Source organism: Muntiacus reevesi, chromosome 14 (assembly GCF_963930625.1).
Source record: "Muntiacus reevesi chromosome 14, mMunRee1.1, whole genome shotgun sequence".
In the NCBI taxonomy this organism is placed as follows: Eukaryota; Metazoa; Chordata; class Mammalia; order Artiodactyla; family Cervidae; genus Muntiacus; species Muntiacus reevesi.
In genome coordinates, this window is record NC_089262.1 from 34,382,673 (window position 1) to 34,671,030 (window position 288,358).

The 288,358-nt window shown below is 39.6% G+C and overlaps 1 protein-coding gene across 4 annotated transcripts; it reads right to left on the bottom strand.

The window, feature by feature from the left end:
- Positions 1-26,738: 26,738 nt before the first annotated feature.
- On the bottom strand, positions 26,739-218,514 carry DAB2 (DAB adaptor protein 2). Of its 4 annotated transcripts, none has more exons than XM_065905783.1 (15): positions 218,385-218,514; positions 51,403-51,595; positions 50,249-50,388; positions 49,346-49,444; positions 46,088-46,219; positions 45,528-45,608; positions 44,730-44,756; positions 44,433-44,486; positions 43,965-44,027; positions 38,432-39,085; positions 37,272-37,428; positions 31,669-32,301; positions 30,818-30,927; positions 30,175-30,245; positions 26,739-28,475 (listed from the first exon to the last, which is right to left on the bottom strand). In XM_065905783.1, the coding sequence occupies exons 2-14, from the start codon at positions 51,491-51,493 to the stop codon at positions 30,180-30,182; spliced, it is 2,307 nt and encodes a 768-aa protein (XP_065761855.1). In that variant the 5' UTR covers positions 51,494-51,595; positions 218,385-218,514; the 3' UTR covers positions 26,739-28,475; positions 30,175-30,179. The 4 variants fall into 4 exon arrangements, with proteins under 4 accessions (XP_065761855.1, XP_065761854.1, XP_065761856.1 ...); XM_065905782.1 differs by lacking the exon at positions 218,385-218,514 and adding an exon at positions 82,317-82,709; XM_065905784.1 differs by lacking the exon at positions 218,385-218,514 and adding an exon at positions 61,775-61,873.
- Positions 218,515-288,358: the final 69,844 nt, after the last annotated feature.

Genomic DNA, 288,358 nt, shown 5'->3' on the forward strand with positions numbered 1-288,358 from the left:
TGGCCTCAATAAAAACATCAGTGAGCTAAGGAAATTCTCAATCTTGTTCAGCTTGCGTATCAAGTGTCTGGAACATAATAGGTGCTCAGTAAATGTTTTATGAATGAATAAATGAATAAGCACATGAAGAAGAAGAAAGTTCTTGATCTTGTGGTCTAGGACAGACCCAAGTCTGTGTTTCTCTAGGTTCTGATCTCCTGGTGAACCACTTATATTATATTCTTACAAGACTTGCTTGTCATTCAACAAACTTAATGACTGACAATACCATTTTTGTAAGACTGACCTTTACCTATATCATCCAGAAAATCAGGACACTTGATAAACTTCAGTCTTCTAAAAGTACAGGGTAAAAGCATTTAAGACAAGCTGTCAAAACTCCTTAAAGAACCTGATTTCACGGAAGTTTGAATATTTACATCTATCTAAGACCATGTGCCTGAAAAATTCTCTGCTAGAACTTTTCCATTAAACTAAATCCAGCCTTAATCAAGAGTCAATGGTGGATGCACATTTATGACTTAGAGAAACAGAAAGGTCTCAATACTGACTGCATATCATAATCCTCCAATAGTGAAAATAGGAATTGTAAAATTATAATCCCCCATTCCACATTAATTAAGGATTAATTAAAGCATCAGTTTCTAAGGATGGGCTTCCTTTCTAAGGATGCCTTAGAAAGGCATCCTTTCTAAGGGTGGGCTTCAGGCACCAATTTTTTTTTTTTTTTTGGCATCAAACTTTTAAAAAAAGTATCCCAGGTTATTCTCATATTCACATGAAGTTGAGGAAAACAGCTTGGCACCATCTGGTGGATATTTGTGAAATCTGGGGTGTAAGGGGGTGTCCATTACATTGCACAAGCGAAGCTTGAGATCACCACTGACCTGAGTCACTGCATTGGTTTATCACTGGTTTCAGGAATTATTCTAGACTTTACCTACTAATGTACTTATGGATCTTTGTAATCTATAAATCTATCTTTTCTAGTATTAGTTAGGCCTGCTGCCTTCAACTGGATTATTTGTTAATGTCTTTTTTGTATTTATCACTTTTTAGAATATCATGTTAGCATTTTGTTTCAGTGTCTTCCCTGAAGAGATTAATTCCTTGGTTTTAGAAATAACACCCTAAATATACCAGTGGTATGACACATTATGCACCCAATATGTCAGTAAATCTGAAAGACCCAGCAGTGGCCACTGTACTAGAAAAGTTTAATCCTTATCCCAATTCAAAGAAGGGTAGTACTAAAGAATGTTCTAACTATTGGACAATTGCACTCATCTTCCATGCTAGTAAGGTCTTGCTTAAAATCTGGCATGCTAGATTTCAGTGTTTTGGGAAGCAAGAACTTCCAGATGTCCAAACTGGGTTTAGAAAAGGCAGAGGAACCAGAGATCAAGTTGCCAACATTTGCTGGATCATAGAGAAAGCAAGGGAATTCCAGAAAAATATCCATTTCGTCTTCATCCACTATGCTAAAGGTTTTGACTATGTGGATCATAACAAATGGTGTAAAGCTCTTAAATAGATGGGAATACCAGACCATCTTACCTGTCTCCCGAGAAACCTGTATGCGGGTCAAGAAGCAACAGTTAGAACCCTGGGTGGAACACCTGATTGGTTCAAGATTGAGAAAGGAGTACGACAGGGCTGTCTGCTGTCACCCTGTTGGTTTAACCAATATTTTGAGCACATCATGAGAAATGCCGGGCTGGATGAGTTACAAGCTGCAAACGAGACAGGCGGGAGAAATATCAACAACCTCGGATATGTGGATGCTACCACTCTAATGGCAGAAAGTGAAGAGGAACTAAATTACCTTTTGATGAGGGTGAAGGAGGAGAGTGAAACAGTCGGTTTAAAACTAAATATTGAAAAAACTAAGATCATGGCATCCAGCCCTATTACTTCATGGCAAATAGAAGGGGAGAACGTGGAAGTTGTGACAAATTTCCTCTTCTTGGGCTCTAAAATCACTGCAGATGGTGACTGCAGCCATGAAATCAAAAGGCTATTGCTTCTTGACAGGAAAGCTATGACAAACCTAGACAGTGTGTTGAAAAACAGAGACATTACTCTGCTGACAAAGGTCCCTGTAGTCAAGGCTCTGGTCTTCCCGGTGCTCATGTATGGGTGTGAGAGTTGTGCCGTAAAGAAGGCAAAGCACCAAAGAATTGATACCTTCCAACTGTGGTGCTGGAGAAGACTCCTGAAAGTCCCTTGGACAGAAAGGAGACCAAACCAGTCAATCTTAAGGGAAATCAACCCTGAATACTTGTTGGAAGGGATGATGCTGAAGCTGAAGCTCCAGTATTTTGGTCATCAGATGCGAACAGCTGACTCGTTGGAAAAATCCCTGATGCTGGGAAAGACTGAGAGCAGAAGGAGAAGAGGGCATCAGAGGATGAGATGGCTGGGTGGCATCATGGATAAAATGGACATCAACTTGGGCCAACTTCAGGGGATGGTGAGGGACAGGGAGGACTGGCATGTTGCAATCCATGGGGCACCAAGAGTCAGACACAACTGGGAGACTGAACAACATGACACCTTAATCTTTCTCACCTGCCTTTGAGACCAGCTTCAAAGAATAACTAGTTCAGAGAGTATGGTACAGAATTTGGGATTATGAATGGAAGGTGAAACTCACTGCAAATACTGTAGAGTGACTTACAGTCCTTTGTTTGGCAAGCCTAGAGTGCAGTCAGTACTGGGGACCAACCAGAAAGACTGTTCATGATGTCACACATCAGTGACTAGGACCCTGCTCCCGTGATACTGGCATTGACTATAGAAGTTTCTCTAACATCCTTCACATTAAGAGTAGCTCCACATTAACAATGTGCACACTAATTGACTCACACTTGGACTTAGAACAGAGCACCAGATCTTTGCCTTTGATCTTTTATTGCCCTCTTAGACCGTGATTTCAATTCATCCCCTGAATGATCCAACCTGATCCCATAGGTAGGTCTTCACAGATCCCACTCTTGCCTCGGAAGGACTTACACGCCTCTAAATATCAGGCTCAGTGTATTTTTTAGTTTGCTAGGACCACCATAACAAAGTACACAGGCTTAAACAACAGAAATGTGAAGGTGTCTGCAGTGTTGAATTCTCCTTGCTTTGTAGGTGAAGGTCTTCTTCCTGTGTCTTCATTTGATCTTTCCTTGGTACCTTTGTGTGTTCACAGTCACTCTTCTTATAAGGACACCAGTTATAATGGATTAGGCTCTGCCCTAATGACCCCCAATGCAGTCACATTCTGAGGTACTGGGAGTTAGAATTTCAACATATAAATTTTGAAGGGACACAATTCAGCCCATAACACTCAATAAAAGTTTTTTAATGAAAAAGACTTATGTTTTCCACTACTTTTTCTAGACAATTTCCAAAGCTTATTTTCTCAAGAAACCTTTATTTTACCACTGAGGGTAAATTCTAAGGTGTTATCAGTTATATTTTACAGACAGGAAACTAAAAACAGAAAATTATTCTGCTTATTCAAAGTCTGACAATTAGCAGCAGAACTGGGTTAAGAATCTCTCTCACCACTCTCTCTTGCTGTTATTTAATCGCTAAGTCATGTCCAGCTCTTTTGTGAACCTATGGACTATAGTTCACCAGGCTCCTCTGTCTGTGGGATTCTCCAGGCAAGAATACTGGTGTGGGCTGCCATTTCCTTCTCCAGAGGATTTTCCCCACCCAGGGATCTAACCCTCATCTCCTGCATTGGCAAGTGTATTTTTACCTCTGAGCCACAACTACACTTTTACTTCCTCTCTTAGGCTATCTTTTTTCCCCACCTAAAATCCTCTTTGAAATAATCTAAAGAATCATATCTTATTCCACAATTTATGGGTGTAATAGTCTGGTGATTGTTAGACATTTAGAGATGCATTAAGTTAATAAAAATATATTTATTTTTTAAATATAGCAGCTCCAGGTAAAGGTCAGCAATTAGGCAGTCTAGTTCTTGCCTGGATGTATTTTTAAAGCCTATATTCAGGTTAGCCATGAAGTTCACACTCAAATGAACTTTTTGGCCAACCCAATATATAAATGTTGTCAAATTAAACAAGATTGAAAATTACTGGAAAATGTGTGAACACCTGAATGTTTTGCCTTCACTGTACCAGATACCTGGATATTTAGAGGCAAAATAAAAGTAGGGCTTGAGGGAATTATTAGGAGGAAATAACAGATTATGCAAGAGAAATGTGTTATTGAAATGAAAGCACCCTATAAATATTAAGAAAGAAGATGAGTAATCTTGGATAGATCCTTTTGTGCCCAGTACCCCCTCCCCAGACCCTTTAACTCACTAGACAGACAATCTTTTGTAGTACAAAGACTGTGTCTGTGCAAAGCCTACCACCTGCCTTTCACCCTGCTGAGCTGAGTGGAGAGGTATTTATAATGCACTTTCTGGATTCTTAGATGAAATCTGTTTATCAAGTAAAGCCTACTTCCAAGTGCTTCAATCTCAGCTTGAAAGACATTTCCTAGATCAAAGAGATGTACATCAACCTAGCAGGGGGTCTAAATCTGGACCAGAAATGCATTAAATGAACACATACTGATGTACACCTGGTCGCATCTCCCTGCCATGAAGAGAGGTTTCCAGATTCAGAAAACGAAAACCTCAGGAGAGTACTTCACACCCCAGGACACTTTGAGGTGGGCCCAGGCAGGAAAACACGTGCTGCAGCGAGGAATCCTTTTGTCAATAAATAAGACAATGTGGTTCCTTTGAGTGAAGAAATATAAACTAACAGGACTGCATTCTTAACCCATGGATCCTCCAGCTTGTTTAGTTCCTGCAGTTCATCAGGACGAAGAAAAAATATAACTGCAGTGGTCACTACTCTAAAATTTCAGGTCATCTCCTGGTTTCCCAAGTCTTAGTTAAGAGTTTTCTCTCATGTACCCCCAATGAGCCAACATTCAGTAATATTTATGGAGGATCTGCTCTGTGTCATGAATTGTCCTGGTGACTGGGGCCACACGATAACATCTTGACCATCATGGAGACTATGTTCCAGTGGGTGAGATACAATAAAAGAGTATACTAAAAAAGCAATATGCAATATCAGTTAAGAGATGTGAGCTGTGAAGGAAAAGAAACCAGGGTAAGAGGACAAAAAGTGCCATAGGCTGGAGTGGAGGTGGGGGTTTCTTGTAGAGGGTGGTGATTGAGCCCTCTCAGAGAAGGTGTCAGTCACTCAGTCATTTCTGACTCTTTGTGACCCCGTGGACTGTAGCCCGCCAGGCTCCTCTGTCCGTGGTGGTGTTTTACAAATACGTTCACAAATTTTTTCATGTTAAGACTATCAAAGATGGGATCTATGTGACCCGTTTTGAAGCTGGTGGTGTCTTTGTCAATGCCTTTGATGAATAGAACACAGGGGAAGTGAGCCTACATGACTTTTAAGGCTAGGTTAGAGAGTCCCATGCAAGGCCTGCTGGTTTATCTAAAGACACTGGCCTGGGAGCCTTTTTACCAATATGTATGAAGCCAGCTATCCTAAGCCCACCATGTGGAAAGTACACATGCATGTGCATACACACACACACACACACACACACACACACACATACACATACACAAGAGATTCCTAAAGAGAATCAATTGCTCCAGTCCCCCAGCTGTTTGGGTCTTCCCAACTCAAGTGACAAATGTGAGTGAAGTTGTCATGATGACCCCAGATCCAACCACATTTGCATACATCCATATGAGAGATTCACGACAACCACTCAACTGAGCCAAGCCAATCCCGTATTCGAGTCAAAGAAATAATTGGTATGGTTTTAAGCTCCTGTTTTGTAATGATTTGTTACACAGTAAAGAAAAAAATGACAAGAACAGGAGATGCTATTTGTTTAAAGACCTGAATGAATTCAGAGAGAAGGTACATGAGGGTCTGGAAGAAGAGTGTTCTAAAGGAGTAAGTGCAAGAGGCCTGAGATGGCATGTTGGAGGTACAGCAAAAGGGGGCAGAGTGACCACAAAGGAGAGTGGGATGCATCTGGAGAAGCAGGCAGAAGCAGTTTATGGCTTGTTGGCTGTGACGAGGAAGTTGGATTTGATTCTCAGCTTGATGGGAGTCCTTAGAGGAATATGAGAACAGCAGCAACACTCAAATTTGTGTTTTCAAAAGATTCCCCTGGTTGTTGAATGGGTAATTGACTACTGCAGAGTGAACAAGAGTGGATGCAGGGCAGAAAGGATAGTGATTTGGGCTAATGTGGTCACAGTAGAGACAGCGAGAAGTGGACAGACTTGAGGCATATTTTAAAGGTAATACCAACCAGACTTGCAGTTACATTGCATGTAGCAATGACACTAACAGAAGAATCAAGTATGGTTCTCAGGTTTTGACTTAGTAACTGGGTGAGTAGGGTTTCCCAGGTGGCACAGAGGTAAAGACTCTACCTGCCAATGCAGGAGACACAAGAGATGAAAGTTTGATCCCTGGGTTGGGAAGATCCCTTGGAGTAGGAAATGGCAGCCCTTTTCAATATTCTTGCCTGGAAAGTTCCATGGACAGAGGAGCCTGGTGGGCTATAGTCCATGAGGTCGCAAACAGTAGGACGTGACTGAGTGACTGAGATCACACAGCACAAATAACATGACTTGGTGAGTAGTGGTGCCAGTTGGGTGGGGATGGGTGGAGAAATCATTAAGCCTATTCTAGACATGTTTAGTTTGGGATGCTTGTGGTATTTTCAAGGAGAGATGTTGACTAAGTAACTGGACATTGGGCTCAAGAAAGAGATCTGTATCCTAAACATAAACTTGAGAGTTGTCATAATATAGGTTAGATGACATTTCTCACCATGAGGCTGGAAGTGAGTGGCTGTCTCTGGAATAAGGCTGAGGACTGAGACAACATTTAAAGGAAATGTTGCAATATGTCTGAAAGCTCATGGGAACAATTTGGTACAAAGGGAGATACTGTTGATGTCAGAGAGGGAATTAAAGGAGCAGTTTTTAGTGAGGCTGGAGCAGAGGAAGCCAGTGCACAACTGACTGGTTAGGCCCAGGGAACGTGTCGCCTTTAGCATTGTGGGCCTCAGAGAATTTGGCTGAATGGCTCTTGCCATTTACTTGTTGATATTCCTCACTAGACTGTAAGCTCACTGAGGGCAGAGACCTCCGTAACTGGTTCTGTATTACACTATATCTCCCGAAGCAACACCCAGCCCACGTTGCAAACTCAAAAAATATCTCCTGTGTTAAATGGGTGAATAAATAAAAGACCATACTTGGCCAAGAATCATTCATAAATAAATATCTACTAACTTGTATTAAATATGGATATTAAAAACACAGATAGATACAACCAAACAAGGAGATTTTGGATGTTTTCCATTTTTTTTTTTTTGGCTGTGCTGTCTATAGGATCTTAGTGACCCAACCAGGAATTAATCCCACAACTCCTGCAGTGAAAGCACGAAGTCCTAACCACTGGATGACAAGGAAATTCCCTGGATATTTTCAATTTAGTAGTTAGGCCTAAATTTTCTATTAATGAGTGTTTGGGTATTTTTCCAGATTGCTAGGTTTTAAAATAAATTGAACGATAATTGCTAACTTTTATGAGTGCTTAGTTTATGTCAGAGTCTCTTCTAAGTTTTACATTCATATCTCATTTAATTTTTACATCAGCCTTATGAGGTATCTTCTACTAGTATCATCGTACTTGAAAGATGACAAGCTAAGCCACAATAACGATGATTAATTTTTCTCAGGTTACGCAGCAGCTTCTTGGTGGCAGAGTTGGGATTCAAACTCAGGCAATTTATCTACAGAAGTGCCATCCATACCCAGCTACCCTCTGGATTCCTAACTCTCCGTCTCGAATTTCTTAACTGTTAGAAAAATGAAGAATAAAGTAAATATGACAACTAGAAACATGCCACATATAAAGCCAAAAGATGAATGACAAAACTGGGAAAGATGTTTATTATTCATACCAGAGATAAAGGATGACTAATATATAAAGTCATCATAGAAATCTCTAAGAGACTCAATTGAAAAATGGGCAAAGAATATAGATAGTTCATGCAAAACAAAACAATCCATACATATAGCCTTTAAACATATGGAAAGATGTATAGCCTGATAAAGAGAAAGGCAAATTAATTCTATTCAAAGATACTATTTTTTTTTTACCTATGAGTTCTGCAAATATAAAACTTGGCCTAGAGCAAAGCTTCAGAAAAACAAGTACTTTTATACTCAGCTGACAAAAGTGCAAAATAATACCTACCCATGGGACTGTGTGGCAATTTCAGCAAAATCTTGAAGCAAAACCTTTTGACCCAGTGATATATTAATACCACTTCTGGGAATTAATCCTCAGGTACAATTATCCATTTTCAAAATGCTATATGAATAAGGATATTCATTGCGACATGGCTTATATTAATAATACAAAGTTGGAAACAACCCAAATATTGTTCAATAATATACAAGTTCTCTGAACTGTATATCCCTACAATGGAAAGTTAATCATTTGTGAGAGGAGGAAGTTCCTTTCGACTGACACAGAAAAGTCTCCAGGATATATTGCAAAATGAAAAAGAAGAAAAGCAAAGTACAAGATAGTGTATATGATATAATACCTTTTATGAAAGAAAGGGAGAGAGTAAGATTATAGTTGGTTCTATGCTTTAATCCGTGCAAAGACATACTGGAAGGACACACAGGAAGCTAAAAAGGTGTTTCCCTGTTGGGAAAATGTGAGGTGAGGCAGGGTGTGTTCTAAGTACTTTACATGTAACACAAATCTCATGAAAAGTCAACACTTTTCAGTGTTTATTTGTTAATTTTTTGATCTTTCCTGCTGCTGCTGCTGCTAAGTTGCTTCAGTCGTGTCCGACTCTGTGCGACCCCATGGACAGCAGCCCACCAGGCTCCTGTGTCCAAGGGATTCTCTAGGCAAGAAGAATAGTGGAGTGGGTTGCCATTTCCTTCTCCATTTGCTCTTTGAACCATGTAAATATTTTGTTATTTACAAATGGAAAGGAAGAAACTAACAATAGCTATACTCATAGCACACTCACTGCGTGCTGGTCACTGTGCTAGGCACACTGCATTTGTTATCTTGGCTTTCTCACAGCAGGTCACGTTGTAATTTCCCTTGTGCAGGTGCTAGGAACAGGTTTAGAGAAGTTAAGGAATTGGCCGAGGGTCACATAGCTAGTAAACTGTGAACCTCAAGCTCAAGCTGCCTGGCTCTGGAACCTACATTATGAGCTGTTATACCACTTGTACAGGGTTTTTTTTTTTTTTTTTTTTTTAAATATTTCTAGTCTACCTTGGGAGTCACAAGAGATGATGTGCCACGACCTAGTCTCATAGGCATGATTGTGTTTGCAAACAAATGATCACTGAAAATCCCCAATGGTTCACCAGTTGCAATAGCGATCGCTTCAGAGACTGCTTGGCTTGCAGTGTCTCTCCCCTGAAGACTGAAGTCCCTCCCCTCCTCTCCTAAATCAGAAAGCATATTGAAGTGAAAGGAATACCAAGGTTATTACTTGAAGGAACACTTCACGTTTATTGAGTTCTTATAGCATGCTGGGCACAGATATTGTAAGTCAATTACAGGTATAAAGATTTAATGTCTACATTGAACCTTATTAGATAAGAACCATTATTTTCACTGGGGCTTCCCAGGTGGTGCTAGTGGTAAAGAGCCTGCCTGCCAATGCAGGAGACGTAAGAGATGCAGTTCGGTCCCTGGGTTGGGAAGATCCCCTGTAGGACGGCATGGCAACCCACTCCAATATTCTTGCCTGGAAAATCCCCATGGACAGAGGATCCTGGCAGGCTACAGTCCATGTGGTCGCAGAGTCGGACATGACTGAATAACTAAGCACACACGTGTGCGCGTGCACGCGCGCACACACACACACACACACACACACATCATCTTACAGATGAAGGAACCAAGGTATGCAGAGGTTGAGTAACAGTTCAGAAAGGTTGCCCAGAGTTATATGGTTAGTAAGTAAGTAATGGCACCTCAACTTGAGCTTGAAAAGTCTGGCTCCAGAAGATTGCTCTGTTCTGATCAAATTTGTATTTTAAAGTTGCTTGCAAACTTCATTTCTTTGGCTGAACTATGTGTCTCACTCCATGACCAGTCTGAACACTCTGTTTGACTTCAACCCGGTATCAAAGGGCTGAGCACAGTGTTCGGAACGGGGCAGCCTTACCAGCCTCCTGAGGGCATGGCAATGAGTGACTGCAGGCCAACCCCAGCCAGTGGTGCAGCTGCTCAGAGCTGGGGGGCAGCCAAGGGGCCTTTCTGGTCCTCTCTGAAGCTGCAGGGCATGACCAGAACCTACGGGATCCAAACTTCAAAGCCATGGAAGCCTTCCCAGCGGCCTCTCATTCTTGATCAGCAGGAGTCACGATCAAGGAATGTGGGTTGTTTAAATTATTTTTTAACTTAAGAAAGGGTCAGTACAAGAGGGCTAAAACAACTTTCAGTAACTGCCTTCTCCAAACTCCTTTGTACCTGATGCCCAGTAAATGCAAATAATGCTTCTTAGACTATACGGGAAGAGGTAATGATGTGATGAACCACTTCACTTAAGCCTGAGCTGGTCTGTGTAGCGTGTCTGTGTGTCCCCTCCTGGATGATGCAGCCATGTGAGCAAACACTGCATGCCTGATGGGGCCCAATCAGAATGGTAGCCTCCACAGCAGCTGGGAGGCAGGCAGTGATGTGCCTGAGATGGGCACCAGCACCCACATGGAAGTTGGTGAACCTGAGAGTCAAATGGGATTCCCAGGTGACTCAGTGGTAAAGAATCCACTTGCCAATGCAGGAGACCTGAGTTAGATCCCTCCAGGGTCAGGAAGATCCCCTGAAGAAGGAACTGGCAACCCACTCCAGTATCCTTGTCTGGAGAATCATATGGAGAGAGGAGTCTGGTGGGCTACAGTTCATGGGACAGCAAAAAGTTGAACATGACTGAGCGACTGAACTACACCACTGAGTCATATGAGTGAAGGGAAATTGAATACAGGTCACAGTCACATTGTGCAGAGGGACAGTGAAGTTGATTTCCCCAGGCTGTATTGTCAAAGGGTGGGATATTTTAATACTGTCACCAGATGGGATCATGCTGTTCAGACGACACAGGACTGTGCGTTCTCTAACCATTCTGAATTACAGTGTAGGTGGTCAATAAGCACATCTTGTTCAGTTGGTTTATTTCCTGGATTGGCTTGGAATGGGCTTCCTGTTCCCAATTAGGATCAGAGCAAAAGAAGAGAAAGTGTCTTTGCTGGAAGCCTGGCCTACAGGTCTGCACCATGGTGACTCTTCCTGAATGGAAGAAAACACTCCCCTAAACCTAAGGACAAAATGTGTGCCTCTGGATACCTCTTGGGATGTCAAGGAAGAGAAGGAAAATGGCCAACCTCTGCCTGGTGTGGAGGCAAAGGCAGGATGTAGCCACTTATTGAGAGTGTTAGACATGGAGGCAGAGTGAGGGAGAGATTTATTTCCTTAAATAACTTCTCAGACCCTAGATACTGATGTGTGCGTATGTGCTAGTTGTTTGCAACCCAGTGGATTAGACCACCAGGCTCCTCTGTCCATGGGATTCTCCAGGCAAGGATACTGGAGTGGGTTGTCACGTCCTCCTCCAGGGGATTTTCCCAACCCAGGGATCAAACCTGCATTTCCTGCATTGCAGGCGGATTCTTTACCTCTGAGCCACTAGGGAAGCCCCCTAGAAACCGATAAACCCAGGTTTGTTATATCCTAGTAAAAACCAGCTTTGCTTCTTCAGTCCAGTATTTGAAGAATATCTCAGCCTTAACATTTGAATATCTTGTTTAATAGAAATCCCTGGAAACGGCAGCAGATTTCCTGAAAAAACTCTGAAAGACATACCTGAGCTTTTTCTCATTCTTTTTCAAAGTTTATATTCTCTGGTTCCATATCTTAATGTGAGTGAAAAAGTATTACCTGCTTTGCTGCTATAGAAGCAGACCCTGAAATGGCAAAGCCCGCAGGGAAATTCCAGAGACAGAGAGAAAAGTGACTCACCTGGAAGTGGGCCCGGCTCTCAGGAGACTTATTTCTAGAATGCATATTACAAAGGCGAACCTCTGGCCGGCAGACATTTTCACTAGCGAGACAGCTCCCGGAGTGGAATGGCCAGACAGTTCCTGGAAGACACTTATTTGCAAAGGACTGGGGAACAATTATTGTTTGTTTTTGCTCAGGGTTATCTTTAGAATTGGGCTTCCTGGGTGCCAAAGTCCAATCAAAGGAGAGTCATTTCATAACTTGGGGCCTACCGTTTTTGGCCAAGAGTGTATTTATCAATTGTATATTCAAGCGAGGAGCCCATGACTGCTAAATAGCTGAGATGTGTTGAAAACAAAACCCCAAAAAACAGTCAACTCCAGTGGTTCTCATTTTCGGAGACTTTGGGAGGGATCATGTGGGACTGTGTACTTTGGGGAAAAGGGGTCTGTGGATAATTCTTATAGAGGCAGAAACTCAAAATTAGTAAAAGAATTGCACTGACTAGAAACAGAGTTACAGACATAGCTGTTGCCCTCTGAGGATGAACTGTGCGGTATTTCCACATGGAGAGATGGTAAAATGCATCTACAAACTGGCATCTTTTTATAAGTGAAGTGAGTCATTTTGAAGAATCCAGGTACATTCCCTAAGGCCTTTCCAATATCTTCCAGAAGGACATGGTGTCTTTATCTAAGAAGCACACCTGTCAGCAAGGTAGATTCTAAGATGGAATTACTTGCTCCAACCCATCAGAAAGAATTTTTTCCCCTCATTTTCACATTCTTCAGAACTTGTGAAAAGGGCAGGCTATTTTGGAAGTACTGGAGAAGGGGGATATTACAGTTGCTTTTAAAACACTGTTTGCACAAGAGAATGACTTGGGGGACCTGTGAATAAACACTGATGGCAGCCCACTCTCATCTGATACTATTAATTGATCCAAGATGGGACCCTGAATCAACATTTTTAAAAATTTTATTTATTTTTGGCTGTGTTAGGTCTTTGTTGCTTCGCTTGGGCTTTCTCTAGTTGTGGCGAGAGGGGGCTACTCTTCATTGCGGGGCTTGGGCTTCTCATTGCAGTGGCTTCTCTTGCTGACAGCACAGGCTCAGGAGTTGTGGCACACAGGCTTAGTTGTTCCATGACATGTGGAATCTTCCTGGGCCAGGGATTGAAACCATGTCCTCTGCATTGGCAGGTGGATTCTTATCCACTGTGCCCCTGGGGTTGTCTTGCATCAGTATTTTTAAAATTTTGCTGGGTCATTCAAATGTGTGACCAGGGCTGAGATTTTGAATGATCACCTTGAGAAGAAACACAGGAGGTACAATATGTTATTGATGTTTTAAAAATTTGCTGACACTTAAGGGGACTTCATGGGCTTCCTTGATAGCTCTGGTGATAAAGAATCCTCCTGCAATGCAGGAGACCCCAGTTTGATTCCTAGGTTGGGAAGATTCCCTGGAGGAGGGCATGGCAACCCACTCCAGTATTCTTGCCTGGAGAATCCCCATGGACAGAGGAGCCTGGTGGGCTATAGTTCATGGAATTACAGAGTCAGACACGGCTGAGCAACTAAGGGCAGAACAGCACAAGGGGACTTCATAAGTATTAATTAATTAAAAATAGGCAAATTTCAAACATTCGTACTTACCAAGCCCGGCAAAACACAGAGCAGAGTTGGGGAGGTAACAAATATAGAGCTGGTTTTCCAGTACTGCCTACCTTTGGCATCTTCTCTATTATTTTACCTAGAGTAAGAGTTAACTACTTTCATCACCCGTTCTTGCCCCCTCTTGTAAAAACTTTATTTTCTTTTTTATACAGAGCAAGAGCTTTCTCATGGGATTAATTTCATCCATTCCTGAGTCTGCTGTGTAGACAATTTACACAGTTAATATGTAGATCTTGCAGAATTGCCAAGTAATAAAGCAATTCAAACATGTGTGATGACACTTGTAACTACATTGATGAATAAATTTTGCCCAAAGGACTCTGCTTGGGAATACTTGCTAATGACAAGTGGACTGTATCTAGACATAGTGTAAATCTTTCATATATAATGGAGGAGTGCTGAACCCCCTCTCTTACATGGCCTCTCTGAACCCTGTCATGATATTTGTGGAAAGAAGGACTGGGAAGCAGGCATGGTAGAATGATGCTTTATGCTAACTAGATTTAAAGCTAATTGTTTAGACTTTGTGATAACTGACTCATCAATTAGATGTAACTGGAGATTGGAGATTAAAAGGGCTTTCCAGGTGGCACTAGTGGTAAAGAATCCACCTGCCAATTCTTGAGACCTAAGAGATGCTGGTTCGATCCCTGGGTTGGGAAGATCCCCTAGAGGAGGGCATAGCAACCCACTCCAGTACTCCTGACTAAAGAATCCATGGACAGAGTAGCCTACAGTCCATAGGGTCACACAGAGTCAGACATGACTGAAGTGATTAAGCAGCAGCAGGAGATTGAAAAGTCCCCTCTCTTCTTGGAAACTGACTCACTGGTGGTGGAAATGGATAGGGGTATTTCTTAGCTGACTGGTTTAAATATTGAATTGCTCTGTAGAAGTTATTTTTTTCCCCATGGTTCAGGAAAAATGTAATGAAGCAAAGCAAAGTATAATAATAATGTACTGTATTAATAATAATTATAAAAATATAGTATGTCTTATATTTTTGTAGCATTTTTAACTCTTCTTTGCCGATAACAGCTATCATGTATCGGACATTTTTTGAAATGAGATTTGTGTTTCCATGTGTATCTCAAGGAAATGAGGCATCATGATGCATTGGATCAGAGAAATGAAAATGAGAGCATTTTAAATTTGTGTAACACTTAGTGGCTTCCAAAGAACAGGATGAATAAATGTTTATGGAACTTCTCTAATGTGCCAGGTTGTATATGTGTCATCTTATGTAATCCTCAAGATAACCCATTTTACAGTTGAGAAAGCTGAGGTTCACTGAGATAACCTCATTTGTCCAGTATCACCCACCCTCAGTGCTGAGCAGCTGGCATTTGAACTTGGTGAATCTTAGGCTTTTCCCACCACATCATCAGTTCTGTTGGTACTATTCTAATTCATCTGGTCTTGTGCTCATTCGGGTCCAGCTCTTTGCAATTCCCTGAATTGTAGCCTGCCAAGATCTTCTTGGTCCTCAAGGAACATGAGATTTCCCAGGCAAGAATATTGGAGTGGGTTGCCATTTCCTCCTCCAGGAGATCTTTCTGACCCAGGGATTGAATCCGTGGGTTTCTTTTTATCACATGGGTCTTCCTTTACCTTCAACTTGTTGCAGCCTGCCTTTTACTCCACTGAAGACCTTCATATTACTGAATCTGAGGTACATTTTTCTGTCCTTGTCTTTGTCTCATAGAAGCATTTGACCCTACTGGCTGCTCTTATGCTTGAAAGTTCTCTGCTTCTTTGGCTTTTATGATACAACATTTCCTGTTCTTCCACTTTTCATTTGTTAACTCCTCTCCCTTGACAGTCAGGGAAGTCTGGCGTGTTGTGGTCCTTGGGGTCACAAAGAGTCAGACACGACTTAGTGACTGAACAACTCCCTTGTCCATCAGATGCTCCTGTCAGACGCTCCTTGTCCATGCAGCAGATGCTACTATTCCCTCGGGAGGAGGGGGTGGGGGTGGGGGGAATCTGTCCTCTGCCTTCTTTCCTCAATCTTTACCTACTCTTCTTATCTACTCTGAAGGTTACATCCATCATTTAGAACCAGCAGTCTCAAGAAGTGGTCTCTTGGAACCAGAAGTCTCAAAAGATGGTCTGTTGAAGCTCCTTTACCAAAATCTTCTGGGTTCTTGTTTTGAAAGTATAGATATCTGGAAGTGATCATTTTAAAAGATGTAAAATGTATTGTGTTACTTTCCAGCTTAACAATTTTCAAGTACTTCTAAGAAATGGATTTTAATTTTTTTGTGTTAAGTTGAACTGGTCATGTCTAAAATCAAATGCATACTTCTTGCCTTCTCCCTGTCAAGGAAGTTCTTATTATATTCCTTATTTCGTTAATGAGTCACCATTTCCTTGTTTTTCTGTTTCTATATCTCAAAGTCATCTTTATATTTTATTGCATTATGATTCTGATAGTATATGAAAAATTAAGCAGTTACTTCATAGTTATTTTATAGTTACCAAATGATTGGTTGATTTCATTTGTTTCAGTTATTTACATATTTGGCTTTGGAACTTGAGACTTTGATGAAAAGGAACTAGTGTTTGAGGACCAAACTATATACAGACTTATTAGTTAACAATATGTAAACCCAGGTAAATAGAATAAGGGATGATGCTTTGCAAAGCTTAAATTCTCTTTAATTTTATCCTTTAAAATCATGCTTTCTTGACATTTCACAATTTCAGGGCTGAACACTGAGGCATGCCTAGGGAGGATGGTGAAATACAGAAGCAACTGATCACCTGTGAATCTCAAAACAGTGTGGACAGCACAGGTGATAGTACAGAGAATGCTGTTCCTCAAAGATTATAAGAAGGAAAGAACCAGAAGTGAGAGGAGCAGGCTTGGAGATGTGTGCTCTGAGTCCTGTTTCAGGCCAGAATGAGGCCAATATGTTAAGCAGGTTGAGGTCGAAGACAGTTGCTTCTGTCCTTGCCATTTTGAACTCTGGGAGAACAACTTCCAGACTTTCTCAGCTTAGGGGAAAAATCTAACTTAGGGAAAAAAACACTAAAAGTGTTTGTGCTGTGTGTTTGGGCAGAGAAGGAGCATTTGATCTGGCTTCCTAAGTTTCTTTGACTGCTGTGTGTCACAGCGGGTATTTGTTCCCCTCTGTCCTGAGGAGGATCCCCTGGAGGAGGGCATGGCAATCCACTTCAGTATTCTTGCTTGGAGAATCCCCATGGGCAGAGGAACCTGGGGGGCTACAGTCAGTCCAATGGGTCACACAGAGTCGGACATGACTGAAGCGACTTCCCATGCATGCAAGCGTGTTCTGAGGAGGGATGGGGTGGGTAGTGTCAGGTTTACTGTGTCAGGGGCAAAGTGACTCTGGAGGTGAGAGCAGGGATAGGAAAGCATTTACAGTTGGATATCAGGAGTCTAGCATCAGTGAGGGCCAAGGTGAGGGTCCAGGCAGCAGGGTGGTCCACCAGGTCCTGTAGACTCCCCCAATTTCATGAAGAAGAACAGATCCGACATTCTTCAGTCAAAAATTCTAGCTACAGATACCAAGATGTTAGTGCCCAGGTAAATGAGATATTACAGCATAATGCTGTAAATACTGGAAGGAGGATTGTTTAAGGACCTGACTGAGGGTCTAAACTTCTTTCTCAACACCTCCCTCCACATCTCCCAGAAAACTAAACAGCATCGTGGATAAGAGCAGGAAGAAGAGGAAGAAATCTAAAACATTGTGCACATATGAGAAAGAGATAGTGTTACCTGGCACAGGAAGCCTGAGGACTGGATTGAGGTTCTAGGACCCGACTCTGCATTCAGGAGAGTGGAGACTTGTAAGGAAGACCAGATTCATAGGAATAAAAGGAGGAAAGGAAGGGAGGGAAGGAGAAAGAAAGGAAGGAAAGAAGAGACAAAAGAATGTGGATACATTTTTCTTTCTGCACTTGAGTGTGAAAGTGAAAGTGTTAGTCCCTCAGTCGTGTCTGACTCTTTGCAACCCCATGCACTGTAGCCCGCCAGGCTTCTCTGTCCATGGGGATTCACCAGGCAAGAATACTGGAATATGTTCCCTTTTCCTTCTGCAGGGGATCTTACCAGTCCAGGGATCCAACCCAGGTCTCCTGCATTGCACACAGAGTCTTAACCATCTGAACCACCAGGGAAGCACCTGAATATAGTATAAGCAAAATTTTGTCTTCTCTAGACGTGTTTTACTAATCCTTCTTCTCTAGGGATGGGGCTAGCCCATAACTATAGATGATTTAAGTCAGGAACTTCATCTTGTTTCTAGTCCAGCATTGTCTTCATTTTTTACCTCTCTACTGACTTGAACTTTTCCTTGTCTTGGGGTTTTGTATGACTCATTGATGGACTGTAAGAAATCTTCCTGCTTTGAGTTCACCTGGTCAGTTTCCATTCTTTATAAGTCTAGAGTTTGTGTTTGTCAAATTAGAAGTTGAAGAAAGTTGCCACTGCTGAAGAACTGAGGAGGAGAGAGTAAGAAAGCATTGTAAAGAAAGGATAATTAAACCATTTGTCATCAACCCTTAGCTTTGATCCACTTCATGAAGAACGTGATACATTAACTGGATGTTGGGTTGTAATAAAATTGTGCAATTTTATAACGGTAGTGCTGTTATAAAATGTGTGAACTTATGTGAACAGTTTTCTTCACTGACTGTGAACCATGCACCTGGTCTGACCATGAGATGATGCAGGAGAGTTTGCTATTTACAATGTAGAAGAAATTGGAAGAATATTACTCACAACTCATCACTCACTGTGAGCAGTCTGACTAAAAATACTTCAACATGCTGATGGGAAATATCTGAATTAGAATAAACTGAGCTTGAGGTTAAGTTGGTTGTTGCATTTGTAACAGCCAGAAAATTTACGCTTTGAAGTGATAATTTATTTTATCCCGAAAAATGAGCTCTGAAAGAGCCAAAATAAAAAATGCATGAAAAAAAAATTTTTTTCATTCATTTTGTAAGCATTTTGGTTATAGGACGTGGAACTGGAGAGAACTACTATAGAGAGAATACAGTCTGGGTAAATATAAGACATGCCAGTCTAAAGACAATGACACCAGTTTTTGGAGGGAGTGGAGTGGGTAAGTGGTTCTCTCGAGGTTAAGTGCCAGGACTCTGGGCCTGGGGTTGGGTTTCCACTTCAGCCACTTCCTGGCTATGTGACTTTGGGCAGTGATTCAAGTTCTTTGTGCCTCAGTGTCCTTTGCTATGAAATGTTTGCAGTCAGTAGCAGCAGCCCACTTCATAGAATCAATATGAAATTAAATTGTTTATTGTAATGCTCTCAGAAGAGCTTCTGCCCATGATAAATGCTGGGTAGGTGTTTGCTATTATCGTTCCACGACTTCTGTGGACCATCCCTGAATCCACTACTCATGCTTTTCAAGTCTGGTAGTGTTGTGCTTGCGGTGAAGTAAAATGAAGAATTGCAAAGCAGTTTAGAAAGTAATTACTCAGGAGTTTCACAGTCCTCCCCTCAGGATCCCTTCAACTGAAATGGCACATCCCTTTGAGTTCAAGTTAGGTTCGTATTAGCATTAAAGCCTCCCAGGCAGAGACTTGTAGTTCCCCGCCCCCTTCTATTTTGTTCTGTTTGGTAACCTCCTGGTATTAACACACAGAGACTAGTCCTCTGCATTCTTTAACTTCTACTTGCTAGTCAAAGTGCCTCACCATTAACTTTGCTGAATATGCTCTCCAAATGTGCTTCTCTTCTGCCCTGAGGGTGTTGTGGAGTCAAAGCCTCCACCTGCATTGGGAGGTCAGCCAATTTGGGGTTAAACAATGACCCAGGCTTGTGGGAGGCACATTAGCTAATCCATCATCCATTGCTAAGCTCTCTAGCCATGTGAGACAGCCCAGGGCTCAGCACTCAGGCAGGCCTCAGGCTTGGGTTAATGCTCCTGCAGCTGCCATCTTGAAATTCTGAATTTTACGCTGGGACTCTTGTTTTTGAAAAGTTAAGTTTGATGGTAAAGTGGAACATGTGCACAAGCAGAAGAAATTTGCACTGTGTGTTCCTCCTTCCACGGCACCCCATTTGCACAGAGTGTTTATGTTGCCCTGTGAGCATAGGATTCAAGGATTCAAGTGGATTTATGATGTGTGGGAGTTCAGTGAATCAAAGTAAAAGTGAGTATAAGGTGAGACATAACACACATTATGTTTAAGACTGAGCAAGTGGGGGATCACGTGGGGATGGGGGCTAGGTGACACTGACAGCTCTGAGCGGTCACACTCTCTGAACCAGAACTTGCTTCCAACACACACCTGGATGCGTGCTCAGTCATGTCTGACTCTTTGCAACCCTATGGACTGTAGCCTGCCAGTCTCCTCTGTCCATGGGATTTTCCACACACAGAACTCCACAAATGACCAGGAAACATCAATAAAGGAACATTTTATTACTAGTGTTCCTTCTGTGCATTAGCATTCATGTAACACTGCAAGTGATGGTTGGGTGGCATCACCGACTCTATTGACATGAGCTTGAGTGAGCTCTGGGAGTTGGTGATGGACAGGGAAGCCTGGCATGCTGCAGGCAGTGGGGTCGCAAAGAGTTGGACATGACTGAATGACTGAACTGAACTGAGCACTGAAAGAAACAACATAGAAGGAAAGATAAAGATAAGGCAACACTTAGTTTCCTTTCTTCTACCTTTTTTGTTCATAAGTGAGATATGCTGGTGAGATGCACATGTATCAAGAAGTGAATTAAAGACAATCGAGCTACTTTTGTGCAGTGTTTTTAGTGGTTCTGTTGTAGGAAGGGGGACCCCCTTCCAGGGCCCGAAGTTGGGCTCTTTTCTAACACTCGGAAAAGAATTGTCCGAGGAGACATGTGCTGACAAAGCAAGAGATTTTATTGGGAAAGGGCACCCGGGTGGAGAGCAGGAGGGTAAGGGAACCCAGGAGAACAGCTCGTCTTGGGTTTTATGGTGATGGGATTAGTTTCCAGGTGGTCTTTGGCCAATCATTCTAATTCAGAGTCTTTCCTGGTGGCGCACGCATTGCTCAGCCAAGATGGATGCTAGCAAGAGGGATTCTGGGAAGTGGACGGACAGGTAGTGTCTCCTCTCGATCTTTCCCGAACTCTTCCAGCTGGTGGTGGCTTATTAGTTCTGTATTCCCCATCAGGATCTCCTGCCATAAAACAACTCATGCAAGTGGTTACTATGGTGCCTGGCCAGGGTGGGCAGTTTGAATCAGTGTGCTTCCCCTAACAATTCTGGTAGGAATGAAATGCATGCAAAAGAGGGCAGGAGGAGAAGGGGCGACAGAGGATGAGATGGTTGGATGGCATCACTGACTCAGTGGATGTGAGTTTGAGCAAATTCCAGGAGATAGTGAAGGACAGGAAGCCTGGCGTGCTGCAGTCCGTGGGGTCACAAAGAGTCGGACATGACTGAGTGACTGAATAATAGCAACATGTGCATATATGACTTATGAAATATGAATTGTATAATTTCAGTGATTCCACATATGAATGAAAGATTACCGGTAAAATTCGTACTGATGTTTTAACATTTTAATTTTTGTTTACTTAGAACAACATTAAGTGGCAAGCAAAATACATCATGTTAAGAGAGAGATTTCATAAGAAAGGAGAGAGCTTTATATTTTACTGCCTTCAATAGCACTTTTACCCTGCTATTTGAACAATGGAGAGTCCTCCATCTGTGTTTTGCCCTGGGGCCCAAGACTGATACAGCCAGCCCTGCCACTCCTTAACTCCTTTTACTATGCTTTGTGCTCAGTAGTTCAATCATGTCTGACTCTTTGCAACCCCATGGACTGTAGCCCGACTCCCCAGGCTCCTCTGTCCATAAGACTCTTCAGACAAGAATACTCGAGTGGTTTGCCATTCTAGTAAAGCTAAAAACTTGGTTTCCCAGCCTCCCTTGCACCTCACGGTGACCATTTGATCACATTCTGACCAATGAGCCATAGTTGCAATCCACTGGAAAGCCTTGGGGGGAAACTGAAATGCTTGGTATGAGGAGCAGATGTTGACTGTACCACTTTTCCACTCTGCTCTCCTTGAATGGTTAACATCCTACTCAAGAGCTACACAGCCATCTTGTGACCAGTAAGGAACAAACTGAAGAGCAGAAAGCCAAAGCTACAAAAGTTGGAGTGAAAAGTTAAGATTCTGTATCCTTGAGGGTCTTGTTGATTTGCTGAGGCAGCATCAGCAGCCATCAATCTAGACTTTCATGGGGAAAAAAAAAACAACCCCTATTAATTTTAGCCACTACGAGCCTTTCCGTTACTATTGTCTGTTGATTACCAGTGGACGTGTGGGCCATTAACTGCCAGCCTTGGCCAAGGTCTTTCATCAGAAAGAGGCAGTTCCTCCTGTTTTTAGCCCTCTTGTTTCCACCATCAAGACTCAGTGAACCAGGTTCACTGGCCAGTGAGGGAGACTGGAAGGCAAATGTCACACTGACCCTTCTTTCCCTTCCTCCTCCTTCTCTGCTAGCTCCTCTGCTCCAACACTCCCCTTAGCTGCCCTCAAACAACAGGTTCTGTGATGATCCATCAGTGTAAGTAAGAACCTGGTGGAGGCAGCCTCAGACATACTCCAGAAACATCCCAAATCCAGCCTCAGCCCAGTTGGTTCATCCTGTAACTTTTGGAAGAGCAATCATTTTCCTTTCTTACAAGTAAAGTAAGATAATAGGGGCTGAAGTCAAGTATACACAAGAATACCCAGAAGAACTATACAAAAAAGATCTTAGTGACTCAGATAACCATGGTGGTATGATCACTCATCTAGAGCCAGACATCCTGGAATGAGAAGTCAAGTGGGCCTTAGAAAGCATCACTATGAACAAAGCTAGTGGAGGTGATGGAATTCCAGTCGAGCTATTTCAAATCCTAAAAGATGATGCTGTGAAAGTGCTGCACTCAATATGTCAGCAAATTTGGAAAACTCAGCAGTGGCCACAGGACTGGAAAAGGTCAGTTTTCATTCCAATCCCAAAGAAAGACAATGCCAAAGAATGCTCAAACTGCCGCATAATTGCACTCATCTCACACGCTAGTAAAGTAATGCTCAAAATTCTCCAAGCCAGGCTTCAACAGTACATGAACCGTGAACTTCCAGATGTTCAAGCTGGATTTAGAAAAGGCAGAGGAATCAGAGATCAAATGGCAAACATCCGCTGGATCATCAAAAAAGCAAGAGAGTTCCAGAAAAACATCTACTTCTACTTTATTGACTATGCCAAAGCCTTTGACTGTATGGATCACAACAAACTGTGGAAAATTCTTCAAGAGATGGGAATACCAGAACACCTGACCTACCTCCTGAGAAATCTGTATTCAGGTCAAGAGGCAACAGTTAGAACTGGACATGGAACAACAGACTGGTTCCAAAGCGGGAAAGGAGTACATCAAGGGTGTATATTGTCACCCTGCTTATTTAACTTATATGCAGAGTACATCGTGAGAAATGCTGGACTGGAAGAAGCACAAGCTGGAATCAAGATTGCCAGGAGAAATATCAATAACCTCAGATATGCAGATGACAGCACCCTTATGGCAGAAAGTGAAGAACTAAAGAGCTTCTTGATGAAAATGAAAGAGGAGAGTGAAAAAGTTGGCTTAAAACTCAACATTCAGAAAACTAAGTTCATGGCATCTGGTCCCATCACTTCATGGCAAATATGTGGGGAAACAATGGAAATAGTGAGAGACTTTATTTTTTTGGACTCCAAAATCACTGCAGATGGTGATTGCAGCCATGAAATCAAAAGGCGCTTGCTCCTTGGAAGAAAAGCTATGACCAACCTAGACAACATATTAAAAAGCAGAGATATTACTTTGCCAACACAGATCCATCTAGTCAAAGTTTTTCCAGTAGTCATGTATGGATGTGAGAGTTGGACTATAAGGAAAGTTGAGCATGGAAAAATTGATGCTTTTGAACTGTGGTGTTGGAGAAGACTCTTGAGAGTCCCTTGGTCAGCAAGGAGATCCAACCAGTTCATCCCAAAGGAAATCAGTCCTGAATATTTATCGGAAGGACTGATGCTGAAGCTGAAACTTCAATACTTTAGCTACCTGATGGGAAGAACTGACTCATTGGAAAAGACCCTGATGCTGGGAAAGATTGAAGATGGGAAGAGAAGGTGATGACAGAGGATGAGATAGTTGAATGGGATCACCGACTCAATGGACATGAGTTTGAGTAGGCTCTGGGAGTTGGTGATGGACAGGGAAGCCTTGCGTGCTGTAGTTTACGGGGTCACAAAGAGTCAGACATGACTGAACGACTGAACTGAACTGAACTGAAATCAAGCAAATAAAAATGAATTGACAGAAAACTCCACAAGGAAAACTCAGTCATGAAGACTTTCAGAGGTGAGATTTTTCCTTTTCTTTTATAACCACATCATCTTTGGTCATGACAGAGGCCCAGTTTCCTTGCCCCTGAGTGGCCACCACGGTTGTCTCCTGGAGACTGGCACTTGTATGATCTTCAGCACATGGTAGAGGTCTAGTAAATTAAGCACATTCCAGAGAAGCAAGAGAGAATGAGGGGCTAAGTCCCTCATCGAGTGAGACGATATAAGACTGAGTCTTGTTCATCAGCACTGTTGTAATTAGGACCCATTAAGAGGGCTGCTGCCACCACAGCCTGTGTGTGCCTACATTTGGCATAACCACTTAGAACATGAGACTTAGTTGTTTTTAACAGAAGGGAGTTTGTTAAAACATAACATTTCCCAGTAATAATCTAGTGTTTTATTATTTAGCAATCTCCTCCAAAGGTTATAATAGCTTAAATATTTACCAAAGACTGTTGGGGAGCTCTTGTCTTTCACTAAGAGACTTTATATTGAACCTATTCCAGGAATACAGGTCAGAGTCCTCACTCATCAGTTTATTACAGGGTCAACCAAATGCCTGAGTTAGCTACATCCTCTATTCTTTACCCTTCCTGCTGTCAGCCCAGGAAAGACACAGAATCACACTCTGGTTCTTGAGACACAATGCTAATACTTTGATAGAGGAATCTGAAACCTCTGATTGAAAAGATCTCCCTACATAGCTGAATAAGACCTCAATAGCCAGAATGCGGTCACGTGACCACTGCTGGGTACAAGGGAGGCTGGGAGATCAAGCGTTCAGCTTTACCAACTTCTACAGTAAAGGTAGTTAAGAAACACAGTTTTATAGTAATATACCATGGAAACCACTCACTTGAAGAATTGAAGCAAATTGTAGCCATTTTAAAGCACAGTGCCATTCTCAGATGAGCTGATGAGCAGATGAGCTGGAACAGTAATAGATCCCATCTCGCTGAATCACAGTGGCAAGAGAATGAAGTTATATTGTGTAAATGGTAAAGTACTTCACAAATGCAAGATTATTTTGAAAAAATTAATACCTTCTCTCTTTGTATCAGTGATGTGTGAGAGATTGGAAGGCACATTGACTGTTAAAGTTCAGCTTTTAGCTTAGATGTATGTGATGCTTCAATGAAACCCTCTTCCAAGGCTAACAGTTTTACCCTAAAAGCTGAATTCCCGGCTTACAGGTGTAAACACCCCTGCTACTCTGCTGGGCTTAGTCACTCCATCATGTCTGATTCTTTGCAGCCTCCAAGGACTGTAGACCACCAGGCTCCTTGGTCCATGAGGATTCACCAGACAAGAACACTAGCATGGGTTGCCATTCCCTCCTCCAGGGCACCTTCCCAACACAGGGATTGAATCCAGGTCTCCGGCATTGCAGGTGGATTCTTTACCATCTGAGCCACCAGGGAAGCCCAAAGTACTGGAGTGTGTAGATTATCCCTTTTCCAGGGCATCTTCCTGACCCAGGAATCAAACTGGGGTCTTTTCATTGCAGGCGGATTCTTTACCAACTGAGCTACCAGGGAAGCTATTGCTGCTACAAAGAGATTCTAAAGAGCTCTGTTTCCACTTCACAGGGACACTTCAGGAGGCACCTCCCTCTGCTTGGTTAACAGTAGTTCCTACTGCACTGAAGTGAATGTCATCCCCTTCTACACACGAGCAAGGGTTAACCTCTGGCAAGAGCTTGCTTAAACCACATGGAAATATCACACAGGTTCAATGGGTTAGATACACTGCAGAGTATTTGGATACAACATGTAATTTGTGCAACATACTCTTATCAGCAGCCCTTTCCAGCTCATCTGTGGTTTACTGGAATCTGCTTATGTGTGGAGTCTGTTTCTCTAAATTCTACTCAGAAACAGATCAAATGTTTCAGTTAAAAGGAAAGGTAAGACAGTACTATCAAATATCCCAGAAGAGTAAATGCCAATCAATGACACTTTTTCCGTCAAGTTCATCTGATTACCTGGAGATGTCAAGTTTAACACCAAGACTTCTACACTCAAGCAGTGTCTGCCTTGGGGTCATCTGTTACCTAGCTCTAGGTCTTGAAATGAATGAGAGCCTTGAATGTCTTTTTTTTTTTTTTTTTAATAGGGAAGCGTGTTTAAGAGTGTCCTAGTGCTAAAGACATTTGAACATCAGCTTGCCCATCTCACTTAGAAACTTAGAAGCTCGTCTGAGTAGCTTACAGCAGCTTGAACCAGTCCACAGGGCTGTGTTTTGATGAAGTCAAACATCGCTGAATAAAGAACAGGGGAGGAAAGGGTAAGAGGCATGAACCAATAGTTCACTAATGAATGATTTTTATACTAGACATAATTGAGGTTGCTCTGGCATAGGTCTTATCCACTGGACTCCCATTAAACTCCCAGGAAAGGAGAATGTATAGGTCTAAGAGAGGAAAACTGAGTCTTGAAAGGCATCAGATATTAATTTACTTGTGGTCCTATTTCACAGATTTCTACTTTTTTATTTTGGTGACAATCCAGAATGTGTTATAATTAACATTTGCTCACCTTACACTAGTATATGTTATATCTTGACCCTATCACACCAACCCAAAGCAGGGGTCAAATGAACTGACGGTAACACATGAGATTCTGCCATTCCAGTTTATTGAAATGAGTAAATTTATAGCTTTCTTTGCATACAGAAAAGTGCACAAGAAAATAAGTATGTACAAAACAATTGTGTGGCTGGTCATCAGTTTCAAAAAATTTGTCTACTTTCAAAAATTCAAACTATCTAGAAATAATTGCCTCCAGTTTAGCACATTTAAGTATTTGGACATATAAAATATTTATTTCAAGTCTGTTGATAATAACTGAGTAGAAAGTCAGACATTGCCATACATGATCAGCTATTACCGTTCAACATAAAACCATAGGACTTTAGCTTGGACTATGTGGGGCTAATCAATAGAGGTTCATGAGGCCACCATCTTGTTTTGATCCTGAGCAGTCATCTTCTTCTTCCACCTAAAGATAACATTGTATGTGGTTGATTAACACCCACAAGAACCTGAGCACTAGGGGTCAAGAAATAACATTAGAAACCCAACATAAACAAAATAAAACAAAACTCACTATGGCAATAACAAACCCTTCAGATCTGTGCCAACAATAGGACTGAAAATGAACTGGAAGAGTTTCCAAGATTGTGAGGAGAAAAACACTTCATACATTAAATTTTTAATGATAACACCAAATACTTGCTCTACAGATTCTCCCCTGCCCCCATTTATCTTCTGACTGTGAAACAGTGGCATCAAGAAAGCTTTCCAGTTACTTGATAAAGGTCTGGCATGACCCCAAATAAGCACCTAACATGTTTGGCACAATCACATTTAGCTGTGATGTGCTTCTCTTAGGAATGTAGTCCTTCATTGCTGAGTCGAGTTCAACTTTTCCTCAATGTGAACTGTTCTAGAACTTCAGCTCAAGAAGATAGCCTCTTATTCCATAGAAAGGATAAAGGATAAAGGTTCTGTGCATTTGCAACTCTAGTTACTGAGATTAGAGATTACTGAGAAGGTAGAGCATAGAGGCTTCAGACCTGTGAATCATTAGATTTTTTTGCCCCATAAAATTCTATTGTTTATGAAAGAGAGAAGCCCAGGAGCAAAAATGACTGAAAAGAGAATTGGAGGGAAAAGAAGAGGAGAGATGAAAAATGATTGTTCCCTCCTTTGCAATGGCTAGCAAGAGATAAGAGAAAGGACAATCTCACCCTTGAGAGAAAAAGCATCTTCAGAAAGAAAAGTTGTATCTTTAAAAACATTCTTAGGTGTGTCAGACTCCAAGGAGATTCTCCTAAGGAGAAATTGAACTTGCTTCCATTTTACTTTAAAAATGCTCTGTAAGTGACGGTCTGAAGCAAGATTTAAGAAGGTGCCTTGTTCTACAATTTTTAGGGTTAATGCTCTGAAACAGAACCCCCAAACACTATGAACAGTAGGGATTTCAAAATTTATTCAAAACAGTATGATCTGAGGGGTTGTGGTGGCTCCATCGCCCAACCAGAGGGTATATGGGTCACATGGGTTCCAGAAGGTTCTAGGGTCACAATAGCCAAGGGTCCAAATAGGAAAACTACTTCGCTTACATTCGGCTAGTGAGTTTAGGTTCTTAATTTATTTAAAGCCATAGATTCAGTTTAGCGAAACAGAAAGTAGAAGGTATTCTACAAGTGGGAGAGGCAGCAAGAAATAAGGCAACTGATAATATGTCAAAGCTAGAACAAGGGCAAAGGTCAGGACTTGTCTGCCAATTAGCTTTGTCCTTGACTCCCAAGGCCAACCTCTTTGTTTCTCTGGACAGTCAGCACGCCAAGTTCCTAGAGAAGTATGGAGAAGAAAAAAACCCATGGTTAGAATTTTGGGCTGGAATATTTAATGTGTTAAACATTAAGTCATTATTTATGTTAATAGTAGTATCTCCTAGGACTGATTCAAGAGGATAAAACAACTGATATAGAATTTGTAATAAAGTGATTAGCACAAGTGCTCAATAATGTTACCCATTTTGTCCTGTGGTAGTTCTCCTATTCACTCCTCCATCTACCATTTAGCAGGTTAACTAGAATTACCCTTCCTTCATGACCTAAAGAAGGAAGGGCTTCCAGAGAGAACTCTAGTCAATTCAATTAGGCGCAAACAATCCTCTTAGACTTTTAGTACATGTTATTCCTTTTGATTGGCTCATGGGTGCCTCCCTGGGAGAGGAGGCAAGAGTGAGTCCCTGTTAAGATTCAATATATCGTACCATTTTATTAACATTGCAACTCATCTGGATGCTTGCTAAAATAAAGCTTTTCCTCAGCACCAAGGGGGATTCCTCAGGGCTAGGGCTCAGGAATTTGCCTTTTCAATAATCTTACTCTGCAGCCTATTTTATGGAAAAGCATTTTCAGAAAGACTGTAATTATAGAATTGGAGTGGGGGGGGGCGAATCCAAATTGCAAATAAACTCAAATCTCATTGTTAGTATCAGACTTAAGATATGTATCTATTTAAGATAATTAGGTTCTACTTGGGTTGAGAGAGAGTTTGGGTCAAGAGACAGTTTGGTAGTCCCACATGAATGGGGGCCAGGGGGCAAAACTGGGAAAAAAAATGGGTTTGGGTTCTTTTCATTCTTCCTGTTTTTCTCCTCTTCCAGCTATCCCCTACTTCCTCTAAAATGCAGATAAGCCTCTTCTCCTCCAAAAACTGCAATCTTTTAAGATCAGATAAAGTTGCTTCCACTAACTGGTGAGAAAGAAACATACTCCCATTTTCACTCCCAGATCTCAATCTAAGGTGGTGGTGGTTCAGTCGCTAAGCCATGTTCGACTCTTGCGACCCCATGGACTGTAGCCGGCCAGGCTCCTCTGTCCATGAGATTTTCCAGGCAAGAACAGTGGGGTGCATTGCCATTTCCTTCTCCAAGTCTAAGGTGGAAACACACAATAACTGACTGAGGATAAAACCCACTGGTGGACTCATCTGAACTTGCCTTTCAAGGGGTTACTGGAAGCTGTCACCATTTTGAGATTTAATACCACCAGGCGATTTCAGACCAATTTTGAGGCCTCCCCCACAAAGAAATGCATATTGAATTGGATGGCAAAAGTGTAATCATGATTTGTTTGGTTGACCTCTTTGGTGGTACCAGAAGGCCTTCAGAATTTGAAGCTTCTATAGGAAACTGAGCAGTTACTAGGAAACTTTGCAATCACTTCAATAAGAAGATCAAAAATCTAGAAGGTTGTTATGTGTTTATGGAGTTTTACTTCTATACAGAAGTGAAATATTAAAAACACAGGCCAGAAACCTATATCCGTGAGTATATTACTATTTTTTCATATGTATAAGAACTCTATTCATAAAGCTCAGCTTAGTCATTATCAAATTAGTTAAGCATAGTGTTCCATATCTTTTACTTCTCCATTTCAGAAGAATTTTTTCTTTCCAATTCTAAAATTAAAATTTCACCGTTATTCTCTGTGCCACCCTTTCTTACAAAGCCTAAGCTTAGCAGGATCTTCTACTTACAGAAGTTAGGCAAAAGGATTTCCAAATGGATCTCTATATATATCGGATGATGTGGATTGAAGAGAAGCCATCTATGGAAACAAAACCACCCAGTCAATAACTATAATTACAATGATAAGAAAATACCTATCATTAAGACTTCTCGGATTCCTTTAAAAATCACTTAGGTCACAGACTAATCAGATATTGTATGGGTCTACAATGATTTGTGTTTTTCTGCTTGTGATTGATATATATTTAATATTTACATCAAAAGCAAGATTCAGAATTATGTTTGCTCCCCCAAAATGCAAAATATTATTTTTATGAGCTATGTCATTTTGCGTTAGGAAATTAAACGTTTGAAAGATTTTTAAAGCATAGTGTTTTGGCTCAGTTTTCTTTCAAAGTGCTTTCCCAAGCTAGATTAAGTGAGAGCAAAGGACTTTTCTATATGATATTTACTTCTCAAATTCAAGAGAGTAGTTCCTGTAAAAATAATCTTTCCCCAGTTTGAGTTGAGGTTTACACTGCAGTGGTTCTCAGTGATAAATCTTATTCAAATGTCCTTTACCGTCAAAGATACAAGCAAGGTTAATTCAGGGGGTGATAACTCTACGTGGTGTGTACTTTGGAATATCAGCTTCTAATAGTTGGTACTTACAGAGGCTGGTGATGAGTGGAAAGAATCTTTAGAGAAGGGGTTCTCAAATGCATTGTCAGCAGATTTGGTAACTGGCGGGGCACTGTGTCGGGGAGCTGGCTTTGGTAGTTCTAGAAGGTGAAAAAGTAGTCAGTAAACAAGCTTTCCTCCAATGCAAGCACAAATCCTCCAGTCAGGCTTATCTTAGAAATTAAGTTCCATATTTTTGAAACTAACATTGACCAAACAAAAATTATCACACCAAATACCAGGACTCCCAGTGATGATTACAAGCAAATTCATCCCTTCTTGGAAGAGGAAACCAGAAGTGGAAGAGATTCAGAATTCCCTCACTTAAAAGCACCTACATGGCAAACCTTCATTAAGCCTTGAGGCCAACACAGAAATAAAGGCTTCTAGAGATTCAATTACCTGATGGATTAACTAGCCAATAAAAGTACTGCTAGCATTCAAATACTGGTTGCATTTCAAAGCTCTTTCTTTGTACCATGTCTTTTAACTTTCCTCATTAGATGGGCAGTGTGATCCACACATACCTATTCATGAAAAAAATGAGCCTACAGCCCTACATACCTACCTACAGTTCTCTGGGTGCCATAACCCATTGAATTTCAATAGCTCTCGGCAGCCTTTTTAAGAATTGTCACAAGAGGGCAGCACTGGGCCAGTCCTTAGAAATAGCTAACTAAGGTAACCTGTTAAGTCCATAAGGCAAGTGGTTACGTTGTCTCCATAACCAATGATAGATGAAAAAAGCAAGAGTAGGGGTCTGGAGAGGGTTCTTAGAGACTCCGGACTCATAACGACTGAAGTCCTTGTGGGTGCAGTTGACAGAGAAATAGGTAGCTTACCATTGATCTTTCTCAATAGTTGATTAGCATCCAGATCATCATGGTCTGCATTCTCCTGAGGAATGCCAACTTTGCTGTTGAAATAATTGGAGAAGGCACTCGAGGTCCCAGAGGAGTTCTGTTCTCCCTTCCTTGCTGGCACAGTAGGTGGCTGCCGCAGCTGGAAGTCCTTAAACATTTCTTTCACTTCCTTGACTTCTCTGTCCCCAAGAGGGTCCAAGGCAATGAAGGCATCACTGGGGACATCCTTGGGAGGGCCAGTTCTGGGAGGTGGTTGAGGAGGAGTGACCAGGAGAGAGGAGAGCATAGAAGGGGGCTGGGTGGACACAGCAGGAGCTGGGAAAACGTTGCCCTGGAAAGGATTCCCCAGAGGGCTGTTTGCTGACCATGTGTTGGGTGTTATGGAGGCCGATGTGCCCCACGCTACAGGGGGTGGAGAGGAAACTGAGACTGCGAAAGAGGAAGGCTGGTTCCAACCCGGAACACTTGGGCTTGTGGTGAAGACGATTGGCTGACTGAATCCTGAAGGCTGACCAGCCATCATGGCGCCGGGGACCATTGACGGGGACTGGCTGAAGACTAAAGGTGCTGGGCTCCATGGCCCTGCCTGGGCAGACAGAACTGGCACGCCACCTGAAGGAAGGAAGCGGGAGAAAGGACTTGAGTCAGAAGACCAGCTTGAAGAGGACTCTTGAGTTCCAGAAAGTCAGCTCTCTGGACAGCATTTATAGAGAGCATCTACATGCCAACCTTTATTAAGCCTTGAGGCTGACATGGTTCTTATTAGATTAAAGCACTCTAATGATGAATTGGGCTTCCCTGGTGGCTCAGATGGTGAAGAACCTGCCTGCAATGCAGGAGACCCAGGTTCGATCCCTGGGTCAGGAAGATGCCCTGGGGAAGGGAATGGCTACCCACTCCAGTATATTTGCCTGGAGAATTCCAGGAACAGAAGAGCCTGGTGGGCTGCAGTCCAGGGGTGGCAAAGTGTCAGACTCGACTGAGCAACTAACACTTTCTTTTTAAAGATGAATTAGCTGTAGCACATATTCACATGTTTGTTGCACTTCGAAGCCCTTTTTTTCTACCACACGTTTTTAAACTTGCCTCATTAGATAGGTAATACAGTCCACAAGTACCAAGTCATAAAAGAAAATGAGCTCTTTTCATACATTCATCGATGTAATTCTAACAGCTAGAACAGAACCTGTCAGTGGTATGAATCTACATGTGGAGTAAATACACTGACATATATAAGCCATGCTTATTATGAAGTAGTTAATTAAGATAATCCATTGGATACTCGAGTCATTGATGTAATCTTTTCATTTGGCAAATGGCTCAGCTCTGGAGTCTTATGGAGACTAGCTATTAGGCATATATGTTAGGCTTTAACATGCTTACATCCTGAAGAAACCATTTCAAAGTTTCTTTTCTTTTAAATGTTGCCACGGTTGACACAGCTATATAAAAAAAATTTGGTTTATGCCAAGATAGTTTTAGACTTTTACATACAAAAATGGAGGAAAGGCTGGTTACCCTAGGAGAGCTGTTTCGAATAAAAGTGCTTCCTGCCATGTGTCACTCACTAAACTCTGAAGAGGGAGAGGAGATGACGTGAAGGAAAAACAAAGACAAAACAAAGACAAAACCCTCAAACAAACAAGAAACAAAAACACTTGCAATCTGAGTAACTACCCCTGTCTAGGCATCTGCTCTTTGTGAGGAAATGGCTCTATCACCGGACCCTGCCATTGTTGATCTGTAATTAATTAAATCACTAAAATCTAGGTCTCTTCAATGCTCACCCTCCTCTTCTTGAGAAGCTCATTCCCGACATCTTGTTCTAAAATGTAGGACATTTTCTCTTTTGTGACTTCCCAAGTGTATTAATAATCCAGTTAAACCGTCACCACTAACAGAAAACCTAAATTCAGTCTCATACCACTTCACAAATGATGCTCTGCTCTCAAAAACCTACTTGCTTTGGACTTTGGAGCAGAGCAGTTTTTTAGTTATGGACGCTTTCTAACCAAAGAAGGAAAAGGCCTTCAGACTTGGGTTAGGAATGTTTTTGTTTCCAGAGTGAGAGATATTTTGAAATGGTGTTCAGGGGATGATGGAGCAAGATATTCTATCTTGAATTTTCTTAGGATTGGAGCTTGGTATTACTTGATTCAGCTTTGTCGTCACAGACCCCCTCCATCTGACCGTGAACACACAGGGTGTGCTCATGAAGAATGAGTGGCTTTCAGTGGTGGCTCATCTTATTAAATTAATATGCTTACTTTTGAGGTGAAGAAATTGGGTAGAAGAATATTAATTATTAAAATTAGGAAGGTCACAGTCTGCGATAGAGACCAAAACTCAGTCATACCACTGATTCTAGTCCCTACCCTCCTGTTCTGTCTCCTTGACATCAAGGAACAGAACTACATTTTTTATTGGAATGTTAATTAAAATGCTTATTTATTATTCTTGGCCACACTGTGTGGCATGCAGGATCTTAGTTCTCCAAGCAGGGATCAAACCTGTGCCCTTGCACTGGGAGCACAGAGTCTTAACCATTAGACTGCCAGGGAAGTCCCTCAAATACTTATTTACATGTATACAGAAATTAGAGTTCATTTACACCAAAGAATATGCACACAGGCAGACCTTGGAGATATTTCAAGCTTGTTTCCAGACTGTCATAAAAGGGAATATGACAATAAAGTGAGTCAAGCAAGCTTTTTGGTTTTCCAGTGCATATAAAAGTTAGGCTTATATTATATCATAGTCTAGTAAATATGCAGTAGTATTATGGCTATAAAAACAAAGTACAAACCTTAACTTTAAAATAATTTATTGTTAAAAATGTCAACCATCATCTGAGCCTTCAGCAAGTCATTCTCTTGGCAATAGTAACATCAAAGATCATCAATCATAGATCACCATATCCATTTAAGAATAAAATGTTTGGAATACTGAAGAAATTACCAAAATGTGACAAAGAGACAAGAACTGAGCAAATGCTGTTGGAAAAATGGTGCTGATACACTTGCTTCACTCATGGTTGCCACAAACCACCAATTTGTAAAAGAAAAAAAAAATCACTGTCTCCAAAGTGCAATAAAATGAAGTGTAATAAAACAAGGTATGCCTGCATTCCTTTCACAACCAATCAAGGGAACAGTTCTCTTAGATTCGATACTACAGGCTTCTCAAAGTAGGTTGAGTTTGAACAAAGTTATTGCTATCATTTAAAAAAAATAATTTAAATTTTGTTAACTGAAGCCAGAGTCACTCACTAATAATTTACTCCAATTGGATGTACAAATTGGGTAAAACTGTACCGTCTTTCAGCTTGGATGACTTGTGTTCCCTTAGGAAAATGTGTAGCTTTAGTCACAGACAGTATTAGTGGAGTGGTGATAAAGGAGAAAAACATAGTGATATTTGCCAGGAATTAAAGACTTTCCCTGGTGGCTCAGACAATAAAAAATCTGTCTGCAATGTAGAAGGTCTGGGTGGGGAAGAACCCCTGGAGAAGGGAATGGCAACCCATTCCAGTATTCTTGCCTAAAGAATTCTATGGACAGAGGAGCCTGGCAAGCTGCCGTCCATGGGGTCACAAAGAGCTGGACGCAACTGAGCAACTAACACTTTCACTTTCCTTCTTTTGAAGACTTTCCCAGTGTATACTTAGGCCAGCCTTCATCCCGTCTACCAGAGCCCACGCACTGTGTTTCCAAGATATTTAAGGCCCTGCTGGAGAAAGCACGGAAAAAGAAAGTGTGGGTATAAAAAGTTAATTTTATTAACTTCCTGATGCTATATTAAAACACAGGGCAGCTAGTGAAAGCTTTCTACAATACCCTTTCCCCACCCCCAGTTCTCCAGAGGAGACGGTCCCCCAGCTGGGTCCAGTGGAAGCCAGACCTACAACCTTCCATGGCTTGGCTGAGGATCCCTGCGAGTGGACAGGGGCTACACTGTAGGGCACAGTTTGAGTCCCAGGTCCAAACTTAGAAGAATCATCAGTATTCGGCAGTTGTATACCCCAAGGCCTCAACAGGGGCACCCAGCCAAAAAGCTTTACTTCATCTGCATAAATTAACAGTTATAGGGTCCAGCTGTATTTTCAGGCTGATTTGTTAAATATTGGCTGTGAAAATTCTTCAGGGCCTTGATATCAGACTAAAAAGCTCTGTGATGTGATCTTGGCACTGCATGCAAGCTCTCTACCCTTCTGCAGGGAAAGCACCAACCAGCTCCCCTTAGGGGTGTATGAGAAAGGGCTGCAGAAACGGGAAGACCCCAAGAAATCTGAGGTGCCTGGAGAGTCTCCTGATGGTGTAAATGCCAAGCAGGGACCTGAAATGAGCTGGCTTTCACACCTGCCGGGCTTGTAGCCACTCAGCAGTTGGGAACCAACTCCCTCTTGCCACCACACTCCAGATATGATTGAACTGATGTAATATGACAGAACCAAAATATTTTCCTTTGCAGGAAAACAGCAGGAAGAAAGAGTCCTGATGATGGACTCTGCAGGAGGCAGAGAAAGCCAAGATCCCTGGTCAACTTTTATAAAATAGGGAAGAGAGGGCCCCTTCATTTATAGCCCTCCCTTAGCTCTCTCGTGAGACAGAGTCTATTTGGGGCTTGTGGAAGTGCCAAGAAGTAGAACAAACAGAATCCCCAGTAGGGCAGCAAAAACCATTGTCAGGGTTTCTGAAGAACTGTTCCATTGAGGCAGGAAAGGACCAGAGGTGGTGGGCAAAAAGGAGCAGGACCAGCTCTCAGCCACGTGGCCTTCCCCAGAGTCCTGCCACAGAGGGGCTTAGTGGTCCACGTGAGCCAATGACATGGTTTTGAATGCTGCTGGTTTTGACGGCAGCATCATGTCTTAGATATCTGATAAAATTCCATCTCTTCCATTATTTCTGTGTTCTTTTCCCCTTCAGGTTTCTGTACTGTAGACTTATCTTCTAACTCTAATAAGGGACACAACTAACCAAAATATCAGCAAGGAGCTGCTAAGGCTTAAGTATTCAGAGATTGATCAGGATACACGCCTTACTCACACCTACCACATAAAGAAGGGCAGAGCTGGGTTCAGAACCCTGCATTTTATTCAGTGACTTACACTTGCTTCAGATTTCACTTACATCCCCCTTGAGGTGTGTATTCCTTCCAAGAGGGGCATTAGTTTAACAGGGGATAATAGGGCTTTGAGTTAATAATGACAAGATTACATAGAAGACATGCATGTTATTACTTTTTCAAGTGGAGACGATCTCAACCCCATTTCTCCAATGAAATTGGTCTGAGCTTCAGAATCCCTTACAACTGTCTTCAATAAGCCATGACAAGTTACTTCAGGTAGGTGTAACACTTGGAAACGGATTTCTTCTCACATGCCAACTCAAGGAGCCACTCCAGCTACAAGTCAAGAGTTCCAAATGGAGGTGGATTGTACAGAAGTAAAAGTAGAAGAAAGGCTCCCTAGGATGTGCAAATCTTATGCCCCAGGAACTCCTATGGATATGAAGTGCTTCCTCCTATGAATTCATCTGATGAAAGTAACAGAGCCAAACCTAACTCCATCTCTAAACACCTACCTAGACCCGGGAGGGGCCCCAAAGGGGCAGGAGCACTTGTTTTGAAGAGATCCAGAGGGTTGGTCTGTAGGGTTGCAGGTTGTCCTGTAGATTGTCCTGGAGGTTCTGAGATGGGAGGAGCAAAGATGTCTGCTGCAAGTAAGTCTTTTGCTGGAGACTGATGGGACAGAGAGGGACATGGAGGAGTTACTCAGGAACAGGGAAATACAGCTCTATTCTGTTTCCTACTCTGTAACTCGACTTTGGGTACACAAAAAGAAAAGAAAAACTTTTTCCTATTATTGATAAATCACTACCAAAAAAAAAAAAAAAAAAACCCAAAAGACAAAACAAAACAAAAAAGACACAGATCCGGGCAGTGGACAGAATATTGGATCTTGGTGACTGATACAATTGAGGACACTCAAAGTGAAATCTAATTTGCTTGTTCACACATTTTTATCTGTCTGACCTCCTTATCAGCTGAAAACTGGAAGCTGGCAGTGAAAGGACAACTATAAGTGAGTAGCTTAAATATTTCGGTCATTCTCCTGGATTTAAATCATTCTGCATAAAGATGATACAGTAGTTTAATCATGGAGCCAGCTTGCATATTCCAATGAGATTTTTAAAATGAAACTTACATAAACCACATTTTAAATTGCTTTTGAATGAAGTGGTAATAGTAAATATATAAGTTTCTTTTAAGACATTGGATTATTCTGGCATTAGTCAGAGGAGACAGACTCGAGAATTTTATACCACCACCTGGACAGGAATGCAATTCAAGGGGTGGGGGGTGTGGGGGGTGTGGGTTAGTACCGGGAGGGTACAAAGGGAATCACAGGAACCCTTGGCCTCCCCTCCCATTACATGACGATCAGACTTACCAGAGGTACAGAAGCATAGCAGCATTAAAAATGGAAAAACTTGTGTTTAGTTAATAATACGTGACAAGACATGCAAATGGAAAGTAGAGGGTTACAAACACTGCCGAGTGAGAAGCTTAAAAAGGGTGCCGATTAGAGGAAAGTGTTCCTGGAGACGATGTGCTCATCCCACCTTCTATTTCACAGCCACACAGGAAACTACAATAGCAGCAGGAAAGAGAGCTTGCATCACACCACCCTTTGGTACCGCACATGCATTCTGCCAATGGCTATGTGGAGAAGACAATTCACCTTAGCAGTCCTTCTGCCTCTTCCGGGTTTGGTACTTTGTGGAGGTGGGATAATGGCTATGGAGTCATGTGGTGAGGACTGGACAGAGGTTTCCAAGTCCTGCTTTACGCCATTCGGGACGGGCAGTCCTTTGGGAGGGCTTCCCACAAAAGGGTTCGGGGAGGATTTGATATGGAAGCCGTTCTGTTCTCTTTCAGATACCTCATTGTGAGTTCTCATTGCTGGCTGTGTTTGCGTACTTGATAAGGGCCACGGGCCTGCCTGAGCTTCCTGTTTGCCAGTCCGGTTAGAGATCTGGTCAAATTGCTGACCAAAGTAATCAACATCCCCATTCAGGGGCCCATTACTCAGAGGGGTAGACGAGCTACTCAAATTCTCTTTCTTCTGATCTGGAGATTTGAGAGAATCAGACGAAGAGGGTGTCGATTGGTCTGGCTGTGCGAAAGGATCATCACGGAAAGGATCAGGATTAGGGGTGGGAAAGAAGTTGAGATTGGCAGAAAAGGCATTTTCAGGCAAGAAAGATGCCTGAGGCTTTGGTCGAGGAAGAGAGCAGGAGGTGATGCCATTTGTTAAGAACAGATTTTCTTGTAAAGAATTCTGATTGGTGTCGATTTCAGAGTTTAGATCCACTAACAGGATATCTTTGCTTTCCTATCACATTTGGAAAGAAAAAAAAAAAAAAGAAAGGGTTAGTCCATGTTGTGACTTCAAATGAGAAAGCTACATACTGATGACCAGGATTATAAAAATTTCCATCATATTTCAGTCTTACTGGTTGACCCTTACCTCCTCCCATCACGTTCCTGAGTGTATTCACTAGTTATTGTAGAATAGGTCCTCCTAGCATCTCTCAGGCCCTTTTAATTAGGTTTCCACTTCATTCACCCTTCATTCAGTGAAAACTTACAGTTGTTTGTTTTACATGCCTCCCCTCACCCTTTCAGACTGACTGAGCTCATAATCATTGTTTCAATTTATGCCTTGAAAAGTCTTAAAGGGAACTGATTGTAAATCATTCCAAGTGACTAAGTATAATTGAACTTGAAGGAAATTACCTCAGACACCTAAACCCACTTCATACCTGATGTACACTTCTACTATACCCCTAGAGTCACCTACCATCACCTTTCTCAGTAAGTGAATTCATCGGCTAATATATTCTTATCTTATAGTTTTGGCTGTGATAAAGTTTAAGGTTAATATATTTCCCTATAATTGGGTTTTCTTCTGGGAGGGGGTCAAAAAATATTGTCCCCTCCCATCACAGCCTGCTAGGTATGCCTCTTTTTTTAATTTTAATTTTTTTTAGGAAAGCCTCTTTAAATACTTAGGGATCTTTTTGAAGGTGCTGCCAAGTTGGATCTCTCATTTTCATCATCTGAGTCTCTCTTTTGGACATAACTATTTGTCTACATCCTTCTCAGAACATGATACTCAAAATACTGATGCAATCTAATAATTATATCTTTTGTCATAATACAGCTTAGCATTGCTTGTGTTGTGACAGTAATCTCATTTCTTGTTGTTCAGTCGCTAAGTCGTGTCCAACTCTTAGGGATCCCAAGAACTGCAGCCCACCAGGCTTCCCTGTCCTTCCCTATCTCCTGGAGTTTGCTCAAACTCATGTCCATTGCTGTCAATAATACCATTAAGTAATCTCATCTATTCAGTGGATAAATTCAACTAATTTAAAAGTCATCTTTAATTTATGTATAAAGTGGAGACATGGGTTTAAGAGTTAATTTGAAAGACACACCAAATTCTATTCCTTCTCTATCATTTTTCAGATACGTTAATTATTTGAGTTCTCAATTGTCAGATAAGACGTTCTTCTCAACATAAAAGCAGCAAATTTGATAAATCTGACATGTCTTTATTCAGGTCAATGATACAACTAATTAAGATTCACCCCAGGATATAGCTGTCATACTGACAGACCTTCCTTCTGATTGACTGATCAATTAAATACTTAACTATGCTAGCCATAGAAAAAAATAAACAATAAAAATTGCCCAACTGGAATGGAAGCTAATTTTCTATCATTAGCCTGGGCAGATTATTAAATATTTTGGTCATTGGGAGAATGATTAAGACATCCTCAAGGGAATATAAAATCCTCAAACCAGCAAATAAAAAGGGAGATAGAATAGGCTTTCTCAGCTTTCAGAGAAAAGAATAAATTTTTAAAAATTTTAGGTCCTATATCAGATGTAATTGGTATTTATCTTTTGGCTTCCTTTACTGTTAGGGATAAAGATACAATTTTTAAAAAAGCCAATTTTTTTCCTGATAACCAGAAGAACTTCTCAGAAGGGACAGCTTGTGATTACAAAAAAAAAAAAAAAAAAAAAAAAAAACCTTAAAAAAAAATCAAAGAAATTGATTGGAAGATCTTAATGTAGGGATCTTTAACAATCAAAAGGTAGGACAAAATGTATTACAAAAGCTTGTGATTTCAATATTTATTCATTTATTATGAGCCACCTCTGGATTAGAATAGTTGGGTGTTCACAGCTGGTAGAGTTCTCCTTCAAATACTTCAGAAGAAGTTCTGAGGACACGAAACAGGAGCCACAATGTTAGACTTCTGAATAGTCACCCTATAAGTAAAATGTATAAGGCTCTCCTCAGGTTGCGTTTGTTGTTAATTCAAAATTAAAAACCCACTTCATAGACTACAACTGAAAAGTGTTAAGACTCCTCATCTACCTCCTCCGTCAGCATTTATTTAATTCTGCATTGGACTGTAAACTGTAAACACTTCATCCACTTGGCTGTCATGTGAGCACCTGAGAGACAGAAACTGGTGACATGAACATGAAATCTAGTCCCTGCTCTTAAGAGGCTCCAGTAAGAAAGGCAAGCAGGCAACCAAGAAGGTGTCTGCACAGACCAGGTTTTAAATACTGAGTTCAGTAGACTAGCTTTTCTTCAGGTAATTCATCTTGCCTAACCATTCCAGCCTACCAAACCCTGGGACTCCCTGCTTAAAGCCTTTGGGGACTTCCCCATTTCAAAATAAACTTCATTAACCAGACTTTCAAAATGACCCACAATGGAGGTGGGTCACTTGCTTTTAACCTAACCGCTACTCTCTACTTTCCTACATACTTCAAAAACCTAACTCAAGTTCAGATCTTTAAAAAGCTTTTCCTCAATGATCCTTCTATTTCAGCTTCACTTGTGCCCACCCACTGCATCTGATATATACATGATACCGTGTTTTGTGCCCTGATCCCATCCCCATATCAGATTTGATGGGGGAACCACATCTTATGCCTTTTTTCTTAATAACCAGGCTTTCAAATGGTAAGGTTTTTAAAGTTAAAGGTCATGGTTTTTTGTTCTTTTTTTTTCTTTTCTTCTTCTTCTTTTGAGATACAGTATGGAAAAATATTGTTCAAGAGATTTTGTGATAAAAATTACGTTGTAAGGCATGTCACTTAGTTTGCAGTATGAGTTTTACTTGAAATGCAAAAAACTATTCTTATAAGTGTTGGAGGGAGGCACAGATGGGTTAAGAAACTGCTCATAAAGTCTAGGTAATTTAGATTTCTGTCTCTCTTCATCTCTTTCAGAGCAACTGTTGTGAGATTTCAAAATTTTTAAACAGGTTGGTTTTATCGAGTAGAAATAAATCTATTTCATGACTTATGAATATGGAGTCATATGTAGAAACACATTGGCAAAGTCTAATGAGCACATAATTAGCACCATTAACATTCTTTTACAGATATCACCACTTTGATGTTATTTATCATTTAAATTTATTGTTAGTTTAACTAAAACTTGCATTTTATTTCTATAAGCCAAAAATTCCTAGAATGCACAAAGTCTAATATAAACAAGACTTAAGATTACTCCTGTTTTTCTTCATTTCATTTTTTAGAACTTTCTAGAATTCTACAGAAGCACATTAAACATTCAGTGCTTCCCTGCCTATCTCATCTCACTGGAATTCTACATACATTGAGTGTTTTGACCTCTTCCAATATACTAGTTGTTTGAATGTTGTTGGAAAGAAGGTTGTTCAGATGTCAATTTACTTTGGGGAGGGAGCTTCCCATGAAGGAGGGGCAAAGTTGCCTAGCAACCAAACAGCAAGGATGGACCTTTCAGGATTATCTAATCTGGTATTTCAAAAAGTTTATCTTTACAATAGTAACAAACATTACAAAGAATGAAAGGTTTCACAGACAAATGAATCAGGACTTCCTACTTGAAAGAATATTAAATGAGCTTCTCTATTGCAGGCTTTTTAGGGTCACTAAAATGCTATCCTTTGTGTTTTGATTCTCATAAAGGTGGGGGTAGAGATGAATATCTGCAGTCTCTGCTCCTTCCTGTCTCACTAGGCCTAGGTATTTGTGTGAAATTTCATAAGCAGGCCATTCTCTGCAGTACTCCATCAAGCAAGACTTTCACCACTTCTCAATCTGTTGTTTCTCTAGTTTCTATGACCTTTTTGGTCACAAAGGTTTGCTTGACAGTTCTACAGGAGACTCCCAGATAAACATTCTTCCCATCATTCTAGACTGACACCCTTTTTCTTGAGTTATGTCTAGGTGCTTTCTCATAATTTATGTTCAAGTCTAGAAGCTCACTTACTCAGAGGCATTATCTGAACCTCTAAACTAAATAAAAACCTTGTAAGTAACATCAACTGTTAGACTTTGTGATTATTTTAACATTGGTCTCCCTGCTAGACATTAAACTCCATGACGTCACTGGATTATGAATCTCACTTCTGTACCCTGCAAACAGCAGATACTCAAGAAACTGTTAAATAAATAAAAAAGTTTTAAGAAGTCATTCAAAATTACAAGTATTTTCACTTGAAGCTTGTTTTAGAAGGTCTGAGACTTAGGCTCTAGCCTAAGTCTCTTTGGTTTCTTTAGCCTTGAAACTGAACCTCTGCTTGGGTAGATGAGAGGTTTTTTGAATCACCATTTCCTTATTTGTAAAGAAAAACATCCCTCCATTCTCAGAGTTGTTACAGATCAATAATAAGAAGATTTGATATACTATAATATCCTGTAAAGAATGAGCACCTTTTTAAACAAAGACAAGCTTTGGTTAAACATAACTGAGCCTCTTAATTGTTTGGTCTTACTTTATACCAAGCTTATGCTGCCAAATTACAACAAAAGAATAGGAAAAAAAAAAAAGAAGAGGCCAGGAGTCTACAATCAGTCATCTAACAAACATATTTCCTTCAAGTTTGGCTTACACCAGGGATTAATATTCAGCTCCTCCTTCTGATCCTAAGTAATACCAAGATGGACTACATTGCCTGACCTATTGCTCAGATTTAACTTCTAAGCAATATTCACGTGTCCGATGTAGTGCTGATAGGCTCCTACGGTGACTTAAGATGCAAATTTGTTCTAGTAGCCATTTACACTTTATGCAGAAAAATCAACAGTCACCTTCCAAGTTTCAATGAAATGCTCGAGATTTCTGGTTAATTGCCAATTTGAGTTATAGATGCCATTTCCATTACATTGCAAATTTAAAAACAGACACTTACTGTTGGACTACTTAGGTCAGGAGGTGTAGACATGTCCCCAAACAAATCCATCTGGTCAACACCCTTAAAAAAGTATTTTGATTAGATTCAGATGTGTCTATTAAAAAGGATTATTTTGTATATTGTTGTAATTGCTTCCTAAGCTAAAGTTTAGGAAAATAGTTGTCACAATTGGATTTTCACTTATCCAACATAGATTTGATATTAGGTTAGTTAGGTCAGGTAGTGTAGACAAGTCCCCAGACAAATCCACCTGATGCATACTTTTAAAAAAGCATTTGGATTAGATTCAAAAGTTTTTACTAAGAAGATTACTTTGTATACTGACATAAATGCTATACTGACTGTTAAAGAGTTGTCACAATTGGATCTTCATATAGATTCCATACATATTCGGTAGTAGCAACATCATTAGGAAGTAAAACCTGTGTTTAGGTAAGTAAGAATCATAAAAATTCACATACATACCAATTTTAGTTTGCAAGGTGGGTCATCAAGATTCATTAGCGCATCACTCCCATTCTGAAAAGATGGCAAATATTAAAGATTCAGTTGGTGAGTTTTATCTATGCAATTTAATTTCCTAGTGTATTGCCTTATTAGCAGTTAAGATTTTGGCACTAATCATTCAACTGTACATCTTCTAAGACAAGGGGTCATGAACACACAGTAATAAGCCAGGAGGGAAGTCTGCTTGGGTAGATGGCAAACAGGGCTTATACATATGACACATGCAATTCACAAGAACAAAAGATGCTCTTTTACCTCTACTGTTTTGTTGGCTTCTTCCATCTAAAAAGAGAGACACAAATTCAATGATCTTAATAAATTATCGGTAAAGTGAGTTCAAAGTGAAAGTGACAGTTGCTCAGTCATGTCCGACTCTTTGCAACCCCATGGACTCTACAGATGGTATAGTATACCATCATGGAATTCTCCAGATCAGAATACTGGAGTGGGTAGTCTGTCACTTCTCCAGGGGATCTTCCCATCCCAAAGATCGAACCCAGGTCTCCCTCATTGCAGGCGGTTTCTTTACCAGCTGAGCCAAAAGGGAAGCCCAAGAATACTGGAGTGAGTATCCTATCCCTTCTCCAGCAGATCTTCCCGACCCAGGAATCAAACATGGGTCTCCTGCACTGCAGGTGGGTTCTTTATCAACTGAGCTTTTAAGGAAGCCCCAAGAAGTTCAAGAGGAAAATAAATATACCTATAGGTTCACAGGCATAAGAGAATCTTGCATTTGATTTCTGCCCTACATTCCCTGCCTCTCCTCATATCAATACTGGATTTGAATAGAGCTATTGGACTTGGTACTCATGTACAGTCCTTGGAATCAATGTGAAACTTACAAGGAGAAAAGACAAGAGTCAGGGACTGGAAGTCAGAAGGGCCTAACTATAACATTCATCTATTGCCCTATTGGAAAGAAGAGAAATACATTTCCTTACATTGGCCACAAAGAAGCCAATTTTCCAGAGAGGACATATGTTCACATAATGTACAGACATAGTCTTGAATATTGTATTAAGTTTAATAGGGCCTGTATGGTACAGTACTTGCCTTTTTCTTTTCTTCTTCCTTTTTCTTTGTATTATAGATAACTTGGAAAAGGTCTTTCAGATCAATGACTAACGGCTCAGCCTGAAGCAAGACAAAGCATCTTTATCAGCATTTTAATCTATCTTCTTCCCTTTGCTCCTCATCACTTCTGATTAGTATTAGTTTTCTTCCCTTCTCTTAAAGCTCCTTCCTACCCTCCTCTGGTCTGTGGGAGATTTTCACCACTCTCACCCCTACTCCCAGAAACATAAAGTGTATAGATAAAACAAGAAGTATTACTATAATCTTCCAAGTCCTTCAAACCTTCTGGGAATAATTCACTATTGTTCTAAAATCAGCAATGACCTTATGACAAATTCCATTCTGACAGTCCTTGTGCCTCACATTACATGGTTATCAATGACATTTAAAGATCCCTTAGACCAATTAAAGAGAGTCATCCTCTGAAGCATTGTTTAGTCCTCCTACATCCAACTGTTTCCAGCAAGTTCTCTAGTTGAGAGACAGACACCCTTATGCTTAAGTCCCCCTGAAGGCATACCTCAAGGATCAGAGCTTACCTGTTGCCCTGTTTTTATGGCAAAAAATTGGTGTTGACCTTCTCCTCCACACACATAACCAAATGCTCGGTTATCTGTCACATCACGGGCAATGAAAGAAATCTTATTTACTGGATGTTCATGTTCTATTACCTTAAAAAAGAACATAAAAAATGATGTATTGAGAAAACTAGAATCTATTTGCAGGCAAGCATAACTATCAGATACCTAGGCATATATGAAAAGGCTAAAACATCTGAATATTTTTCCCTCCTGGTTGAAGGCCACATTTATCCTTGCTAGGAGGGGTTCAAAATGGGAAACAAACAAAAAACAAAAAACAAACAAACAAACAAAAAGGGAACTAACAACAAAGAGTAGAAAACAGAAATAGAAAGAATGATCCTTCTTAAAATATCTATACTTGAGTCTCTCTATCCCAAAGACATGATCCCAAATCGCAAGAAAGAACTGAGGATTAGAAGACCAAGATTTTCTTAAGCAAAGATGGGACATATAACCTCTAAAGCATTCCAAGTAGGTCTACTTTCCAAGTTCAGTTCAGTCGCTCAGCTGTGTCTCTCTGCAATCCCATGGACTGCAGCACGCAAGACTTCCCTGTCTATCACCAACTCCCAGAGCCTCTTCAAATTCATGTCCATCGAGTCGGTGATGCCATCCAACAATCTCATCCTGTGTCCTCCCCTTCTCCCCCCACCCCACCTTCAATCTTTCCCAGCATCAGGGTCTTTTCCAATGAGTCAGTTCTTCCCATCAGGTAACCAAAGTATTGAAGTTTCAGCTTTAGCATCAGTCCTTCCAATGAGTATTCAGGACTGATTTCCTTTAGGGTGGACTGGTTAGATCTCCTTGCTGACCAAGGGACTCTCAAGAGTCTTCTCCAACACCACAGTTCAAAAGCATCAATTCTTTGGTGTTCAGCTTTCTTTATAGCCCAACTCTCGCATCCATATGTGACTACTGGAAAAACTATAGCTTTGACTAGACAGACCTTTGTTGGCAAAGTAATGTCTCTGCTTTTTAATATGCTGTCTAGGTTGGTCATAACTTTTCTTCCAAGGAGCAAGCATCTTTTAACTTTATGGCTGCAGTCACCATCTGCAGTGATTTTGGAGTCCAAAAAAATTAAGTCTGTCACTGTTTCCATCGTTTCCCCATCTATTTGCCATGAGGTGATGGGACCAGATGCCGTGATCTTAGTTTTCTGAATGTTGAGTTTTAAGCCAACTTTTTCACTCTCCTCTTTCACATTCATCAAGAGGCTCTTTAGTTATTCACTTTCTGCCATAAGGGTGCTGGTCATCTGTGTATCTGAGGTTATTGATATTTCTCCTAGCATTCTTGATTCCAGCTTTTTCTTCATCCAGCCCAGTGTTTCTGATGATGTACTCTGCATATAAATTAAATAAGCAGGGTGACAATATACAGCCTTGATGTATTCCTTTCCCTATTTGGAGCCAGTTTGTTGTTCCATGTCCAGTTCTAACTGTTACTTCTTGACCTGAATACAGATTTCTCAGGAGGCAGATCAAGTGGTCCGGTATTCCCATCTCTTGCAGAATTTTCCACAGTTTGTTGTGATCCACACAGTCAGAGGCTTTGGTATAGTCAATAAAGCAGAAGTAGATGTTTTTCTGGAACAGAGGCTTTGGTATAGTCAATAAAGCAGAAGTAGATGTTTTTCCGGAACTCTTTCTTTTTCAATGTTCCACCGGATGTTGGCAGTTTGATCTCTGGTTCCTCTGCCTTTTCTAAATCCAGCTTGAACATTTAGGATTTGAAATAGCTCAGCTGGAATTCCATCACCTCCACTAGCTTTGTTCACAGTGATACTTCCTAAGGCCTACTTCACTTCGTATTCCAGGATGTCTGGCTCTAGGTGAGTGATCACATCATCATGGTTATCTGGGTCATGAAGATCTTTTTTGTATAGTTCTTCTGTGTATTCTTGCCACCTCTTCCTAATATCTAGTGCTTCTGACTTTCCCAACTCAAACTCAAGTGAATGGCATATCTGAGCTAGAGGAATGTTCACAAGGATTCTTTGACAATGGCTCAGCCAGGTCAGAGAACCATCCTAAGTATTACTGGGGCAATTACCTCCAGGACATTCTGGAAGTCACCAAATTCTGTCATCAAGTATTTACTAACCTCACCTAGATGTTCATGTCATTATCCAGGAATGTCATATGAAGGGGGCTTATTGATTTAGTAGTGCCTTCCCCTCAGTTCCCTACTCGCCTTTCTCTTGACCCTTTCAAGTAGATAGTAGGGCTCAACTCTTGAGCATATTATTATATTGTTATATTAAGCATATTATTATATTGAGCATACTATATATAATATATAATATAATATTATATTGGGCATATTAGGAAGTTTGGGAGTAAGAGAATGCTTGTGAGGAATATCTGTCACTATTCTCTGGCAGGTTTATGAAAATAAAAGTCAAAAGATAAGGGACAGTAGAGGCAGCAGTGCATGAAGGTAGCAGGATGGCTAAGCTGTACCAGGATTCCAGGGTCCTAAGTTTGACCGATGGATTTTTGCATATTAAATAATGGGAATCTCTAGGAAGGGTTGAATAGCAATGGGAGATCTCCCCACAGTATCCTGATACAATGAACTATTGTGTAGCAATAAAAAACCATTTCAAATGGATGAATCTAATGTTATATTGAGTGGAGGGAAGAAAAAAAATCCCAGAACACTTGAAGTATGATCGTTTTTTGATAAAACTCAAACAAACCAAAATTAAGAAAGACTATTCATGTGATAGAATAATAGCAACCACAGAAAATGAACAAGGTGACACCTATGGGGTGAGAAGGAATGAGAAAGGGAAACAGGAAGGAAGATGTTTTGTTCATCAAGTTCACCCATGACCAATATATTAAAATAGACCCATACACAGATCTATGACAGAATCACAAACCAGGGGTAAGGATTAATCTCTTAGTCCAAAAAATACCTGACTGATACTGGTACCTATGGTATATCGGTGTTGAGGTTAGTCTTATTGACTTGAGGTTCACATCTATTACAGGAAATAAAATTCAAAGTAAAGTATCATGACTCCTCACCTCCTACCCTGTCTGTTTTTTGCCTGTTACTCCTGGAGAAGTGCAGCAATATGTACTATTTCCTTTTCTTTTCCTACAGAATTTTGAAAAGGGAAAACGGCAGCTGAAATTTACGCCACAAATTATTTGTCAGACTCAGATGGTCAGAAAGGTGTCAGCGAAAGTGAATTCTTACCCCAGTTTTCTCATCGATGATTTTTATTCCAGAAAGAGAAATATTGACCCAGATCCTTTGCTTGTGTTGTCCCTGAGACCGAGCAGCTGCCGCCATTCCCTGATGACATTGGGAAATTCTAGTTAAAAAAATTCTAGTTAAAAGCGCCCTATGATGCCTCTGACTCTAAAATTTTAAAAGACAATCAGCTTTGTTTTCAGCTTGGTTTACCATCTATGAAAGGATTAAGCATCTTTCATAACAGACAGCAGGATTAAATGGAAGACAGCGAGCCAGGAGATCACTAGTTAGCTATGTGAACTCGGGCAAGTCCTTCTAATTCCCTTGGCCAGTGAAGAGTCACTGGCAAAGACAAGAAGATTGGACCAGAAGATCTTCAAATGTCTTCAAAGATGTTCCTTCTAGGCCTTGTCTTATTCAATGAGTATTACTTCCTTAATGAGGTTTGTAGTGTGGCAGCATTAGAATTTAAAAATTTAAATAAACCTAAAGGACTAACACTAAATAACATTTATTTCAAAGTAGAGTCCTGAGTTTTACCCGAATACCTCCAGGCTCTGAAATTTGGTCTGCTCAAAGGAAAAGGCATCTAGGGTCCTGCTGTACATGACTGCATGCTAAGTTGCTTTAGTCGTGTCCGACTCTTTGCTACCCCATGGACCGTAGCCCACAGGCTCTTCTGTCCATGGGGATTCTCCAGGCAAGAATACTGGAGTGGGTTGCGATGCCCTCCTCCAGGCAATCTTCCCAACCCAGGGATCAAACCCCAGACTTCTGCATTGGCAAGCAGGTTCTTTATCACTGAGCTACCAGGAAAGCTATAAGTAAATACAAACTTCTAATATCACTCCCTCTGTTGGACATTTGCTTAACATAGCAACAAATTATCCTTTCCTCTGTTACCTTTAGTTTCATCATAGAATCTTGGCTCATTTTATCTCCTCTTGCATCTGGCACATCATCAATGCCAATTAGCTTGGCCTTGTATTTCACACCATCACCTTTGAATCTTGCCAAAAGATATTCATCTGTCTTTTCCATGCCTGAGAAAAGAAAAAGTTAAAGGATCAAGTTTATACATGTGCTGAAATATCAGCCCCAAGTATGACCAGAAATGCTGTAGAATCTAAAAATCTGGGTTACATAAACCTTGATTATACTACAATTGATCAATGCAACATTCCACCATTATCCTTACTTTCTCTGAGTAAAAAAAAAAAAAAAGAAAAAAATCACACTGTGTAAAACTGTGTATGGCATTGGGGTGGAGAGAAAATAAACTCTTAATGATGCAGAACGGGCTGAAGTATAGGAAATTTATGGGAATATGTGAGATAGGATTGGGGGATATTCTGGGATATTTGTCATGATAGTTATAAAAATATTTTTTAAAAAGAATATAAGGAGGATAATACTTTTTCTAATAAAAGGAAAATCAGCTACTGCACAATTTGCTAACATTTTCTAACCATCAATAAAGCAGAAGAGAGCTACGGGTAAATTCCCTTGAAAACCATTAAGATGATTATTTCATCAATATAACTTCTTTTGCTTTTCTTTTCATTCCCATTTCTAAAGCATGGATATGAAAGGCAAAGAAATCATGGTATATTGTCAAACTATGAATGATTAAGGATGCTGGCACTTTCTAGTGGTACTTTTGTGTCAAAAGAAGAGGGTCTTACAAAATAAAGATCTTGATTTTTATAAAACAGCTACTTCAGTAAAGCAAAATTGTACATAGGTTACTGAAAGATAACCATGTAATACTTGACAGTTGCATTTTCCAACTGAATAATATCTATGAAAGTTTCCCAGCAGGATCCAAGTTGAAGCAATTACTGGGTTCATATATATATAAATATATATGTCTTTTCATAGAGGAATTAAACCAATCTCCTCCGCAAAAGTCTTATTTTCATATTTAGGAGAACTTGAGACTTGGCTGAGATTGAATCAAGGCAAGGACCAAATCTTACTTTCCCTTGAACTTCATCCTTCTTCACTGGTAACCACTACTAACTCCCCTCATAGGGCTCAAGAAGATTTCTCCATACCTTTCTTCTTTTCCTTCTTGGATGGGGCCTTTGGTGCAGCCTGTTGGTCAGGCTGACCATTAGTTGCGCTTGTTTCTACTTCGTTAGACATGGCAAGAAGGCAGACGGCCAACTCCAGCACCAGCAGACTCTTAGTGACAGCAGGCGATCCCTGATGGAGTCGTCTCAAACAAACATAACCTGCTACAGACACCTGTGGGCAGAGTTTAGAGGCACAATGAGATCACAACACAGCAAATCCAGACTTCATGTCCTAACAGGCCCACAACCAGTGACTTCCGAGTGTAGTTCTTCAGACTCATTTTGTTCTTACTTCTCTGTTAGACTGAACTCTGACAGCACAGGAGTGGGTAGGACTGTTTCCTTTATAGTTTCCAAAATGGAAAGAAGGTATTTACTAGATTTTTTGTTAAGCAATTATTATCTGGTAATGTGATTATAGGTATGGCTCCTATGTACAAAATAAACAAGCTACGAGGATATATTGATAGATGGGAAATACAGCCAATATTTTATAATAACTATAAATTGAGTATAATCTTTAAAAATTGTGAATCACTATGCTGTACATCTTAAACATATAGTGTTGGAAATCAACTCTGTCTCAATAAAGTAGAACTGTTATTATCTGGCTAAGAAATTCGTACTGGAACTTTGGATAAGAAGCTAGTATTAAAGATAGGGATCAATATATGTCACATGTAGGGGCTTCCCTGGTGGTCCAGCGGTTAAGATTCTGGGCTTCCACTGCAGGGGGCACAGGTTCGATATTTGGTCAGAGAACTAGGTCCCACGTGCCACAGCTAAGAGCTCACACGCTGCAGCTGAAAGAGCCTACACGCCGCAACAAAGATGCTGCATGCCACAAATGAGAACCAGCACAGCCAAAGAAATACAAATTGCAAAATTTTTTTAAATTTCAAAAAAATGTTCTCACTGAATGAATATACTTTGTGCTATTATTTAGCATTATTATCCTCTAAACAGCTTTCCAGGTGGCACCGTGGTAAAGAATCAACTGCTAACGCAGGAGATACAAGGAACATGGATTCGATCCTTGGGTGGGGAAGATCCCCTAGAATGGTAACCCACTCCAGTATTCTTGCCTGGAAAATTCCATGGACAGAGGAACCTAGCAGGCTATAGTCCATTGGGTTGCAAAGAGTCGGACACAACTATGCACAGACAGGAGTGGGGGCCCTCAAAACCATCTAGAATGTTCTCCATAAAACTCCCCCATGTATCGCAGCAGGTAAAACAAAAAAGCAAAGTCACTGCAAGCACACAGAAGTGAGTTAGCATTTCAAAAGGTTCTTTCGCCTCTCAGGAGTGAACATTTCTATACTGCACCAGAGAGAGAGCTAGGGAAGGTTAGCTTTCTGTGTGAACTGAAGATAAAAGGAAGAAAAAAGCCACTCACAGTGTGGAATCCTGTGAGGAACACTTACCGGCTCAGCCACTAGTCTCACCCCAAAAGCTAGCTTCATTCTTTGCAATTTTAATAGTCTTTTGAAACACATACACACACACATACATAAAATCTATGTACGGTTAATGTTATCTGAATTATTGCATTTGAAGATTTAATAGTTGTTTTTGCTCAAAGACACCTGACTGGTAGATACCTGGGAGACAGTCTATTTACAGGTGACAACATTAGGAGACTTGAAGCCCTATTTACCCATGACTTAGTTGAAGGCCAGGCACTATTAGCCCTTTAACTGCATTAACTCCAGAACACTCATGGTAACTCTGTGAGTAGTATGATGCAGTATTATTTCACTTTTCCAGAGGGAAAGCCAAGGCACAGAGGTTTTAAACAACGCAGCTGCTGAGTTAAAACCAGGTCTCCAATCCAGGCTGTCTGGCCCCAGACCAGAGTTCCTCAAATGCTACACTGATGAGTCTCATACGGGAAACCTCATGGGCTACAGAGATGTTCTATTACATACTTGTAGGGTCCTTCACCCCCCCCCCACAAAGATACACCCAAGTCCTGACCCCTGAACCTTTGTATGTGACCTTATCTGAGTAAAGGCTATTTGTAACTGTCATCAAGTGAAGGCTTTTGAGTTGGGATCATTCTGGATTTGGGAGGGTCCTAAATTCCATAACTAATGTCATTATAAAAGAAAGGCAAGGGGAGATTAGAAGCACAGAGACACACTGCAGAGGTGATGTGAATACAAAGGTAGATATTGGATTGATGCCTCTACAAATCAGGAATGCCAGGATGACCAATGTCCCGCAGATGCTGAGACAGACGTGCAATGAATACTCTCTCAGCACCTTCAGAAGGAATAAATCCTGATGACATATTAATTTGGGGCTTCTGGCCTCCAGAACCATGAGAGAATAAATTCATGTTGTTTCAAGTAACCCAGTTTTTGGTAATTTGTTGTGGCAGCCCTTGAAAACTAATACAACACCTCTGTTTTTTTTTGTGTGTCTTGGTTGATTTCTAGTGGTTCCAAGATTTATTTTCCAGCAATGTGATAAATCTCCTAGTCATATTCCTAGTCTTCTAATTTCAGGAAGCCAATAATAATGCTCTTTTTTCAAATCAAGAAGATATTTCCCTGTGTTAACAACATCAGGAAGTGAGACCAAGCTCTGATCTAAGGAGAAACATCAACATCCATCCTCCCGCATCCTCAGCTTCTCCCCTTGGGCCCTTTCCTTTCTGAGTTGCTCATCATATCTTAGAAATAAGGAAAACACTTCCATGTGACCCTACAGTCCTCCAGTTACCACTTCATGATTTAAACATTTAAAATTGATGCTTTCTTCCTCTCAAAGGACTATTCATCTTAATGCTAACCTCAGAAAGTCAACTCCAACTGCTAATGGCTCTTCTGACCAAATCCAATTACTTTGCTTTCATTCTTTTGACCATATCTGACGGCATGCATCACATATCGATACCTTTTTGTGAGCCCCTTTTCCCCCATTTTTTTTTGCTCCCATGACAATCTTGAAGTTCCAGTCCATGGCTTATGTTCACTGAATTAGGATAATCTGAATTTTTTCTTAATGAAGGCATTCTAAATTTTAAAGTAAAGCTTCCCCACTTAATCTTGGGCCTCCTCTTGCACTTAGGACAAAGACTGAGACATTTTCATTTTATATTAAATATTTTACCCCTTGTTGTTTCTGTCGTTCAGTCGCTAAGTTGTGTCCAACTCTTTGCAACCCGGAGGTTCCCCTGCCCTTCACTATCTTCTGGAGTTTGTTCCAATTCATACTCTTGCATATTTTTAATATCCTTTTCTTTCATTCTTATATAGAAACCCCAATATTTCTCACCTCTTTGAGAAATTTTTTCCTTTTTGACTCCTTTCCTTTTCGAATTAGCAGAGCTGCCTTATCTCTCATTTTCCTACCCATTCCTGCTACTTGTTTGTCCCTGAAGACTTCCACTCCTTCCTGCCCAATTCTGGCAGGAAGGAACCTGGCATAGGAATTTGTTGCCCCATCTTTGAAGTCTAATATCATACTTTTCTGTAGGAGATTATTGCTGACAAGAAAAGTCTTAGCTCATTAAACACAGCAAATTTTATTCAAAAGTGAGTATTTTAAAGGAATTTCAGAAATGCCACAAAGCATTTTGAGGGGGCTTGGGAGAGGGAATGGCGGTGTGTGGTTTACTCATAAAAATGATACAAGACATAACAACCTTATAACTCAAGACCAGGCATTAAATCTGGTGTCAGCAAACAGCTTTCAAAACTGAAGAGGTCTACAGTGCGTCTTGCTACCATGGTTTTATAGCAAAAACTTCTCTTGTTAGACACTGAAGTTCAACATTCATAGCATTAGGATTGTTTTAAGGTACTTGGTATTCTTTGACTATATCCTTTCACGGTTTGGGGATGAGCAGTTACAAGGAGCAGGGGAGAAAAAAAATAGGTATAAAACGTTCCTTTAGCATCTTAGCATATTTTTTGAAGAAAAGGAATGTGTCTGTTGGGTTGTAACAGCCAAGGGCAGGCCTCTAATGCAGGCCATACAATTTAAAAATTATCTGTGCTCCCTGAAATGATTGGAAGGTAGATTTTGCCCACAGGCTCCAAGACTCAAAGATAAATCTCTTTATAAAGAAACATCAAAGGTTTACTGAAAAGTTTTTAGCCAAAGCGTACAACCAGTTATGTGTATAACAGAGTGATAAACACTCACCTTTCTCCACAGGTTTAAAGAGAAATTCCCTCATCACAGACCTCCCAAATGCCCAAGTTACCATTTGACCTGCGGGAGACAGGAAGTCTTGCTTCCAGACTGATGTCCCTCTGTACGAATAATCAACTTAAATCCAGTGTTTAAAATTCAAATGCATACTCCTTCCAACAATGTTACAGAATTGTCAACTGTGCTCATAAAACCTCTAATAGGTTTTATAATGAATTGATTTTTGGGAAGGCTTTGGGCCTGAAAAAGGAAGCTGAGGACCAAAAGAGACCCTACCATCCTACCATTTCCTGTGACTGCTTTCCCAAATTAGGGTATTGTTGAAAGAAAAAAAAAAAAAAAGGCATCTATTTTAAAGCTCTAGTAAGCTTTAGTAAGGTAAAAAAGATTTACCTCTAGTAAGGTAAAAAAGATTTTTAACTTTTATTTTTAAAGGAGAACCACTGGGGGTAGGACAACCAGCAAGGACAGTCCTTTTGACTAAGGACCGAAAGTTAATCAGGAAACACACACAAAGGATGCTATCATAAAACATGGATTACTAATAAAGTCCAAAAACATAATCAAGAAGCCACATGGACTGCCCCCTCACCCTATCTAAACCTAGCTGGTTTGTTATTCTAGTTCTTAGGAATGATCTGTTTACTTCTTTAGAAGCCCAAGAATAGAAATAAGATGATCATCTGAAAACAGATGAGAATCTAAAGTTACTGTATATTTTGAACCCTTTTTAAGGTCTAATACAGAATAAAAAGTTGTAAATGAAAACTATGCTAAATCAAAAAAATGAGCTTCATTTGAGTGAAGATCTCTAACTTGGATTTTGGACTTCATGCAAACCATGTGGGGACTTCCCCTTTCCACAGCAGGAGAATCAGATGATCAGGAGACATTTTGCAACATTTTTTGTTTTTTTGGTTTCTGAGAAAGTTCTGAGGAATGTATACCAGAAGGCTGTGTGAGTCATCTTAAGATGATTATGTCCTTTACACTAGAAAACAATCTGCTATAGTTTATTTACCACTTAAAGTGATTCATGCAAGTTTTTAGAACCTTGGAATACTGAGCATAGGGACACACTTGTGCAGGGACAATTTTGGCTGGTGCCTCCTTATTCTTCCTCACTTTTCCATCAGGAGGAATAGTATTGGCATCAGCAACGATTCTAATGAATGACTACAGGGTTCTAAAGCAACATCATGACACAAGTTTGCCACCTCCCTCCCAGTCTATCTTTTTACCTATTATTCGGAGCAGATAGGAATTTTCTTGGTCAGTCTCAATGCTGGTAAAAGGAATAACTTAAGAACTTATTTAAAGGTGGCCCCATTCTACAAATGATAGAGGACCTGTTTTTAACGTTAAGGGGAATAGTACAAAACCCTAACCTACCAAGCCCTTCGAACACTTGTCCTGGCAGCTCTGTGAATAGAATGTGTCTCCATCTTATGAATACTGAAATGGACTCAGTAACACAAGATCAATCACTAACTAGCTGATGGGCTTTAATTGAACATGATCTGTGTTCCCTTTCTTTTCATATATGCTGCTGTTCTTATCTTTTTTTTAAATTCCACTGATGTTAACCTGCATTTTTCCAGCTGCTTTCAGAGTCATAATCCCATGGACTTTCACATATCAGTTAACTTTCCAGAAAGAGCCGCATAAAACAGACACAGGAAAGGGAGTTAAGGAGAATCAAGGACAAAGCAGCATCGATGTCTTTGCTAGTGTCTAGCACTTTGGAAGGGTCAGAAGTATGCTTCCTTGTCCTTTGGAACCTTCTGCTTGTCTCAGCTGAGATACTGAACTAGGACATGTGAAATATTAACCTCTAGGGCACATCTTGGGGTCCAAGAGGGCAGCAAACAGCCTTCAGCACTATCTTCAAAGTAGCCTTTTGAGAATAAGGGACCTTACCAGAAATAATGCAGCCAAGTTGCTGATATTGGTGCAAAACTAGTCTCCCTTAACTGCTTGAATCCCTATACTGTTAGGAAAACTGATTCTACCCTGCAAAGGCCAAGCTGAGTAGACAGTAAGATTCTTGCAGACTGTTTAATTGGGGAAATGAGACTATGTTAATACACATTGAAAAGGAGTCCTTAGGAGATTTTCTTGTAAATGCTGACACTGCTGTAGGGGCCTCAGGAACAAAATGTGCCTGAGTCGAGGAGGTATGCACTGGTTAGGCATTTACAGAGAGCACATATCATTGTCTGTAACCCCTGGGAAGGATGCTGCAGGAAGATAGGACTTAGAAAGCTCTGAACTGGAAAACTTCTCCCAGCCTTTGAAACCAAGTCAGACCAGAGTTAAAAGTTCCCCAGACAGTTAATTTGGGAAAGAGGCCAGACAGTGTAGCAGGTCAGAGTTCAGGCTAAGAAGTCTTTCACATTTTCACTACTTTTTAGCTCTCTGGCTTGAGTCAATCTATCTAATATTCATTTCTTCACCTGTAAAATGGGAATATAATTTGTAGTGTTGTTATAAGAAATCATTAATAACTGATGCAGAGACCTCAGTATCTCAAATACAGAAAGCTCCCACCAAGTGGTAACTACGGTTAAATCACATCTAGGTTTCATGGACAGTTCAGTTCAGTCACTCAGTCATGTCCAACTCTCTGCAACCCCATGGACTGCAGCAAGCCATGGACTATGTGGCAGGTATGCAGTCTTGTGTTATAGTTGACATTGCTTTTCCACACCAAGTGTTGAAATGATTTTAGAATAAGTGGGACCGATAAGTAAATAGCTAGTAAGTAGAAATACTGTTAGAACCACCTCCTGTCCAGCTCTGGCTTCTGTGACTGTAGAAGATAGGTTCTTGCTTGGAGAATCCCAAGGGCAGAGGAGCCTGGCGAATTACAGTCCATGGGGTCACAAAGAGTCGGACATGACTGAGCGACTAACACACACACATCTGACAGGAATAGGACTACGGGAATAAAAGCTACACTAAGTTATCCGGAGAGGCCTGTTCTAATGAATTCCGAGTCAACTCTCGGCCTCCATTATCGCCAATGGCGGCGTGAAAGGTCTACCTCACATCCCCTGGGGAGCTTTTATGAGGAGCTCTTAAGTTGTCCAAGTCCGTGACACACCCAGATTCATTAAGTTGGAATCTATGCGGAAAGAGATGCAAGGACCAATATATTTTAAAGATTCACAGATGATTCTAATGCTCTGACAAGTTTGAGGTATAAGTCTAACTTCCACAATCCTTTGTTGCCTTAAAGAAACAAATACCAAGTGGGTTAGACTACTGAACTGCAAGAAACCTAGGGAATAATTTAGTCATACCCTTTCATTATAAGGATTAAGAAACTGAGGGTAACAAAGAATATATAACTTGTCTAACTGTTCAACAGCTGGTTGTAGATAAGAGTTGGTACCAGGAAAAATCTAGATCCTAAAATGAGACTCGAGTGTCCTATTTTTAGAGGGTATGAGTCTGGTTTTTTTTTTTTTAAAACAAACAAACAAACTATTTTTTAAGAAGTCCATACAAGGCCCATTATATTGAGACTGAACCAAGAATGAGTTAATAGATATACCAAAGAACAGGAAGATAAATTAGCAGAATAGCTTGAATAGATATTTTCTGAACCGAAACAGAAAAAGCCGTTTATGGGATCTAATGATACAGTATCACTAGATCCTCCTTTGCTAGGTAGCTGGAGTCCTACCTGGTCAAACTAGCTCACAAATGCTAATTTGGCTGCTTGGAAGAAAGTATTTGGCTAGGCTTGAGACGCAACTCACAGATCAAAGAATTCACATTATTTCAGTACATTCTCTGCTACTCAGTACTTGGCCTTTTAGTTATTTTTTCTAAAGCCTGCTAGGAAGTTTGAGTTCTTCAGTTGGCAACTTCCAATGTTCTTGACTCATTATGACCTCTCAATTTTGTACCCACCTCCGCCCATTTTGTTTTTAAAATAAGTTTTTATTAGGAGTATTTCCTAACAGAGCCTAAAGAACAGTCATCATAATAAAAGTGTTTAGGAGAGTTTAAGACTTTAAAAACAGGCTTGCATGCGTCACTTCAGTTGTGTCTGACTCTTTGTGACCCCAAGGACTGTAGCCCTCCAGGCTCCTCTGTCCACAGGATTCTCTGGGCAAGAATACTGGAGCAGTTTGTTGTGCCCTCCTCCAGGGGATCTTCCCGACCCAGGGGTTGAACCTGAGTCTCATGTCTGCTGCATTGGCAGGAGGGTTCTTTACCACTAGCGCCATCTAGGGGGCCCCCAAAATAGGGGGCTTCAGATAATAATGTTATTATCTGAATAATAACAGATATGTAATATCTGATATGTTATTATCTGAATGAAGGCCTATTCCCTAGACTGTGCAATGCAACCAATTCACTAAAAATGTTTAAAAATTACTCACAAAGTGAACTGAAGTATTGTAGATGATCAGTTTTACAATCACATTACTTAGTTGTTTCAATGCAATGACTTATTTTGAAGACTTTACTAGGATTAGAAAAGGTAGAACGTGTAGATTCACAGAGTAACTTGTGCAAGCTGGACACAAGCTAACATGCTTGTGTGAACAAAGACACAGCAAACTGACTCTAGAATCTCTCCTTACACTTAGTCAAACTCTAGGAAAGAAGGTACTGTTGGAATATCTCTGCGGTCTATGGACCATGTAGAGTTTTTGTGAATACAGACACATGATGCTTAGGATTGGATTAATCACAGAGTATACCTGTCTCAATGTTAACATCTCCTTTTACTCATGCCTCAAGAGCTATGTGGGGAAGAGAGATTGGTAAGGTAATGACTGCATGTTTGAGTCGGGTTCATAGACGGTTCATTAAGCACCATCTTCAACTACCTTATTAGCTGCCTCTCTATTAGATAATGTATCACCTATGGAAGGATCCATGAGTGATTCTCATTAATCCTAAGGAAAGGGATTCTCCAGGCAATAATACTGGAGTGGATTGCCATGCCCTCCTCCAGGGGATCTCCCTGACCCGGGAAGATCTCTTCTGTCTCCTGCATTGGGAGGTGGGTTCTTTACCACTAGCGTCACTTAGGAATCCATTGTTCTGGAGGAAAGGAAATTATGCCTTTTGAGAGGGTAGGAGGGGCTTGGAAACAAAGGCTACCCTTCCCCATACACCTTGGGCTTTAGGCTCAGAGATAGCTGTCAACTTAGTAGGTAAATTTGTTTATCAAGGTAAGACATATCTGGGAAATGGCCAGTGGATTGAAGTGGTCCAACATGGAGTGGGAATGTGGGGGGAGGTACGGGGGGAAGGGGAGGGAAAACTCCTTATGTCTGAGGAACAGATAAAAAAATAAGAAGGTTAGATTCAAGCCCGGGGCTCAGGACTTTGCTGGTGACACCGTGGATGGAGGTCCACCTGCCAGTGCAGGGGACACGGGTTTGATCCCTGCTCCGGGAAGATTCCACATGCCTCAGGGCAACTAAGTCAGTGTGCTGCAACTACTGATGCCCACGCGTCCTAGAGCCGCATACCATAATTACAGAGCCCACACGCTGCCACTGCTGAAGCCTTTGTGCCCAGAGCCCGTGCTCCACAACAAGGGAAGCCACCGCAATGAGAAGCCTGTGCACCGCAATGCAGAGCAGCCCATGCTCGCTACAACTAGAGAAAGCGCAGCAATGAAGACCCAGGGCAACGCCCCCTCCCCGCCCCCCTCCACCCTTCAAAAAAGACTGCACTCAAATGTCAGGGTCCCCAGCTAACCCAGTCAAGAAGACATGCTGGCACTTCGGGCAGGCTTCAGTACCCTGGTTCAGGTGGCGCTAGTGGTAAAGAACCCACCTCCCAATGCAGGAGACCTAAGAGATCTTCCTGGGTTGGGGAGATCCCCGGAGGAGGGCATGGCAATCCACTCCAGTATTCTTGCCTGGAGAATCCTGTGGACAGCGGAGCCGGGTGGGCTACAGTCCATGGGGTTATGACTGAAGAGACTTGGAACACACAATGCTCTGGCTGGTGAGTGGTACGTGTGAGCACACTGAAGGAGCTGTGTGACCTGCGGGCCTGTGGGGACACGATGGGGCCCTGCAGAGCACTTCTCCCCCACCCTGGGACAGCCTGGCGGGACCAGAGACGGCAGCCCCTGCCTCAGTCCCCAGAGCACTTGCTTCAGGGACAAAAGTCACCACGGTGTCGTGGGTGCACAGTAACTCACCCGGGGTGCTGTTGTAAGGCCGGGGACCCCGAGCTGCAGTTTTAAAATCTGAATTCAGAAGAACTCTACTTCATACCATTAGGTAGTAAAGGATACTATATTTCATTCTGCTTCCCTCCTGTCCTAAAGGCAAAGGAAGAGAGTAAAATACTCTTTTTAGAATAAAGAATAAACAATCTATGAAATATTGTTAAGTTTTTTTTTTTTTTTTTTTTTTTTTTAAGGACTAAGCTACTAACATGGAAGCCTCTGGAATTCTTCTATTGCAGGGCCTCTGGGGTCGTGATTTGAGAAGCATCATGGAGCTGGTACAAAATCACAGAAACATAATTTTTACTTTGAATTTGGCACCTAAATGTACAGTGGATATTATGCTTGTCCCTTGCAAGAAAATGTAGTCAAAATACGAATAAATCAGAACAAGGGAAAAGGACTGCCATACATTTGATTTCTAAGCCAATACACTAACACTATTCACACCTTCTTCAATAATCTTCCCTTATATCTATGCATACTTGCCCCAGTTGACCAGTAAATACTTCACTGCTCTCATATCTATCCTTCACAAGTTCATTTAATAAAACTCATCCCTCTTCCTAATTTCAAGCTAGCTTTTAAATAAATCATACAGATGAAACTTAGCAGTTTGTTTCCTAGAACACACAGCATCGAGCTGTGCTTTCTCGTCCCCAGATGAAGTAACCCCAAATGAAGTCAGCTCAACCATGTAGTACATCTAGCACCTGGACTTCAGGATACATGGTTTATACATGTGAATAATTCTGTGATTTCACCTATGATGCTTGTACACATAAATCTTCACTGTTAAACAGGTCCTACTTTCTACTTGAGTGCCATTACAACAGTCACCTTGAAAGTTAGAGGAGTCATCTTGAATGTTAGAAGAATTCAAGAAAAAATACATTATTTAGAAGCACCTGTATTTTATTTATTTACTTGTTTTTTTTTTTGCTTCTGCATCTGCTTTATTTTACTCAATATAATATCTATGAAGTTCCAGCTATGTTGTATCTTGTTCGTTATTTTTACCACATATCTCATTATATGAATATACCACAAATTTTATCCAATTTGGAGCTGTTATGAATTGTGCTTCTATGAACATTCTGCTATATATCATTTGATGCATATATGTATGCACTACTTTTTACATTATTTTATTTATTGTAGTATAGTTGATTTACAATGTGGTGTTAGTGTCAGATGTATAGCATAGTGATTCAGTAAGTTAACTTACTGTTAACTATTACCTGTGTACTTGATAGATCAGTTATCACTCTAAGGGTTGTGCTTCATGATTTAGCTGATTTCCCTTAGGGAGATTTGGTTGCTTTTAAATAAGATAAAGGAAAAATGAGTCATTTAAAAATAAAAAGGAATTTTCTATTAACATTTGTTGAATTTCAGGTTGACAGAGAAACAGCAACCTGATAACCAGCCCTCTCCTCTCACAACATCAGTGATCTACCTTGCTGAAGGTTAGGAAGTCACCAGAATGAAATCTAAAAGGTCAGGGGAACTCATCTGGAAGAAATATGCATTTACACTCATTTGTTTACTTCTTGGTTACTGGTCAAATTAGATAAGTTAACAGGTAAGAAATCCCTAAATAATGGCAGGTTGTGTTAGATAAGCAGAAAGGTGAATCTACCAACTTGCTTTCTTGCTTCCTGCAATGATATATTAATATTACTCAAGTGTTGAAAATTTAGGTGACAAGTTCTAAAAACGGTCTGAAATAGCTAGACCACCTGCTTTGAACTTGTGAGCACACAGATATTCTAAGAAGTTGCTGCAGAGTGAGATGAAGGAAGTAGTGGAAATGCACAAGCATCCTTGAGCTAAGGTTCACACTCCATCATTATTCCGTCATCTTCTGGGAAATGGTATTGGACCAAATAAGTATATGGGGATAAATCAATGCATTTTTAAACCAAGGGGTGGGAAAATTCTAAACAGCAGCACACTAACTCATGCTAAATGAAACAGTTTTGGGATTTTAATTGCTGGGCAGTTGAAGCAACTACATCGAAAAATGTATGAAATAAGGTGTTCCAAGTATCAAAATAAGTGTATATAGTTCATTTACTGCAGAGATAGAAATTCCAATTACAAGAAAAAAAATCTACCACTTAATATCAGACTTTCACTTCTAAAGTAGGTGAGACACTTTGTTTCATGAATTCTATACATAAATCCATGTGAGAGCAACCAAATTAAACCTGTTACTTAGGTAAGTCGTCACCATTAACTGGTCCTCCCGTCCACAAACATTTCTAGGCATCTACCTTAGCAATCCTGATGTGTAATTCACAAGTTGGGAAGAGTAATCATGGATACTTATACCTACTAAAGCCTTTAGGCAAAAGCCACTCCTATATATTCCAAACATTAAATGTTAATAATCTAAAGAAGTTTTCAGGAAGTCAATTTCTATTCCACGTTTGGCAATCATTTAAATGATTTCTGTAAATTAAGTTAAAACGGAGGGGGTGTTTCAGTGAACTAAGTTAAGAGTTGTTAGAAAATGAAGCTACAGGTTACTGGTTTTCTTTCTCGGTTGTAATAATCAAGGAATACAAGGAAAAATCTCAAGTATCATCTTAATCTGAACAGATGTCGAAAAGTTTACTCTGGTATTTAAAGCGTGACTTTGAAGATTTTCTAACACATATAGTCCACTGGATTGTTTTCTTAAGTCATCTCTTCTAATATTAAAATCATCCCAGAACTCGGTGGGTGGGGAGGGGAGGGAATGACAAATTTGTGCCAGCTGCATTAAAAAAAGGTACTTAAGAAAATTGTCCTGGTTATGTCATTATATGTATTTTCAAAGGCTCAAGTCTTGAATATTTCATTTACTCTTTTCTCTTTTTCAGAAGATAAGTTCCTGAGGTGGCATTAACCAATGACTTTGTGAGGAGCCTAGAAAAATGATATTCTTCTTGTCCAGTTCCAACATGATTGTTTTTTACTGTTGATCTAGATATTTTTCTGCAAGACCGAAATAATCAGTGTCTTAACTTTATATTTCCATGAAGTACTATTCAATGCAGTATGTTGTTTCCTATAAACCTATACTATTAGCCTGATTCAACAGCATAGTTTGGGTATCTAATGGGCCTTCCCTGGTGGCTCAGTGGTAAAGAATCTGCCTGCCAATGCAGGAGACACAGGTTAGATCCCTGATCCAGGAAGATCCCACATGCTGCGGTGCGACCGCTGAGCCACTGTATACCACGTGCCACAACTGCGGCGCCTGTGCCCTAGAGCCAGCGACCCGCAACTTCTGAGTCCTATGCCGCCACTTCTGAGGCCGTGAACCCGAGAACCTGTGCTCTGCAACAAGAGAAGCCTGTACACCACAACTAGAGAGTAACCCTCACTAGCCACAGCTAGGGAAAAGCCCTTGCATCAATGAAGACCCAGAACAGTAAAAAATAAATAAATTACTTAAAAAACTGCAAAAAGGCAATAAACGTATTAACTAAATAAAGCATCAATTCATATAGAAGCAAAGGAATCGCTACTTTCCAAAGAACTGAACATATTTGAAGTGATAAATCTCTATACTAAGACCATCTATATAATTTTTCTGGCTTTCTGGACTATAAAAACATTTATTAGATCTGTCTCTGTGTCTGTTAAAATGTGTTCTTCATCTGCAGCTTAAGATAGAGTGAATCTAATACTGGGTAACCCTCTACTCCTTTCCAATGAAATGAATTTGACTTAAATTAATAGTGAGAGTACTATATTGTCTAACAGTTGTGCTAAAAGCCTGTGAACTGTATCTATTTTCTAGTTCTCAGAGCTTTGACTACAAATTGTAAGAAATTAGCACAACACTGTAAATCAACTATATTTCAAAAAAATTTTTTTTTTAAAAATTGTGTTGAATGTTTGTCCTTTGCATTAAGTTACCATTTATAATCTGCCTAGCACTCATAGTTACTAAGTATCACCTCATGGTCAAGCCTTGACTTTAAGGCAAATAATTGGTCAAAAATTTAATTTACTGTGGGAAGACTTTCCCAGAATAAGCCGATGAGATGGGAATCCTCCCTGCTCCCAGGCCTGTTGCATGTACACCATCTCTGTTGGTTTTCATTGCCTTCTTAAGATGACAAGGTGTGGGTGTACCACACAGCTCTACAGATTTAGCACGAGATGAGCTAGTGCACTAGAGCTAGTAGAGCTTCCCAGGTGGTGCCAGTGGTAAAGAACCCACCTGCCAATGCAGGAGACATAAGAGATGTGGCTTTGATCCCTGGATCGGGAAGATTCCCTGGAGGAGGGCATGGTAACCCACTCCAATATTCTTGCCTAGAGAATCCTATGGACAGAGGAGCCTGGTGGGCTACAGTCCACAGGGCCGGAAAGAGTTGGACACGACTAAAGCGACATAATATGCATGCACAAACCAGTGGACATGGTTCCTTATCACCAGCCACTTTGCTGGGCTTCCACTGAAATCTTCTGACCCATTATGACATATCGTATTCATATTCAACTACAAAAAGGTTTCTGATTAGTCTTCACAGTCAACATCAATGATTCACTGAGCAAGTGGTTTCATTAGCATTTAGAGCAATCTCATCTGTTATCTGAACCATTAATGACCTGTTGCAAAATTGTGTCCGCTAAGCAATTGATATTTAAGTACTTAAAAAAATGGAGAAGGAAATGGCAACCCACTCCAGTATTCTTGCCTGGAGAATTCCATGGACAGAAGAGCCTGGCAGGCTAGAGTCCGTGGGATCGCAAGAGTTGGACACGACTTAGCTACTAAACTACCACCACCACTTAAGAAAACATGAGTGGATAAAAGTGATTAGAAAGGCACTCCATTTGTAGCTTCTCTTTATGATCCTTGTTATATATGGTCATTAAATAAAAGGAACTTCAGTTGGTCCTTGATGCTTTAGAGACACTCCACAGTGGCATCTGCTATTTTCCAGTCTCATTAAGTAGGCATTTTTAGTATGAGAGAATGCAACTAGATCATTTGTTTCCTTAGCTGAACTCTATAGCTCTGTGCAAAGACAAGTCTTTGAAAGCCACTATTAAGTTCCTAATCCAATCTTTATTAAAAAGACTCAATATTGTACACAAGGAGGTTAAGACAAGTTCTTTAAAAAAAAGCAATGATGCCTTCTACTGAAGTAAAACTTGAAATTTGAAATGTATTTATATCTTTAATTTTTTTCTTTTCCATTATGGATAATTACAGGATATTGAATATAGTTCTGTGTGCTCTATAGTAGGACCTTGTTGTTTATCTATTTTATATATATTAATTTGTAATATAGTTGTAATCTCTTTAAAAACCAGAATGTATAGAAGCATGTAGACAATGAATTTCACCATAGAAAACAGTGAGAGGAACAACAATAACATGCTTTCTTAGTCTCTCTAAGATAAGCAAAGTTTTACTTCTAAGATTAATTATCAGCTCAATTGGTAAAGAATCCACCTGCAATGCGGGAGACCCCGGTTCAATCCTTGGGTTGGGAAGATCCCCTGGAGAAGGGAAAGGCTACCCATTCCAGCATTCTGGCCTGGAGAATTCCATGGACTGTATAGTTCATGTGGTTGCAAAGAGTTGGACATGACTGAGCGACTTTCACTTTCACTTTCATTACAAGTAGGATGTGAATAAAATATCTGGCCATTCTCTGCAGAGTTGAGGTTCTCTAACTGAAATTTCATTCTACATTTTCATCTTCAACTAAGAAATTCTCTTAAGAGTCAAATGCCACCCCTGTTGACTCTTAAGAGCATTGTGCTTAGTCAGTGTGACTCCACTGATAGTAAATCAGTGGCTACCCTAGATTTTGCTCTGAAGCTGTGCTACTAGAAAATTCAAAAGGCCTTCAAATACAAGCAACTTTTTTATTTTTGCTATTGTTGAAAGCATAAGGGTTTAGTGATTGATACCTGCTCAAAGCCATTACAATTCAGAGCCTGGAAACAAAGTTAACCCCTGAATGCCAGTGATTAGTGCCAACAAGTTAATTCATGTAATAAGTTTACATCCCTACTATGTGCCAGGCACTCTTCTAGCACTTGAGATACATCAGTGAGTGAAATAAAGATCTATTCCCTTATAGAGTTTATTTATTTATTTTTAATTGGAGGATAATTCCTTTACACATTGTGTTGGTTTCTGCCATACCTCTACATGAATCAGCCACAGGTATGCATCTGTCCCCTCCCTCTTGAACATCCCTCTCACCTCCCATCCCATCCCACCCCTCTAGATTGTCAAGATTGTACTTCTAGATTGTACTGTGCTGAGCTCCTGAATCATATAGCAGATTCCCACTGGCAATCTGTCTTACATGTGGTAATGTATATGTTTCAGTGCTACTCTATCAATTCGTCCCACCCTCTCCTTCCCACTGTTGTGCACACAAGTCTGTTCTCTGTGTCTGAGTCTCCATTGATGACCTGCAAATGGCTTCATCAGTACCATCTTTCCAGCTTCTATGTATATGCATTAATAATGCAATATTTGTTTTTCTCTTTTTGACTTACTTCACTCTGTATAGTAGGTTCTAGGATCATCTACTTCATTAGAACTGACTCAAATTCATTCCTTTTTACCTTATGGGGTTTACACTCTAGCACGGGAAATCCATAAAGGGACTATGGGTTTCAGAAGCTGACAGGTGGTCTGGGAAAAGACAGCAGAGTAAAGTAGGTTGGGAGTTCAGGGTTGGGGATGGCTTTAATAGGTTTTTTAGAAACATAGAAGGAATACCATATTTTTAAACATTAAATTTATTGAATATTTATTACTTTCCAGGTGTGAGGCTATGTATCTCTTATTTAGTCCTAGAAGAAAGTATTGTCATCTCTATTTGACAAGCATGGATGCTGAAGTACAGAAGTCAACCAGCTCCCTGAAAGTCACACGGGTCTAATATCTATGCTCTGAATTTCTTTGTTTTAGAACAATACAGGCAAAAAGAGAGAATTTTTGTAGCTCTTATGATAGGTGGAATGAATGTTAGCCAGATAAGACATTTGGGAAAGAGGAAGTGATAGCAATGAGAAAAGGATATTTATGTCATCTTGGCTAGAATACTGGACCAGTGCTGGGTTATATTATGAAAAAAAGGTTGAAAAGTGGGTCAGACTGGATTAGAGTGGATTTACAGAACTCTCTTTTGTCTAGACAGCACTGAGAAGACTTGGAGATTTTGAGCAATGGTGTGGAGGTCGAGGTGGTGACAAGCCTGTATGGAGCCATGGCATCAAAGAGCCAGATGGCTTTGTAGTAGGAGAGTTGCATGAACTTGCCATTTTGAGTGATTCAACACTGCCGGTTTCTTTCATTTACTTATGTGGCTAATCTTTTGGAAACAAAGCCTTTTAATTGAAAGGTTAAGGTCTAACAATCTTAAATGTCAGATTCAAGGTTATCCCATCTTACCAAGCTAAGGTCAAGTTTGGTGACCCTCAAACTTCAAATAAACAGTGTGTCCTAAAGATGGCTTTAAAAAAAAGGGCAATACATCTTATAACTGTCATTCTAAAACCTAAAAGAAGAATTCTCATGTCAGTTTTAAAAAAATGTATGTAAGTAAAGTGATATTTGAAATTTGAACACCTAAAGGGACAACTTTTGTAAAAGGCAACTGTGGACTAAAGTAGTCATGTCATTATAGCTCCTTCTTTAAAGCAGAATATACAGCATTTTCCCACTGTGTGTATGTTTCTCTATAAAACTATGGAGAGACTAGAAGGATCAATACCAAGGAAATGCTGGCTAAGAAGAGTAACAGTAGAGTGAAAGACAGATTTCTGCTTCTAATAGATTTAGAATAGTGATATGAAGGTGACACGTGCCTTTCTGTATTTCTAAAATGAAATTCCCTAGAGAAGTGCTAATTTGTCAGATAGCAATAATTAAAATGTAGGCAAATCTATAGTTTCACTTGGGTTAAAGATAGAATCGTGAAGCTACTCTAGGATCAGTCACCTGAAATTAAACTCAAAAGCTAAAAGAACCTGCAAATTAAACTTGAACATCTCTGGAAACATGTGGAATGAAAGCCCACAGCAAGCTGTCCATACAGTCATCTTAGACTTCATTAACTGATGTTTGCTTATCCAAAGGTGTTGAGGAAAGCTCCCGATACACTAAAACAAATGAACAGTAAGTTCTGAATCAAACGCTCACTATGGCTTGATAAAACTCCTATGCCAGGATTTTTAAAGTTGGGGTCAGAGTATGGCCTAAAGCCAATTTCCAAATTGGTTTCCTTAGATCCAGTGAGGTCTCTGTAGAGACCAAAGTCAGCATTTGAAGAACCTAATGGATATCAAATCTGTACCTGTAATATAGTTGCACACACAAATTAAAACCCAGGTTTCCTTGATTTGAGCAGAAATTGTGCTGTGAAAGGGGTAACCTTAATTATCCAGTACTGAGCCAAAGGTTTCATTTATTTTTCTCAATTTTTATTAGTTCTTTAGTAAATAGTTTGGTGGATGCTTTTAAAAGGAGAAACAGGAGGAGAATAAGAAGCTGTCCTTGGAGGAAATACCAGGTTGAGAACTATTCACCACTATGATTATTATCAGCCAGTGATTGTGTTCATGGGTTCAGATAGATTTGTGTGCCATGATGAACATTCCAGTGGTAGAAGTTAAATCAAGGACTTGAAAAGACTACACTATCTGTTAAATTTCAGTAACAGCTTGTTGGCCTTTCTCAGGCCCTGTGCTGATATAACTTAGAGGAACCTAGGGATACTGCTCATTATAAATAACCTTAAAATTTAAAAAAAGACTCAAAACTATTTTGCTTATACCAAAGATAAGGCAAGCTGAAGCTCCCCATTCTGCTCAATTTATAGTAAATTCCAAATAATGTTGCAGATGAGTAGCTTGAGTCACTCATTCACCTGGTGAATGTTTATTGAACACCTGCTGTGTACTAAGCACTGTATTATGCTATATATACAGTGACAAAAATAGATACGGTATCTACTCTCAAGGGGCTTCCAGTGTAGGCAGGGGAGAGAAAATAAGCATGTAAAATAAGCTGAGTATTTTAGAGGAAATGTTTCCAGTTAGCCTATAAAGTTTCACTGCCATTAATAACTTTTAGTAAAAGAAGGTAAAATTAGACTACTTCAAGGAATTCTATAAATTTCTCTCTTTTAAATATTGACCATGGAGAGATGAAAATTTAGTCTAAGAGCATAATTATCCTTTTCAAGACAGTTTAAAATGATGATATTTACTTAAAACATTAATTAGATGGGAAATACTTACATTAAATATTTGGAAATATTCTATAACAATATTGGGCTTCCCTGGTGGCTCGGATAGTAAAGAATCTGCCTTCAATGCAGGAGACCTGGGTTCGATTCCTGGGACCGGAAGATCTGCTGAAGAAAGGAGTGGCTACCCACTCCAGTATTCTTGCCTAGAGAATTCCATGGACAGAGAAGCCTGACGAGCTATAGTCCACGGGGTCCCAAAGAGTCGGGACACAATTGAGCAACGAACACGTTTCACTATAATAATATTGCAATCTGGAAGACAATATTGCCTCTCTGTGACAGAGCCAGTGGGAAGAAAAAAATCTTGTGATATGTTAGATCATTAAGGACTGTCAACAGTGTTTCCTGCAAAGTTATCATAAAACTAGAGCCCTGAGTCAACACTGTTTTCATAAACATGGGAAAGAAACACCATGCTCCTTTGACAGCAGTTTTCTCACTTCAGGAGCACAAGCAACTCAGAGATGACACAAACCACTATATTCTAGAACAAAAATAGTCTGTGGCACTCTTAATTACAAGATTTATCTAAGAGTACAACAGTGTCACTTTCAGATCAGGCCAAACAACTGAACTGTGGATGTAAATGAATCAATATTTTGAAAATACAACCATGGGTCCCTACCAGTATCTTTGGTTTTTTAAAGAGCAATACCTCGTTTACAAGAGTATTAGCAAGAGAATATTAGGTAACATTTGGTTAAGGTCAGCCTTCATCAAGGAAATGGCTTTAGTATGACTCAGGGAATTCAAACCAGGGCTTGGTAACAACCTAGAGAAGTGAAAAGGGGAGGGAAGTGAGAGGGATGTTCAAGTGGGAGGGGACATGGGTAAACCTACAGCTGATTCATGTTGATGTTTGCTAGAAATGAACACAGTACTGTAAAGCAATTATTCTGCAATTAAAAGCAAATAATTTTTTTTTGTAAAAAAAGGAAAATGGCTTTACTATCATCCTGAATAGCAGCAAGGCCCTCAACAAATGCTGGCGGCATGAAATACAAGAATCTGAATCCTAAAGCAGTACGCAGTTGCATCCATTGTTTCTATTATAGTATAATAGAGTTCTTCTATGGAAAGCTGAACATTTGTGTCTCTACACACTATCTGGAAACAGAACTACAGATTTTCTTTTGTTCATGGATATACCTAAAAGATCCACAATGAAGCTAATATAGTATCTTAGACTGTTCACATGTCTACTGAATGTGGCACACTTCTGGCACTGTTTTCCATAATTGCTCTTCATTTTCATCTCACCTTCCTCCCACCAAAAATGAATTTGCTTTTTACTTACTTCTGGCATTCCTCCCCAATCTTTCCTCATCACCATTCTGAATTCCTGCCTCCAAAAAAGGTGTACTACCTTGTCTCACATACCTTGCTCCTCAAAATTAGCCAACTCTTAACACAGTGCTATTTTGATATTTTTTATACACACAGTACTATGTTTTTCCAGTAGTCATGTATAGATGTGAGAGTTGGACCATAAAAGCTGAGCACTGAAGAATTGATGTTTTTGAATTGAGGTGTTGGAGAAGGCTCTTGAGAGTCCCTTGGACTGCAAGGAGATCAAATCGGTCAATCCTAAAGGAGATCAGTCCTGAATATTCATTGGAAAGACTGATGCTGAAGTTGAAACTCCAAGACTTTGGCCGCCTGATGCGAAGAATTGACTCATTGGAAAAGACCGTGATGCTGGAAAAGATTGAAGGTGGGAGGAGAAGGGGACAACAGAGGATGAGATGGTTGGATGGCATCACTGACTCAATGGACATGAGTTTGAGCAGTTTCCAGAAGTTTGGTGATGGACAGGAAAGCCTGGTGTGCTGCAGTCCATGGGGTTGCAGAGTCGGACATGACTGAACGACTGAACTGAACGGAACTGAACTGATACACACAGTACAGGTATTTCGTAATATTAGACTATTTGAAGTAAAGAAGCTCTTTGTGAGGTGAATTCTACCTTTCATTTTCTCAAAAGGATCCAATGAGAATCTAAATTGTAAGAGACTTCAGTTGTCCCTGACCTATTTTCATGGTTGAATTCTTGTAGTGGTACCCTTTCAGACCTCAGGGTTTCCTGATTTTGTATTAATTAGGCATCACTGTTCAATTCCTCCATTCAAAGTCAACCTGAGATTCAAAGCCTTGCATAATTAGAATGTACACTAAATATATACATAGCCACCTGTTCCCTGGAGAGGCTGCATTTACCATGGACACACACACAATGCCTTCTCTTATTACCTCCCTAGGCTGTAGCATTTGGTGCCTTCACCTACTTGTATTCATACCCATCATTCAAAGTCCATCCAAGATGTGTCTACCATGTACAAAATAGGTAACTAGTGGGAAGCTGGTACCTAATACAAGGAGCCCAGCTTGGCCCTGTGATGACCTAGAGGGATGGAATGGCGATGGGGTTGGAGGGAGGCTCAGAGGAAGGGGCTGTTTGCTGTTCAATCGATAAGTCCTGTTTGACTCTTTGCTACCCCATGAACTGCACCACGACAGGCTTCCCCCTCTTTCACTGTCTCCCAGAGTTTGCTCAAATTCATGTCCATTGAATCGGTTATGCTATCTAACCATCTCACCCTCTGCTACTCCCAAGAAGTAGAGACATCTCTTTGCCGATAAAGGTCAGTATAGTCAAAGCTATGGTTTTTCCAGTAATCATGTACAGATGTGAGAGTTAGACCATAATGAAGGCTGAGCACTGAAGAATTGATGCTTTTGAACTATGGTGCTGGAGAAGACTTTTGAGAGTTCCTTAGACTGCAAGGAGATCAAGTCAGTCAATCCTAAGGGAAATCAACCCTGAATATTCATTGGGAAGACTGATGCTGAAGCTGAAGCTGAAGCTTCAATACTTTGACCAAAAAAAAAAGAAAAAAAATACTTTGACCACCTGACGCAAACAGCCAACTCACTAGAAAAGAAGGGGGTATATGTATATGTATATGTAAATATATATATATAAAATATATAATTATGACAGATTTATGTTGTAAAACAGAAACCAATACAACATTGTAAAACAATTATCTTCCAATTAAAAAACAACAACAAAAAAGACATATTGTCTGAGGTCTTCACTGACCTCTCACTAGCCCTACCATTTCTCTACATTTGACCTATTGCTGCCCTCTGATCCATGTAGAAATCTTCCCCTAATTCAGTGAAATCTTGAGGTCAGGGAATTATTTATCTTACTTTTTAGCCCCACTCCCACCCCTGCCCCTCCACCCCCAGTCTAGTAAAGAGCAGTGCCCTTAAAACATTAGGGGTAATACACAGTTGCCATTTGTTCCTTAATATTAAAATCTTTACTTTTCTGATTTTTCATGAAATACAGGTTTTTCTTCAAGTGCTGAGCAATTGCCACTCAAACTCATACTGCCAAGATAGCTAGGTTAATTGATCTCAGTCAGCATTACGTTCTCCTGATTTAAAATAGAGATCTACTGAGGAGCAGATAAAGATCTAAGTTCTTGCCCTGACATCCAAAGCTCTGCAATCCAGCTCTCGTTTTCAAATCTATCACCTCTGACCTCTCTATCATTTTGTACTTTCTCTTGGTCAGACTGGCCTGTCAGTATTCTTTGGTCATACATCTGCATGATATAAGCTTCTGCCTAGAACGCATTTTTCTTCCTCACTTTGCTGATCTGACTTCCACCATTTGCTTAAAGACCAAGTTCATCATCACATAAGTCCTTTCCTTTCTCTGGACCCTACTGTGTACCATTTAATTAATAATAAAACAATATATTACTTGAACGGTTATCATTTTCTCTAAATTTCTTGTAGGAAGCAATTGTTGACAGTTATATGTTCCCTAGCGGGTGTTACCATTTAGATGCTAACTTTAAAGTTACCATTTAAAGTTACCACTAGAAAGGAGACATAGACACTTTTATCCAAATTTCAATTACAATCAACAAAAACTTCAGACCAGCTGACAAATCAAAAACCCCAAGAACAGGTTATCAGGCAGCCAAGCAAATATCTGTGCATCAATATATCCTTCAGAAGACAGGTCAAACATTAAATAAAACTATGATTTCAATTCAAGTACCTGAACACTTCTGAAAAGTTTCAGCTACAGCTGAACTTTGGTCCAGGGAGAAATCAATATTAAAGCTCCATACTGTCAACCACCTATCGCCAAAAGAGCCTATTCGATCAGTTACATATTTGTTTTCTATTTTGAAGCTGGGATTTTATTTAAGATGTCTGACTTCAGAGGCAAAGGTTTAAAAAAGAAATCCCAAAACAAAACCCCCAAATCACACCACCACCACTCAACGCTGATGTAGTAAAGCACAGCTGATATTTCCTTTGAAGGGAGATTTGAGCACCTACTATATGTACCATTCCAATTCCTGATCCTTTGGTCTACAAATTAAGTTATATGTTTCCCAACAGAATTAATGTTGTGTCCCAAAGACAGACTGGTTCAGCAATCTTCACAGGGCTATGTGAACCCTCTGACAAATATTCACACACATGTGGCTTATTTCTGCTGCATTAAATGGTGACAAAAAGCATGTTAGAATCTGCATTACATATTATAGGAGATTAGAACAGGTCTCGGTCCCTTAATAGGACACTTAAAATATGAAAAATAAGTGAGGTCACTGGGTAAAATGTTTATTAATAGAACAAGGAGAGCAGCTGCACCCAACACAGATCCATTAATGAAGTTATTCTTCACTTTCCGGTTCTTTGGGCATGGGTTAATGTTAACCTCAGGAGGACTCAACTGTCCTGCCCAGAGAACATTTGAGAGGTGCCTTAAGAGTTAACATCTGTGTGCCTGTACTGGTCTATGAAGCGTTGCCACATTTTCTTGCTTGACCCTCATGTTTAATAGTTTCACGGTATGTAAGAAAGATGGGCTTCTCGTTTGCAGCCTGAATGCATTCATCTCTAGATTTTAGCTTGCCTAAAGACCACAAACAAGACCACTTGTATCAGCTTAGTTACTACAGACACAGTCATCTGTGGTTCAAAGCCCAAGTTCTTAACCACTAACCTCTGCTGCTTCTTCAGAGTTCCAGTTCTCTCCTACATCACACCCTTGTATCTTTCCATCTAAGAAGTGACCCCTGCTAAACATCAGTCTCTCTGATTAACACCGGTCACTCTCAGGACTGTTGTACAAGGTGAGTGAAGTGACTCAGGGTCAGAGACATGGAGTAGCATGCCTAAGAAACAGCAGTGCGGTCATTCCACTGCAGGACTAGGGTCTACTCTTTCCTTCATGTAACTCAGACTTTCTTCTAGATTCTTACTCACTGGGAGTTCTTCCATTGCTAGCCTAGCCACATACTTTACATAATAGGTATTTACTAAGTATTCTGATAAACATCAACATTTTAATCATAAAGAGTCATGCTTTTATCCTGACCCTACCACTTTACTGGAATGACCTTGGGCAGGCTGACATCTATTGATCACACTGGAGCAAAGAAATGGAGATATTGTTTCTACCTTAAGTTATTTAAAGTGAAAGTCAGATGGGAGAACAGTACCTCACTAACCATAAAGCACTATGAAAACCAAGTGGAACAGATTCATTTACCATGATGGAGAGACCTTCATCTGTACTCTGGGCATGGCATGAAAAAAGAAAATAAAAAGTTTTATAGGTTAGAGAAAACCAGCTGGCTTAAGAAGAATGATCTTGTTTCCTGAAATCTTTTTTAAAAAGAAGTAACTGGGACAGTTTTATAATAAATGGAGATTAATTATGTTCCTTTAAAACTCCAGAAGAGGGAAAAGAATTTGGAAGCGAGGTGATAATATAGAACTAAGGAGTAGATCGGTTTTCCTACAATCAAGAAAGCAATACTTAAGATCGCAGGAAAAAAGTCAGGGTCTGTGCTTTTTCATCTTTTTAAGATTCAGTTAAACTGAGCTCCGTTTAAATGCTTTGCTTTATTATTTCCATGATTGTAGGAATTCAGTTACTTTGTTATGCTTTCCATTGAACAACTGAGTTATGAAAGTTTCTCTTAGATCATGTGAAGGGTTTGTTGGAATACAGCTGGATGGACCCTACTGCTCATATTTGGTTCAGTGGTTCTGGGATAGGAACCAAGAATTTGCATTTCCAACAAGTTGCCAAGTGATGCTAATGTAGCTGATCTGGGGACTACACTCAGAGTTAGTCTGAGATGAGTTCTTTCTAGCTGTGAACTACACACTCTAGCTAAGTGTCCAACACTGAAAGAATGAATGAATTTAGCTGTTAAATGAGAACTTACAGCAGTTTACCTGTCACACAAAGATCTGTTTCAGAGTAACACATTGCTAGAGAGAAATGGGATCACTTTTTACCCAGAGGAAACATTCAATCATAAATTCCTTGCCCAAATCTCTTCCAGGTTGGAGAATGTTTCAAATCCAGCTTTTCCAGTATTTTTACTTTCAAACCCAGCAGCTCCTTCTCCTTTGTGGATACCTAAATATCTAAGTGACAGCCTTTATGCATTCTGCCTCCTGGTAACTTCCCTGCAGCTGAACAATTCACTCAGGCTGCTCCTTAGACACAAAATTCTTACCAGTTTGAAGAAGTTAAAGGTCACTTGCCTCCAGCTATCCTAGAGGCTAAGTTATAACTTATAGCTGCAGAGGGACACTCCTGGGCTGCTTCTACATTGAGGCAGCAGCTTTTTTGTTCCTGAAATTTCATAAGTCTTAATGTTTCTTCTTTACTGTGATGATATAAGTATGAGCTGGAGTTGGACAATCAGGAGTAAAGTTTTGGATTAAAATAAGTTCAGAAGGGAAAGATGAGGTAGGTAGAGAGGACATTCTATCTCACTTAAGAAATAAAAGTAACTGCCATTTTTAGACCAGGAAGCAATTTGTTCAGATTTTGCTTACCCTAAGGTAGTAGGCTTCCTTCCAAGGTACGAAAAAGATTCGGGAAGGGGAGTAACCATGGCAACCTGCCCAGCTCTGTGGGTAAGGACAGTATGGGGCCCTAGGTACTTAGAAGGCTTTTCATTTCTAGTCTAGTCCCTCAGTTTAATACAGGGGTCCCTCCGTTCCCCCTTCCTTCTGCTCCAATGCTGACTTCATGGGGAAGGACTGCTCCCCCTCTGTAGGGAGTCTAGGGGTGGGGGGAAAGACTGAAATGACACCAGAGATCAGCTTGACCAAACCAAACTGCAAGCTCCAGGCAGAGAACAGAGAGAAACTCCCAGCTGGTTTAATGTAAGCACAGCAAATTCCCTGGCTTTGTTCATATGAAGAGCTTAAGGGATTAACATTTTTCAGGTAGATGGGCGGTGTCCAACTTTGACAAAGATATTCCCCATTCTGCCTTTAATTTTCACTAAAGATATGTAATTCAGGAGGCAAAATGAAAACAAAACAATGGAATAAAGGAGTCTAAGCATATTAGATTAACAGTCTTCCCAGCAAAACTGTGGGTAGGTATTATTCTCTTCGGATAAGAAAGCTTAAATACAGAGAAGTGATGCAATTTGCTTAAGGTCACACAGGCAGCAGTGCAGTCCCTGGGATTTGAACTAAGGTCACAGGACTGCAGAACCCACTTGCTCACCACCACTCCCTGGCTTAGCTAGGTGGGAGGCAGAAACGGCCTGTGGGCCAGCAATTTGTGTTCACTCTCAGCATATTTGTTCCCCTCACAGGAAATCAGTGTGTTCTCTGTAGAAGAAGGGGACTCCAAGGCCTGCTTTCCTTCTGAGTCACAGGATTAATTCGGTCAGGATACATAACCATGAGTTAGGTTTCCCTTAAATACAGAGATCTGGGGTTACAGCTATTTCAGCTAAATGTGATTTTGGCCAACCTCTGTGCAATTCAGTGGCACAGTTTCAACTTTAGAATTACACAGCAGCACCAGAGAATTTTTAGATATCACATCCTGTTCCTCAGGTGTTTCATACTGCCAGTCTTCATGCTGGTTCTGCTTGGAGGGTGTGTGCATGCTCAGTTGTTTCCAACTCTTTGCAACCCTATGGGCTGTAGCCTGCCAGGCTCCTCTTGTTCATGGAATTCTCCAGGCAAGAATACTGAAGTGGGTTGCCATTTCCTACTGCAGGGATCTTCCCAACCCAGGGATCGAACCTGTGTCTCCTGCACTGCCATGTAGATTCTTTACCACTGAGCCACCAGGGAAGCCCCTGGAGGGTAGAGAGCCCTAGAAAGTGAAAGAAAGAAAGTGAAGTAGCTCAGTCGTGTCCGACTCTGCAACCCTGTGGACGGTAGCCTACCAGGCTGTTCCGTCCATGGGATTCTCCAGGCAAAAATACTGGAGGGGGTTGCCACTTCCTACTGCAGGGGATCTTCCCGATCCAGGGATCGAACCCCAGTCTCCCACATTTCAGGCAGAAGCTTTACCCTCTGAGCCACCAGGAAGCCCTAGAGAGCCCTAGGCGTTTGGTAAAATACCAAAACTCCCTCAACCAGTCCACTTTCAAGTCTTTTCTCCTGGGGAGGAGGCATTTTCTGCTAATCCTTAGGGCAACTTAGCACCTTGGAGCTCTGTCTTTGGTAGCCTTTTTAAGTATTTCAGTATCTTAGATTTGTTTTTAAGAAAAACACTGATTAAATCCTCAAGTTAGGAAAGACTGAGGAGGGGAAACATGCGGAACCTTCAAAATTATGGCTTCCCTGGTGGTCCAGTGGTTAAGAATCCACCTACCAATGCAGGGGACACAGGTTCGATTCTTGGTCTGGGAAGATCCCACATGCCACAGAGCAATTAACCCCATGTGCTGCAACTAACTGAGCCCACACTCTAGAGCCCCTGTTCCACAACAAGAGAAGCCACTGCAATGAGAACCCAACACACTGCAACAAACAGTAAGTGGCCCCCATTCTTCGAAACTAGAGAAAGCCTGCATACAGCAAAAACATAATGCAGCCAAAAAAAAGAAACTACCCAGGTGAAAAATATCTGTGGGAGCTAGTGCAGGTTTACAGACATATGAGGGTAGGATGAGAAATAAAACAGCACTTACAGGCTGTACCACCAAGAGTCCACATCTCCACAAAGTCTCCTACTGACCAGGAGCCATGACCAAGGCTGCGGTCTTCCTCTCTGTAAATCCTCAGGTAACAGAGGCATGGCTGAGCAGGAAAATAAGGGTCACCCCAACCAGCTGGACAGCCCCTTCCTGGGGTCCCTGCATGCCAACAAGCATCTCAAAAGCAATTCTGTTCAACCCAAACAAGGTGGTTGAACATCATTCGACCTTTCAGGCAAAGCAAGGAGCAAGTCTAAGGCACAGGAATTTGGACTTTTAGTTGAATCCATAATTATAAAAAGTCTTGAGTGGAAATGCAGATCCTAATTTCTGCCCTTAACAATGAGGCAAGGCCTTGAACAAGCAATGGGACCCCCTTCCTTCTCTCACATCCTCAGGAGAAAATCAGGTGTGTCTAAGACCACCAGAATGGCGGCTACCTATGTGTCAGAGCTCGAAGCTGGGAGACAGTCCTCTACCTTCTATTTTAAAATGGAGGAGGGTAGAGCTTGAGAAGGACTGATTTCTAGGGCATCCATTTGGATAAGAAGGAAGAGAGCTGGGAGTGGGAAGGGAAGGGAAAATGAAGTTATTCATCATCAACAGGAAAAAGAATCCAGTCTGCCTTAGGAGGAGACTGACAGGGATTTAGAACTAATCTGTACCAGAACTACCCACTGGAAAAAAAACCACCAGGCCTCCTCCTTCGTGCTTTTCCGACAAGACTGCACATTGGATTAGGTGTAGCCACATACCTAGCACTTCAACCAAAAGGGGTGAATTCTCATGGCAACAAACTTTCTTAGTGTCATGGAGGCCCATCTCCCCTCAGAGAAGAAGAGTCAGAACCTGGAGAGAGGTAGGGTAGGCACCAGGCCTGGAGAAGAGTAGCCTGACCAAGGTCTGTCTGCTGGTTTAAGAAGCCAGGTAGAGGTGACCCAGAGCAGGGAAGACAAGCCTTTTGGTAGCTGTCATGCTCCCCCATTCCCAGCTAGTTTTTCCCTCGCCAATAGCCAGGAGACGCTCGCGTGTGGGGAGCCAACCTCAAGCCTGCAGGAAGATCAATTAAAAGCCCATCAAAGCCATTTCGAGAGCCTTATCGGGCATCTCGAAAGCATTTTTTTTTTTTTTTTTTTTGCAGCGTTCTTTTCCTCAGCCATTCCTTCTATTTGAGTTACTTTTGTCTCACCTCCTTCTACCCCACTCCCCTGCTTTGTCTGATTAGGGCCAGAAATTTTTTCATTAAGTCACTTTATAGTGCAATAACAACATTTACTATTCATGAAGTCGCCCCTTCAGAATTTTTAAGTCTTTCCATGTGTCTGGAAGCTGATTTCTGCTCTTCTCATTTTACAGAGCGCCTCTTTTCCTTCCAAACACAAACTAAAAAAAAAAAAAAAAAAAAAAAGAGGATAAGGTGGGGGTGGAGATAACATCCAGATTCTTTAAGCATTTTTAATCCAGTTAGATTTCCCTTTGGACCCAAAGGGCTCCCTGCTAAAACTGACTGCGGACCTGAATTCCGGGCTAAGAATTAAGTCTAGAGGGAAGGACGGCAGGAACAAATAACACAGTCAGCTCCATGCTATGAAACCCGCTATGCTGACTGGGGCTCCACGGTGTTAACCCATTCATTCTTTTCCCCCCTTTCCTAAAATTCGTCCTTAATCTTTCTAGATTACGGCAAGCAGGCAAACACCTTTTAAATCCCCGGAGGATTTCAAACAAGTTTGTTCAGTCTCTTAGGCAGATACTTTCTTAAGAAGGCGGGTGTAAGACAAAGTTCACATTTTAACGCCACACGTTGTCAGTCACTGAAAAAAGCTTCTCGTGGGTACAAACCAGGTCCCAGCCTTTGTCACGCGGCAGAAATAAACAGTCTTGGAGGAGTTAATTAGGCGCTCAGCGGCCACGCCAGTGGGGCTTTAGAACAAGCAGACAGACAGACACGCACACACACAAGGGAGGCGCTTGTTACATGTCACTAGCTGGACATCTGGAGTCCGACCCCAAAGGTAAAGGCTTTCCGTGGAAGCATTCCTCGGATGTCAGGCCACAAAAGCGCCCGTCTGCTCAAGTACGCCGTCTCCTTAATAAGACAGCCCAACAGTCCCAGTTCTGCATCCCAAGAGAGGAAAAGAGCAAAGGAGGGAGGGAGGTCGCCAAAAATGGGGCCAAAGGGGAGAAGGAACCAGAGCTACTCACAGTCTAGCTAGCGCCTCTGCGATGCGAGCATGACTCCTCGGTGCCCGAGCCTCCAGGCTGCCGCGCTGCCCACACGGCTGCCGCGCTTAAATAGCCGCCGGCCCGGGAGCCTCGGAGCCGCGGGCCACTCCCGGCGAGATATGGTTCTAATCAGATGCTGGCAGCTTTGGACGCCCCAGGAATGCGCCGGGATGTTTTTGCTGCCTGGGTTGGGTAACTCCCCCTCAACGTGTCTGCTGAGTCTTCCAAACTTAACTGTTTATTAACTCGAGCTGGGGCCGCGCAAAGTAGCCGGCTCCGGGGGGAGCGGGGAGCCCCACCAGCGGAGGGCGATCGCCCCGAGTCTGGCCAAGGGGAGGAGTAGGGAGTCGGGGCGCCGTCTGCCGCCCAGGCTCGCGGGGCTGAGGCAAGGGACCCGGGAGGGTGCGCTTAAGGACAGGAAAGGGAAACCCCGCAGGAAAGGGGTGGGACCCAGCGACCTTCATCTCAAAAATTCCTTCTCTGGACTGCCGCTTCCAGTGATGTGGCGTCCCAAGTCATCCGAACCCGATGGGGCCCTTGGAACAAAGGGCTGCCTTCACTCCTGACTTTCCTGGCTAAAGGCGGTGGATGCTAGCTCAGAATCTGCTGTCTGGAGAGTTGCACGTGTCATCGCACTCCCACCCCGGTTAAAGGATTTCGTGTGTCTTTCAGGGCAGATGTGGGTAATCTGTGTGTATATGTAAATTGGTGGGTAATCTGTGTGTATATGTAAAACACACTGCATTTATGTGTGAAATATAATCCTGTATATACACATATAAAACAATACTGTCTATGAAATTGATACAAACAAAAATGTGCAGGGCTATATAACTTATCTATGTAAGCTATACATTTGATGTAAACAGAGATTATATACTGGCTTCCCCCACTGTATGTTCATCCCTGTGTAGACACTTAATATGACTATCTGATTTCCATAGTGTTTCCTATACCTCTAAGAAAAATCTGAAATATGAGAAATAAAATACTTGAAAAGGGTCTTCCCTGGCTGTCCAGTAGTTAAGACTCCACTTTGAATGCAGGGGTCACAGGTTAGATTCCTGGTGGGGGAACTAAGATCTCACAAGCCTCCTGGCTTGGCCAAAAAAAAGAAAGAAACAAACAAAAAAAAAAGAATAGAAAAAACTGAAAATATTGACACGCAGTACTTAGCAGTAGAAGACATTCCATAGTTGTATCTTAGTGGACCTTAAAAAGCTGGGGATTCATCTTTCCCATATTTGAAAATCATGAACAATTGTAAAACATCCCCAGAAGCTTTGTTGCTTTTTAAGAATTATGAAATTATCCTTGTGAAAATGTGTCTGTTTCCTTCCTTTTTTTAAAAGTCTCAGACAGTGTTTGGCATGCGTGCTCAGTCGTGCACAGCTCTTTGCAACCCCATGGACTGCAGCCCACCAGGCTCCTCTGGCCATGGAGTCCTCCAGGCAAGAATCCTGGAGTGGGTTTCCATGCCCTTCTCCAGGGGATCGTCCCCACCCAGGGACTGAACCGACGTCTCTTGCATCTCCTGCATTGGCAGGAGGACTCTTTACCACTGGCGCCTCCAGTGTGTAGTAAATGTGAAAATACTAAACTGTGACTTGGATGGGAGGGGGTAATTGATTTTATTGAGTAAGCAACACACACTGGATTTGCATTTTATCTCTGGAAACTGGGAGTTCAAATCGGGCTCATGGGACACCAAGGATGTATTTTGTGGTTCCAGCTTAGCCCCGACTGCAAAGCCACTGTGTAATTTGGGACAAATCAGTGTGAGTGACAGTCCCTCCTCTCAAGTAGGTCAGACTTGGAACAGCCTAGGAGCTAGGGGTGCAGAGCAGCAAAACCCGGTAACAATGAGAACACTACCTCTTTTGACCTTTACTGTTTCTGCCACCTGTCTCACCTCCTCACATCTGGGGAGGTAGAGGAAGGGAGGGCAGTGCTGACAGCTTTCAATATTCCTCTGAGGTAATTTACTATTATTAAGAAAATGACTTTGTGTGAATGACAAGAGGTATATAAAATTCAGTCTTGGGACTATTTGTAATTTTTATGCAGAGAACTTTAATTCTGGTATATCTTAGGACCTAGTGCTTTATTTCTTAGATCCAAGAGTGCAGAAGGTTAGTTTCATTTCCCAAAGCTAAGTAGTTAGAAAAATGACAGCTGATTTCAGGCACATACAGGCTTTGATAATTTGAGGGGGGAACAAAAAGTTTCTCTCTTTTAACCTCACTATGTAACACTTGCTCAGAAGTGACCACCCACATCTATTTTTTTTAATTGACTCTTATCAAGAAATGTTGACTTATGTTTGCTCTACTCCACCAAATGGAAGGGATTTGTTTAAGAAGCCAGAGAAAATGATTTCATTTGCCATGAGTTGCAGTTTCAAGAGATTTTGATGAAAACAGTTCGTTTTTGAGCAGTGGGCTCATACATACAGCTTCAAGTGGACAGCTCTATCATTTCATACAGAAATCTTGAGTCGACTATAGAGAACTCTGATTTGATTTGAAGTGTGTTTTTATATTTCTAGGGCTCTGATATTGCTTCTGGCAGTAATTCAGTGTCCTTCTCACATTAAGAAAGAAGGAAAAAAAGACAGAGTGAAGAATGAAAATAAACATAACCCTTTTTATCCCTGGTAGGACAGAGTCCCTGTCCCATGGAGGCTGTTGGTTTTTCAGTGGATCTGAAATGAACAAGCTCGCAGCTGGAGAATCACAGCCAAGCCCACCCAGATGGTAACCATGCCTAAGCCGTGGTATTTTCTTATCATTCCTGAAATGAATGTTTGGAAAATTAAGGTGAGGAAACTTGAGTGCAGTGCTTGAAAAGCTATGGTCCTTGCATGACTCTCCTTGTACAAAAGCTGCTTGGGAGGGAGAAGGAAGGAAAAAAAACCCCTAAACTGACGACTGTTCCCAGCTGAGGAAAGGGGTAGTTAATCTCGTGATGGCTTGCTGAAGAATGCATGGTTTATTATTAAAGTAATCTCTTAAGATTTTCCTGGAATGTGCTTCCACAGCAACTCTGCCTGTGTGAGCTATCCTATGTGTATGTGTCTTTTCTTCCATAATTAAGCTGGCTTTTTCCCCCCTTCAGCTCACAGACCTAAGGCTTTCTCTCTTCTTTCTCGTGGCCCTCTTCTATCTCCTTCCTTACTGTTCTCATCTTCCTTAAACATTCCATTTTGCATCCTGCCATTTCCCATGGATTGTAAATGGTTCTTTAGACTTGGCCATGGGTAAGCCATCTGTGCACCTTGGTGCCTTGCTGGATTCTTCCAGATATTCTAATCAAACAAGGACTGGTTGAAGTCTGTGACTCTAACAAGGTCACCTCTTTTTTTCCTCCCCTCCTCAGTGTTGTAAAAAAAAAAAAAGAATAGTTATTGTTCCCAGAAAATATTCTTTGACCTTCACTTGTTCTGCACCTTCATAAATGCAGATAAATTGGCCTTATCAGTTTTGGCTGTTGGCAAGGCAGGGCAAATATTGGACAGTTTTCCGTATCATCTATCTCTTTATCTAAAATCCAAAATATGTGGAGGATAGTCTCACTGAAGGCAGGCTACTTCTGTTTTGCTTTGTTGGTTGCTTTTGTTTGTTTTCTTGGTTATACACGTATATGTGTGGCGTGCATGCTCAGTCATGTCCAACTCTTTGTGACCCCATGGACTGTAGCCCACCAGGCTCCTCTGTCCATGGAATTTTGCAGGCAAGAATACTGGAGTGGGTTGCCATTTCCTGCTCCAGGAAATATATAGCACCTCAGACCTCAATATTTGTTATTTGCTTGTGATGTGAAACACTAGTGAAATGCAATTGTTCCTGGAAAAGCTGGAATGATGCAATGTGAAAAACATTTAAAAATTCCATATGATAGATTTACATAGCTTATTACATTTTGCTAATAATATAATTTTTTATATATATTAATATATATATAGAAGTTGTAAATGGAAAGAGTTCTCATGTGAATTATGCATTAAAATACTACCTTATTTGGAAAATAAGTTAGAAAGTTGTTAAAAACAAAAATATGTGTAATCCTGCAAAATGCTAATATCAATTATTATTGTAGCAAATGCTTATACAACTCTCTATCCTGTGAACAAGAATCTAACCCTAAAAGTAAAACATACCTAAAAAATACAAAGATGTTAACTGCTGCAGTATCCATAGCAGCAGGAACCTAAGAAAAAATTACGTCTGTCAATAAGGGAATGATTGAATAATTTATGATTCATCTGTACTCTGAAATCATATGCAACAATTTAAAAGAATACATTGGAGCTGAACCTTATAATGTGAGAGGATTTCTATTAGGCAGTATTGAGTAAGAAAAGCAAATATAGAAAAAAATGTAAAATATGTTTCTACTTTAGTAATACAAAAAGCAACATTCATCTACATAGGTTTAAGTGTGCGTGTTTGTGTGTGAGTCTGTATATATGGTTATCAGGGAGACCAGATACTGGACTGCAGTAGAGATTACTGGGGACCCAATGGAGGTGAGGATAAACAAGGAGAGGAGATGGGGAGAGAGCTGCTAAAAGAGAAACATAAAAATAAAGAGTTTTTATGTAGATATAGATCACATTTGTGCATTTAAGTGAAATGACATATGCATGGGCTTCCCTGGTAGCTCAGATGGTAAAGAGTCTGCTTGCAATGCAGGAGACCCGGGTTCGATCCCTGGCTCAGGAAGATTCCCTGCAGAAGGTAATGGCAACTCACTCCAGGATTCTTGCATAGAAAGTCCCATGGACAGAGAAGACTGGCAGGTTACACCCCATGGGGTCGTAAAGAATCCGACATGACTGAGCAACTAACACACACAGTGGATATGTGCATAGATTTGCACAATTAAAAAGCATGTGCTCCAGGTGGACTTCCCGTTGGTGCAGTGGATAAGAATCTGCCTGTCAATGTAGGGGACACAAGTTTGATCCTTGGTCCCGGAAGATCCCACATACAGTGGAGTAACTAAGCCCGCTCTGCCGCAGCTATTGAGCCTGTGCTCTATAGCCTGCGAGTCACAACTACTGAGCTCTCAGCCCAGGTGCCTGGAGCCTAGGCACCATAACGAGAAACTCTTGCATCACAACAAAGAGGTTGGAGCCCTCGCTCACTGCAACTAGAGAAAGCCCGTGCAAAGCAAGGAGGACCCATCGAGGTTAAAAAAAAAATAGCGAAAAAAATACACCAAGTATTTTTCAGGTCAGTAAAGAGAGTTGTAGGAAAAACCCTATCGAATAGCATTTCTCTGAGGTGTTTTCCTCAAGGCCTATCAGAAGCGGGTTCTCTTCAGTGTTTTCCTCATCTTCTTTGGCCTCTAGAACAATAGTTCTCAAACTTTACTGTTCACCACATGCCTCCTGGGGACTTGCTCCAGGGAAAATTCCTGGGCCCAGCCCCAGAGCCTGGAAAGGTGTGTGGGTGGGTTGGTGGGGGCAGCGAGGCATGCAGTACAAGCGAATCTGCATGTTTAACCAGCTCTTCCTGGTCATTTGGAGGCTGTGGTCTTGGGGACCCTCTTTGAGAAACACCGTTTTTCTCCTGTGGTCAGAAGACACTCAGTTTGTTCCTCTCCGAGCTCTGAGAACTGTGTGTCGAGGGAAAACAGTGAGGGTGAGAGGAAGCCAGTGCTGTTGGTCTTTTCATTTCAGTTCAGTCTCAGTCGTGTCTGACTCTTTGCGATCCCATGGATTGCAGCACGCCAGGCTTCCCTGTCCATCACCAACTCCTGGAGTTTACTCAAACTCATGTCCACTGAGTCAGTGATGGCATCCAACCATCTCATCCTCTGTCATCCCCTTCTCCTCCCACCTTCAATCTTTCCCAGCATAAGGGTCTTTTCAAATAAGTCAGTTCTTTGCATCAGGTGACCAAAGTATTGGCTTCAGCATCAGTCCTCCCAATGAATATTCAGGACTGATTTCCTTTAGGATGGACTGGTTGGATTAGATATGCGCTTTCTCCCTCCCCTTGACTCTCTGCATCCTCAGGTGGTATCCTGGTTCTGGTGGTGACTTCTCTCTCTGCTGCCTCCTATCAAGACTTGTTTTCAGAGGAAGACCTGATATTAGCCATTTGCATGCACCTATACCCAGGTATTTGCATTTCCAACTCTGACACTGTGGAGTGAAAGGCACTGGCCAGTGTTAAATAGAACTTATGCACCCATTAGTGCAGGGAAAGAATTTTTTCTTATTTTTGAGCAAGTGGAGGTGATTGCCAACTCTGCCCTGCACCCAGTTTAAGGTTACTCATAAAGAGAGAAGATTGTAGGACCTCTGACTCCTGGGATGGTCCTCTACTATCCCTGAAGTCATTTTACATCTTGCCTTCAAAGAGGCCTTTTGAAAATTGAAGCTATATTTTATGTATACAATTGTTTTTCTGATATAGCAAAGAAATGTGAGATTTAAGATCAGATCTGGAGTAAAGTCCAGGCTCCATCTCCTACTAAACTGCAAATGTATGCAAGTTTTCTAATTTCTAAAAGACTCAATTTTCTTACATATAAAATGAGCGTGCCCTGTCTTCCCTTCCCATTTTGGCTTTTGGTGGGAAGACAAAGAAGTTATGTACATTCCTGGGAGAAGAAGTTATATATATTCCTTTGGGTAGTTTTGAGATTATATAGATACTATGCATGCATGCTCAGTCACTAAGTCGTGTCCGACTCTTCAGGCAAAAATACTGGAGTAGTTTGCCTTTCTCGGGGACATAAAATTATGTAAAAATTATGTAAAAAATACATTATTTGAGGGGACAGGAAAGGTGCTTTTTTCCTAAATTATTTCCACCACCAATATTAGAAATTCTGTTACTAGTAAATCATGTGTTTAGATAATGATGCTCCTCTGACTACAGTGAATTTTCCTGACTGAGCCCTTGGCTAATCCTAGACCCTGATTTTCTAGCAAATTAGTGAGAATTACTTTAATGGATCAGTTTCATCCTCTCAGAGAGAGATGAGCGAATTTCTGCTGAAATGGGGATGTTAAAGGGGACAGGGGGAGGCAGAAAATATGAAAATGGGCACCAACCTCTTTCATTTTGTAGATCTGTAGACAATTCAATACAAAAAAATTTCCTCTCTGCTCCAACTACGGCCACATGTTGTGCTGGGGTTCCTGGGTTGGCTTAGTAACCTCATTTCTAAACTGGAGCAACCACTTGTGAAACAAGGGGAAATACTATTTGTCATACTCATTTAATGTTCAGGTTCAATATCACCTCTTAATTAAAGAATGAAGAGAAACTGTGTCTGGACTCCAGGGTAATTTTTTCCCTAATTATTCTGAAACTTAATATGCATGTGCATATACTTAATATGCATATGCCCATGCCGATGTGCATTTTCTGAGGAGGTGAGCCATAGATTTCACTGGATAATCCAAGGACCCCGTGGCATAAAAGACAGTTAAATTCCATTGCATTGTGGTTGTCTAGTCACATTCTTCCTGTTCATTTTTATCTGAGTGTTTTGTACCAATCTGATGAATGTTCTCACAACACCATTGTCAAACAAGTTAGGGCAAGCATTTCTTTTTCTAAAGGTTAAGAAATTTAAGCACAGAAACCTTGATTTACTTCTGTTTACAAAGTTGGAGACAGAGCTAGAACTATTACTCAACTTCTTGAATGATCTAGAATGTATGGCTTATGTAGTCATGACCCAATCATACAAGAGTGGTTAGGACAACTCTTAGGGCTTACTGGATTCTGTACTGGGCTGTCCAATATCTGTAGATACTCCTTCATGTGAAAGACATTGGCAAATGGAAGGGTGTCCAGGGTAGGGCTGCTTGGATAGCGAGGAAATTTTCTTGGTGACTTAGAACTACTGGGTGCTCAGCCAACATGGGCTGACAGAATTGGGCACATATGGCCAGGGGTCAGGAGTGGAAATCAATGTACAGTAGAGCTCTTTCTGACTATCAGAAGGCTCGCTCTGTGGAAAGTAGATTGGATTCTTCTCTTTGGCCACAGATGATAGAGGGAATCCTTTGCTGGGTTGAATAGTGTTCCCGCACATAAGATTCATGTCTACCCTGGAACTTCAGACTGGGTCTTATTCTGAAAGGAGGTCTATGTAAATGTGATTAGTTAAGATGAGGTCAAACTGGATTATATGAAGTCTCATCTCCTGCAATTAAACCTTGCTATCTGCTTTGTGATACTTTTCAGTCAAAATTTCTTGGCTTTTTGTTTATCTCATTTTCATTTCAGAGAAGGCAACGGCAGCCCACTCCAGTACTCTTGCCTGGAGAATCCCAGGGACGGGGGAGCCTGGTGGGCTGCCGTCTATGGGGTCGCACAGAGTTGGACACGACTGAAGCGACTTAGCAGCAGCAGCATTTTCATTTAGCACAACTCTGAAACTGGGGGCTTCCCTAATAGCTCAGCTGGTAAAGAGTCTGCCTATGATGCAGGAGACCCCAGTTCAATTCTTGGGTTGAGAAGATCCACTGGAGAAGGGATAAGCTACCCACTCCAGTATTCTTTGACTTCCCTGGTGGCTCAGATGGTAAAGAATTCACCCACAAATTGGGAGACCTGGGTTCAATCCCTGGGTTGGGAAGATCCCCTGGAAAAGGGATAAGCTACCCACTCCAGCATTATGGCCTGGAGAATTCCATGGATTGAATAGCCCGTGGGGTCGAAAAGAGTTGGGCATGACTGAGTGACTTTCACTTACTTACTTACTTACTTACTGGAACTGGTATATCTAGGTGTGAATACAGTTGTGAGATCTGAGAATTGCTGAACTTACCCTCAGTAAATTTAGGGAAATAACATCCTACATTGTGTTGTTGTAAGGATTAAACAGGTGAATCTGTCAAAGGACTTGAAGTAATAGTTAGCACTATCATCAGTAGTACTGATGATAACATGATATCTGTCTAAATATCTTAAAAGAATAGTTTTTTGTTTTGTTTTTTGACCTCAGTGTGTGGTATGTGGGATCTTAGCTCCCCTACTAGGGCTCAAACCCTCCAGTGAAATCATGAAGTCTTAACCACCAAGTGCCAATAACCTTAAAATAATAATTTTTAAAATATCAAGTAAATTTGAAAACAAGTTTACCTTAAACCTCAGAAATTTCACTTCTAAATCAGCATAGAACTCTAGCTCATTTGCTAAGAAATATGTCTAAGAATGCCTAGAATAACAAATAGTAGAAACAACTTAAGTGACTACCGACAGGAGAGCAGATAAATAAATCATGGTGCAGGCATCCATTGGGAATACTCTAACAATAATAGGAATGACTTGGATATATGACCCAGAACTGCTTATATCAACACAGATGAATTAAGTAAGAAGAACAAAGAACAGATAAATACATAAAGCACAAAATGTTTACATATGGTTTAAAATATAAAAAATAAAATTATGCATTACTTAAGAGATACAACTATTCACATAAATGAATATAAAAATGCTTCAGTTCAGTCACTCAGTTGTGTCTGACTCTTTGCGATCTTGTGGACTGCAGCACGTCAGGCTTCCCTGTTTATCACCAACTCCTGGAGTTTACTCAAACTCATGGCCATTGAGTCAGTGAGGCCATCCAACCATATCATCCTCTGTCGACCCCTTCTCCTCCAGCCTTCAATCTTCCCAGCATCAGAGTCTTTTCCAATAGGTTGGTTCTTCACATCAGGTGGCCAAAGTATTGGAGTTTCAGCTTCAGCATCAGTCCTTTCAATGAATATTCAGGACTGATTTCCTTCAGGATAGACTGGTTGGATTTCCTTGCAGTCCAAGGGACTCTCAAGAGTCTTCTCCAACACCACAGTTCAAAAGCATCAATTCTTCAGTGCTCAGTTTTCTTTATCGTCCAACTCTCACATCCATACATGACTACTGGAAAAACCATATCTTTGACTAGATGGACCTTTGTTGGCAAAGTAATATTTCTGCTTTTTAATATGCTATCTAGGTTAGTCATTACTTTTCTTCCAAGGAGCAAGTATCTTTTAATTTCATGGCTGCAGTCACCATCTGCAGTGATTTTGGAGCCCAAGAAAATAAAATCTCTCACTATTCCCATTGTTTCCCCATCCATTTGACATGAAGTGATGGGACCAGATGCCGTGATCTTAGTTTTCTGTATGTTGAGTTTCAAGTCAACTTTTTCACTCTTCTCTTTAACTGTCATCAAGAGTTTCTTTAGTTCTTTTTCGAATTCTGCCATAAGGGTGGTGACATCTGCATATCTGAGGTTATTGATATTTCTCCCAGCAATCTTGATTCTAGCCTGTGCTTCATCCAGCCCAACATTTCCCATGATGTACTCTGCATATAAGTTAAATAAGCAGGGTGACAATATATAGCCTTGATGTACTCCTTCCTTGATTTGGAACCAGTCTGTTGTTTCATGTACAATTTTAACAGTTGCTTCCTGCATACAGATTTCTCAGGAGGCAGAGGCTTAGAGATGATAAATCTCAGTTTCAAGATGGAGGTTTCATTTGAGAGAAATAAGAGGAATAAATAAAAGAGAACTCCAGTCATGAGAGCAATTTTTATTCCCTGAGGCTTGATGCAGGATACATGGGTATCTATTATTTAACTTTTATGGCTTTTTAAAATTGAGTCTTTTCTAAACACTTTATAGACATTAATTTACTTAACCCTTGTAATATTTCTGTGGGTTAGAACTTGCATTATTATCTCCTTTTTGCAGATTAAGAAGTTGTGGTCACTGATTAACATCACAGAGCTAATAAATGGCAAAGCCAGGTTTCAAAGCCAGGTAGGTCCAGGGTCTGTGACTTAACTCCTATGCAGTCTTGACTTCCCTTAGAATTTATGAAGAAATGAAAAAGCTGCCAGAAATGAAATGAAAAAGCTACTCTCCAGTAGGGCTCTGGAAGAAATGGAAGGGTGCCCATTTCTTCTCCCTCCTCATTGCTGGGTCTGCTCTGAACCCTCTGCTTTCCGGACTTCCAGTCCTTCTGTGCTCCACTCTGGCTTCGCACCTCTGCTCACCCTGTTCTCCTCTCCTTCTTGGATCTGTCATCTCATGTGGATTCAATTTTCTGTCTTTGGTCATGACCTCAGCATCCTTTCCAGGCCATCTCTGGTGTCCGGACGTTGACTATAAATGGAAAGTTCTGTCTTGACTTTAAGCCTGGGTCTGGCCCTTTTGGACAGGGTTGTGAGAGGGAGAAGAGAAAGAAAAAGGGGAGGTTTTGCTCTCCAGCTGAGGACTGCAGTGGCAAGGCCGTGCAAGGAGTGTTTCTGAGAAAGGTTTTAAGAAAGACTGGGTAGAAGTAGAGGCGGTAGCAGATATGTGTGTCCATGTGTGTGCGTGTGTGTGTGTGTGTGTGTGTATGTTGGTTCAAGATGCAAGCTGCTGATTTATATAAGAAATACTGGTAGAAGATACAAGATATGGGGGTGATTCAAAGGAACCAGTAACCCTCAAACAATTTGTACCTGGCTTTTGGAAGTCATCACCCCATCTGATTAGAGGTAATCTGATTATTTTCCATGGCAAGGAAACATACTTATTTTAGTTAACACTCTGGCTGATTGCTCTTCTCAGTCTCTCCTTGGTGAAAGACATTCTTCCAGGCCAGCCAGGCAATAGGCCAGCCTCTGCTATGGCTTTGACCTTCCGTGGAGGAAATGATTCCACCAAGGTGAACTTGCTGGAGAAATCCCACTGTGTCTGGGTGGAGGAGGAAAACTGGTCTAGAACTCTGCAACTGCAGCTGAATATGTCTAACTCCTAAAGTCATTTTGTTGAGGTGAACCGGGAAACGAGTAATCATAAATTTTAAATGTATTTATCTGTCAAGTGGACACTTTGTTATTTCATTTTATATCAGGCAGTTTTTAAACTACTGTTAGACATTAACTCTACCTAGCAGTTTGATAACGCTCTCCTCTCTCTCTCTCTCTCTCTGTCTCCCCCTCCACATGTTTATGTTTAGTTGTGATTTGAGTCTGAGTTATAGGTAATAGTATATTGGTAAACCAGTTCTCTGAAAAAGAAAGCTTTGTTTTATTTATTTGGGATAGTAGATTTTTGTGCCTTAATGTTTTTCCTTTTTCCTTTGTATTTTGTGTGGTTGATTAGAGTATAGCTGATGAACAGACAATGTTGTGACAGTTTCAGATGAACAGTGAGGGGATTCAGCCATACATACATATGTTTCCATTCTCCCTAACTCCCCTCCCATCCAGGCTGCCACGTAACCATTGAGCAGAGTTCCTTGTGCTATGCAGCAGGTCCTTGTCAGCTATCCATTTTAAACATAGTAGTGTGTAAATGTCCACCCCAAACTCCCAACCATCCCTTCCCCTAATCCTTCCCCTGGCAACAATAAGTTCATTCTCTAAGTCTGTGGGTCTGTTTCTATTTTGTATTACTTTTTATATTATTTCATATTGAAGCATAGTTAATTTACAATGTGGTGTGAGTATCAGGTGCATAACACAGTGATTTAGGGGGAAGGAGTAGTTGGGGAGAAAGCTCTGCTTTATTATGTTAGCTGATTTGCATGGCGTAACTACCTCTTTGCCACCCCTTGGATTGTACAGTCCATGGGATTCTCCAGGTATGTAGTTACTGCACCAGTACAGATCCATTAAAACAAACAAGACCCAAAAGAGAGCGTATATATTGTTTAATTTGAGCATTGAATTTCTAGTAAGTCTAGAATATGGATGTGGTATACTTGGCATGTAGGCAGGCCAAATTGATTTCTGCCATTTGGTGCTTTTTCAAAGATTTCATGAGATACTCTAGGAAGTATTCAGCTAACTATGAAGTACATTTGAAGTAGACTGATTCTAAACAATCCTCTAGCTACGTTTACCAGTTTAGGGAAGATACACATATAGGGGATCAAGTTAAATGACACGATGCGAAGAGCTGACTCATTGGAAAAGACTCTGATGCTGGGAAAGATTGAATGTAAGAGGAGAAGGGGACGACAGTGGACAAGATGGTTGGATGGCATCACCGACTCAATGGATGTGAATTTGAGCAAACTCTGGGAGGTGGTGAAGGACAGGGGAGCCTGGAGTGCTGCAGCCCATGGGGTCACAAAGAGTCGGACATGGCTGAGCTACTGAACAACGACAGCAACAACCTGTCATGTAAGCCAAATCCAGAGTGTGGCACATTCTATAGAAAAGCCTGCTTTTTCCAACCAGTCAGCAGTATTAATAAAATGGAGGGGGATGGTGGAGAGGCCACAATAGATTTATGAAGGCAAGGAGAATACTGTGCTATTTTGTGAGTTCTTGTATAGATTCTGACTCTAGCAAACAAATGTTAACAAATATTTTTGAGACAGAAAAATTGGGATTTTAGAAGATATTAAGGTGTTACTAATTTTGTCAAGTTGTGTGCATGTACTGTTCTTATGAGTTAGAGATGTTAAGTGTTTATGGTAAAATGATGTGGTATCTTGGATTTTCTTTAAAATGTTAATAATCTACTCCATTCCCCAAACCGAGGGAGAATAGACAAAACAAAATTCTTGAAGCAGAGTGATGGGTATATGGGGGGGGGGGGGCGGTCTGTCTACAATTCTCTCTGTTCCAATTTATATTTTAAAATTTCCATAATAAAAAAATTAAAAATGACTGCTGCCATTAGGTATTCCATGGAGTTTATTCATTCAGGTTTTCCATGTGCTAGTTACTGTGGGGTTACAAATGGGTGCTGTAGATAAACAAGGCTTAACTTACTCTAAGATTTCCATGATTTAGCTCAGAGAGCTTTTCACATGGAACTATTTCATAGGAAAAAGAATATTCTGTCAGTGTTGAGCTCAGAAATCAAACTCTGGATATAATAGTACCACTTGTCTGGAAGGGTGACTGTTTTACCCTAATTCCTCTCCGGAGGAGACCCAGACATCTGTGTGATGGAAGAGTGCCTTCTGGGATCAAGGATCAACTGAATCATATGCATCACTCTCCACTCAATATTAGGCTTTATCAGCAGGCCCAGGCCTGGCCCCTCTTTGATGCCTCTATGCTCCCAAGATTTTTTTCCTCTTGGTTACTGATTTCAAGCTGGAGTCAGATGATTTGGGAAATGACCTCGTCTGTCCTGTGGGCTTCACACCACAGGGGTGAAAACAAATAGGTCCAAAGTCTGTTTGGCTTCTGAGCCCTAGAAAGAGGCCCATATTGCTCTCATGTGCTTGTCTGATAAGATGTTCCAGAGCTTGTTATTTTCTTTTTTCTGACTTCATAAAGTCAGGAAACTACAGTGATTCAAGTAGATCTGCTTTCTGGGGTGTCTTTGGTAGTCAGGATGCAGCTACCAAAGGCATTTCTACATCATGAAATTACTGCTGATATTTGGGGCGGGGAGAGGGGAGACTTCACTTCTCTTCCTTATTACTCAAGTTGCTCAAGAGTTGTGGCACCTCTACCAAGGGCAGAAAAGAAATGAGATAGAACTTGGAAATTAGTTTGACTTTGATGAAGATGATGCTGGTTATGCATTTTTATGCATGTAACTTTCTAATTTAGTAAACTTTCAAATACATTCTTATTTGATCCTAATAGCCATCTTGCAAATTAAACCAGTATAATTGCTTCCATTTTAAAGATGATAAAATTATATCGCAGAAAACTCAGGGAATGCCTTCAAGTGAATTAGATTGCTTGTGAAGGTGCCAAGATTCAAACCAATCCATCTAAGTCTTATTACCCCACTCAATGACCTTTCAACTACTCTGTATGACCTCTTAAACATTTGATGAAAAACAAGGAAGAGGAATATAGATGTTAGAGTTTTAAAATTATAATGTCTCTGTAGCACAATGTTATGAACTTAGCTATATTTTATCACTTTTTTTTTTGCTAGATACATACTCATTTTAATTTCCAAGAATCTATGGATGTTTTAATGTAAAATCAGTCTTCTATTTCACCTAAAATATTTTCATTGGATCAGAACATTATTCTGGTACTGTATATATGGCACAATTCAGGGCTGTCTTCAAACAAGTTGATTTCTTGCTGCACAAAGGTAGGATCCTTGCGGCTTATGCCTGCTATCAATATAGGAAAACTGTTCTTAGTTATTTGGATTAATGTTAAGTCTCAGAGTAAGTGGCAAGTCAGCACACTTGTCCTTTATGAAGGAAGATTGCCCAGAGGACATGTGAGGGGAATGTTAACTTCTCTTCATGGCCATCTGGTTCTTCTTAGGTGAGGAATGCTCGCTGATTATGGCAGTCCTAAGCAAAGTCCATAGGAAGAGAGAGTCTTCCATCCAAGCAAGAAAAACAACATGAGGGTTGGCAGAGAAGTGTTAGTCACACAAAAGATTAAAGCCTGAGATGAATCAGGTGGAAACGTTACTGTTTGGACTGGGAAAACTTAGGGATTGAAATCATGTTTTTGAAGAATTTGTACTCTTGATTATTATTGAATAGTCTCTAAGCTGAACTAGTAATAAGTCTGGACACAACAAAAATTTAAGGATTTTTAAAAAAAGAAACAATAAAAGTACCATGTTAAGTAAAGAAGTGAGTTAAAATATTTGTTATTTATCTGAATAAAGTTAAGTTGCTCAGCTGTGTCCGACTCTTTGCGACCCCATGGACTGTAGCCTACAATGCTCCATCCTTCCATGGGATTTATCTGAATAGGTCTTCTTAAAATATGTTAGTAGACACTCTAAAGAACACAAATGGTAATGAGGACACAAAATCATAGGATAGTTTACTTGTAACAAGGAAGGATGAAATTTGAGATTTCTCAGTAGAAGAGATACCATTTTCAGATCAATAGAAGATACACTGGGCTGAGGTAGAGCTGTTGTGGTGATTAATATTGACCCAATTGTTAGTTTGTGTCCCATAGCAAATGATCCATCTCTATATGTGACATTCTTCAATTTGAAAAATACCTGTCCTGCATACCACGATAAAATAGATAAAATCAAGCATAACAGAAATGTTACATAAAATTATTCTATTGTTACGCATTTTTTATGTGAAAGGAGAATTAAACATGTCAAGTTTGCTTTTGCTTTCAACTGATTTATGTAAATCATCAAAATTTTAAATTGCAGATAATTTGACAAAACTCTGAGTCTTGTAAGAGATCATCTTACTTTTTAGGGCAAGATTTTTGTTTATTAACCTTTCCCACATTATATATGAAAGACCAGACAGAGAAAGATACTGGTATTGCATTGAATATGCAATATGTCTACAGAGTCTAAACAAATACATGTCCCAAAGCAGCCAGCACAGTGAAGTTGAAAGTGGATTGCATGCATGCTAAGTCTCTTTAGTTGTGTCCAGCTCTTTGCAATCCCATGAACTGTAGCCTGCCAGGCTCCTCTGTCCATGGGATTCTCCAGGCAAGAATACTAGAGTGGGTTGCCATGCCCTCCTCCAGGGGAACTGCCTGACCCAGGGATCAAACTTGAGTCTCCTGCGGCTCCTGCATTGCAGACAGATTCTTTACCACTGAGTTACAGGGAAGGCCTGAAAGTGGATTATGGCTCTTTTAATAATGATATGAGATAATTCGTATTTGTCTCCTAGCAACTAAATACTATGGATAGGTAAAGAGAAATTCTGAATACAACTTTAATCATCATGATTATTATTATAACAGACATAAATAGAGTATTTAAAAATGTATCCAAAATACCATCTCTTTTCAGTTATAAGGTTTAGGGCCTCCCTTGTGGCTCAGACAGTAAAGAATCTGCCTGCAATGCAGGAGACCCCTGTTCTGTCTCTGAGTTGGGAAGATCTACTGGAGGAGCGAACGGCTCAGTTCAGTTTAGTTCAGTTGCTCAGTCATGTCCGGCTCTTTGTGACCCCATGGACTGCAGCATGCTAGGCCTCCCTGTTCATCACCAACTCCTGGAGTTTACTCAAACTCACATCCATTGAGTCAGTGATGCCATCCAACCATCTCATCCTCTGTCAGCCCCTTCTCCTCCCGCCTTCAATCTTTCCCAGCATCAGGGTCTTTTCAATGAGTCAGTTCTTTGCATCAGGTGGCCAAAGTATTGGAGTTTCAGATTCAGCATCAGTCCTTCCAATGAATATTCAGGACTGATTTCCTTTAGGATAGATTGACTGGATCTCCTTGCAGTCCAAGAGACTCTCAAGAGTCTTCTCCAACACCACAGTTCAAAAGCATCAATTCTTCAGTGCTCGGCTTTCTTTATAGTCCAATTCTCACATCCTTACATGACTACTGAAAAAACCATAGCCTTGACTAGACGGACCTTTGTTGGCAAAGTAATGTCTCTGCTTTTTAATATGCCAGGAATTAATATGAGGGAATGGCTACCCTTTCCAATATTCTTGCCTGGAGAATTCCATGGATTGGGGGCCTGGCAGACTATAGTCCTTGAAGTTGCAAAGAGTCAGACATGACTGATACAGACCCAGATACTGGATTGTATAGCAATGAAGTCATGTATTCCAATTCATCCTTCTAGGAAGTAATCAAATTAAATAGTCTTTTTTATCTTAATAAATCTACAGGCAGATATGAAATATTAATAGACTTTTTAACTCTTCTTACAGCTGTAGGATTCTTCACAAAAAATTTATTCTGCCTCAGTTCCCAACTTTACTCTTTTAGGCTTTCCTCTTTGTGTCAATAGAAATTAAAGTTTGTAATAACCAAAACCAGAGTTTCTCTTAAAATTGTTAGATTTTTATCATACAACATGTATGATGTAATCATTCAACAAGATAGAATAAGAAACACTTTGCTTCTTATGGATACTTTTTGCAACTTACCAAATACCAATCAGTGTGTCAAAAATTTTGATTTAAATTTTAGGATTTATTTCCTTTTCAGCTTAAAGCTATTTGGGTGGTGGAATGGAGTGGAGTAGGGTGAGAAAGAATATTCCTTTAAGAGTTTCTATAGCAATATGATTTGTCTTTGAAACTGCAAACATTAATGAAGGCTTGGAAGATGACACCTTACAGAAATATTTCAGTTATTTTGAATAAGACTGGAAACAACATTTCTACATTTAACTCTGGATGAAAGCAGGAGGCTTGGGCATACAAACAATACTGCTTCTATTAGAAAGCAGCCCGAAAATGAGCTAAAAATCATACTTTTATTGTCCTCCCCGACTCTTGCTCTATCACTTAAAAGAGAAAAAAAGAAGAAGAAAAAAAAGCAAAGAAAGAAAACCAAGCTGAATCAAACAAAAGCTATCTGGACATTTTTGAGGAATGTTGCATGCATATGTGAGTGTGTTTATGATCGTGTGGTAAGTGTATGTTGGATTTCAGCTAGAGAGTATTTTCTACATCTCTGCAATTTCTACACCAGCTTGAAACCAAATAATATTTAATCACTTCCATAAAAATGCCAAAATAAGAAAAACATGCATGAAAAAGGCAGGATTAAGAAGAAGGCATGCTATATATGTTATAGCTGACCACAAACGTCATTCACAAAACAAGCAAGTAGCCTAACTAGGAATTTTCCAAATGCTTTTTTTGGTTGAAGTTAACTCCCATACGCTTCAAAATAGAAGAGTAAAATGACAGGTTAGTGCAGACCCTTTTTACTGATTTATCCCTAAAATAAAGACCACATCTTGAATTAAAATGCCAGTCACCAGAGGGTGCTTATGAGAAAGCTTCATAAATACAAATAATAATTTAGCACGCCAGCCCTTTTCAGAGAAATAAACCCTACTTCCGACCAGGAGGAGACCTCTGTGTAAGAGGCTGGGCCTGCTATTCTGACCTGGCTCAGCCCTCCTGGTTTGGGAAGATTTTTACTTCTGTCTCTGATCACTCCTTTCAGTGTTTTAGACAATGATAGAGCTTATCCAGTAGGAAATATTGGAATAGTTTTTGCAATACCTTTATTTCTCCACCATGGGCTTGAACAAGACTATCAAGTGGTGTTGAACTTTGCTAAGAGAGCTATGAGGCATTAAATATAACATCAGTTTAACTTGAGCTACATTTGGGGAAAATTGAAACAGTCCGCATAGTGCCCAGAACCATAGATTTTCAGGATCTTAAAGAACCCTGCCCATTCCCGTCTCCTATCTAAGTCTTATATTTCCTCTACCATCCCCTCTCACCCCAAAAACTCTCCCTCGAACACTCTCAGCAAAAGGGATTTCCTGAGGCACTCTGTGGTATGTATTCAGTTCAGTTCATTTCAGTCGCTCAGTCATGTCAGACCCTTTGCAACCCCATGGACTGCAGCACGCCAGGCCTCCCTGTCCATCACCAACTCCCGGAGTTTACTCAAACACATGTCCATTGAGCTGGTAATGCCATCCAACCATTTCATCCTCTGTTGCCCCCTTCTCCTCCTGCCCTCAATCTTTCCCAGCATCAGGGTCTTTTCCAATGAGTCAGTTTTTCGCATCAGGTGGCCAAGTATTGGAGTTTCAGCTTCAGCATCAGTCCTTCTGATGAATGTTCAGGACTGATTTCCTTTAGGATGGACTGGTTGGGTCTCCTTGCAGTCCAAGGGACTCTCAAGAGTCTTCTCCAACACCACCGTTCATACTTAGCTTAAATACCTTTTCTGCTTGATCCTCAGCAAAAGCAGATACAATAGAAGATTCAGTCTCCTTTTAAAAGTTTGTTTGGCTTTTTTTAAAAGCTCAGAGACATTGCATAAGACTAACTCAGATGTCAGCTGATGTGTTATGAACTTGGAGTGGGAACCTTGAGTTCTTGCCTATCTCTCTGTGGATTCTGGAGAGGAGTTGATTTACAGTTTTCTGGACTGACTTGGAGCTTGTGTTTCTGCTACTTTTTTTTTCAGTTCATGGTTCACCCTGCTGTTCCTTGTTTGACATATCTGTTTTGTACCACATCAAACTTGACATCCTTCCTTGATTAACTCACACTATACCATATGAAACACATCTAAATAAAGATCTTTGTGAGTACAGTGGTTTTTTCTGAAGGTGTATGGAAATAAAATGGGATTTATTTTTTTTTAAAGGTTTTCTTTACTTTTTTTCTCCTAGTTGTATTGAGATCCAATTGACATACAGGACTGTATAAGTTTAAATTGTACATCAGAATGATTTTACTTGCACCGTAAAATGATCATTTGGTGAACATGCATTGTTTCATACAGATACAAAATTAAAGAAATAAAAAAATTTTTTCCTTGTGATGAGAACTCTTAAGATTTACTCTGAACAACTTTCATACATAACAGATAGCAGTGTTAATTATATTTATCATGTTGTATATTACATCCCTAGAACTCGTAACGGGAAATGTCTGCATTTTGACCACCTTCATCCAATTCTCCCTCCCCCTCCTCCCTGCCTCTGGGAACCACAAATTTGATCTCTTTTCTATGAGTTCTTTTGTTTGTTTTCAAAGTATAGTTATCTATAACACTATTTTAGTTCTTGCTACACAACAGAGTGATTTGATATTTCTGTACATTTCAAAATGATCACAATAAGTCTAATTACGGTATGTCACTATACAAAAATATTGTATAATTACTGACTATATTCTTCACACTGTACATTTCATGTCTGTGATTCATTTACTTTGCAGTCATAAATTTATACCTCTTAATCTCCCTCACTTATTTCTTTCCTCCCATCCCACTTGTTTATGCTATGTATCTATAACTCTGTTTCTGTTTTATTATGTTTGTTCAGTTGTTTTATTTTTTTAGATTCTACATATAAGTGAAATCACACAAAATTTATCTTTCTCTGTTTGACTTATGTTTAAATATATATTTTATTTGACACACATATATTAACTAAATATGTATCATATACCTTGCATGTATGCTAAGTCTCTTCAGTCATGTCCAACTCTTGCAATCCTATGGACTGTAGCCTGTCAAGCTCCTCTGTCCATGGGATACTCCAGGCAAGAATATTGGAGTGGGTTCACTTCCTTCTCCAGATCTTTCCCACCTGGGAGTTGAACCCGGGTCTCTTATATCTCCTGCATTGGCTGTGGGGTTCTTTACCACTAGCACCACCTGGGAAGCCTCATTATATACCTTAATAGATATTAAAATGCATATATATATTTTTACATATATATAACACAATATATATTTGAATATTAGAATACTTATTGTTGAAAGTCTTATTCCCTGCTCTTTTGTAGAGTCATACTTTTTTTCCCAAGCCCAAATTCCTGTTCTTTTCACATGAAGAGTATTCAGAAATCTTTTCTGTTTTCTCCCTAGAGTCTCTGCAACCATAAAACTAGAAGAGAGCACAGGCAGAACAATCTTTGACATAAATTGTTGCAGTATTTTTTTGGATCTGTCTTCTAAGGCAAAGGAAACAAAAGCAAAAATAAACAATTGGAAACAAATCAAACTTAAAATCTTTTGCATAGCAAAGGAAACCATACACAAAACAAAAAGAGAAGGTATTTGCAAGTGATGTGACCAATAAGGAGGTACTATCTAAAGTATATAAATAGCTTATATACAAAATATCAAAAAACCAAGCCATCCAATTAAAAAATGGGCAGAAGACTTGAATAGATTTTTTTTTCCAAAGAAGATATACAGATGGCCAAAATGTACAGGAAAAGATGCTCAGCATATTTAATCATCAGAGAAAGGTGAATCAATACCACAGTGATGGATTGCCTCACATCTGTCAGAGTGGCTATCACCAAAAAGACCAAATGTAACAAATGCTGGTGAGGGTGTGGCAAAAGGGAACACTTGTAAGCTATTGGAGGAAATATAAATCAGTATGGCCCTGTGGAAAACAGTATGGAGGTTTCTTACAAAACTAAAAACAGAACTACCATATGATCCAGCAATTCTGTTCTTGGGTATATATCTGAAGAAAATGAAAACACTAATTCAAAATTATACATACAACCTAATGGTCACAGCAGCATTATTTACAATAGCCAAGATGTAGAAGCAACCTAAGTGTGTCTCAACAGATGAATGGATAAAGAGAATGGAATACCACTTAGCCATAATAAAGAATAAAATTTTGCTATCTGCAAAACATGGAAAGATTTGGAAGGTATTATGCAAACTTCTAAATTCTTGTTAGTGACATGATGATATTTCTTTCTCTTTTACTTCAAACCTCTCCATGCCCTTAGGTTCTTTTTATCCATCCTAAAGGTTTATCAAGATATTTTAAACCACCCCCTCCCTAACTTCAGAGAATACATATACGTGTTTGAATTTTTTTGGTGTCTGAGAATCTATCCAGGTTTTGCTCCATTTAGAGTGTATTTATTGAGAAAGTTACAAGGAAGATGGAAAAATTCAAACAGCTGAGCAAGCAATAGTGAATTCTGGATAAATTTGCTGGACATCCTACAAAATGGAGATTTTTAAGCCTTAGTTGTTGGTTCAGTTGTGCTGTGCCATGTATGAAAAAGTGAAAATATATACCCTTCTGAGCTAAGAGTGGAAAAGCTGGCCTTTATCTAGATTAAAAATGCATCTAAGTCTGAAATTGGATGTATTAATTCCTTGGAGTATTGGTGAAACTACTCTGGAGGAAGAGAGTAAGAAAGTTGAGATAGGGAGTGAGAGTTTCCTGGGTTCAAGTTTTTCTGATGAATTACTGTTCTATTCTGGCTTATGACTTGAGAAAATTTAATTAAGGCTATAAAAAGTATGAAAATGAGGCATTTTCAGTTGAAAATGTTAATTAGGAACTATGATTGTACACTTCTAATCTTTCAGGGTAGCTCTGATTTCAAATGTTTTACCATTCTGTCTCTCATAATGTTCTTATCATGCTTATTAATTTACGGTTCAGAAAATATGTTTATTCCATATATAAGCTTAAGAAATTGAGTTAAAATATTGCAAATCTAAATTGCAAATGTAGTATTCAGTTAAAGAAGACAAATTGAACTCGCATGTTACCCTCCCAAACCCCCACTAAACTATTATTAAATGAATAAAAGGCTATACGTTAAATAATCTACCTGCCAATGTAGGAGATGCAAGTTCAATCCCTGGATTGGGAAGATCCCCTGGAGAAAGAAATGACAACCCACTGCAGTATTATTGCCTGGGAAATCCCATGGACAGAGGAGCCTGGTGGGCTGTAGTCCATGGTGTCGGAAAAAGGATGGGACACGACTTAGAGCCTAAACACCACCACCACCACCGAAAGGTATAAACCCAAAAGGACAGAAAGAGCAGGAGCCGGCTTCAGCAGGCAAGGTATTTGAACAAACCACTGATTGGTAGGTGGTGGGAGGAAGGTGTAGATATTGACTTCTTAAGGCAGAAGCATCTGGACCGCATGTATTGCAGGTCGCACAATAATCACGAAGCTGCGGTTGACACTGCAGAGCCCTGGAGATACCGCATGGAAGTTCTGGTAAGATATCTGGAGGGCTGAGGCACGGGACTGGATCAGGGAAGAGATGATAAGATAATATAGGGCGATCCTCTCTCCAAAGCATAGAACACTAACAATCAGGTCCTTCCAACTCCCTAATGCCCACCATGGACAGAACATTCATAACTACCACATCCCTGATTTTGTCCATTATTATCATAAGACACCAGGATCAGTGGAGGATGAATGAAGGCGAAAAGTCATAGTTCAGCACAAGGAAACTAATAAAATCTACTCTCACTGGAAACTAATAGAATAGTTTTATCCCACCAGTCTCCTTTTCCTGGCTATGCACACAATATCACAATCAGGAAGCTTTCCCCAAGACAAGAGATTAGGTAGCCTCTAGAAAAACTGAAAGACCCCCTACAGGCTAGTGTTTAGGAAGTCCTAACAGAATGGCCAGCTGACTACAAGACCTACCTGGAGGGAAACCAGCTAACTCTGGCCATGTGCACCAAACTGCCACGCAGGTCTTGAAGCTCCACTCTTAAATATGAATGAACAACCTTGGATCATCAGAACATAAAGACTTGCTATTATGTTTAAGGATGGAGAGAGAAACCGAAGTAAACAAGGTGAAAACAGAAAAATAAGGAAATGGAGATAATGCAGGGATAATACATATGCTAAAACTCGTTAATTGTATTCTCCGGGAAATGTGAAAAGCTATTAAATTCGTAAATAGTAACAGATTACTGTAAAAAGAAAACCAAAAGCATTCTTAGAAGCTAAAACTAAGATCATGCTATCCCTTCTATAAAAAATGAGTGTTAGGACTTGGAGGATAAATTCTAGGAAATGTCTCCTGAAGTAGAACCACAAGATGAAGAGAAGAAAAATTTGAACAAGATAAGAATCACAGAAAATCAATTTAGGGAGTCAACAATCTAAGTTGTAGAAGTTCCAGAAAGAAATATTAGAGGAAGAAAATTATAAAGAATGAAAGGAAGTTTATAAAAATGGATAGATAGGCATCTCCAGAAGGAAAAAACAAAACTGAGTATTCAATACAATCTCAGTGAAAATTCAGAAGTCAAGGATAGAAAGATTACCCACTTATTCATGATTAATTTGATTCTTATAGAATACAAAGTGAAAGGCAAAGTAAAACAAAAGGTTAAATTGATCTTGTCACTTTATGCTTAAGACCTTCTCTGGCTCACCAATGTCCTGTGAATCAATTTTCATCTCTCCTGCACAATAAGCAAGGCCATTCACCAGCTGGTCCTAGATCACCTCAGTTCTTCCTGTTCTGTAGTTTTATAGACACCTTTGCATTTGCCAGAACACAATGTTAAATTTCTCTTGCTGCCTTGTCCTTTCAAATGGCTAACTCTTCTCATTCATCTTTGAGAGTGTGGCCCAGAAGCTGCCTTGCTCCCATTGCACTCCGTAACTTCTGCAAGGCTGCATAAGGTCACCTTTCACTGTGTTCCCATAGAGTTCTGTGCTTTTGGCTAGAATAGTGATAGTCACTCTATTATAATTTTCTAGCTGCTTTCTGTATGCATTCCCCAAACTAAAACTTCTTAAGCACAAAGACTATCTCTTATTTATTGCATGACCTTAGTATGTAGGTACTGAGGACGTGCAATACATGGTAGCCATTCTTTTTTGTTCGTTTGGGTAATGTAAAAATCAGGTGAAGGAAGAGATAGATAGGGCTGTAGACAATCAGTAAATCAAAACAAAAGACAGTAGTTCTGCCTTTATAGGGATATTTAAAGTTATTCTCTTTTTATCTTGCCTTAAATTACTATATATAGCTCACTGATCCCGTTACTTTTTTTCATGTTTTAATATTCTGAAGTTGGAATATGTCATACATTTGATGGCTTGCATAGATTTTTAAATTGGTAGCGTTATCAATCTTTTTAGTGGTAGATAAAATGGTGTATATTCCAATCAAGGAGTCATAGAGTTCATGAATCATGGCACATATAAGTTAGGTGTATGTATGTATGACATGTATGGGGCTTCCCTGGTGGTTCAGACGGTAAAGAATCTGCCTGTCAAATCAGGAGATAAGAGGTCTCTCCCTGGGTTGGGAAGATCCCTTAGAGAAGGAAATGACAACACACTCCAGTATTCTTGCCTGGGAAATGCCATGGACAGAGAAGCTAGGTGAGCTACAGTCCATGGGGTCGCAAAGAGTTGGACACAACTAAGAGACTAGAACCCATACACATGACATGTAAATGGAGTCTGGGAAGGAATAGAATGGGGGGCCTGAGTTGGACTTATGGAGCATGAGGAATAAGGACTGTAAGAACTTGGAGCTATCAAAATTTCCTGGCTCAGAGACAAACGAGGAAACAGAGTCACACAAGAAGAATGGGAGCAGTATAGAGAAGTTGTGGGGGTTTCCTAAATAAAAAAGATATGTTGCAGGTTGATAAAGCTCCTTATGTCAATACAGTCACCCAGATCTATGATAGATAGAGTGAGTTGTAAAGCTTAGGTTGACTTATTGTTTAGTAGTGTTGAAATAACAAGTTTTAACTAGATTTCACAGGCCACCCTCCCAGAAAGGAGAACAAATTATTGAAAAGAAAAACAGGATTCTTGTTTCAGGATGCGTCATCAGTCAGTTAAGAAAACTTGGAAAGTGAAAACCCTCCATGTTCTTGTAGGCCACAATGCCAAACCAAAACCCAAATTAGCCACTGTTGGGCAAAACCTCTGATTTTGCAAAACCTAGTCCCAAACCAACTCTGGCTGAGTACAATCAAGTGACAGACAATATTTAGAAAGTATTTTTTAGAAGAATAGCAAAATGTTCAGTTCATGAAGAAAAAACCCTACCATTGAACCACTACTGAAATTTAGTTACGGCAGGTTGCAATAATATTAGATACTTGATTAAGCTAAAAATATATATATATATATGTGAGCAAATTAATAGTATATATTTCCAAATAAACAGCACTTCCATCAAAAACTGTTGTCAGTGAACGATGTAGGACATACAGTAATCTATATTACTTTACTTGGGACAGAATTTAACTGATATTCTGACTGCTTTCACCATCACTTTATTAAGTTTTCTGATCTTTTACGTTTTGTCTAGATTTTGTTTAGTTCTCGATGTACACCTATGAGTAGTTCTAAAAAAATAAATCCTTGTTAAATGGAAAACAAAGAAGTAGCCAACAAACACTTTGTAATACATGAATTCTAGGACTTGCCTGGTAGCACAGTGGATATAAATCTGGTTTCCAATGTAGGGGACACAGTTCAACTCCTGATCCAGAAAGATACCACATGCCACGGAGCAGCTAGGCCCGTGGGTCCCAACTACTGAGCCTGCGCTCTAGAGCCCTGGCTCCCCAGTTACTGAGCCTCTGTGCTGCAAATATTGAAGCCCACTGGCCCTAGAGTCAGGGCTCTGCAACAAGAGAAGCCATCCAATAAGAAGCCTTCGCACAGCAACCAAGAGTAGCTTCCACTCGCCACAACTAGAGAAAGCCTGTGCAAGGCAACAAAGATCCAGTGCAGTAAAAAAGAAATAAACAAAATATTTCTGTGTTAACAAGTGTTTTAGAAAATGTGAATTCTAAAAGGGCTAAGTAAAATCTCTTTTTAATGTTGAGTACACTGATCTTTGGCAATAAACAGCTCACCCCTAGGAACCAAATCATCCGTTTACTGGTAACAAAATTCTGTTAAAGTATAGCAGAAGAGGCCCCTGATTGAGTGTTCCTTATCCAGTGGGATATATCATTAACATGCTCACAGATCGTACAACCATTAGCTTTTATCACAAGTCAGTCATAGATATCATAAAGGTAGAATGTTTATCTTTTACTTGATACTTCTTTTTCCCCCCTACTGTGAAGTTACGATTCCAGACCTTAATTATCAGGGAATATTTTCTTGAAATCACAGAGATAATGAAGAAATGGTATCCTTTACAACTGATTAAAGAAAGAGGGTAAATTTAGATCCTCAATTTTCTGAGCTACCTGACTGTACAACTGCGTGGCAAAAATCTTTTGATACAGAACTTCATTTTTGCAGTACATTAGGTTTGATTTTCTGACAGTTTCTGAAAAGTCCAAGTGACTCATGATTGCACTTTCTTACAGGATTTCTGAGAGTTCTGGAGACATTTCACATTTCCAAAGAAGCATCATTGTTGTTTCTGCCCAGGTATAAAGAGTTTTGTGTGAATTGGTGCTGCAAGCAAACAACATGTATCTACAAATTGTCAGTGTTTCTTAGACAAAGACGGCTATTGTAGCCTCAAACAAGTCCATTTATTTGGGTGAAGGGAATATCCTGTGAAGGAATGACAAGCTGACATATATTTATTAATGTCTCTCATACTGTGTGACAAAATCTGGCAGAGTAACTGAATGGGACAATTTGTCATGATCTTATGGAATCCTTTCACACACAGAATTCATGCCTTTGTTCAAGCTGCCTAAAGTATTTAAGTTTTCTAAAAGATTTCTTGGGCAAAATTCCCACAAAACTTCCCCTTTTATTTTCAAGGCTTTCAGCTCTTCCTTGTATACATGAAATAACTTTCCTATTTTTAACATTCTCCCCAGGAGAATATGTCTCTTTAGGAATATCTTGGAAATAAGACTTGAGTCTTCAAAGAAAAGCTGTAGAACTTTTATATTGGATGTTTTCTTAATCATGTTAATCAAATTACATAATGAGGCTTTTCTATGAACAAACGTATTTGAAAGCATCAATGGCAATAAGAATGTTTCCACTTACTGTTTTTTAGATAGTTGATTGCTTGTGTAATCAAATGCTTTCATTTTGGCATTTTTCCTTTATACGGTTACTACTTTTGTTATTTTGATATTTAACTCTAAGAAGTGGTTGCAACTGCCATTCAAATAAGACAAGGGATGGAGTCCAAAGAATCCCCTGATATATTGATAATTGTAATATAAATTATTTTTAATATATTTTAATATATTGTATAAAATATATATTCACACACATACATATACACATATATATGTACACACATGTATTTTAAAATATTAAATCTGCATGTAATTATGCAAAGCTTAGATGTCTGTGATCAGACAGATTGGTGAAAATTTTAGAAGGCAAAATTTAGCTCAGTATCTGCTTTCTAACCATTAGGACTGCCATGGAACAGAAACTGCAGCTTAAGGGAATAGAGGTTTTTCATTCCTAGAGGTGCTCACATGGAGACTGGGCCTTTTGCTAAAGATAATGTCAAGCACTGCAGGTATACACAAAAGGATCTCTAAAGTCCCTTTCACTTCTGAAATTCCTTGCAATAAAAATATTTTTTGAGGGAAATTGAGTTTTAACTTCCTGTTCTTTTCAACCAAAAGGAAGCTTTCCAAATGGAGAAGAGAACCATTGTTAAAATTAATTGAAAGTCGAATGCTGAGATTTGGACAATCAGTTTATATAGCATGGTATTTGTTGTCCAAATGTTTATCTCAGAAGAGACAAGGACCACAAATAACACTTCATCATTCTTGCATCACTGAACTAGTAGTCTTTCCTTATTAACAAATTTTTAGGTTTTACACTAAGCACGGATAGCTTCAGTTATGGGTTGAATTATGTCTCCCCAGAAAGATATGTTGAAGTCCTAATCCCCAATACCTCAGAATGTGCTCTTTTTTGGAGATAGGATTGCTGCAGATATTAAGTGAAATGAAGCCATTCTGGATAACATGGATAACTCTAACACAATTATTATTCTTATAAAAGAAGACCACTGAAGACATAAAGGCATGGGGAGAAAGCCACGTGATGACAGAGGTAGAAATGGGATTGACACATTTAGGGGCCAAGGAACACCAAGGATTGTTAGCCTTCAGCAGAAGCTAGGAGAAGGACTTGGAACAGATCCTCTTTTACAGAAGGAGTCCTCAGAAGGAATGAACTTGGCCAGTGCTTTGATTTCTGACTTCCGGACTCCAGAACTTTGAGAGAATAGACTTCTGTCATCCTTTAAGCCTCCCAGTTTGTTATAGCAAACTTTGTAATGGTACTTTGTTATAGCAGCCCTAGGAAGCTAATGCATTTTCCTTATAGTCAACCACCTATAAAAGGTATGAATTTATGTTCTTCCAGAAAATTCCTATGCATAAGCACACATAAATATCATTTTTTTCTTTCCAGTATACATTGGAAGCTTATCATAACATCTCTATACTTGGCCTTAGTTTTAAATGAACATAATCGAAGATTTTTCAAAATCAATATATGCAATGTTACTCTAGTCTTTTGAGTGGCTGTGTACTAAGCCACTGCATGGGTCTAATAATATATTTGCTTGTCCTTTACTGTCGGTCATTCCAACTCATTAATTACAAACAATGCTACAGTGGACATTCTTGGATAAATGCCATTGTGAGCTCATTCAAATACGTGTATATGATAAATTCCTGGAAGTGGAAATGTCAAGTCGGTATTTTAAAACATGACAGGTTTTGGCAAACTGTCTTCCAAAAAAGTAGTTCTAGTTAACATTTTATCTACATATGACAGTGACTGTCACTGAATCCCCACTTTTGATTTTTTTCCCTGTCTTTAATGATGAGTGAGATTAAGAATGTTTTCATATATTTTGGCTGTTTGCATTTTTTCCCTTTAAAATTGACTATTTTTTTTTCTAATGGGCTATTCTTATTTATAAGAGTAGTGGTAAGATTAGGAGCTCCTTTAAAAATTTATTTCTTAGCCCTCTTATATTGGTATAAAGGATACAGTGCAGGTGGCAACTATAAATTGCAAGTATTTTTATCTTAAAAATAGTTTTTATATGTGAAGTGAAGTGAAAGTCAGTCAGTCATGTCCAACTCTTTGTGACCCCACGGACTGGAGTCTGCCTGGCCCCTCTGTCCATGGAATTCTCCAGGCCAGAATACTGGAATGGATTGCCATTCTCTTCTCCAAGGGGTCTTCCCAACTCAGGGATAAACCCAGGTTTCCCACATTGCAGAAGGATTCTTTACCATTTGAGTCACCAGGGAAACCCAAGAATGTGGGAGTGGGTAGCCTATCCCTTCTCCAGTGGATCTTCCTGACCCAGGAATTGAACCAGGGTCTCCTGCACTGCAGGTGGATTCTTTACCAGCTGAGCTAGCAGGGAAGCCCTATTCAGAGATTTACTTTTGTTTAAAAATGTCACATTTAATCTATTAAAAAAAAAATCCTAAACCATACTTAAGCTTTTATTTTTTAAATAGGGTTTTCTTGCTATATAATTTTCTTTGTTTATTTTTGGCTGTGCTGGATCTTCTTTGTTCCTGTGTGGGCTTTTCTCTAGTTGCAAGTGAGTAGGGGCTGCTCTCTAGTCAGGCTTCTCATTGCAATGGCTTCTCTTGTTGCAGAGCATGGTCTGTAGGCATATGAGCTTAGTAGTTGGGGCTCCGGGGCTCTAGAGCACAGGCTCAATAATTATGGCACACAGACTTTGTTTGGCTTCCCTGGTAGCTCAGCTGGTAAATAATCCTCCTGCAATGTGGGAAACCTGGGATCTATTCCTGGGTTGGGAAGGTCTCCGGGAGGAAGGCATGGCTACCCACTCCAGTATTCTTGCCTAGAGAATTCTATGGACAGAAAAACTTGTTGGCTACAGCCCATGGGGTGGCAAAAAGAGTCAGACATGATTGAGCAACTAAACACAGCACAGTACAGGCTTAGTTGCTCCATGGCATAGTTGCTTAGTTGCTTCCTGAGCCAGGGGTTGAACCTGTGTCTTCCACATTGGCAGGCAGGTTCTTTGCCACAGAGCCACCACCCTCTACTTAAACTTTTAAATTCAGTTTGCAGATTTATTATTCTATTTGTAAATCTTGATAATTTTAGTAATGATTTGTAGGGAAAATTTGAATGTGTGTGTAACCACATTTATGCATTTAGTTAACTAAATTCCTTCATATATTTTAAAGTTAATGTTGTAAAATTCATCTGCTTGACTTCCTTTTCAAGCATCTCAATTGTCTATCTGAAAAACCTTCCCAAATACTTAACATTAAAAAAAATCTTAAAAAAAATCCAAGCTCATAAACATAGTGAAATTTAATTTTTTTCATATTCCAAAGTTTTTATATATATTGTGTATGAGTTAAAATTGCAAGTCTATATCAACTATTTAATTACACATTTTAAATTGCAATTACCCACCTCATTTCTCATTTTAATATGCCAAGTTCCTTCCAAACATGGATATATCACTTAATCAAAAACATTAGTATGATTGTTTTGATCCTTTTAAATACTTCCATATTTAATTCAAAGTTTTTCAAGAGTTGAAAGATGCTTAGCTACTAAAGGAATTATGTCATCTAATATCACTTTTGGAGTTGATTTCTCAGCTTGACTGAGGTTGCTTAACAATCAGAAATTTAGGTCAGGACATTCACTGAATTCTGACAGAACATACTGAGTCCTTTTTAAGAGTTCATAACAGGGACTTCATAATTTGAAGGCTAATATTTTAATCCTATCTTGTGTAGCAGAGATCTATGGTCTGTTGAAAGGATTCCTTATCTCTCATCCACTTGATTACTTGAGAAATTTAATCTTTTTTTTTTTTTTTTTTTTTTGAGTTTTAAGATAGAAACTAATGGAAATAGTGAGAGACTTTATTTTCTTGGGCTCCAAAATCACTGCAGATGGTGATTGCAGCCATGAAATTAGAAGACACTTGCTCTTTGGAAGAAAAGCTATGACCAACCTAGACATATTAAAAAGCATATTAAAAAGCAGAGACATTACTTTGCCAACAAAGGTCCATCTTGTCAAAGCTATGGTTTTTCCAATAGTCATGTATGGATTTGAGAGTTGGGCTATAAAGTAAGCTGGGTGCTGAGGAATTGATCTTTTTGAACTGTGGTGTTGGAAAACACTCTTGAGAGGCCCTTGGACTGCAAGGAGATCCAACCAGTCTATCCTAAAGGATTTCCTAAAGGAAATCAGTCCTGACTATTCATTGGAAGGACTGATGCTGAAGCGGAAACTCCAATATTTGGCCACCTGATATGAAGAACTGCCTCACTGGAAAAGATCCTGGTATTGGGAAAGATTGAAGACAGGAGGAGAAAGGGACGACAGAGGATGAGATGGTTGGATGACATCACTGACTCAATGGACATGAGTTTGAGTAAGCTCCAGGAGTTGGTGATGGACAGGGAAGGCTGGTGCACTGCAGTTGGCAAGTTGCAGTTCATGGGGTTGCAAAGAGTTGGACGCGACTAAACAACTGAACTGAACTGATTTTTTCCTACCTAACTCTATTATTTTATAAGTCTATAGGTTATAAAACTTGGTGAGAGCCTGCATTCTTTATATATACTTCCAAGCATAACTCTTTTATATATTAAAATAATATCAACTGAACCTGTATATTATCTCACAGCTTTCCTTCGCAGCCTCAAAGGACAATCTGCTGACAAGAAGGCTGGGAGCTGGTTTCAACCCATCTGAATCTCAACTGCCTTTGCTTAATTACTTATGATTTGATTGAAAAACCTCATACATCTTGATAATATTATCATCAAATGAAGGTCATATATGTATCATTCATACATATTCAAATGTATCCACAAAAACATACATCTAAAAATGTCTATGGCAGTATTGTTTATATGAAAAGGATTGGCATCAATCCAAAGGGCCACTAATGGAGGATAGGTTACACCACCTATTAAAAGGCACTTAGAATTCTGCTGCACATTTCAAGACTAAAGATGACATATTATTTGGCTTTAATGCTTTAATTTCTGGCAAGCTCAGCACCAAACCCTCCTGACTTCAAGATTCTTGGCCTGCAGGAAAACAGTCTGAACTGCTGATATCATCGTACAGAGAAGTAAGGAATGTATTTGGATGGAAAGAATGTTCCTGATAATTATGGCACCACTACCAGTATATTCATCTGATTTACTTTTCTGCAATGTGATGTCTGTGATGAAAGAATGTATAGTATTTGGAAAGCAGTAGACCTGAATATCTTTTACCCCCAGTGGGTAATGTTCTGGGACTATAAACAGGAAAGTCTGCTTTTCTGAGTATATACTTCTACCTTTTTTAAAAAATTCTGTTCTTTCCCCCTAGGATTTGTGTCTTTATTTTTTTAATATTTTAAAAATATTTATTTATTTATTCTTTTTGGCTATGTTGAGTCTTCATTGCAGTGCACGCGCTTTCTCTAGTTGCGGCAAGCAGGGTCTACTCTCTAGATGTGGTGCGAGGGCTCCTCATCTCAGTGGTTTCCCCGGTTGCGGAGCACAGGTTCTAGGCATGTGGGTTCAGTTGTTATGGCCCATGGGCTTCGTTGCTCTGAGGCATGTCAGATCTTACCAGACGAGGGATTAAACCCATGTCCCCTGCCCTGGAAGGCAGACTCTTAACACTGGACCTCTGGGGAAGTCCGTCTGCATATATACTTCAAAAATAGGAACTATCACAGAAAAAGAGACACAGATGTACAGAATAGACTTTTGAACTCTGTGGGAGAAGATGAGGGTGGGATGTTTTGAAAGAACAGCATGTATATTATCTGTGGTGAAACAGATCACCAGCCCAGGTGGGATGCATGAGTCAAGTGCTCGGACCTGGTGCACTGGGAGGACCCAGAGGAGTCGGGTGGAGAGGGAGGTGGGAGGGGGGATCGGGATGGGGAATACGTGTAACTATATGGCTGATTCGTGACAATGTATGACAAAACCCACTGGGGGAAAAAAAAAAGATGAAAAAAAAAAAGAACTATCGAGGCACTAGGCACAACTTTGACTTCAGAAATTTCTGATCAGAAGGAAAAATGTTTATCTATTCTGATAAAATTTTATATTATGAGAAATAAAATGTTAGAGACAAAAGAAATCGTAAACTTTCTCTTTGCATGGATAGAACCCAGAGAGCCTAAATGATGTTCTCCAGGTTCCACCGGTGAAGGTAGAATTCTGAGTGCACTCAAGAACCATGGGACGTGAGTGAAAATAATCCATTCTGAGGATCCTCAGACTGAGGAAGAAGAGAAAGTCCAATTTTTTCTGAACCATAGGTCTGAATCCAACCAATCCAACCAATAATGACTGAATCCAAACAGAGATAGTCGAAAAAAAAAAAAAAAATCTAGAACCTATAGCAAAAAGATAAAGAAAAGCAATGGCCTCCCTGCCTTCCTGTCTCTGCCGCCTTTTTTATTCTTATAAGTTTGTGAAGTTGGTTTGGAAGAGGTACGATTTCAGGAGTCAACTGATGAGAATGACAGGATTAGTAGGATGGTTTGGGGTTGGGCAGACCAGGGAGCCACATTTCCCAAGTTTTTTAAAAGCAAACACAATACAGATGGGTTTCTTAAATATAGGGCAGTAAATAAAATCTTGAAATGTTATGCAAACTTTTGTACTCATGTGAGTGTTTTTCATCTGGATGGAAGATCCACAGTTTAAAAAAGTTGCTGAAAGGTCAGTGAAACTGGAAACAGTTAGGCATCCATAATGATTTCCTCCTAGATACTTTGACTAAAATTCTCTGCTTGGCGAGGAATACAGAAGCAAGAGGTAATCCTTTCTAAGACGTAGACCACTGTCTCTCAAGGTTTAGTCCATAAGTCAGTCAATGTTCATGTTTTTTTTTTCTTCCTATAGAGATTGAAACTTTTTCATAAAAAATAAAGATTTCAACAAGGATAATTGTAAATTACTGTTTCTACAAGCTAAAAACATGCTGACATGACATAATACGAGAGATAAGATCAGACAGTGGGAGAAATTATTTAATTTCCAACAGTTACATTGGAAATAAATAACTTCCCTCAATGAATTTTACTATCATCAGTGTTTATATAACCCATAGGTCAAGGGGGTCATCTCTCTTTGTACTTAAGATTTAAATGCAAACTGATTCTACCCTTCAGCCCATATTCTTACTGTTCCTCTAAATACATCCAGAAATTGGTGGTGTGGTGGAGGAAAGCTGAGGTTTCCCTTCCTGTCTCATTCTGTGAAGCTCCTCTTTTCTCTCTGTTACAGGCCATTCTAAGCTTGAATCAAGCCTGTTCCTTGGTAATTTTCTAAAGACTTGGTGCACACGTGTGGAGCAGATTTTTTTTGAAGGTTTAGCGCAATGCAGGGGATTTCCATCGCAGCACTACAGACTGCTTTAAATGGAGCATTATGCTGCTGTTCACAAATGACCTCCAGTCCCCCACCCCTGGGCTTTCTCATGGAGCCCTGCTTCTACAGGATCTGCTGCCTGTTGTGTTTCTGAGTCCCTTTTTCCTTCTCTTAATTTTCATCCCTCTTTTCTCTTTGTCCTTATCCCAATCACTAAATATGGGTTAGCTGTTTGTGAAGAATAATTTATCTAACTCTTTAAAAAGTACTCTCATTTCGTACACCATGTTTTGGAAGAGGTCTTATTTTCTCTACCCAAAGCAAACTTTCAAGGTATTTTCTTAGACGAAGCTAGTTGATCTCTTTAAGTGGCCTACTGTTGAAATTACATTTGTAGGACTTCGCTGGTGGTCCACTGGTTAAGACTTCACCTTCCAATGCATGGAGGTGTAGGTTCGATCTTGGGTTGGGGAGTTAAGATCCCACATGCCTTGGGGCCAAAAAACCAAAACATAAAGCAGGAGAAATATTATAACAAATTCAATAAAGACTTTTCTTAAAAACTTTTTATTTGTATTGGAGTATAGCCGATTAACAAACAATGGTGTGATGGTTTCAAATGATTCAATAAAAACTTAAAAAATGGTCCCCATTAAAAAAAAACTTTACAAAATAAAATTACAATTGTACATATAATTTTAACGAGAAAAATAAATAATAATTTTAATTTTTTTCATCATGTTACCCTTAACTTTCCTCTTTACAACCATGAATTTCTTATTTCTTCTCACCTTTTGTATATCCAGCTGTACTATTTGGTGTGTTAACATTTCCTTGCTTTCATCTCATGCTTGGTTTTGAGACCTCTTGAAGGTCCTTTGAAACCTCCTACTGTTTTTCAGTTCTCAAAATTTATATTTCTCTGTCAGAAATAGAGTTGTCTTATGATCTTTGGGAAGCCTTGTATTTATCTTTTCTCTACACTTAGAGTACCTTGAGTTTTTATCTTTTTTCTTAGCATGATCAGAAAAGTATGGGGAAAAAGTCTTACTCTCTACATTGCTAAATCCAACCTCCAAACCTGAGATGCTTTTCAATTAGGAGAAAGCAGCCAATAAACAACAGGGTTTCCCAGGTAGTGAAGTGGTAAAGAATCTGCCTTCTAATGCAGGAGACCTAAGAGATGGGAGTTTGGTCCCGGGGTCAGGAAGATCCCCTGGAGGAGGGCATGGCAATCCACTCCAGTGTTCTTGCCTGGAGAATCCCTTGGACGGAGGAGCCTGGCAGGCTACAGTCCATGGGATCGCAAAGAGTGGGACACGAGTGAGCATGCACACACACAGCCAATAAACACACGCCTGACTCATCCCTTTTACTTTTCCTCTCCCCACACTATCAATACTTGATTTGCATTGCAGTCTCTTTTATAATTCTATATCTTTAAAATAAACTTTGATCTTTACTTTGCGACTACATCTTTTATTCTCTGAATGTTTAAAAATACATGCTGAACAAAGTATAGCAAACATTTTTACACTGAATCACCTGGTATCCCATGGATATAAGCAGCTTATGATGTTCTGGAGATGTCTGAGAGGTTGCGATTTCAGGTAAAGCAGCCTGGCTGCTCTGGAGGACTAGAGACCCAGAAGATGTAATCAGGAATGAAATAGCAAGCCCTTCTAGGATTTTCAGATAACAGGACAAGATGTGGCTCTGGGAATGGCAGTGAGACCACTTGTGAAGGGAATGGTGTTGGGAAGGGGTTTCCCAGCAGGAGGAAGGTGATCCTGATGAGATTTGGTGAGAACCACAGGGTTAGAAGTGTAGCATCTGGACTAAAGAAGCAGAGGTATAAGCTACAGAAAGCACATGTCGTGTTTGGTTAACTAACTGAACACGGAATGCCAAAAACAGTAAGAAGCTGAACATGTCTCATTACTTGAAAGATAATCCATTACTTGCTTTGGTAGGGTACAGGAAATGGAGGATGAATTGTGAAAGCTTTGTAATTTTCAGGGTCAGTTGATATTTGTACACTCATTTCAGACAGTGCATCAGACATGACTGATTTTCTTGGAAAATTTATGTATCTGAGAGAAAAGAGTTTCTAATTAGGATCTGTTTCACTTAGGCCATATACATGGCAAAGACCATTCAGGCAATCTGTCATGTGTCCTAAATTATTTGAAAAGCTGTCGACATTAATCAAATTAATTATATAGGGCTAGCCTTTAGATTCTTAGGCTATTTTTAAACACACACATACAAAATGTTTCTCTTTGTTCTTTAAAAAGTCTATTTTCTAAAACATGGTTATGTCTACTGACTTTTTTTCTCTTCAAAATCCTGTGTTTAGAGCAATCACTCATGGCTTGCAATAAATTATTTCCAACTTCTCTCTCTTCTCAGGCAACATTATCCAAACCTGTGGTTTAAAAAACCATTTACATACCAATAGCTCCTAAAGTTATTTCTCCATCTCTAATCTCTCTCCTGAACTCCAGACTCAAATACTTTCTGCCTTTTACACATCTCTACCGGGAGGTCTAAGAGGCATCGCAATCTAAGAGGACCAAAGCAGAATTCTTAATTCCATCTGTTTCTCCTTCTTCAACTTGCTTCTTCCTCATTTTTCTCAACTGATAATGCCAGGATCCACTTGGTTGCTCAAAATTTACAGTCATTTTCAGTTCTTCTTTTTTTCTCTCATTCTTAAAATTGACACTACTAATGTATTGAGTTTACTCTATCTAAATATTCTTTGTGACTCTTCCCACTTTTCTTCATCTCCTTAGCTGGTATTCTGGACAATCTTCCCTTCTAGTACTGAATCCAGAGTAACTGTAGCCAGAGTAATCTTTGAATCATATTTGTTCAAATCAAATCAAATCATATCTGTTTATCTCTCTCATACTTTTAGAAAAAAAACCTATATGATCCTGCATCCATCTGTCTCTCTGGCTTTAACTAATCACTGTCCATGCTCACCTGATGCAACACTAGATTGTGTTATGTTTCTTAGAAAGTCCAAGGTTATTCATTCTTTATGGACTTGCATGTTTATCAACCTGGACTGTCCTCTTTCTAGAGCATCATATGTCTGGATCCTTTTAGCTTTCCAGTTCTTATCGTAAATCTTGCTTCTTCAGTTTAGTCTTACCTGATCCTCTGTCACAGTCAGATTCTACTCAGGAAAATGAAACTGCTTTTAAATATTTTATAACAGGACATTTACACATAGTATTGTTTACATATGTGGTGGAAGAACTGAGAAAACAAATAAAAGATGGAAAAACAACCCAGAGGTTGGAAACAACAGAAAGCTACTACCAACCCTGGGTTGGAGGGACAAAAAGAGGAGGTAGTTTTACTGAAGTCCAGGAGCACAGAAGAGGCTAGAACCACAGGACTGCAAGAGCCAGCGAGGAGATGTAGTCTCCGATGAAGACATAACCTGAGGCAGGGAGAGAGGGACAAAACGCCCTGATTTCTTCCTTCTTGCAATGCTCCAATCTCAGTGATTCCATTGATTAAATCTAGCCATATGTTAGCTGACATAGGAGCCTATAGAATGTAACCTGCAAGGTCAGTTCTACTCGGGTACTGAGCAAAGTAGAACATAGGGGAGAAATTAATCTTAATGGAATCAGATGAGAGATGGTTATATTATGCATCTTAAAGTAGTCACCCTTCCCCAGACACATCCTAACCCATCATTCTTTTTTAATCAGAGCATATACTCATTTTCAAAAGTTTCTTATTTGTTCATTTTCTGTCATTTGTCTTTCTTTTGTTCACATCCAACCCAGCATCTGGCATATTTTATGTGCTCAAAAATGAATACAGGGAGGAGGAATTTTTCTCTATAAGTTTGCAAAAGGAAAGTTACATAAGGAAGTCCTCTAATAACTTTCCAAGTTTGTGCACAGTGTAACTAGAAATCAAAGCTGGGTTTTTCATTAAACCAGTAGTAGATACACATTCCTTTTGGATTTTCTACCTTAACAGTGAAGGATGGTGCTATATATTTTGGGAGAGATAATTATAATGCTTTTAAAAATAAATACTTGATTCGTTCTTAGAGTTTAGTTTTTGTCAGCTTTATTCTGTAAGGAAAACTATACCGTATAACATGCTTTTAAAATATTGTAGAATGTTTTTGGTAACAGGTAAATATTTCTAAAATCAAGAAACCCTAAGACTTTTAAATATAAAAATTTCTGAGTTACTCCTTTTTCTTCAAATTATCAATTCCTCAGTCAGTTCAATCACTCAGTCGTGTCTGACTCTTTGTGACCCCATGGACTGCAGCATGTCAGCCTTTCCTGTGCATCACCAACTCCTGGAGCCTGCTCAAACTCATGTCCATTAAGTCGGTGATGCCACCCAACCATCTCATCCTCTGTCGCCCCCTTCTCCTCCCACCTCCAATCTTTCCCAGCATTAGGGTCTTTTTCAATGAGTCAGTTCTTCACATCAGTTGGCCAAAATGTTGGAGTTTCAGCTTCAGTATCAGCCCTTCCAATGAATATTCAGGACTGATTTCCTTTAGGAATAGACAGGTTGGATCTCCTTGCAGTCCAAGGGCCTCTCAAGAGTCTTCTCCAACCCCACAGTTCAAAAACATCAATTCTTCAGCACTCAGCTTTCTTTATAGTTCAACTCTCACATCCATACATGACTACTGCCAAAGTCATAGCTTTGACTAGACGGACCTTTGTTGCAAAGTAATGTCTCTGCTTTTTAATATGCTATTTAAGTTTGTCATAGCCTTTCTTCCAAGGAGCAAGCATCTTTTGATTTCATGGCTGCAGTCACCATCTGCAGTGATTTTGGAGCCCCCAAAAATAAAGTCTCTCACTGTTTCCATTGTTTCCCCATCTATTTGCCATGAAGTGATGGGATTGGATGCTATGATGTTAGTTTTCCTAATGTGGAGTTTTAAGTCAACTTTTTCACTCTCCTCTTTCATGTTCATCAAGAAGTTCTTTAGTTCTTCACTTTCTGCCATAACGGTGGTGTCATCTGCATATCTGAGGTTATTGATATTTCTCCCAGCAATCTTGATTCCAGCTTGTGCTTCATCCAGCCCGGCATTTCTCATGGTGTACTTTGCATATAAGTCTATTTCTTCAGTTAATAATAAACACGTACATCCATGCTGCTTATAACACCTTCAACTCAAAGATCGCAGAGCGACTGCAGACACAAAGTGTCCGCTCTCCTATTTTTCATTGAGAAACATGAGATTTAGGGATACTAAGCAGTTTTTCTCAGAATTACAGCATCAGAGGACCAAAGGACCCTTAACAAGATAATCAAATCCACTCTCTTTGCTTCTAAAGTATGCATTGAACTATTGAGCTAAAACAGGATTATATCTAAATCCTCATTTGTTAGCAAGGGCTCTTGGGGAAGGAGATCGTAAATGACTCCATTTTAATAGCATTTACTGTGCATAAATGTTTCCTGATATTTATTCTATATCCCTCACACTATAATTTAAGCCTATTTGGTCTCACTCCTTCCTGACCTCACATAATACTCTCAATTTTGAATGGCTTTTTAAGTTTTTCATACACAAAAATCTCATCTCTATAACAAGATAATCAAAAGAATTACTTTGCTTGACATTGTTTCAGTTTGCCCCAGAGTGCAGGTTCAAGGATGTGTCAGCTAGCTGATGGACTGTATTGTTAGAATCTATTTCGAGTAGAGAAAGTGAGTGATTGAGTGATGTTCACATGATATTGGGGCATAAGGAGATGTAATAATAACAATAATAACCACATGAAGAAGAAGCAGAAGAGAAAAGTTAACCTTTACTGAGTTCTTGTTATGTGTCAAACAATCTTCTAAGCCCTTTTACATATTTTATCTTGGTTAATTTTCACAATGACTTTGTGGGTTAGCACTATGATTAGCCTATTCTAAAAAAAAGAAAGCTGATGTACAGAAATGTTAAATGACCAAGAACATGTGGTCAATAAGCTGCAGTGCTGACGTTCAAATCCTAGAACCCATGTTCCTAACCTCTAAACTACAGCTTCTGTGGAGGAGGGGACGGGGACTTTAATAGGAAGTGTCCAGGAAATGGCATATGATAGTTCTGGTTTCAGTTCTCACTACAAGAAGAAGTGACTGTTGCTTGCGAAAGCAGACAGAAGACCACTGCTCTCCCAAAGGAAACACAGCTGCCGGGGAGAAGACACACAGACACAGAATATAGTGCAGCAAAGCCATGGTCAGCATTTGAGGGCGAGCAGAACTTTATGAAGAATTTCATCAATAAAGAGTAGCTGTGGCATGAATAGTGACCTCGACTAAGAAATAAGGACCCGACAGAAAGAAATGGATGTTCTAGCCCAAACCAGACATCACATTGTGCAAATAACTGCATACATACAGAGAAGTATCAGACAAGATCAGATCTGTTTCCATAGCCCTTAGTCATGTAGACTAGTCTTATGACTAGTTGCTTAGTAGAACACGTTGACTGCCTTCTATACATCATCATTTGTAATCAGAAAACTAAAGTCCATAAGATTCTTATTTAAGAGTGTGTACACTATCATTTTAGGGAAATTTTTTTCATCATCTAACAAAAGCTCCAAGTCAAAAGAGTCATTCTTTATATTGCTAGATATGAGTTCCTGATTGGAAGAGTAGAATGAACACACACCTAACTCCAGAATTCTTTCATTGTTAACAAGGTTTCCATGCTACCTGCTATAGATATACAATATATGTTAGTATTATCTCCTGGTATTAAGATTGAAATGGAAGTTTCAACAATTTCCCCAGCTAATTAAATAAACACACATGTACATGTACACATAAAACCACACACACATATAACCATATATACATACATACAACCATACACTATATTGCCATATATTTTCCTCCAACACACTGACCTCTCTCATTCTTATCTCCTCAGTTGATTGTCCAACTCTTCCCATGGTCCTGTCCCACTATAATGAATAGATACTATTTTACAATTTTTCCATTATTTTCTGCAGATGCAAAATGATGCCAAGTCATCCACGTCCCTTCAGCTTGCTCTTGTTGCTTTGGCCAGGAATGACCTTCCAATTTCTAGATTTATGCAAATTCAGTTACTCTTTAAGGCCCAAGTCAAAATTTCTCAAGTGACCTCTATAAACGCCAATCATTCCCATCTCTGACCTCCTTTGGTATCTTCTGTGAATGCTACTTTGGTAATCAGTCAAATGGCAGCCTGCACATTGCTCTATTTCATATATGTATGACTTGTCTGACAAATCATATACTTTTTGGACCTAGGAACTGACTCTTAAACTTCTTGCCCTTGCACATCTCCTGGGACAATGGCAGGCACATAGCTGACTCTCAATGCACAATTGTTGGAGATAAAATGAATGAAAGTACTAAATTGTTCTTTTTCAGACTAACTGACGTCAATAAGTAAATTATTTTTGAAGGACTCTTTCCCCCCTGTGTTTCAGAAGGACCTGTGGGGCATGCTGTATATCAAAAAGAGTCAGAGTTCCCTTTAAATACACTGCATGTTCAATGAGATCAATTGAGTATGTCCTCTTCTTTCCACAGGCTTTTTAATCTGGGTAATTTATGCACCTATAATGTTGGACAAAAAAGCACTGGAAAAGAAATAGAGGAGTACAGTCTGATTATTATAGATGCATGCAATCGTTTGAGCATAAACATATTTTTATGACAGTTCTATGGTTGAATATTCCCACATGGAGTTAATGCTTAAGTCATGAAAGTTTGAGTCCTCTATGTTCAGAAATTGGTGCAATTCTGTTTTATTGACATTGGTATTTGGGCAGGCAGCCTGAATGGATTAATGAGAAATAATGAGCATAAAATATAAGATCTACCGAATGGGCTAAACTCACTGATCATAAGCCACAATGGTATTTCCCAACCTCAAACATGCTAATCCACTTTGTGAACTGCAATACCTGTGAGTCCATCAACTATGCAGTTACCTAAAACGTTTTTCAACTAATTCGTTCTTTTAGTCTCCTAAATCACCTCCTGATGTGATAAGTTTAGTAATACTAATATCACCAGCAGATAACATTTAGGAAATACAATAGACCTATAATTATCTCTGTTAAAATCCTTACAACAACCCTGTGTAGAAGGTACTATTACTACTCTCTATTAGTCATTCTTTGGACTTTATCTTTTCTTTCCTCAGTTTTCAGTATTTTGAGTGTAATTTTAGGAAATGATCTCTAACCCTCAGCAATACATTATTTCATTTGCATGTCTATGGTCATTTTTCAGTCCTTTATGTGCTTCTTAAAAAGGCAGGCTAAAAGGAGAATGATGCTAAAATCACATTTAGAGAGAGATGTTGTTTATCATTGTATGGGGAAAGTATAAGGACTCTTAAAATTATTTTTCACATGTTCAACACTGTGCTGGATCCCTCAATCTCTAGTTTTATTGAGATAAAGCTGACATAACTTTGTATTAGTTTAAGATATATAACATAATTATTTGACATATGTACATATTGTGACATGATCACCACAGTAAGTTTAGTTAATATCAATCACTACATGTAGTTACACATTGATCTTTTTCTTGTGACTTTTTAAAAAATTCAGGGACACACACTTACCAGTGACTTTAAGGAGCAATGACTACCACAATCTAGTCTAAAATAAGTGCTCACTAATTATATGTGAAACAAGAAAGAATGAGGTAAATAAATATTTTCTGTTTCCTTTGCTTGAGCCCTACATTATTCATTCACAACCATTCATTCCATAATTGTAACTGAATCCGTGAGACTCTACCCCCCAAGCCTCACATTATTTCTGAACTCAGTGAACGATACACCCACCATCTTTTCAGTTTTTCAGACCAGAAACCCAGGGGCCTTCCTTGACACCTCTCCTTTCTTTGTTTCTCTGTCCTTCTATGGTTTTGCCTTTTAGATTTCTCTTAAATCATTCCACTTACCCACAAACCAGCTTCCCAGATAGCCCACCCACATCTCCTCCTTCTTCTCCCTCCCCACTCCAATTCAATAGGTAGAATATCAATTTTAAAAACAAATCTGATTGTGTTACCCTTCCCACTGGCTTAAAGTACTCAGTGGTTTCCCTTTGACCTTAAGATAAAAGCAAAACCCCTCTGTTGGTCCTTTAATGGACCGGAACCTGGTGGTCCAGAGTCGACGACGAGAGTGAAAGAAGGAAAGAGGATAATATTCCCTGGGTTACGCAGCCGGCTTCTGCACTCCAGGGAATCAGCCAGAAATAGAGAGAGAGAGAGAGAGAGAGAGAGAGAGAGAAAAGGAAAGAAAGAAAGAAAGACACGGGGACCAGAGCTCTGATGGAGCAAAGGTGTTTTAATCAACATGGTGCGGGCATATATACTGTAGTTATTCTCAGCGAAGATAGAGATTAAAATTCCAGACTTACAAAACACAAGGCGATCCCTATTAAAGAGAGAAGAGAGTACTTATCACCATAACGAGAAACTAACAAAGGCAATGCCTGGATTCCTCAGCCCCGGAAAGGCGTGCCTCTCCTCTTAATTCCTGAATATTCAGGAATTAATGAGGGCCAAAGGTTTGCTGACAGATCCATAGCAGCACACGGGAAGCCTCCTGTTACATGCTTCCTGACACCCCTCAGTCGGCCTTAGAACACCCTCCCTTGCTTAGGTTCCTATGCCATCTTGCATGGATGCCTCCGTTCCCTCTTTCTGACAACCACCCCAGCCTGCTTGCCTTTCTTCATATCTGTCCTGCTTCCTTCCTTGCACATGAATTCCCTGAACAGTCTTCCCTTCTTTCTTCACTCAAAGAGCATCCTTCAGAAGTTAGTTTTATTTAGAGGTCTTCTTCCTTGACAACTCTGACTATGTCATATCCTCCTACATTCATTCATTCATTCCTTTAATCATTCATTCAAATAATTCAAGAAATATCTATTGAGCAACTTCTCTGTGCCAGGCTCTGTGCCAAGGGCTGGAATACAACAGTAAGCAAGGCATGTGTGGTTCTTAATCTTGCTGTCCAAATAGAAATCAGAGCACAAGTCTGTCTTCCTTCACAGGACTTGTTGAAAGCACAATTTGATGCCCATTTTTATTATTAGACTTGCATCTGTTTCCTGTGTAGACTGCAACCTCCATGCTGGCAAGAATTTTTCCCCACCGTTTTGTTTCTAGAATCCAGCACCCTACCTGAAATATAATATGCACTCAATGATTATATATTTGTTGAATTAATTTTAGAAATGTAAATCTAAATACTCACATTAAAATGTATCTACCGCATACACACGTCCTAAATCTTAAAATATTCATTTTTTCTTAGTCTTGTCATTTCATAAATTGTGGTTTTATGTCAATCACATTTTTATTAATTTATTTTTGTTTATTTCATTAATTTAATTTTGTATTAATTTATTTTAGAATGATTATCTATCACTCACTGATCAAAGCTAAGTCATTCTTATCTATAATCTCCCCAGATATTAAATGATAATATCTTTGGGGAACGAGAGTGGAAATATCTGGGAACTTTATTTCCAGGGTAGCAGTACCCATTGGGAGTTTCCCTGGTGGCTCAGATGGTAAAGAATCTATCTGTAATGCAGGAGACTCAAGTTCAATTCCTGGTGTGGGAAGATGCCCTGGAGAAGGGAATGGCTACCCACTCCAGTATTGTTGTCTGGGAAATCCCATGGACAGAGGATCCTGGTGGGCTACAGTCCATGGGGTTGCAAAGAGTCGGACACAACTGAGTGACTAACACTACTATGGATACACACTGAGTTTTCTATTTTTAAGCCTTATTTAGAATTTCTTATTCATATCTAAACACTGCTTCCAATATCATACTGACTGAAGTTCTAAAACAAATTTTATAATGACTTTCAAACTCTAAAGATATTATGTATACTTGTTACCTCCTTTCATTTCTTGCAAAAACAGTATTTCTCAATTTGTGTTCTAAGGGTGCCATGGTCAAATACTACTGGCTTAAACACAGCACAACAAATTTTTTGCTGCAGCATTTTATAGAGTCCTAGACCAGTTATTTTGCACTGTAAATCCCCAAATGTGCATGTGTGGCAAGGGCTGGAGGGAGTATAGTATTACATACTCAGAACACCAGCTTTTTCAAAAACATCTGAGAGCTGGACTCCTCTTTCCAAGAGTTCTTGTTCAAACACTTTGGGAAATGGTACTTTTAATTCAGCATGATTCTAGATGTGGGATAAATGTTGGCATATCACTCACTCTTTTGATTATCATTAAAATAAATGAACTTTTGCAGTTTTCTCTGAAAGTCAACTGACTCGTGAAAAGAACATGTGTCCAATTCCACCCACCAAATGGTTATTGAACGTCTTTTGTCTGATCATTTAGTACCGGCAGTTCTCCTGACCAAGAAGACCACAGTGACATGCCTGCTTCTGTGGATGCAGAAGAGAATATTTGGGGGACTGAGTCCTTACTGTGTTACAGCCTGCTGCAATGCCAACACATAGCACTCCTACATGTGGAAGTTCTTATTCTCTGTGATACAAGACATGGGATTCTCTGGTCACACAGTTAGCAGACAGGAGAGCTGAAAATCAAACCAAGGCCTCCTTGCTTCTAAGCCAGGTGGTCTCTCTTTCTTGGCCACAGCATCCTGACTTATGTACAGTTTTGTATGAGAAGTTCACTAAAAATAATGTGAATACTGTACAAATAAATGAGTCCTAAGGAAAACATCAGGGCTGTTTTCCTGTTTCCAACAGATGTTATTCTTCCCCTTCGCTAGACTGTGTTTTTGCCCAGAATTTGAAGAGTGCTTTGAAGAAATATGTTGCCAGCAAACCCTCTGTCTCCACCGCTCTGTCTCCTCTAAGTAAATTGTGAAATTTCCATTAATGCAGAAGTAGAACTACTTCTCAGCAGAAATTCTTAGCTTGTGTTTGTGGTTTAGGTTGGTGGCAGATGTGATTTCCTTCATAAAATCTTAGAACTGGAAGGAAGTGAAAAGATTGTCATAAGGTCCCACTCGTGAACAACCAGGACAATTGAAACCTGGAAAGAGTTAATGATTTATCCAGAATCACATAGGAAATAATAATACAAGTAAACATTAATGAAGATGCCAGGATCATTACTTTTGTATATTGAGAATCTACCATTATAAGATATGTATTATATAGTATATATTAGCCCTATTTTCCGGAGAAGGCAATGGCACCCCACTCCAGTACTCTTGCTTGGAAAATCCCATGGACAGAGGAGCCTGGTAGGCTGCAGTCCATGAGGTCACTAAGAGTCGGACACGACTGAGCGAATTCAGTTTCACTTTTCACTTTCATGCGCTGGAGAAGGAAATGGCAACCCACTCCAGTACTCTTGCCTGGAGAATCCCAGGGACGGGGGAGCCTGGTGGGCTGCCGTCTATGGGATCGCACAGAGTCAGACATGACTGAAGCGACTTAGCAGCAGCAGCAGCAGCAGCCCTATTTTCAGATGGGGTATCTGAGGCTCAGATAGGTTATGTGACTTGTCCAAGGACACACAGTTAATAGGTGGTAGAACCTTGGCTGAAACAGTCAGTCTGACTCTAAGGCTGGGACCCTTTCTGCCACACTGCTCCCAGTCTCTGCACTTCGGGCTCATCAAGATATGCAATAAGGAGTGATGCAGTCTAATCTCGCTCAACCTCAAATCAAATGGAAAATTTTAAGGGCCCAAGAAAGCCTTAAAATCACATCATTTACATGAGGTATGACTGAAGAAAAATGGACCTGGATTTTTAAAAAATGATGTTAGAGGTCATTGACCTGAAGAAGGGCATTTGCTTTCCATACTCATCATTAATTGGATGGATTCATTTCAGCAGTGATGCCATGGCTTGAAACCATTTTGAAATTCCTTTTTATGCAGTTATTGTAACCTGCTGTCTGTTTTTTTTTTTTTTGCATAACCTCATTAGAGGTAACATATTTTCCTTTGAGAGCATGTTTAATTCTTTCCAATGTTTGGAACTCAACTTTGTGAGTAAGTGATAATGGTCAATATCATATGATGAGACCAGTTTTCTTGAGTGACTTTATCTACAGACTCAGAAGGTTTTAACTAAAGTTAAGCTCGGTCCTTTGAATCAACAGTAATGCCAGGGGAATCCAAGACTCAGATTTGCATGGACTCTGAGTGAGTTTATAGGCCCAGCTTATACGTGCTGTATGAAAACAAAATAATTGAAAACAGGTACATATAAATAAACAAATTCTTTATTATTCTTTATTTCAAGTAACTAAATTATGATAATTATTGTAGTCATTTAATTTTTGTTTGTTTGTTTAATGGTTCCTTATTTTGAAATTTTACCTATGTTTGAAAAGCCCAGCTGTATCCTGCTTGGTTCAAGACAACACCCTACCAAGAAGAACCTCTGAACCATGACCATATTTGTTCTCTGTTTCAATTTCTTAGAATCTAGTCAAATACTACACTGCATTTTTGTATCACCTTTCATGGTGTCTGTCTTACCTTCTTACAAAGACTATAATATTAATACTTTTTAAGGAAATAAGTAGTTCAATTTTTAAAGTTCCTTTGCTGCCTTATTTTATTTTGATTTGCCCTGTGGTAGATCCATGGTAAAATGAATGTTTTTAAGATGCATCACTTCCTTCTTTTTGTGTGTCTGCTCTCTGGGTATAAACTGAATTCCTGGGAGATTACCCATGTTCAATATCTTCTTCCCTTTTATCTTTCTCACTCTGATTTCACTTTTCCCTGAAAAGTTCCATTTGCTAACATTTCTTTCTTTTTTTTTTAATGTGAGGAAACTGGAACGACTATGGTTATATTCAGTGGTTGACTGAAGTATAAAGTTCAAGTGCTTTTGGTCAATGGACCCAGACTTCATCACTAATTTAAGCCCAATCTTCTACAGAAAGTCTGCATATTCAGACCTGGAAAGTTTTCTGGGATAAACAAAACTTCTTTTCTACTGGATTAAGAGGCAAGCCTTTCTTGAATTTATGGCCTCAGGACTGTCTGCCACAAGGTCTGATTTTGCTGTTTGATTAAGACAGAGGTCAAATCAAAGGTATTTGTTGAAGTGTGTTTATAAAACACCTACCTTCTGCCCAGTACCTGTAGGTATTCTCTTTTCAGCAATACTAGGTTGGCTCATAGTTATAATTCCATTCTGAGAGAGCCTCAGAACAGAGCAAAGCAACATGAGTGAGTACCCAAATCCCAGAGTTTAAAGTCCAACAGCTCCAGGGAGAGGAAATCGGCAGTGAGAGGGAAGTGGACTTTTCTGCCACTGGATAAGCCTCCTCACTGCAAAGGAAGTGTGTTTGGTTATAGAAGGACTAGGGAAAAATGCAGAGAGGGTGTCTTTCTACTTTTTCCATAATAGAGAAAAAGTAAATTGAGAGGCCTAGGACACCACAAATAATAAACTATTGCCGTCCAGTGGCAATAGACACATTTGGAAATCAGGAAGCCAAACTTCTGTTCCAGCAGTGGTGTCAGTGAAGGATACTCCAGCACTGGAAGTCCTTTGGGAGAGCAGGGAAGTCTGTAATGGTTGCTAATGGGAAACCTTCTGAAGAGTCAGTCCTTGGGGGATAGACTAGAAAAGTGAGGTGATATATTATAGTAGAGATCTATAATGGAACTCAGTTTTTAGAAACCTGATATCTTTGTTTTTCTTCCTGGTTCACCATAAAAACATGCATGAGTGTTCACAGAATATATCTAGCAAGGAATTCCAAAAAGCCAACACACAGATTTATAAGATCAGTCTTTATCAAAGCAGGCTTACTACCTCGTAAAAAGTTGACAGAGAAAAACCATCTGGAAAGTTAAACTGGAGTTGTGTTGTATCAAGCAAAGTCACCCCTTCATGGATCGTAGCCTTGTTATGGTGGAGGAGCTTGCATAACTCAATGAAAGTATCAGTCATGCCATGCAGGGCCACCCAAGATAGATGGGTCATAGTGGAGAGTTCTGACAAAAGCAATCCACTAGAAGAGGGAATGGGAAACCACTCCAGTGTTCTTGCCGAGAGAACTCCATGAACAGCATGAAAAGGTAAAAAGATATGACACCAGAAGACGGGCCCCCCAGATAGGAAAGTGTCCAATAGGCTACTGCAGAAGAGAAGAGAGCAATTACTAATAGCTGCAGAAAGAATGAACTAAAGAGACTCTTGATGAGAGTGAAAGAGGAGAGTGAAAAAGTTGTCTTAAAACTCAACATTAAAAAAAAATAAGATTGGGCTTCCCCGAGGGCTCAGTGGTAAAGAATCCACCTGCCAATGCAAGAGACATGGGTTTGATCCCCAATCTAGGAAGATCCCAGATTCCATGGAGAAACTAAGCCCATTCACCACAGCTGTTAAACCAATGCTCTGGGGCCTGGAAGCCTCAACTAGAGAGCCCATGTGCTGCAACTACTGAAGTCCATGTGCCTAGAGCCCGTGTTCCACAACAAAAGAAGCCACTGCAGAGAGAAAGCTGTGCACCTCAACTAGAGGGTAGTCCCTGCTTGCCGCAATTAGAGAAAAGTCTGCGTAGCAAAATAGACCCAGAATAGTAAAAAATAAGTATAAAATAATTAAAGGAAAATTATTAAACAAACACTCAAAACTAAGATCATGGCATTTGGTCTCATCACTTCATGGCAAATAGACTGGGTAAAAGTGGAAGCAGTGACTTTATTTTCTTGGGCTCCAAAATCATTGCAGATGGTGACTGTAGCCAAGCAATTAAAAGACACTTGCTTCTTGGAAAAAAAGCTATGACAAACCTAGATAGCTTATTAAAAAGCAGAGACATTACTTTGCCGACAAAAGTCCATCTAGTCAAAGCTATGGTTTTTCCAGTAGTCATGTATGGATGTGAGAGTTGGACATAAAGAAGAGTGAGTACCGAAGAATTGATGCTTTCAAACTGTGGTGCTGGAGAAGACTCTTGGACAGCAAGGAGATCAGACCAGTCAGTTCTGAAGGAAATCAACCCTGAGTATTCTATTGAAAGGACTGATGCTGACGCTGAAGCTCCAATACTTTGGCTACCTGATTTGAAAAGTCGGCTCATTGGAAAAGACCCTGATTCTAGGATAGATTGGAGGCAAAAGGAGAAGGGGGCAGCAGAGGATGAGATGGTTAGATAGCATCACCAACTCAATGGACATGAATCTGAGCAAACTCCTGGAGATAGAGAAGGACAGGGAAGCCTGGCATGCTGCAGTCCATGGGGTCCAAAAGAGTCAGATATGACTTAGTGACTCAACAACAGCAACAACAATCAAAGTGAAGGTGATATTCTCAATAAGATTGAAAACAGCTTGACCCAAATGGCACAGCTTAGTACTTGAGGATTCATTTTAGCAAACCAAAACGGTATCAGAATTGTTCCAGAGTTTGGATGGTACAGTGAAGAGATTTCCCATAAAATATCCTTAAAATACTGACTTCTGCCCCTTATCACCACATCACCAAACCCCTCCTTCACCCACTCCCATCCTAAAGACTCTGATTCAATCCCTCTGTAATTAGGAATCGGTTTTCAAAAGCATTTAAACAGACATCTTTGGGAACCACTGGTCACAGCAACAAACCAATCAGGATAATTTCTGCTGGTGGGTTTCCATTCTGAATGCATGTTGAGCTACTTGGGGGCACTTTTAATGATACCAGTGTTGGAGATTTCTTTCCCAGAGATTCTGGTTTAACTTATCTGAAGAGCAAATTTCTCGAAGCCCTTCAGTTAATCCTAATACCTAGCCAGGGTGGTGAACCACTGACTTAAGCTAAATCAGACCCCAAACTTCCGATTTTGAGACTTTCTGACCAACATTCATTTTATTTTTAAAGTAGTGACATCCGTTTTTTAAAAATTTCATGCATTATTATTTCTACCTTTGATCAAAATCTCAAACTATTATAAAACATGCATTTATCTTTTAGCTTTAAAATTAATTTTGCTATTAGTGACTTTTCTTAGGATATCACTTGTTTGCAGTAGCAGCAGGAGAGGGAGAGTCTATGACACAATTTTCTTCCCAAAGGTTTAAATTTCTCCTGCAAATCCCATATACTTTTGTTCAGAGAATGCACCTGCCAAAAGATAGACAAGGTGAGGAGACCTATTCAGAATAGACAGAAGATCCCCTATGCCCAAAAGCCTGGCCAGGAATAGGAAAACTGAACAGGAATGGCTCAGTTGTTCTAAGAGAAAAAGCAACAGAGACTTCTGGAGTGGCAGTACAGGTCTTGCCTGAAGCTGTTGAGCTCCTCCAAGCCAGGCTCTGCTTCCTGACTCATTTGACTGAAATCCACTATGCTGTCCCATACACTATCCAAGACACCACAGCCCAATTAAATCTGCATTTAACTTAATCTGCAATTACAGTATTTGCATCTTCTGTACTACATCTGAGTCCTGGAATCCTGGGTTCTGCCAACAACCTGACTACCCAACTTCTTATCATTCTGTTCTAACATCTGTAAGATATTATGGAAAAACCCTTATGAACGTCCTGACCAACCCAAATTTAACTTATATGATTTCATGTTGACTACCCGAAGAGTGTAACCCCCGCCTGCACCACTGGCCAGTGGAGTAAGACCCAGCATAGTAAAATGAACATTCTGGACTGTCTCTAGATGGTTTTGCCATTCTCTTTAGGTTTTACTTGACTTGTCCAGGTCATGGTAATGACTGGATGGGAGTTTGAAACTGTTAACCATTACATGGTAAAGCCTTTGTGGTTCTGAACTATTTCAGAGTTCAAGAAGAAATTCTTGTCAGAAGCTTGTAAAATGCATCTTGTGAATGAAGTAGTTGGAATAAACTTTTTTTGACAAACAAAACCTCAAAAAGTGTTTTAGGAAAGGGAGGGTATGGGAAGGGAAGACAGTATTCAACCATCCCAAAATAGCTGGTTTATTACTACAGGGAAAAGATAAGACGAAGGCAGATTAGTCATGTTTCCTTATTTGTTATTGTACCAAAATTACCCAGTGAATTGCAACACCATTTTATATTACTATTGAGACTTCTTAAATGCATCAGATCACTGAGAATGGAGTGGAAGAAAAAAAATTACTTAAAGCACAACTTTTTAAAACAGTGAGTGACTCAGGTCAGTAATTTGTAATCCTTTTTTTTTTTTTTTTTTTTTTGGCAACAAGTCCAGCCTTGTTCCTTTAAGATATCTGGCTCACTCCAAAGCTGCAGAGCTGACAATGAAACCAACGTTTGGCCATCTTAGCTTGCTTTCATCTTCTTTGCTATTCTCATATGCATACAGATTTGTTTTGGATCTTCTTGGTCTATAAGTGGGACCCTCACTTATTAATATATTCATTCAACATGTATTTATTAATCATCTATCTTGTGCCATGAGACACTGTGATTTTTCATCTAGGATGACATCATCTTCTCATATACAGCGGTGATGTCTTCAGCTTCCATTTTGGTTCTCTATCTGCCTATTAGCAATACCTAGCACTATACGGCATTGACTTGTGCAAGGCACAGTTACAAGTGCTTTACATACGTTAACTTCTTGATCCTCCTGAGAACCCCATGAAAAATACTTCATTTTTATCTCTATTTTCCAGTTTGTTGTTGTTCAGGTGCTAAGTTGTGTCTGATTCTTTGTGACCCCATGGACTGTAGCACACCAGGCTTCCCTGTCCTTCACCATCTCCTGGAGTTTGCCCAAGTTCATGTCCATTGAGTCAGTGTTGCCATCCAACCATCTCATCCTCTGTCACCCCCTTCTCCTCCTGCCTTCAGTCTTTCTCAGCATAAGGGTCTTTTCTAATGATTCATGTCTTCACATCAGGTGGCCAAAGTATTGGAGCTTCAGCTTCAGCATCAGTCCTTCCAATGAAAATCCAGGACTGATCTCCTTTAGGCTGGACTGGTTGGATCTCCTTGCAGTCCAAGGGACTCTCAAGAGTCTTCTCCAACACCACAGTTCAAAAGCATCAATTCTTTGGTGCCCAGCCTTCTTTGTGGTCAAACTCTCGCATCTGTACATGGCTACTGGAAAAACCATAGCTTTGACTATAAGTATCTTTCTCAGCAAAGTGATGTCTCTGTTTTTTCATACACTGTCTAGGTTTCTTATAACTTTTCTTCCAAGGGACAAGCATCTTTTAATTTCATGGTGCAGTCATCGTCCACAGTGATTTTGGAAACTGAGAAAATAAAGTGTGTCACCAGTTTCACTTTTTCCCCGTCTATTTGCCATGAATTGATGGGACTGGATACTGTAATCTTAGATTTTTGAATGTTGGGTTTTAAGCCAGCTTTTTCACTTTTCTCTTTCACCTTCATCAAGAGGCTAGATGTTAAATAATTTTAAAATATATCTGAGGATAGCACAACTAGTAAGTGATACAATTTGGTTTTGAACCTGGGCAGTCCAGCATTAGAGGCTGTATTTTTAACCGCTGTGGAATCTCTGACTTCATCTACAAAGCCCTCATTAGTGGAATATCTCTGCTTTGACTTAACCCTTTGTGGAAGGGCTTCCACCTGACTCATTCCACTCTGAAGCAGAGCTCAGAAAGAACATTTGAAATGGAAGTCCTGCCCATTGCATATTTTTAGTCTTAGTTACAAAGGCAGTTCTGGTAAATATAGAAATTTTTTTCTAAACTAGTTTTTTTGTTTTTTCAAAGTGTTAATTACAACATTTGATTTTTTCTAAGAGGCTGTATTTTCTGCCTATTAAGATATCATATGTTCTCATCCCAATTAATTCTAAGATGATTTGTTTCTCTAGTGTCAAATGTTTCTTAAATATGAGGTCTTTCTGTGTATGTAATTTTTTTTGGCTAATGTTCAGCATAATCACTTACACATTAAAAGAAGCGAAAATTTTAATTCAAGGTCAAAGCCTTTGGCACACATTACATTTAGACAGCCCCATTTGAGGCAGAAATGATGTTGTTTAGCTCATAATCCAAAGATGGCTCATAGGCCAGTACCAAGAGGCTCCTGAGTCATTTGTCATCACCACTCATTTCTTTCCCGACACTTCATGGACCTTCTCTTAGATTCACCAAGATTCCTCATCTTCCACTCATGAAATTATACTGATTCACAGTCTCTGTTTTCTATCTTTTATTTCAGAATTTATTGGGATATAAATGAATGATTGAAAGGTTCTAAATAAAAAAAAATATACTAAATAGAGAGTCCCTTTTAACATTTCATAGCAACAAATAGTTTCACAATATCCAGAAAATGGTAACTTAAATCATCTATAATGAGAAAGAAAACAAAGACTTTAAACTTAATGAAGGTCACAATGATTGCTTTTGTGGTGTGTGTTTTGGTAGAGAATGTATTTGAAGACTAGTAATTCCTGAGATCTTGTTGGGAAATAACAGGATAGCAGGAACTAGGATCTCCCTGATGGCACCCTCACCCCCATTACACTCTCACTTTTGATTCTCCATGAGTTGCCAGAGTAATCCTACACACACACACACACACACACACACACACATCATACACCACGTATGTATGCCTCAACTCTTTTCCTTACTTTCTGCAAGGTACACCACCTTCTTTCTTTCCAAAGTAGGCAGAGGAGTAGGCATTTAATTTCAAATGTCAGTCTTACTAAAGATACCTCTTGATGTGCTAATTTGATAAAATGCCTTCACTTGGAAATATATTATGGTCCAGAGAGGAAATCAGGAGGTGACATTGTAATCTCACCCTCAATTCATTGATCTCTGGAGACAAATATGTTGAATAATTCAAAATGGAAAAAAAAAATCACTCTGAGAGCTGAGTCATGCAGTTTGTATCATTGATCCAATTAACTGGAGGGATGCCAAATTATCATTTTACTTTTTGCTGTAAACGCTGTTTTGGTCGGTATATCTTGTGAAAGTACTTTGTGGTTCCTCGGCTAAAGTCACTCTGTGGTACTATCAGCAGTTTTTCTTCTTCTGACTTGTTAGGATAATAACTTTTGTTTTTATAGTCAACACTTAGAAATTCAGGATAACATAAAATGCTCTAAGCTTATGACCCAATTTTTATAGAACTATCCTGATTTGAAATATTTTATCTTACCATGCCCATAAACCACTGAAGTTCTTACAAATGTTGTCTTTGGACTTGGATGGACTGAAATTTGAATCACAGCTCTGCCACCCACTAAGCTGTGTGAACTTAGGTAAAATGTATAACACTTTGAAGCCTCAATTTTTTTTTCATACATTCTTCCATTTTAGAGTTTAAGTGAGGATAACATAAGATCATGCATGCAAAGTTTTAGTATAATGGCTGTCTAGAAAATTCTCATAAGTATTAACTTTTATCATTGGTTAATTCAAATATTTTTGGGTCATACTGTTTATTCTAGATTGACTTTTATATCTTGAAACTCTCCCCAAATTACTTTTGAAAACTAACATACTTTATTTGTAAAATATGATGACTCTACCTACAAAGAATGGAGATTATATTAAACAGATAATCTCCACGTCTGCTTTAAATTAGTATCTTGAGCTTTCTTTTCCTCAGTTACAATGAAATGAGCAACTGAATTGATTTACTTGAGACTTCTATTATTCCTTCTTTGACTATTGATGTTTTATGAAATTGTTAAGTGAAATAGTGAAGGGAAAGAAAAAGTAAATGATTCAAATAGCAAATTGCGTGGTTATTTCCTAAATATTTAGATAAGATAGAACATTCCTTCTGAAGTGTTAAAATAAATCCCTATTTGTTCTAATTGCAGCTTTGTGATTTGATGAAAGGTAGGAAAGATTAGCCAATTTTATAGTAGGGAAAACACTGAATATGGAAATTCCCAGAAAACCTTGGCCCAGTTATTCACTGCTTATTAATGCTGCTTCCTACAATCACTGAATCATATTGTCCATTGGCTGATTCATTCTTTTATTTCTATTAGGCAAATATCTATCAAGCACTTTCTACATGCCAGGCACTGTTCCAGATATTAGGGACAGAGAAGTGAGCAAAGAGGACCAAAAGCCTTGCCTTTGTGAAACTGCTAAAATAAATAAATAAACTGTTTACTATATTATACGGTGGTACATACTACAGAGCAAATTAAAACAGGAAAGCAGAATGGGGAGTAGGGTTACAACTTTAATGAGAATGGTGATAAGCAAGGTGCTCCCTGATCATATGACACTTGAGTCAGAGCTTGAAAGAGATGAGGGAGCGAGCCATATGGGGAACTGGGAGAACAACACTTGCAAAGACTCAATAGAAGTGTGTTAGTCGCTTAGTCGTGTCCGACTCTTTTCGATCCCTTGAACTGTAGTCCATCAAGTTCCACTGTCCATGGTTTTCTCCAGGTAAGAATACTGGAGTGGGTAGCCATTCTCTTCTCCAAGGGATCTTCCCGACTCAGGGATCGAACCCAGGCCTCCCGCATTGCAGGCAGATTCTCTACCATTTGCACCATTCAGTAGCAGGATACAAACAAATTTGGGAACAAATTTGTAATGGAGTAATGGAGGCAGGGGGCATGTCAGGAGGTGCAGAATCTGGCAGGCCATTCCAATGACTTTGGCTTTGAATGGAACTAAGTTGCAAGGGTACTTGGAGGTTTCTAAACAGAGGAATGACATGATCCAACTTAAGTTTCATTGGGATCACTCTGTCCTGGGTGGAGAATAGAAACTGGGGACCAAGGACTGAAGCAGGAAACCAGATAGAAAACTATTGGAATAATTTACTCAAAGCTCTAGCAGAGGAGATTGTGAGAAGCAGCAAGGGCCGACAAACTTGGCTGCGTATTCTGTATGAGATCTGTGAAGGAAAGAGAAGAGCTGAGAAATGACTCCAGGCTTTTTGGCCTGAAAAACTGGAAGGGTTGAGTGGACACCATTATCTGAAAAATGCAATGTCTTTGGCCCTGAAATAAAGCTGCAAATTCAATCAATGGTAAAATCATTTTTTTTATACTGTACTCATTTGCAATGTGTAAATTTAATTTGAGCAAGGGCTGACATAATATCTACCATTGCTTTTTCTGGAAATAATAGACAGTCTAAAGAAATAAATCATATGAACAAGACTCCAGAAAAGACTCTTTAGACAGGAGTATGTTTCAAAATTTAGCAAACAGATTTTTAAGCAAGAATATTCTCCTGGATCCATCGTGGGCTTAAAGATAATGGACAGGATGGGCCCCAGGTTTGGGTGTTTCTAAAAGTCTCCCTAAGTGATTCCATCCACCAGCCCACTCCTTCTCCTTACCACCCCTTCCCTCTCATCTGATGAGGATGATTGTATTCTGTGAAGCTAGTTGATATTTTAAACATGTGCAAAGTAACTTGCAAAGGGCTTGTATATTATAAACCATACACCAGTTATGTTTTTGCATTCCTTAAAGTGGGTTACTTCAGGAGCTCTATCTACATATTGGAATTACAGTGCTCCAAGCACCTTTGAAATCATTTTATTACCATCCATAGATTTAATGTTGTATGTTGAGGCTGAGAGACTAATGAATGTTTACTGGAACTCTGTGCTAGGAAATGTTTTGAGGGTGCTTCTGAGGCTAATAGAGAGTCAACTGAATGAGTTACTTGGCATGCATCACATATCTGCCATCCCAACTTGTTCCGACCTCTCATCTGAATCACTGAATTTCTACTGTGCATGAAGGTCAATTTCCTTGAAAGAGCCTTTCTATTGTTTTTGTTTCTTCCATTCATTTTATTTTTTAAAAAAATTTATGATTTAGCATAAAGTGGAAACAACGAAATAAAAATTATATTTTATAGACTACAGTGCATTTACAGCTAAAACTATGATCCACAAAACCAGGCGTAAAGAATTTGTGCTTTCTGTCTCCAGGGCCGTGGAATGTAAAGGAAAGGGCTGAATAGCAGCTGCAAACAATTACTAAGCATTTTCAATGGTCTTGCAAAATGCCATGAATTCACAGCACCCCACCAGAAACCGGGACTGCACCCCTCTGAAATAGCTCCCTGTCATTGGCCAAACATATCCTGCCCCTCCTTGGCGGGGTCTCCCCATCAGACTTTACGGAGACTCTGTCTCCTGACACCTTGAAATAAAGAGCCCCTCTCTCTTTTTTGTCTCAAACTCCTCCTCCTTGCCTAGCTTTCATCCTGTCTTCCAGAACGTATATCTTACAATTTCTTTAGTTTCAGCACATCACAATTCACAAACGCAGACAGGGGCCACTGGAGAACCACAAGGCACCCGCACACGCAGAGGGAAACTTTCCTTTCGTCCTGTCCAACACGAGTGAGCTAATCGTGAAAGGCTGCCCGTATGAACTTTCTTACGACTGCACTGGGGATTCCTGAGTTGTAGTTGAGGAGGAGAGAGACTGTTCCGAAAAAACTTAACTCCTTAGACTGACATGTGAAATCCACAACATAAAACGCAACTAGAATGTACATGGTAAACTCTGGTAGCATAGCCAACTTTTGTCCAGAGAGAAAATACCCCATGGGTGATTGGTAGGAGATATAGGAGTTAGAGGGTGAAAGAAACTTCAGGGACTTAACTGAAGATCTAGATGGAAAGATTCGATGAACTGATCCATTTCAGGCCTCTCTGTAACTCTTAACCCAGACTCTGATGACTTCTGCCTCAGGTCACATCACAGAAACTGGAGGTTAGCACTTAGGGACTCACCTGATCTTTTGTTAACAATTTACCTTTCTGCCATGGCCACAGTGAAAGAATAACTTTGCAGTGTAGTTATTCAACCCAACTAAGCCAGGATCTGGATAAACTGAAAACCGACAGAGGCTTTAGAAAAGACACTTTGATCTTTTTTTCCATAGTTTAAAGGAGTAAATAACTGGATGGACTGTAAGCAGTTTTCTGACTACCATATATCCAGGTGTCCTACGTGTAGGAAATAGGTCAGATAAGGGCTGGGTTTGTTGATTCTCAGAAGGAAAGGCTAACTTTGTACTCTAGTCCAGGGGTCCCAAACCCCATGGCAGGATCATCTCCTGTATGTGCTGGATGACCAGCAGTCTGCATAGAATGATGAATCCATTCTCACATCAAGATTTTGGGTAATGAATGACCTCTGAGTTTTTTGTTTTCAAGCAGTTCACATTTTTAAATTTAATAGGCTGACCTTGTAAGGAGAAAACAAACATCATAAACATCTGCCCTATGATTGTAGACGTTATAAAGATCGACAGGAAGGGGACCAAAAAAATAATTGGAGAAATATAAGTGGACCCTGCCAAAAACCAGAACTGTTTAAGCTCAAGTAACTCAGGCTGAGGATACTGTGTTATTATTGAAAGAAACTGAAGTCATAAACATGTATTTCCCCAAGAAAATAAAGTAAAATTTTTTTTAAAGGAATGTTTTTGACTGATAGTTTGCCTTAATTCTGGGAAAACAACTATGCTCCTAATCTTAGAATTTAGTTTCCTAATTTTGGAATCTTCCTACATCAGACTTTGACTCCCAAATGTCATCGCCATTCCAACCAACTGTTTGACTCCTCAGTATAGATTCTAATTTTCAGACATTAAACAGCTAGTTTTTTCAGAATATTTTCTTTCTTTTAAACTTTAAACTCTTCAATTATGAGATATGAAGTATAGTCAGAAAAAAACAGAAAAATTTAAAACTAGGGTTTAGCAGAGAGGTGATAAAGAGAATATTCATGCCACTATCACCCAGAACAGAAATGTAAAACATAACTTCACCTGAAAACACTTTCCACTGTGTTTTCCTCATCATAATATCCTCTGTCATTCACCATAATAACTTTTATGATATTCCTTTCTTTGATTTTCTTTATAGTTTTGCTAAATTATATGCATCCTTAAATAATATAGTCTTGTTTGTCCTCTTTTTGAACTTTATATCAAGAGAACCATACTATATTCATTTACTCAATATTGTGATTTATTCATATTGGTTAGTTAGTTTTTTCATTTGCTTTTCAGAATAGTATTTCAGTGTATAAAGACAACCTGTGCTACTATTGGTCAACATTTGTGTTGTTTCCAGTTTGGGCCATTATGAACATGATATGAGCATTCTTGTTCTTGTGTCCTGGAATACAGGTCACACATTTCTATAAGGTATATGCCTTGGATATAGTGCTACATCATAGGCTTCAACTTTCCTATATGTTATTGAGCTGCTTTCCAGAGTTATATAAATTTATCTTCCCACCTACAGTGCATGAATATTTCTCTTGTTCCACATCTTCACCATCACTTGAACTTTCTAGCTTTGCTCATTTATGTATTCCTTATCATAGTTTTAATTTGAACTTTCCTGGCTACCAAAGACGATGAGCATCCTTTCATATGTTTATTGCCAAAGCAACTGCCCTTTTCCTGTGATATGCCTCTTCAAGTCTTTTAATCATTTTTCTATAAGATTGCTCTTTTTTACTTACTGATTTGTAGTTCTTTATATATTTTGAAATTTAGTGCTTTGTCAGAGTTTTTATATATATTATAAAGTTATACATATGTACATTATATATATGTAAAGGTCTCTCAGTACACTAGAATATATATTCTATTTATTCATTTTATGCATATATATAATTTATATTTACATAATTTCCAACCTTTTCTTCCGTGAGCTTTAAGAATAAGAGGGTGGGATGTGCACTAATATAATGATTGGCATGGATTTAGAAGACAAAAGAGTGTTTAAATCTACACTTGCTTGAAGTTTGTATTGTACTACTTTCTTATTTACTGTTGTACTATCAAATTCAGAGTATATAAAATCATTAGCAGAATATATTGGGCATCAAAAGAACAAAACAAGATTCTAAACCTAGAAAGTACCCTAGAGGTAAATATAGACCATTAAAAAATCCATGATGCTGGCTTAAAAATATAGATTAGCTGTGGTTCATGCAGTGCCCAAGAACTCATGGTCATAAATCATACATAGGACTTGACCCCTCCTTCAGTGCTCTAAAAAATTGTTAAGTGTTATGAAGAAATTGTCCCACAATTCCAGTTAGCATAGGTCTCCTCTTTGAGGCTTGCTCCCTGAAACCTGTTTTTAGTATTTAAAAAAAAAAATCAGAGTCTTAAGTAGATGATAGCAAATTTAGTTGTTCTCTTACTTCTTCTTTAAAACAGGAAATACTCGGGGAGCAAATGTCCCTTATTTATTTCCTACAGAATGCTGGTTTTTCAAGCTTTCCGGATCAGGCTTCCTGCCTAGAGGGCTGGATCTGAAGTCCAGAAATCTGCACTGTCACTCAGATGCAGAATCCATCTGTGGTTGACGGCTGCTGGGAGGCCCAATGCCTCTGACCTATACAAGCATCATCCCTTCTTGACTCGCAGAGCTCCAGGCAGCGTGTTTATTCAGGACTTTGGCATTTATGTTTGCTTGGCACATTCAGTTCAATGGAATCTTTAATGGCCACTCTGACTAGTCAGTGCCAATTCCAAAGCTGGGCCTCAAAGGAGAGAAATAGGAAAATAGGGCTAGAACTTGGTAGGAAGGAAGAAGACAGCTCACAAAAACTGCAATTAAAAAATTTTTTTTTCATGTTACGCTTTCAGGAGTTATTCTGTTTTCTCGATAGCATCAATACAAACATTTATAGGCTTATGCTTGAGTCTTTACAAACTTTATTTTATATGACACTAAAAATGAAATAGAGCAATAAAACTATTTTTAAACTTGCTGTATCCCCCTAGAGCAGAAAAGGGATGTGGTATAAGTGAAGCCCAAGCTGACTGTGACAAAATAATAGAGCAGTGTCATTTTAAAAAGCAAACTCTCTATTGGGATATATAAACAGACATAAACTGGCAGTTCTCTAAGTGTGGTCTGATGACTACTGGTGGCCCTTAAAGATCCTCCAGGTGGCCTTTGGGCTTGTCTCATAATTTTGGTACTTAAGTACAACCGACTTTTATACTTTCTCTGTAGTCTAGAATAAATGGGTTTATAACTCTCATCAATGTCTCTTTAAAAACAGCATCTCTGAATCATTTTGGTTAGGATATGTGGTCTCTGATGCCCTGTGCCTAAAGGAAATGGTCTGTGGGCCAGAAATACATAAGATGCCCTGGAATCACATGGATGGACACTTTAGGTAAGCTAACACTTATTGCATGCTGAATATATGAGAGGAATTGCACCAGGTGGTTCTAAAATATGATTTATATGCCCCCAACTACTCACTGCCCTATCCTAAATGCAGGATGGAAAGGAATGAGATCTATAAGGGTTAGGAGTGTAGACTTTAATTCTTTTATAATCTTCTGAGTGTTCACATTTCTTCCAGAAAATGTGCATTTATTACTTATAAAATATTTTAAAAATATAATGCTATCTAAAGTTAATCAAGTGTTTAGCCCATGACAGCACTAGTCTAAAGCCTTAACTATATTAACTAATTTATTCTAATTTTAAAGAATACTAAGTCTGGTGTATTATTTCCCTTATTTTATAGTTCCCTCTATTTTATAGAGGGCTTCTCAGGTGGCTTAGTGGTGAAGAATCCGCCTGCCAATTCAAGAACTGCAGAAGATGCAGGCTTGATTCTTCGGTAGGGAAGATTCCCTGGAGGAGGAAATGGGAACCCAGCTGAGGAAACTGAGGTACATGAGCTTTTCTTAGGATCACACAATTAATAAGTAATGGAGTCAAGAGTTTAATCTCAAAGGTCTTGACTGGAGAGTCCTACACCCAACTGATACTTTGTATTGACTTGGTTCTCTAAAGATTTTATAATGGGGGGGGGGGGAGGGGGATAATTAGCAACACAGAAATTTAAGAAATAACAAGAAATATAAAAGTCTACCAAACAGATCACCAGCCCAGGTTGAATGCATGAGACAAGTGCTCAGGGCTGGTGCACTGGGAAGACCCAGAGGGATGGGATGGGGAGGGAGGTGGGAGCGGGGATCAGGATGGGGAACACATGTAAATCCATGGCTGATTCATGTCAATGTATGGCAAAAACCACTACAATATTGTAAAGTAATTAGCCTCCAACTAATAAAAATAAATGAAAAAATAAATAAATAAGAAATAAATAAAAGTCTATCATTCTACCGAGCTCACTTGCTGCAACTACTGAAGCCTGTACTTTTTAGGGCCCATGAACCATAACTAATGAACCCCTGTACTGCAACTACCGAAGCCTGCAAGCCCTAGGGCCAGCAAGCTACAACTTCTGAGCCCATGTGCTCAACTCCTGAAGCTCGTGCACCTAGAGCCTGTGCTCCAGAGCAAGAGAGGCCAGCGCAATGGGAAGCCTGCACATTGCAACTACTGAGTAGCCCCAGCCTTCTGCAACTAAGGAAAGTCTATGTGCAGCAAGGAAGAAGACCTAGCACAACCAAAAACAAAAAGAAACATAATAATTAATTTTTTAAAAAGTCTACCATAATCAGCATTGGGTTCAGGGATGTTTTTGCAGATTCTAGATGGTGATTCTGGTGATAGAGAACCATTGATTTAACACTCTTAAAGGCTCATTTGGATACAAGACAATGTGTCCAAAAGTTTACATCAAAATCTCACCCGGACATGGTTGCAATCAAAGTGTCTTACTTGGGGGAGTGTACTGCTAGGGTTTCATTTAACTGTCTAGAGCTAAGTGGCATATTAGTACCTCTGGGGACCCCTGGATTCGTGCCACGAACACAGAAGCAGTGAGTAGCAGGTGCTGCAAAAGTGTGGGCAGAACCACTGAGAGAGGAGATGGCCACATCCAGAGAAGGCTGGACGGTCCAGGACTGCTTCTGATGCAAAGATCTGTGAGTGTCAGGGCCTCCAGTCAAGCATCAAGTCTGCATCAGAAAGGATAGGTGCGGGTATAGGAGTTATCATGCGGGTTGCTTGCTCCTTGGGGTCCTCCTCTCTCCCCATCACTTCTCAGGTGGCTAGTAATGCAAAGGTGTCAGTCCTCTAGTTTAATATCTGAGAAATAGTTTTTAAGAGTAACCTAGGAACCCAGGAGCATATATGCACACAGAGAAATTCCCTAATGTACATTTTCTCTTTCATACATGAGTAACGGAACAAAACGGCATGTGGCCCATTAAAAGCATTCATAACATGGAAGAAGAGATTTAACTAAAGGCGCTGTGGGAACCACAAGCATTTGCAGAAATGAGAGATAATTTTACAAGAACCTGCTTTGGTTCTTAGTAAAAATCAAGAGCATATGGACTTGTGAACTAAGATGTTACATATGAGGTGATACGACAGCAGACTGGGATTTCAAAACAGAGCACAACAAAATTTTTCTGGCTGAGAAGCAAATAGAAATAAACAGGGAACTATAAAGAGGATAAGGAACGTGTAAGAGAAAGCCAAACTATGATAACAGGATTTGTGTCCAACCCTGTGACCCCATGGACTGCAGCACACCAGGCTCTCCTGTCCTTCACTATCTTCCGAACTTGCTCAAATTCATGTCCATTGAGCTGGTGACGCTATCTAACCATCTCATCCTCTGTTGTCCCCTTCTCTATTTGCCTTCACTCTTTTCCAGCATCAGGGTCTTTTCCAATGAGATGGCTCTTTGCATCACGTGGCCACTGTATTGGAGCTTCAGTTTCAGCATCGGTCCTTCCACTGATAACAGGATTACATTTACATTAGAAGAACTGGCACAATGGAAACTGTAGGAAATAAATGGAATAAGTTGGAGGACACAGATGGAAATGGGTTCCAGAATCAGAAGGGACAAAGAGACAAAATGATTTCAAAAGATATTTGATATAAAATGCATAGAAGGAATTCCCCAAATATGAATAACATATGCCCCAAGAAAGAGATCAGAATAAATAAGAGGGAACAATGGCAAACATAATAGAAAAAGACAAATCTGATCCTGCAGATTGAGTGTCTTATTAGGTTTCTGGTGAGATCAGTTCAAATAGCAACACTTTAAAGGGCTTCTTGTTTCTGCTGCCCAGGAACCATTCCCTTCCTTGAATTATTTTGAACATGGGAGGACCTCTTAGTAGGATTAAGGAAAGGTAAATCAGGTAAAAATAGAAAGATAGAGGTGAGCTCTCAGACATGGCTTGTGCTCCAGGATACTAAAGAGGGATATAATTAATATGTAAAACAGATGGAATCTCATGTGTTTGTGGGTATATTAACTCCTCTATTCATAGGGATTCTCTCAACAAGAGTGGAGTGGGTTGCCATGCCCTCCTCCAGCAGATCTTCCCACCCAGGGATCGAAACCAGGTCTCCCACAGTGCAGGCTAATTCTTTACCATCTGGCTTCCCTGGTGGCTCAATCTGCCTGCAATGCGAGAGACCCAGGTTCAATCCCTGGGTCAAGAAGATCCCCTGGAGAAGGAAATGGCAACCCACTTCAGTATTCTTGCTTGAAAAATCCCATGGATCAAGGAGCTTGGCAGGCTACAGTCCATGGGGTCACAAAGAGTCAGATACGATTGAGCGACTTTACTTTCTTTCTTTTCTTTCATTCTTTACTGTCTGAGCCACCAGGGAAGCCCAATAATCTAAACACAAAAATTAATTGATCTTCCGTTTTGTTTAGCTAAGAGCAGAGAACAGGCCACGCAATCAGAAAGTTGGAGCATGGAGTCCTGACAGCAAAGTCTGACTCTTTGTGACTCCATGGACTACAGTCCACCAGGCTCCTCTGTCCATGGAATTCTTCAGGCAAGAATACTGGAGCGGGTTGCCATGCCCTCCTCCAGGGGATCTTCCCGACCCAGGAATCAAACTCAGATCTCCTGCATCGCAGGCAGATTCTTTACTGTCTGAGCCACCAGGGAAACCCATGAGCCCAGCGCTAGTTCAGTGCACAGCTACACATTTCCTTTATCCTCTTTTTACCTCACCTTCCTTCTCTGTGAAACTGGAAGACAGAAACTGCAATAACAATGACCTTCTGCAAGATTATGCTATGAGCAGGTGAATAAAGCCACACACATAAAACTTTTCCACAAATATGAGGTTACTAGGAGCACAAGGACCATTAAGTCAAAGCTAGTAGCTGGACTGCATCTCTGAAGGTGAAGGAGCCATGCCAGGTGATTCTCTAAGCAGAACCTAAATTGAGAAGAAACATCTCTGCTTTGTGTATAAAACAATCTTCACTTGTTAAGAAAGAATCGTACACCAACCTAAGCAATTGCATTTCTACATTCCCAGACACATCAGATAAAAATCATTAAACATACATCAATCATATTGAATAACAGAAACAGGTTTAATAGTGGAGAGTTTTCACAGGATCCACATTTCTTGCTTTGAAAATAAACATGTCAGCTTCACGTCATCACTTATTTTCCATAATGTTCTCACTTCGCTTGATCAGCATTCATATACCAGCAGGAGATTACTATCTCAGAATAAATAATAACACATCCCTCAAGATTTTCTCTTCATTGTACTTTACGATTTTATACTTAACTATAACAACACCTCACAACAAAATACAGGAACAAATAAACAATGTTATAGGGAATGTGTCTTTTCAAATGTTTTCCATAATATTCCTAGAAGGATTCCACAGAAACACAGCTCCAGGAAGAGAAGTAGGCATGCTGTTGTCCATCTGATTTCCAGCACTACTGATTCTGGTACAAGGGAATTTATTATTAGAACCCTGTATCTTTGCGGCTATATTAGTGCTTCCAAAGAGCTTTGGCTGTTGAGGCCATGGCAGAGAGCGGGCAATGACTGCTGAGTCTTTGAGTGTAGTCCTGCTGGTCAGGGCTTGAACAAGGGCAAGAACAGGGAGTTTTGCCTGGGGACAGAATGTACGGAGCGCCAAAAAAGCTTAGTCATCAAGGTAAATAATATTTGAATATAACACTCTGGAAAAGAAAACTGGAACAAAAAAATAATCCATGATGAACAAAATCTGTAGGGGATCACTGTATCAAAATTTCAAATGAAGACAAGATCATAACATAATTTATGGAGCTGAAATCAGATTACAGTGAGCACAGGATGGTCTTGAAGAGGGGATAAAATTAGGAAAGGACAGACCAAGGGAAAAATACTGCAGAGGGCATGAAAATACTTCTGACTGAGTGATGGTGAAGGGGTTTTAAGACTCATTATTGGCACACTCACCTCAGGAATGCTTTTTATCCCTTGCTAGACAGAGTCACAGCCTAGTTATCAAGACTCTTCCTTTTTTTAAAAAACGTGATTTAATTTTATTTATTTTTGGCTGCCCTGGATCTTTGTTGCTGCTTGCTCTGAGCTTTCTCCAGTTGGGGCAAGCACGGGCCACCCTCTAGTTGCCGTGTTGGGGCTTCTCATTGTGGTGGTTCCCTTGGTGCAGAGCACAAGCTCCAGGGTGTGTGGGCTTCAGGAGTTGCAGCGCATGGGCTCAGTAGTTGTGGCTCTTGGGCTCTAGCGCATGGGCTCAGCAGCTGTGGCAAAGGAGCCCGGTTGCCCTGCAGCACGTGGGATCGTCCCAGACCAGGAATCGAACCCATGTCCCCTGTACTGGCAGGCAGATTCTTTACCACTGAGTCACCAGTGAAGCCCTCAAGAAGACTCTCAAAGCCTAGAACTTAGGAGGAGGTGGAGGGGGCATCAGGTGTCCTCTGCTTCAAAGCAATTTATAGATTTCTTTGGAAGCAGCAATGTGCCTTTGTGTTTGAGGGACTGGGGTGGATATTTAAGTGGATGTTAACCCAAGAGGATAAATGTTTATTCTAAAAAAAAAAGAAAACTGTCCTTAGCCACACTTTGAAAAAAATTCTTGATACACAGATGCTGGCCAGTGGGCGTGGGTAGAGCAATGTTCCCCTCCAGAGGGGACAGTGAGCGCCTCTGGGGGTAGCCGTGCTGCCCTCATGCGTGGTTGCTGGCAGCACTGCAGGCCATTTGGCTAATATGTGCATGGCGCCCTGCCACAGCCCAGCAGGTCAGCTGCCCAGTTATGGGGGGGACGTCATTCTCCCACCCACTCCCAGTCTAAAACAGTTATGGTTGTTCTGGGCCTTGATTCTATCCCTTTCCCTCAGCAAAAAAGAGAGAAGTGGAAAAGAATACAATTAGTAAAAAAAAAAAAAAAAGAAAAAAACACAACACCTCGAGCTGAGAAGTGCATAGATGATTCAACAGTCTTCCACATTCTTTCTACTGCCTTGCTCAAAGTAAATGGCACAGATTTATTTTTCTTCTTCTGTTAAATTCAAGCGTGGGTTATATGACTTTCTGGGTGAGCAGTTTATTTTTTGGTCCACATTCAGCTTTAGTTCATACCTTAGTACTGGAATACATGATGTGTGTTCCGAAATTATCGTTGATTCCTAATATCCACCCAGACCAAAAGGTTTAAGATTAAACTCAGTAACCAGAATCACAGTGATATTTGTTGTTGCTGTTCATTGTCTGACTCTTTTGGAACCCATGGACTGTAGCTGCCAGGCTCCTCTGTCCATGGGATTTCCCAGGTAAGAATACTGGAGTAGGTTGTCATTTTCCTCATTGAACCTGAGTCTCTTATATTGGAGGCAGATTCTTTATCACTGACTCACTAGGGAAGCCTAGGGTGATATGCAAATCACTATTCCAGCCAGTAAGGAATTGGGTGAAAGCAGTGACAGATTTTATTTTTTTGGGCTTCAAAATCACTGCGGATGGTGACCGAAACCATGAAATTAAAAGACACTTCCTCCTTGGAAGGAAAGCTATGACAAACCTAGACAGTATGTTAAAAAACAAAGACATCACTTTGCCAAAAATTTCTTATAGTCAAAGCTATATTCTTCCAGTAGTCATGTATGCATAGGCAAGTTGGACCATAAAGAAGGCTGAGACCTGAAGAATTGATGCTTTTGAATTGTGACGCTGGAGAAGACTCTTGAGAGTCCTTTGGACAGCAAGGAGATCAAATCAGTCCATCCTAAAGGAAATCAACCCTGAATATTCATTGGAAGGACTGATGCTAAAGTTGAGGCTCCAATACTTTGGCCACCTGATTCGAAGAGCCAACTCATTGGAAAAGACCCTGATGCTGGGAAAAACTTAGGGCAGGAGAAGGGAACGACAGAGAACGAGATGGTTGGATGGTATCACTGACAATGGACATGAATTTGAGCAAACTCCAGGAGACAATGAAGGACAGGGAAGCCTGACGTGCTGTAGTCCATGGGGTTGCAAAGAGTCAGACTTAGCAACTGAGCAACAGAAAAAACAACAACAAAAGGATGAGTGGTAGAATTTAGAACTTGTTCCTGGGCCTTTAGCCAGAGGGAAGTCTGTACTCATTGTCCAGCACGAGAAGCGCTGCGGACTGCCTCCAAGCATCAGATGAGGTAGAAACTTTGAATATACATAGTCACTGAAGCTCATTTTATCACTCTTTCTTTTCTATCAATATGATGAAACAGATCTGTAAGAACTGAATAACTGTCTAAAATAGATAGGGAAATAGAATTTTTATAATCTTAGGTTAGGAAGGGCTTATAGCTATTGTTCCTCACTCCCTATCTGTAATGCTTTCCTTCCAAGACGCTTTCCCTGACATAGTTGGTGCTACAGGAAAAATGTCATATTTTATGTGGCATTTTTATACTGCCTTGAATTCCAATTACCTGTGAATATGTCATCTACATACATATGTGTATGTGAATTTCTGGAGGGAATCACTGAATCCTATTTATTCTGGAATTCCTTGCATAGTGACTTGAATATACTAAATGTTTGCTAAGTGTGTTGAATGGATGAATAAAACTATAAAGTTTCATAAATTTAAGTTGGCCAACATGCCATTAGACAAATATATATATATATATACATTTTATATATATATATATGTTTTTTTCTTAATTTGGACCTGTAGAGTGTAATGCTCCCCAAATTCATCTACATATTCAATACAATCCTTATCAAAATTTTGAATAGCTTTTGCAGCAATCAACAAAGTGGTAATAAAATTCATTTGAAAGGGAGCTGCATAGTTAAAATCATCTTGAAAAGGAACAAAATTAAGAAACTCACACTTTCCAATTTCAAAACTTAACTACAAGGCTACAGCAGTCAAGACTGTGAGACATTGGCAAAAAGATCAACATATAGGTCAATGAAATAGAGCTGATAGTGTAGAAATAAATCGTATTTACAAGCAAATGATCTTTGGCAAAAGTACCAGGCAATTCAATGGAAGACAGAATAGCTTTTTCAACATATGGAGCTGGGAAAATTGGATACGCACTTCTAAAAGAATGAAGCTGGACTCCTACCTCACACAATATACAAAATTTAAAAATGCATCAGCAATCTAATATAAGACTAAAACTATAAAATTCTTAGAGGAAAATACACACTAAATATTTCTGACTTTAGATTAAGCAATGGTTCCTTAAGTAGGATACCCAAAACATAAGCAACAAAAGAAAAATATGAACTAGACTTCTTAAAAATTGAAAACTTCACATCAAGAAAATGAAAAGACAACCCACAGAAAGGTTTCTCAAATCCTCCAACAAAGAAATGAATCTTGAAGCAAAAGACTCCTTTGTAACTATTAGAACAAAAGCATTTGAACAGTTATACAATTCAGATTTGGTGACTGTAGGAATATAGATGCTGTCTTTATTCTCTGCTGTCTTTTCACAGAGTGCTTTGGCATTGCCTATCAAGATAAAACTCTAAAGTTCTTTGCTCTCTAGTCAGAAAGTCTACCTATTAATCTACTCTAGTGAATTATTAAAAAAAAAATCACAAAAATATTCAACAACTAAGGTACAAGGATGATTATTGAAGAATCTTTTATGGTAGCAAACACGGAAATAACCAAAGCTTATCAATGAGGAGAATATTAATAAATCATGATACAGTCAACATTCATAGGATGGCTATGTAAGCTGACATTCAAAGTTATTTACAATAAATATAGTGAAAAAAATTCATGATACATGACAATACGTACAATGCCTTATTTCATACTAAACATAAAACAAAGCTTTTATGTTCATTTTGCTCTCAAGAGTCACCTAAATATTATTAGTTAAATATATACTTACTGTAATTTATCTTGGCTTATGCTGTAGACCAGTGCTCACAGGAGAAGCAACATGATCCCAAATAAAAATACATGGAATTCAAATGTTTGCCCTTTTAATATTCAAATTTGGAGCAACATTTGAAACTGCTCTTTATTTTAACTAAGATATCTTCAAGTATATACTCCAAATTTGGTGAATATTCATTGAACCAATTTCATGTGATATAGTAAAAGACTAATAGGCAGAAATATGATTCACAGTCAAAGATATGCACAAATAATAGCATGGAAGTATCTAACCAAACAATTTTCAGAGGCAACCTCTTAGAGTATGGGTAGAAAAAGAAAATGAAGAAATTAATAGCATGGGAGACATATTTTACCTTTTACTATCTCCTCTTCTATATTTAAATTTATTATTGGCATTTATTACCAAATTTCATTATTTAAAAATGAAGAAAAAGTAAGCTAAATATACTTAAAATTACTAAAGAATTAAAATACAACTACATTTGGAAGATAGCTATTTTTTTAAATAGTGTTCGCCTTTTTTAAAAAATTATTTTTCTCTCTTCTTGTAGAGGTAAAGAGTCCAGTTTTTCTCTCTACAGATTTTTCTCTTCCTAGTTAAGTAGTATTGAGACAAACTAGCATAAACTTTTATTTAAAAGCCCCAGCATTTCCCAGTCTCTAATATGTATTGCATTCTGTCTTTCTATCAGAATAAGATCTCATTTGTGTTCAACTCAATACTCACTTTTCATTATTCTGTTGGTTGGCCTGACTTTGTTTAAGATTACAAGAAAAGATGTGCCAAATGGCATGACCCATTATTAAAAACTTAGAGCATTCCAAGTTTTGAGACTTGCACCAAGTGATTTCAGTATCACTTACTGTTTTATGTGTATGCTTGTCAAAAGCAATTACTCCTGATTCAGCAAAATTCAATGCTTTCTAACAAATGATCAGGAGGGTAAACAACTCATTTACATGGGGAGGTTTATATTTTCAGAAATGCCTCAAGGGAACCTTTCCAAGAGGCCAGAAAGGAATTCAGCGAAAAGGAAACAGCAGGAGGATCCTGTATTTCTCTGCAGTTCAGCAGTACTGGTTGCCAATACCAACATCATAACATTTTAGAACTCAATTTTCCATATTTTGAAACTTCATACAGAGATTCCATCAAGCAAGTCAATTGCTATCAAACTCAGCTTTGTCTGTTAGTTGCTGAACTTTCTACTTCATGACTCCCGAGCTAAGCTGTAAGAGTTTTATATCCTGAGAATAAATCAGAAATGATGGGGATGCGTATTATTAACTCAGCGGTTCTCAGACTTTGGCGTGCAGCAGAATTGCCTGAAGGGTCTGTTAAAATGCAGATTGCAGGGCTCAACCACAGAGCTACTGATTCCACTGAGTTTGGGAGAGAGCCTAAGAATTTGCAGAGTTTTAGGTGATACTTCAGTGATTCCTGGCACCATACTTTGAGAGCTGCAATATTAACTCTTTAGGCTGCACAAGCGTGCTCGGTCATGTCCGACTCTTTGCGACCCCATGGTCGGTAGCCTGCCAGGTTCCTCTGTTGAGGGAATTCTCCAGGCAAGAACACTGGAGTGGGTCCCTGACCCAGGGATGAAAACTATATCTCTTGTGTCTCCACGTCTCTGTGGTGCACTGCGCCACCTGGGAAGCCCCTTTAAGCTACTAGGGCCCCAGTAACTAGGTATTTTAGCTCACTAAAAGCTGTCCTTCTGGCTTTCAAATTTTAAGGAACCCAGATATTAGTGACACAGTCTCTGAATTTGGTTATTCTAAGAGAAAATGACACATGTGGCTGCAGGTTTTCTATAAGAATTCATTTAAATAGTTGGGAATACCAGACAACCCGACCTGCCTCCTGAGAAATCTGTATGCAGGTCAAGAAGCAACAGTTAGAACTGGACATGGAACAATAAACTGGTTCCAAATCAGGAAAGGAGTATGTCAAGGCTGTGTATTGTCACCCTGCTTATTTAACTTCTGTGGAGAGTACATCATTTGAAATGCCAGGCTGGATGAAGTACAATCTGGAATCAAGATTGCTGGAGAAATATCAATAACCTCAGATATACAGATAACACCACCCTTATGGCAGAAGGTGAAGAGGAACTAAAAAGCCTCTTGATGAAACTGAAAGAGGAGAGTGAAAAAGTTGGCTTAAAGCTCAACATTCAGAAAACTAAGATCATGGCATCTGATCCCATCATTTTTTGGCAAATAGACACAGAAACAATGGAAACAGTGAGACTATTTTTTTGGGCTCCAAAATAACTGCAGATGGTGACTGCAGTCATGAAATTAAAAGATGCTTGCTCCTTGGAAAAAAAACTATGATCAGCCTAGACAGCATATTAAAAAGCAGAGACACTACCTTGCCAACAAAGGTCCATCTAGTCAAAGCTATGGTTTGTGAGTTGGACAATAAGGAAGGCTGAGCGCCAAAGAATTGATGCTTTTGAACTGTGGTATTGGAGAAGACTCTTGAGAGTCCCTTGGACTGCAAGGAGATCCAACCAGTTTATCCTAAAGGAAATCAGTCCTGGATATTCATTGGAAGGACTGATGCTGAAGCTGAAACTCCAATACTTTGGCCACCTGATGTGAAGAACTGATTCATTGAAAAAAACCCTGATGCTGGGAAAGATTGACGGTGGGAGAAGAAGGGGACGACAGAGGATGAGATGGTTGAATGGCATCACCGACTCAATGGATGTGAGTTTGAGTAAGCTCCAGGTGTTGGTGATGGACAGGGAAGCCTGCTGTGTTGCAGTCCATGCGGTTGCAAAGATTCGGGCACGAGTGAGTAACTGAACTGAACTGAGGAACTGGTGAAAATGATTCAACATTGTTGAGATGTAGATTGTCTTTTATAGGGGTGCTATTTATTTAATTGTAAACAGCCTCTCTGACCTTTGTTTGACACAGTTGAACTGTCAGGAGTGGAGAAAAGTGAAAGTCAAAGTGAAAGTCACTCAGTCGTGTCCAACTCTTTGTGGTCCCATGGACTATACCGTCCGTGGAGTTTTCTAGGCCAGAATACTGGAGTGGGTAGCCTTTCCCTTCTCCAGGGGATCTTCCCAACCCAGGTCTCCTGCATTGCAGGTGGATTCTTTACCACCTGAGCCACAAGGGAGCAGAGAGTCTGGGCTTAAATGTGGGTATGGTGCTTTAAGATTTCATTATTTTAACATTCCAAAGTAGTGGCTTCTAGCCCTGCATCAGTCTTTACTGGAATTATCCACAGCCCTCAGGGACAGTATAGAAGAATGAAAGGGGCTTCTATGTCACTTCACTAGGCTTTTGATCACATAGATAGTTTTTTAGTCTTTCAATGGAGAAAGAAATGGCAAACCACTCCAGCATTATTGCCTGGGAAATCCCATGGACAGAGGAGCCTGCTAGGCTACAGTTCATGTAGCAAAGAGTTGGACACAGCTGACCATGACCATGAACACGAGTCAGCCTTTAAATAGAAATCCATGCATTTCTGATTTGCATTCAGCAAAATCACCATACTGGGTTCTTCTGGTTTGGAAACTCTGCTAGTTAGCTAACTATTCTACAATTAACTAAAAGTGAAGTCTATTAGTATTACAGCATAAACTGGCTTTATGCCAGGAAAAGTCGAACCATATAAATACCCAATTGAGTCAGCAAATCCAGTGTTCCAGAGGCAGTGTTAATTGTTTTATATATACTTCAGTGTTTTCTTTTTGCTATGTTTTATTGAAATGGGCAGATCTTTTATTTTACCACCAATTTAGTCAAATCGATTTTCAACTGACTCATACTAATTGGCACAGTTTTCCAGAAAGCTGAGGTCTGCCTTATAAGAAGCCAAAGGCAACTCCAATTTTTGCTTGAACTATCACTTGATTTGGGAGGAAGCTGTGTGAGCCATCCCCACCAACACACTGAGGCTGCAGAAGGACTATGAATTCGTCTTCTCTGGGAGTTTTGGGGATTTATAAAGTTGGATCACATTATTAAGTTAATAATACTTAGTATTTATAAATGTTTTCATAGCATTTTAATAGCTCTAGGATCATTTAAGCATTTCTGTAAAAGTATAATTATCATTTCCATTTTACAGAGAGGAAAGATGAAACGTAAAAAGGTAAAGAGGTTTCCTTAGGCCCTAAAACAGCTTCCTTGTAATAGAAGGGAGGGTGGGGTGGGGGAAATGGCTGGGGCTGGGGAAAAGTGAGGTTCCCTCTCTTTTACTTTGTAGGTAATAATATAAAGGACAGAATGGACTTTTTAGTCAAAAACAACTGATTTTGTTTCCAGTCTTTGTCCTTGTTAGTCACATGACAGTGAACAAATTACTTAACCTGAGTCGCTATTTATTTATCTGTAAAATAGCACAATTATTTTCTTACTTTACACAGTGGTTGTGAATATTAGGGCTAATCTGTGTAAAGTACCAAGCACATAAGTATCCAAAGACATGATGATTATTAGTGCATATTGTGTATTGGGATTACAAACGGTCAGTTCTGTGCGGCCAAGAAACAAGTCTCCCTTGCTCACTGTATCTCCAGAATCTAGCAAAGTGCTTGGCAAAGAAGACAGTCATTGAATATGTGTTGAATGATTAATGTACCACAGCTAGGAGCTATTTGCAATTTAATTAATTACAAGGCTTGACATGGCCATCCTTATCCAGATTTAAAATGCTAAAGATGCCATTCCTGTGGACTGATTACATCTGCTTGTAAATGAAACCAGGGAACCATGATAGAGACTGTTTACCATTCGAGTTTTTACTGAGAAACCTGGTGGATATGCAAGTAGAAAAGCATAGCGGGGCAAGATTCTGAGCTATAAAAGAAAACTCAAATAGATCCCTAATTCTGGGATGGGAATGCATGGTCCAGGGTTAACTGGTATGGAATAGACCCCATGTCAAAACTTCTGAAGCCCAGTCCATCAAAGGTAAGTCACATCTTTAGCTTGTGCACAAATGTGTATATTCACACCTAGAAGCACATAAAGTACTCAGTAGGATGTAAGGAAGAGCATCTTCTCAGACAGATTTTGGAATGTGCCTGGTGCCCTCCTCCCCTAAACTGGTAGCCAAAATCGATAATGTACGATGTAAGTGTATGGGCTGGACAAGTCTGGATTTGAAATCTGGCTCTTCTACATTCTAACTCTTTAATCTGTGCAAATTGCCTAACCTTCCTGAGCCTCAATGTACCCTTCCATTAAATGGGGATGATGATAGAACCTAGACAGGGTCGTGACTGTTAGGCCGTTATAATGTATGTAATATGCCTGCAAAGAGAAAGCCCCTGGTAGATATTGGCAATGGTGATAATGACGATGATGATGCATAAAGCTGGAAAGGGTCCTAAACATGATGCACTGGTCAGGAAGGCTTGGTTAGCGCTCAGGATACAGACGGGTGAACAAAGGGGAATTTGTGGATATCGAAAGCAGAGATAAGGGCAACCCAGGAGCATTTTCATCAGTTTAACAATTTTACTTGATGATAACTCTGAAGGTTGTGAATATTAGTGTAAACTGCCCTCGTGATTGCACTAGAAAGGTCAGGATTATCTAGGTTTTTACTGTTCTGCAAATTCAATATTGGTTTGAAATGTGAATTTCTTTGCATACCTTTGCAATGACAGCATAAGTAAAAGGCCAGAATATGTTCAGAGATGATGCTCTTGCTGAGTTCTTACAGAGTTGTTTCCCATCACCATCCATCTCACTGATGATCTTGCAACTTGTGGTTTTGATTCCCTGTCTTGACGACAACCAAACTTGGAGTTTATAAATTCTGATTCCTCTCACTTCCAGGTGTCTTGTGATCCCAATATGACATTCTTTCCCCTCCACCAGGAAAAGGAGACTGATAGCCTCAACCACACAAGATGTTGGTCAGGTATATATTATTTCTCTCAAATGATTTGCAATTTGAAAAAAAGAAAAAGCCTGGAGAGGCTAATCCTCACCTTGAAGGGATTAATACTTAATGATGGAATTTTGGGCTTTGCAGTACATAATAATGAGCATGCACTGAGGTAGGAACAGGATATACATTGAGGGTAAAAAAGTTAGTGTGGTTTCTTCTCATCCCTACTATATTCCCCCAATTTTGTATGTCTCTGTCACCCCCTATTCTAAGTTTCACACTCAATTATTGGAGGGAAAATTCACACAGAATTTGAAAGGGTTGTGTAGACAAATATATTTAAGAAATACTGATCTAAGTAATTGCTCAGTCCCATGAATTAAAGTTAAAAGATTATGGTAGAGCACTAGGAGGATTATTTGATATAGTCATGATGAATTTCTGTGAAGATTCTAATAAGTAAATGACAACAAATTCAATCTCAAAATAATAATTTCAGTTAAGACCCAAAGTAGTCATTTTCTCAACCACTAGTAGTGGGCAACGTGTTTTAGTGAAGGAGATCCTCAGTATCAAGCAGTATTTACAAGGGTTCAATACACTATGCAATATACTCTATGAGGGTACATTGTTGTCCAGTAGCCTAGTCATATCCGACTCTTTGCAACCCCATAGACTGCAGCATACCAGGAAGGGCAGGCTTACCTGTCCTTCACTATCTCCCAGAGTTTGCTCAAACTCATGTCCATTGAGTTGATGATGCCACCCAACCATCTCATCCTCTGTCACCCCCTTCCCCTCTTGCCCTCAATCTTGCCCAGCATGAGGGTCTTTTCCAATAAGTTGGCTCTCCACATCAGATCCAGTATTGGAGCTTCAACTTCAGCTTCAGTCCTTCCAAAGAATATTCAGGATTGATTTTCTTTAGGATTGACTGGTTGGATCTCCTTGCTGTCCAAGGCACTCTCAAGAGTCTTCTCTAGCACCACAGACTTTGCTTATTTCCTGTAGAATTTATAGTATGGGACATGGTGCCCAGCACGTAGTAAAGATTTGTTTAATAACTGAGTAAACAAATGCAATCTCCAAACTTTGGTTCTGATGACACTTTTATTAATTAAAAAATTTTAACTGTGGGTTAAAAAATGTAAAACTTACCATTTTAACCACCTTAAGTGTGCAGTTCAGCAGTGTCATGTATATTCACACTGTGGTGCCATGGGTCTCTAGAAATTTTTTATCTTGCAGAACTGAAACTCTACATTCTTAAACAACAGTTCCACATTCCTCTTCCCTCCAGACCCTGACAGCCACTATTACTTTCCGTTTCTCTAAATATTGACTACTTTGGATACCTCACATAAGTGGAGTCAAACAGTATTTGTCTTTCTATGACAGGTTTATTTAATGAAACATAATGCCCTTGAGGTTCACCCACATTGTAGCATATGCCACAATTTCCTTCTTTTTTTTTTCTTTTTTTTTTTTAAAGCCTGAACACTATTCCATTGCATGTCTATAACATTTTGTTTACCCACTTATCCAGTGAAGGACACTTGGCTTGCTTGCACCTCTTGGTTATTGTGAAGATGACCACCACTTGGTTCACCTGCAATGAACATAGGTATGCAAAGACCTTTTTGAAACCCAGTTTTTAATTCTTTGGAATATATGCCCAGAAGTGAAATTACTGGATTACATAGTGGTTCTATTTAAAATTTTTTAAGGAAACTTCATATTGTTTTCCATACTGGAAAACAATTTTCTATTCCCACCAACAGTGTACAAGTATTCTAATTTCTCCACATCTTTGATGAGGCTTTTATTGACAGAGAGCGGTAGACATTAAAATGTGTTATTCAAGTCAACTCTTTTAGGGAGCCTAACTGACGGGGGCTTTCATCTGCTGCCCATCTGGATCTATTATTGTTTTATGTGCTGCTGTCCTGCTTCCCGAGGGCTGCTCCTTGCCATGATTAAGCACAGAATGTGGGGAGGGGATGGGGAAGATTAATACAGGCTAATTTCTGTGAGGCACAGGACTTTCCACCAGGCCCAAGGAGTTCCCATCAGCCTGGCCAAAACTATCTTGACATTTCATTGCCATCTGCAACTCTTCCACCCAACCCTAATTTCTTTTCCCCTCTCCTTCTACTGGTAGCAAGTCTGTATCCCCTTATCAAGGATCTCCTTGCCTTTTCCTGCTTCCTCCCCCATTAAATCTCTTACACATATAATTCTGTCTTGGCATCTACTTCTAAGCAATCCTGAAATAACACACAGATATACAGTGGCCAATTCACAGAGAGACATGAAAAGGCCTAAGCCATGAATAGTTTAAATTTAACCTGTGCAAATCCAGCCCTGTAATTTTTTTTAAGAAATGAATAGCCAAATACATTTCATCATATCAAAATTGTAATTAGTCTCACTGAATTGGGCTCAGTGTCAACCTTTTCTTCCTAGAAACATCCTCTCTCACACAATCACAAGGTCACCCAATAGATATGAGATGAGAAAACTATTGATCAGAATATACATTAGAAGCAACAAATGCGTTTATAGAACTCCAGCAATTTCAAATTTAAATGAAAATCTATCCACGTACATTAAAAAAGCAAGGACAGAATTACTTACATGTTAAACTTAATGCTTCATATCCCTTCACAGAATCCAGTATTATCTGAAACCTTGGCATGTGAACCAAAGCTTAGTTTTATAGCTGGGCTTAAAATCCCCACTTTGAGTGATTTCTGACATAGAGACACTTTATGTGCCAAATACACTTACAAATGAGAACATCACTTGGAATTTGAAAGTCTACCTAATTTTGACACTTAATCATATATCTAATCTTACATGAATCAAGAATTGTTGGCTGTGTATAAGTTTTTCTTTCCTATAGAATGCTCATTTCAGATAATGTTTGTGCAATGCAGAGAGAAAGATAGGCATTTGATATCTACTTGTAGATGAATATATGAAAAAAATCAATTGCTAAGATATATAAAAATTCAAATGGGCATTTTAGTATTTAGATCAAGATGTCTTCAACAGACATAGTGGGTTAATAAAACACAGCAACTGAAATGTAAAAGATGATATTTGTTTTTGAACTTAAAAATGATTCTTTCCAGCAGGCAGGGAAGGCCATTACCCTGAGGACCCGCCTTGCCAGGTCCAAGCAGTTCCCAGGGATCTCACAGCAGCCAGCAAGCACAGTCATGAACTGGAATAACATTTACTGGAATGGGATGGAGAGGCCTCTTTCTGGATGACTAGAGGGTGATTCACAGGGGCAATTTATAAAATTTTCACAGGGTCTCAAATTCTTTCTTGTTTTGAAAAATATAAGTATTTCTACACATAGGGCAAAGGAAGATAAAGAGGGAAGTGTGGATTCCCTGTGATTTCAATGCAGTTCATTGTCCCTGGTGATTTCAATGAAGTCCCTGTGGTGTTGGTTGCTTTTTATTTTTTTAATGTTATCCAAAAGACTAAAGGAAACACAATCCATCAGCTGTGAAAAATGACTAAGTGCTAGCTAGCTGTTTGCAAAGGTATTACCCATGTGACTCCTACACTTTGATGGTTAAGAAAAGCCAGCGTGGGTTTCTTTTTCATGCTTGTGTGTGCTCGCGTGCATGTCTTAGGCTGGGTCGTGTTCACTCCTGGCTGGGGTCTGGCCAGCTCCGATTTCAGTTGTAGGCAGCCATGGACAATCTGCCTCTTTATTCTGCTTGGAAGCTCTGCTGATAGAGCTGTTTAAAGGGCTCAGGTGCTGACAAGCTGGGCGCTGTCAGTATCTGGGATTACAGGAAGTCCATCAAATCTTAGAGCTGCTTTCACTCCACACAGTGCAGAAAAGAAATGAGCATATCATTGTCTTCTTTCCTTGCTTGTCTGTCATCGGTAGCCCCAGTGCCTTCTTCAAACTCAGATGCAGTATTAATTCTATATTCATGAAGTTTTGGCAAATATATCATGCTGTTACTATAAATAAGCAATAATCCCTTGATTTGTTTTTCCTTTAAATCTTACAAATTTAAGGTCTCATTTTGAGAATTACATATTCAAGACTCCCTTCCCCCAGCATCTTGACTCTAGGATAAACACATACCCAGACACAGGCTGCAAAAGCTTGGGAGAAAGACTGAGTCTTTATTATATTCATAGGCAGTAATGATTCTCAGAATCATGGGGTGATGCAGCTGTTGTTAAAAAACATAGACTACTAGTCTTGATTCCAAGGAGTCAATCGGCATCTTTAAGACTGGACATCTATATCTTATACATCAAAGTGGGGCTTCCCAGGCGGCACAGTGGCTAAGAATCAGCCTGCCAATGCAGCAGGCCCAAGAGACACGAGCTTTGATCCTTGGGTCAGAAAGATTCCCTGGAGTCAGAAATGACAACTTGCTCCAGTATTCTTGCCTGGAAAATTCCATGGACAGAGGAGTGTGACAGGTGACAGTCCATGGGATTGCAAAGAGTTGGACATGACTGAGTGACTGCGTGTATACATCACAGTCTGAGAACAATTGATACATGGATTCTCTAGTGTGGTCTCTACCCAGTACAGCAAGACTTTCAGGTTTCTTTTAAAGCTCCTTCCCTGATCACTTGACCCACCAGCTATTTCACGAGCCCAGTCTTACTTCTCCAGCTGAGTTGCCCATCAGAGCCACCCTGTGGCTCTGGGGTATTTCTCTTTGCCCACCCCCCTTCCCACTCAGCACCCCTGGGCACATCTTGCTGAGACCTCTGTCGTACACACATTCTCCGGCTGGCTCTGTCCCCGTACCTGTGCCCAGAGTACTCATTCACCCTCCCACTGCCATCCAAGCCTTTGCTCTGTAGAACCTGCTGCCCACCCAGGTCCAGCAGGTCCTACCAGGCACAGTGCGAACTGCTGGCTTTTTCAATCACCAGCTCTGTGAGTATGATGAAATTGCTGATCTGTTTCCTCATCTGTATAAAAAGAGTTCTATGAGATACATTTCTAAAATTCTCTGCTTCTGGACAGCCAGTAATTTTCAGTACTCACATCATGTTGGTTTATTAGCCTCTCCCCACAGCAGCTGTTTTGGCTCATATGATTTCTCAATCCGTCTGCTGGCCGCCTGTTTGGGAGGTGTCCTGTCCCATGGGACACAGCTTAGCAGAAATGGTGTCTGGGGCTCTGACTAGTCCATCACAGGAGGTCAAAGAGGAAGATACACTAACCAGAGATGGCAGGGTGGAGCCCAGAAAGGACCCCAAAAGACAAATGGAGTGATGGTGGACACAGGGTGAATATTTGAGTGGCAGGTATATACTAATCTTAACCCCTAAAGCAAAGCCCATTTATGAACCAAAGGAAATTGAAGTATTGTAAACAAATATTGGGGTTGGCATTTATAAGAGGGATGTTTGGGGAATTTAGGCTACTGTCAGGTAAACTTAGATTTAAATCCCAAAAGTCAAACTCATTTAAGAACCAGAGGGATGTTAGGTGTCATAGAAAAAGTCTGGGAAATGGTTGCAAGAGGGTATCCGGAAAAGAGCTGCAGATTCTGAGCTGGCCGGCAATGACCAGCCTTCTCCATGAGACATGATGGCTATCTGTTCCTGCAGACACAGGGCATTCCATCCCTTTTGTCCTTGGCTCACTCAGACCTTGGACGAGTCTGGCCAAAGCATTGGGGTGTAATGGGAGGGTTGGGCCCCCAGTGGGTAGTGTGAGATCAGTCTTCTCTCTGTAGTGTCTGGGATTCATGGAGTGGGGACTGAGGTGACATGGAAGAGTTGTAACCATCCCTCCTTACTTCTGTCACATCTACCTAGTCCCCATGAACACTCTCCTGCCTTGTGTCCTAAGTTTTGCTTGATGCTTTCAAATTGTGGTCCTGGAGAAGACTCTGGAGAGTCCCCTTGACAGCAAGGAGATCAAACCAGTCAATCCTAAAGGAAATCAGTCCTGAATATTCATTGGAAGGACTGATGCTGAAGCTGAAGCTCTAATACTTTGGCCACCTGATGTGAAGAACTGACTCATTGGAAAAGACCCTCATGCTGGGGAAGTTTGCAGGAAAAAGGAGAAGGGGGCAGCAAAGGATGAGATGGTTAGATAGCATCACCGACTCAGTGGACATGAATTTGAGCAAACTCTCCACCCTGTTCCAGTATGTCCTCTTTTTAACTAACTGCATCTGCAGTGACCCTATTTCCAAAGAAGGTCAAATTCTCAAATACTGGGGAAGTATATTTATACTTCAATATATGAATGGGGGAAGGGACACAATCCAACCAAAAATACAGTTCTTCCTTGTTTTTACCAATATATTTTTCTTATATCTTCAACTTCCTATCTGTATCCCTAGCTAGTAGGAGGAGTTGAGCCTTAAACCAGATGGACCACTTGGAATCATGATACTGATGGTTAGGTGTCTGACCTCACAAAGTACCCCAGCCTAGGATCCTACTGTCATGTTCTGTCTACCAGATTGGACCCCCCTGGAAAACAGTACTGACCCAGGAAAAGACCAGGTGTCCCTTGAAAGTTATGTTTGGGGCTTTGACCTATTTCCTCTCCCTTGTTTTGAGGTCAATTTTGTAAACAGGTTAGCATTCTTCATCTTCCTTTTTCCCAGTACCTTCTCTGTTCATTTGTGTATATTTTCTCCAGACAACTCTGGGCAGGCAATATCTCAAAGCCTCATATGTCTCTGAACAATAATAGGACTTCCACAGGCTACATTAGCTTCCCTCATAGCTCAATCAATAATGAATCTGCTCGCAATGCCAGAGACCCAGGTTCGATTCCTGGGTCAGGAAGATCCCCTGGAGAAGGGAATGGTAACCCACTCCAATATTCTTGACTGGAGAATCTCATGGACAGAGGAGCCTGGCAGGGTACAGTCCTTGGAATCACAAGAGTCGGACATGGCTTAGTGTCTAAACCACCACAGGCTACATGCATTGGTAATTACATCACTATATCATATGGGTTAAAGTAACACTTTGTGCTTTTGAATTCACAAAGTATAACTGAGAACACTACCAAGAAGTCATATATGACCTACAGTACTTCAATTATGAGTAATTTATAGGAAATCTCTAGGTAATGTGACTTCACTGATGGATTAAATTATCAGAAATTTACCAGATATCTCCATATTCATTTACCCTTACATTTAACTCACTGGAATATTCCTGAATTCTCATGAATCATTTATTTGGCAAATCTTCTGATCTGAACATTAGCTCTGCACTATTATGTTAGATTTGGTGGGGGGAGGGGTGGGTGTACAAAATGGATGAGAATCAGTAAGAAGAGCTTGGAAACATTGATTTCTTATATCAGGGAGTGACAAATGAGTGTTAGAGGTGGGGAGTTTGGACTGTGTTTTTGCTCCAACACCTAAACCATCACAGTCTCTGGAGATAGTTTGCTATTAAAGCTAATTGGTTCTCTTGGAATGAACTTGGACAATTTCTTCCTTCTGACATAACTGTGAATCCTCTCCAGGCTATAGTGCATCAGGTCCAATTCTTGTAGTTGGTTGACGAGAAAAAGAACATCTCCAAGAAAAACAATGAGTCCAGAGAAGGAGCAGGGGAGGGATGGGTGGCAGGAGTGTGAGGGCGGGAAGTTGTGGGGGGATACTAAAATAAAGGGGACTGAGAAGCTGCTAGATTTTCATCAAAACACAGCAGTAATAGCTTCTGCCAACACAGCTGCCCTGAGCTCTCGCCTGTTTAGAGTAATATGGCAATAAAGGGAAATAGTAGATGGATGCTACCCAAGGAACAAGTTCTTTCTTAGAAGTGTAAATTGGCATTTAGGCAAGTTAAGAAACATGGAAAGGGGAAAGTTTCTATATGGGACACAAGACAATTTTCTGTCAGGTTAGGCTGCTGAGCTGGAACCATCTCAGCTCCCTGGGTGGACTTTCCTTAACCCTTGCTCAGTCACCTAAGGTTTGGCTGGTCCATGGCTACGAGCCTCCCATGTGGCCCTAGAGCCTGCCCTGCGGCAAACCATTAGGCTGCCAACAGGATCTCAGCATAACCATGCTGGGTAGGCCAGAGACAGAGACTGGGACCTACATGATCAACCCAGCTCCATAGGCTAGTCATAGACACCAGAAGTCACTACCGCTGAACTGCCTTGTTCTGGGGAACTCTGGGTATTACATTCTAATTTTAATCCTAACAACAACTGAGGTCCCTCGAGAGCTTTTATTTGAGCTGAACTGGTCCTGCTTCAGCGTCATTAAGACTTCCAATCTTCTGAGCCAGTATGCTTTCTTCTCTTATTCTTCATCTGCCTCTTCTTCCACACTCTAACTCCTCATCTGTTTTGTTCTCATGATAGTTCTGAGCTCCTTAAGTTGCTCATGACTAGACTCTTACTATTGCATGTCTTGCCTGTAGGAGAGTTCTATCCATGCAACTCTTCCTCCGTCCACCTGTTGTCTGCCGTGTTATCACCTGGGCTTTCCTGCAGGAGAGGCTGTGTCTCAGTAACCCTAGTCTCTGGCATAATGCCTAGTGGAATTTCTGCTAACCTGGAGGTGACGGAAAGGGAATGCTGATTTCCCCACAAACTTCCTGGTGACACCATTAGCATTTCACATCAAAACCAGCTGTCTATGGAGTGAAAGATACCACGTGCAGGAGAGTAGGTAAAGAACACTGGCACAGCTCCTAACTTCAGTGAACTTGGCATCCAGTTAGAGTGGCAGGACACAAATAAAGAAATGATCCTATAATAACTTATGGTAGGTGGATGACATGGGTTAGTGCTCAGAGCTCAAGGTTAAGAAACCCATAGACTTGTCTCATTTTGTTAGCAGCAAGGTAGGAACCCATTTCCTCTGAGGCTAATTTCTTGAGCAAAGTGAAAATAAATTCCATCAGTGTTTCTCAAAGTGCGACACATAATATTTTTGGGGGGAGGGTGACCTATAGAGTCAGAATTGAGTATGATTAAATTGCAAGAAGAGAAACTCATTTCTTTTTAAATTTTCCTTTGGGTCACAAAGAAATGAGGCAAGACACAGTCTCAAGCTCAAAGTTTGCCTGCTGTAGCCACTAGGATTGAACAATGTTGTGTTTTCATTTTATTTTTTCTCAGGCAAATTATTTGGGAAGTTTTTCTCCATTTATACTAATAAGATTTACTTTTAAAAGATTGTATTTTAGTTAAGATAAATGAGTTGATTTAAATAAATTACAAAAAAGTAGTAGACCATGACATGTGAGTATAACAAAAATTGTAAATGTGGTGCTGAAATATTTAAAGTTTAGGAAATACCAAATAAGTCAACTCTGGGATTATTTTCAGCCCTACACTTCCTAAGATTTTGAGATATTTCCAAGGGAATGGTATGGCTAATAGAAGATAAGAAGTGCATCCAGATGATTTACTGACAACACAATATGTCAAATGAACCATTGAGGAAATAATCTGTGATACAAGTAACTATGGAGAGAGATACAGATAGATAGTAATATTGTAGATATAATTATAGATTGCTACACAGAAAGACTCAGATATTAATAATTAGTGTACAGATACTAATGTAGCTGAGTATATATTGATAATATCTATTTTACCCTGATTAGGTGAAACATACTGTCAGATGACCTCGCAGCGAGAAGTGGCAAGCTGCCTGATTCTTGAGACGTGAAGTTGCTCAGTTGTGTGTGACTCTGGGTGATTCCATGGACTGTAGCCTACCAGGCTCCTCCATCCATGGAGGCAGGAGTACTTGCCTCCATCCAGGCAAGAGTACTGGAGTGGGTTGCCATTTCTTTCTCCAGGGGATCTTCCCGACCTGGGGATCAAACCCAAGTCTTCTGCATTGCAGGCAGCTGCTTTACCCTCTGAGTCATTAGGGAAGCCCTGTGACATTGAAAAAAATGTGATATATTTGCACTTTCCTCCCAAAAGGAAAAAGAATCTTTTGAATTCTTTAGCCTGGATTTCTATCAATTCAGGGGAAATGCTATTTTTTTTCTTTATTTTTTCAAGTTTTAATCTGCAGAGATGTTTAAACTGGCTTGTCTAAAGCGAAGAGGATTCTTGAGGATATAAAGAGAAGTGATCTCATCTAAGGAAGGTGGTTGAATGGTGGGGACTAGAGAAAGAGAGGGTTGGAACTCTCTGTCTCTCAAATGTGGCAGACTTTCAGGTCAGAGGGGGAGGATTCTGTACTAAAATCTTATCATTAAAACCACAGGTTCCCACCCTCATATACTGTTGGTGGGAAGATAAATTGATGTAGTGCATGGGTGCTCAGTCATGTTCAACTTTTTGCGACCCCAGGGACTGTAACCTGCAAGGCTCCTCTGTCCATGGAATTCTCCAGACAAGAATGTTGGAGTGGGTTGCCATTTCCTACTCCAGAGGATCTTTTTGTCCCTGGGATCAAACCCACATCTCTTGCGTCTCATGCATTGGCAGGTGGATTCTTTAATCACTGCACCACTTGGGAAGTAAACTGGTAACAGCCACTACGGAAAAGAGTATGGAGGTTCCTTAAAAAAAACTAAGACTAGAACTATCATTTGATCCCGTAATTCCTCTCCTGGCTATGTATCTTAATAAAACAAAAATTAGTTTTTAAAAAAACATGCATTTCAATGTTCACAGCAGTACTGTTTATAATAAACAAGACTTGGAAGCCACTCAAGTTGTTTCAACAACTTTAACAGATGATTGGATTAAGAAGATGTGGTACATATATACAATAGAATATTACTCAGCCATAAAAATTAAGGAAGCATTACACTTTGAAGCAATGCTGATGGACATATAGAATATTTTGCTTAGTGAAATGTCAGCCAAAGACAAATACTATATAATATCACTTATGTGTGTGCAATTTTCCAGGCAAGAATACTGGAGTGGGTTGCCATTTCCTACTCCAGTAATATCACTTATATGTGGAATCTAAAAAATAGTTCAAATGAATACATACACAAAAGAGAAACAGACTCACAGACATAGAAAGCAAATTTGTGGTTACTCAAGGAGAGAGGGAGGGGAGACAGACAAATTAGGGCATGGGATGAACATATTAATACACTGTATGTATAAAGTAGATAAGCAACAAGGATATACTGTATGTGTGCTCAGTCATTCAATCGTGTCTGATTATTTGCAACCCCATGGACTCTAGGCCCCCAGGCTCCCCGTCCATGGAATTTTCCAGCCACGAATACTGGAGTGGGTTATGACTGTCTTCTCCAGGGAATCTTCCAGACCCAGGGATTGAACCCACATCTCGTGCATCTCCTACATTGGCAGGTGAATTCTTTAGCACTATACCAGCTGGTTTGATTTCTGGGTCTGGAAGATCCCTGGAGAAGGAAATAGCAACCCACCCCAGGATTCTTGCCTGGAAAATCCCATGGACAGTGCATGGGGTTACAAATGAGTGGGACATGACTTAGCAACTAAACAACAACTAAGGCTATACTGTATAGCACAGAGAATTATGCCCATGATCTTATAATAACCTACAATGGAATATAATCTGCAAAAATACTGAATCACTATGCTATACACCTGAAACTAACACCATATTGTAAATCCACACACACACAAAAAAAGACTAGAGGTTCCCATGATTTCTATGGACCCTCCCCACCCCTCTACCTGCTACCCCAACCTACACACACAATATTCAAAATGGCCTGAGCAAACAACTGGGCAAGTCTCCACAGTATAAGACCCCTGGCCCATGATGGAGCACCACAACTGATCAGCTTCAGAGTCTTGGATGGAGAAGACATAGGAGGTTGGATTGGGGTGGAAAGTGTTCTATTTTGGACATCTATGAGCCTTCAGACCCCAAGAACAACTGATATCAAACTTATCAACTGTGCTGAGTGAGGCACTGAAATTAAATTTATTAAAGAAAAAGTAAGGTGACGTTTGTGCCTTAGTTTGTGGAAAACTTCATTCTCTTGACAGAGGAAGGAGAAATGGAAGAACCTGGAAAGCACAGGCTCTTTTCCTTCTCACATTTTCTTCCCTTCCTTCTTCCTCCACCACCGGCCTGTCTTTATTTTCTTTTTACCTACTCATCACACATATGTGCACATAAATTAAATGTGATTTTATATAGTATATGCAATGCTATTATTAATACAATAATAATTCATAAACCAACTTTACATTCATAAAGACATAAAAGTAATTACATCTGAGACATGATGTCTTAGAAGTAAAATAGGTGGTTCATTCCATATTCAGCACTTGGAAAAGACATGGCCACAACACTGATGGAATGCCATGACCATATACGATAATGGTTTTCATCATCTTATGAACACATATTTAATTAAACCCAGTCTGGGGCTGCGTTCTCACAGTTTAGGTCATTTCTGTGTTAATTTCCAGAAGCATCGTGTACATCCATTGGAATGTGTCAACTAAGTATAATTTGTAATTGTACAAAATCACTTTCCAAAAGTTTCTGCATAGCATCCAGCAGAGTGCCATGTAGATAACAACTATTTGTGAAATAGATGGATGAACACTGAATAAATTATTTTTAGTTTTATTTTTTCTACAGTCAAGATTCTCCATCCCATAAAAACTTGAGTAAGCCTCTCCTTACTTCCTGACTCTCCTTACTCTCCTGACTTAGCTTCCACCTCTGTGAAGTAGAAAATCATGATGAATATGGCACCATATGTTATACAATTAGTCCTCATCCCTAAACTGTGACTTTTAGAAATGTGGTGTCATTTTCAGACACACAACTGATTACAATGAATGTGATTTTGAGCTTCTAGAAAGAGAAAGATCCCAGGAAAAGTGTCTCACCAGGAGAAAAAGGGAAACTGGGCTCTTTTATTTCACTGTCTGGTCATTCAGCTTTGTGCCTGGACAGAACATGAACCTTCCTTTACTTCTGAGGATGAAACAGGAATGTTTAGAATTTCCAAGAGAAAGGGCCCTCAATGATTTCCATGAGAATTTTGGCTAAGGGGACATTTTGACAAAATGGATTCCTGTCCTTGCCTGATTTCTATTAAATGTTCTATCCTTTCCTGTGAAAGCGGAGTAGTGATTTCATGCTTTCATTATTCCAACCGATCTGAGTTTCACCAGAAACTTCGTGGCTATAGTCAATTCAAAAAACAAATATATTTCCTCGATTTTACGTGAAGTTAGGAAGAAAGCCTGCGGGGAATTAGACCCCCGTGGAGGTCATTCTATGGGGTACTTGATGGCAGAAACAGGTGACAACGATTACTTGTATTAAGTAATGATTAGTACAAGTCATTGTACCCAATGATTACTTGTACTAAGACTATTGAACTTCACCTTAATTTTATCCATGTAGTGCAAGGAGTTTTATCCAATTGAGAATATGTGCTTAAAAGTCTTCAATTTCCGCAATGATTCTACAACATCTGCAATGATATTAGAAGGAATTATTTAAATAAAAAATGAACAATGTCATCACCTTTATAATTTTTCTGCCCCATTTCCACCCAGTTTTGCCTGGAACCTTGAGTCCTAAGATTGCCAGCCATTCCCTACCTCCCAGTAATTTCCTCCTAGACTCTCCAGCTCGGTGCCCTTAGGGTTATTGAACACTGATTATGAGTTCGGTCTGACTGAAGATCAGAATTAAAAATAGAGCAAGGTTCTAAACTCTTAGAGAATGAGAGAATTCTGCTCTTCATATTGAAAATAACATTAACCCAATATCCTTAGCTTATGTATGGAATTAGCCTATCTAAGCCACAGGCAGTCCGTGGGGCTGTAGAGTCGGACATGGCTGAACAACTGAGCAACAACAACACCAAAGCCACACTTCCCCCAGCTTTACAATAGAAATAATAATATCATCCTGATGGGGCTGTTTTGAGAATTAAGCAAGTTATATGCAAAGCACCTAGCATACTGCACATGATATACTATGTGCTTAATAAATGGGAGGGTTTTTATTGTTGTTGAAAACAGTAGTATCTCTCTTTATATGCTGTTAAAACTACCCTCTTCTGTACTTCTTAACTAAGAATCACTTGAGGACTCCTTGGGGCAGAAAACAAAAAAGTGAAAGACAACAATATTCCTTCAGAGATGCTGAGAGTCAGATGGATAAATCATTGGTAAGTGTATTTGATGAAAAGAAAGACCAATGGCTAAGGATGGCAGAAAGAAACTGTAATGTAGATTTTATTACTTATCCTGGGACTGTTTTAAGAGGCTCTGAAAAAATTCTGCACCATGAGTTTGCCTCCTGCTTTGTTTTTCCTATACATTCCTGGGGGATGAATACAGTTTTGTCAGACTATGACAATTCCTTGTTCAGAAACCCTCACTGACTTCCTGATCTTTACTGGATTACATCTCAAATCACATAGTCAGTTTCCAAATTTCTTTAAAACCTCAGCTCTCCCAGCTTCTCTTCATAAACTCTAGCCAAATCAGACACGTTTTATGTGCAAGGCATGCCTTATTCACTCCTGCCACAGGACTTCTGTAGGTGGCTTCCTTCTCTAGAACTCTCACAAGCAGACCAGTTCAAATGTGATTTTCTCCCTAATATTCTCCCTTGATCTTATCAGTAAGAAGAAATCTTTTGAACTTTTGCATTTCTAAGTTCTTTATACATGCATCTGTTGTTGTTTAGTCACTAAGTCATGTCCTACACTTTTGTGACCCTATGGGCTATAGCTTGCCAGGCTCCTCTGTCCATGGGATTTCCCAGGCAAGGATACTGGAATGGTTATCATTGTCCTTCTCCAGTGTATCTTCCCAATCCAGAAACCAAACCTGTGTCTCCTGCATTGACAGGTGGATTCTTTACCACTGAACCACCAGGAAAGCCCATGTACATTTGTAATGTCTGTTAAAATATTCTCTACTGCATCATATTTGTTTTTCTGAATTTTATTTCATAGTCACTTAAAGCACCAAAGACATTTTAATTATTTACTATGCAAGACTTAACACATGGTTGGGGATCAGTAAATGTTTTCTGAATAAATGAATGAATGACAGTGATTGCTTTGAAATGGCTCAATGTGGTTGAGAGATAAGATAAAAGCTTAAACATAAATGACAATGAGGTCACAGGTAGTGCTAGTACCAAGCAGGGGTCTGAGAAGCTGCTTCCAAGTCTGAGAGGAAAGCAAAGTAACGAAATATTGGGAGATTCAGTATTGGCCATGGAAGACTTTAGTCCTCTCTTCACCAGGTATTAATAGTTGAGAATAATGCCAAGACTTTCTCATTACCCACAAAGTAAATTAAAGCCAAAAAGGAGAATAATTTTGCTCCATATGCCAAAAATTGCTATATATTCTGCATATAAATATTATTGTTTAAAATATGTTGAAAGTTTTTCCCCTCCTTGGGACAAAGAAATATTCTAGAATTCATATGTAGAATTTATATGTTGGATTGGCCAAAAAGTTCATTTGGATTTTTCTATAAGATATTATGGAAAAATCCAAATGAACTTTCTGGCCATCCCAACACTATTTTTGTTGAAAATGAGTCAAGTCATTGTAGACCATGTTTTGGGTTTAAAAAAATCTACAATTTCTCTTTCATTAGGAGAAATCTGTAGCAATGGCTTAAACCTTAGTGGTTTCTACAAAGCATTGAGATGGTGATGTCTGAATGAATTATAACACACAGATTTAAATTTCTCTTATGGACATCATTAGTATTAAAATAATGAGAGTTTTTCACACATCTGGATTTTATTGATGCTTTAGAAAAACAGATTCAAGAACTTATGAGTTTGACAGTTGAGTATGAATGTACTTGTTTGCAATTTTAATGTGTTCATTTGGGATGTGGGAAATGATTCATGTGGGACTCTTCCTCACATTGTAATACAGTGAGGAAGATTGATACAAGATTGATACAATTAATATGAGGGAAAATGATGCTTCCTATCATGGCTTAGGTCAAATGTCAAAATTCAGGAACCCAGAGGTGGATGTTAAGAATGCAAAGAGATCTGAGGGCTGGAGGCCCATCTTTCCTCAATGGCGTTTCCCATCCACATTGACTGGATCAGTATCACTATCTGAAGACACAACACGCTCCTGTGACACAGGGCAGGTGGAAAGCCAACACAGGATGTACTTTAAGCCCACAAAGGGGGAAAGTACTCACTGACTTCTCTTTGGAGAGTCCCAGTGCCTAGTCGTATAGTCAGTGTGACCAGCTCAGCCTGGTCTGCCTGAGACCTGCTTAGCTTTAGCACTCAGCCCTTAGGTCCAAGCTAACCAGCGCAGTTGGCCACCCGACCTCTGGTCAAGGGTGTCGTTTAAAGTGGTGCCTCTCTGCCTTGAAGGTGCACACCCAACATCTGTAGTGCTTGTTAAAATTCACACCTGGACTTAGCCTTTTAGGCTGGGGCTTAAGTTTCTGCATGTCTAACAAGCTCTCAGATGATACTAGTGCTGGGGCTGGTCTGGGGACCACACTTTGAGTATCAGGGTTTAGAGCATATTTGTGGACTCTTAGAGGTTAGATGGAGACCTCGCTTCACCATTTACCCCATTTACGAATTGAACATCCTTGGTGAAGTGAGTTAACCTCGCTGAGCCCTGATTTCCTCATCTCTAATTGAGACTGACAGAACTATCTTCCTCACAGGGCAGTGAGGATTAACTGAGTTAATTATGAACACAGAAGAAGCACTCAACAAGTATTAACAGTAGAGTCTGCCTGCAGTGCGGGAGACCCAGGTTTGATCCCTGGGCCAGGAAGATCCCTGAAGAAGGAAACCACTTTTGTTATTACTGACATTTTATTGTGTGTCACTGAAGTAATCAAAGAGATGGTTGACAGTGAAAACACAAATAAGTTGAAGAAAGTTTCAGGTAAACTCCTGGTTGAAGGAGTCACAAGCACTGGTGTATTTAAGGCAAATTAGAATGTTTGAGGCAGAGGCATATCACCAGGATGGGAAACAGGATTGACCAATTAGGTAAATCTCAAAATGTGTGGTCATCATAAAACACTAATCTTTTACACTTTATTGCACTTTCTGCTCTGTATTCTGAGTTCCCTGGAATGTCACAAAAATCTGAATCTCTGATTCAGGCAGAGGAAATTGGACCCACTAAGCAGTTATGCCCATGGGATCGCAAAGAGTCAGATATGACTGAGTGATTAAGCACAGCAAACAGTTATGCCCAAGGCTCAACCTCAAGCCCAGCTGGACTTCATGGACTTCATGGGCTGTACTGCCATTTTCTGTATGAACTCAAAAGAAGTTATACAACAGTTTTGAACTTTAGCGTTCTTACGGCCCATGGGGATGATAATGCCTACCTCATAGTCCCATATGAGAATCAAAAGTGAAGTGCCTGTGTAGGTCTGGCCCATGTTAACTGCTAAATAAATATTGGCTAGTGTTATAACTATCTTTTAAATATTAAAACAGAACTATTTCACCTTCATATTCATTAAGGGAGAAGAACCGTTGGATTGAGTGCTTCTTGGATGTACTGGTTCTCAAAAGATAATAAATCCTTCAGAATTTGATGACCAGATGCTGTTGGTACCTGACTAAAAGGTGAGGAGCCATGTAACCTGAATTCTCTGCTCTATTATGAGCAATCTTGAAGCATAACTCATCTTCATTCTTACTCATTGGAGCAGGGGTACACTTTGATTATTTGTTACAAAGAAAACCATTGTTGGACCAGTGGTCTATACCCGGATTGTCACTTTCCAAGCATTGGCTGATTTGACCTGTTTTATTACCAGGTCTGAACATGTGGATTGGAGAATGAAAATGTATGAAACCAGTGCTAGGGAGTGGTAGTTCCTGGTGGTGGTGGGCCAAGAAAGATGCAGAAATTTTTAGATTTGAGAACTTGAGGCAATAATGGGCATGTCAGCAGTTAGAGTCAGAACTAATTTATTTATAAATCCTCACTTTGTGTTCAAGACATTTTCTAAAGCTAAGCCATATTTCTGATGTTGCAAGAAAAAGATCAAAAATATTTAATCCTAAGTCTAAGAAATAAGACTATTGTCCTATTCAAAATTTGGCAGGCCTATGTCTCAGAAAAATAAAACAGCAGCTCACAAATTCTTCTTTCAAATTACTTGACCAAACCCACACATGCTCTCTTGTTTCTCATACCTGAATGCCCTCATTGGATACAGAACTGGGTTATGAACTCATGTCTCAGTTCGGGGGAGGAGCGTTGGTTTGGAATCAGTTCAAATTCTAGCTGCTCTACTGAGGAACAGTGTAATTTTGAAGAACTTATTTAAACTCTCTGATCCTCATTTTCTTTCTTTATGAAATAGCTATAATCCCTTCTTCAAAGGGTATTGGGAAACAAATGATATAATATTCAAAGAGACTCCTGCAGAGCTCGGCTCATAGAGACTATTTAAAACATATTCATTTTCTTCCTCTCTTCTCCTATGCTTTGCACCTTAATATGCATTGGCTTGTTCCTCATATTGCTGTCTGCCATCTGCTGCACCTTTGAAATACAGACAAAGTTTAAAGCCTCCTTGTAGGTGTTCATGATCTGATCTGGGGCATCCCTAATTTCTGTGTCCCTCAGGTCATTACTGAGCAGGGGGTAAGCCCTTGATCCAGTTATCCCAGAGAACATCATCATCACTCCTTACCTAAAATTGATTTGAAATAGTGAGCATAAATCCAAATGTTTCCTGTATACAGTTCTCTGGTGGCCAGGATGCATTGATATGGCAATGGTGCCATTGAAATGTTTTCAGAGATCTTTTGTTTCACCACTTACCAGCTGGGACAGAGCACCTGTCAGTGAAAAACCATATTGCATTTCAGAAGAGTATTTCCCAATTTAGCCAAAAAAGAAAATTGAGGGTCTCAATCTTGAAACTGCATTGCTTTTCTTTAAGTAGGTATCATGCCATTTGGTTATAACAGTATGGAAGATTTTAGTGCATAATCGCAATAATTTCTTACAGTTTTAAAAACAGATGAATGTAGGAGCTCAATCACACCCTAAAAACCAAGATCTGAACTCATGCTTATCCCAAATTCCTCTAACTCTTGGCAAAGTGGGGCATATAACTTCCTGCTATTTAGTCCTTCATTTTTCATGTTTTAGAGCTACTAAAATGTGAAATGTATAGGCTATGAAGCTCACTCTGCTGGAAGCTTGGATCAGTGAGCATAGTTTGGTCCTAAATGAATATTCAATAAAATGTACTCATATAGTAGTTGAATGAAAGCTTTATTTTTTCCTTAATTCTTCATAAGAATCTAATTTCCTTCGTACACAGCAAACATATGTTTTCCTGTGTTTATGAATAGAAAGAGCACAAGCTATAGAAATAAGTAATTTGAATTTTAGTTAGAATATTTTCTTTTTAATGTGGACCATTTTTAAAGTCTTTATTTGAATTTGTTGCAGTATTGCTTCTGTTTTTATGTTTTGTTCTTTTGGCCGCAAGACATGTGGGCTCTTAGCACCCTGACCAGGGATCGATCCTGTACCCCCTGCACTGGGCAAAGTCTTAACCACTGGATGATCAGGGAAATCCCTAGAACCTTATCTTTTTGAGGAAGTAGTTTTGTGAAAGTTGGGGTTTAATTTGGAGGTTTAATTTTCTTCATCTCTATAATGATGGTTTGGCTAGCAGACTGCAATGGCAATCTCCAACTCTAAACTTTTATAATTCTGTATAAAATCCTCATTTTTTGATCTAAAATGTGCAGTGGCTAATTTTGATATCTTTTGTTACTCATTTGTTGAAATGCATAGAAATTATTCCAAAGAATACATATACAGTTTTTCACTGCATTAGAAAGGAACATGCCTTATGGTACAGCACAATGTCCTCATAACGAGTGGGCAATGACTTAAAAGTCTGGTAAATTAGTTAGAAAGCTGAACAACCATTGGTGATCCAATATAATTGAAATTAGGTCATCAGTGGCCCAACATAATGGGGAAACTGGGGAGAGCTGATATTACATTCTAATGAAACAAGCAGTTTTTTTTTTACTTCTTCCCTAACTGACAGGTCATAGGTTACATTAATTGTTCTAGAGTAAAGAGAAGTGTACTTTTCTAAGAGAAATATTAGATACAAGCTGTGATTTTCAAAATATGTAACAATATGTATGGCATGGGGTCCCACCAGTCAGAAAACATGAAGAATAACCAACCATGGATATAAGCCTTAAAAATCTAAACCACATAGTGGGGAAGGAGACGGTGGGATGAATGTAGAAAGTAGCAGTGATATATACACATTACCGTGTACAAAATAAGTAGCTAGTGGGAATCTACTATATAACACAGGGAGCCCAGCCTGGTGCTCTGTAATGACATATATAGTTATGACTGATTTGCGTTGTTGTGCAGCGTGGTACAATGTTCTACACAACATTGTAAAGCAGTTATCCACCAATTAAAAAAAAAAAACAACTAAAAGTCAAACCAAAGAAAAAACAACTTAAAAGTACTTTTACTGTTCCCATCCTCAATGAGAATAATTTAGTTTTTAGCAAATATGTATACCCCCAGTTTGAAAAGAAACAACCAAAGGGGGAAGCGTGTATCTGATCCTGCCTACTTCCTATTCCATCTTGTCCCACCTTCCCCTTGCTCTCACTGTCCATCCACATACGCCTTCTTCCAACCTCTGCCTAGACTGCTCTCCCTGCATCCTTGGACAATGGGTTCCTAAGCATCACCCACTCTCTGAGGATATCACACCATCTCCTGAAGAGGCTCTCACAGCCATCTTAGTTATTCCTGGTACTTCCCAGCACATTACCCTGCTTCGTTTTCTTCCCAGCATAGGGTAATAGCTGAAATTCTGCTTTATTTATGGTCAATATTTATTTATTTTCTGTCCACTTCATGAGGGTCTGTATAGAACAGACTCAGGCTATCTTGTGCATGCCTGGCAAATAGTAGGTCATTAATTAATATTTCAATAACAATAATAATATGTGTGTGCTCAGTTGTGCAGTTGTATCCAGCTCCTTGTGACCCCATGGGCTGTAGTTTACCAGGCTCCTCTGTCCATGGAATTTTCCAGGCAACAATACTGGAGGGGGTAGCCATTCACTTCTCTAGGAGATCTTCCAGACCCAGGGATCAAACGCAGGTATCTGGCATCTCCTGCATTGGTAGAAGGATTCCTTACCACTGAGTCATCTGGGAAGCCAATAACATTCATGATAAACCTAAAAACATATGGGCACCTACTGCATGTCAGACTTCACCTAGAGTGGGCTCCACCTAGAGCCACCTAAATGGCTCAGTCGGTAAAGAATCTGCCTATAGTGCAGGAGACCCGGGTTCGATCCCTGGGTCAGGAAGATACCCTGGAGAAAGAGATGGCAACCCACTCCTGTATTCTTGCCAGGAGAATCGTATGGACAGAGGAGCCTGGTTGGCTACAAACTGTGGGGTTGCAGCAGTCGGACATTGACAGGGAATAAAGCACCACCACCCACTTAGCTTATCTTCCTACGTCTCAAATCAACTCTATGAGATGGATCTTCATTTTAACAAAGGAAGGAAAAAGAGGCTTCTAAAAGGTTAGAAAAGATAACATGCTTAAGATCTCAATGTTCTTATAGGCGTTAACTGAGATTTTAATTTAAAACTCTGAATGCATTCTTTGCTGGGCTGCCTCCTAATTAAATATGCCTCCATAATTAATAAATCAAGCAAAACACGTCCATTGCCTTGTATTAGCTGAACTATTGGATTATATTACTCTTTAGTGAGCAATAATTCTTAACATTTTATCTTCATTAAGGAAATTAAAATGTTCTTTGCACTCCCTTCCCTAATGAACCACATTTCTCTAAGAGAATACGTTACTAGGGTGTATCATTTCTTACCATAAATACCAATTTTAAAATATATCACTTGGAACACCCAGATCACTGAATCTAATATTTTCCTCAGACAGACATTTATAGATTGCATATTTGTGTCCCTACATAATTCTTATGTTGAAACCTCTTTCCTCAACATGGTATTTGGAGGTGCTTAGGGTCATAACGGTGTGGAGCCCTCATGAATGGCATATTGTTGTTGCTCAGTCATGTCTGAATCTTTGCAACCCCATGGACTGCAACACGCCAGGCCTCCCTGTCCTTCATCATCTCCTGGAGTTTGCTCAAACTCATGTCCATTGTGTCGTGGGCGACCTTATAAAAGAGTGCCCCCAGAGAGGCCCCTTGCCCCCTCTGCCTTGTGAGGTGACAGCTAGAAGGCATTGTCTGTGAACTAGAGAATGAGCCCTCACTACACGTAGAATCTTCTGGTGATTTGATCTTGGACTCCCAGCCTCCAGAACTGTGAGAAATAAATTCTGATGTTTATAAGCCACCTTTCTATGATGTTTTCATTATATAGTGACTGAGAGAAAGATGTTGGAACAATGAGGAAGGTCAGATGCTGAAATAGTAAAAAGGTTTCAACAAAAGGATAGATTTCATGAATGTAATTCAGAAGCCAGTAAGTTAGAGGAAAAATAACTAGGAATACTAAATAGTAGATTCCTGTACACAGATAGAGTCTTAATTTTTGACTTTTGTAAGGTTTGTTAAAAATACCTAAAGGTTTCATACTGGATCCTGAGAAAGACAGCGTTATTCTTAAAAATAGAAATTGCAAGGCCCAACCCCAGATCTACTGATTCAGAATCCCCGGGTGGAGGTGGGGGGAGGAAGGAAGAGGCATCCCAGAAGAACATTATATTTAAGCAAATTTGGCAAGACTGAGCCCAAGAATGCTTATTATGTGAGTAATACAGGATGCACAAAGATGATAATGTGAGGCAAGCAAGAAAACTTTATGAAATTCTTTACATGAAAGAAAAACATTAAATCTATTATACACTCACCATTGTATTTTTGTTACTTTCCATTGCTTCTCATATAAGATTAGAATTCAATAACTACTTTAAATAAAAGATTTAAAATCTTAAGCACTCAAAACTTCCATCATCAAATTTTGTTATTGTTGTTGCTCATTTATTGACTCTAAGGGTATATTTCTTTCTTTTACTTATAATGTATGCATGCACGCCTGCAAACGTGTGCACACACACCCTCACACACGTGCAAGCGCATTCACACAGCTCCATGGCAGCAAAGAAACCCTCACATTCCAGATATGTCTTAGTGAAGCATGATGGTTAGGAATTCTCAATATTTTCACGTTACTTGGAACACCAGTAGGTAGGTTACCCTGGCTCCATTCCCAGAATTGAACAGTAGGGGCCTTGTGAAATGCTAAATGATGTGTATAACAGTATTCAGGCGCTCCGAGAGCCAATCCGTCAAAACATTTGCTGCTTTGAAAATGTGTTCTTCAAAAAAATGGGCATATGGAACTTATTACGCTGCTTGGTGGAGTTCAGGCAGCAGAGTCCAAAATAAGCATAAAACCCTTTTGAGGACACAATTCTACCTTAAGGTAACAGAGTAAAATTGTCCTTCCCTGACCTAAAGAGGTATAGAACTCTCACAGGAAGTAGCAGAGTTCCAAATATTTTCCTGGGATTCAAGTGTTAGAACAGTACAAAAATTGGTAGAAGTTTTGAAAAGACCAAAAAAGTAATATTTAAATAAGAGCTTGGAACATTTGACCTGTTTCAGTAACGATCCCTCAGTTGTTATCTCTTTATCACCCATTTCTATCAAGATCGTTGGCCCATAATTGTTGTTTAAGAAATATTTGTGAACAAATAAATCTGACATTTTACAGCTACATATTCAAGTAAAGATTAGAATGCACAGCTACACACTTGTGGAAATTTGATGGATGAAAGGGAAATTAAATCCTTTAATCTCCACGGAAATAAAAGAAACATTTTAACAAAGAAGAAAATAATCAAAAGAAGGTCCATGATTAGCTTATTCTCATTTTTTTCCCTCCCTGCTGATTTCTGTGACACCTGGATTTAAGAGGATAGACTTTAAACTTTTTTACATGTCCTTATATAATTGAAATAGTGAAATATCACAGGAAGATAATTGATAGAATTTATGAAGGATTAACTTACTTTGAACCTGCATAACATAACCTGCGCTGTACAAGGTGTTAAAAGAAAACCTGTGCTTCTTTTTCGTTAGCAGAAAAGACAAAAAATGTTATTATCAGTCACTGCAGACAGCAAGAACAGAATTTAGGTTTTGAAGCTGAAAAGCCTCAAACTCCTTACTGTGTTTTATTATGCATAACTGAAATTCTTCACAGTTACAAAAGTGTAAACTCCTCCTGATTGCATCAACATGGACTTGGAACAAGCAGGCCTGGAGACCACTCATTGTGAAGGAACGCTGCAGCTACATTTGATTTGCTTTGAAGGAATAAAAGTAAACAGAGAAAGTGTGCTTCTCTGTGAAAGCCATGCAGGCATCTCGTTTCTACCTTCTTGTGAATCATAAGGTGAATGCGTTTGCCTTGAAGATCTCCTTCATCTGAAATTTCCTGACAGTCAGTCCCTTCTCAGCATGTTTAAGCACCCAAGAGCCTTGCCTGGACTGCTCTTTGATGGTTTAGACTCTCCCAATGCAATGCCCACTTCTGTCCATTACCTTATTTTTCACTATTTCATGATTCGTCTTTTATATTTTATGACTGCTTCCTTTGGGATTATTTTTTTCCAAGAAGAATGACAAGAATGATCCACACAAGTCCATAAGAGAGGCTGTAAAATAAACATTATACCATGCGTGTGGGGTAAAAAAAAAATAGCTACAAATGGCTGTTCTCACTTTCTGGCACTTACACACATGGCCATCTGTTTGAGGGCTGTTTTATTTGGCTCTTTCCCAACATTTATGTAACTGGCCGATTGAAAGGAAATGACATCATCAAGTTTCCTGAAGACTATCACTGGAGCCACAAAAAAGTTAGGAAGCTAATTGCTTAGTAAAGAGAAAGATGTTTTTCAAATGTCTCTTTTCTCTTCCATTTCTTTCTTTCTTTTTCCCTAGCATCTCTAACAATACTTTCCCCTACTTCTGTACCTTCTGTGTTAAAATTTTCAATGTCTGCTTTAGGGCTTCTCCTCTTTGAATTATGAGGAATTAAGAGGAGAAAAAATGCTCTTCTTTGGGTTCACACGATATGATCATAACATGTTGAAAAGTAAGGAGCTCTCAGACCCACCTAAAATCCAGTAATAGATTTGATTGACTTCTTTCTCTCAAATGACAGCAGATTTTTGAACCTGTAGATCTAGGCTTTGGAAAGATCTGAAGTAGTTCTACAAGACCTAAATTTTTCACCTACTAACTTTCTCTTACAGCTTGATGCACAGAGCAAGATGGGATGAAGAGGAACATTTGGAAAGTATATCATTTTTGTTGGCAACACCAAGATGGCAGAGGTGGGAATGATAGTGGTTTTTATATTAACAGCATAGTTTATAGGTCCTCTTATCCCAGTATCCAGTAATTTGCACCACTGGACCCGGGAGGCCTTTCATCTGATTCCAAAATGAAGCCATCTCTAGGGGAAGTCTAGCAGCTATTTTTAAGGCTCACAATTGGATGGAAAACGTATGAAGTATTAGAGGAAATTAAGTATATCTGCTTAATATTTTCTTAGGAGTTCAGAGCAGAAGATTATCTAAACAGGGACCTCTTTAAGCCTCTACGTTAAAAACTTTGGACTTTCAAACACCGTATATCATTCCAGTGGCCTTCCACTTGGGGTCTCCTGTAATATTGGATTGTTGGAGCTGCATCGTCCTGAATCAGCATTCTTCCAGCTGGGATGAGAGCATTAGTTAGAAAGTGTGCCTTTTTGACATTACCTGGATTGGTTTGAAACTCACCTCCTCACCTCCCCACCTCCCTTTCCTCCCACCTCTTTTCCATCTATCATCATCATGGGCAGTGGATTCTGCTAGTGCCCCACCCTGACTGCCTCTGCCAGCTGATGCACCCATCCTTCAGGTATTTGGGGTTCTTTCTGGAAAATTGTCAGTAGTTGATGGGAGCCACCTGCTGGGGCTGTGACAGTGTCACCCTTTCCCCCACCCTCCTATTTGGCCATGTTTAGATATATAAAATTCTTAAGGGGCTTCTCTGGTGGCTCAGCAGTAAAGAATCTGTCTGCCAATGCAGGAAACATGGGTTCAGTCCCTGGTGTGGGAACATCCCACATGCTGTGGAACAACTCCTGAGTTGCTCTAGCGCCTGGGAGCTGCAACTACTGAAGCCCACGTGCCCTAGAGCCCATGCTCCACAACAAGAGAAGCTTTCTCTTAATAAGGTTTGGAAAGGTTTTCCTTTCCTGTAACAAGTCACATACATCTGAAGCCCTGTCATAGACTCAGTTTTTTTGGGCTTCCTTCCTACCCAAGGCATGGATTTCCCAGTGCACAAGTGGTAAAGGACCCACTTGCCAATGCAGGAGACTTAAGAGACATGGGTTTGATCCCTAGGTCTGGAAGATACCCTGGAGAAGGAAATGGTAACCCACTCCAGTATTCTTGCCCTGAGAATCCCCATGGATGGAGGAGCCTGGAGGGCTACAGTCCATGGGGTCACAAAGAGTCGGATACAACTCAAGCGACTTAGCATAGCGCAGCACCCAAGGCACTCTGATTATCAACAATGATATCCAAATGATGAGACAATTCCAAGAGCAATTCTATTGAAGTCAAAAGCATGAGAAAGGTTCCTATCAAAGTTTATACAGCAAGACAAATGGTGCAGTTGGGAGGTTATCAATCATCAGCAGCATCTAAAGAAAAAGTTTAAGGTAAGACTGTAAGAAAAAATAAATCATCAATGGTAGGTTACTTGAAAGATTTTAAAGAATCTGGTGGAGACTGAAGAGGCAGATAAAAAATATTGTTGGATTAAAAAAAAATGCTAACACATATGAATGAAAAAACTTTGGAAAACATAGAGAAGTAGAAAAATAATGTCAAAATCACCTAGAATCCTACTATCCAGATATAATCATTTTAGATATATTTCATTACAGTTTCTTTCATTCTATCATTTATCTATGTTTGCTTTTTTATTCATGTGTATTAATTTATATACATTTATGCATGGGGAATTGCTACATATACAATTTAATATCCTGCATTTTCTTCTTGAACATTACTACTAACTTTTCATGTCATGTAGTATTCTGGAAATCCTGTTTTCAATGTCTACAGAACATAAATTCTATAGATTGACTATAATATATATTTATTGTCAGAATTTGGGTTTGCTAGCAATTTCTTGCTGTTTACAACACTGCTATAAGGAATAATAGGCTTGTACATAAATCTTGATGTTCATTTTAGATTTTCATTTATAGATTATACTAATAGTATACTATATTATACTAATAGTAAAACTACCAAGTCAAGTGCATGCAAATTTTAAATAAATCATCAACTTATGTTCTGATTTTTGGCCAACATACTGGCAGTTATTTTCTAAAAAGGATGTGCCAATGTGCAATTATTCTAATAAAAATTCCATTGTGTAGTGCTATTGCCAAATTCCATATGCACATTAAATAGAAGCAAATTTAGTAAATTTTATAGAAAACAATGTAATCATTTTTTTCTTTGTGTGTCCATGTTATTTGGACCTTGTTTCCTCTTGTGTAAAGATGAAAATTTTTTGTTGTTGTTAACTTTAAAATAAACATTCCTAGGAAGCAACCTAAGTATCCATAGATGAATGAATGGATAAAGAAGATGTGGTGTATATATATACAATGGAATGGTACTCAGACATAAAAAAAGAATGAAATAATGAAATAGTACCATTTGCAGCAACATGGATAGGCCTAGAGATTATCATACTAAGTATGCCAGACAGAAAAAGACAAACATCATATGATATTGCTTATATGTGGAATCTAAAAAAAAATATGATATAAATGAACTTATTTGCAAAACAGAAATAGCCTCATAGACATAGAAAAGAAATTTATGGTTACCAAAAGGGGAAAGTGGGGGAGGGATAAATTAGGAGTTTGGGATTAAAATATACACACTATGATATGTAAAAGAGAAAACCATAACTACAAGGACCTACTGTATAGCACAGGAAATGATGCTGAATACTGAATATCTTATAATAACCTATAATGGAAAAGAATATAAAGAAGCATATATATACATATATATATATATGTAACTGAATCCCCTTTGCTGTGCATCTGAAACTAACACAACATTGTAAATCAACTATATTTCAATAAAATTTTAACGCATATGTTTATAAAAGATAAAAATCATGTTCTTGATTTTTTTCTTTTTAATATGCCTTATTAAGGTCTAGAGAAAAAATACTCCAATGAAACCCTATGTTTCAAAAACATGAAAACAATCTATTGACGAGGGAGGAAGGAAGAAAAAGGTGGTCGATTGGGTCACTGTTTTGGGAGACATGAGCCTAGCACACATGAATTTCTTTACTCCACTATAAGAAATTGATTCTTTGCTCCACTTGAATTGTCTTGATACACTGACCTACTATATTACACACACATCTACAGTATGCCTTGTCTTGTGGACATTTCATTCCCAAATGAACATTACTTGTACCTGATTAATTGAGGAATTGTGAACAAAATCACAGAACTTGAAAACAGTGAAAGCATAAAAACCAGTCTGGTATAAACAAATTTAAAATAATGTGCAAATATCACATGGAAGAAGAATCAGGCCAACAACTGGATGGTGGCTCTTGGGACTGAAAGAGGACCCGTGGAAGGAGGAGTGGGTAGTAACAACTCTGCGGTGCTGGACAGTCAGGGTATAGGAAAAGAGACCAAACCATCTTCCGGTCCCCGTCTGCCTCCCCAGATGCCTCTTGTGGAGTCGGGTCTGGTATGTTCCTGATTTTATAATGCACCAAGTGACACTCTAGGTAAAGATGCAATGCTGTAATGGTTAATTCACTCACTAATAAGTATGCTATTATATATAGCCACAGTTTCCTTTATGTATTTGATTTACAATAGTAAGCAAACTGTACATACGTGTTTTGCTTTTGTTATGTATATATATGGATTTGTGGGCATGTGATTTCAATAACAAACTGGCATTTTTCCATTTTTAGTGAATTATAGGTTTTGCCAACATGGAGTCTAAACAAAAAACAACAAAGGAATGAACACATAAGAGAAACAAATAGCAACGGAGATGCCTAGAAAGATTGGGAAGGAGTAGAAAGGCAGAGGAAGGGGTCAGGATGCGGGCCTAGAAGACTCTGCCAAAGTGAACGTTTTGATAAGAAACAGATCCAAGCTCTCTATACCCAATAAGTCACTTTCCATCTGATGTTGCTTTGACATCCAAGTTCCTCAGTGGTTGAGGTACTTCAACCAGTGCCCTGATTCTGGTTTCCTTTCTCTCTCTCTCTCTTTTTTTCTTTTAAATATGCTGCTGTTTACTTTTAAGAAAATTGCATCTTGTCTTAAAATTTTAATATGTATAAATGTCATAAAATATGCATTTTACCATATCACTTTAATGAAATACTTTTTTAATTAAATTTTTTATATATTTACTATTTATTTTAGACTGTGCTGGGTCTTAGCTGCTGTGTGTGCTTTTCTATAGTTGTGGCAAGTGGGAGCTACTCTCAATTTGAGGTGCATGGGCTTCTCATTGCAGTGGCTTCTCTTGTTGTGGAGCAGGGGCTCCAGCGTGCACGGGCTTCAGTGGTTGCAGCATGTGGGTTCAGTAGTTTTTTCTGCTCGTGGGCTCTGGAGTACAGGCTCAGTAGTTTGGCACACAGGCTCAGTGTGCAGGTGGGATCTTCCCAGACCAGGGATGGAACCCATGTGTCCTGCATTGGCAGGCAGAGTCTTACTGAACCACTAGGGAATCCCCTATTGGAATACTTTTTACAAACAAAATACCACTGGAGGTGTAGCAGGCTTTGTCTGTATATCAAAAATAATCTGACTAAAATTTTTTTTCTTAAGGTTTAAAAAATAATTCTTTTTTAGACTGTAAACAATGTAATCATTTTGGGGTTACACAAAACGGGATCTTAGTTCCCCAACCAGGGATTGAACTTATATACCATGCACCAGGTTAAGTCTTAACTATTGGACCACCAGAGAAGTCCTTGACTAAATTTTAGTTTTAAAAATCTGTTAAATTCAGTTAAGTGATATTGGCTTTAAATTGCTTCACTTAGACAGTCTGTTCTGGTATCAGGCAGAGCTCTGTTAACAACCACCTTTGTTCTCACCCTTTCTTGTCTACCTAAGAGTTAAAATATGAACCCCATGCAGTATTTAACTCCCTGGATAGTTACTGCTATACCACACTGAACCATGTAAACTTTCACATTCTCTAACTCGTAATATAGAAATTTGATATGCCTTAAATATGAATTTGGGACTGCTAATATCTAACAAGTATGCACCATCCTTTATCAATCCCGAAATTTTATTTGCTACAGATGGAATTTTATTTTTTTTTAATGTTGGGGTAGTTTTAGGTGGGCTTCCCTGGTGGCTCAGTGATTAAACACTCCACCTGCCATGTAGGAGCTGCAGGATATGTTCAACCCCTGGGTCAGGAAGATCCCCTGGAGGAGGAAATGGTAACTCAGTAGTTTTGCCTGGAGAATCCCATGGACAGAGGGGCCTTGTGGCCTACAATCCATGAGGTCACAAAGACTTGAGCATGACTGAGCACACACATGCACACACACATGAGAAAAGTAGCACGTGTGGAATGACCGTTTGGGAACATTGGGGTTGCAAAGAGTCAGACATTAGGGTCATAAAGTTTTGGACATAACCAAAGTGACTTAGCAGCATACTTTTAGGTGGTAATTCATGAGGCCATTGCTGACTTGTACATGAATTTTAAAGCCAGTGGGCCACTGGATTCTTTAGCGCAAAGAGTGATTACAGATGATATCTGAGACAGGCACTATGATTCCAAAAGTGCCTGATTTCCCACTTTTTCCTCTCAAGATGCAGTAATGGATATAACCAATTTAAATAACTGGTAAAACAAAATCACATCTATGAGTATTTTAGACATTTTTGTGTAAACATTTTAATGAGACAAAACTAAAAGCTGGTTCTTTGAGAATATAAAATCAAATAGACAAACCATTAGGCAGACTCATCAAGAAAAAAATGGAGAAGAATCAAATCAATAAAATTAGAAATGAAATGGAGAAATCATAACAGACAACACAGAAATACAAAGGCTCATAAGAGATTACTATCAGCAACCATATGCCAATAAAATGGACAATTTGGAAGAAATGGATGAATTCTTAGAAAAGTATAACCGTACAAAACTGAATCAGGAAGAAATAGAACATCTTAACACACACATCACAAGCACGGAAATTGAAACTGTAATAAAAAATCTTCCAACAAACAAAAGCCCAGGACCAGATGGCTTCACAGGTGAATTCTGCCAAAAATTTAGAGATAGCTAACACCTACCCTACTCAAACTCTTCCAGAAAGTTTCAGAGGAAGGTAAACTCCTAAACTCATTCTATGAGGCCACCATCACCCTAATACCAAAACCAGACAAAGATGCCACAAGAAAGAAAACTACAGGTCAATATCACTGATGAACATAGATGTAAAAATCCTCAACAAAACTCTGGCAAACAGAATCCAACAGCATATTAAAAAGATCACACATCATGACCAGGTGGACTTTATCCAGGGATGCAAGGTTTCTTCAATATTTGCAAATCAATCAATGTGATTTATCACATTAACAAATTGAAAGATAAAAACCACATGATTATATCAATAGGTGGAGAGAAAGCCTTTGATAAAATTCAACACCCATTTATGACTAAAAACTCTCCAGAAAGCAGGTATAGAAAGAACATACCTCAACATAATGAAATCCACATATGATAAACCCACAGCAAACATTATCCTCAATAGTGAAAAATTGAAAGCATTTCCCCTAAAGTCAGGAACAAGACAAGGATCCCCACTCTTACCACTACTATTCAACATAGTTTTGGAAATTTTAGCCATAGCAATCAGAGGAAAAAAGGAAATAAAAGGAATCCAGATTGGAAAAGAAGAAGTAAAACTCTCACTGTTTGCAGATGACATGATCTTCTACATGGAAAACCCTAAAGACACAAAAAGAAAATTACTAGAGCTAATCAGTGAATATAGTAAAGATGCGGGATATAAAATTAATACACAGAAATCCCTTGCATTCCTATACACTAGCAATGAAAAAACAGAAAGAGAAATTAAGGAAACAATCCCATTCACCATTGCAATGAAAAGAGTAAAATATTTAGGAGTAAATTTACCTAAAGAAACAAGACCTATATATAGAAAAATATTAAACACTGAAGAAAGAAATCAAAGATGATACAAATAGATGGAGAAATATACCATGTTCATGGATCAGAAGAATTGATACATTGAAAATGAGTACACTACCCAAAGCAATCTATAGATTCAATGCAATCCCTATCAAACTACCAATGATATTTTTCACAGAACTAGAACAAATAATTTCACAACTTGTATGGAAACACAAAAAACTGCGAAAAGCCAAAGCAATCTTGAGGAAGAAGAATGGAACTAGAGGAATCAACCTGCGTGGCTTCAGACTATACTACAAAGCCACAGTCATCAAGACAGTATGGTACCAGCACAAGGACAAAAATACAGATCAATGGAACAAAATAGAATGCTCACAGATAAATCCACACACGAAAGGACACGTTAATTTTGACAAAGGAGGCAAAAATATACAATGGAGAAAAGACAATCTCTTTAACAAGTGGTGCTGGGAAAACTGGTCAACCACCTGTTAAAGAATGAAACTAGAACACTTTCTAACACCACACACAAAAATAAACTCAAAATGGATAAGATCTAAATGTAAGACCAGAAACTATGAAACTCCTAGAGGAAAACATGGGCAGAACACCCTCTGACATAAACCACAGCAAGATACTCTATGACCCACCTCCCAGAGAAATGGAAATAAAAGCAAAAATAAACAAATGGGACCTAATTAAACCTAAAAGCTTTTGCACAATGAAGGAAACTATAAGCCAGGTGGAAAGACAGCCTTCAGAATGGGAGAAAATAATAGTAAATGAAGCAACTGACAAAGAATTAATCTCAAAAATATACAAGCAGCTCTTGCAGCTCAATACCAGAAAAATAAAAAATGGGCCAAAGAACTAAACAGACATTTCTCTGAAGAAGACATAGAGATGGCTAACAAACACATGAAAAGATACTCAACATCACTCATTATTAGAGAAATGCAAATCAAAACCACAGTGAGGTACCATCTCACACCAGTCAGAATTACTGCTATCAAAAAGTCTACAAACAATAAATGCTGGAGAGGGTGTGGAGAAAATGGAATCCTCTTACACTGTTGGTGGGAATGCAAACTAGTACAGCCACTATGGAGAACAGTGTGGAGATTCCTTAAAAAACTGGAAATAGAACTGCCATATGACCCAGAAATCACACTGCTTGGGCATATACACTGAGGAAACCAGAATTGAAAGAGACATGTGTGCCCCAGTGTTCATTGCAGCACTGTTTGTAATAGCCAGGACATGGAAGTAGTCGAGATGTCCATCAATGGATGAATGGATAAGAAAGCTGTGGTACATATACACAAAGGAATATTACTCAGCTGTTAAAAAGAACATATTTAAGTCAGTTATAATGAGGTAGATGAAACTGGAGCCTATTATACAGAATGAAGTAAGTCAGAAAGAAAAACACCAATACAGTGTATCAACATATATGTATGGAATTTGGAAAGATGGCAATGACGACCCTATATGTGAGATAGCAAAGGAGACACAGATATAAAGAACAGATTTTTGGACTCTGTGGGAGAAGGAGAGGGTGAGATGATTTTAGAGAATAGCACTGAAACATGTATATTACCATATGTGAAATAGATGACCAGTCCAAGTTCAATGCATGAAACAGGGCACTGGAACAACCAAAAGGGATGGGATGGGGAGGGAGGTGAGGGGGGATTCAGGACCGGGGGATATATGTACACTCACGACTGATTCATATCAATGTATGGAAAAACCACCACAATATTGTAAAGTAATTAGCCTCCAATTAAAATAAATAAATTAGTTAAAAGAAACACAAAGATTTTAATGAGTTGCCCAGCAGATAGTTCAACTGAGATTATTTTTTATTATGTGGCATGGATGATTTAAAAATGATAAATGATCTTTATGTTTAAAAAGGATATGAATTAATTTATTTGTGAAACAGACTCATAGGCATAGAAAACAAACCTATGGTTACAGAAGGGGCAGGGGGGATCAGGATTAATAGATACACAGTACCATATATAAAATAGATAAACAACAAGGACCTACTGTATAGCACAGGAAACTATGTTCAATATCTTGTAAAAAGCTATACTGGAAAAGAATCTGAAAAAGAATATGTATATATACATACACACACAAATATGGATAATTGAATCACTTTACTGTATGCCTGAAACTAACACAACATTGTATATCTACTATACTTCAATAAAAATAAATATACTAAGTCATTCTACATCAAAGCTATTTTTAGCCAAGTCGAGGACTCCATAGAAGCACTTGGAATTTGTGATTCCCCACACTGGGCTTGTGTAATCCATTCCATTCATATGCAGCTCCTCCACCCCACCCAACTTCCTGCTTTTTCCTCCAAAATTACTGGCTAATTTTAATACACTCTTGTTGGCTCCATTTGACTGCAATGGGATATTTACCTTGGCAAGTGTGTTTGCTTATGTAAAATGAGTAGTGTTTACTTTGTGATAACAATAGCCTTCGGAATATTGGTTTTTTAGTATACAATCACATACTTACAGAAAAAATAAATAAGTAAATAAAATAGAAATCTATGTTTAATAAACCATAAAAGACATACATTACTTTAGCTATGTATGATTATATCTAGGTCTGTATGTATGTACATACAGATCTATATATTAATACATATATATATATATAGTTTTAACACATTCCAATTTTGCTATATGATAGTACTGCATGTATGTGTATGATTAAGAAACCCCATTTTAGCTGTGTGTTACTTTTCCCCCCTCTAATCATATAACTCTATTTCAAATATGAAGTAAAATAGCTTAAAAATATGAATTATAGAAGCCAAACCTCTCTGAGTCATGTAGTGAACTTCCTCCATCCTACCCCCACCCCACCACCTCCCACTGTTATTTTTGTATATTTGGCATAATTGTTTCTCTTTAATGAGACAGAAATTTCCTTTCCAAGAAATGAATGCAAGCTCCAGACTGAAATGATAAAAATGTTGATGGTGGTATCTAGTCTATTCAAGTTTATTTCTCCAGGTATGTGTTATATATATGTGCAGTTATTTTGCTGGCATCTAAAGCATCAATTCTTTTAGCAGAATTGTCTACTATCTCTAAAATAACAAGAATGACCACTAAGAAAAAAATATATATGAAATTACACCGCTGAGAATTTTTATGCTTTTCCCCCTCTTCTGGTGGTGAAAGGACCTTTGTCTTGCAAGGGCAAAACTAGCAAGAGCTTTATACTTTTGGCTTCAACATTAAATATGTCCATTTAAATCTCTGAATAGACAAGATGGATTTAGGTTCAACTTTAGGAAAGATGGAATGGGTTTAAGTGTGAAGTGGGTAAAAAGCGTGGTTTTGTCTTTTTATGGCAGGTGTGATCTAGAGGAAGCAAGAGGCTTTATCTCTAAGTCTAAAGAATTAAAGGAGGATGAAAATGGGCTTACAGTATCTGATATGGACTCCCTATTGTTTGTGTCACAGTTTACATCATTTGTTCACAGTTGGTCACAAGACCTCAGTCTCTATTCCGTGCTAGGAATGTAGTTTTTCAAAAACAGGAAACAACACTTGAAGTAACTGCAGATTTACAGTGACTACCAGGCTGATCCCTGGTCTTTGTCGCCGCTTTCCTGTTGAGGTCTGGAGGAAGTGGCAGAGAAAGAAAAGAGAGGGTGGGGGAGGTGACTCGATTACAATGAGATTGCAATGACCGGTTAGACTGACCCTGGACTCATCTTAGTGCAAGAGTGATGAAAACACTTTAAAGAGTTGCCAACAGTTCAGTAGAAAGTATTTGACATCTCACCTATATCAACAAGCAAGAGTTAAAGGTTAAATCACACACACTCAAGTGCTGGGAAAAGGATGTGTTTATGTCATCAACTTTCTTTGTTCTAGGATGGCCTATGTCAACAAGGGGACAGACACATTCCCTGGTTGGAGCCACCAGGACAATAGAGATGCATCCACAATTTGTACATGATAAATCTCCTTCTAAGCATTTGCAGTTTGCTGCAAGTTACATGGGCTTCTTTATGGTTCTCTACATGTATCTGAATCACTATGTATTTAGAACAATGTGGTTTTGACCTTTTCTCTTTCTTCATTCAGATTCTTGCGGTCCCAAGCATGAAGCTAAGTTTAAAAGGAGGAAAATCTGGGGAGGGAAAGGCTTTCTCTTCTCACATGTTTCCAGTGTTGACTCCAAATTCAGCGAGCCCCCACCCTAACGTAACTGGTGCTAACACACCGGAGGAGCTATTTTGGAAAAGCATTTATTTAGTGCTCTTCACAAAGCTCTGAAAGGTTGAACAGGAGATTTCTTGACCAGATTAACAATGGTTGAAATTGACATTGTTAAGAAAAGAGAATATACCTCCCCCAAAGAGCAATGCAAAACTATTGTCAAGGAGACCAACAGATGTGCCTTGGAAGGGAAAGAAGGGAATAGAAAAATGCATCATGTTGTGGGCAGGTCAAGTCCCTTTTGAAGATCTGGGGAGAGCAATGGAATATCTATTTGCACTAAAGCTTATGCCCATGTTCAGTAAGATCAGAGCTTCCTTGATGACTGTCCACAGAAATCCTAAAGGTCCTTGTAGTATTAGGGGACAGCAAGGTGTCTCCCATGCTTCCTCATCATATTTTGACAGTTAAATAAAAGACAGTACAAAAAAGGTAAGAATAGGTATAATCAAAAGCACTTTAACAAATAAGTGTTTTCTAAAAAAAGGTTCTGGACCCTGGATGGTGCATGGTGAGCAAGGCTTTGTACCTTCACATTTTCTGTTACCTGTAGATTTTGTATAACCATCAGTCACTAGATTCTTTCATATACGAATACTGTCATTTAAGCTACAACAATACTTACTTGTTATTCTTATTTTTGGCCTAGAAAACATTTTCTCAGGTCTATGGACTTATTTTCTTTCTGATCTCTGTGGTAAGGAATATGTATAATTTGAGATGGATACATTAAGCCCTCACCATCTGATATCATGAAATACTGGCAACATTGAAAGAGCATCCTTCACCAACAATCTGATCAGTTTTCATGTAGCATTACAATGACTACATCTGGCTTGAGTAAGTCATTCCTGCAACGTGCTTGACAAGAAAGCTGACACTAGATTTTTAAGGTTGTGTAACTGTATTCTCTTCTATCATGTTGCTACTAAATGCTGCAAATAATGTCAGAATTTAGACTGAGACTTGCTCTCTTCACAGTATGCCAACATGGCCTGTGTGGCTCCTGGAGGGGATCTACAGCCCTCATCTACTCTGACCATCAGAGGCTATACAGATCCTACCAAGAGAACTTGACAGTTTAAAGCAGCCAACTTGGCTTATGTCAATTTGCCTCCATTTTTCAAAACTGGTCTTAGCATTAAGCATTGCAGTGTTTTCCATGGGTAACTAGTTTGCTTTTACTTTCCAACATTATGAACCTTGTATCTGTTTTCTTTCCTCTTTGTGTTGGCTGTTTGACAGTTAAGAGTTAGTCTGTTGGTCACCTGTAGCAAGTATATAAAATTTCATGGAATAACTTTCATACTTCTATTTCATTTTTAGAAGGCAACACAGTGAGTGATAAAGAGCATGAGTTCTAGAGACAGACATCTTGGGTTCAGATCTACTAAGTCAGTAGCACAGGGCCTGGACATGTTAACTTTTCAGTTTTCTTATCAATCTTGCGGCATCCATGATGGAATGAGGTAGCACATGCAGAGTGCTTAGAGCAAGATTGGAGCCCTGGTAAGAATGAATAAGCGTTAGATATGACTTCTGGATCCATTGTATTTTTCTAGTTTATTTTGGCCTGGCCCCAGTTTTCTTCTTTTGTTTGTTGAAATCTTGCTATGATATGGGGTTGACTTCCCTAGTAGCTCAAAAGGTAAAGAATCTGCCTGCAACATGGGAGACTCAGATTCAATCCCTGGGTCAGGAAGATCCCCTGGAGGAGGAACTGGCTATCCACTCCAGTATACTTGCCTGGAGAATCCCACTGACAGAGGAGTCTGGCTGGCTACTGTCCATGGGGTCACCAAGAGTTGGACAGGACTGAGTGACTAACACTTTCACTTTACTGTATATGGAATACATGTGTTATAAAAATGCCTTAATTTCTTATGTTCAGACAGCAATGTTGAGGGTGTATTTGGAAAGAATGGAATTAGAAGTATGGAAGTCAATTAGAAGAATATAAAAATAATCCATCTGATAGAAGATAACTAAAATAGCAGCATTAGAGGAAGAGAGGTATTTGAGTTATTTATGAGATTGAATTGACAGGACCCAATGACCCATTTTATGTGAAAGGTAATTAATAGTAAATCTAGGGTGATTTTTAACTTTCTAGTTTAGCTGATGGACAAATGAAGATACCATCAATCAAGATCAGGAATATACAAAGTGTTAGTGGTGGTTGGGGGTAGTGATAAATAATGAGTTAAGTTTTGGCCATGATGAGTTTGAAATTTTTTTGCCAGATAATTAAGTAAAGCCTAGTAAAGCTTTGAAAATAAACATCTAGAGCTTAGCAAAGATTATAAAGATGGACACATTAGTTTAGAATTTAGCAGAATGTATGTGTTTAGCAATTATTACAGGTACAATCACCCAGTATTATGTGAAGGCCATGGAACTTTTGGGAAATGAATTTGAAGACAAAAGCTGTGTCTTCTTCATCTTTGTATTTCTATCCAGGATACTAGTCCAATCTCTGGCACAGGGGAGATGCTCAGAAAATTTTTATTTCATGACCTGTCAAGTGGAATAAGTGAATAAGTAAGTAGAGAAAAGCCTCAGAGAAGACTAAGAAAGAACAATTAGAAAGATGACACAGTACTAGCAGAGAATGATTTCTCATAAGAACAAGGGTTTTAAGAATGAGGGTACAGGCAACATTTTGGGGTGCTGGGTGACATAAAATTGAGACAGATAGCAGGTAAACTGGATGACAGAACTAGGGCAGAGAGCAGACAGAGAGTAGTTACATTGAATGACAGAACCGGTACTCAAAGAGATCTCAAGAGTGTGGAAATGAGAGTTAAATCTCATTGCTATTTACTAGGGATAAGTGGAAAATCTTAAGTTAGGTACATAAAATCAAATGCATAAGTAGTAGATATAGATGGCCTGATTTAATTGCATTCCTGGGATTTAATAGCATGCTGAAAATTCAATATAAATTAATACTAGAGCCTGCCTGCCAGGGTGTGTAATTAAGCACTGCCAATAAAAACATCCAGCATGAAAATATGGGGATAATAATAACATAGTACATATCCCAGGTACAGCTTGGGACGATGCATTTCAAGAGAAAAAGCTATAAAACTACAGTTATATGTAGGGGACAAGCAGAGTAAGGAAAAGTCTGAAAGTCATGCCATCACTTGAAGATGGTTGAGGGAAGTTGGTGTGTCTTAACTTCATGCTGAAAAGGAACTAACTGTACTTTATGCAGTCAGGTCTAGATCAAAGGGCACAACCATAGAAGTGGTAGGCAAAGATTCCAACTCACTTTGAGAAAGAATTTTCTGTAATTAGGCCTATTTCACAATGGAATTAGTTCTTAATCAGAAAATAGCTTTTTAAAAAAAATTTCTTTCTTTACTTACTTCCTGAACTAATACTTGGAGGGCATCTACCAAATTTTTAAGATATATATCCCTTGGCAATCAGGATATAATAGTAAACCAGTGACAGATAACTATTACCCTATAGGAGTTTACATTTTATATTCATTTATTTATTGAGCATTTATTGGGTTCATGCCCTATGCTAGACTTGTCCTATGCCTCCAGGATACAGGGAAAAATGTCTCTGCTATCATGGCCTCAATCATCTGTGGAGGAAGAATACACAAAGCAAATACGTACATAAATATACATGAAATCACAGACTAGACTAGAGGATAATTTGTACTATGCAGTCAGATGAATTTTAAACAGAAGAAATTAACCAGGGGAACTATTGTATTTAGTGAAGTCTGGAATGCTCCTTCTAAGAACTGGCAGATTGTGGGTAAACATGGAGGAACAGTATATGCAAGGCTGTGGTCAAGGATGGAGAGAAGGCCAGTGAGGACAGTGATACCATAAAACAGGATACATAAAAGGAAAAGGAATCCTTTGAATTCTGTATGAAAAATGCATTAGAGAAAGAAAAACTGGATGTGGAGAAAATAAGGACCTCATTTCCTCAGTCTCAATGAAAGGTCATAGTGCTTTGGAAGAGGATGGAGGCAGTGGAGATGGAGAGGAATGGATGAAATCAAAGTATATTTCAGAGCAGGCTCAACAGTGATTGAGGACCTCGTCTGAATTGCACTGATTTTATATGAGGAGTTAGGATGAGGAGGATTTCAAGAACAATTTTCAAGATGCTAGCTCCTGTAATTGGCTGCAGTCTGAGAGAAGGCCCTTGGAGAAGCTCCACATCTGTGGTGGTAGGGAGATTGATCATGGATATGATCATGGATATGAGTCCTCTTTGGACAGGTGACATTTGTTCAGATGACTGTAGACATCCCAGTGATATCAGTTAGAACTAAATCAGAGTCAGGGAGTCAACGTGTCTCCTATGGGTAGGTCCATTATGTTCCTTAGTGTTCAGGAGCTCTGCTTCCTTTTCACTTTCCCCTTGACATCTGGGATAGAAGGAGAATATGAAACTCCCTTCTTTGTGTCAACAGAAAACTGTGTAAAAGATTTTTCAAGATCTTTTTTATTGTTGTTGAAGGAATTCAGATAGAAGCCTTATTATCTATGTTGATTTCAATCAGAGCTTCAGAAATGATATTTTTCAGATTATCTGTGGTCTTGTATCCTTGGCTTTGTAGTCTTCCTTCTTCGTTGGTACTGAGGATGACTTTAGATGCCTCTTTCTATAATGAAGATGTTTTCTAAATGTTTAACTGCTTGTCAAAAATCTGAGAGAATTCATAGACATGTAGGTTGCAGATTTTTCTCCTACTGAATTATATTGTACAAGAATCTCCTCTGAGAAATTGGGAAATTGCCTAGAAGTTGTTAAACAGCAGTGCTTCTTTGGTAATATTGTTGATGGATATGAGAGAAAAGACCACTAAATCAGGAAAGGTAAGATAAGCACTCCTAAGAAAGTACACTTTGGCAGCTGTAATTAAGTGCCAAGAAGTCTTTCAAATAAACACAATAAAAGGAGAGACAAAATAGCCACCAAATAGAATGATCTCCTCCACCCACAATGCCATGTCATTTTTCTTTATAGTCTCTTGATCCACTACTTCTACACTTAAGCTGATAATTTAGTATACCAACTTATTTTAATGCATCATCTCATATGTGGGTTCTTGAAATAAGGTCTTGCTTTGCTCTCCTCTCCCCTCTGCCCTCCTTCCCTCTATCATCAAAGTAAAGTTTCAAAAATACTTCTTTCATAATACCTATCTAGAGTTCAAAATCTTCCACTCAGCCTACAGGTTATGGTGATAAACAAAACAAATCCCACCTCCTTAGGCTGATGGTTAAGAAACTCTGAAGGATGCAACCAATCCCAGCAATGGTATTTTGTGCCCCCGACCCCATCCCCCCCACCACCATTCACTGTCTTGTGAGCACACGGAAATGTTTCCATCTCAGTGTTGGTTTATGTTGCTCACACCTTCAGAATGTCCACCTCCTCCCTGACTTTGCCCTTTTTTCAAGCCTAACACTGAACTCCACCTCTGGAAACACTCTTAGGCCATGATGCTCTCCTGCCCCCATTCTCAGTAATCCTCTCCAGAGAGGGCATTATGAATGCCAGACTGGAGGTCAGTGGGATAACTGAGGTCATCTGTATTTAGATTCTAGACATTTTCCAGTAAGGAAGGAGATAGGCTCATTTGAAAATCTAGTGTTGGAAGTAGGAATGAAGAAAGACAGCTTTTGCCAGATGCTCTGGGAAGTATACTGTGCAATAAAATGTAAGGCATTTTTTATCTCTTCTCTCTTTCTCTGTCTCAGCTTTTGGAGCCAATTTCCCCATGTCTTGAACTGACAAATTTTCTGGTTTCTTCCAGAACCTGTTTCCTCCTTCAGTCTTTCTATAATCTCTAAGCATACGTCCTTTCATGGTCTCTTTTTCTCTCCCAGGTCGTATGAATAAAAATATTTATTTCATGGTCTAACCTTTACTCTTTTTTCAGTTTTTAATACTTTATTTTCTTTCTATTTACTTCTTAAACTTAATTTTTATTCATTCACATTTTCTTGCTGAGTCAAGAGAGACTTCCTTTTCTCTTTCCTTCCTCTAAATAGTTTATTACTAAAGGAAGTGACAACTTTATAGGGAGAACATCTTGTATTCAGATTACTACAGAGCAGTAGTTTCTTTTTATTCCTCATGTTCCTGGCCAATTATAATTTTGAGTACATGTTAATATTGTCTTAAAGTTTATTTGGAATGGGATGTAAGGTTTTATAATAAATTACTCTAGAGTACTTGGTTTTGCAGTAAATTATGCTATACTATCTACCATATTGGCATATATTGTCACAGCAACCCACTCTAGTTTTCCTGCCTGGAGGATCCCACCAACAGAGGAACCTGATGGGCTACAGTCCTTGGGGTCACAAAGAGTTGGACACAACTGAAGTGACTTAGCAAGTATGCACATGCTATATTACCTGTTATTTACATATTAGCTTGATTATTGTCTTTAAATGGCTCTGAGCTATCTGAAGACTTCCCTGGTGGAATAATCAAGGAATGTTTTTGTTTTTGCCCTTAAGGTCCTACCATTTAAATCTCTGGTATCTAAAGGAAAATGTTGAAGTAGCTTATCCACCTGATACGCAGTAAAGAGTATGTCAGACACATACAGAAGATGGGGACTGTTGTCATATTTTAAGCAAATAGAGGCATTTCCTAGCCACATAGTCTCATCAACTCTTTCTCAGATGAAGTAGTAGTTTCCTTCCTTGTGATGAAAATAAGTTCTTGTTTGAAGAACAAGAGATGATTAAAATACATATGCTTAAGGCTTATGCAAAGACTGAAGGAGGAAACAGGTTCTGGAAGAAACCAGAAAATTTGTCAGTTCAAGACACGGGAAATTGGTTCCAAAATCTGAGACAGTCCTAATCTTGTTGACTGTATTTACTCAGACTATATTTACTCAGCATTATAATAGGGGCAGCATTATAACAGAGAGAAAGAACTCAGAGTAGTTGCCCAAATGTGGACTCTGTCCTAGGAGAGGAAGGAGAGAATGAGGTGCTTCACACTTAGGTGAATACTTTTCATGTTAGTAGTTGGGTTCCTCTCTATGCTGGGAGTAACTTATCCCCGACTGGAACCAGAAAAGTCAAAATCCTTCTACTATGAAACATTTCCAGGATGCAAATGCAAAATTCATTCATGTGGAAAATGTCACTTATTGTTTTGTAAAGCACAGTTTGAAACCGAACTTCTATTTTTATATATTTATTTCTGTCTTTCTTGTACAGTATTCACTGTACTTAGATTTTGAGGTATACTACTACAGCTTGCAGAGATTTCAGGTTTCTTTAGCTGAGTAGCCTGGACTCTTGTTTAAAACATAAAAGATTTGAAGCTTTTCATATATTCTGGCATTCCATGTTGCCCCTGTCTTAGCTGACTTTATTTTCAGTAACTGAATAAAATGGAAACAATAACAATACTGTGTGTGGTCCTCAGTTGCTTAGTTGTGTCCAACTCTTTGTGACACCATGGACTGTAGCCCACCAGGGTTCTCTACCCATGGAATTTTCCAGGAAAGAATACTGGAGTCAGTTGCCATTTCCTTCTTCAGGGGATCTTCCCAACCCAGGAATCCAACCTGAGTCTTCTGTGGTTCCTGCATTGACAGGTGGATTCTTTACCTGAGCCACCTGGGAAGCTAAATAATAATAGTAATAGTAGTTTTACTAAGCATTTAATGTATGCAAGGAACTGTCCCAGACATTATGTATAAATTACATCAATTCATCTTCACAATAATCCAATGATATAGGTAGTGTTGTTCAATATCCATTTTCAGATGAGGAAGTAGTTCAGAAGGTCAGTTCAGTTCTGTTCAGTTGCTCAGTTGTGTCCAACTCTCTGTCACCCCACGGGCTGCAGCACGCCAGGCTTCCCTATCTATCACCAACTCCCGGAGCCTACTCAAACTCATGTCCATTGAGTCGGTGCTGCCATCCAACCATCTCATTCTTTGTTGTCCCCTTCTCCTCCCTCCTTCAATCTTTCTCAGCATCACGGTCTTTTCAAATAAGTCAGTTCTTTGCATCAGATGACCAAAGTATTGGAGCTTCAGCTTTAGCATCAGTCCTTCCAATAAATATTCAGGACTGATTTCCTTCAGGATGGACTGGTTGGATCTCCTGCAGTCCAAGGGACTCTCAAGAGTCTTCTCCAACACCACAGGTCAAAAGTATCAATTCTTTGGCCCTCAGCTTTCCTTATAGTCCAACTCTCACATCTATACATGACTACTGCAAAACCATAGCTTTGAGTAGATGGACCTTTGTTGGCAAAATAATGTCTCTACTTTTTAATGTGCTCTCTAGGTTGGTCATAACTTTTCTTCCAAGGAGTAAGCGTCTTTTAATTTCATGGCTGCAGTCACCATCTGCAGTGATTTTGGAGCCCCAAAATACAAAGTCTGTCACTGTTTCCATTTCTTTCCCATCTATTTGCCATAAAGTGATGGGACCAGATGCCATGATCTTAGTTTTCGGAATGCTGAGTTTTAAGCCAACTTTTTCACTCTCCGCTTTCACTTTCATCAAGAGACTTTTTAGTTCCTCTTCACTTTCTGCCATAAGGGTGGTGTCATCTGCATATCTGAGGTTATTGATATTTCTCCCAGAAATCTTGATTCCAGCTTGTGCTTCATCCAGCCCAGCATTTCACATGATGTACTCTACATGTAAGTTAAATAAGCAGGGTGACAATATACAGCCTTGATGTACTCTTTTCCCAATTTGGAACCAGTCGGTTGTCCCATGTCTAGTTCTAACTGTTGCTTCTTGAACTGAAACAGAAAACAATTAATTAATTTTGCTCAAGGTAGCTCTGTTCCATCTGGGGATGCCATTACTAAAATTGGACTTTATTTCCCATTTTAGTAGCTACTTCACAGTAAAGTTGTAGTGACAGAAAAGATAGGAATATTTTTACATGGTGGCAATGATTGTTTGAGTAGATAGAGGATAGAACTGATTTTCCAAATTTAGTTGGCTTAACTTTTATAGTCCATAACATGCTTGGTGAAGTCAGGAAGTGGGATTATTTATTGGATGCTAAAATTCCATGCCCCAACTTGATCTGGGTTTCTGTGGAGGTATAATGCAAATACTTCAGAGAGTGTAATTCTTTTACCTTAGTGAGGAGACAGTAGCAAAAGAGAATCTAGTGGTGAGTTATTAGAGTCAGTAGGAGAGTTTGTGTAAGAAGGGAGTTTTGGAGAGTGGACAATGAAATGTTTTATAGTAAGCTAATGGTAAAAGGATCATGGTGACTGCAGTATAGTTGGTTATCATTATCCAGTTAAAATCATTCTTGAAACTCAGCAGTAGTTTCTTTCCTTGCCTGTGATACTTGCCATTATTTCATAGGTTTGAAAATACAAACTTTGGAAGTTCAAGCCCTATCTGGGTTACATCTTTCTTCTTAGGATCATACGCATTATTACGACAACTGCAATGAAGTGAATAATGGTGTTCCTTAATGGAAGCATAAGTCCAAGGACAAGGTTGTTCCTGTGTGTGAATGATAAAGAGGGATGGAAATAAATAATAAGAATAACATGGGTTTTTAGTACAGAATAGCTTTGCCCTAAAAAACCTAAATTTAGTGCTCTAAATTATGCACTAAATAAGAAACTTGACTTTACTTCAGAACCTAAAGAATGAGATTATATAGATCAACATTTAAAATCAATATTTAAAAACACTTACATGTCTTATAGTTGTCAACTGTCATACTTACTGTTTAATAATAACTCTGGTATTTCCCTTAAACCAGGGAAATCCAACTCTCTTCTTATGGAAGAAACCTCCAGGCTTTGCTCACTCCCTGAGGGCTCTTTCATTGTTGTTTAGTTGCTAAATTGTGTCGAACTCTTTGTGACTCCATGGACTATAGCCTGCCAGCCTCCTCTGTCTGTAGGATTCTTCAGGCAAGAATACTGGAGTGGTTTGCCATTTCTTTCTCCAGGGGATCAACCCAGGATCAAACCTGTGTCTCCTGTGTTGGCAAGTGAATTCTTTATCAGTGGCTCTTTAGTGGTGTGTTAAATGGATCTTTCCTCTGTCCTTTAACTCATTATGCTATTTAATCCGCACAGCAACACTACATTACAATTGAGACATGGAGAAATCAAATAACCGGCCTCAGACTACATAGCTAGTGAGCGGATTTGAATTTTGGCAGCTCTACTCAGAATCTAGGCTTTAAATCACTACCAATCTGCTTCTATAATTCTATTCACTTGTTTTGGAGAATTCCAATATCTCAGTCTAAGAACAAACACTTATCACTCCACAGAACAAAACAAAGAGAACACACCATTTTGTAATAAGATTTCATGGAAAAGATCACTGGTACCTTCCAGATAACATCAGATGGCTTGTGAATCAGGTGAGTTACGCTCTTCAGCTGACTCCCTTTGCTTGGCTTTCTCAATATTAAATCACAGCTAGACTACTTTTACAACCTGTTCTTTAAGGGATGGGATCACATTTCAAACATATTTGAACAAAGAAATTTTTAAGCCAGTATAATGGCCTCATTTGATTGAGAGAATGAAGGAAATTAAATATTTTGAGTGCCTCTTAAAAGTACCAGTGTGTCACTAGGGGTGAGCATATTATTTATTTCAGTTAATCTTCCCAAAGAATGTGTGAAGTAATTATTATTATCTCACTTGGCAGATAAGAAAACTGAGATTCAAGAAAGCTTACTAACTTTAGTAAAGTCACAAAAGGCAGTGCCAGATTATAAACCCACATTTTTTGGTATTCAGAATCCACATCTGTCATTTTAGGGTGCCGAAGACTGTTCTGTTGGATGCAGAATGTAGCTTTTAATTTTAGGGATATATTTGTGTTAAGCTACACACACTCTTTTGTTCAAAGATGCATACTGTGGGCTTGGAAAGATGCCTTCTAAGAATCTCTGCAAGAAAATCAATGTGGCAAAGTAAGGACTTGGAGATTTATAAAATGGGGTCTAGATGGCTAGTGGTGCATTTACTAACAGTTTGACTTGCTTGAAAAGCTAACTGCAAAGAAATTTGATGAGTCCAATTTGGGATGTATTAAGTCTGAAATGACACTGGAACACATTGAAACAGTTGGCTGGAAGGCAATTGGGAACAGACCTCAGAAGGGAAGTTGGAGCTCAGGTTGGGTGTGTGTATAGTTGGAGATCTGCATTAGGGAGAGGATGAGATTTCCCAGATTGAATATGCGCAAAGAGCAGAGGACAAAAGATAGAATTCTGTGAACTGCCAAAGGGCTGGGAACTGAAGAGGATGATCTAGTGAATGAGACTGCAGAGCACTCATGGAGGGAGGACCTATTTCGAGGGACCCGTACTTTTGAGGAAAAAGTGGGAGAGACTTTCAAGTAGAAAGGAGGTGTTAGTCATGTACAACAATAAAGATAATTTAAGAGGATGAAAGCTGAAAAGGGTCCACATGATAAAAAATTAGTAAGGCATTAGGGATATATTTTAAAAAATAAATGTGCTTTAATAATGGAGTTTGTAGACAGTGTTTTCAAATCAAAAAGAGAACTACTCTTCGCTGTAGACCAGCCTATTACAAGCAACAGAAATCATTCTGAAAAGAGAAAACTTGCCAGCAGATAATTAAGCATATGGCACATAATTATTTGAAGTGAGACAAGTCTGGGAAGCTCAAAGAATGCTTTGGAAGCCTGAGTTGTTGGAGCAGAGAGAGTGAGGAGGAGAGCTGTAGGAGATGGAGTCAGAGAGAGAACCATGAGAGTGGAGAGCATGGGCCCTGAGAGATTACTGTGTAGAGAATGCCACTCTCCACTCTGAATGGGATGGAAAGCTTCACTGGGTTCAGAGCAGAGGAATGATATGATCTGACATATGCTTGAGCAGAATCACATCCAGATGCTATGTTGGAAATAAAGTAGAGCAAACTAGTGGCAAAGAAAAAAAAAAAAAAAAAAAAAACCAAAATGGGAAGACTGTCAGAAACTATTGGGATCCAAAAGACTTGATAGTGCCTTGGGCTAGAATGGCAGTGGTACATATGGTGATATGAAGTCAGACAGCTGATGTGTTTTGAAGGCAAAATCCGCCGGGGGGAATAAAAGTTGAACAGGAAATGGGAACTATATACACACACCATTTTCTTTTCTAAGATTTTTTTTTTTTTTTTTCCCTGTAGAAAGTAGTTGGTTGGAGGTAGAAGCAGTGTTGAGGTGAATTGTTTTCCAGACTGGGAGAAGTCACAGCATATCTGTTTGGTAATGAGAAAGCTGTAGAGTAAGGAGAAAGTTAAAATGGGCAAATTGCCAGCATGGTGTCCTTGAATAAATGAAAGAGGAAGGGAGGCAACTATGCCAGCTGGGAAAAAAATGGCTCAATTCTACTCATTACTCTGTACTTAGACTTGGTATGGAGAAGGCAGTGGCACCTCACTCCAGTACTCTTGCCTGGAAAATCCCATGGAAGGAGGAGCCTGGTAGGCTGCAGTCCATGGGGTCGCTAAGAGTCGGACACGACTGAGCGACTTCACTTTCACTTTTCACTTTCATGCATTGGAGAAGGAAATGGCAACCCACTCCAGTGTTCCTGCCTGGAGAATCCCAGGGACGGGGGAGCCTGGTGGGCTGCCGTCTATGGGGTCGCACAGAGTCGGACAGGACTGAAGTGACTTAGCAGCAGCAGCAGCAGACCTGGTATGTCCTGAAATTTTTATGTAAGAATTTTTTTTAACATGAATGATTTTCAATGACTCTCTATGTTAGCATTTTACTGTGAGTACTGATGGATGAAGAAAATGCAGAATGATGACTGTGTTATTAACTATAAAGTTATATGAGAAGCATTGGTTTAGTCCAGGTCAGCCTGATGTTTCGTGCATATATAGACCACAATATCCCTTGACACCAGAGAGTCATGCCTATTATCCACTGCACGGCCCCTTGCTTTCTCAACATTGCCTGCATGTTTATGCACATGCAATTTCCTTCAGGATGCTCTTGTGTCTTACACATCCTTCAGGGCATAGCATATCTCCTCTTCCACAATTTTTTTCAAGCACAGGCTTCATCTCTTTCTTTGTGTTCCAAAAATTAATTTCTTCCTGTCCTTTACCCATATTCTGTTTGTATAATAATTTAATTCACACTGTATATTTCTGGACCCCTACACATTTTAAATACTTTACTGTACAGACATATTATTTGTCTATGTATCTTCTCTCCTCTATTACCTGAGATTATTTCAGCCTAAAATGTTGTCTTGCTCGTTTGGTTTCCCAACAATGGACAGTTCAGTATTGAATGAAATGGAAATACTTGAAAATCAGATTTATTTCATGGTGTTCCAGAGGATAGAATTAGTGGAAAAAAGTAAGAATAAGATAGATTTTGGCTTGGTCAATGGAAAGGCATTAAAACATGATGACATTTCAAAAATGGGAAAGACTTATTTAAAACATTAATTCCAGGTAGCCTGGATGGGAAGGGAGTTTGGGGGAAGATACATACGAGTATATGCATGGCTGAATCCCTTTGCTGCTACCTGAGACTGTCATAACATTGTTAATCAGCTATACCTGAATACGAAATAAAAAGTTAAAAAAGATAAGTTCCAGATAACTGAAAGAAACCCAGTCAGTTTTTCTCCCAACTATCATTTAAGCTCAGAGCACCATACCAAGTATGTTATAAAAAATAGTATCACATTTAGTCTTGATACTAGTCCCCCAAAGAAGGAATTTTAATCATTCCAATTTTGCTTTAAATGATTAACCAACTTGCCTCCATATACAGCTAATTGGTGAAAGTGGGCTAGTATTGGAACTCAAGTCTGTGTGGTGCCTAGGTCTAGATATTTGATTCAGATGCTTCACAGTGTCAGAGAGATTCCACATTGGGTAGGATGTAGGCACAAATAAATCTCTGAGGTTATAAAGGAATGTACAATTCAAGGAAAAGGCAAATTATCTAGGTAGACTCCGGTGTCTTTATGACTGTTAAACAGGCTTGCTTTCCAAAAGAGAGTCAAGAGATGAAACTGGGAGAGACAAAGCAATCCATAGTGAGGTGCCAAGATAATCTTACAATTTGTTCATCTCTAGTTATTCTTAGATCCCAGTTATCCCTGACTCACAATGAGAATGGGTTCATGGATTTGGATAATTGCATTATGACTGAATAACACAGCGTAGGGCTTGGGGAGCTTAGAAGACCTGTCCCAAAGTGGAGTACACTCAGACTCTTTGAACACTGGACACAACTCACAGAACTTGTCATGAATATTACCAGGATTTTCAGTATGTGTCTGCAGTAGGCGTTTAATTAATTTTATCAGTATCTCCTTTCTTCTCCATCCTTTCTGAGTCCATATATATCACAAGATACTGTCTTGAGTAGCGATAACATAAAGGTATCATTTTTATTTGACAACGTGTTATCTATGAATAGAAGAAAACATAATGTATATTTATATGGTGAGCCTTTGCTTCAAGTCTTCACAAAAAGGAGAAGGCTATATTTTTGCAAAAGTTTTACTTTGGATGTTTTGTTCAAGAAAATATGCATTTACACGCATAGAATGGAAATAGAGTGTTAAATAAATTCTACTTATGCATTTTCTTACCATATTTCAAGATGTTTACTCTTTCAGCAAGTAATCCGACTTGACATTTCTAAGCTTGTAGCATGGAGAGAGGCATTACTACCTCAGTCTTTTGTGTTTCTGCTGGATTTTGGTTTTTTTGACAGTCCATTCAGTATAACCAAAGAAAACTTTATTCAAGTGAAACTCAACTTCACTTTTCATAGAACTATGACCTTAAAAAAAACTAGTCTCTTAACTTCCTTCAGGGAGCCATGTGACTGACTGCCTTGTCAGCACGCTACTTTTCCTGAATCTAAGTTATTTCCTTTCCTGCAGAGAAAAATTGCTGTTATCACTTCCAACCCTTTCGGTAATGGGTATTTTCATATATAGTTTACCCCTTCAAAACAAACAAAAAAAAAGAATGCCTTTTTTTGCTTATTTGCTAAAAAATTGTTTATCCTAAAGAAAAAAAATGTAAGGATATAAGCACATTTTATGGTCTATGGAAAAATCAGCATTTCCACAGATTTCTGATCCAAGAGACAGCTACAAGTTCTCTAAAACACCTATTTTAAGATATTCATTTCAATTATCTAAGCATAAGAAAAACATGGTCTGGTTAAAGCTAGCATCCCCAAGTACTTCCCAATTTCTTTATCTCATAACCATTTCTTTTTGGTCTTTGTTCTGCATACTTTTCTCTAACATCTAACATTGGAACTACTTTAGTCTCGTTGGACATTCCCCTGACCTTGGCTTTTGAGAGATGATGTGTCCTGATTTCTTCTTTTAATGATTTTTTTCTCACCCCTTGTCCAGAACTCCCTTCTCACTCCTTGTGGCCCTTTAAATGTTCTATCCTTAGCATCTTGCTCTCTTTCTACACATTCTCACTGGATATTCTCACAGTCACTCACCTAGGCTCAAGCCTCGTCTGCTCACTGATTATTCCCACATTTAACCTAGACTTTTCTCCTGAACTCCTGCCCAAGCTTTCCAACAGTTCATCTCCAGTGTAGCATGTCCCCAACTGCACCCTTATCTCCTTCTCAGCCAGATCTTCCTGTGCTCCTTCTTATCTTAGCAGACTATTTCCATGTATCCAGACACCCAAGCTTAAAATCACTGAGTCATTCTCAATTCCATTCTCCTCTGAAAGTTTTCTCCTATCTGTTCCTTCTCTTTCTTCCTGACACTGCACACGGAGTTCAGGCACTCACCAATTCCCCCACCTCCCCACCCCCGGTGTTCACAACTGTTTCCTAACTCCCTGTTTTCTTATCCTAGTCTACTTTGAGATCAGAGACTTATTATGAAAACGACATTCTTTGAGTTGGCCTTTTCCTTTAAAACCTTTGATAGTCTCCATTTCACATGCAGAAAAACCCGAAACTCCTTAACAGACAATCTAAAGCCACCTGCAGTTTAGATTCAAGTGGCTCTGCTAGGCCCATCTTTAGGCATCACTCCACTCCAAAGGATTCCCAGGTGGTGCTAGTGGTTAAGAACCCACCTGCCATTGCAGAAAACAGGAGATGCGAATTGGGGGAAGATCCTTGGGTGGGGAAGATCCCCTGGAGGAAGACAAGGCAACCCACTCCAGTATTCTTACCTGGAAAATCCTACGGGCAGAGGAGCCTAGCAGGCCCCAGACCATAGAGCCGCAAAGAGTCAGACGCGGTTGAGCAACTTAGCACACCCTCCAAAGGCATATGTGCTGAGTCTTTGTCATTGCACACGCCATTATTATCTCTCCTTGAGATGTTTCCCCCTATTTTCTTTTTCCTACCTAATGACTGATGGCTTTCATTTTTCAAGAGCCACATCAGATGATGTCTCTTCTTTGAAATGTACCCTGACTTCTGTAGAAGCATGTCTTCTGTCTGCTGTTAGTGGTCTTAGCCTACCTTCACACTAGCATCAGGATGCTGTGTTGTAAATATTACACAATAGTAAAGGACTCTGAAAGAGCAGGGGCTATGTCTTCTTTTCTGCAGAGCTAAAGTCTATCAATATGTCTGACTTGTGATAAAATTTGGTTCTTATTTGTTAAATGAAAATGCAGTTATTGTAATAGGTAATAATGAAAACTCTTAAGAATGGCCCAAATGATTCCAAATAGCTGTCCTAAATATTTATGTTTACTCTATATTTTCTTTCTTCCAAAGAACTTTGTTTAATTCCATTTTATTCTATCAGTTGGACACCTGAGATTGGCAACTAAGACTCAAGGGAAAGGACAGAGAAAGAACTCAGTAACTGCCCTGACAAGACACTGGAGCCAGACTCAACATTTCTAAGACATGACGGGTGTGGTCAGCTCCTACCAGCCTCCATCTGCTACATTTTGTTGTTGTTTAGTCACCAAGCCATGTACAACTCTTTTGACTTCAAGGGCTGTAGCCTGCCAGGCTCCTCTGTCCATGGAATTTCCCAGACAAGAGTACTGGAGGGGATTGCCATATCTTTCTCCTGGGGAATCTTCCTGACCCAGGAATCAAACCTGTGTCTCCTGCTTTGCAGACAGATTCTTTACCACTGAGCCACCTGGGAAGCCCTCTGCTACACTAAAAAACTGGCCACTAGAGAGTGAGGAGGCAAATCCAAGGGTCGACAGAACAGAGTGTCCATGAGATGAGAGGCAACTCCATTCCCATGGGGAATGGAAATGGGGATACCTGGCCTTTCTCCCTAAAAGCCTCCTTAGGGATTCGAAGAGAATTGTTCATAAAGACTGTTGTATCCTTTGGTCCTCTAGTTGGGCATTTGCTGAGGAAAAGAGCTTGAATTTATCATGGGAGCTCGGAAGATGAGTTTTGGTGAAAGGGCTAGAGGGAGGGGACAGTGTTGGGGTACTCAGTTTAATGGTCAAGAAAGGAGATTTCTGTGGGTCAAGTGGATATGAGTTTGAATGAATTTGAGGTTGATTCACCCCAATTCCAAGACAGTTTCCCCACCACACTCCAGCTACAGAAGACTATATAGTACATGGCCAGTGACAAGAGCTGAAAATGGATTTTCAGCTTCTCAAATCATTGGATCTCAAAGAACTCATACCACTAGCCCCCAGAGTCAGAATTTGGAGCCTGCCTCACAGTGGGCATCAATGGCCAGGCTGTGTCCAGAGAAGCAGCACTCACGAAGACAGAGACATTATGGTGGTATCCTGTTGGCTTGGTGTTCTTCCCATTCCTTGTGCACCTCTCAGCTCAACACCCCTGAAGGGTAATCCTAGAAGGGGGACACAAGGTGGTGGTACCCTTGAAGTAGTCCTGCAATCAGGTAGGGCGCCAGTTCATACTTGGACTGGGTAAAGAGGCAACGGGTAGAAGGTGAAGATAAACTCCAACTGAATGGGTGGACTGTGGCTTAATATCTGAAAGTGAAAGTGAAAGTCGCTAAGTCGTGTCCAAATCTTTGCGACCCAAATGGACTATAGTCCATGGAATTTTCTAGGCCAGAATACTGAAGTGGGTAGCCTTCCCTTCTCCAGGGCATCTTCCCAACTCAGGGATCAAACCCAGGTCTCCCACACTGCAGGTGGATTCTTTACCAGCTGAACCACAAGGGAAGTCCAAGAACGCTGGAAAGTGAAAGTGAAGTCACTCAGTCGTGTCTGACTCTTTGTGACCCCACGGACTGTAACCTACCAGGCTCCTCTGTCCATGAGATTTTCCAGGCAAGGATACTGGAGTGGGTTGCCATACTGGAGTGGGTAGCTTATCCCTTCTCCAGTGGATCTTCCCAACCCAGGAATCGAACTGGGATCTCCTGCATTGCAGGAGGATTCTTTACCAACTGAACTATCAGGGAAGCCCTTGATATCTGAAAACAACTGGAAAACTATGACATTGTCTCAGATACCTGAGGAGACGTACTACCCAGTAGAGAATTAATACTTGATATCATACAATTGGGTAGAATGATTGAGAAACACAACGGATTTATGTTTCTTGTTGAGTTAGCACTGCTTTCTAAAGTAGCTACATGTGGAAACTTACTTAAATTCATAGATGCTCTGCACAAAGTTCAACCAAAATTCAACCCCAAACTGCTATCAAAGAAAACCTTTCTTTATTGATTTATCACTGAATCTGACAAGTAACACCATTCACTAATGTCCCCGCTGAACCCTCTGGGGATCAGAACATGGTCAGAGGTACCCATGGAGGACGTACAGAAATGCAGTCTTGTTCTGACCCAAAGGGGCTCACAGTATAAAAATGAAGTGAAGATGTATGGCAGCTCCTACTCAGATCAGTTTAGAATGAGTATCTAACCAGTTTCAGGATGATCTGGAACTTCCCAGAACCACTGAGAACTCTGCTGATTCGTATATTAGGAGACAAATTACGTAAGCCATCCATGTTGGAAAGAGCTGATATGTTTGTTCTCTCTAGAGCAGAAATGCAAAGTATTTCATGATACTAGAGAATATTAAGAGTAATTTCTCTCATAATTCTTCTGAGGGAAGACTAGGCCATGTTTGAACTACTTCTAATTCTGTCTCTGTTCCCTCAACAATTTCACATCTCCATTGTTTGTTGTTTATTTAGTCACTAAGTTGTGTGTGACTCTTTGCAACCCCATGGGCTGCAGCCCACCAGGCTCCTCTGTTCATGAAATTTCCCAGGCAAGAATACTGGGGTTGCCATAAGCAATACACACACACACACACACACACACACACACACACACACACACACATTGCATCGCTCTTGTTTGTAGACTCCGTTCCTGCCAGTCCCTTATTAGTCTAAGTCTATTTTCTGACCAGTTTCTTGCTTCCTCAGGTCATTCTCCCATGGTCACTCTGAAAAGCTGAGGCACTCTGCTGTAACAGAATCCCTTGCACCATATAATATTAGTCTTTGAAGTAGTATGTGCTGTGCTGTCCTGTCCAGGCGCTCAGTCCTGTCCGCCTCTTTGCAACCCCATGGACTGCAGCCCACCAGGCTCCTCAGTCCACGGGGATTCTCCAGGCAAGAATACTGGAGTGAGTTGTCTTGCCCTCCAGTGTATCTTCCCAACCCAGGGATCAAACCCAGGTCTCCTGCATTGCAGGTAGATTCTTTACCTTCTGAGCCATCAGGGAAGCCCTTGGGGTATTATCTTACCCATATACCTGTTTGAGAGCATTTCTGATTTTTCAACTTCCTCCATGAATGATGCCTCTTCTCCTGCTAAATCCTTTACGTTCCAGTCAATTCCCCATCACCTCCCTCTTCTCTGGGACTGTTCCCCTGAACTTCAGTGTTCCCTTAACTAACTCCCCTAGAAGCCTACTTTACTACTCCTGGGGACATTCTTGACAATGTATAAGCAACACTCACAGAAATGTGTATGAGAAATTGTAGAATTTTAGCTTCAAAAGGTTTTATGCATAAGGGTTCTGTTGATGCTAGAATGAAACAAGTAATCAGAGGTAGGGGGCTATGAGAATTAGCTAAAATGCATTAACATTCATAATAACACAGTTACAGGTAGTACAGTATACGTGTAGTATCAGTCATTTACTCCTTGACTCTGTGTGAAGTCACATTGTGTGTTTTAATGTAGGACCTTAAAACAACCTGATAAGAGACAGAGCAAACATTGTTTCTAATGATAATCAGTGAGTGTGGCCTCTCAATCTCTCCCTTAATTTTTAAGTGGGCCCAAGTAGTTTAAAAACCAGAATTACTGGACAGAAGCAGTCTAGGCAGCATTGATATATCTTATGTGGTAAGGGTAGGTGGATTTTGGCATGGCTCTTTTTTAGGCCTTGGAAGTCCAATTCTAAACATCCACTTCTATCGGGGACTTTGGGACTGCAATAACTATATGAGATATGCTGTATTACACGGTGATGGAAGTAATCATGAAATATTTTTATGTTTTGCAGATGCTGGTACTTCTTCCCTTTTGATGTAAAATATAACATGAAGTCTTTGCATTAAAATCAGAGGCATAAAATTTGCTAGCATCTGTAAATATTTTATTTTTTAGGTACTCCCTGGTCCTGAAAAGAAAAGGTAGAGAACCTTGTCGGAATTTCAGTCATCACCTCCGTCCAAGAAACCACCCGCGCTTTTTTTTTTTTTTTTTTAAATCATAACAGCGCCCCCTGCTGCTTCAAAGCGAAGGCTTCGAGATTGTTTGCCCGTTTTCCTTTCAGTCTTTGAGAAACTCTGGAAACGTGGCTGGAAAACATTATCCTCAACTGAACCACGGCCAGGGAAGTCTCAGGAGGGAATTCTTTCCTGACATAAAATTAAACCTGGCTTCAGCATATCTTTTGCGGGAGGGGGCTGGAGGTGGGGGGGGGGGGGTGGAAAGGAGGAAAACTTACTGTTGATGTTTCTTGGCTTGGCTTTCTATTCGGTTCTTAAAGCAACATTATTTTTAAAAATCTGCAACAAAACCTGTCATCTGCCAAGTCAGCCCCAAGCCTCCCAGTCTCTCTCAGCGCAGCTTTCCCCGTCTTGCCCTCTTCCGTCGCCGCGCTCCACTCACATTTGGCAAAGTGTATTCATAAACAGACGCCTTTTAACTCACCGATGGTAGGAGCGGTGATGGACTGTCTCCGCTGTGGAAGGGAAGCTGGTGCCAGGGGGCCCGCGGAGTCCCGGGCACAGGGGCGGGGAGGTGGCCGGCGGTGGGGGCACCGATGTGGCTGTGGAGCTGCGGAGGAAGCAGGCCTCCAAGCGGCCTGCTTTCAGTCTTGCTCGGTGGAGAGCTGGCCCTCGACTTCAGAGGTGGCTCAGGAGCAACTGGCAGCAGGCGATATAGTTTCAGGTCCAGCTGGACGCACTGCTAGTGGAGAGCGGAAAATCTGGAAGCTGTGGTGGGAGAAGGCTTTGGCCTCACTGTGCCTGTGGGAGACGGTGCCCTGAAGATTACCCTGTGACCTGATGCCACTGGTGAGGAGGCGCTGGCTTATTTATTCACCCAAGGGGCAGATGTTGTTAGAATCGTTGAGCTTTTTTTTTTTTTTTAATATTGAATTGTCTCAACCAGCGCTCTGATGTTCTGGTGGATGAAAAGGATCCTGCGTCTCAAGATGAGCCCACACATACTTAATAAACCAGTGCTGGTCTGTTGTTCAGTCGCTCAGTCATGTCCAACTCTTTGCGATCCCATGGACAGTAACCCTCCAGGCTCCTCTGTCCGTGGGATTTCCCAGGCAAAGATACTGGAGTGGGTGGCCATTTCCTGCTTCAGGGGATCTTTCCTACCTGGGGCTTGAACTCGTTTCCTGCATTGGCAAGTGGATTCTTTACCACTGAGCCACCAGGAAGCATCATGGGCAGATTTGGGAGTCACCTTTTTCTCTAGCATGACCTTCCCTTCTATTCCCATCAAAAATAGTGACTTAAAAAGTTTGTCCATGCATGTGAGGATTACAGCAAGAGAACTGACACCCTTCAGCAGTTTTGTACACACAGCATGATCATTATATTAGGTTATACTGGGGTGTAATAGGTTCTGGAATGTTCAGGCCTTGGTCCTTGGCTCTGAAGCTGCTGCTGCTGCTAAGTCACTTCAGTCATGTCTGACTCTGTGTGATCCCATAGACGGCAGCCCACCAGGCTCCCCCGTCCCTGGGATTCTCCAGGCAAGAACACTGGAGTGGGTTGCCATTTCCTTCTCCAATGTGTGAAAGTGAAAAGTCAAAGTGAAGTCACTCAGTCGTGTCCGACTCTTAGCGACCCCATGGACTGCAGCCTACCAGGCTCCTCCATCCATGGGATTTTCCAGGCAAGAGTACTGGAGTGGGGTGCCATTGCCTTCTCTGTCTGAAGCTGCTACTCTCATTAAAATGCATTTGTAAGATGGGCTTCCCAGGTGGTGCTAGTGGTAAAGAACCCGCCTGCTAATGCAGCATATATAAGAGATGAGAGTTCAATCCGTGGGTCAGGAAGATCCCCTGAAGAAGGGCATGACAACTGACTCCAGTATTCTTGCTTGGAGAATCCCATGGATAAAGGAGGCTGGTGGGCTACAGTCCATAGAGTTGCACAGAGTCAGACATGACTTAAGTGACTTAGCATGCATGCATATATGCAGGATAATAGAATGCAATATTTGACATCATCTAACTGCACCCTGTGCAGACCAAGAAATTATATGTGATGTGCTCCACATAGTCTGCTAAGAAGGGGCCAAGATGGGGTGCTAGGATGCTAACACATTGAGAACTTGCCTGTGTGGTATGGTTTAAGAACTGCATCTAACTGGTTTCCTTGCTTAAGAATATCTTCTTCAACTGGCTTATATAGGAGACCACATTTTGGAGGTGAAGCTGTTGTCCAACTGAGGCAGTCACTTAAAATTTAGTAGTAAAGTAATGTTTTAGAGTGAACTGTTTTTGAAGGGAACAGCTAGCCAGTTGCCTAGCCAGGCCCTGATGATGGGATGACATTAGTGATTGGGAAGTTGTCCTTGGGAGAAGGTGGGTTGAAGCAGAAGGGTCAGGCCAGAGGCAGTGGGAGTCACTTGGTAGGGTGTGGGAGGGCCTGTGAGGGGTCACAGGTGGGGACACCTGGGCACCTTGGGGACAAAAGGAGAGCACTGTGAGCTGGGGCTTGTTCCATAGGGATGGAAACTGTGGGGTCCTGTGAAAGGAGAGGTGCAAGGAGAGTGGGCTCTGAAGATAAATCTGATCTCTCTTTCACAGTTTTCTGAGGCCTATCCTTGAGAATTGGCCCTGCCTCCCTCTATACCTAGACACTTAGAAAGTGATTTCATTGTTCCTTGTCCTGACAGGTGACTTGCCTCTCCATCCGCTTGTGTAGGTCTCAGAACAAAGACAAGAGAGTTGAGTCCTAGAAGAGAAGGCACAGTTAATACCAGCTGTCATGACATTATCTTGCCTGTCTGTGTCTCCTGCCTGGTTCAATGCAGTCTTATTCTCCTCTACTCCTTCATTCCAAGTTCATCTCATATCCAAAGGTAACCCTGATGATCTCACTGGCCTACTCATCAGTTCAGTTGCTCATTTGTGTCTGACTCTTTGCGACCCCATGAACTGCAGCAAGCCAGGCCTCCCTGTCCATCACCAACTCCCAGAGTTCACCCACACCCACATCCATTGAGTTGGTGATGCCATCCAACCATCTCATCCTCTGTCATCCCCTTCTCCTCCTGCCCTCAATCTTTCCCAGCATCAGGGTCTTTTCCAGTGAGTCAGCTCTTTGCATCAGGTGGCCAAAGTATTGGAGTTTTAGCTTCAGCATCAGTCCTTCCAAAGAACACCCAGGACTGATCTCCTTTAGGATGGACTGGTTGGATCTCCTTGCAGTCCAAGGGACTCTTAAGAGTCTTCTCCAACACCACAGTTCAAAAGCACCAATTCTTTAGCACTCAGTTTTCTTTACTGGCCTACTAAAAGATATTAAATGTTGATGTATGGTCAACTGAATAATTTCTCACCTGTGGTAAATCAATTTATTGTTATCAACAATTTAGCCCTCTTTCCTGAGAGGAATATATATCCTCATCCACAGCAATGTAACTTTTAGTGTCTCCTGTGTTGAAGGGGTATCCCTTGCTCTACTGATGCCAGGCTTGGCCATATGATTTATTTTGGCCAATAGAATACGAGCAGACATGACATAGGTCTTGTCTCTGGCAGAAGCTTCAAAAGGCATCATATGTTTCTGCCAGTCCTTTGCCTTGGGGAAACCAGGTTTCCCAAGGAAGAACAGCTCTTTCAGGCTGAGTCGAAGAATAAGTTGAGAAGACATATGATATGGAGCCATAGGAGCCACCAACATAGAACACAGATGAGAAACAAATGTCTGTTGTTGTGAGCCTCTGAGATTTGGGGTTTGCTTGGTACAACAGCACAACTGACTCATACAATTCCACTCCAGTTTATCCTCAACCTACTTTTCTATACCCACACAGCATTACAACAGCACATGTTCCCTATACTCCAGCCAATCTAGAAGCATTGCCATTTCCCAGCCACTCTCTGTGTTTCTTTTTCCTTTTGGCTGCACCCCATAGCATGTGGGATCTTAGTTCCCTGACCAGAGATTGAGCCCACACTTGCTTCATTAGCAGGCAGAGTTTTAACCACTTAGATCACTGGGTAAGTCCCTCTGTGTTCCTTTTATTATCTCCTATCTCTCCTTGACCCCCATCTCAAACAAATCTTACTTTAGAGATTCTTCCAGCTAGCTCTAAATCTATCTTACCTACAAAATCTTTCTGAATGTCTTGGTTTGAAATGATTTTTCCTTTTTCTGAATTCCCACAAGCATTCAAGTTTATGCTACCAATCACTCTATTTGTTAATAATAAAAAGTGCTATTTACAAAGCGAGTACTACATGCCAGAGATAACTGTACATGTTTGTGTATCTGTGTATCTTTGTACATTAGATGTCAATTTTTACCAACTGTGTCTGTATACACTAAGATTGGATAAAAAGAAAAAGGCCTATTGTGGCTAAAAACATGTGAAGGGTAAAACAGGAGGAGGTTTAAGAAAGTGGCAAGAATCTTCTTACCACAGTGATTATCTGACACTTGTGGAAGAAGACTGGGAGGATGGAAGACTGGATAGGAAGAGTTTCAAACTGCAGTGCAATTCCAAGAAATGTTCTGCCAAGTCAGTGGGAGTCTTTAAGCAAAAGTCACCTTTGTGGGCCAGAGGTCTTATAACTCAAGTGATCTGCATTGGTACCACTGTTGTGCTTGACTATTAGCTGGGAGCAGCCTTGTGGGAATAAATGATAGTGGATCCCAAACAACAAAACCTGGGGTTGTTCATCAGTGATTCATACAACATAAAAGATGAGCAGTTCTTTACCATGGTCACCACATCAACATTAGCTTGTTGAATCTTCATAAAACTCCTATGAGGTTAGGGTTGGTATCAGTTTTGCTTTAAAATAAGGACACTGAGGCCTAGAGAGGTTAAGTGACTTTGTTGCCATCACCCAGCTAGTAATGGGCTGGAGTCTGAGCTTGTCCTCTAAACTACCACTAACTTCAACTCTTGTCTCTTACTAAGCCCATAAATGAGTAAATGCACCTTAGTGTTGTCTGTAAGAAGGTAGAAACCTGGGTCAACACTGGTCAATGCCACTCTTGTTTTTGTTGGATCCAGAAATGCACAAGCCTCCCTTCAATTTTTATGACATGTAAGCTCTTGCCCTGTGGGTCAAGGGATAGAATTAGACATTTTTTTCCAGAAGACTGTCATGCACTGTTCAGATAAACTGTTATGAAATATTTTATGAATAAAACAGCTCATTAGAAATGCTTCCTAAAACCCCAAGGAAACAGGATTCTCAGATATTTTTTCCTGTAATTCTTTTCTTTCTTTCTTTCTTTTTTTTAAGAGAAGGAAGTTGAGAATAGAGTGGATGAAGAACAAGATTTCAGAACTCTGAGCAGAGTTGAAGAAGATGTCCAAGAGAATATAGAGAGCCTTATGGGATAGGATACTAGAAAAGTGGAAGAGTTGGGAGAGCCTGGCTCCTTGTGACCATAGGCATAGGGTACCCAGAAGGGCAGGGTGGCAGGGGCAGACCATTGAAGGTGTAAACCTCTGATGGTCAGGCTTGAATTGGTGAAGAGCATGGAAGATAGTTGAAGCATTGGTTACCTGGAGATGCCACCTAATACAAAGCGGGTAAAACTAGTTCTTGGATTTGGGATTGCTGCTACTCTGAGAGCTACTGAAAAAAGGCCTTGGGTCAATGACAGCAGCAGAAGAGAGCTTCCCTCATAGCTCAGTTGGTAAAGCATCTGCTTGCAATGCAGGAGACCTGGGTTCGATTCCTGGGTTGGGAAGATCCCCTGGAGAAGGAAATGGCAACCCACTCCAGTGTTCTTGCCTGGAGAATTCCATGGACAGAGGAGCCTGGCAGGCTATAGCACATGGGGTCAGTAAGAGTCAGACACAATTTACCGACTAAACCAAACAAAACCAAAGAGTGGTAATAATGAAGACACTTACCAAACCCTTGGTTAAAAATCCATACTCAAAAGAAAGCAACCCACGGGCTCCAAGTCACACATGCATGTTAAGTTGCTTCAGTTGGATCAGACTCTTTGCGACCCTTAGGACTGTAGACCCACTGAACCACCAGGGAAGCCCAAGGAAAAACTAAAAGACACTAAACAAGCAAACATACACCCGACCTCCTAGATCCTCCCTGGACCCTTCTATTTATCACTGTTCCCCTGACCACAGTGTGTGGCATTTTACTTTTTAGCTCTGTGTGAAGACCTGCCCGGGACATTAAAATGGGGGTGTGATCAACTCTGTCCTGTAATCATTTTTAATTGGTTCCGTAAATAAGTCTGGTTTATGGGCTTATCATTAAAAGGCATTTTTGTTTGATTGCCTTTTTAAGATGAACTCATTGGGGAAGATATTGTTTTCCTGCCTATGAAAGAAAACTATCAAGCATAATGACATTTCTGGTCATTCTAATTTTATAAAATGAGACCTCAAAATCTCTTAAGTCTGATTTCAGAAATTAGGATCTTCAGTCATAATATGTTAATTAACACTCCAGTTTGCATTCACAAATAAGACGTCCTTCATTTGCTAGAGCTGGAATTGGACAAGTTTGTCTTTGGATGTGATGAACTTCTTGCTTCTTTGTTCATCTTTCTCATCAGTCAGTAGCTATTCTTTCTGACTTTGAGGTTGAAGATAGGAGAGGAAGGACAAAAAGGAAAGAAAAACCTACTTAACCGTGCTGTCTGTAAGCTGCCTTCTTGTTTTCAGTCTCACAGATGGTCCTCCAGACTCCCAACCTGCTTGGCTTTCAGACGACAGCAGTTCTCCTCTCCTCTGACCTACTGTTCCCTTCACCGCTCAGCCTCCGATTTTCTGGTGCTTCATTTTGCACAGATCTTCTCCAACCCAGTTCCCTGTCCTCTGGCAGAAGTTCTTTTATGCATGTCCCACGTAAAAGGACCCTGGAAATCTCCACCTGGCTGTAGGCAGCACGGATCTTGACTTGCAGTCAAAGGACAAAGTTATCTCCTAATCACAGTTCTCTCTGCTCCCCCAGAGCACCAGAGGGGCTTTAGTATGTGTCAGAGGAACCTCCCAAACTCAGCAACAGAAGCATTTTCTCTTAGAGTTTCTCCTTTGAAAGCTCTTCTACTAAAGTCCAAGGCAGGAGTCAGCCTCACACTCACTCCTTGTCTCAGAGTGGAGGGTAGAACTCACAGTAAGGCTTTCTCTATATAAAAGTGTTGAGTTAGTTGCTCATTCATGTCCGACTCTTTGCAATCCCATGGACTGTAGCCTACCAGGCTCCTCCATCCATGGAATTTTCCAGGCAAGAGTACTGGTGTGGGTTGCCATTTCCTTTGCCCGGGGATCTTCCCAAATGAGGGATTGAACCCGGGTCTCCCGCATTGTAGGCAGATACTTTACCATCTGAGCCACCAGGGAAGCCCCAAAGTGGGTGAAGGCCCCAAATCATTGATTCCATGCAATTTACTTAGAAATTTGCATCCTAATTTTCAGCTTCTCCCCTCACTTGATATCTGAAGTTCTTTACATGGCATCACCTGAATCTTTCATTTGATACCTTTGATATTATGTGTCATATCTTTTCAGGGTCCTCTGCCCCTTTTAGCACCTTCCCTGGAAATTTCCATGTTCTTATGCTGCATACTCTACCAAGTCCCTAAAGTGTGTCTCTTCCTGGGGCTTAGCCTTCCTTGGTCCTCCTAACCCCTTTTTGATGTCTTACCTGTTCCAGTCCCCCCTTCTCCCATAAGCACCCTCATCATATTGTAGATTTGGGGTTCCAGCCTCAAAGCTCTGTTCTTTGTAAGGGAGCTGTGGTGACTCCTGGGAATGCCGTGTCCCGTGTCCTGTATCCGCGTCGGCCCTGGGCATGTTCATACACTGTCAGCTGAAAGTGGCAGCTCGACTCAGAAGTTTTCTAAATTTGGGAATGGTTTGTTATTGTTCTTCTTGCTTTTACTTAGTAAAACCCTTTTTACCAACTAAATAGCTCAATTCATTTGCTAGTAAAAATTTCAAACAAAGAAAGTAGAAATAAGTGGGAATAGAGTGAGAGTGCGGTCTGGGAGACCACCCATCTGGCGTTCTTCGCAGCTCACAGGCACTGATAAAGAAGCCCGGGGCTTCAGGAAATACACTTGGAAAACCTTGACTTTAAAACAAAACGTGACTTTTAAAACAGGAGCAAAGCATGGAAGATTGATTTGGGGGAAGGCTGTGTGCCCCACAGTCCTTCAAATCACACCACACAGGCTTCTGCCTCCTCTCTATGAAAATGAGTGAATGCTAGTGGCCCCAGCCCCGATTCCCCACTTACTTCTGATGCAATCAGCTTCTAAATGCCCCCTCTTGGGGAGACTTCAGTGGGCTTTGGAATTTTATTTATTTCTCTAAAACCCAAACTTCTGAAATGGAATCCCTATGACGAGACTCATAAAGGCAAGTGAGTCTTTTCTTTAAAAACAAACAAAAAATAAAACCTAAACTAAGAACAAACAGTTCTCAAAACCTTATTCTGTGGATTATGTTTACGGCATTTTAATGCCATTCCTTAAATCTCTAAACTGTATGGATTGCTGAGACTTGAACAGACTAATTATGCTGCTGGCCTTTTGAACCCTGACTGCCAGGGACTATGTTATTGCTTTGAGTTTTAAAAGAAGAGCCAAAATGTCCCTTTACCTTTTCCATGTCATTTTTTCCTGTAAACTTTTCCTGTACTGACACTGACATAGACATCATCTGGCCAACACAGAGGAACGGACTCTACTCTTTAACTGTCCCACCCCCAGCCACATGGGTGTTTACACATTCTCATGCATATTCAGATTTTCTGGTCAGGCATGTGGAGCAAGTCAAGTGGTTGCTTCTTAGGGAGGAATTGGCAGGATGACTCCACTTCTTTTTGGGTGAGCAGAAGGATTCATGAAGACTAGAAGGAAAAGGATTCAGAAGTAACACTGGAAAAAGAAAATCATCTCTTTTCCCTCCCACAATCATTTCTCTGTTGGTGACTCCAAAAGAGCTGGTGTTTAGGAAATCTATTGAGTAAAATATGCTACCATGATCCTGACAAACCACACATGAGGGATGATCAGACCTGGAAAGGCCTGGACCCACAAACATTTTGGAATGGTTATCTTGCATTGATTGCCTGCATTTTATCCCTGGGAGAAGCAAAGTCCAGAGCTGGTGGTGGGGTCAGGGGAGTCAATGAAGAGGCTTGTGGGGCTTCTTGTGTGCTTTCCTTACCACCTGGGGATCCTTGATTGTTGAGCAGTCTGAAGAGAGCTGAGATTCTCAGAGTTTTGCTGAGGAATGAGAGAAGACCCAAGTGAGCTGTGGAAACTCACTTTCAGGAAGCGTCTGTTCTGAACAACCTCCTTGGGACATCTTAGGTGGCAAGAAACCCCCTGCACTAATTGGAAAACATTGTTTAAAACAATTGCTACCTTTAGAAAGTAACCATTTTTACTTAGAATTTATTTCCAGAGGATGTTGGACTGAAGGATTGATATCTAATGATTAACCTCTAGTAATTAACCTGCAGAAGGCAGAAAGAAGAATCAGAGCTTCGTCACCCAGAATGTCAGCCCAGCTCCTCCACAAACACCCATGAACACCCCGAACCACTTTTCTCTCTTTTGATGTTTGTAGTTCACACATGCAGCTTGGCACACGAGTATGTACTATCTTACACAGTGAATGATTGCTTTATGTGCTCTGTCTTGACTCCTCAGCAATATATTTCTTAAAGGCAGAGAATGAGAACATGTGTTACATTTTTAATGTATCACACAAGGCTTCTCAGCTCAATACTGAGCACAGAATGGGTCCTCAGAAAATCTTGGTTTACTGATCAGTGACTGGCAAGTTATAGTAATTATCAAATGCATCGAATAGCCTGATGGCCAAGCTTTGGTCCATTTTGGCTGATTGATAATACTAACCACAGAAGCAACCCACAGACATTTGGGAAGTTGTGGTAGTTTTATGGCATTCCAGGCAGAGAAACATAATCTGTTCAAAATGCTTAAAACTAACTTGTATATTAAATATGACAAATTTTTTCTTCATTGTCACTGAGAAAAAAATTTTATGCCTTTGTATTCTCACTGTAATATAACATAAAAGGTAACACAGACTTTTTATGGAGCATTCACATTACAGCTCTGGTATTTATTGGTTGTGACCTTGAGGAAATTACATAAACTCTAATAACCTCTCTCTCTCTCTTTTTTTTTCTCCTTTTCTCTCTTCTTCAGACATGATCAGGAGAACTTCTTTGCTTGGAAGTTAAATCTCCCACTCTATACTGTTCGGAAAACCAGCCATTGATGTAATTCAAAATACTTCCACAGACATACACACCTAGATATACATACCTAGATAGAGAATGACGCATAGATAGATAGATGGTAGATAGAGGATACATGATAGATTATCCTAATTGCTCTTTTAAGAGGTTAGATTATGACTCACTGACAGTCTAGACCTGGATGGGTTGAAGTGTGCAGTTTGGGCTATATACTTGGGGAAGAACATTGATATTTGTACAAAGAGCAGAAGTATAGAAAATGCAGAGGCAAGGAGGGAACCTGAGAGAGGAGAACAGGAGGTCAAAGTGGAGCATAGGCTCAGAGGAGGAGGAAGAGCAGGAGGCCCCCACAGGTAGAGGAGACCAGAAGGAGCTTTGAAGAGAAAAATTGCTAGAAAGTTATTAATTTGTTCACCATGGGGTATGTTGGCCTCTTTCGCCTTGTGTCTCACCCTTGTGTCTTTAATAAAATACCCTTCAGGGTATTATGCTCCCTAGGCTTTTCTGTGAAAGTTCTTTCTGTTAGGACTGTTTAGAGGATAAGTTTCACTTTCTTTACCTCTAAAATGATGTAATGATGGGGTTAGAGCATATGAGCAAATGAGCTCATGCTTATGAAATGCTGGCATATAGTGATTTTTTTAAATTAACATTTTAAATACATTGTGAATTGATTTATCTATTAGTTCATAACTGCCTATGCTTTTACACTTACTATTGGTTAGAATTGCTTTTGTGCAATATCATGAACATTTGAGAGTGCAGGCATTAGACTCAGACAAACCTGGGTTCAAAGGATGACTCTGCTCCCACCCCCACTTTTTGTGAATTCAGGCAAATACTCTCTTTCCTTATTTGTAAAATGGGGATATACCTACGTCTTAGTGACAGGGTAAAGGGGGAGGGTTAAAGAGGCAGCGTTCCAAAGCTGTATACTAAGAGTGCCCAAAGGAAAAACGATTGAACATTCAAATGGGGGTAATTGGAAGAGATTTTAAGACACACAATTTATCAACTTATGGGTAGGCTATAAAGGAAGCAACACAATGGCTGGTGCTATATCCTTAGACCAACAATAGAAGACCTGGGAGCTGTGGAGAGGAGTAGGGAAGAGGAAGACGGCAATCTGGAAGAACAGTTGTGTGGAACAGAGAAGAAGGGAGTCATGTGATGTAGTCCACACTGGTCAGTATCTCTGTGCACAGAGCAGGGGTGGGAAGCAGGATAGAGATTAAGTACAGAGAAGCATGAGAAGTACCGAGCATAGAAATGACTAACACAGTGACTAGTGTGGTAACACGCAATCATTGATTGCACTTACTAAACAGAATGATCTTGAATATTTAGCTTTTTTTGGTATCCCCAAGAAATCAAAAGAGTATCTCATTTTATGTGCCCGGAGAAATCAATTTGATTAAAATATTGGTTCTTGCCAAATTCACCAGGGTTCATTAGAGATCGCTCATATGTAGCTCATCCTCAGGAGTTAGGGGCAGTGTTTCCAGGTTCCCTGCTAAACTGTTTTTCTCATGACAAGAGTATAAATATGCTCCAGGAAGAGGAACTGCACTGCCAGTGATCATATACCCTGGCTTGCTCACTTTCCATCTATGCTACCCAAGCTGAGGCACCACACTTCTTTGAGCCTCATGTATAAAAATGGTCTTCTATTTTTTGCAGCAACATGGATGGACCTTAAGAGTATTATGCTAAGTAAGATAAGTCAGATGGAGAAAGATAAATACCGTACGGATTCACTCATATGTGAACTATGAAGACAAAACAAAACAAAAAAATGAAAAGCCAAAATAAAAGAATTAACCAAGCTAAAACAAACGCATAGATATAGAGAACAGAACAGGGGTTGTCAAAGGGAAAGGAGTGGGGGAGGGTGAATGGGTAAAGGGAGCAACTGTATGCTGATGGATGGAAAGTGAATTTTTGGTGGTAAGCACACTATAAGGTGGGCCTTACCTAGTAGCTCAGAGGGTAAAGAATCCGCCTGCAATGCATGAGACCTGAGTTTGATCCCTGGGTTGGGAAGATACCCTGAAGAAGGGAATGGCTATGCACTCCAGTATTCTTGCCTGGAGAGTTCCACGGACAGAGGAGCCTGGTAGCCTCATCCATGGGATTGCAAAGAGTCAGGCAAGACTGAACGACTAACACTTCGGTGGTCCAGTGAAATGAAAGTCTTGAAAAAAGTCTTTCTAGTTTAAAATATACCTGATCTGGGTTTTGGGGCTAGACTCTTTTAAGTACTTACTTACGTTCTACTGGCAATAAAAGTGCTAATAAATAATGTAATTTTCAGTTGTTTTTGATGTTAAAGGAAATAAATTGTTCATACTTAAATATCTTTTTCATGTATGAGTTTTAGGATAAAAGCATTAAGACCACAAAGATTTCAATGAAATGAGATAACATTTGTGAAATTATCTGTCACAGGGCCCAGGATACGGAGGCGTCTTAGCAGATGCTTGTTTCCTTCTGGAGGCAGGGGAGCTTCTGTTGCTCCTGAACCTGGGGGTGGAGTGCACGTTTTACCAAACCTGTTACTCCATTTACACAGTTCTTCCAATTCCATTCAACAGAAGCCATGTGGGCAGTTTGCAAATTCAGGAGCACTGCCATGAAGACGAGTGATGATTTCTGTAGATTTTCCAGTGTTCTCCACTATAGCCAACATAAATAATTACACAAATAGTCCCTACAGTATCTTACAAAGTGCAGTGTTTCATAAAGTGTGCTCCAAATCAGTGCGAGCATCTGCAAGATATCAACTGAAGTCCCTCAAAGGAAATACTTCTTTGTCAGAGAAATTTGGAGAATATGGGGTTAAATGAGACTAAACAGATTCCACGTTACCGGCCTTCTTTGTGTCTTTTATCTAATAACCTGTGTTGTGAGTCTTTTGGACAAAAGTCATACATGTAGGATTTTCCAAACTTACTTCATGACAGCACCATTCTAACCCTCAATTTCAACTAAACACACTTGGGAATATCCAATGTAGTTTAGAAAGACTGGATTTGATTTTCATAGAATCCTCTAAATTGACAGAAAAAAATATGATTATCCCCATCTTACAGATAAGACAAAGGAAACTCTCAGCATGATGACTGGCTTCTGCATGGACTGTAAAAAGGTGGAGTGAACTAAGCTATTGAATAGAATCTTTTGTGTAGAATTTTAATTTTCATTCCTTTGCAGCATGTTGCCATCTGTATTAGTTTCCTATGGCTGCTGAAACAAACCACCACAAACTGGATTTCTGAACAGGGGTTTTTTTCTCCCTCTTACAGTTCTCAAGGCTCTGAAAGAGAATCTGTTTCAGCCTTCTTCCTGGCTTTGGTGGTTGCCAGCACTTCCCAGAGTTCCTTGGCATTCCAATTTCTGCCTTTGCCTTCACATGAGTTTCTTCCCTCGGGTGTGTCTCAGTCTCTCTTTCCTTATAAAGGCACTGACTGGTCATTGGGTTTTCTAATTTACTCTGCTACAGAAAGACTTGTATGTACAAGCTTGAAGCCCTCATTTCTCTAGGCTAGAATCAAGTCTTTATTTTATGACCCAAAAGTGATTCTTCTTCACACCTTTAGTCAGAGTAATTACCTTTGTTTGAATATTTGTCAGCTAATCCTTTCTCTTTATTTGAATTTACCAGAATTCCATGAAGTATTCTAAGCAAAACACACCCATTTGACACAAAGAGGTTGTGATAAGAATTTTCTGATGATTCTCTGGATTTCCATGGTTTTTGGGTCATGCCAAACTTCTGGGACAATCTTGATGAAGCTGTTAGAAGGAGTGTTCTCCACTTTCAAGACTGCTAGTCAGTACAGTTTAAGTCTAGAGCTGCTGGTAGCTGTCTTTGTCACTTCTCGGATAAAGACTACTGAGTGTGAGCCAACATCCCAACACTGAGGAAGAAAGGAGGAAAAGACAGAGGAGAAGGAGGGTGGGAGAAAAGGGAGGGGAAGGAGAGATCTAATAAACCTAATCATAATAATAAGTTTATGTATAGTTATTTATTATATATATATATATATATATATATGTATATATATATATACAATTATAAAACCTAATATAAGCCAATTGAGGCCCTGGATCCAGCTATCACTGAACTTCCTTATTATAAAGGACAAAAAAATTATGTTTCATAGGTAGGCTTCTATACTTTGCCTGACATTATCCGGGCAAATAGAGTATGGTATTCTTTTCATCCAAGTTTAATCTGCTAAACCCTTCTCCTGCCCTCAATCTTTACCAGCATTAGAGACTTTTCAAATGAGTCAACTCTTCGCATCAAGTGGCCAAAGTATTGGAGTTTCAGCTTCAACATCAGTCCTTCCAATGAACACCCAGGACTGATCTCCTTTAGGATGGACTGGTTGGATCTCCTTGCAGTCCAAAGGACTCTCAAGAGTCTTTATGTTAGGTCCATTATATGTTATGTCATTTAAGTCCTATAACAACTCTATCAGTTAGGTATTGCTAATGTGTAAATTAAAAAATCAAAACATTAGGATAGTAGTTTTCTTTAACCTGTAAGAATGAAGTTTAAAAATAAAATGAGGATATATGTATATATATATGTCTCTCTGTGTTTATATATGTGTATATATATACATATGTATATATATGTATTTATACATATACATCCTCTCTTTCTCTCTCTCTCTCTCTCTCTCTGGGGTTTCCCAGGTAGCACTAGTGATGAAGAACCCATCTGCCAATGCAGGAGATGTAAGAGACACAGGTTCAATTCCTGGGTCAAAGAAGATTCCCCTGGAGGAGGGCATGGAAATCCACTCCCTCCAGTATTCTTGCCTGGAGAATCCCACGTACAGAGGAGACTGGCAGGCTACAGTCCATAGGGTTGCACAAAGTTGGACACGACTGAAGTGACTTAGCACACGTGTGTGTGTGTGTGTGTGTGTGTGTGTGTGTGTGTGTGTGTGTGTGTATTGGTCTTCTCAGGTGCCTCAATGGTAAGGAATCTGCCTGCCAATGCAGGAGACACAAGTTCCATCCCTGGATTGGGAAGATCCCCTGGAGGAAGAAATGGCAACCCATTTCAGTATTCTTGCCTGGAAAATTCTATGGACAGAGGAACCTGGCAGTCTATAATTCATGAGGTCACAAAGGATTGGACACGATTGAGCATACACACACACACATTTATATTACTGTGAAATAAATGAAATGTATCTGTTAGTGGTGAAGAGTCTTCAGTTCTTTATTTAGAATCAGTGGAAGGGTTTCCACGAATGTCGACTCACTTGTGCCAGGAAACTCAACTTTTTATTAAAACCTTTGATTGCATATATATATATACTGAGAAATGCATTTTAATTGCTCCCACAGACAAGTAGTCTGAAAAAGAGAGACAACAGGAACGTTCTAAATTACTGGGAATCACGTGGAGGAAGGACTGCAGTTGTAGGAGAGTAGGAATAGAACATCTCTTTCTATGTTGAGTCCCTTGGAGGAAAATGTGTGAGGCTTTTAAATGAAGCTTTACTCTGTTTAATGCTCCCTGGACACACGAGTTCCTCTGAAACGGCCATACCAGTTAATGTCAAAATGAAGTAGAGGATCTACAGATTACCATACTAAGTAAAGTCAGTCAATCAGAGAAAGGTAAATATCGTGTGATATTACTTGTATTTTTAAAAAAATGATACAAACAAACTTATTTACAAAGCAGACTCACAGACCCAGAAAACAAACTTACACTTACCAAAGGGGAAAGGTGGGGGGAAGGGATAAATTAGGAACTGGGGTGAACATACACACACTACTGAATATAAAATAGATAAACAACAAAGACTTACTGTATAGCAGAGGAAATTCTACTCAGTATTTTATAATAATCTATATGGGAAAAATGATACCAACTATACATATATATATACACACATATATATATGTACTTTAAATAAATGAAATAAAATTAGAAAAACAATAAAATGAAGTGACCCTACCATGGAAACCAACCCAGTAGCTACATACTTACAGCTTCTTACCCTTGCCACAACAGGCTTTATCAATGCCATTCTCACACACATATATCAAATGCCTAGAATCTTTTAGTGACTTGACATTATCCATAAGGTAAAAGCTCCTTATCTCCAAACTGGGGAGAAGACATTCTCCCAAAGTCCCCTCTGACCAGATCTGACTGTTGTCTACCTGGCCAGCCTCTTTTCGTCTCCCATGGCTGACACTTCAGCTAAGCCAGTCTGCTTGCAATTATACCAACACGTGATACTCTGCAGTGATAGGCAGCCTTTGCATGTGTGTCCCCTCTGCCTGGGCTCCCTTTCCCAGCCCCATTGGCTTGACAAGCATCATCTTTTAAAAAAATTTTTTTTCATTTTAAAAATTTTTGCTTTTGCTGGGTCTTCATTGCTGCACAGGCTTTTCTGTAGTTGCGGTGAGCAGGAGTCACTTTCTAGTTGTGCTGTGAGGACTTCTCATTCCAGTGGCCTCTCTCGTTGTGGAGCACAGCTTTAGAATCTGTGGGCTTCAGTAGTCTCATCTTTGGAATCTGTGGGCTTCAGTAATCGCATCTCCTGAGCTCTAGAGCACAGGCTCAATAGTTGTGGCATACGGCCTCAGCCACTCAGAGGGATCCCCCTGGACCAGGGATCAAACCTGGGTCTCCTGAATTGGCAAGCAGGTTCTTTACCACTGAGCCACCAGGGAAGTCCCACAAGCATCACTCTAATCTCTTGTAGGGATCTCTGATCTCCTTGATGAGGCACATAAATCCAAGAGTTAATCACCTTGCTCCCTGTGCTCCTTACACCTTTGATTCCATAACACATATGTGCATTTTTCATTCTGAGATAGTAAGGATAACACTTCCATCTAGTATCCATATAAGTGGGGGATTTTGATTTGGAAAAATAGTCAATTATAATATATACAGTCATAGACTTTGGGATTAGACTGTTTGTGTTTAATTCTTAACTCTCTCTTTTACTACCCACGAGACCTTGGATATTTATCTTCCTTGGACCTCAGTTTCCTCATCTATCAATGAGTATGGTAAATACTCCAGGGAATTTCTGTGAAGATTAACTGAGACAGTCTAAGCCAAATGATTGTTGTCAACAAAAGACATGCTATTTTGTCTATTAGGGGAGAAGGATGCTCATTGCCAGAAATTTGCCAAAGTAGTGCTAGAGCATAATTAGCCCATTTTTAGGACTCTGCAGAACAACTGTTCTATTTTCCTCTCCTGCTTATGCACATCGGGGTAAGAACACCAGCCTTGTCAGTCATCCATGGAGACACCGTTATCTTGCTTGTTTCCAGACTCCACTACAGGTTCCAGTCAAACTGTCAGCATCTAGAACTGCTTATTTGGGACACATACAGACCCACATTCTAACTTCTTCAAAATTCTATGCTCTATTTTGACATCTGAGCCTTTAACATTTTGCCTTCTTAACTCTCTGTTGAATAGGTCTAGCTGCTTCTCACCCTGTTACAAGAATCTTCTTGAAGAAGAAGGAGTCAAACACGCTTCTGGCAGGGTATAGTACTCCTCCTATAACCTAAGGATCTCAAACGGTAGCCACCAGTCTTTCCTTTGTCTCCTAACCCCTAAAGCACATCACTGGGAACTCTGCAGGTCACAGTGTCTATTCCGAGCCCAGCCAGCTCAGAATGCTCATTTGTGGCTTCTTAACTAGTGTATTTACCAGTGAATGTGATTCCATGTTGTAGACCACTGTGGAGAGGTTTATGAACACTTTCTGCTGGTGAAGCCTGGTTTAGCAGAAGTGCTGCAGGCAGGACATTCTCCTGCCTATAGGTCAGTGTGTGTCTCACAAGTTGCTCCTTTTACAAAATCCATTACCATTTATTTGGTTAGATAATCCGAGGCATACTTTCTAATGAATCAGAGTCACTATATCTTTTCTCTCCAGAATGAAAGATGCATTTAAGTTCTCTGGGTTTCTCTTCTGTGCTAGATGAAGGCAATTTGAAAAACTGATCAAGAAATATTCCATTTGGATTCTACCTTCCTCCAAGGGAAGCATTAAAGGTGAACCAGCATCGTGTTTCACTAAGCAGGGCACCAGATTATTCTTTAACAAAGCTTTTTGAACTTTGGTCTTTAACTCTTGAATAATGGTCATAGAGAGCCATTTCATCTAATCTATTAGCATCTATAAAAAGAGTTTCAGGCATTTACTTTTAGAGAAAATAATCTGCTCATTTCAGTGGAACAAGATGGACAGCCAAGGTCAATGAGGCATCAAAAATAAGTTTTCCAGCCCTTTGTGGAGACAGGCTGGGTTTTTTTTTTTTTTTTTTAATGGTATTTAACAAATAGAGTCTGAGTGGAATTTTAAAATCAAAATCCCAGATGATAAACTCTTGGCAGAAGAACATTTTTTTTTTAACACTTTTTTTTTTTTTTCCTCCTGACATCTGTTCTTCTCACTTTCTGAAATAAACATTTCACTTTGCTAATGTTGTGAGGTGTGGGGCTGGGAAGTTACTCACTGTCTCCCTCACCCATAGAAACAATTTCTTAAGACTTAAGGGAGATTTTTTTTACACACCCCTTTCATAAGAGGCAAGTAACTAAGTGTTAGTAGCTCAGTCGTGCCCGACTCCTTGCGACTCCGTGGACTGCATCCCACCAGGCTCCTCTGTCCGTGGAATTTTCCAGGCAAGAATGCTGGAGTGGGTTGCCATTTCCTTCTGCATCATAACAGGTCAATTCTTCCCAAATTTGAAAGGCAATCAAATCAGAATGTCTCAGAGCCCCGTGATGGAATCCTGGCTTCCTTTTCTTAGGCAGGAGAAATGCATCACATACCCCACCTAGAGGTACGACTTGGAATTGCCTGTAAAGGGGCTCTAAAGTGGATTCTGGGAGATCCTATTTACTGAATTTCACATTTAAACCAAACACTTTGAAACAAAGAGCGGAGAGAAGAGAGAATTAAAAGATAAAATGTCTACTCTCAAAGAACTGGTAAAGGGGGAAATAAGCAAAGAAGTAAAAATGGGCTTCCCCAGTGGCTCAGATGGTAAAGAATCCGCATACAATGCAGGAGACCGGGGTTCGATCCCTTGGTCGGGAAAGAAGTAAAAATACTTAACATTTTTTTTTTAACAAAACCATAATATGCAGGTGTGCTAAGTCGCTTCAGTCATGTCCGACTCTTTGCGACGCTATGGCCTGTAACCCAACCAGTCTCCTCTGTCCATGGGGTTCTCCAGGAAACAATACTGGAATAGGTTACCATGCCCTCCTCCAGGGGATCTTCTACACCCAGGGATAGAATCTATCTCCATTGCAGGTGGGTTCTTTACCGCTGAGCCACTGGGGAAGCGCAAATCCTAATATATAATTTGACAAGGATTCTGTGCAGATGGTAGGCTCAGTACATGTTCTTAACCCCTCTCTCCCACCAGGGTCCCAGCTGGGCCCTTGAAGAGTTGGTTTGTGTGAGTTTGGGCCAGAGGAGAGGGAGGAAAACGTGAGCCATCTGTAAACTCAGGAGATGGAGAGGGGTCCCACCCGCACAGCAAAGATCCAGGGCTCGGCCCACAGTGAGCGGGCAGCCAAGTGAATTCTTTGTGAGGCCCTGGGATGGGACAGAGGGGCTGAGAAACCCTCGCCCCTGAGGAGAGGCTAGGAGATCCAGAGGAGCCTGGAACAAAATCCACGGTCCCTGCAGATGCTTGAGGAGATCAGCAGCTGTCCAGGCCTGTCACCTCAGTGACCCCAGAAGAGGTCTGCTTGGCCAAGCCAACTATTCCCTCTGGTGCTAACTTTCCATGCCTTGAGATCCAGGAGATGCCCAGGAATCTAGGGGCTTCCTCTCCCTAGCCATTAATCCCAAACTCACAGCTATTTGGCTCATTGTCACCAGCCTCCTGGACTGGTAAAGCTTTTTTTTTTTTCTTCAGTCTGCTAACTCACAACTCCCATGGAACAATATCTGCTAGTTCTAAGGAATCATTCTCTTAATAATAATATGCTGGGCTGCTTGTGAGTCTGCAAGGATGGTGATAAAATTGAAGAGGCTACTGTACTCTATTGTTTTTAGAGAAGATACAAGCATATTGTATCCCCTTCTCCAGGGGTCTTCCCAACCCAGGGATTGAACCCAGGTCTCCTGCTTTGTAGGCAGATTCTTTACCATCTGAGCCACTGGGGAAGCTCATATCATAGTCAAAAATGTCTAAAAACTGAGACAAAAAAATATTAGTGCTTATAAGACTATATTGGAAGATTATCAGGACAAACTCTGCATGGAATGAATGTTTCTGAACGACACTTGGTGGGTGATCCAGATCCCCTGAGTCTTGTCCTGACAAATCTGGTTTGCTGCTATCTCTGCTTCAAACTCATCCTCCTCTTTTTCCTGAGTCTGCGGTTGATAGGATATTTGGATCTGCAGAAGCCACCTGTACTCCTGGGCTAAACCTTACCTCTTATGAAACTCTCCTACTCTGTTAAGTTCTTTAAGACCTTCATTTATGTGATCCTGTTCTATAGCACCTTCTTCCTGTTCTTTTCCTTTTTTGCAAGCTTTCTTGCACTTGAGCTTTTCTTGTACACATGACCTCATTCCCAAGTTGCTCCCTTTCCTCCCTTTCAGGCCTCAGCAACCTGTCCTTCTCAGTCAGTTTCTTTTCCTCTGTTATTCTGTCCAATTCTTTCTCCGGAATATCCTCCTCCTCACATAGCTCCACTACGTAGCCCTGAGAAAGCTTCCATTTTCTTCCCATGTCTTCTCTTTTTTGCTTCTTTGTTATCAGTCTCTTCTGGAACCTTTGAAGGGCTCTCTGCATGAGCTTCACATACAAGTCCTGCTGTGTTCTCTACTCCACCTGAATGTATCCTATTGTCTTGCTGAGGGCTTCTTGCAAAAAGTCCTGCTTTGTCTTTTCTTCCCCTAATTTATCCTGTCCTCTCTCAAGTTTACCCTTTGAATCATTGTTTTCTGCAAGCGGTGCCTGCCTCCTCTTCCTCCAGCTGCTGCAGCATCTGTTTTGGTGATTTGATGGCAACGACCTATGAGTCCAGTACCAAGTGTGTGTTCTCCACCAGTTCTTTCTGTCTCCTCTCCTCCTGGGCTTGTCATTGTTTCTCGGCTCATTGGTCTTCCTCCCAGGATTCTGAGAACATCTCCTCTTTCACCATTTTCTGCCTCTTCAGCCCCTCACTGAATTCTGCCTGTGCTTTCCGCTTCTCACCACACGCCTTCAGATGGATACAAAGCAACTCAGCATAGACCCTCACTCCACACCCTCAGGGCTTCTCTGGTGGTTCAGATGGCAAAGAGTCCACCTGCAATGCAGGAGACCCAGGGTCCATCTCTGGGTTGGGAAGATCCCCTGGAGGAGGGCATGGCAACCCACTCCAGTATTCTGGCTGGAGAATCCCCATGGACAGAGGAGTGTGACTGGCTGCAGTCCATGGTGTTGCAATCTGTCAGACATACCTGCAGATGGATACAAAGCAACTCAGCATGGGCCTACTGGCAACTCAGTCACAAAACACTCTGTTTTTCTCTTCCAATAATCTAATTTTCCTTATCATTCTTTTTTCCCCTCTATTGTTTCTTTAGACAGCATTTCAGTAAAATACTCATTTTCTTCTGATGTTAAGCATTCATGTAGCTTATTTCATCTTTTGTCAGTATAGATGGAATACTGTATTCCTTTATTTAAAACTATATTGAGATAATATTGGTTTATAACATAACTAAGTTTCAAGAATACTGCAGTATATTTCACCTAGTGCATGCACTACACTGGGGCTTCCCACGTGGTGCTAGTGGTAAAGAACCTGCCTGCCGATGCAGGAGAGGTAAGAGACATGGGTTCAATCCCTGTGTCGGGCAGATTCCCCTGGAGGAGGTCATGGCAACCCAGTCCAGTATTCTTGCCTGGAGAATCCCATGGACTGAGGAGCCTCGTGAGTTACAATCCATGAGGCTGCAAAGAGTTGGACACTACTGAAGTGCCTGAGCACACACGCAGGCATCCACTACAGTATGCTCACCACCAAAAGCTTACTTTCTATCCATCATGACACATCATCTCCTTTACCCACTTAGACCTCCCCTTTCCCTTCTGGTATCCACTGCTCTGTTCTCTTTATCTATGTGTTTACTTTTGTTTTGTTTATTTATTTATATGAGTGAATTCATAAGGTATCCACCTTTCTCCATCTGACTTATTTCACTTAGAATAATACCTCAAGATCCATTTATGTTGTTGCAAATGGCAAGATTTCATTTTGTTCTGGCTTAGTAGTATTTCACTGTGTATATATTATCACATCATCTTTATATCCATTCATCCAATGATGAGTACTTAGGTTATTTCCATATCTTGGATATTATAGATAAATGCTACCATGAACATAGGGGTGAATAAATCTTTTTGAATTAGGTTTTCATATTCTTCAAAAAATACTCAGAAGTGGAAAAGCTGAACCATATGCTAGTTCTATTCTTAATATTTTGAGAAATTTCCATATTGTTTTCCATAGTGGCTGTACTGATTTACATTCCCATGAACAGGGTGTGCGGTGTTTCTTCACATCCTTTCCAACACTTGTTATTTCTTAGTCATTCTAACAGTTGTGATGTGATATTTCACTGTGGTTTGGACTTGCATTTCCCTAATAACTAGTGATATTGAACATCTTTTGATATGACTATTGACTATCTATATGTCTTTTTTGGGGAAAAAAAGCTATTCAATCCCTTGTCCATTCTAAAAATTGTTTATTTTTGTTGTTATTGAGTTGTATGAGTTCTTTCTATATTTTGAATATTAACCCCTTATCAGATAAACAATTTGCAAATATCTTCTCCCATCTGGTAGGTTGTCTTTATGTTTGCTTGACTGTTTCCTTTGCTGTGCAGAAGCTTTTAGTTTGATATAGTTCTATTTGTTTATTTTTACTTTTGTTTCCTTATCTGAGCAGATTTATTCAGAAAAATATTGCCAAGAGTGCACAAAATCTTGCATGCAAATTTTCATAGCAACTTTATTTACAGTGGCAGAAATATAGAAGCAATCCAAAAATCTATGAAACACTGCTGCTGCTGCTGCTAAGTCGCTTCAGTTGTGTTCGACTCTGTGCGACTTCATAGACGGCAGCCCACCAGGCTTCCCTGTCCCTGGGATTCTCCAGGCAAGAACACTGGAGTGGGCTGCCATTTCCTTCTCCAGTGCATGAAAGTGAAAAGTGAAAGTGAAGTCGCTCAGTCGTTTCCGACTCTTCGAGATCCCATGGACTGCAGCCTACCAGGCTCCTCCGTCCATGGGATTTTCCAGACAAGAGTACTGGAGTGGGTCGCCATTGCCTTCTCCGTATGAAATACTAATATGTAATAAAAAAAGAATGAACTAGTGTTATACAAAACAACATAGATGGATCTTAAAATTGTTACCCTAAGTAACAGAATCGAAACACAAAAGACAACATATTCATATAGAGTTCTGGAAAATGAAAGCTATAGTGACATATAATAGATTCAGTGGCTGCTAGAGCTTGGGGACCCTTAGCGGTTGGAGGTAGGAAAAAGGTATATATGAAGATGCCATAAGATACATTAGGGTGATAGACAATTTCTTTATCTTAATTGTGGTTATGGCTATTCAACTATTGTCAAAATTCATCAAATAATTAATTTTAGTGCATGTAAATTATACTTCAAAAATCAACTTAATTTAAAACTAGCTAATAAAAATCTGTCATTTAATAATAGTACTATTATGAACTGGACTCACTGCTACCTCTTGGGATTATTTTTGCACAAGAATCTTATCGGTAGCAATATGCATGATACTAGCTATTAATTCTTAAGTGTTTGCTATATGGCAACACTGTTTTGAGTGATTTTACAATTTTTGTTAAAATAATTTTTCTAACAACCCTCTGAGGAAAGTATTGTTATCTCTATTTGACAGGGGAGGAAGCTAATCACCAAGATATTAATTAACAGCTAGTAAGTGGCAAATTTATATTTTGAAACAGGTAGTTTGACTCTAGAAACCAGATCCTCAAGTATGACTGCATATTGAGAGGCAAACACAGGAAATGTACATGTCAATATATTGCAATCTGTTTAATCTCCCAAACGAAGGGTACATGCAAATATGAATTCAAAAAGAGGGAGACTTGGCATAGGAATCCTTCACTGGGAAAGTTAATTCTAGTTCTGAGTCTTAAAGGTTGAGAAGGAAACCTTTGAATTGTTGAGTAGCATCAGAAAATGTGCTTTCTGAAAGTCACCTGATATTAGGCAAGGCACTTTTTTTTCTCACAAAACCAATCGTTTCATTCTTAAACTCAACTGGAATATTCTCAGTAAAAAAGGGTGAATATTCACAGTCTCTTATAAGCAAAGGGCTTGTCAATTTGTTAATTGTAATTTGGTGTGCTATTCTATTAGACATTAAACCCCGCATTCAGAGAGTTTTTGAATACTGAAGCCAAACCTTTCACACGTTTGAAGAGTTGTTTCAAATGTTGTGCTCTAATCATTCCAGCAGATGGCAATAGAGTCATTCTTTAAAAAAACATGTTTCCCCATCCAATTTAAAAAAAGACAAAAACAGCTTACTCTTTCTTATTTATTTATTTCCAGTCCTCTGGCAAGTCCTTCTTTGTGGTAAGCTAAAACAATACATTCTACACAAGAGCTTTTAAGATTTCAGAGTTTTCTAACACCCTAATTATAAAGGACCTTAAATGCTAAACTGGACACTGATCTTTATCCTGTAGTAAATGGAGAAAGCATAGATATCTTTTGGGTCATGACTGACATGGTCAGAACTGTACATTAGGAAAATCACTCTGACTGGGAAAGGATAAGTGGTAGGATGTGGAAAGAGAAGAAATATTTGTTGGAATGGCCTAGAACAGAGGTAATAGGAAATTGATCCTGAACATGGCAGTAAAAACTATGGCTTAGGGACTTCCTTGGTCATCCAGCGGTTAAGAATCCACCTTGCAATGCAGAAGACGTGGTTCAGCCCCCGGTTGGGGAAGATTCCCCGTGCTCCAGGGCGACTAAGCCTGTCTATTACAACTGAGCCTGAGTGCCACAACCAGACAGTCTGTGTGCTGCAACAGAAGATCCCTCATGGCACAACAGACATCTCATGGGCTGCAGCTAGGACCCAAGGCAGCAAGATGAATAAACAAACAAACAGAAAAGCTATGGCTTAGGTGATGAAATAACTGCAGACATCCACAAGAGATAACTGAACAACTGATTGGATGTTAGAAGTTCAAAAGATGGAAGAGCCATAGATAGCCCTTGGGTCTTAATCATGTTTTGGGGGGAAGATAACTAGAAGGCACAGGAATAGGTTTGGACAAAGAGAATTTTTTGAAGTGCCAAGGTGCACCTATATGCTGATTTAACTTAGCATCTCACAAGACAGTCTACTGTTTAGATGAGAAATAACCTTTCAGAGATAGATGCAGAAGTGGTGGGTATTTGTAGCCACAGGAGTAGATGAGAAAGTTTGAGATGAAAAAGGCTGAAGTCCTAGGAATCTTCTGGAGAATATCTGCATTTAGGAGAATGTGAACATATGATTAACTTTAGCAGGATTTTCAGGTGAGTGTGCTGTCTTTCAAAGTCTATGAATAAGGACAAATGGAATAAGAGTAATAGATATTTTAAAAAACTTTGTGATCATTTGTAAAGAGGTCATTGCACTTTGAGAAACCATTACACAAATGGGTGGAGGCAGAAAAATTATTATGAGAAAGGAATGGAGAAATGAAGAAAAAGCATAAAGTTTCTCTGAGAAGTCTGACAGTGATGGGAAAGGAAGCTGTGGTTCGGTAGGTTGACTGGATGGTCGGGACAAGGGAAAATCTTTACAAAGTCCAGAGTTTTCCATGTATTTGTGTCTGTCATGAAGGAGACAGTTGAAATTATACTAAAGCTGTTTTCTTTTTTCTTCTTAAATGACATCTAGATAATTTAATGCAACTGCAGAACTTCATTTTCCTAGAAATTCATAGATGTAAGAAAGAATGGAGAATATAATTTGACAATGAATGTCGCAACATGTTTCTTATTATTAACTATTTATCCAGTGATGCCTGAAGCTTTGAGACTATGAGACTTAGTCATGCTAGCTAATCAAGTCTGTTTGCAGAGTCCAAGATCTTTTGACAGTGGTAAATAATAAGTCTGAAGAGGCTGCTGAAGCATCAACCAAGCATTTAGAATCATAGAAAGCTCTGACGCCCACTGCTCTGTTACAATATGGAAGCATGTTTTCTTGTCCAAATTTAAATTTTATCCTTTCTGGGTTTTTTTTTTTTCCTTAGGAAAAGAAAACTCAGTTGGCAATACTTTATCTTGCTGGCAGAATTACTGAGGTGTAGAATTTGCTTCTTGCCACTAGAACTTTGGTGTCATGGTGTCATTTTTGTGCAAAGGAATCTGTGGAGGCTGCCAGTTGAATCTGTGTGAGGAAAAAATAACATAGCCTTGAATTGCAAACAACCAAGTCTGCCGTCAAATATGATAAACATACTGGTTTCATTAAAAACTAATAGCAAGACAGAATTTTCAAACACAGAGGCAAAGGAAAGTAAAGACAGGAAGAGGGCAGTGGGTGGCAGAGGACTTCCAGGAATTGTTATCTGTTCTTTTCTGTACAGATAAAGAGTTTGTTTATAAATTCCCAAACACCTGTCTCTGATTTTAATTCTTGAGATCATGCTGTACCATTTCTGTCGACAGTCCTATCAAATGAAAGATGATGAAATTACTCCCTTCTACGAGGTATCACTGCCCACAGGTTAGCATGTCTGGAGGCCTGGAAAGGCTGTGGTCTTCTAGAAGATAGAGCCTCCAGGGAGGGATGCACAACAATTTTTATATACATCAGAACCCAAGCAGAGAAAGCAAAGAAATCAACTTTCTTTTTATATCTGTAAAGATTAGAAATGCAATTTTAACTCTGAGTTTCAATAAACAGGGATTTATTTTCAATGGGAAGGGCTCCTTTTTTTATATCTTTGCAGAATGGATTGATCAAATGGTAAATACATTATACACCTATTACCCTGATCATGCTTTGAAAGTAGTGGGAATCCAAATTCATACAAAAAACAGATTCTGAAATTAGATTCTCCTGATTTCAATAAAGCTGTTTCCTAGGTTAAACCTCAAGATCCTTAAGGACAGAAACTTGTTCTTAATCTTTACTTATATTTGTTATACTGTGTATTTTAAAAATGCTGCCTTTAACACTTTTAAATTTTGACAATCACTTGGCCAACAGTCATCATCACTTCTGTGGCAATAAAACCCTTTTCCTGTTTACCTATCTGGTGGTAATATACTCTAGGAAGGGATGGAGTTCCTCCCCCAGCCTGGGAGTGAATGGTGATTGGGTTAAACCAGACTGGGCACACCTAACTCCTCATTTCCTCAGGAATTAGATCTGATAGACAGAGTGCCTGAAGACCTATGAATGGAGGTTCGTGAAATTGTACAGGAGGCAGTGATCGAGACCACCCCCAAGAAAAAGAAATGCAAAAAGGCAAAATGGCTGTCTGAGGAGGCCTTACAAATAGCTGAGAAAAGAAGAGAAACTAAAGGCAAAGGAGCAAAGGAAAGATATATCCAACTGAATGCAGAGTTCCAAAGAATAGCAAGGAGAGATAAGAAAGACTTCCTCAGTGATCAATGAAAAGGAATAGAGGAAAACAATAGAATGCGAAAGACTAGAGATCTCTTCAAGAAAATTAGAGGTACCAAGGGAAATTTTCATGCAAAGATGGGTACAATAAAGGACAGAAACAGAGAAGAGAGGATATTGAGAGAAGCAGAAGATATTGAGAAGAGGTGGCAAGAATACACAGAAGAACCACACAAAAAAGATCTCAATGACCCAGATGATGTTGTGATCACTTACCTAGAGCCGGATATCCTGGAGTATGAAATCAAGTAGGCCTTAGAAAGCATCACTATGAACAAAGCTAGTGGAGATGACGGAATTCCAGCTGAGCTATTTCAAATCCTAAAAGATGACTATTAAAGTACTGCACTCAATATGCCAGCAAATCTGGAAAACTCAGCGGTGACCACAGGACTGGAAAAGGTCCGTTTTCATTCCAATCCCAAAGAAAGGCAATGGCAAAGAATGTTCAAACTACCACACAGTTGCACTCATCTCACACATGAGCAAAGAAATGCTCAAAATTCTCCAAGACAGACTTCAACAGTACATGAACTGAGAACTTCTAGATGTTCAAGCTGGATTTTAAAAAGGCAGAGGAACCAGAGATCAAATTGCCAACATCTGTTGGATCATCAAAAAAGCAAGAGAGTTCCAAAAATACATCTACTTCTGCTTTGGACTTCCCTAGTGGCTCAGATGGTAAACCGTCTGTCTATAATGCAGGAGACCCAGGTTCAATCCCTGGGTCGGGAAGATCTCCTGAAGAAGGAAATAGCAACCCACTCCAGTATTGTTGCATGGAAAATCTCACGGACGGAGGAGCCTGGTAGGCTACAGTCCATGGGGTCGCAAAGAGTCGGACACAACTGAGCAACTTCACTTTGCTTCATTTCACTTCAGCTTTATGGACTATGTCAACACCTTTGACTGTGTGGATCGCAAGAAACTGCAGAAATTTCTTCAAGAGATGGGAATACCAGACCACCTGACTTGCCTCCTGAGAAATCTGTATGCAGATCAAGAAGCAACAGTTAGAACTGGACATGGAACAGCAAACTGGTTCCAAATTGGAAAAAGAGTACGTCAAGGCTGGATATTGTCATCCTGTTTATTTAACTTACCTACAGAGTACAGCATGTGAAATGCCAGTCTGGATGAAGCCCAAGCTGGAATCAAGACTGTGGGGGGAAATATCAATAACCTTAGATATGCAGATGACACTACCCTTGCAGCAGAAAACAAAAAGGAACTGAAGAGCCGCTTGATGAAAGTGAAAGAGGAGAGTGAAAAACCTGGTTTGAAACTCAACATTCAAAAAACGAATATCATGGCATCCGAACCCATCATTTCAAGGCAAGTAGATGGGGGAAACAATGGAAACAGTGACAGACTTTATTTCCAAAATCACTACAGATGGTGACTGCAGTCATGAAATTAAAAGACATATGCCCCTTGGAAGAATAGCTATGACCAACCAATTAAAAAGCAGACATATTAAAAAGCAGAGACATTACTTTGCCGACAAAGGTCCTTCTAGTAAAAGCTATGGTTTTTCCAGTAGTAATGTGTGAACTATAAAGAAAGCTGAACACCAAAGAATTGATGCTTTTGAACTGTGGTGTTGGAGAAGACACTTGAGAGTCCCTTGGACTGCAAGGAGATCAGTCCTGGGTGTTCATTGGAGGGACTGATGTTGAAGCTGAAACTCCAATACTCTGGCCACCTGATGCGAAGTACTGACTCATTTGAAAAGACCCTGATGCTGGGAAAGACTGAAGGCGGGAGGAGACGGGGATGACAGAGGATGAGATGGTTGGATGGCATCACCGATTTAATGGACATGAGTTTGAGCAAGCTCCAGGAGTTGGTGATGGACAGGGAGGCCTGGTGTGCTGCAGTCCACAGAATCGCAAAGAGTTGGACACAACTGAACGACTGAATTGAACTGACCTCCTTATTTGTGATTGGCTTATAGTGGGGTATATAAGCCTGTTCTGGCCAATGAGAACTGAGGGGAAGTCTGTGTGGACTTTTGAGAGTTTTCTCACTTCTGATTTGAAAAGGAAAACATAGAAGAGACTCTTTCCCCTCTCCTAAGGACACGCTGTTTGTAGCTGTGGCAAACTCAAGGGGAAAGCCAGATAGCTGAAGAGAGTTGTGGGAGAATGCTGACTTAGTGGCAGGATTCGCCAACGCTTGCAATTACTTCTGGGTTTCTGGCCAACAATAATGATGACAATAAATGCCTTCATGACTTTGACACATTTAATTGGTTATTTTGTACTTCCTAGTCAAAAACATTTAAACTGAGGCAGAAATTTAAAAAGATATCTCACATTACCTCATTGTTTCAGCTAATAATCTTGTGAATGTTAGCTGGAGTCCACAGAGGATGTTGGTAATCAGATCTGACTTGACAAACATCACAAAACTCGTAGGTGGCAGACCTAACACTGAAAGTCCTAACTTGAATGACCATCCACATACTCGGTGCAATGCACTTGGTTATTTGACATGTGTCAAGTAACAACAGGCCAGGATTTGCCAACATGCGTCAAGCTGCAATCTTGGGGAAATTTCCCTTTTCCTCAGGCAAGTCCTCATGAACTGAACTGGACTCCATCTCACCTCTCAGATCACAGTGAGGTCCTTTTAAATGGGCATTCCATTACAAGAGTAGGCTGAATTTTCAGTAACAAATCAGTGAAAGGCTAAAAGCCTTTCATCGGCTAAAGGCTGATCTCTTCCTAACATTTTTGTAGGTGTCCATTGTTAGCATGCCCAGAAATAAAGATTTGGAAGGAAATGCTTTTTCGCATTTGTTCCATCTTCTTCCTACCTTTCACTAATTTGTTACTCTTCTAATGGAATGCCCTTTTAAAAGGACCTCACTGTGATGTGAGAGGTGAGATGGAGTCCAGTCTTACAGGAGAATTCCAGTCCTTCCTCTCTCCAGTCTATCTTTGTTGGGCATAGGTAAGTGTGACTCCCAATTCCATTTATATTTCCATAGGAGAGCATAGTTTTTCTGCTTCATTTCGGCTCTGACTTAGATTTGTGACCATCCCTGGATTGTACCAGACCCATTTCTACACTCTTTATGCTACGCTTTTCCTTATAAACTACTTCAGGGAGAAGGTGTGATTCTTATCACTCTTTGTCTTAACATGGGTTCTTCAGAAAATAAAGCCTATGGTATAAGCTTAGAAGCTAATACTTTATTGAGGGTTCAGTCTTGGGAGATCTAGAGTGAAGGACAGTGGGTATATTACTGAACTGGCCATAGCTTTGCAAAATACACAACTGGTTGTTGTGTATCTTGCAGAACATCTTTAGAAAAGTTGTACAGGTTATTATGTCTTAGGACTGCCCATAGAGGAAGGGGATGAGCAATTTATCTGCTGACTTTCCTCTATCTTCTGTTTTGCTTCAGTCCAAGTTCATCCCTTATGGGAATAACTTTCTTGTACTTATAGGTATCATTATTCAGCCTCTTCAGGCAGATTTAGGGGGAGCAAGAGCCTTCACAAATCCAACAGGGCTGTAATGCAAAGTCCTGACAACTGGTGTCACACATGGGTCTATGGCCTACCCTGCTGGCTCAGACAGTGAAGAATCTGCCTGCAATGCAGGAGACCCAGATTTGATCCTGGGTTGGAATGATCCCCTGGAGAAGGGAATGACTACCCACTCCAGTATTCTCGCCTGGAGAATCCCATCAACAGAAGAGACTTATGGGCTAAAGTTCATGGGGTCACAGAGTTGGGACATGACTGAATGACTAATCAAGCACCTGGATCTAAAGTGGTGAATCCACTAGCTTTTGATGCTTGTCTCTGGGACCATTCTTGCTGGCCAGTAATTAAAGAAAGTGGTCAAGTGTAGGCATGAAGGGTCTGATGAGTTAGACTTAACGGCTTTGAGTGATGCAGAAACTGGGTCTAAACCCAATCTGTGTTTCCAACAAGCTGAGAGGAGATGTCTTTTTTCCTTCCAATTTTATTGAAATATAATTGGCATGCACCACTGTATAAGTTAAAGGTGTATATTATAATGATTTGAAAGAGATTTATTTTTTACTTTCTTCAGTTTTCCTCACTTTAAGGGGACTGGATCTGTCTTAGGGGCTGATACCCTTACTCCCATGTCTTCTAGAACTTGCCTATTCTTCCAGAGCCATAGAGAGATGGGTTTATTTTCATGGATGAATAAAGTCGATAATTCCCCTCCACCTCCAAGAATGTGCAAATCATGAAATCCTGTATTGTATTTTCACTGTGTAGAACATTCTTTAACTGTAAGGGAATAAATTCATTTTTTAGGATCTGAGATCCTCTTGATAACTGCCTATTTGTGTTGCTACAGTCATTACGCTCTATCAGAACAAAACATAAATCTAAAACTTGTTTTGTATTGTGCAGTGTGTTTTGATGGGTGGACCAAATTTTTTTCTTTTTCTCTATTGGCTTCATAAAACACACAGAAACTGATGAATTTGAATTATGTAAACCAAACAGGAAAAAAAACCACTAGATTAGTTCAAGGGGAAGGAGATGAGGGTATGAGATAAACTTCAGATCATAAAAAATGGTTCTGTTCTGGGGCAGATTTTTGAATTATATATATATTTTTCTTCTTGTCTAAATGTTTCTATGTTTATAGAAACTTTTAAACACGAATTTACCTTTCTTTAATAATAATCCAACCTCCACCAATGGAACTTCTCTGTAAAAATTTCTCAGCAATATATTTGGAAACTCATGTCTTGAAGGCAGATTTGGAGACATAAGTCTGATTTAACTCCAAAAGTCAGCAGCAAGGCTTGAGGTGCATTTCTGTTAGCACTTGTCCTGAGAAAACACCATTTAGCCAATTACTCTTGATGAAAAAGCTTCACATGCAACACAGGCAGCCCAGGGATCCCAAAGTCTGTGGTGAAGACAAACTCTTGGGCTGACTGTGTCACATTCCCATCTCAGATGCACATTACAGTGCTGACCAGGCTCTGCCTCTCAGGACAAGTGGGTGATGGAACCAGAGCATTTTAACTGCCCCCATAACTGCAGCCCTGGACTAGATTTATGATCTCAGGGAAGCACTCTGAGTTTTGGTCAACACTGTCAAAATAAAATAGCTTTTGAAGAAGAGTGGCTGCTAGGGAAAAAAGTCAGCCACAGATGTGCTGACTGATCTGACACTTCTTTTCGGAGGCTAGAAAGAGCGTAGCGTCTGGATTTAGACACAGTTCAGTTTTATTCCTGGCTTCATCATTTATTAACTCTGCCTACTAGAGTATACATCTTACTTTCTTCTCTGCAAAGTGGGAACGCTAATTATGATCTCAAATGACTCATGTGAAGATGACATGAGAGGCTATATGGAACTATATAGCTTCATATCTGACTCCTTGCAGCTCTTCATTAGGGTTCCAAGTCTGTTTCTCCTTGCTCCTCTCCCCAACACACCCTCTCCCCAGCATTTCTTCAGACCAGGTATCCTGTAGAAACTGTTGCTTGGCTTACACAGCAGTTATCTCTGATCTGTCTTGATGCTTTCCATTACCCATGTGAGAAAAGATTTATCTTCTTTTCTCAGCTTCCTCGGCGTCTAGAGACGTAGGACACATCTCTGGCCAATAAGACATAAAAAGATATCTCCTGAGAGTTTTCAGGGTAAGTTTTGGTTTGCTGATAAGCCTATAGAAGCAACTGGAGACCCTCTTCTTCCCATTTGAATGCATGGGTCTGGAACAGCCGTTTTGTGACTGGATGGCAATAAGCACGCTAGAGAATCCAAAAGAATCACAGCCTTACAGAGATGTGAGTTCTGACTTCGGCTTGCAGTTGCCTATCCTGGTCTTTCAGTAGGTACAATAAGAGCAAAACTCTTGTTTGGTCAAAGCACTTGACATATATAATTAGGTAAGTGGGACCAGGGTTAGAGAAAGAGAGTAAGAGTGTAAGAGAGAGACAGACACACAGACAGAAAGACAGACCCGTGCAGCTGGGGAAGTAAATCCTCTGATTTCTGAGGTATAAATATCAATATAGTAGGCTAGATAATGGTTTCCCCAAAGATATCCAGGTCTTAATCTCTGGAACCTGTGAATATCACCTTGCATGCATGCTTGATAAATTACTTCAGTTTTGTCTGATGCTTTGAGACCCTAGGGACTGTGGCCTGCTAGGCTCCTCTGTCCATGGGGATTCTCCAGGTAAGAACAATGGAGTGAGTTGCCATGCCCTCCTCCAGGGGATCTTCCCAACCCGGAGATCGTACCCACGTCTCTTACATTTCCTGCATTGGCAGGTGGGTTCTTTACCACTAGCACCACCTGGGAAGTCCACGAAGATCCCTTTATATGGCAAAAAAGATTTTGTAAGTGTTATTAAGTTTAAGATTCTTGAGACTGAAAAGATTATCATAGTGGGCCCCGAATACAATCATGTGTAGCCTTATGAGGGTCTTTCCATTGTGGCTCAGCAGGTAAAGAGTCCACCTGCAATATGGGAGACCTGGCTTCAAGCCCTGGGTTGAGAAGATCCCCTGGAGAAGGGAAAGGCTACCCACTCCAGTGTTCTGGCCTGGAGAATTTCAGGGACTGTATAGTCCATGGGGTCGCAAAGAGTCGGACACGACTGAACAACTTTCACTTTCACTTTATAAGAGGGAGGCAGAGGAGACTGACACAAACATTCACAGAACAGAAGATAAGTGACCCTAGGGGCGGAGATTGGACCCCTGTGGCCATAGGCCAAGAAGTACTGGCAGCCTCCACAGGCTCCAAGAGGCAAGAGTGGAAAACATCCTCTACTGGAGCCTCTAAGGGACCATGGTCCTGTCAACAGCTTGATCTCAGCCCAGTGATACAGACTTTGAACTTGAGAACTGTGAGAAAGTGTTGGTGTTGTTTTAAACCACCCAGTTTGCAGTAATTTGTTACAGCAGCCACAGAACATTAATACAGTGAGCTATCAAAAATTTAATGATTTCATATTAGGGGATGAGTAATAGTGATAACAGATATTTATTGAATGTCCTCTATGGACCAGGCAACCACCCTAAGCTCTCTGCATGGATTTCCACATTAGTCCTTCCAAAAGTCCCCTGAAGCAACTTCCCTTCTTATATACATTTCCTAGCAAGAAGAGCCACTCCAAGAAAGGTAAGGAGCCTGCCCAGAGTCACACAGTGAATGAGTGCTAGAGATGAGATTTGAACTTGGACTATGTGATTCCGTACCCATTCCAGTCCTGCTGCTGAAGAAATGATAGGAAACTTTCTATGTTCCCAGTTGCATCTCTAAGATCAGTTATTAAATAAAACAATCATATAGTATTGGCATCTGTAATTGGACATACAAGGTCCTTTAAGAGAACATTTTCTTCACAGATTAAAAAATGAGAGCTTACCAAGTGTCACATGCTGAGGTGAGCACCAGGATGGCAAAAGTAACTAAGACAGACAGCTTTCTCTTCAGAGCGGCTCTCTGCCCACCCATCTCAATGACTGTTTTCTGAAAGCCTAGCCATTTATGAAACCCTATACCATTATACCAAAATTCCATGTCAAAGTATAACTTCTAAATGATTTCCTTAAACCAAATATAAATTGATATAACTTAATTGTTATTCTTTTCCATATGTCTAAATAATGGAAGATAAATAGATAGAAAAAATGGAAGGAAGGAAGGAAGGAAGGAGGAGCTATTTTCAATAACCACAGCATAGTTACTAATTACCTCATACCTCTGCTGAAAAATTCCTTGGTTATTCTTTCTAATTGGCATATCAGTATTTTTCATGTAACAGTTTCAGAGCCTGATGATAAAATGTGTGTTTTGTAAACACAAAACCTCTGTATTTTTTTTTACAGTGTTTTTTTTTTTTTAAAAAAAGCAAAAAACATGCCAATGTGTCTAATTCTTGGTCAAATTCTTTTTCCAATTAGGTTGTTCCAGAATAGTGAGCAGAGTTCCCTGTGCTTTATGCTAGGTCCTTGTTGGTTATTCATTTTAAATATAGCAGCGTGTGCATGTCCTTCCAAAACTCCCTCTCTCTTCCCTTCTTCTCCCTGGCAACCACAGTTTGTTCTCTAAGTCTCAAAATCCCTGTATTTTAAGGTTAAAACTTCCTTGTATTTATTAAGCATTTCATTTTTAATTAGCTTCTGTGTTTCTTCTCATGTCTAAAAAGTGAATAGGTGAAGAAAAGTTCTCTATTGCTTTCCAGGATTCCACAGAACCAAGTTTTGAGCCTGGTTAGATCATTGATGGGCTTCTCTCATGGATCAGATGGTAAAGAATCTGCTTACAATGCAGGAGACCTGGGTTCGATCTCTGGGTCGGGAAGATCCCCTGGAGAAGGGAATGGCTACCCACTCCATTATTCTTGCCTGGAGAATTACATGGACAGAGAAGCCTGGTGGGATGTAGTTCATGGGTCTCAAAAAGTCAAGAAGGACTGAGAGACTAAATGATTTTCACACTTTCATTTTTCAAGTCATTGTCGCCTTAATTTGTGCATTTTGTGTTTTTTCCGTTCTCTTTCCTCTCCCATCTGATCCAATGAGGTAGGCCTTTGTAGTTCCATATGCTAGAGTTTTTGCCAAGGAAAAGTAGAAATATCATCAAATCAATAGTTCTATCTTTTGTTAAGGGCTACTTGTCCTTGAACCCAGGTTAGATCCATTGCATTAAAACTTCCTGCTAAGAATGAAAATGGACCTGATATTGAAAGGTGTCCAATCAAATACTGTGTCAGTGCAGCATAGTTAACATAGATGATATATATGGCTGTTGTTGCTCAGTCACTAAGTCATGTCTAACACTTTGCAACCCCATGAACTGCAGCAGGCCAGGCTTTCCTGTTCTTCACTGTCTCCCTGATATCCACTGAGTCGGTGATGCCATCCAACCATCTCATCCTCTGTCATCCTCTTCTCCTTCTGCCTTCAATCTTTCCCAGCACCAGGGTCTTTTCCAATGAATCTGCTCTTCACATCAGTTGGTCAAAGTACTGGAGCTTCAGCTTCAGCATCAGTCCTTCCAATGACTATTCAGGGTTGATTTCCTTTAGGATTGACTGGTTTGATCTCCTTGCTATCCAAGGGATTCTCTCAAGAGTCTTCTCCAGCACCACAGTTTAAAAGCATCAATTATTCAGCAATCAGCCTTCTTTATGGTCCAACTCTCACATCCTTACATGACTACTGGAAAAACCATAGCGTTGACTTGACAGATCTTTGTTGTCAAAGTGATGTCTCTGCTTTTTAATATACTGTCTAGGTTTGTTATAGCTTTTCTTCTAAGGAATAATGTGTGGTTAGCACAGATATTAATACATTTGCAGTGAAAGGGTATTTATATCAGGTATTCAAACTATTATAAACACAACTGCTTCATTTATAGCTCCTCAAAAATTTCTTCTTAAATGAGAAAATTGGCAATAGAGAAGATTAAAACTGAGTCTTTTTAACAAATGTTTATTTAGAGACCTATAGTTTAATTCTCTTAATTCTCTTATTTCTGTGAATTTAAGCCAATATTTTTTCCTTTTTTTTGTTTTGGGCTTGATTTTAAAAATAACAAAATAAAAAAATTACCTTCTCTAAACTACTTATTTGTTTAAGTAGGCAAATAATTAGTTGTTGGCCTATTTTAAAAATATCTTCCAAATGTTGCATTAAGAAACATGTCTGGATTTAATTTGTGAGAAATGCACACACAGATTGAAAAAAATGAAATTCTGTCTTTTGTACTCCTTTGTACTTTCAAAAGCTGCTGATGCTTTAAAATCAACCTCTGAAAAGTACTTTTGATCTGCACTTACAAACTATGAGACTATGCTAAATAATCTTAATCTTATTCTCTCTGTGAAATCTCCATACTTGTAGTTGTGATGAAATCATCCAAATCAGTTCCCTGAAATCTTAAAAAACAAAGATGCTCGTAAAGTGGATTAAACAAAACCAGCTTGAGCTCTTGATGAATACGCTTGGAAGATTTCAGATCTCTGTACCATATTGGCATTCTTTTACTGGATTCCCTAAAATATTACAAAACAGCCAGTTAATAAAGCACAGTTAAACAGATTAGAAGTCACTGCAGTATGACAGAACCTCATTTTGACTGATTTCAGTAGAATCTCACAAAAGGGAAGTCTGAATGGACCTCTGTGGGAAGTTAGGGTCTGGGCAGTGTTTCAAAGTGGAGTAAGGATGAGATTGCCCCAAGTTTACGACATGATAGTTTAGGATTGGTGGACCGAGTAAGGTGAGTATCTCAAGGAAAGATTTGATGGATAAACTCTCATTTGAGAAGACAACACTTTGCCCAAGTGATCAATGCATGAATATCTTGATAAAATAATATTTATTGGGTTTGATCTTACCTTTTCTACACAAACTTTTATTGAACAGCTCAGTCATGTTATTATTGACAGTCTCAGTTTACACTTTTCATTTTGATATATATTTCTAGTTTATTCTTTTCCCAAAGATTTAGAGTTGTGAGTTCAAGCCCCTTTAGAGGTAAGACTATGATCTTTGGAGAAATTAAAATACTCTTATGCTTATTCTGTTGCTTTCACCAAAAAGGGCTGTGGAAGGGTTATAGTTAGTGGAAGATGGGAAATAGGAAAAGAAAGATGTATTCTAGTAATTCTCTGGCAATGAACAATCTTGCCCATCTTTGAGGAGGAATAATTTTTACTCTGAGAACCCTCTTTAGGGCATGACACACCAGGGCTGCTAATTGTGACTCTACTTTTCAAAGCATTCTCCTCATGTGGGGCCAGGGAACCTGGAGAAGGAAGCAACATTGTCCATCAAGACTCTTCACTGCTTTTATAATGGTTGTTGGTCCCAGAGTCGTTGCGTAGAAAAGGGGCAAGATAGTTATTGATAATATATCTGTCTGGCAAAAGTGATCTTGACATTCATTTGGTCCCAATTAATAAATTCTTTTGACTGCTTAGAAATAAAGCATGTTCGTTTCTAGTTTTTTCATATCTAGAAACTTGACTTCTCTTAGCTAATGTTTCTAATATCAGATTTGGCATATTTTGGATGGTAAAATTGACTATTTGAACTCTAAAAGATAGAGTCCTTAACCAAGTTCATAATTATATTTGTAATCACTTGGGTACAATTTATATTTGTAATTGGTCTGTGATTCTATTGGTCTGTGACTTCTCTTGCTCACGATTTGGCTTTTCTTCTAGGGAACAGGTGGCTGCAAGTCCAGCCATTCTTTGATATTCAGAAATAAGACTGAAAGGCTTTCATCTCTATTTTTCCCTGATAAGAGAAGAGATGTGGCTGCTCAGGGATATTGAATTAGAATTGATAGCATGAATAACATAATACGATTAATAGATGCTTATTGACAGCGTGTCTCACTGACACTGAAGTTCACACTGAACCTCAGATTCTTCATCTATCAATAGGAGTAAATATAATGTTCATCTCTTAAAGCAAAGGTAAAACATTGAGCAGAGTACTTGGCACATAGTTAATAAGTGATTGCTGTGATCACATTTATTAAAGATTAACAAAATGTGTTATGTATTTATGATATATAATCATACATAGGATGGAACAAAATAATTTAGTAATTTATCTTATACTCTCCAAATCAATGATTAGATGGGTTGGTAGCCTTGTCAGTAGAAAATTAAAAGAAAAAAAAATGACTGTGACAGAGAAATGATTGGAAATAATTGTGTCTGTTTATAGTTACCAACAGTTGGATACCTACAACATATGCATTAGTAACTTTTATCTTACACTTTATTTTTTTACTGAATACTAGTGGTATTCTAAGTACACTGATAAATGTATTCTCCATAGTGGAGCATTAGTTTCCAACCAGCGTCTGAACAATGTATTAAGTATTCAGTAAGTATGTCAGGACTACACTGAAGAATGTTTGATCATAGTGATACTTCTGTTGTTGCTGTTGTTTAGTTACTCAGTTGTGTCTGACTCTTTCGTGATCCCATGGACTATAACCCACCAGGCTCCTTCCTTTATCTATGGGATTTCCCAGGCAAGAACACTGGAATGGGTTGCCTATGCCCTCCTCTAGGGGATCTTCCCAACCCAGGGATCAAACCTGAGTTTCCTGCATTTCAAGTGGATTCTTTACCCACTGAGTCACTTGGGAATATGAATCTAAATCTTCTCTTATTAAGATTTGTTCCATAGAAAATGATTTTTTCCTTACACATTTGTCAAATCATCCTTAAATAGGAAATGAAAATTGGGCTGAAGTTGGAACTCGTTACAATGAAAACACTATAAAAGTCAGAGTCCTTAAAAAACTGGAAATAGAACTGCCATATGACCCAGCAATCCCACTTCTGGGCATACACACCGAGGAAACCAGATCTGAAAGAGACACGTGTACCCCAATGTTCATCGCAGCACTGTTTATAATAGCCAGGACATGGAAGCAACCTAGATGCCCATCAGCAGACGAATGGATAAGAAAGCAGTGGTACATATACACAATGAAATATTACTCAGCCATTAAAAAGAATTCATTTGAATCCGTTCTAATGAGGTGTATGAAACTGGAGCCCATTATACAGAGTGAAGTAAGCCAGAAAGAAAAACACCAATACAGTATACTAATGCATATATATGGAATTTAGAAAGATGGTAATGATAACCCTATAGGCAAGACAAAAAAGAGACACAGATATGTAGAACAGACTTTTGGACTCTATGGGAGAAGGCGAGGGTGGGATGATCTGAGAGAACAGCATCAAAACATGTATATTATCAAGTGTGAAACAGATTGCCAGTCCAGGTTGGATGCATGAGACAAGTGCTTGGGGCTGGTGCACTGGGATGACCCAGAGGGATGGGATGGGGAGGGAGGTGGGAGGGGGTTCAGGATGGGGAACACATGTAAATTCATGGCTCATTCATGTCAATGTATGGCAAAAACCACTACAATATTGTAAAGTAATTAGCCTCCAACTAATAAAAATAATTGGGAAAAAAAAATAAAAAGTCAGAGTCAATAGTATTTTTATAATAAACTCTAAAGATAGAACAAATGTTATTTTTAAATACCAGAACTCATTTAAGTTTGCTTTGATTATGCTAGCTTTCTTTAAAAAACATACAAAATTAACTTACTGTCAAAATTTTTCAGTGCCACTTCATTTTCACTGTGTCTTACTTCCCACCAGTTTCAATGGGTTGGTCTACTTTAGTGTCTTGGATCAGGTTTTTATTATTTGGTGGAAGACTATCAAAGTAAAGGGAAAGTTGTTTTTCCTTCCTTAAGTATACAGCCAGAAAGAACAACAATATTTTCAAGTTAAAAAGTCATTGCAACCTAATTGAAAACTTCGGGCTAAATGCTGGGAACACTGTGTGGTTGACCATTCTGAAAGAAATTGAAAACAGATTCTAGTTGGCTTTAAAATGAATCTAGCTAATAATCAAGATAGATAATAAGTAGACACATAAAAGACAATTAAAGAGGGAAATAGTCTGAAATGAGTAGAAAGGAGAACCAGGTTAAGTCAACAGGGTTAACAAATGAAGATTTTCATTTGTGTGGTTAATATAGAGTAACTTTATTTTCCAAAGATAACATTGAAAGAATGTTGGAGAGAGCCCTGATGTCTCTGGATTTTGCCCAGTTCTAAACAAGGATTAACACCAACCACGCGTGTATCTGCTGTGAACCCAAGTGATCGCTTAAGCTGTTGCTTGTTTTCTCCTATTCTTTGAGGATCAGAAAACAAACAGTGTGTACTTACAACCAAAGATTATATACAATTCATAGAATTGGCATTTTCTGTAAAATTTAAGCTACTGGTTCACCAGGGTAGGGCATATGATTTGAGTTATTTTTCTGGCTCGAGAATGATTTTAGGTCATACTTCTGCTGGATTTTATATTGTTCATTGAAAAACACGCGTGTGTATATATACACACATGTGTATGCAAAAATATAAAATACATAAATATATATGTATAAATACAAAACATATATATGACATGTAAAACACATACAAATATATACATATATATTACATATGCATTATTCAATGAACAAAAGAGGACTCAGTAAAGGTGAGTCCTAAATTTAGGTGAAATTAAATTCACTTGCAAACCCAGAAAATAACTCAAAGCATATGTTCTACTAATAGTTAATCAGTAGTTTAAATTTTACATACATAGTTGCTTAAATATATACATATAAATATATATACAGGTAAACATATATGTATGCATCTATACATGTATTTTTGCCATTAAAAAGCTACATAATCTAAACATAAATGTTATATGTAATATGTATATACATACATAATATGTATATATAATTTGAAGTGAGAAATTCTGAGACTGAGTATTGAATTCTGGCTCTGTTACTTCATAGCTGTATGCCCTTAGATAATTATTTAAGTTCTTTAATCCTGCAATAATGTTTGTAGAATGAGGATATTGTCATGCACATTCTTAGTGAAAGTGAAAGTAGCTCAGTCATGTCTGACTCTTTGCGATCCCATGGACTGTACAGTCCATGGAATTCTCCAGGCCAGAAAACTGGAGTGGGTAGCTTTTCCCTTCTCCAGGGGAATCTTCTCAACCCAGGGATCAAAGCCAGGTCTCCTGCATTGCAGGCGGATTCTTTACCAGCTGAGCCACAAAGGAAGCCCTAACTTAAGAAAGGATGCACATTCTTAAGTTCGTGAAAATAAATGAGAATGTATGCAACGTTCTTAGTGTACTGACTGGCACATAGTAAGTATTCTGTATGTGCCAACCATTATGTGAAAAGCTTTACATATATTTTCATTTATTATAATAAAATATTTAATATATATATACTCATATGTAACAGAAAGAGAGAAGGAGGGAGGATGAAAAAGAGTCACAGAGAGAGGGAGAAAGAGAAATACCTTTTTGGGGTCAGATAAACTGTGGATCCCACTCAAGCCAATACTGTCATATCCTTGGCATAACTTCTGCAAACCTCATGTTATGAACAACGGAGCTAATGAACCTGGGACCAGTCATCTTTGCAACACGGTATGCAGCCTTTCATGCAGGGGACAGAGGTAGATTTGTTCATCCTGGTGTGCAGAGTTGGGTTGGGGAGCGTCTTCCTTCTACAGCTGCATAGACAGCTGGCCACAGTGGCTCTGGAAAGCAATGGGGAAGAGGTATTTCACTGAGTGACAAGTGGAACACAGGTAGATGACTGTAGGATGCATTCTCCAACAACAACTGTAGGACTCAGGAGAGGCAATTGCCCATGCATGGAAAACAGAGATTGCCTCATACTTGGTATGCTTTGGAGTGTGTTATGTAAGTTTTATATAACACTTAAATATATCATAGAAAAATCAAGAGAGTTGGATCATAGAAAAAACAAGAGATCATCAAAAAAGCTAGACAGTTCCAGAAAAATATCTACTTCTGCTTTATTGACTATACCAAAGCCTTTAACTGTGTGGATCACAACAAACTGTGGCAAATTCTTGAAGAGATAGGAATACCAGACCACCTTACCTGCCCCCTGAGAAATCTGTATGCAGGTCAAGAAGCAACAGTTAGAACTGGACATGGAACAACAGACTGGTTCCAAATTGAGAAAGGAGTATGTCAAGGCTGTATATTGTCACCCTGCTTATTTAGCTTATATGCAGAGTACATCACGCAAAATGCCAGGTTGGATGAAGCCCAGCTGGAATCAAGATTGCCAGGAGAAATATCATAGCCTCAGATATGCAGATGACAGGACACTTATGGCAGAAAATGAAGAGGAACTAAAGAGCCTCTTGATGAAGGCAAAAGAGGAGAATGAAAAAGCTGGCTTAAAACTCAGCGTTCAAAAATTAAGATCGTGGCATCTGGTTCCATCACTTCATGGCAAATAGATGAGGAATCAATGGAGTCTTAGTTCTGAGTGCACGTTAGGGCTAGTCATCAAAACAAGATCAGTAGTTTGCATCAGTGTGACTGTAGCTAAACTTTTATCCCAGATTTTAGATATTAGCAGTTCTGCAGTGATCAAGAATAGCATATACCACTGAAGTCATATTAGCTGTTGTTCAGTCGCTCGGTTGTGTCTGACTCTGTGACCCCATGAACTGCAGCACACCAGGCTCCTATTGTCCTCCACTATTTTCCAGAGTTTGCTTAGATTTGTGTCCATTGAATCGGTGATGCTATCGAATCATCTCATCCTCTGGTGCCCCTCATCTTTTTGACTCTGATCTTTCCCAGTATCACGGTCTTTTCCAATGAGTCAGCTCCTCTTTTAGGTGGCTGAAGTATTGGAGTCACCTGATATATTATTCAACTTAAATATGAATCAAATTTAGTGAGTGGATTTTGGTATAAGAAAGCATAACCTTTCACTGAGCTTGCAGTAGATGCTAGGTTCTGTGCTAAGTATTTTCAAGCACTGATACCTAATCCTGTGGAAGAAGCACAACTGACAGCCCTGTTTTTCTAGTAAAGGAATTGAGATTCAGAGGATCATATGGTTTGTAAGTACAATGGTAAAGCAAGGAGTCACAGATTAGAGGGACTTCAGAATTTGTCTCAGCTTGAAACTTGCTTCTCTAGTGTTTGTGCAAGAGTTCTTAGAAGTGGAATAACTACAAACAATTTAATGCAGAAATTTGAATAAACTTGTAGTTACCTCTTTTGACCCCTAGATGACACTTTTGTATTTATAAGGTAAACTACAAATGGAAACTGATAGTTGCAAGAGGTGAAATAGTAAAACAAAACAAAAAACGTACATATATATACATATGTGTTGACAGTGTGAGTTTGGAATAAAGGTATAAATTACCCTTATAAAATACTTTCTCTCAACTTCCCTGTATATTTTAAAGCATAACAGTTCTGCTTTATAAGTAAGTAAAGTCACTCAGTCGTGTCCGACTCTTTGCGACCCCGTGGACAGTAGCCTACCAGGTTTCTCTGTCCATGGGATATATAACTATACTCTTACACTCCAGGCAAGAGTACTGGAGTGGGTTGCCATTTCCTTCTCCAGTATGTTTTATAACATGTCGCTTATTAAATGCATGTATCAGAACAGTTAGGTGCTTGTTAAAAATGTAGATTTCTGCTTGGGCTTTGCCTCACACTGAAAGGTTAAAAGTCTAAAAACTGCATTTTTTTTTAACAAGTACCACGTGGTAGTTCTACATATGAAAATCTGAGAACCATTGCTTAGCTATGTAATCTTCAAATCTGCCTGCTTGTTAGTTTCTTGCGGGAACTTAATGGAATGCAAATGCTTTGTCCCCATTTAAGACAATCTCAGCCTAAGTGTAGGGCCTAAGTATTGTATGTTGAAAAGTTCCCTCAGTGATTGCCCTGAGGAACCAGAGACTCACAGTTGAGAAACAGATTGGGTGGAATTCAATAGTGACCAACTCCCTTAAAGTTACTAAGGCTGGAAATACTGCTTCTGTGATTTCATGGAATCACATTGTCCACTTACACATACATGCATGTATAAGTGTATCTTTTGTGTTACTTTATCGTATAAATGACTCATGGTTATAGCAAAAAGAAAGACAGAGAGAGAGAGAAAGAAAGGAAGGAAGAAACGAAGAAAGAAAGGAGGAAAGAAAGAAAAATACAGGTGAGAACTGAGAGTTAGAAACAACCACCATTTTCCACAACCCAGAAAATGACAGCCAGCAGTTTGGTGTTGCTCCTTCTGGTCCGTTTTTTTTTTTTTTTTTTTTTGTATTTACTTTTCCTTAGAAGATTTTGTTAAAATATTGGGACCATACCATGCAAACAAATCTACATAATTGTTATTTTGTATAATATCCTTTATGAACATTTCCGCTGATGGCTAAAGATTCTCTGAAAACAGTTTGCACTGGATACAAACAATTCCATTGATGAGAACACACCATAATATTCTTATTCATTCTTTTTCCATTGTAGACTCTTGAGACAGTAGCTCATCTTTATAATGTTTAAATAAATGATCTTAATTATAGAGATTAGATATTAAGAGGCACTTTATATTTTATATTCAGTTTATAATCTTTAAATTAATTCCAGTTGAGTTAGTTTCTAAAGAACCCACCTTGTGTGTTGGAAGAGAGATCAAGGAAAGACTGGCTAGGTCATCTATTAATAGATGCACGTTTACTTCTGAGTCAACATCCATGTGCATGCCCTGATGCTGGAAGATCCAGAATATCATGTCTATCACTAATTAGCATCAATCATTATGACAAATAAAGGAGAGTTTTTTCATAGTTTTTCATGGTGTTTCTTCTTTCATACTTTTTGCATATAATTTTCTTCAAATAATAATGATATTGTAGATAAAGGAGTTGACTTCAAAGTATAACTATAGAGTATTAACCTGAATCTGAAAACTCAACAGTTTTATGTACTCAGACTATTGCAAGCCTCAAAGGACAATATTTATTTTGTATTAATTTTTATTGGAGTATAGTTTCTTTGGGCTTCCTCAGTAATTCAGCTGGTAAAGAATCTACCTGCAATGCAGGAGACACCAGTTCAATTCCTGGGTCAGGACGTTTCCCTGGAGAAAGGATAGGCTACTCACTCCAGTATTCTTGGGTTTTCCTGGTGGCTAGGCCAGTAAAGACTCCACCTGCAGTGTGGGAGACCTGGGTTCAATCCCTGGGTTGGGAAGATCCCCTGGAGGAGGGCATGGCAGCCCACTCCAGTTTTCTTGTCTGGAAAATCTCCATGGACAGAGGAGCCTGGAGTGCTACAATCCATGAGGTCGCAAAGAGTCAGACACGACTGAGTGACTAAGCCCAGCAGAGCAGACAGTTTCTTTATAATGCTGTGCTTCTGTGCAGCAAAGTGAACCAGTTAAACATAGGCATGCATCTGCTCTTTTTCAGATTTCCATCCCATGGAGTCACCACAGAGCACTGAGCTCCCTGTGCTATGCAGTAGATTCACATTAGTTATCTGTTTTATATGTAGTAGTATATATGCGTCAATCTCTAGGGACAATATTTTATTTATACATGCCCTTCTGACACACATATGGCAAATATTTCCCATTTCATTATTTTTCTTTTAACTTTATTCACTTGACTCATGCAAATCCAATAAAATTTTGATTTCCAGCTTTTACTCTTGGTCTCATGGAAAAAAGATTGTTTCCTATCCCACGATAAACTGTGCTTTCATTTATGACTCGTCCCCACTATTTTATTAAAAATTATTTCAAACTTAGAAATCATGAAAACAATTTACAGTGAAAACCTGTATTAGTATCCCCTGGATTCTACCATTAGCATTGTACTCTTTCCTTTCTTATATATCTATCCATCTTTCCATCACTCTGTCCAACACATCAATCTATGTTTACTCATTTCAAAGTGGCTTTCATAAATTGCATCTCTTGAAAACCTCAGTATGCATACTGTATGTATTTGACATAAATTTTGTCCTTTTGTTGTGTGTACTGGAGATGATTTTATTTTATGATTAAAGTCTTTAAAGTTGCTGCAAGGAAACAAAAATCATACTGACCTTAGATAAGTATCAACACTAAAAGATGAAAGATTATTCCAGAAAATGGTTAACGGATATACGTGAGAAAACATGGGGGTACCTGTCTCTGGTGAGATGGGAGAGGAGGGAGGTCCAAGATGTAGAGGATATACTTGTATATGAAACTGATTCACTTCATCACATAGCAGAAACTAACATAACATTGTGAAGCAATTATAACAACAACAAAAAACAAACAAACTTTCACACTCGTGATACTTTGATTTCTTAATTTCATAGCCAGATAGAGCACATTTTAAATAGTTACTTCTACCATCCCACATCAAAGAATATACGAGTGGTACATTACTTGTTGTTGTTACTTGAGGATATTTGAATGGATTTCTCTTGACTTGGTATAATCTGACTTGCACATATAGCTTTGCTTTCTTTGGTAGCTGAAACAAATTACTATGACCTGGGTGGCTTATGGGATTCCCTGGTGTCTCAGACAGTAAAGAGTCTACCTGCATTGTGGTAGACCTGAATTTGATCCCTGGGTTGGGAAGATCCCCTGGAGAAGGAAATGGCAACCCACTCCAGTATTCTTGCCTGGGAAATCCCATGGATGGAGGAGCCTGGTGACCTACAGTGCATGGGGTCACAAGAGTTGACCACGACTGAGTGACTTCACCTTTCACCTTTGGTCTCCAAACTATGGTTTGCCATAGTTTCCATGGTCCAAAGTGCAATCCATGTGGTGTGGGTGGCTTAAAATAACATATTTGTGCTCTTGCAGTTATGGAGACCAGAGTGTGAAATCAGTTTCAATGGGCTACAGGGGGCAGGACTGGTTCCTTCTAGAAGCTCTGGGGAGAACCCTTTTCCAAGACTTTTCTAGAAGCTTCTGACTGTGTCCTTTGGCTTGCAATCCCTTTCTTGTTGTTGTTTAGTTGCTAAGTCAGGTATGACTCTTTGTGACCCCATGGACTGTAGTCCTCCAGACTCTTCTGTCCATGGAATTCTCCAGGCAAGAATACTAAAGTGGGTCGCCATGCCTTTTTCCAGGGAATATTCCCAACCCAGGGATCAAACCCACATCTCCTGCACTGGCAGGAACATTCTTTATGATTAAGCCACCAGAGAAACTGTAATTCCTTTCTTAAATCACTTCAAACCCTTTCTTCCATTGTCACGTCTTTTCTACAGTCAAGTCTCTGTCTTTCCCTTTCTGATAGGGACTTTTGTGATTACATTTAGGGTGTACCCAGATAGTCTAGGATTAAGTTTCCAATTCAAATTCTAAACTTAATTACATCTGCAAAATTTCTTTTGCAAGACAAGGTGACATTCACAGGTTCCAAAGATTAGGACCTCGGTACCTTTGGGACTATCATTTAGCTTAACATACATGCAAATATTTCATCTTTTTTGTTTGTTTGTTTGTTTAAACAGCATGAAATAAGAATCTGATGGAATCTTTTCCAAACAATTGCCCCAATTTTTTGAAAATACAGATATAAAAAATTTTTAAATGAAAAATTCTCAAATCTAACTGAGATGTTACTTTTGTTATATACTATATTCCTCATGTTTTCCCTATACACTGATTTCTTTTAAAGTTTAGTAACTTTTTTTCGTTAGTATGACAAAATATGGCAATAATTTGATTTATTGAACTTTATTCTAGGTGCTTCTTTCAGCAAAATTTCTTTAAAGTTGGAAAAAAGAAGAGAAAAAAATTGAAGAATGCAGCTTTGTTGCTCTAAGAAAATGGATATTAATGTCCTATATACTAATTTATTCTTTGCCAGAAGCTTATATCAAATAATTATTTTATATGAAGGTGTGTGTGTGTGTGCACGCCTTCAGTGATGTCTGTCTCTTTGCAACTCCATGGACTGTAGCCCTCCAGGCTCCTCTGTCCATGGAATTTTCCAGGCAAGAAAACCAGAATGGGTTGCCATTTCCTACTCCAGAGGATCTTCCTAACCCAGGGATCGAACCAATGTGTCCTACATTGACAGGTGTATCGTTTATCTCTGCACCATCTGGTAGGGTGTTTCAATCCATTTGTGGAATAGAAGAAAGAAAGAACAAAATTGCACTCACCCACCTCTATGAAATATTAAACTATAAGCAGCTAAGACAAGACAATCACCTAGAAAACAAGTCAGAAGGCTAAAAACTATATACATCAGAATCTTCATGCCAATTCTAAAATATGTAGGCCGTTATAATTTTAGAGTTATCTTTGAGTGTTAGCTTCCTTCCAGTACAAGCAACACTTGTACTTAATAAACATTGTTTTACCCAGTTGGCTGTTTTCTAAGCAAGTTATAGAATTACTAACATTAAAATATTTTAATTAAAACAAAACCTTTGGCACTGTACTATAGTCTTTAATCTTTGGTAAATAAATGTATGACTTTGCAAGCAAACACATTACTGAATAAATGCTGCGTGTTGAATTGATCAGACCCATTTTTAGAGAGTGTGTTGTCAATTAATTGTTAAGACAGAGAATGCTTTTTCAAAACAGTGGATGATGCATCTAGTTCCATGGACACACCCTAAATGAATAAGTTGCCATTTTAAAGTTTCTTTTGTAATTACTCTTCTAAACTATGGAGTCAGGGCTTAATATGCCTTTAGTTATGAATAAATTCTGTATGCATGTCGTCTATTTTTAATAGGATTTATTTTTCAGGTTCACAGTATAATTGAGCAGAATACTGAGAGTTCTTACATACTCCCAGCCCCCACCATCGCAACCCACAAAAGTTTGGTATATTTTTTATAATCTATGAACCTACATGGGCTTCCCTAGTGGCTCAGCAGTAAAGAATTTGACTGTAATGCAGGAGCCTCAGGTTTGATCTCTGGGTCAGGAAGACTTCCTGGAGAAGGAAATGGGAACCCATTCCAGTACTCTTGCCTGGGAAATCCCACGGACAGGAACCTGGAGGGCTACAGTCCATAGGGTCGCAAAGAGTTGGACATGATTTAGTGACTAAACAACAATAACAATATGAACCTATACTGTTACACCGTTATCACCCAAAGTCCATAGTTTATGTTAAAGTTCACTCTTGGTATTGTGCCTCCAAAGGGTCTGACCAATTTATAATGACATATATTCACCATTATAGTATCATATAGAGTAGTTTCACTTCCCTAAAAATCCTCTATGTTTTGGCAATTCATCCTTTCCTCCTCCAGCACTCCTAGCATTGATCTTTTTACTGTCTTCATAGTTTTACCTTTTCCAGAGAGTTGAGGTTGATATCATACAAGATACCTTTCTCAGATATGTTTTTTTTCAGATAGCAATGTACATTAAGGTTCTTCCATGTGTTTTCATGGCTTGATGACTCATTTCTTTTTAGTGCTGGATAATACTCCAACTATCTAGAGGTACCACAGTTTGTCTATCCATTCATCTATTAAAGGACATCTTGGTTAGTTCCAACTTCAGCCATCATGAATAAAATTGCTATAAATATCCATGTCCAGACTTCTGTATAGACATAAGTGCTCAATTTATTTGGATAAATACTAATGACTGCAATTGATGGACTGTATAGTAAGAATATGTTCAGCTTTATAAGAAACTGCCAAACTGCCTTCCAAAGTGACTGTATCATTTTGCATTCCCACCAGCAATGAATTAGGATTTCTGTTGTTCACTTCTTTGTCAACATTTGGTGTTGTCAGTGTTTCAGATTTTTGCCACTTTCTTAGGTATGAAGTGGTATCTTGTTGTTTTAACATGAAATTCCTTAGTGACATATGATGTTGGGCAAAATTTATTATGCTTATTTGACATTTGTATATCTTTGGTGAGGTGTCAGCTCAAATCTTTGCCCATTTTTTAATCAAGTTCTCCATTTTCTTATGAAGGTGTGCATTTTCTTATGAAGTTGTCCTTTATTATCGTTCAGTATTGAGTTCTTTGTATACTTTGTATAATAGTCCTTTACCAGATAGATCTTTTGCAAATAGTTTCTCCTTCTCTTAGACTTGTCTTCTCGTTCTTTTCAGTGTATGTATATATTTTGTTTTCTTTGTTATTCTATATCTGATGTTTAACTTCTCTTTCCATTATAGTGTTTATTTTTTTAATGTTACCTATAACGATTGTTTAGGGGTTTCCCCGGTGGCTTAGTAGTAAAGAATCCACCTGCAATGCAGGAGTCACAGAAGATGTGTGTTCCATCCTTGGATCAGGAAGATCCCCTGGAGGAGGGCATGGTAACCCACTCCAGTACTCTTGCCTGGAAAATTCCGTGGGCAGGAGACTGGCAGGCTACTGTCCACAGGGCTGCAAAGAGTCAGACAGGACTGAAGCGACTTAGCACATAATGATTGTTTAACTAATGTTGATTTTTAGAGGTATTTGAAAGAACTTCCTGTGAAGTTCAGACACTCCTTCATACAAAGGCAAACATAAAATCCTCGCCATGAATTATGTGGGTGACAAAGAGTCAAATGTTGCAGAATCACAGTGAGATGGATGTTGAGTCAGACAAGGCTTATTTATTAGCAGTGACTTACTTGGACACATCAGTCTCAAGGCAAAATTCAGACCATTGTCTCTGCAAAATGAAAAAGTACTGAATGCCAAGAACCTTCTGAGTTGCTTATAAATAGTTGAAATATGGAATGTTAAATCTGCAAGTGCTGAGAAATTATTACATTTCAAATGAAGAAATAGAAATGTGTTTAAATTACTTTTATTAAAGCTTGATTTTCTTCCCAAAGTTTTTTTTTTTCTTTTTTATTTATTTATTTATTTTTATTAGTTGGAGGCTAGTTACTTCACAACATTTCAGTGGGTTTTGTCATACATTGATATGAATCAGCCATAGATTTACACGTATTCCCCATCCTGATCCCCCCTCCCACCTCCCAAAGTTTTATAGCGTGGATTTCACGGATCCTTAGGAGATGCATGGAAGCCTTAGGAGTGTTTCTCAGACTACCTATTGTGAAGAGCTATTTTATTTTCCAGTTGGTTGTAGGTTGATATACTTGCCTATATGTTGATGCCCTTGCATTATATGTACCCCTCCTTTATTTTTATAGTTATGGGTGTGTGTTTGCATGGGTGTGTGTGTGTGTGTGTGTGTGTGTGTGTGTGTGTGTGCGTGCGCATGTGTGAGAGAGAGAGAGACAGTGATATAGGCTGGTAACATTTCCAGCTTTGAAAAGCATTTTGACTGTTTTCTGTTGTTTGTAGACCATGGTGGAGAGAGTGCCATTTAAATTGGTTCCCATATTTCAGTAGAAATTAAAGAATCTCAAGTTGTTGGAGACAAATGGCAGTTCTAAACTTGCAGACAACAGATGAGCTGTGTTTATCAAAGCAGGCAGAAAGCATATAACAGTAAACAGAAAGATCTGAGCGCAAAACCAAAATATATGTGTAACCCACTAGTTTTATGTTTGATTTTTATAACTGAAAGAACACCAGAGGCCTGATTTAAGACATCACCATATAAAGTCAAAATCTTCACCCCAAATCCAGATCTAGCATTCCTTGAATTGAAAAGAAGCTGGGTAACTTTGAGGATGTATCCTTCACCTCAGTCACTTTACAAATACTTCCTTAAATTTTCTCCTTACTTGCCTCTAATATGCTGCCATCCGCTTATCAGAGTAAATGTGTTCTGGGCAAAGGGAAATAACCAGAGATTTCAGGTTTCACTGAGTATATACTGTGAGTCAACTCTAGATCCTGAGATCAGGAACAACAGATCAGGAAAAGTGGAACTTTGTGTAGTGAGCTGATAAATGAGTTTTAACTGGATTCCATCTCATAGCAAGCCCAGTAGAATACTGAGTTCATCTTCATTTTTAAGTGTATGCTTGAAATAAATGCTCTCAACAACTGGGGAATCCCAGCTTAATTTTCTGTCACTGTGGAGAGCCATATCAATCTGGATAGGATATCTCCAGACTCTTGACCATGAGATAGTAATGAGTAACTAACTTATTTAAGCCACTGTTACTTTGGATTTTTCTCTTACAGTCAAGATTAATCTTAACCAACACGCTACTTAATATTCTTTCAATTTTTTTTCTAAGTTATTTCTATACTTATAATAAAAAAACTTAAATAGGACCTATTCAAATTATCTCAGTTTTCAAAAACACCAAGAGTTTGTCTTTATTATTTTTCCATATTTTAGTTTCAAATTAAAAAAAAAATTTGGCCACACTACACAGCATGTCAGATGTGTTCACCCATCAGGGATCATATGTGCTCTCCCTGCATTGGAAGCACAGAGTCTTAACCACAAGACTGCCAGGGAAATCCTGGCTTTATTGTTTTCATTTTTATATGTCACATATCTGGGGTTCAGAAAGGTTAACAATATTGGAAAACATCACAGTAGTATATCTGCAGCAGGGAACCTCAGCTTTTTAATGCTACAAGCCATCCTCTTGATGCTTGCACAGTATTACTTGGGTCTTTTTCTTTCTTTTTTCTTTTGGCCATGTGGCATGTGGGATCTTAGTCCCCCAACCAGTGATCAAACTCATGCTCTCTGCCTTGGAAGTACAGAATATTAACCACTGGATGTCCAGGTATGTCCCAGTATTACCTCTTATGTTGAGAGTTCCCTACTTATGGGATCTATTTTCTCTGTGAAATAGAAAATGAAATAATTTGCTTACCATGACAGGGATGGTGCTAGGTTAGTGGAGAGTGATGATGAGTATTTGATGTAAGAGAAGGAGATATAGAAACTTATGACACAAAGTGTAACCATAGATTAAGTAGTTTTGACATTCCCTGGTAGCCTGATAGAAATGCAGATCTTAGCACCTGACCAGCTGAATCAAATCTGCATTTTGAAATTTCCCTAGGTGATTTTTTGTGTTCATTAAAGTTTGAGGTGGCCAAGGACAAGCAGACTTATTGTCAAGCAGCATTAAAAGGCCGGCTGAAATGGAGACTATGCATTTATAAGCATAAATAATAATGTTTAGCAAACGTCTCTTGTTGCCTATCCAGAAGTCATTTCATGATTGGTGACCAAACTGAACTCCTACTGAAATGGTCAAATCCTTGCTTTCTGTCTTGCTTTTGTATCAAGGGATTATGATCCAAACCTGGCCGATGAAAGCTTATGGGTAACACTCAGAGAATTTTCAGAGAGACTTTCATCTCATTCAAGCAAATGAAGTGGATCAAGCTCCTGCTTTCTTGGTCTGAATATTTTTCTAGCTATGTGTGATACATGAAACTGTAGCAACCATTTTGCAGTCTTGAAGGCATAAGCCCAAAAACCAAGCCAAGAAAACAATCTGATGAATTAATTCTAGAAGTACCATCCGCTTGGATTTCTTGTTATATGAAATAATAAACATCTTTATTGTTTAAAGTGTTTTCATTTAGTTTTTCCATTACTTTCAGCTAGGAGTTTCCTAAGTAAAATAAAATGGTTTTGTGATTTTTCTCTTAAAATCCCTAGAACATTAGATTAAGGTAAAATGAAACAGACTACCAAATTATCAGTAGGAGTTTTACGTGGTGAGCATGACTGAATAAAATAGTCAAAGGTATAGACAAAATAGCAGTCAAAGGTATAGGCAAGTGTTGCCCTGTGCCATAAGGTTGGCATTGGGTCGGAACATGCCAACAGCCAGAACGGAGTTGAAGGGATGACCAAAAACATAAGGTCAATATTTGATGAGACTAAAAAATTGTCACATTGAGAGAAAGAGTTAGAGAGGAAGCTGTAGTCAGAAAAAGAACTTTAGAATTTGAGATTTCAGAGGTGAAACAATTCCTACAGATGCTATCCATGTAGATGGATGAAATGAAATAAATCTGAAGACCATTGGGGTTCAAAGTCAAAGAAGTATCAAACCAGGTTATCAAGTGAGTCAACCACATGAATATTGGAGACACTTGGAATTACAATAGATCTTGAGTGTTAGTTACTCAGTTGTGTCCAACTCTTTGTGACCCCATGGACTGTAGCCCACCAGTCTCCTTTGTCCAAGGAATTCTCCAGGCAAGAATACTGGAGTGGGTAGCCATCTCTTTCTCCAGGGGATCTTCCCCACCCAGAGATCAGACCTGGGTCTCCTGCATTTCAGGCAGATTCTTTACTACTGAGCCATCTGGGAAGCCCATTATAAAAAGTAGTTTGGATATATTCTGATTAACTGGTTTCTGGTGATAGTTTTCTAAACCTAGGGGAATCAAGAGCTTTTACTTTGTGTGTGTGTGAGGAAACTTTCTCCATGATGTGGATTAGACAAATATCCCCACCTCACCCCTTTCATTTTGGATTTTGTGCATTACTTGGAGCAGTTAGGAGGCAAATAGATCTGGCTTAATTACAGCTATATTTTCTTTGCTTTATTGAATCCATTTAGGCATAAGTAGCTATAGTTCATCTCCCACATCTGAATGAAAACCAGAGAAAGAGGAGGTGATTAAGTATTTTCCAGGCAATGATTCTTGGTTTATCAGTCAGCTTGCCTGGTAATTCAGACGGTAAAGAATCTACCTTCAATGTGGGAGACCCAGGCTTGATCCCTGGGTTGGGAAAATCCCCTGCAGAAGGGAATGGCTACCCATTCCAGTATTCTTGCCTGGAGGATTCCATGGACAGAGGAGCCTGATGGGCTACAGTCCATGGGGTCTCAAAGAGTTGGACATGACTGAGCAACTAACACCTTTACACTTTGCTACGTTAGTAAACAATAGCATATGGGAGACGCATTCATTTCTTGCTGTGATTATCTGCCACTCTTCTGGTCTCTACTGGAATCTATTGGACCTCACTGGCACCACTGGACTCTGTTGGATTTTTTTTTAAGACCTTTTTGAACTCTGTTGGACTCTACTTAGCTCTACTAGTAGGTTTTCAGAGTTCCATTGGATTCTGCTGGGCTAGACTCAGCTCCATGTACATTTTGGTGGTTACTTTTGGGGATATACAATTGAAGGCCAGAGTAAGAGGGCCACAAACAAGTCATTCTGTGGTATTTAAAGCTTCTTCTGGATAACATGATGGCAAAGACACCTTCTTTTAACTCCAGTCAAATTCCTCTGAGCCTTTTTCTCCAGTAGGCCTTAATCTTGACTTATAATACATCAGATTCTTAGCACACCCTTCTTCCCTCCTTGAACCCACACACATCTTTGATGACCCCAGCCCTTCTCAAAATGCATGCCTAAGGAAGTTATGTACTGCCAGGAAAATTTCCTGTTCATTCCAGAGTAAAACCTGGTGATAGGTTTACTCCTGAATTCTTTCTTAGAGGAGTTACTTGAGAAAATTTGTGAATATAAATCCCTTCTCTGCCCTTTCCACCAACCAGAACCATCTCATCCAGACCTGAGAGCCACCTCTTTGAAATGCAAACATTTCATGACTCTAGCTAATTTTCCCTTTGGGAAGATAAGAGCCTAGCTTTGTACATCACTATCTCCTGTCATAAAGATACAGTAATTTGTTTCTCTTCCAGATAAGCACCAGCTAACAAACTCAAATGACTTGGTCACAGTAACTGACACCTTTCTTGCTTTTTGTAAGTTTTCCCTTCCCCAACTATGCTCAATCTCTGTTCTTTCACTCTTCCTTAAAAGTCCCATCACTTCTGCAAAGTTGAGTTAGGTTCATGTTGGACCCTTTTCCCTATTGCAAGAGTGTGTTACTGAATAAAATCCATCTTCACTGCTTTAACTGGTGTTTATCTTCAACAGTGACAAATATCACATTTTTCATATTTCAAAGCACATCAAAGGACCAGGCCCAGAGTTCGTAAGGCAAGGAAACATGACAAGGGCAGAGAATAAGCAAGTAGATAAACCAATGATACCATATATATAGCTTTTTAATGAGTACTCTAGATTCTAGAAAGTGTTTTTCCTATTAGATTTCATGAAAGAAATGCTAAAAACAGTGTTTTGACACAGCAAATATAAATAGAAAAAATTATAGCTATGCTGCTTTCTTAATTGGTCAGCACAAAGTTTCCTCAAGGGAACTAAAGCCACGAATTTTGAAAAATGTATAAACCTTAATATCAGAAATATGTTACTTGTTTTTATTCTGAAATGATGAGTAATATTCCAGCATTCTTTAAAAGAAAGCCAATTACATGTACTTCCTCATTACTGAAAATATGTATTTAATAGTGGAAAATAGGAAAAGTCATAACAATTGCAGAAAAATCATCTGAAAAGCATCTAAGATCCCTATTTCCTGTAAATTTTGTTAAAAATCCCCACCAGGTTTTTAGTTTGCTTAACAAAAGCAAGGTACACTGTGTGATTGTCACTTAATGTGCCTCCTCAGATATTTTACAACCATTTTTTGGCCACATTAGGATAGGTAATGGCAACTATTTAAGACAGTAGGGTTTCTAGTGAAATTGTTTAGTCTTGTACATTTCAATTCACTATGCTCCAGCAGACAGCACAAAATGTACTATTTGGATGATATTCACAGGACAGTGTCAACCAACAGTCTCAGAATATTACATTCCTCCCAAGTCTGTGTGTGTTCCCTTATGCTCTGTGATATTTAACTTGAAAAAAAATAATAAATCTGCAATGTAGTGACAAATATGCAGTGACAGAGGTAATATATCTTCACTTCAAACTCATCTTTAAAATTTTTAGCAATTAATGGGCGGGAGGGCAATAGACACAATAACAAGTGGGCAATTATATTGAAAGATTTAAAAGATTTGCTGTGTTCAAAGCATTAAATGATCATCTGTTAGGTGAAAAGATTACCTACATTTTGTGGGTGAGGGAATAATAAAAAAGGGAAAATTTAATAAAGTATCATCCTTGCCCTCCATGAACCTGTTGGGTAATGAAAACTTCCTGGAATTGATGTTAAACATTTATGTGTTTGCTGATGTTGGTGTTGATCGTGACATAGTCCTGTGTTCACAACAATATCACACTGAGTGGAGAATAGGCAGAAAAAGAGAAGGAAGCTGCCCTTTCAAAATTATCTGAACAAATCAGAGACATAAACGAACATTGCCAAAATAACACTTACAGAGATGAAAATTTATCTAAAAATAGCTTGTAGTAAGCTTAGAGAGATTGTTTTATATAAATATGACTAAAATTTACATAGTTACAGCAAATCAAATAGGAAGTCAAAAGATCTAAAGAATTAGATCAGATTTAAAATAAAACTAATGTCAGAAATAACAATATTAACAATAGTAAAAATTACATATTCATTGAGTATTTACTCTAGTGCCAGTCATTGTGCTAGCCTATTTACATACTCTTTAACTCAAATTTTTAATTTTTTTGCAGCCTTTTAAAAAATTGAAGCATAGTTGATGTACAATATTATACAAGTTACAGGTGTATCAAATAGTACACCTGTTTAGTATAATATAGATTCACAATTTTCAAAGGTTATACTTTATTTTAGTTGTTATAAAATATTGGCTATATTTCCTGCACTGTACAATATATCCTGTAATTTATTTTATCCCTAATAAACTTTTTTATATATTCTCTTTTAATTCTTAAAACTGGCCTGTGAGTTTTGGTGCTCTTATTATCATCATTTCATTAGTGGTGAAAACTAAGGTTTGGCATGATCTGGTAACTCTCTCAAGTTTACAAGCTATTATGTTAGTGAAACAAAGATTTGGATCAGTCTCCAGAATTTATACTAGCCTGAATTATCTGCTAGGGCACCTTTTTAACTAGTAAGAAGTAAAAAGTCTCTAGTTACATGATCATAATATAGTACTCTGCTGCTGCTGCTGTGGCTAAGTCACTTCAGTCGTGTCCGACTCTTAGCGACCCCATGGACCACAGCCCACCAGGCTCCTCTGTCCATGGGATTTTCCAGGCAAGAGTACTGGAGTAGGGTGCCATTGCCTTCTCCGTCATAATACTCTATAGACTACCAAATAAGATACCATGAATTTTGGGTTTTATTTTCTCTGCAGAAGAAATATTAATTGGTCCCAGGACAGTAATTCTTTATGCTGGACCTTGTAATCCTAGGGGAGAGTAAGTGACATTAAATAAAGGTGAAGGACAGACATAGAGAACAGACTGTGGTTGACTGCCAAGGCTAAGGGTGGTGTTAGTGGTAAAGAACCTGGCTGCTAATGCAGGAGATGCAGAAGATGTGGGCTTCCTAGGTCAGGAAGATTCCCTGCAGAAGGAAAAGACAACCCATTCCAGTATTCTTACGTGGGAAATCCCATGGACAGAGGAGTCTAGCAGGTTACATTCCATGGAGTCACAAAGAGTTGGGCATAGCTAAGCATGTACTCAGTTGCACATACCACGTGTATAATTGAATTGCTTTGCTGAATAGCAGAAATCAAGACAACACTGTAAATCAGCTACATTTCAATAAAATTTTTTAAAAATGGGGGTAAAGCAGATGAGATTTTTTCTGATGTGATTCTCTAAAAGAGATATGATTTGAAAGAAAGCAAACACTGGAACAAATCTTATTCTGGAATCTTTCTTGCTAGGAAGAAGCTATTTACAAATATTATTTTGCCTTATTGGGATTCTCCTGTTTAGGAGTGAAGCCTGACTTCTAGCATATAGTCTATAGTGGGCAAATAACCCTGAGTCCTGGCATTTGGGAAATAAACATGAGGTTGTCCAAACTCCTTGGGTAACATTCCTGCTACCCCCAAGTTCACTGAGCTGAGCATGGGGTGGTGGTGGCAGTTAAGGTGACATTTCTCCTCATCACTTGCTCAAGAGAGCCACAGTGTAAAATCAAGTCAGTCAAAGAAAACTATTGGTAAAATAGAGAAAAAACTAGTCTATGTACAGAAGTTTTAGACTGAGATTCCTGCTTCCTGGAGAGTCACCTCTACCCCGGGGGTGATTTCAGTGATGCTTTATTGCTAGTGCCCCTCCCCACTGGGTCTACAAAGCTAGAGATGCTCTTTGTGCCGGGAAGATTTTCCCAGGATAAACCCAGTTCCTGGTACAGTTCCTGGACATTGTCTTCTAACAATCCCAAACAGACCAACTCCGTCAGGACAGAGAGGAGCCTTGATGAGCTCAAGAAAGTCTCCAAAGACTCTCTGGGGGAAACTATTATTACAATTTCAGCAATATTATTTTTGATTTAAAATGGTTGGATTAGATGAGCTTTTAAGTCCCCTTAGCTCTAACACTTTATGACTGAACAGTTTGTGGGCAGGCCTGGGAGCACACCCATCACATTTCCCTGGGAAAAGACATTACAAATCCAAACAAGCTCAATTAATAGACTTCTGGAACACAATTCATTAAAGGCAAGAATAGACTAAGTGGGACCAAAATATATAGGCTTTGGAAGAGAACAAATTGTGTCCATAATTGGCAGAGCCTAGGGTCACTTTGCTACTCCAAATGCTGAAGTAAACATGGGGCCCATTTGATGGGTCTAAGAATGCCACTGAATGCTTTGATGGAATTTGGTGATGATTTTTTCCCTCTGAGTTGAACTTCTTAGCTGTTTGTTTTATTGTTTAAACAAATATGCACTCACAAAGAAAGCCATGAGAGTAATAGAAACTTTAGAAAACCAACTTCATAAGGAAGAATTAAAATATTAAGTATATGAGGCTATGAAGGAACCTTAAAATTTCCTTCTTGAATTTGAAAAGATGGTGTGTAGGTAGATATGTAGCTAAAACAATGTTACATTTTGCACAAAAAGTGAGGACACAACATCAGCAAATGATGAGTATTCTTCTCACCAAGGGGTGAGAAGATGACATTGGATTTTAAGAGTGAAACAAGGTAATGCACAGCATGAGACAGCAATGTCCTGGGACTTGGAAGTCATGCATGCTGTTAAAGATTTTGGGATGAGATAGAGTAAAAAAATCCAGCACTGCCAAAAGATGACCTAACCCCAGAGATAGACTACAGTAGCAGTAATGTGATGAACTAATGGTAAGAATACACCCAGCCTGGATACAGTAAGTGAGTAAGTGTTAGTCGCTCAGTTGAGTCTGACTCTTTGTGACCTCATAGACTTTAGCCCACCAGTCTCCCCTGTCCATGGAATTCTTCATGCAAGAATGCTAGAGTGGATAGCCATTTCCTTTTCCAGGGGATATTCTTGAGCCAGGGATCGAAACCAGACCTCCTGCATTGCAGGCAGATTCTTCACTGTCTAAGCCACCAGGGATACAATATATGGTCAGTTCAGTTCAGTTCAGTTCAGTCACACAGTTGTGTCTGACTCTTTGTGACCCCATGAACCGCAGCATGCCAGGCTTCCCTGTCCATCACCAACTCCCAGAGCTTGCTCAAATTCATCTCCATTGAGTTGGTGATGCCCTCCAACCATCTCATCCTCTGTCATCCCCTTCTCCTCTTGCCTTCAATCTTTCCCAGCAGCAGGGTCTTTTCCAATGAGTCAGTTCTTCCCATCATGTGGCCAAAGTATTGGACTTTCAGCTTCAGTATCAGTCCTTATAATGAATATTCAGGACTGATTTCCTTTAGGATTGACTGGTTGATCTCCTTGTAGTCCAAGGGACACTCAAGAGTCTTCTCCAACAGCACAGTTCAAAAGCATCAATTCTTCGGCACTCAGCTTCTTTTATAGTCCAACTGTCACATCCATACATGACTACTGCAAAAACCATAGCTTTTACTAGATGGACATTTGTTGGCAAAGTATTGTCTCTGCTTTTTAATATACTGTCTACGTTGGTCATAGCTTTTCTTCCAAGGAGCAAGTGTCTTTTAATTTCACGGCTTCAGTCACCATCTACAGGGATTTTGGAGCCCCCAAAATAAAGTCTGACACTATTTCCACTGTTTCCCCATCTATTTGCCATGAAGTGATGGGACCAGATGCCATAATCTTAGTTTTCTGAATGCTGAGTTTTAAGTCAACTTTTTCACTCTCCTCTTTCACTTTCATCAAGAAGCTATTTAGTCTTTCTTCACTTTCTGCATATCTGAGGTTATTGATATTTCTCCCAGCAATCTTGATTCCAGCTTGTGCTTCATCAAGCCCAGCATTTCTCATGATGTACTCTGCATATAATTTAAATAAAACAGGGTGACAATATACAGCCTTGATGTACTGTTTTCCCAATTTAGAACCAGCCTATTGTTCCATGTGCAGTTCTAACTATTGCTTCTTGACCTGCATAGAGATTTCTCAGGAGGCAGGTCAGGTGGTCTGGTATTCCCATCTTTTTCAAAATTTTCCACACTTTATTGTGATCCACACAGTCAGAGGCTTTGGCATAGTCAATAAAGCAGAAGCAGATGTTTTTCTAGAACTCTCTTGCTTTTTCAATGATGCAATGGATATTGGCAATTTGATCTCTGGTTTCTCTGCCATTTTGAAATCCAGCTTGAACATCTGGAAGTTCATGGTTCACATACTGCTGAAGCCTGGCTTAGAGAATCTTGAGTATTACTTTGCCAGCCTGTAAGATGAGTGCAATTGTGCAGTAGTTTGAACATTCTTTGGCATTGACTTTTTTTGGGATTGGAATGAAAACTGACCTTGTTCAGTCCTGTGGCCACTGCTGAGTTTTCCAGATTTGCTGCCCTATTGAGCGCAGCACATTCACAGCAGCATCTTTTAGGATTTGAAATAGCTCAACTGGAATTCCATCACCTCCACTAGCTTTGTTCATAGAGATGCTTCCTCAGGCCCACTTTTCTTCTTATTCCAGGATGCCTGGCTCTACATGAGTGATCACACCATCATGGTTATCTGGGTCATGAAGATTTTTTTTAGTACAGTTCTTCTGTGTATTCCTGCCACCTCTTCTTAATATCTTCTACTCTGTTAGGTCTATATCATTTCTGTCCTTTATTGTGCCTATCTTTGCATGAAATGTTCCCTTGGTATCTATAATTTTCTTGAAGAAATCTGTAGTCTTTCACATTCTATTGTTTTCCTCTATTTCTATGTATTGATCGCTGAGGAAGGCTTTCTCATCTCTTCTTGCTATTCTTTGGAACTCTTCATACAGATGGGTATATCTTTCCTTTGCACCTTTCCCTTTAGCTTCTCTATTTTTCTCAGCTATTTGTAAGGCCTCCTCAGACAACCATTTTGCCTTTTTGCATTTCTTTTACTTGAAGGTGGTCTTGATCACTGCCTCCTGTACAATATCATAAACCTCTGTCCATAGTTCTTATATCTATTAAATATTTATCCAATGAATGAAAGGTTCTTTATATCAGGGATTCTTAACTGGGATTGTAAGAGGATGGGGCCATATCCTTGGGGATAGAATTGATTAGAATCAAAAGTCTCTGGGGATCATTTTTTTACTACATACTATATTTCAGAAATTCTAATATATAGTTAGGGTTGTGTTTTGTATTTTCTGTCCTCCTTCTCCCAACTCCCACACTAAAGCAGTGATAAGCCCATGTGCTTAGGGTGGAAAAAAGAAATCCTGACTAGTGTCCTGTATTATAAGAAGAAAGAATGTATATGAGAGGAATACTTGCTGGAAACAAACCAGAGAGAAAAATATCCTTTTCTAAATATAGAACTTTGTTCACCCTGGTATCTCTGTAAAATAAGCTAGTTTCTATACATACACCTACATCTCTATTTCTTTCTTTTTTTATTTTTTTTTTAATGTATTACCTTTGACTGTGTGGATTACAATAAACTGTGGAACATTCTTAAAGAGATGGGAACATCAGACCACCTTACCTGCCTCCTTCTACACGATGAACTATTTTTAATGCTAGCCATGAAATTAAGCAAATAATATTACTGTTCAGAAATGATAATGAAAATTCTGTTTTGCTCTTTATACATATATTTTACTTATATATAATTATGACCATGAAAACAGGAAAAATAGAATAAACAAAATCATACTGAAATAAAAAATTATGCTCTGATATTTTAAAATTACATTTATTCATGTTTTGAAACAAATACATAAATATTTATAACCACATATTGGTCTGTTACACTAATAAATAACATTACTGTGCCTGTTTTCAATTTCCAACTTCCAAAAAATTAAAGTGATTTCATGGAAATGATTTTCTTTGTGTATTCATTTTCAATAGAAAGCACAGTCAAATTTGTTCCTACTTGATGGAAGAACAATTTTTATTAATTTTAATTTCAAAGTTTTTCTTTCACATGCAGTAAAAATTATATAAATCATCATATAGTTCAAAGACAGTTTAAAGAGTTCCCATAGACCAACACCCATTTTCCCCTATCAACAAATTACTTTATACATTGGTTACAATTAACAAACTAATATTTAAGCATTATTTTTAATGAAAACACATACTTTATTCAAATTTCCTTATTTTTTTAAACTAATGTCCTTTCTTAGGAAAAGTTGTAAGTGTAAGAATGTTAGGGATACACCCATAAAACTCCCCATTTTACAATACATTCAGGAAGTTGCAAGACTGTCATGTCTGTTTAGATCAATTTTAGTGGCCTTCAAATGATATATTCACCAAAAATCATAATTTCCATATATAATTTGGAGAAGTTTGAGATTTAGTATTATGTATTTATGAGTTTACTTTAAATAGTCAATTTGAGTGGAACAAGATAGCAGACTAGGAAGACCCTGAGTTTACCTTCTTTTACAGATACACCAAAATTGCAACTACTTACAGAGAAACAAGCTATGAGAATGACATGAATACTAGCATATAATATTCCCAACTAAAGAGAGAAAAAAAGAGACACAACAAGATAGATAGAAGGAGTAGAGATGCATCTAGTCAGGACCCATATTCCGTGGTCAGTGACTCATAAATGGAAAGGATATCACAACTGCAAAGATCTTCCCTAAAGAATAAGGGGTCCAAACTTCATATCAGTTTCCTCAACCCAAGGGTTCTGCACCAGGAAAGGAACCCCCCAAAAAAATCAGGCTATGAAAACAAGAGGCCTACATGAGGGCCATAGGAAACAGAAACTCTGCTTTTTTGTCTTTAATCAACAAAAATTTAATATTTCTGATTGCTCTAAAAAATTATTTCTCATGGTTCTATGAATTGGCTGGGTAATTTTGGCCTTAGCTGGGACTTGAAGATCTAGGAGTTCCCTACAGTCACAAGTCTAGTGGTTGGCTCCATGACCAGGCATCCCTCATCTTCCAGTGGACTATCCCAGCTCCTCCCACAGAGGTGACTGCAGAGTTTCCAACAGTAAGAGGCAAGAAGCCCCACTGCACAAGTACTTTTCAAACCTTTACTTGCATCATATTTGCTAGCATCTAACATGCCAAATGGAGAAGGCAATGGCAACCCACTCTGGTGTTCTTGCCTGGAGAATCCCAGGGACGGGGGAGCCTGGTGGGCTGCCGTCTATGGGGTCGCACAGAGTCGGACACGACTGAAGCAACTTAGCAGCAGCAGCAGCAACATGCCAAAGTCACTCACATGGCCAGCTTCAACTTTGACAACTGGAGAAATGGCCTTCGCTTCTATATGTATATATGTATTTTTTTTGCTCTTGAATGTAAATTTGTTTTACATTTTTTGGTATTAATATACAAGGTGGAAACCCATTGTTGTTTAGGAGACCCCCACTCTTACATGCATGTGTGCTAAGTCGTGTTTGACTTTTGTGATCCTGTGAACCATAGCCTGCCAGGCTTCTCTGTCCATGGGATTCTCCAGGCAAGAACACTGGAGTGGACTGCCAAGGAAGCATGCAAAATTTTCACACACTCTGAGTCCTACAATAGAAGAAAGTGATCAGAGCAACTTTGCTTGAGAGCCTCCCACAGAGGCAAGAGGCAATGGGACAGCCCCTAGGGGCTGAGGCACTAGTGGCAGCCATTTTGAGGACCTTGGATTATTTTTATTTCTTTTGCTAGCCTGAATGCTATGGCTGTTGTCCAATCTTCTTAAATTTACTGAGATTGTTTTGTGATCTCTCACAGAAAATGTTCGATGTACACTTGAAAAGAAAATGTATTCTGCTATTTTTGGATGGAATGTTCTATACATATAACTATTAAGTTCATCTGGTCTAATTTTCCGTTAAGGCCAATGTATCCTTTTTGATTTTCTGTCTAGATTATCTGTCTACTAATGTAAGTGAGGTGGTAAAATTTCCTACTGTTGTATTTCTGTTAATTTCTTCCTGTCTGCTAATAAGATTTTAATAATAAAAATCTCTTGCATTTTTATACATAAATAATGAACCATCTGAAAAAGAAATCAAGAAAACAATTTCCTTTACAATTGCATAAAAATATAAAATACCTGGGAATAAATCTAACCAAAGCATTGCAGTATTATTTACACTAGCCAAGTTATGAAAACAACATGTGTCTACTGATAAATGAATGGATAAAGAAGATGTGATGTGTATATATAGTGGAGTATTACTCAGCCATAAAAATGGAATTTACAATAACATGGATGGCAGTAGGGGGCATTATGCTAAGTCACACAAAGAAAGACAAATCACCATATTTTATCACCTATATATGGAATCTAATATGAGAACAAATGGATAAATAAAACAAAATGAAAATAGATTCATAGACACAGAGAAAAAAAAGGTATTTGCCAGAGGGGTGAGGGTGTGGATATGGGCAAAATCGGTGAGTAGAATTAAGCAGTACAAACATCCAGTCGTAAAATAAATGTCATGGGGATGTAATATACAGCATTAGCATTATGGCCAGTAATACTGGAATAACTTTGTATGTTTAATCACTATGCTGTATGCATGAATTTAACATAATATTGTATATAATATTTTTGGGGATCTTCAAAATCACTGCAGATAGTGACTCCAGCCATGAAATTAAAAGACACTTACTCCTTGGAAGGAAAGTTATGACCAGCCTAGATAGCGTATTAAAAAGCAGAGACATTACTTTGCCAACAAAGGTCCATCTAGTCAAGGCTATGGTTTGTCCAGTGGTCATGTATGGGTGTGAGAGTTGGACTGTGAAGAAAGCTGAGCACCGAAGAATTGATGCTTTAGAACTGTGGTTTTGGGGAAAACTCTTGAGTGGCTCTTGGACTGCAAGGAGATCCAACCAGTCCATCCTAAAGGAGATCAGTCCTGGGTGTTCATTGGAAGGACTGATGTTGAAGCTGAAACTTCAATACTTTGGCCACCTGATGTGAGTAATTGACTCATTTGAAAAGACCCTGATGCTGGGAGAGATTGAAGGCTGGAGGAGAAGGGGACGACAGAGGATGAGATGGTTGGATGGCATCACTAACTCAATGGACATGAGTTTGAGTAGGCTCCAGAAGCTGGTGATGGACAGGGAGGCCCAGCGTGCTTCAGTCTATGAAATCACAGAGTTGGACATGACTGAGCGATTGAATTGAACTGAACTTATTGTACACAAACTTTATTTCAATTAAAAAGAAATTTGAAATGAACAATGACACCACAGTGATTGTAATATTATAGAAACACGTATTCATTTCTTAGACTTGAAGTGAATATATGACACCAAGTATGCATATTTGGGAGCTGATGGTTAAATTGGAATTTCTTCAAATTAGCTTCTGTGTAAAACATGGGGTTGCAAAGAGTCAGACATGACTGAGCAACTTTCACTTTTCAAACACAATACTTATTAAAAAAATAAGTAACAAATGTGTCAATTTTTACCTTCCTTATTCAACAGTAAAAAGGACAATTTTTTAGACTTAGAATTTAGAGCAATAAAAAACATTTTTCCCCCTAAGAAAGAGTATTGTATCTCTTACGCTGTTTAGAATTGCTAGCTGAAACAGATAGACATTTAGTTGACTTTAGTAGTATGTTTAAACCTACAGACAATCCCCTTTCCCATCTTCGACTATGCCTCTCTAACCATCCACAGAACAACACTTGATCTATCACTGGGTATATGAGTCCTCGTAACACCTTAGTTACAAATCTTAGCTTCTTTCTCAACTGTTTTTTTAGGACATCCATTTACTCCAATCCAAGAAAGCATTTTCCTCCCTTTTATACTTTAGTATAATAGACAAATAAAATTGTAAAATATTTGAAATGTACAATGCTATCATTTGATATACATATATTTTATAAAAGGATTCATCCCATTAAATTAGTTAATACATCCATAATCTCCTATGTTTATCTTATTTTGTGGTTTGTGAGAACGTTAAAGTTCTACCCTCTTAGCAAATTTCAGTTATACAGAAACAGTTATTAACTATAGTCATCATATTTTACATTAGATCCTCAGAGCTTTTTCATCTTATAGCTTAAAATTTGTACTTTTTATCAGCCTCTCCCTATTTCCCCCACTCCACCTAACTCCTGGCAGTCACTCTTCTGTTTCAATGAGTTCACAATATTTTTTTAGATTCCTCATATAATTGATAGCATGGGGTATTTGCCTTTTTCTATCTGGCTTGTTTCACTTACTATAACAAGTCCTCAGGTTTATCCATGTCATTGCAAATGATAGGATTTTCCTCTTTTTTAAGGCTGAATAAAATTCCATTATCAAATTTGAGATGTGCTGATGATGTGATGTATTAAGGGCAGGCTTGCACAGTTTGATCTCCTGTTGGTGCCAAGGCTGTCATTGCCCATCCATCCATCTTTATCCTTTCTCAGAAGCAACAAATTCCTATCTCCCTTTGTCACAGCATGCATGGCAATGCCCCTCACCACCCCTCATCTCCTCCACTGCCAAGATTATTACTGATTGTTTTAACAAATGGGTGTCCCTCCATCAAAGAATTCTACTAGGGACTGCCAAGAAAATGTCATTTTATCTATTTTGTTACAAAAGTGATCAGATTATATGGAATTTTTTTCAAAGAGTAGTTCACTTTTTCCCAAAGGATTTTAGTTTTGAGAATATAATGTATTGGTAGTCATCATTAACCTAGCTCATGACTTGTAGCTAGAAAAACATAAACACTAGGAAGCAAATTGGTTTCTCATTTCTAGAAAGACTCATTGGAAGCCTGATTTCACAGCATGTCCCAGGTGCTTAAAAACTATTATACTTAAGGTTTTGTCATTGATTAAGTACCTTTATTAACATTTTGAGGAAAGTAAAGGAATGGCAAAAATTCTTTTATATATACATATATTCGCATATTTGTAAGCAGTTATTAATAAATGCTTGGCTGTCTTTTCCTTTTAACCAGATTGCATAAATTTTATGTGAAACTTTCCCTCATAGTTATTGCTTCTAAAACTTTAATGATGTCTCTTGCTTTTTTCTAATTTTTCTGCATTTAACATTCTTTGTAGTTATTTGATTAGCTATGACAAAATGGTAAACCTATACACAAATATTTTAAATATTTTTACAGCTTGTAACATTTAATAACTATATTTTGACTTTAATTGCATTATTTAGTGGATTATAATTTGATATAAGTACATTAATTGTCTTCCATGCTAACATTTTGGTTATTTCCTATATACAACCCATTTCTTGCTTTCACTGGAAGCTGAACAGGGTTTTTCTATTTTTGTTTTTATTTTTACTGTTCCCCAAGGCTTTCTTCCTTGTGTTTTTCTTGAGTAGGAAACATCTTGCCATGAATATTTGAGCCATGACTAAAGTAAACCCACATGCTACTTGTTAAATGAGTTTTCTTAAATGAAGTATTTGGTTAATATGTAACAAAGAGAGTTTCTAATACATGGCTCCACAGCCCAATGTCTAGAATTATCATGGAGAAATATAATTCTAGAAACATATCTTATATTTATTATTTGATTTATCACATAGTGGATCTCAAGAGTTGGTGGTAATGACCAATGAAATACTATGCTTTAGGAAGAAGGTAAATAATGTTATTTGAATGCATTTGCTAGTTTTGTGTTTTACATAAAATATTTTATTCTGTTCTTTCAACTTTCATAAGTAATGAGGATGTTGGTTTATAGATGTTCAAAATCTTTGCCCAGATCATATTAGTAAGTGGTAATGTTCCTTTCCCCAACTGCTCAAACTGATTCTTTTCTGATTTTTGCAGAACCCATGAATGATTAAAAATCAT

Bases quoted from the DNA above. Each gene is read 5' to 3' on its own strand.
- DAB2 (XM_065905783.1), bottom strand. From the start codon at position 51,493: ATGTCTAACGAAGTAGAAACAAGCGCAACTAATGGTCAGCCTGACCAA. The intron at 44,487-44,729 runs GTAAAAGAGCAT...CCATCTTTTCAG, and splicing joins AAGCCAACAAAACAGTAGAG to AATGGGAGTGATGCGCTAAT. The intron at 30,246-30,817 runs GTAAGTACCAAC...TTGTTTCCATAG, and splicing joins TCCACTCATCACCAGCCTCT to ATGGCTTCTCTTCAATCCAC.